Source organism: Haemorhous mexicanus, chromosome 3 (assembly GCF_027477595.1).
Source record: "Haemorhous mexicanus isolate bHaeMex1 chromosome 3, bHaeMex1.pri, whole genome shotgun sequence".
NCBI classification, from domain to species: Eukaryota; Metazoa; Chordata; class Aves; order Passeriformes; family Fringillidae; genus Haemorhous; species Haemorhous mexicanus.
The window spans coordinates 44,963,126-45,251,483 of NC_082343.1; the positions used below are offsets into that span (position 1 = coordinate 44,963,126).

At 41.0% G+C, this 288,358-nt stretch overlaps 2 protein-coding genes and 2 long non-coding RNA genes across 5 annotated transcripts; 2 read left to right on the forward strand and 2 right to left on the reverse strand.

The window, feature by feature from the left end:
* Positions 1–47,960: 47,960 nt before the first annotated feature.
* On the reverse strand, positions 47,961–60,974 carry LOC132324943 (uncharacterized). The gene is made up of 3 exons (XR_009485788.1): positions 51,872–60,974; positions 51,729–51,779; positions 47,961–49,382 (listed from the first exon to the last, which is right to left on the reverse strand). It is a non-coding gene; the product is annotated as an uncharacterized LOC132324943 (long non-coding RNA).
* A 5,195-nt stretch (positions 60,975–66,169) lies between these two features.
* On the reverse strand, positions 66,170–192,046 carry SIPA1L2 (signal induced proliferation associated 1 like 2). Of its 2 annotated transcripts, XM_059841604.1 has the most exons (22): positions 191,910–192,046; positions 165,861–165,933; positions 137,548–139,254; positions 131,281–131,414; positions 129,715–129,903; positions 124,739–124,913; positions 120,909–121,012; positions 114,519–114,676; positions 112,401–112,977; positions 107,600–107,874; positions 96,471–96,728; positions 92,821–92,904; positions 91,232–91,335; positions 90,910–91,013; positions 89,100–89,488; positions 87,449–87,673; positions 85,372–85,525; positions 83,195–83,414; positions 76,466–76,597; positions 69,966–70,089; positions 68,240–68,321; positions 66,170–67,409 (listed from the first exon to the last, which is right to left on the reverse strand). In XM_059841604.1, the coding sequence occupies exons 3-22, from the start codon at positions 139,010–139,012 to the stop codon at positions 67,263–67,265; spliced, it is 5,100 nt and encodes a 1,699-aa protein (XP_059697587.1). In that variant the 5' UTR covers positions 139,013–139,254; positions 165,861–165,933; positions 191,910–192,046; the 3' UTR covers positions 66,170–67,262. The 2 variants fall into 2 exon arrangements, with proteins under 2 accessions (XP_059697587.1, XP_059697588.1); XM_059841605.1 differs by lacking the exon at positions 76,466–76,597.
* Positions 192,047–195,386: 3,340 nt separating this feature from the next.
* On the forward strand, positions 195,387–205,650 carry LOC132324946 (uncharacterized). The gene is made up of 4 exons (XR_009485789.1): positions 195,387–202,133; positions 202,811–202,892; positions 203,316–203,351; positions 203,550–205,650. It is a non-coding gene; the product is annotated as an uncharacterized LOC132324946 (long non-coding RNA).
* A 57,423-nt stretch (positions 205,651–263,073) lies between these two features.
* MAP10 (microtubule associated protein 10) lies at positions 263,074–266,401 on the forward strand. Its single transcript, XM_059841606.1, has one exon. The coding sequence runs from the start codon at positions 263,095–263,097 to the stop codon at positions 265,513–265,515; it is 2,421 nt and encodes an 806-aa protein (XP_059697589.1). The 5' UTR covers positions 263,074–263,094; the 3' UTR covers positions 265,516–266,401.
* The last annotated feature ends 21,957 nt before the right edge of the window (positions 266,402–288,358 follow it).

Genomic DNA, 288,358 nt, shown 5'->3' on the forward strand with positions numbered 1-288,358 from the left:
AGGGCTGTCTCCAAAGAAAACGCCCTGCGGGCAGGAATCTCTCGGCGATTTTGTGCTCCCCTTGGGATGCCTTTGGAGGCTGCAGTGTGCCTGGAGCTCTGGGCTTTCTGCTTTCTGAGACGCTAACCCTAGGCGTAACCTTAACACTAGCCCTAGGCAGGAAAAGAAGCCCTGGCCTAGGGACTCCGTCCGTGGAAAAATCGGTGCAGGCAGGCATCTTGGTGCAGTTTTGCGCTCCCCTTGGGATGCCTTTGGCGGCTGCAGTGTGCCTGGAGCTCTGGGCATTGTGCTTTCCGAGATGCTAACCCTAGGCGTAACCCTAACCCTAGCCCTAGGCAGGAAACGCAGCCCTGACCTAGGGCTGCATCTCAAGAAAAACTAGAGGAAGCAGGCATCACTGAGATGATTTGCGCTCGCCTTGGGATGCCTTTGTCGGCTGCAGTGTGCCTGGAGCTCTGGGCTTTGTGCTTTCCGAGACGCTAACCCTAGGCGTAACCCTAACCCTAGCTCTAGGAAACAAAAGCAGCCCTGGCCTAGGGCTGCCTCTGAGGAAAAAGCCGTGCAGGCAGGAATCTCGTGGCAGTTTTGCGCTCCCCTTGGGATGCCTTTGGCGGCTGCAGTGTGCCTGGAGCTCTGGGCTTTGTGCTTTCAGAGACGCTAACCCTAGGCGTAACCCTAACCCTAGCCCTAGGCAGGAAAAGCAGTCCTGGCCTAGGGCTGCCTCTGAGGAAAAAAGCTGTGGAAGCTGGCATCTTAGGGCTGTTTTGCGCTGCCCTTGGGATGTCTTTGTCGGCTGCAGTGTGCCTGGAGCTCTGGGCTTTGTGCTTTCCGAGACGCTAACCCTAGGCTTAACCCTAACCCTAGCCCTAGGCAGGAAAAGCAGCCCTCCCCTAGGGCTGCCTCCGTGGAAAAAGCCGTGCAGGCAGGCATCTCTCGGCAGTTTTGCGCTCCCCTTGGGATGCCTCTGGCGGCTGCAGTGTGCCTGGAGCTCTGGGCTTTGTGCTTTCCGAGACGCTAACCCTAGGCGTAACCCTAACCCTAGCCCTAGGCAGGAAAAGCAGCCGCGGCCTAGGGATACATCCGAGGAAAAACCCGTGGACGCAGGCATCTTAGGGCAATTTTGCGCTCCCCTTGGGATGCCTTTGTCGGCTGCAGTGTGCCTGGAGCTCTGTGCTTTGTGCTTTCCGAGACTCTAACCCTAGGCCTAACCCTAACCCTAGCCCTAGGCAGCAAAAGCAGTCCTGGCCTAGGGCTGCCTCCCAGGAAAAAGCTGCGGAAGCAGGCATCTTGGTGCAGTTTTGCGCTCCCCTTGGGATGCCTTTGACGGCTGCAGTGTGCCTGGAGCTCTGGGCTTTGTGCTTTCCAAGTCGCTAACCCTAGGCGTAACCCTAACCCTAGCCCTAGGCAGGGAAAGCAGCCCTGTCATAGGGCTCTCTCCGAGGAAAAAGCCGTGCAGGCAGGAATCTCTTGGCAGTTTTGTGCTCCCCTTGGGATGCCTTTGGCGGCTGCAGTGTGCCTGGAGCTCTGGGCTTTGTGCTTTCCAAGACGCTAACCCTAGGCTTAACCCTAACCCTAGCCCTAGGCAGGAAAAGCAGTCCTGGCCTAGGGCTGCCTCTGAGGAAAAAAGCTGTGGAAGCTGGCATCTTAGGGCTGTTTTGCGCTGCCCTTGGGATGTCTTTGTCGGCTGCAGTGTGCCTGGAGCTCTGGGCTTTGTGCTTTCCTAGACGCTAACCCTAGGCTTAACCCTAACCCTAGCCCTAGGCAGGAAAAGCAGCCCTCCCCTAGGGCTGCCTCCGTGGAAAAAGCCGTGCAGGCAGGCATCTCTCGGCAGTTTTGCGCTCCCCTTGGGATGCCTCTGGCGGCTGCAGTGTGCCTGGAGCTCTGGGCTTTGTGCTTTCCGAGACGCTAACCCTAGGCGTAACCCTAGCCCTAGCCCTAGGCAGGAAAAGCATCCGCGGCCTAGGGATACATCCGAGGAAAAACCCGTGGACGCAGGCATCTTAGGGCAATTTTGCGCTCATCTTGGGATGCCTTTGTCGGCTGCAGTGTGCCTGGAGCTCTGTGCTTTGTGCTTTCCGAGACTCTAACCCTAGGCCTAACCCTAACCCTAGCCCTAGGCAGCAAAAGCAGTCCTGGCCTAGGGCTGCCTCCCAGGAAAAAGCTGCGGAAGCTGGCATCTTGGTGCAGTTTTGCGCTCATCTTGGGATGCCTTTGGCAGCTGCAGTGTGCCTGGAGCTCTGGGCTTTGTGCTTTCCAAGTCGCTAACCCTAGGCGTAACCCTAACCCTAGCCCTAGGCAGGGAAAGCAGCCCTGTCATAGGGCTCTCTCCGAGGAAAAAGCCGTGCAGGCAGGAATCTCTTGGCAGTTTTGTGCTCCCCTTGGGATGCCTTTGGCGGCTGCAGTGTGCCTGGAGCTCTGGGCTTTGTGCTTTCCGAGACGCTAACCCTAGGCGTAACCCTAACCCTAGCCCTAGGCAGGAAAAGCAGTCCTGGCCTAGGGCTGCCTCTGAGGAAAAAAGCTGTGGAAGCTGGCATCTTAGGGCTGTTTTGCGCTCCCCTTGGGATGTCTTTGTCGGCTGCAGTGTGCCTGGAGCTCTGGGCTTTGTGCTTTCCGAGACGCTAACCCTAGGCTTAACCCTAACCCTAGCCCTAGGCAGGAAAAGCAGCCCTCCCCTAGGGCTGCCTCCGTGGAAAAAGCCGTGCAGGCAGGCATCTCTCGGCAGTTTTGCGCTCCCCTTGGGATGCCTCTGGCGGCTGCAGTGTGCCTGGAGCTCTGGGCTTTGTGCTTTCCGAGACGCTAACCCTAGGCGTAACCCTAACCCTAGCCCTAGGCAGGAAAAGCAGCCGCGGCCTAGGGATACATCCGAGGAAAAACCCGTGGACGCAGGCATCTTAGGGCAATTTTGCGCTCATCTTGGGATGCCTTTGTCGGCTGCAGTGTGCCTGGAGCTCTGTGCTTTGTGCTTTCCGAGACGCTAACCCTAGGCGTAACCCTAACCCTAGCATTAGGCAGCAAAAGCAGCCCTCCCCTAGGGCTGCCTCCGTGGAAAAAGCCGTGCAGGCAGGCATCTCTCGGCAGTTTTGCGCTCCCCTTGGGATGCCTCTGGCGGCTGCAGCGTGCATGGAGCTCTGGGCTTTGTGTTTTCAGAGACGCTAACCCTAGGCCTAACACTAACCCTAGGCTTAGGAAGACAAGCAGCCCTGGCCTTGGGCTGCCGCCTAGAAAAAAACCGTGCAGGCAGGCATCTTGGTGCAGTTTTGCGCTCCCCTTGGGATGCCTTTGTTGGCTGCAGTGTGCATGTAGCTCTGGGCTTTATGGTTTCTGAGACGCTTACCCTAGGCGTAACCCTAACCCTAGCCCTAGGCATAAAAAGCAGCCCTGGCCTAAGGCTGCCTCCGTGGAAAAAGCCGTGCAGGCAGGCATCTCTCGGCTGTTTTGCGCTCCCCTTGGGATTCCTTTGTCGGCTGCAGTGTGCCTGGAGCTCTGGGCTTTGTGCTTTCCGAGACGCTAAGCCTAGGCTTAACCCTCACCCTAGCCCTAGGCAGGGAAAGCAGCCCTGGCCTTGGGCTGCCTCAGAGGAAAAAGCCGTGCAGGCAGGAATCTCTTGGCAGTTTTGCGCTCCCCTTGGGATGCCTCTGGCGGCTGCAGTGTGCCTGGAGCTCTGGGCTTTTTGCTTTCCGAGACGCTAACCCTAGGCTTAACCCTAACCCTAGCCCAAGGCAGGAAAAGCAGCCGCGGCCTAGGGATACATCTGAGGAAAAACCTGTGGACGCAGGCATCTTAGGGCAGTTTTGCGCTCATCTTGGGATGCCTTTGTCGGCTGCAGTGTGCCTGGAGCTCTGTGCTCTGTGCTTTCCGAGACGCTAACCCTAGGCCTAACCCTAACCCTAGCCCGAGGCAGCAAAAGCAGTCCTGGCCTAGGGCTGCCTCCCAGGAAAAAGCTGTGGAAGCAGGCATCTTGGTGCAGTTTTGCGCTCATCTTGGGATGCCTCTGGCGGCTGCAGCGTGCAGGGAGCTCTAGGCTTTGTGTTTTCAGAGACGCTAACCCTAGGCCTAACACTAACCCTAGGCCTAGGAAGACAAGCAGCCCTGGCCTTGGGCTGCCTCCTAGAAAAAAGCTGTGCAGGCAGGCATCTTGGTGCAGTTTTGCGCTCCCCTTGGGATGCCTTTGTCGGCTGCAGTGTGCATGTAGCTCTGGGCTTTATGGTTTCTGAGACGCTAACCCTAGGCGTAACCCTAACCCTAGCCCTAGGCAGGAAAAGCAGCCCTGGCCTAGGGCTGCCTCCCAGAAAAAAGCTGTGGAAGCAGACATCTTAGGGCTGTTTTGCGCTTCCCTTGGGATGCCTTTGGCGGCTGCAGTGTGCCTGGAGCTCTGGTCTTTGTGCTTTCCGAGACGCTAACCCTAGGCGTAACCTTAACCCTAGCCCTAGGCATGAAAAGCAGCCCTGGCCTAGGGCTGCTTCCCAAGAACATGTCGTGGAAGCAGGCATGTCTCAGATGTTTTGCGCTCCCCTTGGGATTCCTTTGTCGGCTGCAGTGTGCCTGGAGCTCTGGGCTTTGTGCTTTCCGAGACGCTAACCCTAGGCGTAACCCTTACCCTAGCTCTAGGAAACAAAAGAAGCCCTGGCCTAGGGCTGCCTCCGAGGAAAAACCCGTGCAGGCAGGAATCTCGTGGCAGTTTTGCGCTCCACTTGGGATGCCTTTGTCGGCTGCAGTGTGCCTGGAGCTCTGGGCTTTGTGCTTTCAGAGACGCTAACCCTAGGCGTAACCCTAACCCTAGCCCTAGGCAGGAAAAGCAGCCCTCCCCTAGGGCTGCCTCTGAGGAAAAAAGCTGTGGAAGCTGGCATCTTAGGGCTGTTTTGCGCTCCCCTTGGGATGTCTTTGTCGGCTGCAGTGTGCCTGGAGCTCTGGGCTTTGTGCTTTCCGAGACGCTAACCCTAGGCTTAACCCTAACCCTAGCCCTAGGCAGCAAAAGCAGCCCTCCCCTAGGGCTGCCTCGGTGGAAAAAGCCGTGCAGGCAGGCATCTCTCGGCAGTTTTGCGCTCCCCTTGGGATGCCTCTGGCGGCTGCAGTGTGCCTGGAGCACTGGGCTTTGTGCTTTCCGAGACTCTAACCCTAGGCCTAACCCTAACCCTAGCCCTAGGCAGCAAAAGCAGTCCTGGCCTAGGGCTGCCTCCCAGGAAAAAGCTGCGGAAGCAGGCATCTTGGTGCAGTTTTGCGCTCCCCTTGGGATGCCTTTGGCAGCTGCAGTGTGCCTGGAGCTCTGGGCTTTGTGCTTTCCAAGTCGCTAACCCTAGGCGTAACCCTAACCCTAGCCCTAGGCAGGGAAAGCAGCCCTGTCATAGGGCTCTCTCCGAGGAAAAAGCCGTGCACGCAGGAATCTCTTGGCAGTTTTGTGCTCCCCTTGGGATGCCTTTGGCGGCTGCAGTGTGCCTGGAGCTCTGGGCTTTGTGCTTTCCGAGACGCTAACCCTAGGCGTAACCCTAACCCTAGCCCTAGGCAGGAAAAGCAGTCCTGGCCTAGGGCTGCCTCTGAGGAAAAAAGCTGTGGAAGCTGGCATCTTAGGGCTGTTTTGCGCTGCCCTTGGGATGTCTTTGTCGGCTGCAGTGTGCCTGGAGCTCTGGGCTTTGTGCTTTCCGAGACGCTAACCCTAGGCTTAACCCTAACCCTAGCCCTAGGCAGGAAAAGCAGCCCTCCCCTAGGGCTGCCTCTGTGGAAAAAGCCGTGCAGGCAGGCATCTCTCGGCAGTTTTGCGCTCCCCTTGGGATGCCTCTGGCGGCTGCAGTGTGCCTGGAGCTCTGGGCTTTGTGCTTTCCGAGACGCTAACCCTAGGCGTAACCCTAACCCTAGCCCTAGGCAGGAAAAGCAGCCGCGGCCTAGGGATACATCCGAGGAAAAGCCCGTGGACGCAGGCATCTTAGGGCAATTTTGCGCTCATCTTGGGATGCCTTTGTCGGCTGCAGTGTGCCTGGAGCTCTGTGCTTTGTGCTTTCCGAGACTCTAACCCTAGGCCTAACCCTAACCCTAGCCCTAGGCAGCAAAAGCAGTCCTGGCCTAGGGCTGCCTCCCAGGAAAAAGCTGTGGAAGCAGGCATCTTGGTGCAGTTTTGCGCTCCCCTTGGGATGCCTTTGACGGCTGCAGTGTGCCTGGAGCTCTGGGCTTTGTGCTTTCCAAGTCGCTAACCCTAGGCGTAACCCTAACCCTAGCCCTAGGCAGGGAAAGCAGCCCTGTCATAGGGCTCTCTCCGAGGAAAAAGCCGTGCAGGCAGGAATCTCTTGGCAGTTTTGTGCTCCCCTTGGGATGCCTTTGGCGGCTGCAGTGTGCCTGGAGCTCTGGGCTTTGTGCTTTCAGAGACGCTAACCCTAGGCGTAACCCTAACCCTAGCCCTAGGCAGGAAAAGCAGTCCTGGCCTAGGGCTGCCTCTGAGGAAAAAAGCTGTGGAAGCTGGCATCTTAGGGCTGTTTTGCGCTGCCCTTGGGATGTCTTTGTCGGCTGCAGTGTGCCTGGAGCTCTGGGCTTTGTGCTTTCCGAGACGCTAACCCTAGGCTTAACCCTAACCCTAGCCCTAGGCAGCAAAAGCAGCCCTCCCCTAGGGCTGCCTCCGTGGAAAAAGCCGTGCAGGCAGGCATCTCTCGGCAGTTTTGCGCTCCCCTTGGGATGCCTCTGGCGGCTGCAGTGTGCCTGGAGCACTGGGCTTTGTGCTTTCCGAGACTCTAACCCTAGGCCTAACCCTAACCCTAGCCCTAGGCAGCAAAAGCAGTCCTGGCCTAGGGCTGCCTCCCAGGAAAAAGCTGCGGAAGCAGGCATCTTGGTGCAGTTTTGCGCTCATCTTGGGATGCCTTTGGCAGCTGCAGTGTGCCTGGAGCTCTGGGCTTTGTGCTTTCCGAGACGCTAACCCTAGGCGTAACCTTAACCCTAGCCCTAGGCAGGGAAAGCAGCCCTGTCATAGGGCTCTCTCCGAGGAAAAAGCCGTGCACGCAGGAATCTCTTGGCAGTTTTGTGCTCCCCTTGGGATGCCTTTGGCGGCTGCAGTGTGCCTGGAGCTCTGGGCTTTGTGCTTTCCGAGACGCTAACCCTAGGCTTAACCCTAACCCTAGCCCTAGGCAGGAAAAGCAGTCCTGGCCTAGGGCTGCCTCTGAGGAAAAAAGCTGTGGAAGCTGGCATCTTAGGGCTGTTTTGCGCTGCCCTTGGGATGTCTTTGTCGGCTGCAGTGTGCCTGGAGCTCTGGGCTTTGTGCTTTCCGAGACGCTAACCCTAGGCTTAACCCTAACCCTAGCCCTAGGCAGGGAAAGCAGCCCTGTCATAGGGCTCTCTCCGAGGAAAAAGCCGTGCAGGCAGGAATCTCTTGGCAGTTTTGTGCTCCCCTTGGGATGCCTTTGTCGGCTGCAGTGTGCATGTAGCTCTGGGCTTTATGGTTTCTGAGACGCTAACCCTAGGCGTAACCCTAACCCTAGCCCTAGGCAGGAAAAGCAGCCCTGGCCTAGGGCTGCCTCCCAGAAAAAAGCTGTGGAAGCAGACATCTTAGGGCTGTTTTGCGCTTCCCTTGGGATGCCTTTGGCGGCTGCAGTGTGCCTGGAGCTCTGGTCTTTGTGCTTTCCGAGACGCTAACCCTAGGCGTAACCTTAACCCTAGCCCTAGGCATGAAAAGCAGCCCTGGCCTAGGGCTGCTTCCCAAGAACATGTCGTGGAAGCAGGCATGTCTCAGATGTTTTGCGCTCCCCTTGGGATTCCTTTGTCGGCTGCAGTGTGCCTGGAGCTCTGGGCTTTGTGCTTTCCGAGACGCTAACCCTAGGCGTAACCCTTACCCTAGCTCTAGGAAACAAAAGAAGCCCTGGCCTAGGGCTGCCTCCGAGGAAAAACCCGTGCAGGCAGGAATCTCGTGGCAGTTTTGCGCTCCACTTGGGATGCCTTTGTCGGCTGCAGTGTGCCTGGAGCTCTGGGCTTTGTGCTTTCAGAGACGCTAACCCTAGGCGTAACCCTAACCCTAGCCCTAGGCAGGAAAAGCAGCCCTCCCCTAGGGCTGCCTCTGAGGAAAAAAGCTGTGGAAGCTGGCATCTTAGGGCTGTTTTGCGCTCCCCTTGGGATGTCTTTGTCGGCTGCAGTGTGCCTGGAGCTCTGGGCTTTGTGCTTTCCGAGACGCTAACCCTAGGCTTAACCCTAACCCTAGCCCTAGGCAGCAAAAGCAGCCCTCCCCTAGGGCTGCCTCGGTGGAAAAAGCCGTGCAGGCAGGCATCTCTCGGCAGTTTTGCGCTCCCCTTGGGATGCCTCTGGCGGCTGCAGTGTGCCTGGAGCACTGGGCTTTGTGCTTTCCGAGACTCTAACCCTAGGCCTAACCCTAACCCTAGCCCTAGGCAGCAAAAGCAGTCCTGGCCTAGGGCTGCCTCCCAGGAAAAAGCTGCGGAAGCAGGCATCTTGGTGCAGTTTTGCGCTCCCCTTGGGATGCCTTTGGCAGCTGCAGTGTGCCTGGAGCTCTGGGCTTTGTGCTTTCCAAGTCGCTAACCCTAGGCGTAACCCTAACCCTAGCCCTAGGCAGGGAAAGCAGCCCTGTCATAGGGCTCTCTCCGAGGAAAAAGCCGTGCACGCAGGAATCTCTTGGCAGTTTTGTGCTCCCCTTGGGATGCCTTTGGCGGCTGCAGTGTGCCTGGAGCTCTGGGCTTTGTGCTTTCCGAGACGCTAACCCTAGGCGTAACCCTAACCCTAGCCCTAGGCAGGAAAAGCAGTCCTGGCCTAGGGCTGCCTCTGAGGAAAAAAGCTGTGGAAGCTGGCATCTTAGGGCTGTTTTGCGCTGCCCTTGGGATGTCTTTGTCGGCTGCAGTGTGCCTGGAGCTCTGGGCTTTGTGCTTTCCGAGACGCTAACCCTAGGCTTAACCCTAACCCTAGCCCTAGGCAGGAAAAGCAGCCCTCCCCTAGGGCTGCCTCTGTGGAAAAAGCCGTGCAGGCAGGCATCTCTCGGCAGTTTTGCGCTCCCCTTGGGATGCCTCTGGCGGCTGCAGTGTGCCTGGAGCTCTGGGCTTTGTGCTTTCCGAGACGCTAACCCTAGGCGTAACCCTAACCCTAGCCCTAGGCAGGAAAAGCAGCCGCGGCCTAGGGATACATCCGAGGAAAAGCCCGTGGACGCAGGCATCTTAGGGCAATTTTGCGCTCATCTTGGGATGCCTTTGTCGGCTGCAGTGTGCCTGGAGCTCTGTGCTTTGTGCTTTCCGAGACTCTAACCCTAGGCCTAACCCTAACCCTAGCCCTAGGCAGCAAAAGCAGTCCTGGCCTAGGGCTGCCTCCCAGGAAAAAGCTGTGGAAGCAGGCATCTTGGTGCAGTTTTGCGCTCCCCTTGGGATGCCTTTGACGGCTGCAGTGTGCCTGGAGCTCTGGGCTTTGTGCTTTCCAAGTCGCTAACCCTAGGCGTAACCCTAACCCTAGCCCTAGGCAGGGAAAGCAGCCCTGTCATAGGGCTCTCTCCGAGGAAAAAGCCGTGCAGGCAGGAATCTCTTGGCAGTTTTGTGCTCCCCTTGGGATGCCTTTGGCGGCTGCAGTGTGCCTGGAGCTCTGGGCTTTGTGCTTTCAGAGACGCTAACCCTAGGCGTAACCCTAACCCTAGCCCTAGGCAGGAAAAGCAGTCCTGGCCTAGGGCTGCCTCTGAGGAAAAAAGCTGTGGAAGCTGGCATCTTAGGGCTGTTTTGCGCTGCCCTTGGGATGTCTTTGTCGGCTGCAGTGTGCCTGGAGCTCTGGGCTTTGTGCTTTCCGAGACGCTAACCCTAGGCTTAACCCTAACCCTAGCCCTAGGCAGCAAAAGCAGCCCTCCCCTAGGGCTGCCTCCGTGGAAAAAGCCGTGCAGGCAGGCATCTCTCGGCAGTTTTGCGCTCCCCTTGGGATGCCTCTGGCGGCTGCAGTGTGCCTGGAGCACTGGGCTTTGTGCTTTCCGAGACTCTAACCCTAGGCCTAACCCTAACCCTAGCCCTAGGCAGCAAAAGCAGTCCTGGCCTAGGGCTGCCTCCCAGGAAAAAGCTGCGGAAGCAGGCATCTTGGTGCAGTTTTGCGCTCATCTTGGGATGCCTTTGGCAGCTGCAGTGTGCCTGGAGCTCTGGGCTTTGTGCTTTCCGAGACGCTAACCCTAGGCGTAACCTTAACCCTAGCCCTAGGCAGGGAAAGCAGCCCTGTCATAGGGCTCTCTCCGAGGAAAAAGCCGTGCACGCAGGAATCTCTTGGCAGTTTTGTGCTCCCCTTGGGATGCCTTTGGCGGCTGCAGTGTGCCTGGAGCTCTGGGCTTTGTGCTTTCCGAGACGCTAACCCTAGGCTTAACCCTAACCCTAGCCCTAGGCAGGAAAAGCAGTCCTGGCCTAGGGCTGCCTCTGAGGAAAAAAGCTGTGGAAGCTGGCATCTTAGGGCTGTTTTGCGCTGCCCTTGGGATGTCTTTGTCGGCTGCAGTGTGCCTGGAGCTCTGGGCTTTGTGCTTTCCGAGACGCTAACCCTAGGCTTAACCCTAACCCTAGCCCTAGGCAGGGAAAGCAGCCCTGTCATAGGGCTCTCTCCGAGGAAAAAGCCGTGCAGGCAGGAATCTCTTGGCAGTTTTGTGCTCCCCTTGGGATGCCTTTGTCGGCTGCAGTGTGCCTGGAGCTCTGGGCTTTGTGCTTTCAGAGACGCTAACCCTAGGCGTAACCCTAACCCTAGCCCTAGGCAGGAAAAGCAGTCCTGGCCTAGGGCTGCCTCTGAGGAAAAAAGCTGTGGAAGCTGGCATCTTAGGGCTGTTTTGCGCTCCCCTTGGGATGTCTTTGTCGGCTGCAGTGTGCCTGGAGCTCTGGGCTTTGTGCTTTCCGAGACGCTAACCCTAGGCTTAACCCTAACCCTAGCCCTAGGCAGCAAAAGCAGCCCTCCCCTAGGGCTGCCTCGGTGGAAAAAGCCGTGCAGGCAGGCATCTCTCGGCAGTTTTGCGCTCCCCTTGGGATGCCTCTGGCGGCTGCAGTGTGCCTGGAGCACTGGGCTTTGTGCTTTCCGAGACTCTAACCCTAGGCCTAACCCTAACCCTAGCCCTAGGCAGCAAAAGCAGTCCTGGCCTAGGGCTGCCTCCCAGGAAAAAGCTGCGGAAGCAGGCATCTTGGTGCAGTTTTGCGCTCATCTTGGGATGCCTTTGGCAGCTGCAGTGTGCCTGGAGCTCTGGGCTTTGTGCTTTCCAAGTCGCTAACCCTAGGCGTAACCTTAACCCTAGCCCTAGGCAGGGAAAGCAGCCCTGTCATAGGGCTCTCTCCGAGGAAAAAGCCGTGCACGCAGGAATCTCTTGGCAGTTTTGTGCTCCCCTTGGGATGCCTTTGGCGGCTGCAGTGTGCCTGGAGCTCTGGGCTTTGTGCTTTCCGAGACGCTAACCCTAGGCGTAACCCTAACCCTAGCCCTAGGCAGGAAAAGCAGTCCTGGCCTAGGGCTGCCTCTGAGGAAAAAAGCTGTGGAAGCTGGCATCTTAGGGCTGTTTTGCGCTGCCCTTGGGATGTCTTTGTCGGCTGCAGTGTGCCTGGAGCTCTGGGCTTTGTGCTTTCCGAGACGCTAAGCCTAGGCTTAACCCTAACCCTAGCCCTAGGCATGAAAAGCAGCCCTCCCCTAGGGCTGCCTCTGTGGAAAAAGCCGTGCAGGCAGGCATCTCTCGGCAGTTTTGCGCTCCCCTTGGGATGCCTCTGGCGGCTGCAGTGTGCCTGGAGCTCTGTGCTTTGTGCTTTCCGAGACGCTAACCCTAGGCGTAACCCTAACCCTAGCCCTAGGCAGGAAAAGCAGCCGCGGCCTAGGGATACATCCGAGGAAAAACCCGTGGACGCAGGCATCTTAGGGCAATTTTGCGCTCCCCTTGGGATGCCTCTGGCGGCTGCAGTGTGCCTGGAGCTCTGTGCTTTGTGCTTTCCGAGACTCTAACCCTAGGCCTAACCCTAACCCTAGCCCTAGGCAGCAAAAGCAGTCCTGGCCTAGGGCTGCCTCCCAGGAAAAAGCTGTGGAAGCAGGCATCTTGGTGCAGTTTTGCGCTCATCTTGGGATGCCTCTGGCGGCTGCAGTGTGCCTGGAGCTCTGGGCTTTGTGCTTTCAGAGACGCTAACCCTAGGCGTAACCCTAACCCTAGCCCTAGGCAGGAAAAGCAGCCCTCCCCTAGGGCTGCCTCTGAGGAAAAAAGCTGTGGAAGCTGGCATCTTAGGGCTGTTTTGCGCTGCCCTTGGGATGTCTTTGTCGGCTGCAGTGTGCCTGGAGCTCTGGGCTTTGTGCTTTCCGAGACGCTAACCCTAGGCTTAACCCTAACCCTAGCCCTAGGCAGGAAAAGCAGTCCTGGCCTAGGGCTGCCTCTGAGGAAAAAAGCTGTGGAAGCTGGCATCTTAGGGCTGTTTTGCGCTGCCCTTGGGATGTCTTTGTCGGCTGCAGTGTGCCTGGAGCTCTGGGCTTTGTGCTTTCCGAGACGCTAACCCTAGGCTTAACCCTAACCCTAGCCCTAGGCAGGAAAAACAGCCCTCCCCTAGGGCTGCCTCCGTGGAAAAAGCCGTGCAGGCAGGCATCTCTCGGCAGTTTTGCGCTCCCCTTGGGATGCCTCTGGCGGCTGCAGTGTGCCTGGAGCTCTGGGCTTTGTGCTTTCCGAGACGCTAACCCTAGGCGTAACCCTAACCCTAGCCCTAGGCAGGAAAAGCAGCCGCGGCCTAGGGATACATCCGAGGAAAAACCCGTGGACGCAGGCATCTTAGGGCAATTTTGCGCTCATCTTGGGATGCCTTTGTCGGCTGCAGTGTGCCTGGAGCTCTGTGCTTTGTGCTTTCCGAGACTCTAACCCTAGGCCTAACCCTAACCCTAGCCCTAGGCAGCAAAAGCAGTCCTGGCCTAGGGCTGCCTCCCAGGAAAAAGCTGTGGAAGCAGGCATCTTGGTGCAGTTTTGCGCTCCCCTTGGGATGCCTTTGACGGCTGCAGTGTGCCTGGAGCTCTGGGCTTTGTGCTTTCCAAGTCGCTAACCCTAGGCGTAACCCTAACCCTAGCCCTAGGCAGGGAAAGCAGCCCTGTCATAGGGCTCTCTCCGAGGAAAAAGCCGTGCAGGCAGGAATCTCTTGGCAGTTTTGTGCTCCCCTTGGGATGCCTTTGGCGGCTGCAGTGTGCCTGGAGCTCTGGGCTTTGTGCTTTCAGAGACGCTAACCCTAGGCGTAACCCTAACCCTAGCCCTAGGCAGGAAAAGCAGTCCTGGCCTAGGGCTGCCTCTGAGGAAAAAAGCTGTGGAAGCAGGCATCTTAGGGCTGTTTTGCGCTGCCCTTGGGATGTCTTTGTCGGCTGCAGTGTGCCTGGAGCTCTGGGCTTTGTGCTTTCCGAGACGCTAACCCTAGGCTTAACCCTAACCCTAGCCCTAGGCAGGAAAAGCAGCCCTCCCCTAGGGCTGCCTCCGTGGATAAAGCCGTGCAGGCAGGCATCTCTCGGCAGTTTTGCGCTCCCCTTGGGATGCCTCTGGCGGCTGCAGTGTGCCTGGAGCTCTGGGCTTTGTGCTTTCCGAGACGCTAACCCTAGGCGTAACCCTAACCCTAGCCCTAGGCAGGAAAAGCAGCCGCGGCCTAGGGATACATCCGAGGAAAAACCCGTGGACGCAGGCATCTTAGGGCAATTTTGCGCTCCCCTTGGGATTCCTTTGTCGGCTGCAGTGTGCCTGGAGCTCTGGGCTTTGTGCTTTCCGAGACGCTAACCCTAGGCCTAACCCTAACCCTAGCCCTAGGCAGCAAAAGCAGTCCTGGCCTAGGGCTGCCTCCCAGGAAAAAGCTGCGGAAGCAGGCATCTTGGTGCAGTTTTGCGCTCATCTTGGGATGCCTTTGGCGGCTGCAGTGTGCCTGGAGCTCTGGGCTTTGTGCTTTCCAAGTCGCTAACCCTAGGCGTAACCCTAACCCTAGCCCTAGGCAGGGAAAGCAGCCCTGTCATAGGGCTCTCTCCGAGGAAAAAGCCGTGCAGGCAGGAATCTCTTGGCAGTTTTGTGCTCCCCTTGGGATGCCTTTGGCGGCTGCAGTGTGCCTGGAGCTCTGGGCTTTGTGCTTTCCGAGACGCTAACCCTAGGCGTAACCCTAACCCTAGCATTAGGCAGCAAAAGCAGCCCTCCCCTAGGGCTGCCTCCGTGGAAAAAGCCGTGCATGCAGGCATCTCTCGGCAGTTTTGCGCTCCCCTTGGGATGCCTCTGGCGGCTGCAGCGTGCATGGAGCTCTGGGCTTTGTGTTTTCAGAGACGCTAACCCTAGGCCTAACACTAACCCTAGGCTTAGGAAGACAAGCAGCCCTGGCCTTGGGCTGCCGCCTAGAAAAAAACCGTGCAGGCAGGCATCTTGGTGCAGTTTTGCGCTCCCCTTGGGATGCCTTTGTTGGCTGCAGTGTGCATGTAGCTCTGGGCTTTATGGTTTCTGAGACGCTTACCCTAGGCGTAACCCTAACCCTAGCCCTAGGCATAAAAAGCAGCCCTGGCCTAAGGCTGCCTCCGTGGAAAAAGCCGTGCAGGCAGGCATCTCTCGGCTGTTTTGCGCTCCCCTTGGGATTCCTTTGTCGGCTGCAGTGTGCCTGGAGCTCTGGGCTTTGTGCTTTCCGAGACGCTAAGCCTAGGCTTAACCCTCACCCTAGCCCTAGGCAGGGAAAGCAGCCCTGGCCTTGGGCTGCCTCAGAGGAAAAAGCCGTGCAGGCAGGAATCTCTTGGCAGTTTTGCGCTCCCCTTGGGATGCCTCTGGCGGCTGCAGTGTGCCTGGAGCTCTGGGCTTTGTGCTTTCCGAGACGCTAACCCTAGGCGTAACCCTAACCCTAGCCCTAGGCAGGAAAAGCAGCCGCGGCCTAGGGATACATCTGAGGAAAAACCTGTGGACGCAGGCATCTTAGGGCAGTTTTGCGCTCATCTTGGGATGCCTTTGTCGGCTGCAGTGTGCCTGGAGCTCTGTGCTCTGTGCTTTCCGAGACGCTAACCCTAGGCCTAACCCTAACCCTAGCCCGAGGCAGCAAAAGCAGCCCTGGCCTAGGGCTGCCTCCCAGGAAAAAGCTGTGGAAGCAGGCATCTCTCGGCAGTTTTGCGCTCATCTTGGGATGCCTCTGGCGGCTGCAGTGTGCCTGGAGCTCTGGGCTCTGTGCTTTCAGAGACGCTAACCCTAGGCGTAACCCTAACCCTAGCCCTAGGCAGGAAAAGCAGCCCTGGCCCAGGCCTGCCTCCGTGGAAGAACCCACGGAGGCAGGAATCTCTCGGCAGTTTTGCGCTCATCTTGGGATGAATTTGGGGGCAGCAGTGTGCCCGGAGCTCTGGGCTTTGTGCTTTCCGAGACGCTAACCCTAGGCGTAACCCTAACCATAGCCCTAGGCAGGAAAAGCAGTCTTGGCCTAGGGCTGCCTCCCAGAAAAAAACTGTGGAAGCAGGCATCTTGGTGCAGTTTTGCTCTCCCCTTGGGATGTCTTTGTCGGCTGCAGGTGTGCCTGGAGCTCTGGGCTTTGTGCTTTCCGAGACGCTAACCCTAGGCGTAACCCTAACCCTAGCCCTAGGCATGAAAAGCAGCCCTGACCTAGATACTCCCTCTGTGGATATATCGGTGGAGGCAGGCATCTTGGTGCAGTTTTGCGCTCCCCTTGGGATGCCTCTGGCGGCTGCAGCGTGCAGGGAGCTCTGGGCTTTGTGTTTTCAGAGACGCTAACCCTAGGCCTAACACTAACCCTAGGCCTAGGAAGACAAGCAGCCCTGGCCTTGGGCTGCCTCCTAGAAAAAATCGGTGGAGGCAGGCATCTTGGTGCAGTTTTGCGCTCCCCTTGGGATGCCTTTCTCGGCTGCAGTGTGCATGTAGCTCTGGGCTTTATGGTTTCTGAGACGTAACCCTAGGCGTAACCCTAACCCTATCCCTAGGCAGGAAAAGCAGCCCTGGCCTAGGGCTGCCTCCCAGAAAAAAGCTGTGGAAGCAGACATCTTAGGGCTGTTTTGCGCTTCCCTTGGGATGCCTTTGTCGGCTGCAGTGTGCCTGGAGCTCTGGTCTTTGTGCTTTCCGAGACGCTAACCCTAGGCGTAACCTTAACCCTAGCCCTAGGCATGAAAAGCAGCCCTGGCCTAGGGCTGCTTCCCAAGAACATGTCGTGGAAGCAGGCATGTCTCAGATGTTTTGCGCTCCCCTTGGGATTCCTTTGTCGGCTGCAGTGTGCCTGGAGCTCTGGGCTTTGTGCTTTCCGAGACGCTAACCCTAGGCGTAACCCTTACCCTAGCTCTAGGAAACAAAAGCAGCCCTGGCCTAGGGCTGCCTCCGAGGAAAAACCCGTGCAGGCAGGAATCTCGTGGCAGTTTTGCGCTCCCCTTGGGATGCCTTTGTCGGCTGCAGTGTGCCTGGAGCTCTGGGCTTTGTGCTTTCAGAGACGCTAACCCTAGGCGTAACCCTAACCCTAGCCCTAGGCAGGAAAAGCAGCCGCGGCCTAGGGATACATCCGAGGAAAAACCCGTGGACGCAGGCATCTTAGGGCAGTTTTGCGCTCATCTTGGGATGCCTTTGTCGGCTGCAGTGTGCCTGGAGCTCTGGGCTTTGTGCTTTCCGAGACTCTAACCCTAGGCCTAACCCTAACCCTAGCCCTAGGCAGGAAAAGCAGCCCTGGCCTAGGGCTGCCTCCCAGGAAAAAGCTGTGGAAGCAGGCATCTTGGTGCAGTTTTGCGCTCATCTTGGGATGCCTCTGGCAGCTGCAGTGTGCCTGGAGCTCTGGGCTTTGTGCTTTCCGAGACGCTAACCCTAGGCGTAACCCTAAAACTAGACCTAGGCAGGAAACGCAGCCCTGGCCTAGGGACTCCGTCCGTGGAAAAATCGGTGTAGGCATGCATCTTGGTGCAGTTTTGCGCTCATCTTTGGATGCCTTTGTCGGCTGCAGTGTGCCTGGAGCTCTGGGCATTGTGCTTTCCGAGACGCTAACCCTAGGCGTAACCCTAACCCTAGCCCTAGGGAGCAAAAGCAGCCCTGGACCAGGCTTGCCTCCGTGGAAGAACCCACGGAGGCAGGAATCTCTCGGCAGTTTTGCGCACATCTTGGGATGAATTTGGGGGCAGCAGTGTGCCTGGAGCTCTGGGCTTTGTGCTTTCCGAGACGCTAACCCTAGGCGTAACCCTAACCATAGCCCTAGGCAGGAAAAGCAGTCTTGGCCTAGGGCTGCCTCCCAGAAAAAAACTGTGGAAGCAGGCATCTTGGTGCAGTTTTGCTCTCCCCTTGGGATGTCTTTGTCGGCTGCAGGTGTGCCTGGAGCTCTGGGCTTTGTGCTTTCCGAGACGCTAACCCTAGGCGTAACCCTAACCCTAGCCCTAGGCATGAAAAGCAGCCCTGACCTAGATACTCCCTCCGTGGATATATCGGTGGAGGCAGGCATCTTGGTGCAGTTTTGCGCTCCCCTTGGGATGCCTCTGGCGGCTGCAGTGTGCATGTAGCTCTGGGCTTTGTGTTTTCAGAGACGCTAACCCTAGGCCTAACACTAACCCTAGGCTTAGGAAGACAAGCAGCCCTGGCCTTGGGCTGCCGCCTAGAAAAAAGCTGTGCAGGCAGGCATCTTGGTGCAGTTTTGCGCTCCCCTTGGGATGCCTTTGGCGGCTGCAGTGTGCCTGGAGCTCTGGGCTTTGTGCTTTCAGAGACGCTAACCCTAGGCTTAACCCTAACCCTAGCCCTAGGCAGGGAAAGCAGCCCTGGCCTTGGGCTGCCTCCGAGGAAAAAGCCGTGCAGGCAGGAATCTCTTGGCAGTTTTGCGCTCATCTTGGGATGAATTTGGCGGCTGCAGTGTGCCTGGAGCTCTGGGCTTTGTGCTTTCCGAGACGCTAACCCTAGGCGTAACCCTAACCCTAGCCCTAGGCAGGAAAAGCAGCCGCGGCCTAGGGATACATCCGAGGAAAAACCCGTGGACGCAGGCATCTTAGGGCAATTTTGCGCTCATCTTGGGATTCCTTTGTCGGCTGCAGTGTGCCTGGAGCTCTGGGCTTTGTGCTTTCCGAGACGCTAACCCTAGGCCTAACCCTAACCCTAGCCCTAGGCAGCAAAAGCAGTCCTGGCCTAGGGCTGCCTCCCAGGAAAAAGCTGCGGAAGCAGGCATCTTGGTGCAGTTTTGCGCTCATCTTGGGATGCCTTTGGCGGCTGCAGTGTGCCTGGAGCTCTGGGCTTTGTGCTTTCCAAGTCGCTAACCCTAGGCGTAACCCTAACCCTAGCCCTAGGCAGGGAAAGCAGCCCTGTCATAGGGCTCTCTCCGAGGAAAAAGCCGTGCAGGCAGGAATCTCTTGGCAGTTTTGTGCTCCCCTTGGGATGCCTTTGGCGGCTGCAGTGTGCCTGGAGCTCTGGGCTTTGTGCTTTCCGAGACGCTAACCCTAGGCGTAACCCTAACCCTAGCATTAGGCAGCAAAAGCAGCCCTCCCCTAGGGCTGCCTCCGTGGAAAAAGCCGTGCATGCAGGCATCTCTCGGCAGTTTTGCGCTCCCCTTGGGATGCCTCTGGCGGCTGCAGCGTGCATGGAGCTCTGGGCTTTGTGTTTTCAGAGACGCTAACCCTAGGCCTAACACTAACCCTAGGCTTAGGAAGACAAGCAGCCCTGGCCTTGGGCTGCCGCCTAGAAAAAAACCGTGCAGGCAGGCATCTTGGTGCAGTTTTGCGCTCCCCTTGGGATGCCTTTGTTGGCTGCAGTGTGCATGTAGCTCTGGGCTTTATGGTTTCTGAGACGCTTACCCTAGGCGTAACCCTAACCCTAGCCCTAGGCATAAAAAGCAGCCCTGGCCTAAGGCTGCCTCCGTGGAAAAAGCCGTGCAGGCAGGCATCTCTCGGCTGTTTTGCGCTCCCCTTGGGATTCCTTTGTCGGCTGCAGTGTGCCTGGAGCTCTGGGCTTTGTGCTTTCCGAGACGCTAAGCCTAGGCTTAACCCTCACCCTAGCCCTAGGCAGGGAAAGCAGCCCTGGCCTTGGGCTGCCTCAGAGGAAAAAGCCGTGCAGGCAGGAATCTCTTGGCAGTTTTGCGCTCCCCTTGGGATGCCTTTGTCGGCTGCAGTGTGCCTGGAGCTCTGGGCTTTGTGCTTTCAGAGACGCTAACCCTAGGCGTAACCCTAACCCTAGCCCTAGGCAGGAAAAGCAGCCGCGGCCTAGGGATACATCCGAGGAAAAACCCGTGGACGCAGGCATCTTAGGGCAGTTTTGCGCTCATCTTGGGATGCCTTTGTCGGCTGCAGTGTGCCTGGAGCTCTGGGCTTTGTGCTTTCCGAGACTCTAACCCTAGGCCTAACCCTAACCCTAGCCCTAGGCAGGAAAAGCAGCCCTGGCCTAGGGCTGCCTCCCAGGAAAAAGCTGTGGAAGCAGGCATCTTGGTGCAGTTTTGCGCTCATCTTGGGATGCCTCTGGCAGCTGCAGTGTGCCTGGAGCTCTGGGCTTTGTGCTTTCCGAGACGCTAACCCTAGGCGTAACCCTAAAACTAGACCTAGGCAGGAAACGCAGCCCTGGCCTAGGGACTCCGTCCGTGGAAAAATCGGTGTAGGCATGCATCTTGGTGCAGTTTTGCGCTCATCTTTGGATGCCTTTGTCGGCTGCAGTGTGCCTGGAGCTCTGGGCATTGTGCTTTCCGAGACGCTAACCCTAGGCGTAACCCTAACCCTAGCCCTAGGGAGCAAAAGCAGCCCTGGACCAGGCTTGCCTCCGTGGAAGAACCCACGGAGGCAGGAATCTCTCGGCAGTTTTGCGCACATCTTGGGATGAATTTGGGGGCAGCAGTGTGCCTGGAGCTCTGGGCTTTGTGCTTTCCGAGACGCTAACCCTAGGCGTAACCCTAACCATAGCCCTAGGCAGGAAAAGCAGTCTTGGCCTAGGGCTGCCTCCCAGAAAAAAACTGTGGAAGCAGGCATCTTGGTGCAGTTTTGCTCTCCCCTTGGGATGTCTTTGTCGGCTGCAGGTGTGCCTGGAGCTCTGGGCTTTGTGCTTTCCGAGACGCTAACCCTAGGCGTAACCCTAACCCTAGCCCTAGGCATGAAAAGCAGCCCTGACCTAGATACTCCCTCCGTGGATATATCGGTGGAGGCAGGCATCTTGGTGCAGTTTTGCGCTCCCCTTGGGATGCCTCTGGCGGCTGCAGTGTGCATGTAGCTCTGGGCTTTGTGTTTTCAGAGACGCTAACCCTAGGCCTAACACTAACCCTAGGCTTAGGAAGACAAGCAGCCCTGGCCTTGGGCTGCCGCCTAGAAAAAAGCTGTGCAGGCAGGCATCTTGGTGCAGTTTTGCGCTCCCCTTGGGATGCCTTTGGCGGCTGCAGTGTGCCTGGAGCTCTGGGCTTTGTGCTTTCAGAGACGCTAACCCTAGGCTTAACCCTAACCCTAGCCCTAGGCAGGGAAAGCAGCCCTGGCCTTGGGCTGCCTCCGAGGAAAAAGCCGTGCAGGCAGGAATCTCTTGGCAGTTTTGCGCTCATCTTGGGATGAATTTGGCGGCTGCAGTGTGCCTGGAGCTCTGGGCTTTGTGCTTTCCGAGACGCTAACCCTAGGCGTAACCCTAACCCTAGCCCTAGGCAGGAAAAGCAGCCGCGGCCTAGGGATACATCCGAGGAAAAACCCGTGGACGCAGGCATCTTAGGGCAATTTTGCGCTCATCTTGGGATTCCTTTGTCGGCTGCAGTGTGCCTGGAGCTCTGGGCTTTGTGCTTTCCGAGACGCTAACCCTAGGCCTAACCCTAACCCTAGCCCTAGGCAGCAAAAGCAGTCCTGGCCTAGGGCTGCCTCCCAGGAAAAAGCTGCGGAAGCAGGCATCTTGGTGCAGTTTTGCGCTCATCTTGGGATGCCTTTGGCGGCTGCAGTGTGCCTGGAGCTCTGGGCTTTGTGCTTTCCAAGTCGCTAACCCTAGGCGTAACCCTAACCCTAGCCCTAGGCAGGGAAAGCAGCCCTGTCATAGGGCTCTCTCCGAGGAAAAAGCCGTGCAGGCAGGAATCTCTTGGCAGTTTTGTGCTCCCCTTGGGATGCCTTTGGCGGCTGCAGTGTGCCTGGAGCTCTGGGCTTTGTGCTTTCCGAGACGCTAACCCTAGGCGTAACCCTAACCCTAGCATTAGGCAGCAAAAGCAGCCCTCCCCTAGGGCTGCCTCCGTGGAAAAAGCCGTGCATGCAGGCATCTCTCGGCAGTTTTGCGCTCCCCTTGGGATGCCTCTGGCGGCTGCAGCGTGCATGGAGCTCTGGGCTTTGTGTTTTCAGAGACGCTAACCCTAGGCCTAACACTAACCCTAGGCTTAGGAAGACAAGCAGCCCTGGCCTTGGGCTGCCGCCTAGAAAAAAACCGTGCAGGCAGGCATCTTGGTGCAGTTTTGCGCTCCCCTTGGGATGCCTTTGTTGGCTGCAGTGTGCATGTAGCTCTGGGCTTTATGGTTTCTGAGACGCTTACCCTAGGCGTAACCCTAACCCTAGCCCTAGGCATAAAAAGCAGCCCTGGCCTAAGGCTGCCTCCGTGGAAAAAGCCGTGCAGGCAGGCATCTCTCGGCTGTTTTGCGCTCCCCTTGGGATTCCTTTGTCGGCTGCAGTGTGCCTGGAGCTCTGGGCTTTGTGCTTTCCGAGACGCTAAGCCTAGGCTTAACCCTCACCCTAGCCCTAGGCAGGGAAAGCAGCCCTGGCCTTGGGCTGCCTCAGAGGAAAAAGCCGTGCAGGCAGGAATCTCTTGGCAGTTTTGCGCTCCCCTTGGGATGCCTCTGGCGGCTGCAGTGTGCCTGGAGCTCTGGGCTTTGTGCTTTCCGAGACGCTAACCCTAGGCGTAACCCTAACCCTAGCCCAAGGCAGGAAAAGCAGCCGCGGCCTAGGGATACATCTGAGGAAAAACCTGTGGACGCAGGCATCTTAGGGCAGTTTTGCGCTCATCTTGGGATGCCTTTGTCGGCTGCAGTGTGCCTGGAGCTCTGTGCTCTGTGCTTTCCGAGACGCTAACCCTAGGCCTAACCCTAACCCTAGCCCGAGGCAGCAAAAGCAGCCCTGGCCTAGGGCTGCCTCCCAGGAAAAAGCTGTGGAAGCAGGCATCTCTCGGCAGTTTTGCGCTCATCTTGGGATGCCTCTGGCGGCTGCAGTGTGCCTGGAGCTCTGGGCTCTGTGCTTTCAGAGACGCTAACCCTAGGCGTAACCCTAACCCTAGCCCTAGGCATGAAAAGCAGCCCTGACCTAGATACTCCCTCTGTGGATATATCGGTGGAGGCAGGCATCTTGGTGCAGTTTTGCGCTCCCCTTGGGATGCCTCTGGCGGCTGCAGCGTGCAGGGAGCTCTGGGCTTTGTGTTTTCAGAGACGCTAACCCTAGGCCTAACACTAACCCTAGGCCTAGGAAGACAAGCAGCCCTGGCCTTGGGCTGCCTCCTAGAAAAAATCGGTGGAGGCAGGCATCTTGGTGCAGTTTTGCGCTCCCCTTGGGATGCCTTTGTCGGCTGCAGTGTGCATGTAGCTCTGGGCTTTATGGTTTCTGAGACGCTAACCCTAGGCGTAACCCTAACCCTATCCCTAGGCAGGAAAAGCAGCCCTGGCCTAGGGCTGCCTCCCAGAAAAAAGCTGTGGAAGCAGACATCTTAGGGCTGTTTTGCGCTTCCCTTGGGATGCCTTTGTCGGCTGCAGTGTGCCTGGAGCTCTGGTCTTTGTGCTTTCCGAGACGCTAACCCTAGGCGTAACCTTAACCCTAGCCCTAGGCATGAAAAGCAGCCCTGGCCTAGGGCTGCTTCCCAAGAACATGTCGTGGAAGCAGGCATGTCTCAGATGTTTTGCGCTCCCCTTGGGATTCCTTTGTCGGCTGCAGTGTGCCTGGAGCTCTGGGCTTTGTGCTTTCCGAGACGCTAACCCTAGGCGTAACCCTTACCCTAGCTCTAGGAAACAAAAGCAGCCCTGGCCTAGGGCTGCCTCCGAGGAAAAACCCGTGCAGGCAGGAATCTCGTGGCAGTTTTGCGCTCCCCTTGGGATGCCTTTGTCGGCTGCAGTGTGCCTGGAGCTCTGGGCTTTGTGCTTTCAGAGACGCTAACCCTAGGCGTAACCCTAACCCTAGCCCTAGGCAGGAAAAGCAGCCGCGGCCTAGGGATACATCCGAGGAAAAACCCGTGGACGCAGGCATCTTAGGGCAGTTTTGCGCTCATCTTGGGATGCCTTTGTCGGCTGCAGTGTGCCTGGAGCTCTGGGCTTTGTGCTTTCCGAGACTCTAACCCTAGGCCTAACCCTAACCCTAGCCCTAGGCAGGAAAAGCAGCCCTGGCCTAGGGCTGCCTCCCAGGAAAAAGCTGTGGAAGCAGGCATCTTGGTGCAGTTTTGCGCTCATCTTGGGATGCCTCTGGCAGCTGCAGTGTGCCTGGAGCTCTGGGCTTTGTGCTTTCCGAGACGCTAACCCTAGGCGTAACCCTAAAACTAGACCTAGGCAGGAAACGCAGCCCTGGCCTAGGGACTCCGTCCGTGGAAAAATCGGTGTAGGCATGCATCTTGGTGCAGTTTTGCGCTCATCTTTGGATGCCTTTGTCGGCTGCAGTGTGCCTGGAGCTCTGGGCATTGTGCTTTCCGAGACGCTAACCCTAGGCGTAACCCTAACCCTAGCCCTAGGGAGCAAAAGCAGCCCTGGACCAGGCTTGCCTCCGTGGAAGAACCCACGGAGGCAGGAATCTCTCGGCAGTTTTGCGCACATCTTGGGATGAATTTGGGGGCAGCAGTGTGCCTGGAGCTCTGGGCTTTGTGCTTTCCGAGACGCTAACCCTAGGCGTAACCCTAACCATAGCCCTAGGCAGGAAAAGCAGTCTTGGCCTAGGGCTGCCTCCCAGAAAAAAACTGTGGAAGCAGGCATCTTGGTGCAGTTTTGCTCTCCCCTTGGGATGTCTTTGTCGGCTGCAGGTGTGCCTGGAGCTCTGGGCTTTGTGCTTTCCGAGACGCTAACCCTAGGCGTAACCCTAACCCTAGCCCTAGGCATGAAAAGCAGCCCTGACCTAGATACTCCCTCCGTGGATATATCGGTGGAGGCAGGCATCTTGGTGCAGTTTTGCGCTCCCCTTGGGATGCCTCTGGCGGCTGCAGTGTGCATGTAGCTCTGGGCTTTGTGTTTTCAGAGACGCTAACCCTAGGCCTAACACTAACCCTAGGCTTAGGAAGACAAGCAGCCCTGGCCTTGGGCTGCCGCCTAGAAAAAAGCTGTGCAGGCAGGCATCTTGGTGCAGTTTTGCGCTCCCCTTGGGATGCCTTTGGCGGCTGCAGTGTGCCTGGAGCTCTGGGCTTTGTGCTTTCAGAGACGCTAACCCTAGGCTTAACCCTAACCCTAGCCCTAGGCAGGGAAAGCAGCCCTGTCATAGGGCTCTCTCCGAGGAAAAAGCCGTGCACGCAGGAATCTCTTGGCAGTTTTGGGCTCTCCTTGGGATGCCTTTGGCGGCTGCAGTGTGCCTGGAGCTCTGGGCTTTGTGCTTTCCGAGACGCTAACCCTAGGCGTAACCCTAACCCTAGCCCTAGGCAGGAAAAGCAGCCGCGCCCTAGGGATACATCCAAGGAAAATCCCGTGGACGCAGGCATCTTGGTGCAGTTTTGCGCTCATCTTGGGATGCTTTTGGCGGCTGCAGTGTGCCTGGAGCTCTGGGCATTGTGCTTTCCGAGACGCTAACCCTAGGCGTAACCCTAACCCTAGCCCTACGCAGCAAAAGCAGCCCTGGACCAGGCCTGCCTCCGTGGAAGAACCCATGGAGGCAGGAATCTCTCGGCAGTTTTGCGCTCATCTTGGGATGAATTTGGGGGCAGCAGTGTGCCCGGAGCTCTGGGCTTTGTGCTTTCCGAGACGCTAACCCTAGGCGTAACCCTAACCCTAGCCCTAGGCAGGAAAAGCAGTCTTGGCCTAGGGCTGCCTCCCAGAAAAAAGCTGTGGAAGAGTGCATTTTGGTGCAGTTTTGCGCTCCCCTTGGTATTCATTTGTCGGCTGCAGTGTGCCTGGAGCTCTGGCCTTTGTGCTTTCAGAGATGCTAACCCTAGGTGTAACCCTAACCCGAGCCCTAGGCAGGAAAAGCAACCGCGGCCTAGGGCTGACTCCCAGGAAAACCCCCTGGAAGCAGGCATCTCTCGGCAGTTTTGCGCTCCCCTTGGGATGCCTTTGGCGGCTGCAGTGTGCCTGGAGCTCTGGGCTTTGTGCTTTCAGAGACACTAACCCTAGGCTTAACCCTAACCCTAGCCCTAGGCATGAAAAGCAGGCCCGGCCTCGGGCTGCTTCCCAAGAACATGTCATGGAAGCAGGCATCTCTCAGATGTTTTGCGCTCCCCTTGGGATGCCTTTGTCAGCTGCAGTGTGCCTGGAGCTCTGGGCTTTGTGCTTTCCGAGATGCTAACCCTAGGCGTAACCCTAACCCTAGCCCTAGGCAGCAAAAGAATCCCTGGCCTCGGGCTGCCTCTGAGGAAAAAGCTGTGCAGGCAGGAATCTCGTGGCAGTTTTGCGCTCCCCTTGGGATGCCTTTGGCGGCTGCAGTGTGCATGTAGCTCTCGGCTTTCTGGTTTCCGAAACGCGAACCCTAGGCTTAACCCTATCCCTAGCATTAGGCAGCAAAAGCAGCCCTCCCCTAGGGCTGCTTCCCAAGAAAAAGTCATAGAAGCAGGCATCACTCAGATGTTTTGCGCTCCCCTTGGGATGCCTCTGGCGGCTGCAGCGTGCATGGAGCTCTGGGCTTTGTGTTTTCAGAGACGCTAACCCTAGGCCTAACCCTAACCCTAGGCCTAGGAAGACAAGCAGCCCTGGCCTTGGGCTGCCTCCTAGAAAAAAGCCGTGCAGGCAGGCATCTCTCGGCAGTTTTGCTCTCCCCTTGGGATGCCTTTGGCGGCTGCAGTGTGCCTGGAGCTCTGGGCTTTATGCTTTCCGAGACGCTAACCCTAGGCGTAACCCTAACCCTAGCCCTAGGCCGGAAAAGCAGTCCAGGCCTAGGGCTGCCTCCCAGAAAAAAAGCTGTGGAAGCAGGCATCTTGGAGCAGTTTTGCGCTCCCCTTGGGATGCCTCTGGCGGCTGCAGTGTGCCTGGAGCTCTGGGCTTTATGCTTTCCGAGACGCTAACTCTAGGCTTAACCCTAACCCTAGCCCTAGGCAGGAAAAGCAGTCCTGGCCTAGGGCTGCCTCTGAGGAAAAAAGCTGTGGAAGCTGGCATCTTAGGGCTGTTTTGCGCTGCCCTTGGGATGTCTTTGTCGGCTGCAGTGTGCCTGGAGCTCTGGGCTTTGTGCTTTCCGAGACGCTAACCCTAGGCTTAACCCTAACCCTAGCCCTAGGCAGGAAAAGCAGCCCTCCCCTAGGGCTGCCTCTGAGGAAAAAAGCTGTGGAAGCTGGCATCTTAGGGCTGTTTTGCGCTGCCCTTGGGATGTCTTTGTCGGCTGCAGTGTGCCTGGAGCTCTGGGCTTTGTGCTTTCCGAGACGCTAACCCTAGGCGTAACCCTAACCCTAGCCCTAGGCAGGAAAAGCAGCCCTCCCCTAGGGCTGCCTCCGTGGAAAAAGCCGTGCAGGCAGGCATCTCTCGGCAGTTTTGCGCTCCCCTTGGGATGCCTCTGGCGGCTGCAGTGTGCCTGGAGCTCTGGGCTTTGTGCTTTCCGAGACGCTAACCCTAGGCGTAACCCTAACCCTAGCCCTAGGCAGGAAAAGCAGCCGCGGCCTAGGGATACATCCGAGGAAAAACCCGTGGACGCAGGCATCTTAGGGCAATTTTGCGCTCATCTTGGGATGCCTTTGTCGGCTGCAGTGTGCCTGGAGCTCTGTGCTTTGTGCTTTCCGAGACTCTAACCCTAGGCCTAACCCTAACCCTAGCCCTAGGCAGCAAAAGCAGTCCTGGCCTAGGGCTGCCTCCCAGGAAAAAGCTGTGGAAGCAGGCATCTTGGTGCAGTTTTGCGCTCCCCTTGGGATGCCTTTGACGGCTGCAGTGTGCCTGGAGCACTGGGCTTTGTGCTTTCCAAGTCGCTAACCCTAGGCGTAACCCTAACCCTAGCCCTAGGCAGGGAAAGCAGCCCTGTCATAGGGCTCTCTCCGAGGAAAAATCCGTGCGGGCAGGAATCTCTTGGCAGTTTTGTGCTCCCCTTGGGATGCCTTTGGCGGCTGCAGTGTGCCTGGAGCTCTGGGCTTTGTGCTTTCAGAGACGCTAACCCTAGGCGTAACCCTAACCCTAGCCCTAGGCAGGAAAAGCAGTCCTGGCCTAGGGCTGCCTCTGAGGAAAAAAGCTGTGGAAGCTGGCATCTTAGGGCTGTTTTGCGCTGCCCTTGGGATGTCTTTGTCGGCTGCAGTGTGCCTGGAGCTCTGGGCTTTGTGCTTTCCGAGACGCTAACCCTAGGCTTAACCCTAACCCTAGCCCTAGGCAGGAAAAGCAGCCCTCCCCTAGGGCTGCCTCTGAGGAAAAAAGCTGTGGAAGCTGGCATCTTAGGGCTGTTTTGCGCTGCCCTTGGGATGTCTTTGTCGGCTGCAGTGTGCCTGGAGCTCTGGGCTTTGTGCTTTCCGAGACGCTAACCCTAGGCTTAACCCTAACCCTAGCCCTAGGCAGGAAAAGCAGCCCTCCCCTAGGGCTGCCTCCGTGGAAAAAGCCGTGCAGGCAGGCATCTCTCGGCAGTTTTGCGCTCCCCTTGGGATGCCTCTGGCGGCTGCAGTGTGCCTGGAGCTCTGGGCTTTGTGCTTTCCGAGACGCTAACCCTAGGCGTAACCCTAACCCTAGCCCTAGGCAGGAAAAGCAGCCGCGGCCTAGGGATACATCCGAGGAAAAACCCGTGGACGCAGGCATCTTAGGGCAATTTTGCGCTCATCTTGGGATGCCTTTGTCGGCTGCAGTGTGCCTGGAGCTCTGTGCTTTGTGCTTTCCGAGACTCTAACCCTAGGCGTAACCCTAACCCTAGCCCTAGGCAGCAAAAGCAGTCCTGGCCTAGGGCTGCCTCCCAGGAAAAAGCTGTGGAAGCAGGCATCTTGGTGCAGTTTTGCGCTCCCCTTGGGATGCCTTTGACGGCTGCAGTGTGCCTGGAGCACTGGGCTTTGTGCTTTCCAAGTCGCTAACCCTAGGCGTAACCCTAACCCTAGCCCTAGGCAGGGAAAGCAGCCCTGTCATAGGGCTCTCTCCGAGGAAAAAGCCGTGCAGGCAGGAATCTCTTGGCAGTTTTGTGCTCCCCTTGGGATGCCTTTGGTGGCTGCAGTGTGCCTGGAGCTCTGGGCTTTGTGCTTTCAGAGACGCTAACCCTAGGCGTAACCCTAACCCTAGCCCTAGGCAGGAAAAGCAGTCCTGGCCTAGGGCTGCCTCTGAGGAAAAAAGCTGTGGAAGCTGGCATCTTAGGGCTGTTTTGCGCTGCCCTTGGGATGTCTTTGTCGGCTGCAGTGTGCCTGGAGCTCTGGGCTTTGTGCTTTCCGAGACGCTAACCCTAGGCTTAACCCTAACCCTAGCCCTAGGCAGGAAAAGCAGCCCTCCCCTAGGGCTGCCTCCGTGGATAAAGCCGTGCAGGCAGGCATCTCTCGGCAGTTTTGCGCTCCCCTTGGGATGCCTCTGGCGGCTGCAGCGTGCATGGAGCTCTGGGCTTTGTGTTTTCAGAGACGCTAACCCTAGGCCTAACACTAACCCTAGGCTTAGGAAGACAAGCAGCCCTGGCCTTGGGCTGCCGCCTAGAAAAAAACCGTGCAGGCAGGCATCTTGGTGCAGTTTTGCGCTCCCCTTGGGATGCCTTTGTTGGCTGCAGTGTGCATGTAGCTCTGGGCTTTATGGTTTCTGAGACGCTTACCCTAGGCGTAACCCTAACCCTAGCCCTAGGCATAAAAAGCAGCCCTGGCCTAAGGCTGCCTCCGTGGAAAAAGCCGTGCAGGCAGGCATCTCTCGGCTGTTTTGCGCTCCCCTTGGGATTCCTTTGTCGGCTGCAGTGTGCCTGGAGCTCTGGGCTTTGTGCTTTCCGAGACGCTAAGCCTAGGCTTAACCCTCACCCTAGCCCTAGGCAGGGAAAGCAGCCCTGGCCTTGGGCTGCCTCAGAGGAAAAAGCCGTGCAGGCAGGAATCTCTTGGCAGTTTTGCGCTCCCCTTGGGATGCCTCTGGCGGCTGCAGTGTGCCTGGAGCTCTGGGCTTTGTGCTTTCCGAGACGCTAACCCTAGGCGTAACCCTAACCCTAGCCCAAGGCAGGAAAAGCAGCCGCGGCCTAGGGATACATCTGAGGAAAAACCCGTGGACGCAGGCATCTTAGGGCAGTTTTGCGCTCATCTTGGGATGCCTTTGTCGGCTGCAGTGTGCCTGGAGCTCTGTGCTCTGTGCTTTCCGAGACGCTAACCCTAGGCCTAACCCTAACCCTAGCCCGAGGCAGCAAAAGCAGCCCTGGCCTAGGGCTGCCTCCCAGGAAAAAGCTGTGGAAGCAGGCATCTCTCGGCAGTTTTGCGCTCATCTTGGGATGCCTCTGGCGGCTGCAGTGTGCCTGGAGCTCTGGGCTTTGTGCTTTCAGAGACGCTAACCCTAGGCGTAACCCTAACCCTAGCCCTAGGCAGGAAAAGCAGCCCTGGCCCAGGCCTGCCTCCGTGGAAGAACCCACGGAGGCAGGAATCTCTCGGCAGTTTTGCGCTCATCTTGGGATGAATTTGGGGGCAGCAGTGTGCCCGGAGCTCTGGGCTTTGTGCTTTCCGAGACGCTAACCCTAGGCGTAACCCTAACCATAGCCCTAGGCAGGAAAAGCAGTCTTGGCCTAGGGCTGCCTCCCAGAAAAAAACTGTGGAAGCAGGCATCTTGGTGCAGTTTTGCTCTCCCCTTGGGATGTCTTTGTCGGCTGCAGGTGTGCCTGGAGCTCTGGGCTTTGTGCTTTCCGAGACGCTAACCCTAGGCGTAACCCTAACCCTAGCCCTAGGCATGAAAAGCAGCCCTGACCTAGATACTCCCTCTGTGGATATATCGGTGGAGGCAGGCATCTTGGTGCAGTTTTGCGCTCCCCTTGGGATGCCTTTGTCGGCTGCAGTGTGCATGTAGCTCTGGGCTTTATGGTTTCTGAGACGCTAACCCTAGGCGTAACCCTAACCCTATCCCTAGGCAGGAAAAGCAGCCCTGGCCTAGGGCTGCCTCCCAGAAAAAAGCTGTGGAAGCAGACATCTTAGGGCTGTTTTGCGCTTCCCTTGGGATGCCTTTGTCGGCTGCAGTGTGCCTGGAGCTCTGGTCTTTGTGCTTTCCGAGACGCTAACCCTAGGCGTAACCTTAACCCTAGCCCTAGGCATGAAAAGCAGCCCTGGCCTAGGGCTGCTTCCCAAGAACATGTCGTGGAAGCAGGCATGTCTCAGATGTTTTGCGCTCCCCTTGGGATGCCTCTGGCGGCTGCAGTGTGCCTGGAGCTCTGGGCTTTGTGCTTTCCGAGACGCTAACCCTAGGCTTAACCCTAACCCTAGCCCTAGGCAGGAAAAGCAGCCGCGGCCTAGGGATACATCCGAGGAAAAACCCGTGGACGCAGGCATCTTAGGGCAGTTTTGCGCTCATCTTTGGATGCCTTTGTCGGCTGCAGTGTGCCTGGAGCTCTGGGCATTGTGTTTTCAGAGACGCTAACCCTAGGCCTAACACTAACCCTAGGCTTAGGAAGACAAGCAGCCCTGGCCTTGGGCTGCCGCCTAGAAAAAAGCTGTGCAGGCAGGCATCTTGGTGCAGTTTTGCGCTCCCCTTGGGATGCCTTTGGCGGCTGCAGTGTGCCTGGAGCTCTGGGCTTTGTGCTTTCAGAGACGCTAACCCTAGGCTTAACCCTAACCCTAGCCCTAGGCAGGGAAAGCAGCCCTGTCATAGGGCTCTCTCCGAGGAAAAAGCCGTGCACGCAGGAATCTCTTGGCAGTTTTGGGCTCTCCTTGGGATGCCTTTGGCGGCTGCAGTGTGCCTGGAGCTCTGGGCTTTGTGCTTTCCGAGACGCTAACCCTAGGCATAACCCTAACCCTAGCCCTAGGCAGGAAAAGCAGCCGCGGCCTAGGGATACATCCAAGGAAAATCCCGTGGACGCAGGCATCTTGGTGCAGTTTTGCGCTCATCTTGGGATGCTTTTGGCGGCTGCAGTGTGCCTGGAGCTCTGGGCATTGTGCTTTCCGAGACGCTAACCCTAGGCGTAACCCTAACCCTAGCCCTAGGCAGCAAAAGCAGCCCTGGACCAGGCCTGCCTCCGTGGAAGAACCCATGGAGGCAGGAATCTCTCGGCAGTTTTGCGCTCATCTTGGGATGAATTTGGGGGCAGCAGTGTGCCCGGAGCTCTGGGCTTTGTGCTTTCCGAGACGCTAACCCTAGGCGTAACCCTAACCCTAGCCCTAGGCAGGAAAAGCAGTCTTGGCCTAGGGCTGCCTCCCAGAAAAAAGCTGTGGAAGAGTGCATTTTGGTGCAGTTTTGCGCTCCCCTTGGTATTCATTTGTCGGCTGCAGTGTGCCTGGAGCTCTGGCCTTTGTGCTTTCAGAGATGCTAACCCTAGGTGTAACCCTAACCCGAGCCCTAGGCAGGAAAAGCAACCGCGGCCTAGGGCTGACTCCCAGGAAAACCCCCTGGAAGCAGGCATCTCTCGGCAGTTTTGCGCTCCCCTTGGGATGCCTTTGGCGGCTGCAGTGTGCCTGGAGCTCTGGGCTTTGTGCTTTCAGAGACACTAACCCTAGGCTTAACCCTAACCCTAGCCCTAGGCATGAAAAGCAGGCCCGGCCTCGGGCTGCTTCCCAAGAACATGTCATGGAAGCAGGCATCTCTCAGATGTTTTGCGCTCCCCTTGGGATGCCTTTGTCAGCTGCAGTGTGCCTGGAGCTCTGGGCTTTGTGCTTTCCGAGATGCTAACCCTAGGCGTAACCCTAACCCTAGCCCTAGGCAGCAAAAGAATCCCTGGCCTCGGGCTGCCTCTGAGGAAAAAGCTGTGCAGGCAGGAATCTCGTGGCAGTTTTGCGCTCCCCTTGGGATGCCTTTGGCGGCTGCAGTGTGCCTGGAGCTCTCGGCTTTCTGGTTTCCGAAACGCGAACCCTAGGCTTAACACTATCCCTAGCCCTAGGCAACAAAAGCAGTCCTGGCCTAGGGCTGCCTCCCAGAAAAAAGCTGTGGAAGCAGGCATCTTAGGGCTGTTTTGCGCTCCCCTTGGGATTCCTTTGGCGGCTGCAGTGTGCCTGGAGCTCTGGGCTTTGTGCTTTCCGAGACGCTAACCCTAGGCGTAACCCTTACCCTAGCTCTAGGAAACAAAAGCAGCCCTGGCCTAGGGCTGCCTCCGAGGAAAAACCCGTGCAGGCAGGAATCTCGTGGCAGTTTTGCGCTCATCTTGGGATGCCTTTGTCGGCTGCAGTGTGCCTGGAGCTCTGGGCTTTGTGCTTTCCGAGACGCTAACCCTAGGCGTAACCCTAACCCTAGCATTAGGCAGCAAAAGCAGCCCTCCCCTAGGGCTGCTTCCCAAGAAAAAGTCATAGAAGCAGGCATCACTCAGATGTTTTGCGCTCCCCTTGGGATGCCTCTGGCGGCTGCAGCGTGCATGGAGCTCTGGGCTTTGTGTTTTCAGAGACGCTAACCCTAGGCCTAACCCTAACCCTAGGCCTAGGAAGACAAGCAGCCCTGGCCTTGGGCTGCCTCCTAGAAAAAAGCCGTGCAGGCAGGCATCTCTCGGCAGTTTTGCGCTCCCCTTGGGATGCCTTTGGCGGCTGCAGTGTGCCTGGAGCTCTGGGCTTTATGCTTTCCGAGACGCTAACCCTAGGCGTAACCCTAACCCTAGCCCTAGGCCGGAAAAGCAGTCCTGGCCTAGGGCTGCCTCCCAGAAAAAAAGCTGTGGAAGCAGGCATCTTGGAGCAGTTTTGCGCTCCCCTTGGGATGCCTCTGGCGGCTGCAGTGTGCCTGGAGCTCTGGGCTTTATGCTTTCCGAGACGCTAACTCTAGGCGTAACCCTAACCCTAGCCCTAGGCAGGAAAAGCAGTCCTGGCCTAGGGCTGCCTCCCAGAAAAAAAGCTGTGGAAGCAGGCATCTTGGAGCAGTTTTGCGCTCCCCTTGGGATGAATTTGGCGGCTGCAGTGTGCCTGGAGCTCTGGGCTTTGTGCTTTCAGAGAATGTAACTGTAGGCGTAACCCTAACCCTAGCCCTAGGCAGGAAAAGAAGCCCTGGCCTAGGGCTGCCTCCCAGAAAAAAGCCGTGTAGGCAGGCATCTTGGGGCAGTTTTGCGCTCATCTTGGGATGAATTTGTCGGCTGCAGTGTGCCTGGAGCTCTGGGCTTTGTGCTTTCCAAGACGCTAACCCTAGGCCTAACCCTAACCCTAGCCCTAGGCAGGAAAAGCAGTCCTGGCCTAGGGACTCCCTCCGTGGAAAAATCGGTGCAGGCAGGCATCTTGGTGCAGTTTTGCTCTCATCTTGGAATGAATTTGTCGGCTGCAGTGTGCCTGGAGCTCTGGGCTTTGTGCTTTCCGAGACGCTAACCCTAGGCCTAACCCTAACCCTAGCCCTAGGCAGCAAAAGCAGCCCTGGCTAGGGGCTGCCTCCGTGGATAAAGCTGTGGAGGCAGGCATCTCTCGGCAGTTTTGCGCTCCCCTTGGGATGCCTCTGGCGGCTGCAGTGTGCCTGGAGCTCTGCGCTTTGTGCTTTCAGATATGCTAACCCTAGGCGTAACCCTAACCCTAGCCCTAGGCAGGAAACGCAGCCCTGGCCTAGGGCTGCTTCCCAAGAAAAAGTCGTGGAAGCAGGCATCACTCAGATGTTTTGCGCTCCCCTTGGGATTCCTTTGGCGGCTGCAGTGTGCCTGGAGCTCTGGGCTTTGTGCTTTCCGAGACGCTAACCCTAGGCGTAACCCTTACCCTAGCTCTAGGAAACAAAAGCAGCCCTGGCCTAGGGCTGCCTCCGAGGAAAAACCCGTGCAGGCAGGAATCTCGTGGCAGTTTTGCGCTCATCTTGGGATGCCTTTGTCGGCTGCAGTGTGCCTGGAGCTCTGGGCTTTGTGCTTTACGTGTCACCAGCACTGTATTATGTCTACATATACCCAGATTTTCGGCTGTGTTTGCTCATTGATAGCATACCATCTTTACCGCCGGTGATTCGGCCCCAGTAGCACACATTTTGTGGACATCTTGGGGATTCCTCTAGGCCAGATAGAGTGGGTGTCTCTTTTTTAGAAATTCTGCAGTGGATGAGTGAGTGAAGTCCCTGCAAGAAGAGAAAGAGCAATTTGATGGTGGTTAACTGCTCTGAATGTTGCTTAGGTGCACCAGATGTCAGCAGTGCCTTTGCCACAAAGTTCCCATACTTAGCAAAGTCCATGGTACTTCTTTGTTTTCCATGTGCCTGGCTTGAAATTTGGGCCTGGTTTGCAGCAGAGATGAGCCTTCAGAGACACAGAGATCTCCTTTTATTTTCTGTTCCTCAGTCTCACAGAGCTGTTTAGGAAAGAATTTAATTGATGTCTGAAGTTCTCCCATGTCATACTGATGAGTCCCATAGAAAAGCCTGGAGGAAGCAAATAGCTCCCACTTGACAACAGTGCTTACACAGCAAACTGCAAATAAGGCACTGGGCCATGCACTGCACAAAATAGCAGTCTTCCTTCTGAGACCACTCCTATCTTTTCTGAGCACTCAAGCAGGCAGGGGTGTGTAAAAGCAATTTAAAACTTCTCTTCCTTGCAATGCCTGCAGGAAATTTGACAACAATAAGGAGACTGGTTCTCTAGCTTGCTTGCCAAGCTTTCCTCTTCTTCCCCTCTCTCTCATATTCAGATCCATCATTTGCCTTGTTACCACTTCGGGGCAGGGATGGGGCAGGGGATATCTCTGAGCCCAATGGGGGCCCCAGATAAAAACAAGTTTCAAACACTACTTTTGGTGTGATTCACAGGTTTGTTCTGTGTAGGGCCAGAAATTAGACTTTGGTGATCCTTGTGGGCTCCTTCCAACTCAGAACAGTCCATGATTCTGCACATATCTCAAATGACTGGGATAATACAAGCATGTACACAAACCTCATGCCAATCTTCTCTCTCATGTGTAGTTTCCTCTTTGTCTCCTGTTTTCTCCCTTTGTTTCAGTGAACCTGCAATGTTAAACTTGGATCATCTTAGCACTCTGTCTTACAGCCAGACAGGGAACGAGTTGTGATGGGAGAGATGGCTGCAGCAGGGCAGGGTGGGCATGGGAGCAGGGGCAGGTCCATGTGCTGCTTACAAGCAGCATGCAGGAAACCCCTGAAGTGAGATTTGAGTCTGATATCTTGAGAAAGATTAAATGAGAGCCTCAGATCTTGGCCTAGCAAAACTTAACATCACTTTTTATCTTCAAAACACTCCATAAACATCAACAATTACACCATCATAGCAGTACCCTGAGCAGGGTGAGGAAGTCAAAGGCTCAGTAAGGACACGGATGAAGGAGCTGGGTGTTTGTATTGATTTCTAGAGTTTCTAAATAATTTAGTTCCTCTGAAGTGCTTCACCAAGAGTCAGATTTTGAGACGGGCACTGAATGCAGCTGCAGACCTGCAGCAGGGCTTCAGCAGTGCCTCCTTCCCTCTGCTGGAAGATACTTCTGGGACTATTTGTCTCCAGATCAGATTTGCACACAGAGGCAGCACTGCTGCCTTTCACAGAGACAGCTTGTCCCTTCTCAGGGACAGCTCCTAAGGCTTTTTTTTTCCTTCAGTACCCCCCAGGTCTCAACCTGAGAGCCCTCCTGGTTCCCTCCACACTGAGGGGCACTGACCCCCCTATCAAGCACTGCCCTGTGCTGAGCTTTATTATGCAGGAGCAGTGCTGACACCAAAAAGGCCTCACAGCATGAAGGATGTGCCCCCTGGCCTCTGGCTCACCCTGCCCTTGTCATGGAAGCATTTCCTCTCCACCACTCTGGAGCTGTTGTCCCAGCAGAGCAGAACCTCATTGTTCCCTCCAGCTCCCTGCAGCCTGCCTGCCCTCTGGCAGAACTCGGGCTCTGAAGGGCAGCTCCCTCCCCTTGCTCAGCCCACAGAACACAGGAGTGTGCTCATGCCAGAAAGATCCAGGGCAACAAGTGCTTTGCAACCCCTCTCCAGATTGTGGAGAAGTGAGGAGAGGGTGAGTCCAGGATTTTGGCATTGGCAAGAATAGTAATACCTAAATAATTTTCTGTTTTGTGGAGTACATCCTGAGTGTACAGCCCAGCTCAGGGCTGCTCCTCATGTAGCATCTGAGGCCATTATTTTCTCCCATTCTCATCCCAAGAGCCTCTCCAAAGTCCCAGAGAAACAGCCAGGGAGGCTTTTCATGAGACTGAGCATGCTTTTAAGTGGAAGCTACATTTTGTCTGCAGTTCCCAGAGGTTCAGTGTTTGAGAGCTATTGCACTGAAGAGGAGAGTAAGCTGGGACACACAAAGAGCTGCTGGCCCTTCCTACAGAACACAGAAAGGAAAGACACCACCAGGAGCTACACCTCAGTGGGACACAGCAGGTGGGATGGGGATTTTGGGAATATTGCAACATGGGCAGGGGTACTAAGCAGAAGGGGAGAGAGCTTGCCAAGCCTCACACATCCAGCAGCCATGCATGGATCCAATGAGAGAGGCTCCCATATTTTTTTGGTTGCATACAGTGACCTATTGCAAATTTGAAAGGAATGAGACTGTCAGGCAGAGAGACCTGCCTTCCCTCCACAGAGAGACCAGGAAAACAGCAGTGGGAGGCATGGTTCTCCCTCCCCTTGCAGGGATCTCAATGCTCTCAAGCAGCCACCTACAGACAGCTGTGCTCGCTCTGCTAAGGCACCAGCTTAATTGGTGACACGGCTGTTTATCTTTAAAAATACACACTTGCCCTTCCCGTGCAGCCTGATGTCAAGGAACACAACAGCTCTGACCTGACCCAGAGATTATCAACAAAAAGCCCTTCCCTTGCAGTTCCTCACTCTCTGCCTGCCTTGGTGTGGTGTTCTGTCCTGGCAAGCCAAAGCACACTCAGCTGTGCCACTCCACAGGGAAACAATTTGGCTGGCATTCATCCCAGTGCTACACCCAGGCATCACCAAGAACTCTGACATGCCTTACAAAAATGGTGCTGCTTTCACCCAGCTCATGACTTAAGGATGGGTTTTTAGAAATACAGAAATATATAAATATTGCAATTTGCAGATAAGCAGCACAGGTTTTCTTAAAAATCCACTGGGCACCTACACGCTCTAAATGCTTAGGTTTCTAAATACTTTTGGAAATACTGGCCCAGAGATGTTTAAGCAACATGCTCAATAGCCCTCCCTCCCCCTGCTACCCCAACTTGCTTCCACACATTTCTCAAACTGACCCTTGGCAGCTCCCAAATGGTCTGAAATGCTTTGCCCGGACTGAGATTTTTAAGGAAACATAACAGCAGCTGAGAACATCAGTCACAACAAAGCCTGTTTTGGCAACATAGAGAAACTCTGGGTTAGGTCATGTGCAAATGCCACATGTGATTGCTCTTTTAGTCATAAACTGAAATTTATGTGTCTCATACAAAAACAACATCACTTTCCCCCTTTGCCCAACTCAGCATTATAGGAGTTTTTAAGTTAAAACAGCAGAAGAGGAGCTGATGTGAAGGGAGTTTTCAACATGTAATTAAGTTGTGGTCCTCTCATGTGTCACATATCTCATGTGAGAGGTAGTGAGAAGGATTACATGGCAAAAAAACTCTCAAGAGGAGACCACATCCCCAAACATACCCAGGCAAATGCGTGTGTGCATGTGTGTATTTGCCTGTGCAAAAGCACTGGCAGGATCCAGCTGTGCCTGCTGATCCTCCAAGAGGTACTAGAGCAAGGTTTTTAACCAGGAAAACTACATGTCTTTAAGCCGAGAGAGACAGGCAGGCATGGAAGTTAAGCAGGGCAAGAGAGATCCTTTAACAGCAGAGTGAAGGGAGAAAAAAGTGTTTTGCTTTCATGTCTTTGCAGGAAGGTTGGCCTTGCACAGTGCAATGTAACGAGATTCTGCACCTCTTTTCCTTTTCAGCTTTGCTAGTTTTGCCAGTTTTTACTAGGGAAGTGGCAGGGCCCAGACAGCACTATGCTCACAGCACAGTCTGTAATGCAGCCATTGCAGAGACCCTCAAGGAACCAGGGTGTGCAGTGATATCTATTAAACCATTGTAGCAAATATGAACCAAATACACACCAGAAATCTGTGTCACAAGGCTATTCCTAGCAAGTGCTGCTTCTGTCTCATTAAAGGCACACATCAGTGTTCCTGTTTTGCTGCTACTCAGGAAGGGACCTTGTCTTTCATCCCAGATGCACAGTATGGTACAGGATCATGGGAAGGGTTGAGGGGCAGGGTGGAGCAGAGAAACAGGGTATGTCTCCAGTCCCCACAGGAGTCACTGCATGGAAAGTGCATCTCTTCCAGTCCTGGCATGTAAAGGAAAAAGGAACTGAACCATTACCTAGAAAAGTGTAAGAGAAAAAATTACAAGTAAAATCACTACTGTTAGGACACCTCCTCAGGAAAAGATCTCTGATTCATTTTCCTTATCTATTTTTCACTATCCAGGTTTTGTTTTCATTTTACACCTACTGTGTGGCTCCAGCAGTGCCTTCCTGCTGCAGGGATCAGACTTCCAGCCTCCATGGCCCCACACTTGCACAGAGCTCCTGGGACACACAGCTGGCCACCAAGCGTCCCAGAGGACCACCAAGTTTCCTGCTGGGGGTGTGGGAACTCAGTCAAGTTGTGGCCCAGGACAAGCCCAAGGCCAAGTGCTTAATAAGCAAAATAGAGGCTCAGCAAGTATCTGATGTGCATAATTCAATACCCAGGCTGTAAACCTGCTGTTTGGATAATGATGCTCTTCCTTGTGTCTCTGACAAAACACCACTGAAGTCTCACAGAATCAAATTATTGTCTAGTTCTTCCAGTGCCCAGCTACAAAAAGATCCAAGATTGCTGGAAGTCTGGAAGGAAACAGAACTGCAGCCTATAGCTCCTTTAATTGGGAGTTATTTAGGATTTCTGCCATGTGACTCCTGACAGGAAAGCAGACCACTTGGCCTGAAAGGTTTCCAAGCATCCAGCTTTTAAGCTAAGTTCCCCTGAGGTTACATATTCAGTAGTACAGCAAAGGAAGGAGTGGTAGGGTCACCAAATGGGGAAAAAAGGGTTGGGGGTGGAGGGGAGCTAAACATCAGAACCCCACCAGAACCTCTGCCTGGTTCTGTATTTCCCCCAGTGCCTTGGTGGTAACAAAGCCACCTCTTGGGCCAGGAGTAACATTCAGGTTTCAGCACTATAGATTGTAATTAACCTCTGTCCTTTCAGGGATTTAAGGTTCAGTCTGCATGAGCGCCCTTAAAAGTTGTGGGAGAACAACAGACAATGACTTGTAAAAGTCAATATATGTCATCTATTTAGACAACCTATTTTATGAAGAGAACCCTGGGTGGGGTGGTGAGAGGATAAGCTTCAGAAAATAGATCCAAGAAACTAAAGGACCTCTGTAGATAAAAGATCAAACATGAGCTACACCTTTCAGACCTTCAGTTTGTCATTGGCCACCAGCAGTATCATGGGAATGTGAGTCTACAGTAACAAAATGAGCTCTCTATATTGGACTGCCTTCCTCACCTCCTCTAAATTAAGGAGGAGCAATTAAATGACTGAAAAAAAATCAATAAATATCAAGGAAAAGAAAAGAGGTTTCCATTTGTTCTGTTCACTAAAAACCTCAGGGATACTTGTGGCATTAGTGATGGACCAAAATGTTCTCTACTTGCCTTGGGAAAATGGCATCACACAGCAGAAAAACTTATAAGAGCAACATGTGGGAGCTTAGCATTGCCACTGCAGTGACACTGGCATGCACAGGAGAAGAAATCATCAGTAATTCTGCTTTAGGGAAGAAGGGCAAAATCCAGGCCAATTAGCTTCTGAGGTAGCTCAGAAAACCTGGCAGCTGCACAAGGAAAGCAAAGAAAACAAGAGAAACACCAGGCTGTGAGGGATCAGCCATGAGAAACACAAGCCAGGTTCTCAGTCCCTCTCTAAATAATAATTTTGGAACACAGTTGCTCTCTGTGATACTGATCTAATGTAATACTATTGCTGCTCCTGAGCCCACAGCCAGAGATGGCTCTGCATGGGACTGGAAATAGCTGATGTGAGCCTGGATTGTAACAAGGCAGAGCATGGACCAGCTCCTGGTCTGCACAGCACCAAGGTGCTCCTGGGAAGAGCTGGCTCCAGAATCAGAGATGAGAAAGTCAAGGCTTTGAGTTCACAGATGAAGAAAATTCTTGTCACCTGGAAGGTGGCAAGGCAGAAAAAGATTCTCCTTAACATTCCCTCCTGGCTTTGAACTCCTAATATTCTTTTTATAGCACAGTTCAGTTATACCAAGTTTTTCTCTCACTGGACCATCACGGAGTGCAGACACCTACGCAGAAAAGGCCGCCTGCTTTTCCTGGTTGGGACACAGCCTTCCCTCCCCTCTGCTTTGCTCTCACTGGGAGTTTCCATAAAGCAGCTACAGCAGATATTACTGCAAAAAAAGGGAAACCCAGTGAGTGATGCCCTCACTGTCAGGCAGAAAGAGCGGGGAGAGACCTATCCTTGCTCTGTGGCATTGTGGGAGCCACTGTGACACTTCTCCATCACTGCAATGCTAACCATAGAAGAGTTTGGTTTGAAAGGGATGTTTAGAGGTCATCTAGTCCAACCCCACTGCAATGAGAAGGGTCATCTTCAACTAGATTATATTTCTTAGAGCCTCATCCTTGAATGTTTCCAGGGTTGGGACATCCACAACTTCTCTGAGCAATCTGTTCCGGTATTTTACCACCCTCATTGTAAAACCTTCCTCTTTATATCAAATATCAATCAACCTTCCTTCAGTTTAAACCATTACACCTTTCCTATCACAACAGGCCCTGCCAAAAAGTTTGTCTCCATCTTTCTCTGTGAAAGGCTGCAGTAAGTTCTCCGCAGAGCCTTTTCTTCTCTAATGATGAGCTGCTGTCTGTATCTCAGTCTTAAAAATACTGGATATCTTCAGCTCCTGAGCTGTTATATCACTTTTATGGTCTCACACTTGTGGGATGCTGGGCTGCAGCATCCAGCCAGAGACAGGTTCTACACACCACTTACCACCACATGTCAGAACAGGTGGTGCAAGGAGATATGACTCAGATTGAAATTGAGGTGTTTACCTTAGGGGAAACTGCAAGGGAAAAAAAACGCACCCAGATTTAGAAAGTTTTAACACCATAAATTGAAGGTGAGCTCACCACAACAGAGCTTGGGGTAAGTGCTGGCTGTGGGAATGTCCCTGGAGGGGGGATGGCAGGCAGGGGCAGCATTCCAGAGGACAGGTGCAGTGTTTCCCCACTCACCCCATGCAGGAAGGTGCAGGCAGGCTGCAGCTGTGAGCAGCTTCTGACTCTCAGCAGGACTTCCTTGTCCCTGGAATAAGTAGGAAAACTGAGTAAACAGCTTCTTGGGTGGAGCAGTCTGTTAAAGATTATTTCAAATGAAGTAACTGGGGAAAGCTTGACCCTGTTTTTGCTGCTTCCAGGACATCCACAATCACAGAGCCAGAGCCTGACTTGCCGTGGTGGTGTTGGCTCTGCCCAGGGACTGTTAACTCTGCCTCTACCTCCAGCTCTGGATGGTGGCAGCTCCCTCAAATGTTTCAAGGATCCCCTGAGGAGCCCCAGTCCTGCTCACCCACTCCTTCACCCTGGTGCAGGGGTTGAAGCAGACTACTGAATTAGCACTCTGCCTCATCCCTGTCCCAAGGACAATCTTTGCTGCATTTAGAAGTGCTGTTTCCTTATGAGCACAAACAGCTGCTGGGCTTTCCAGGGGAAAGCAACAAGCTGTGCCTGAAAGCTCTCAGGGGACGAGAGTCTTGTTTCACAGAGTAGAGGCAGACAAGAAAGCAAAGCTGTGAGTGACAGCCCAGCCATCAGGCCTGAGGAGGGAGGTCCCTCTGGGTCTCGTTTCAAAGAAATAGCTGAGAAAAGGCCAAGTGGAGAGCAGAAGCACTGACCCAGAAGGTGCCTGGCACCTCTGCAGGGGCTGGATTTGTGGGAAGGAGAGAAGAGAACAGCCTAAGAAGAGCTTGGTGAAAGCAGACATTTTCTCACACTGTGTTTAAATGGTGTTTGGTGCCTCTGTAGCACTGCATTTAAAATATTCACAACTCCACTAATGTTAATATCTTTGCCCTCTGTTAATGAGCTTCATGCTCCTGGTGATTGCAGCCTTCTCCTACAGCTGAACAAGCACCTTTAGGAGTGGGCTGTGTGCACTCCTGGTGCGTGAAGCTCTGTTGGCTTCTTGGGGTGGGTTGGGCTGGAGGAGATGGCAGCACCTGTGTGGTGTCACCATGACAGAACAGAGGGGCAAATTTCAGGTTTGCCATCCCTGTCCCTCCAACACTGACACCTCTCCTTCCCTTAGGAGAGACTCAAAGCTTGTTCAGAGGAGGCCTGGGACAAACTAAATGCTGCTGTGTCACTGCTTTCTTCTCCTAGAACCCAGCAGTTTTGTGGCTCAGTTGAGGGTCAAGGCTTGCCAGCAGCTGGAGTAGCCAGGGGATAATATTCCCCTCTTTGTCCATGCTTTTATATGTATATTTATGTGTATCTTCATCCCAGAGTGGATATCATTGAGATGCATTTGGCAACCAGGAGAGGGTGAGGGTTTATGCAGATGCTGAGAGAGAAGAAAGCTCTGTCAGACTGAAGAAGTATAGGCAATAGTAATTTTGAAGAAAAACAATAACAATTTGAACAGTAGCTGACATTCTGTTTGAAAAGACGGCAGGAATATTTGTTATCTTTTCTGCCAGAGTGCCCAAGTCCTGATTTATTGATATTATCTTGAAGATAACAGACAACCATATTAATCTACTTGAAATAAAAACCTGGGCTTTGAGAACAGCCATAGACACTTTCTGAGGGGTGAAGTGATTGAAATCAATCATATTTTATGACTCACAGCAGTTTCTGTAAGCAACTTGAAGACCCAGCTACCCTGCTAGAACCAGGGTTCCATGAATGGCTGCAATCCAGCTGTCAGAGACAGCTTCTCAATTCAAGTTACCCTGCAGTAATAGAGGCAAATGGACAGAACCCTGTGAGCTCTCTACACAAATGTCTGGCCAGGTGTTCAGTATTGTGACAATGCAGATCTGACTGAAGACTAAACAGAATTTTTCATCCCAAGGCCAAGGCATACAAGAAGGTACTCCTGGCACATGAAGGGTGGGCTAGAGGAAGGAGAAAAGGCTGCAAGTGAAATGGGAAGTGATAGTCCAAAAACATAGCCATGGAGTAATTTTTTGTGGAAGGAGCCTCTGGGAGCTCACCCACCTCTCAAAGAGGCCCAACTTCAGAGTAAGAGCAGGGTGCTTAGAGCCTTGACAAGCTGACCTCTGAAGAGATCAGTGGCAGCTGGCACAACAGAAGGATAGAATGCCAACCAGGGAGACCTGGACAAGCTTGAGAAGTGGGTCCACATGAACCTAATTAGGCTCCACCAGTCCAAGTGCAAGGCACCGTACTTGGGTAGACACAGCCCCAGACGCAAGTACAGAGGAGGAGAAGAGCACATTGGGAGCAGCCCTGTGGAGAAGGACTTGAGGGCTTTCATGGATGGAAAGCTGAATATGAGCCAAGAGTGTGCACTCACAGTCCATCCTGGACTGAAACAAAAGCAGCATGGACATCAGGTTGAGGCAGGGAATTCTGGTCCACTTCTCTGCTCTGGTGAGACCCCACCTGAAATGCTGCATCCAGCTTTGGGGTCTACAGCACAAAAAAGAGCATGGACCTGTTGGAGGGGGTTCAGAGGACGGCTGTAAGGATGATAACAAAGGTCTCTTCCAACCCAAGCCATTTTATGAATTCCACCAAAGAAGGAGGTCCAGCCTCCTGAAGGGGCAACATGTTGCAGTGACAAAATACTGTCACGGCAATTTTTTTCCATGACACTTAACCCAAATGTCCTTTGTTGCATCTTGTGATGGTTGCATCCTGTCCTTTCTGTACCTTGTAGAAGAGTCTGGCTCTTCTCTCTCTATAATTCCCCATCAGCGCATGGGATCCTGTGGTTATTTCTCCATCTTAACTGCTCTTATCCAGGCTGCACAAGCCTCATCTCTTTTAGCCTCTCCTCATTTGTTATGTTCTCCAGCCCCTTAACTGTCTTCATAGACATCTTCTGGCCTTGTCCCACTCTGTCCAAAACTGGACACTGCTTCTCATGTGCCCTCAAAGTGCCAAACAGAAAGGCATAATGTTCTCCTGAGCTGCTGCAATGCTCTTCTCCAGAGCGTGGTTGCCCTCCATCCCTGCTGGGACGTCCTGCTGGCTGCTGCAGCCTGTGCTCACAGGGTCCCCAGTCCTCTTCCACAGGGAGGCTCGTGAGGCAGTGGGTTTCCAGCCTGTTGTATGAGCTGGTTCTGTTCCACTTGCATTTCTGTGTTGGTCTTCATAAGGCTTTTATCATCCCATTTTCTTTGATAGTTGAAGTCCCTCTGAATGACAGTCCTAAAGTCCAAGCAGGCGGTCTCTCCCCACCAACAAAATTTGCTGTCATTGACATATCTTCCAATTTCTATTTTCCTCAACGTGTAGTCTTTTACTTGGTTAGTATTGCATGTGAAGCTGGACAAAATGACTGACAGAATGTGCAAATGTATCCCAGCATCACACATTTTTCCTGCAAAGTAGCATCTCCATTTGTATGTCTGGCAGCACTCCCTGTGCAATTCCCTTCTGATTTATTAACACTATCAGCAGGAGACATCAACAATTCCAAAGAAATACAAAAACCAAGACAGTTGTCTCAGCAGGTACCAACCTCACATGCAATGCACACACTCTCCTCTAATGCTAAAGCCAAAATGTGGCTGATTATTAGTTCTTATCAACTTATTTGCATATAGATGCACAGAAGTTCCACTCAAGAGACACAAAGAACAACAATTTTGTTTTTCATGGGTCCAAGGGCAGCAGTAAACCACCTTCAGCCTTGCCTCAGCTCTGAAACCCAGGGGCTCTCTAAAGCATTCAGCTCCACATGGCATGGGGTCCCACATTTCCACAGTCATTAATCAGTGCTTCACTATCATGGTGATGCAGGGCAGATTGAGGAGAGAGAGTGGAAGATGAAAAGTGCCAGTTAGTGCTAGGTGAGGTACAAGCTCCTGCCCACCACTACAGGGACTGAGACTCCATTCCTGCTTGCCTGTTTAAAAATTTGACTCGTTTTACCCGTTTGCACAACACGTGTCTCGCCGGGTGCACTGATGGGGCTGACGGCAATCTGAGCTGTCTGCTGTCACATGTACAGCCACAGCCTGAGCTGATGGATCTGATACTATACCTCTGACCCTCTCTGTCAGCAAAAAGTGACAAGGACAGCATCATGGTAAATCCAGAAGGTTAACAGAGAGATAAAACACCGTTTGTGTATGTCAGCTCTTTACCGTATACACTTACCACGTCTTTGCTTATGAAGTGCAAAGCACACAGGTACCAAGCTCAAACATTTTGTTATTTCCATAACCTTCTTCTTATAAAAAGTACACCTGATTTATATTGGGCTGAAATCAGAGACTTCAAGGAATTAATTTTAAGTCCACACTGTGCTCTGAATCAGTTATGATTGAGCAAAGGCTATTATGCCAGGCCCTCACCCTGGGTGTGCAAGGACGAATGCAGGAGTCTGGGAATGAAAGCCTCCCCCTGCCTGGGGTGGTGCAAATTCTGCATCCAGGGGGGTCGAACACAACCATCACATCAATGGTGTCTGCTTGGTTGGCTTTGAGGCAGCACACTGGAATATCAAAGTACTTGGATCAGGAGAAGGTATGTGCAGGGAGGTGAGGAAAGTAACAAAAGCGTCAGCATGATGCTGCAGCTGCCACAGTGCAAACCTCAGCCAGCTCAAATGCACATGCCAGCCTGCTCTCATACTCAGCCTGAGAGCTCCTCTGAGTGAGAGCCACTTAATTAATTAATTAGTCAAAAAATATGCACTTAGTTATTGTCTTTTGGTCACCAGTCATCATGTGGAGATATATTTACCCCATCCCACTAGAAAGATACCACCAGAAAGCCTTGACCCCACCTTATAGGGGTGACCTCAGAAGAGATCAGGTTTAGGCTGACCTCAGCAGAGATCAGGTTTAGGGACTGCTGCATACCTGTGTGACCAGCTGTTCCACCTTTTTGGAATGGCTGAACCACTCCAAACCTTTGCTTTGAGGAGATACTTGGGTGAGACATAGGTCTGTTTTTCTTACACAAACTGGATACCATTTTCCTTCTGGAAAAGTTGGACCCATCCCTTTATTTCTCATGATGTTGGCAGAGGGATGCCAGAACTTCTTCATTTTCCATCAGCAGGAGTTTGGCCAAGTGGAGTTGATCACCCACTTGCCAAATGTTCCCTTTCCCACCTGCATAGGAGTGTCAGCTCCATAGCTGATGACCCTAGGAACTTCCTAGAGGACAGAAAACACTGATTACTTTTGTGTCCTGGTGCCTCACAACTGAGGCTTCAGTAAATAAACATTTTAATACTTCCCATTATCTTTGCCTTAAAGAATCTTGTAATATTCCATAATCCATTTTAATTTGCATAGGAACAACATGGTCCTGGAATGCAATGCTTCTCATGCTCTAATGAGCTCACTCAACTGCAATATTCAGAGAACTGAGAAATAGCAGCAATGTATAACCCTAATATAAACTATGTAGCAGAAGGGTAATCTAAAATTGTGTTTCTCAACAGGTTCTTCATTAAATTCAGGTAGGACCAAAAAGAAATTCTTGGTTCCTGCACAATAGCCAGCCAAGAACAAGGCCTTATGAGTTTTGAGTTCCTTTTATCAATACCCTGAGTGAACAGGAATTTGTTGGTCTTTCCAGAGCAGCAATGGTTATCATCTGCATTCTGTTTTCTGATTAATTTATTGCATCCAAGGTAGCATTTTTAATATATGACTGAATTTTTTTTCCATTACTTTGCTTCTGTCTCATCAAATGGACTTGAGCATATTATTTATGGCTCAAATCCAGACAATTTTCAGTGTGTATTACACAGACTTGGTACACATGTACCTCATAATTAAGTAATTGCTGTGGATGGAGCATGCCTTCAAGCATCGTGCTTGGGGCACTTCTACCCACTTTGCAAGCCTCATCATACATCAACATGCTTTGTCATACCACATTCAGAAAGTGAAGATGCCTTTACAAATTTGGAAAAGACATGGCTGTATCATCTGTGCCTGTAAGCACAGCAGAGGCTTAGAATGACCACAACTCACTGGACCCAAGGCAGAAGAAAATCTTTAGCCCTATTTGACAGCAGAGGTCAAATGTGGCAGCTGCTGGACTCCATTTGAGTCTGACCATCTATGAATCAGCTCTGTCTCCCTACGGAGAGCCAGGCCTGGTCAGCTTGAAAAGGAAGAGCAACACAAGTGACTCACAAGAGATTATTCACTCCTGCTGAGAATACAGATGTCCTCATGGAGATGCTGCAAGTGCTGTACTGTGGAAAGCCCTTAGTTCACCAGAGGTTGTTGTCTGGATGCTCCAAAAGAGAAATGCCTGACCTTACAGTGCATATTTATCTCCAGTGTTTTCTGCCTCTGTAATCCAGGGTAGGATTGAGTCAGAGCCAAAGCACAGCTGATCTTGTACCTGTTTAGTTTGTGTTCGCCACTTCCCTCCTGAAAATAAAGGAAGGATCCCTTACCCAGGCACACTTTTTCTCACATGCCCAATTTTGTGTGTCCATTACACCAGGTGCAAAGGAGCATGGCCACCAGTGCACTGAAAACAGTCTCTTCCTTTTTATTTTGGGGTGTTTCGGGTTCTAAGGTGGTGCTTTTAAATTAGTCTGAATCTTAATACCTTATACCCCCTTCTTGGACCTCTGTTTCAAACACCACTGCAAATCCTACACTCTGCCCTTCATTCTTTTACAAAGGGACAATTGAGAAGATCCTGTACAAGCTAAAACTTACTGACTTTCCTGGTGAGGCATTTCTGCTACAGCAAAAGACCTAGTTCTTGGGTCCTGGCCAATCTGAGAAGAAGCACAGGGTGAGAAGGTGAATAACTCCCCACAGATAAAGAAAATAATGTTCTGAATCAGTGAAAAAACAAAAATAGGGCTTTGGAATTTATTAAGGTACATGATAAATTCTACCTGTAAGGTACTCACATTGATTATTGCTATTATCCCACTGCTATCCCTTCAGGTATTGCATAGGAAATTACTTGAGAGATGATTATCTCTGAAGTTATCCTGCTAGTTTCATCCACTTTACCATACTGCCTGCTGTCTAGTCATCTTGAAGACAACTGTTTGTGTTGTACCACAAAGTCATTAAAAATCAAACAAAAATACAGAGTCTTAGCTGCAGAATTTCTGCCCTTTTATCTGGCCAGCCTCTACTGCAGGAGGCAAAGGTCCTGGGACAAATCATGTGTGATCAGACTGCAATGGACCCCCATCTTCAACAGGGCAGAACCAACATTTTCAAGCAGAAGTGTGTTTAAACAATTTTTTCCACTAGACAGCGGTGAGCCTTCCCTCCCACAGCCCCATGTGCTCTGTGGGGCTGGGCTCCTGTGGTCAGAGGCAGAGTGGTGCTCTCCAGACCAGCCCACAGCCAGCAGTGCCCCTCTGCAGCAATGGCTGATGGCAGCCTCTGGAAGCCAGCCCAGATGCCTAAATCCAGCCCAGCTGCCTGGAAAGTTTGAGAGGTGTGGGCAGGGTTTAGCTCTCTCTCCATCCTTCACCACCTCTAGCACCTGCAGGTGCTGAAACCTGCACCTAGCAATGGCCATGTTCCCTTATTTTTTGTGTTGCTGCCAACTTTGGAGAAGGTTAATGAAGGGAAATAACATCTGTAGCAGTTATAAGTGACCTAATTCTAGAACAGACTCTTGTGGGTGAAGACAAGGTATATCTGTAGATCAGCATCTCTCCAGATGCCAAATTCTAACCATCTGCTATGGGCAATTACAGAAAAAGAAATGCTTAAAAAAAATATAATCTCTTGTATAGGGGAACTGCAGCAGCCCAACTATATAGTTAGGTATCAGCAATCCCCAAGCTGTACTATTTATAGAAAACTTAGGAAAATGAAGAGGAAAGCACCACACAGAACTCTTGCTTTATTTGAGTTCCTGATTTTCCAGTACTAGAAGAGGAATGATATAAAAACCTGTCAATAAAAAGCTACTTGGATATTTCTTTTTGAAGAAATTCAAGTCAAGCTAGTGAAGTTGTTGTATTTGCTGGCATGCAAACATTATTCCAAGGCATTGCCATGTAGATTTGGATATTTCTTACTGCACTGGCTTTTCTCAATAGCCTTTTTTTGAGTTATCTGCATGCCTGTGCATTAGCTGCTGGGCAACAATCCACACAAACCCTATACAGGCAGCACTCCTATGCAGGTGCTGGCGAAATTTTCAAGTGTTCTACAAGGCTTTCACTGTTGCAGAGACGTCTGAGGCCAGAGACCACAATGCTGAATTAGAAAACTAGAGAGGAGCTCTTCAGTCTGGAAGTGAGGAAGGCTAAAAAAAAAGAAAAGAGAAGAGAAACAAAAGGGAAAAAAAAAGGAAAATATCATTGTGAACCCTACATCACTGAGCACTCAACAGTGTTTTTAATAAGGGCTCCTATGACATTTGGGACAGATAGATCTTTCTTTATACCCTCCCCAACACATGCAAACACCCACTTTAGGACACTGGGCAGTGTTTTTCTGTTGTCAGATCGCACTGAAGATTAAAACAAGCATCTTTACTAATATATTATTACTGCCATTATTCAAGCAATTGCCTCTTTAGAAGTTATGAAATATGGCTAATAAATAGAATCTGAATAAGCACATATTTTCTTTGTTATGTTAATGGCCTGGCTGAAGTCCACCAGAACAGTCATATGTGTGTGACTGATTGCTTTGTTTCAGACCTCTGGATACTTTATACAAATGGGCTCCAAAAAGGGCACTTTGCACAGACTTGCTCATTGGTGCTACCTTAGCCAGAGAGCCTAGTCTAAAAACTGTTTTTTTAACCAAGACATTCTTACACTAATGAAAATAAATTCATAATTGGCACTTGGAAAAGAAATAAATTTCTAGCAGTAGGCAACAGGAGAATTGTCTTTGGGCTTCTCCTATAAAACAGTGTCTTTCTTATGTTTATCAAAGCCCAATCCATGGACAAGAGATGATTCACATGGATGAGCCAGTTACCCAAATAAATCCTAGTTTCTGGGATATGAAAACTTGACCTAACAATCAAAGCACAGTTAAAGCACAAGCTAAAGCAATGGGTGCAATTCCTAGAGGAGACTAGGAATTTGGTCACGAAATTCTTTCAAGCTATGCCACCACCTTGGTTTAGAAAAAGTGCTGTAAATAAAGTTTCCTCCAAGATTCACAGCATTTTTTGCCTGATTTGAATAACACAACAGTAAGAATATTCTCAGTTTCTCTGGCTCCCATTTTTTTGTGCGTCCATTTCAGCCTCTTCCCAATTAGCATCCAGATCTATACCCATGTTTGCTCAGACCTCAAGTTTTTAAGAACCTGGCAAAAGACCATCATGAACAATTTTTTCCCAAGGAGCTGAACAGGCCATGCAGCTGAGTCCTGTGTGACACTCAAACACCTGGAAATGGAGGAGATGTATGTGGCCAAAAAAATATAATTGCTCTTCAGTCTTTGAAAATTTCAAGGAGGAAGTGAGATCATTTCCTGAAGTGTTTAAATGGCAAGCTCTATTCATCCACAAAGTAATCCTGTGAGCCCTGGCAATTTGCTTTGGAATTTGCTTTGCTTTAATGAGCTGATTGCATCCAGCAGGATTACTAAGAGAAGCTACCCCAGATAATCTCTCCGGCCACATGTGATGTTCACCTCCCTACATGCACTTAAAATGAACTACTATAAACATCTTACCAGAGCCTCCAGTTCCCACTGCTATGTGATCTCAGGCTGGTAAACTCTCCAGCAACTTTCACTTTTGTTTTGTTTCACTGACATGGACCCAGAGTGTGTGAGAGCCTCCCCAGTGCCAGCCCTGACACAGCACACTGCACACGGTCACACAGGGCATGTGGAGCCTGAGCAGAGAGAGCAGCATTCTCTCACTCTGTGCAATGGTCACATCTCGTGTGTGAACTGGATGAGAACATTTGGGTTGTGTCCAAGCACATTTGGGTTGTGTCCTGTTTGTGAGTCAGCTTTTAGCTTCTCTTTCAAGACTGACAACAGAAGTGCCCACTAGCATGAGTTGTGATATTGGTACCTGGTAGAGGCATTTCTAGCACCTAGTTGGAGCATGAAAACATATTGCCTCACCATATCTAGGCTACCAAAACCCCGGCTGCTTTCTTTGCTCCCTGCAACTCAGGGAGGAGCACTGGAGGGGGGCAGGGAGGAGGAGGCAGGGCTGTTGCTCTTAGAATGTAAGGTACAACCAAACTCCTTGAAATCCTCCTCCTTCCCTGTCCTTTGCTTTATTCTCAAGCCAGGAGTAGTTACTGTCTTTCTGAGCACAATATTAAGTCATCAAAGGTGCTGTGCCTGCCAAATTGTTCACTGAAGAGGGAGTTCCTTTGGGTGATGCTCCTCTGAAGCTATTGTCTCCTCAAAGCACAGTGCTGACACCACACCAAGTAACCAAATAAGAGAACCAGTTCCCAAGGATTTGCAGGTTGTGAAATCTGACTGCTTTTGCATCCCTGTGTAAATCAACAATAATGCCTGCGTGACCTTAGATTCCAGCTCCCAAGTGGAGACATTCCACCTCAGCTCCTAAGAAGAGCAGGCACAAACCCTTGAGCTATAAAAGTGCAAGCCATTTGATGAACTTTCCCATACAAAAGTTTCAGAAGACATAAAGACAGACCTGTAGTTTCCCTTTGGGGCTGGACAGATCCCATGTGTCCAAGGGAGGCACCTGGAAGGAACAAGAGAGAAGGGTGAGCCCGTGTTAGACTTTTCACCCAAAGCAAATGCTGTCTGTGGTGCCAAAATTGCTGTTTCACCTACCACATCTTGCCTGCCCTTTTCTTGTTTCAAGATCCCATGCTGGAGCTGGCAGAGACAAGTGAAACTCTCTGTCTGAGCCATCCTGTGGGTGAGAAGCTTTCTTCAAGGAAGTTATTCTACTCAGGGAATCTGGCAGTCCATAAATCACAAGACTAATGCTCATTGTAAATTAATGCAGGATCAGCCAGACAGAAAACTCCAGTGGCTACAACATTTCACATTATATAAATAGGAGTAGTTGCTTTGTACAACATGAAATAACCAAGAAACAATAGGACATCTGTTATTGTGGCTGCAAAGGTTCCTTCCATGCACCTGAAGAAAGTAATAGCATCATTTATTTAATGATCAATGTTTAGGCTTCAAAGGCAAAAATCAGCTTCTTCTTCTTGGCTGATCTCAGATGAAATTCAGTTTGTTGTTCAGCTCCTGCACTAGAGAGAAAACAAAGCTTTATGCATTGTTCATCTTTCATCATCATGAGAAAAAAAGAAACAACAGATTTCCATATAACTTTTCCCTGACTCCAATTCATATCAAAGTGCATTGAAGCTGTTAACAGGTAGAGGTTCAATTACAGATCAATGGAACCATCCAAATCTGGCCCAGGGCTTCTCCAGGGTCAAGAGGGAGCCCTAAAGCTCAGGCTTGGAGCAGGTTGTCAACAGGATATATGATGGGGAAGGCAGTGGCTCTGGCCTGCAGAATGGTCTCTCCACCTCCTGCTCAGTTTAATCCAATTTCCCCTCCCAGGTCTGGCTGTCCAGAGCTCTGGCACAGGAAGAGAAAACACTGAGACAACACTCATTTAAAGTCCATCACTACCTCAGCTGTCTGCAGCTTCAAGCAGCAGAAATCAGGTGTTCAGGGAAGAGGAATAGCTTGGGGAACAAGCTGGATGTCTGGTATTAATGAGTTGTGTCACTGCTTTTTCATTCTTAAAACAAATTTGGTATGCCTTTATGCACAGTAGTGGTGCTTGTGTCAAGCCTGGCTAAGGCAATCTGCATTTTGGGTGCTCCTGGGAGGAACCACAGCCTGCTCCACCTGGGATGGGAAGCCACATGGGACCCCCATGGGAGGCTGTTGTGTAAAAACACATCAGGCCAGAGCTCCAGGAGGAAGAACTGAGCAGACCCTGTCACTCCCATGCTCTCCATTGCCTCCCTGTTGTGTAGCTGAACTTGCATTCCCCTAGCCTTCACCTTCTATTTAAAAAAAAATCCTAGACGTTCACAGTCAACTCACTTTGAATCTCCCCCGAGATGTGTGCACAACTCTTGCTCGTGCCTTAAACAATGAAGCCAACATCAGCTCAGTAACAGCCCAGATGAACACCCTACAAACAGGCAAAGTGGAGGCAGAGTGTTTGCACTGCAGGACATCCAGAGAACAGGTGAGAGTGACTCTGTGCTGAGGAATCTGCTTTCATTGCCCAGCCCTATGGGCTTTACATCAGCTGCCAGCTTGACCCCCTATCTAAAGAACTGATGTTATTTATGAAGGACCTCAAAGGCACAGCAAACAGGGAAGCAGCCAGCTCCACTACAGTCAGTGGGGGTTAGATAAGGAGGAACAGAGAGTTCAAATGCTCTTGCTGTATCAGGTGCAATGAGGCTTCAGGATCATCACAGGGCTCTCAGATCTGTTAGCTGACAGCTGTGAAGGAGTTACTTGTCTGGGACCACTTGGACTGTGCAGCTGCAAATGCAGCATGGGGACTGCATAGGACCCTGCACCCTCCCACAAGATAGTAACTGGAGAGGTGGAGACGGCACCTCAGTAAATCTGATAGTTTACAGATTCACAAAGTAGAGTTGGGTTTTTTTGTCCCTTACTTGCACTCTCCTTTATCTTTGAGTGTCGTATTTCCCTCAGCAGTGGTGCAGTTTACTCCCAGACTGTCAATGAGCTCTTCATGAGGCCTCAGGAGATGAAGTCACTCTGTGAAATCTACACTCTCTAAATCCAAAAGGACATTTGATAAACTGCTAGGGATTATTATAAAATATAAAAGTCTGGTCCCAAATCTAGCCTTGGAAAACTCTTGTATTCCTTCTCTAAAAGATTGGAACTTGATTTAGACTAGAAGTCAGGTACAGTGTGGCTCCCAATTCCAAAACAGGTTTCTACCAGGAGGCTTGCAGTGTGAATTTGTACTTAATAACAGAATGGCTGGGGGAGAACGGCGCAGGTTTCTGCACTAGGATTGCATTCAGGCTTCAGCTGGTTTGGTTTTCTCCTGCAGCAGTGCCTGAAACAGGTTTATGAAAATGGGAAATAGACGTTTTCTCAGTCATAATCAAAGAAACTCATGATTTCCCAGAGACACTGTGACTGTGACTGTCGTCTGTGTGCAATGAGGCAAGAGAAACACCACGTCTTTTTGCTACTTATGCTTTCAGTGTGTCAACACATTCTCCCATCTGTACCTTACATCACCCTGTGTATATTGGCTCCAACACAATTATTTAGAAAATCTGTGGAAAAATTGTGTGACGGAAAAGCTGCAATGTGGTATAATCCTAATAACTCTTCGGTAACAGCACAGAGCTCTTATCACAATCTCTTCACGCATTTGATTTTGCCACTAAATCCCTCATGCTCTCTCAGGCTAGTTATCCTTACAGGCTGGAGGTCAGGTTGCATCCAGAATGGAAGATTCTTCTCTGATAGCATGTCCAATATGAGGGAGATTCCCTGCCTTCAGCAAGTCTTTTAAATGAGATTATTGATTTCATTTTGCAAGCGAATCAAAGTAGATCACCTGACTAAGAGTGCTGGGATTTCATTAGAGGGGTAAGGACAAAAGGTGAAAGTTTTTCCATCAAGTGGTGAACAGAAAGAGCAGAGAAAGACTCCTCCAGTTTTGAAACTCTCAACTCTGCTCTGGACATTTTTGGAGAAAACCAAGAGTAACAGAACCCCTGGTTCTTTTTGCAGCTCATTGAGTTGCAGTTGCTTAAAATGATGTAAGTTTTCCCTTAAAACATTCACCTAATACTTGGTTACCTACCTTACACTGGTTAATCAGATCTAGGCACTGAGAAGTGTATGTTCAAAAGAGCCTTCATCTCTGAAATGGTGGAGAACACGAGAAGAAGGTGAAATCAAATGAAATACAGGGAAGTGCCAATAGGAGAGTCTCCTGAGAGGTTTGACAGATAAATTGATGCATCCCCTCATAAACACGTCTCTGCTACTGGAGAAATACTCATAAATGAAGAAATATTTTATAGGCTAAAATTAGCCTTGCAAAAAGAAACTCATTTCGGAGAAACAAATATGGTGTCTTCACAGGGGATTTCATGCACATTGTTTCCATAATCACTGTTGGATTATGGATCATTTGTGCCTGGCACCAGTACACTCACCTGTGGGGTAATGGGCTCTATCAGCAAAACCAAAGATGCTCTGCCCTCTGTCTTCTGGAGGGAGTGAGAGAACTCAGGTTCCACAGAGCTGGGCAAGTTTTCCTGCCCCAGCACCAGTTTACATCAAAGGCACGATGGTGTTTCCTGCCAGATTGAGGGCAGTGCTTTTTGATGCCTGTTTCTATTTAGGGAGTGCGTGCAGTTCTCTCCAGGCTCTGATGAAAGGAGAATAAACTGCAGCAGCCTGGCCTGCCCCAAGCACAGCCCCAGTTTAGTAAGTCAAAATAACTACACTCCCAGCCAAAATCTTCCATAGGTATAAATGGGAGGGAGGGTGAGCCTTAGCCTCTCGACATGTTGGTGGGTGAGTCACTCCAGCCTGCTGGGATTCCAATCCCTGGCACGTATCCCAGGCTGCAGCAAGGAAGCCCAGGGCATGAAGAGGGGGAGGCAGGCAGACCTGTTGCTCTTTCAGCTACTCTGGCTCTTGTGATCCTGGCTCTGTTCCCCACCATAATTTCCATTACCTTGAAGAATGATCCAAACAACTTCAGTAACATGATCAACTGAGTATGAAAAAGATGCAGAGGTGATTCAGAATGTTGGTGCTATGGAGGCACAAATGTAATGGTGTATCCCAGTAGCTCCCCTTCTCTCCAGTTCCTGCACAGCCAGAGGGACTCTGAGCACCAGCCGGCCCTGCAGTAACAAGGACAGCACCACTACCCTGTGTTTGGCTGCAGTATTTGGCTGCTGATGGCTCCTTTGGAGAGGGAAAACCCAGAAATGCTCCATTGTTTCACATTATTGTGCATTAGAAATAACCAGAAGATTTAATTTCAACTCAACACAGAGTCGTTGAGTTTTGTATATTTCTCCTCTTTGGAAAGTTTTACCTGTGGAGTGTAAAACAAAGGCATAGGTAAAAAATCCCTAGTATTGCCTATTTTTTTATTTGGTGGTGCTTTCTCCTTTGCATTTTGCTTTTGCACTGTCATTTACAAGCTGGTCACAACAATGAATTAATTTACTTGAATCATGTGGCATATTGAGTTTCATTACAAGTATCCAGAAAACACTTTCCCTCAGATAATCCTTTATGGCCTTAATGTTTGAGGATCAATTTGTCTCACAAGATGAAACAGAGGTCAGAAATGCACTGCAGTGTGACAACACTCTGTTATTCCACTTATTATTATGGCAACATCCTCTGGTATAACAAGTGTTAAGACTTGCATAAAAATTCCAATTTGAAATCTTATTGTGAGAGATCTGCAGCTCAGTCATAGAGATTTGCTGTAGGCAGAACTTGTCATACAAATATTCAGCCTAGAACTAATTTTCTTTAACATGTTTTAACATCTTCCAAAACAAACAAAGACTCAGCACTTTTAAAAATACAGTTGTCTGTATCTTGATCAAAACACAGGACTTGATTCAACAATGAATAGCTGTAGTTTGAAGCTAATATAAAGCATAGTAAGGTTAAGTGAAGTGAATTACTCCAGAAGCAAACTAGAATAACACACTAGTAGATGAGGCTCAAAGTTACTTTGTTTATTAGATACTCTGTTAGAGCCTCCACTAGATTTTACTTTAAAATCATCAGGTTAATCCAGCTGAACTCTGCTCCTCAGAACTGTGTGTCCAAAAAGGATAGAAAACCTGTTTTGCAGAAGCCTGTTTCCAGATGATTGTATATCATTTACTGAGGCATCCAACAATGCTTCAAATTTGTTTCAGCTAAGATAAACTGGGTGAGTGCATCTCACATCTCCTGTTTTCATTGACTCAAAGTGGAAAATCACCTTCAAGGATAACACCTTGTGTCAAACACAAAACAGACTGACTTCAAATAATCCAAACACTGATCTAGCTTGTAGCTAAAGCAGGTCAGGGTGTTTTGCATTTTGTTCAAGATCTTCATACCATTCATTTAAACATCAAAGGCAACAAAAGCAATGAAAAATTAAGAACTCCAGAAAGCATACTGTAGTGTTGAACTACACACCTGTGCTCCTTTTCTGGTGCTCCTCTTGTGTTGAAAGGAGAGAGAAAGGAACTGTCAGTGGGTGACTCTCTTCAGAGGAGCTCTGGGATATCATTCAGCTGAACCACCTTCTGCAAACCCTTGTTTTCCTTCTCCAGCTATTAAGAAAATGTACATGGTGAGTTCAGATATAGGAGGCTTCATCCAGACAGATCTTTGAGAATCTGTAGCAGAAACACAAGTGAGAGGATTGCTACCAAGCACTCTTCTTGGATTTGCAACCAATAGCAACAGCATGTTTGGAAACAACCTTGAATTAAAGAAGTTTATTTTTCTTTCAGTAACCACACTCCTCTGGGGAGTTTCAGTGAATGTCCATCTCACAGAAAGTGTACATGTGTGTTTTTCTAGTTCAGCTTCTGCCCAACACCAACATTTTTGACTGTGTCTATCAAGAGTATGTGTGCCTCTGCAGAGGTGACTTTGTGGCCACCTCCACAGATTACATCAATAGCAAAGCATCAAAGCATCTGCTTCCCCCAAGCCATAGCCAGGCAAACTCTCAGCAGTAACAAAAGGAAAAAAAATAAAAAAGCTGCATGTCCAGAGAGCATTGAGGTTGGTGGGAAAGAGAAGGAACAGGGTAGAAACTACAGGTATGCTGCATGTCCCTGGAAAATTGGGTTAAATAACTGTCTGGTAAAGCTTCAACTGGAATATTGTGCTCTTTTTTGGTCTCCCAGTATGAGACGGATGATAAAAAACTGGAGAGAGAGCAGCAGAGAACTGCTAAAATGGTCAGGAGCCAGCCTTAAGGAAAAAGCGGCAGTTGAGAGAATTGAATTGTTTAATCTTGTTTAATCTGATAAAGAGACTAAGGGATGATTTAATAATAATCTACAACTATTTTTGCAGTATTTACACAAATGAAAGGAGCCAAAATTCTGGTATTGCTAGCAAGGGGGAACATCCACAGATTGTGGCTGGGATGGACATTAGAAAAAAACTTCCAGCTTTAGTGGGGGATAACACAGGGTACTCAGGGAGGTTGTGGAACATCTGTCCTTGGAGGAAGCCTTAGGTTTGTAAGACTTAGCTAGACAAAGCCATACCTAACATGATAAAATGGCAGTGCTGCTTCAGGAGGTTGGGCCTGATGACCTCCACATTTTCCTTCCAGCTAAAATTTCTGTCACAAATTTTAAGTCCTGTTAATTGGCAGTAAGTGCAACAGATTCAAAAGGAAATGTGGTTCCTCACAGGGGAGGAAAAAATATCTCTGCCTGTATGAAAAAACGGACTTTCAACCTTCTGAATCCATACAGACCAAATGATGTAAATGCACTTAGAGATGAAAGAGAGCATTTACTTTTCTGGAAATGTTGTCTTAGCAAGTTTAAGGTCATCAGATTATTTTAAGAGAACAAAAAGTAGCCTCATTAAAAACCAGAATTCTCCATACTTCCTGCTCAGAGTTGGAACATGAAGCCCCAGTTATAAAAGGTTCATAGAGAAGGGCATTTTTAGACAGTAGAATACTTAATACATATTGGGAGTTAAATATACTTTCAAAGGGATAGCTATTCAGCTGTACAGGCCACTGCTTTGGACATTAGAAAAGATACTTCATGCACTTTAAATATAGATATATCTCCCATGGTTACCTCCAAAATAACCTGGGAACCCTGAATTTATTTGTCTGCCACCAGAAAAAGTTCTACAAAAGAGTTTGAATCATCTCATGCCTTCTGCAAAAGTTTAAAACTAAAACCATATATTTAAAAAAAAGGGAACAGAAAAAGTCATATTTAGTCAGTGAAGATCATGTGGCCAAGAAATAAGCCTTTCCTCAAAGTATGTGAAGTTTCTTGTGCCACTTTTCCCTTCAGATGACTTTAATGAGACAAAGCTGTTTACATTTTTTCAAACCCACTTGATTTCCTGCATTTCCAGCTGTGATCCACAGTTTGTGCTCAGTACTGGTAACACCAGATTGCCCAGAGTTACCATCAAATGACCACAAGCAAACGTTTCAGAAACACTTAGGTAAGGCAGAAGGACATAATCTCTTGTATTTCACAGAATCCAGGTGGGAAGTGACCTCAAGGATCATTTGGTCCAACCTTTCTTTGGCAAAAGCGTGGTCTGGATGTGGCACCCAGTGTAAAGAGTGGACAGTTTGAAAGGAGAACAGCACAGGGGCTTCCTGATTTACTCCAGCATGCAAGTGAGCAGCTGCAGCACGTGGGCCAGATGAAGCCAGTGCAGGAAGGGGAGCAAAAGAGAGCAGGGAGCCTGCAAGCCAGCTGGGTACTCATTACAGGAATGGGAGACTTGTCTGTAACAAAAGGACTCATAAAATAATCTGCAAGATGCTAGGGAAAATGGCACTTTCCTCAGGTGCCAGATGGGACCATGCAATTTAGGAAGCTGCTCAAAGCTCCACAACAGGAGCAGGAGGAAAAAAACAGCCCTCATGAGTGGGGAAGAAAGATTTGATTGTGAACATTGGGTAAAAACAACCTGTCTCCATCAGAAGCCCAGAGTATCTCTGCCAGCAATTACCTTGCTCTCATCTGTATTCCCATCAAATCAAGTATTAGACACTAGACAGCCTTTTGATATTTCTGGCATACTCCCTTCAAGGAGAAGGTGCAGGTGTATCTGCAACTCTGATGCCTCTGAGCATCTGCATTTAGTGTCAGCACAGCTTAGAATGAGCTTAGAATGCTCACTGTCATTCACAACAACAGCAACTAATGGATTCATGCCATCAACAGTAACTGAGTATTTCCACATCACTCTAGGAAGTGCAGCTTGGGTATTTCTGAGAACTTTCCTAGAGACGAAAAATAGTGATTTTTATGGAAGGAGTTTGTAGTGTTTCTTGTAAAATGTGGACAAATCATTATTATGATATTGTACCCATTCATTGCAATGGGGTTTGCTGTACACGTGGTGTGACAGAGAAACTGTGGTGCGTTCAGGAGTGATAGACTGGCCTGTTACATATGCAAGCCTAGTCTTTTTTCTCTTTTTCACTCTAAGAGGATTATGAAAGCATATCTGTGACATTATAAAAACATTTTAAAAGGATGCTCCTCTGTGTTAGTCTGCAGATTGATTTCACTCTCTTTCCTTAGGTTTCTTTCAGAGTGTCTTCTAGTTCATGTTTGATTTATTTAAAAAAAACCAAAAACAAACTAAACCAACTAAAAAATAATCAGCAGTTGAGCAACACTAGGATGTTCTGCAATAACAAACTAGGACAGACTGGAAAATAAGGTACTGACACACAGTCATAGCAAGAATTCACACTTAAAAAACCCAAGGGGATTTTTTGCCTGAGCCTTAATAAGGCTATTTACAGATGATGAAACTCTCCTGTCAGCATCCCTTTAAAGTTTCTCTGTATACATCAACAATCCTGCCGGACAATTGGCGAGACGTTAGGAGGCTTATGGCATGCTGTGCTGTAAAGCTATCTAGTTTTAAAGAGCAAATGACTCATTTAATAGATATGGTTCTGTTGAAAGAACATTCTTCAGAGCTTAGTAAGAAGTTCAAACCACATTAACATTAGAAATCAATAAGCCAAACCACTGTGGACTACTGAGGTCACGGTTAATAAAGAACAACTTCAATTTTATTTTCATATCCTGTTTTTGGTCTAATCACTTGACCTCATTTTAAAATATGGTCTGGATGTAATTCACCATTCCACACAAAGAGACTGATTCTTTTCCCAATTTACTCTCTTCAGTATTTTCTATTATATTAAGTCTGATTTACATCAGAGGACCTGAATACATTTTCTGATATTTTTAAAGGAAATCAGCCTCCCAGTTTAAAAAGCACAGCTTGATTTAATGGTGCCATTTGAACCTTTTCTGGCTACATGATATACAGCTTCTGTTTGCTATGTGACATAAAAATATGTAGGAATGAGCCCATTGTTTGCTTTCTCCTTTGAGTGGCAGGTAACTAAATTGTCCAATTCCTCATTGTCCAAGCTGTGGAGACTGCAACTGCTGGAATAGCATTTCCCCCACTGGAAGCAAAGTTGCCTCCAGTCTGCATACAACCTGAAAGCACGCTGAACATATTTGTATATTAATTAGAGCTTGTGTGGAAGATCCCCTACCCATACACAAGTATTTCAGTATTTCAAACAGGCTTTGAATTGTTCAAGTATTGAGCCACCCTGAAGTTCCTTGCTAAGCTTTCTGACAGGAAAAGACACAGAAAGGAACATCAAAGGATGTTTGTACCTTTACAAAACCCCACGTATTTCCTAAAAAATAAAGACATTGCCATTCTGAAGGAGCTTTTTGTTTTTGTGCTTATTTTTACTGAACCCCCCACTGAGAAACTCAATTTTTAGCAAACAAAAGGAAGACTAAGAATCCAGAAGCTGTGAGGCAGAAGACAGTCAGCCTTCAGCACAAACAGCTAAAAGTTGCCCTACTGCTAGAATATTCTTCCTGGAGCTCTGGTCTTACACACAGGAGAAACATTGCTCTTTGGATAGAAACACTGTGTCTTGGATTTGAGCAAGGAATAGTCATCATCTTGAAAAGAATGTCTATGCAGAGGCAGAAACACAGCACTGACAAGAATGCAGATACCTCAGGTTTCCATAAAAAAAAAAATCCTTCAGAAAATGTTATCTATCAAAGTTATGCCTGAGCTGAAAGCAAGAATATAATTTAGTGGTAACAGGAATCTCAGATAACCAGACTTCTATTTGCTACTGGAAAGCCCAGGGGTCATTTATTTATTATTACTAACAGCTCTTGTTACTCAAATAATCATGCATTTTCATCTGTTTCAAAATAGGAATCAAAGTAAAAAAGGAATGAGTTTTTAACACTTTAAATTTGTGTTCAGTATAACCAAGCCCCACAGCTTAAATTCAGTCATAACCATCCGAGTTTTGCAGACATTTTCCCAGGTTTCTGGTCAGGGCTAATACATGGGTTTTCTCAAAGTAAGCTCACAATTGTTTTCTGGGTTCCAAACAGTGGATTTAGAAAACATAAAACAGGTTGTGAAAATTTCCTCTTCTTTTAAGGTTCTAGTCTTTGGACATAGAGTCATCAGTCAATATATTGCCCATGATTACTACTGCTGCACTTAAGATATCCCACTTTTTGACATGGCATGGTTTTGTCTCCTTACTTTCCCATAATCACTCCTCAGAATTATTTTAAACACCTCCAGCTGATGTCTAGACACATGGGCACCTGACTTGGTATCAACAGCATATTCAGTAACTTTTGATTTTTTAAAGTTTTTAATGACTTTGTTCAGAAAATGCTCGTCTGCTGTTTTTTGGCAGCAGCTCAAGCTGTGTCTGTGATAGTGCACTGTGAATAAATGGCTTCATGGAACAAGACATCTGGGATTCTGCCTTGGGAAAGCTGGGGTCAAACTAGTAAGGAAATCTGGTCTGACTGCATGAGGGGGATGTGTGGGAGCCAAGCAGGGCACCTGTCAGCTTCCTGGAGCCACCCTTTGGAAGGGGCTTTGGTGCCAGCAGTGAAAGTCTCTTGGGAGTGACTGCCAGGGAATCTCATGAATGGGTAGACTGAGATGTTCCCTAACAATGACCTCTACTAGAGTAATTCTGCAATGCTGTATAGAAAGAAGCCTTTAAATAGCCGTGGTAAGAGGAGGACAAAAAAATATGAAACAAAGCACATAATACTATTTCCCTTGAGAAGTCAATAAAATAAATGGGATTCCAACACTAATAGATTTGAAGCCTTCCTGAGATTTCTGAACTAGAAGGCTATCAGCAATTTGGTCTCTTCATTCCATTCCCTGGTCCTGCTACAACCTTTTAAGACAGTGCAACAGCCAGAGATGTTGGTTGTCTGTCTGAAAGGAGAATCAAAATAAAACTTAAAAAAAAATCTTCTCTATTCCCCCCCCCCCCCCCCCCATATTTTTAATTGCTTCCCTGGTGAAGGTTTTGGAAATCTGCTAGATACAGCTATTATGGAAATACATGGATTGGTTGTTTTACCCATGAGTCAAAAATGTCTCCAGAAAGCTACCACTGTGTAAGACAGCAATTGACTTCAGAGTCTGCAAAACAGCAAAGATCTACCTTGGCAAGATTGGATTAAATTGTACCAGCCTTGCTTTCTGTCCTGTGGCCACTGTGCAGCTAACCCAGCAAAATGCTCTGGCCCTGCCACTCTATGGCTGGCCAGACCAGACACCTAATACAGAATTTTTCCTTCTGCCATTGGACTCTCCATGAGAGAGAATAAAGGCAACATGGTGAAAGACAGAAATAAAGGAAGTGCAAGTAATCAAAGGAAAGATAGCGGTGTACATGGAGAAAAGAGCTGAGATCAAGTTTTGTATTTGCTTTTGAGTTGAAAGACATTATAATCTTTGCTGTAGAAGAAGGAAGATGGGATGAAAAATAACTTGTTTTGGCAATAATTAATGGCTCTGATGGCTTCAAATTGGACAACACAAATTCCTGACTTTCACTAACTTAATATTAGAACCACTCAGCACAGAGCTCAAGAAGTGCTGCAACAACATAATGCACATAGCAATTATCTTTTTTTCCATACAGAAAAAAAATTTCCATACAGAAAAACATCTGTTCTACAATTAGCTAGTTTGCATTACAAATATTCTAAACATTGTCCCTGGATTTTAGGCACAAAAAAAAAGATGAACTATTTTGAGAATTTACATCAACTAACACACAGAGGACTTAAATAGCTTCTGTATAAAGCTATTTCACATGCCTAAACCAAATACACTACCCTCTCAGGAACAACAAAAAAAAAACCCACTTTAAATTATCCCTTATGTTTGTAATAGTGGGCTCAGAAAAAAACTGTACATAATAAAATACAGTCCACATTGTGATAAATGTCTCAAGAAGGATCCCGTCAATAAAGATATGCATATAAATCTCTATATGTCACTTCTAGGGCAGAAACAGAACATTTTGTAATTTTGCCATGATTTTTCCCTCTTACAGAAGTAAACATATGCATCAACTTGTATTTGATTTTGGCACCTCAGTACTGCATAGCATGGCTTGCTGTGCTGGGAGGGCTTTGTTGATGTTTTAAATATTTCCATATTACTGTTTTAATTCAGATCACAAACACATCTTTGAAGTCAATTTCCCAATCACCTCCACTTACTTGGCTTCAGATCATACAGAATGGTCTTAAGAGCACAGAACCTTCAGACAGAGCCAACCCAACATGATTTCAGCCACTAAAAGGCATCCAGACATGGAAATGGACAAGGAAGAGAAAGAAAGATCTCCAAAATCTGGGTTAGCAACACCCTGAATTTTCCTAGTGCTCCACACTTGTTGCTCATGTAAACGTAGTCTTTGCCTTCATGTGTCTAAACCAAGCTTTTTTTGTGAGTACAATGCTTCCAAGAGGATTATTCTTAAAAACCCCAGTTAATTAAAATGTCCAATTAAACGTCCTTTACCTGTGCCAAAACCATATTATGGTCTCTGATAAATATTGTATTCCCATGTTATCAAAACACTAACAGCCAGACTAAAAACTTTTCCCCATGGTGAAGGTTAATTAAAGAAGAACCATGTGCCCTCAACACAACTGCTTTTGTCAGCAAAAGAACTAGGAGCTCTGTAGACAAAGCCTTCTGTCACTTTTGGAAAGAAACGTTTTCAGTTGGATGGGAAAAATGGAAAAAATAACTATTTAAAGTCCTTTTTGTGTATGTAGTTATACCTGCTGGTTTTCAATAACTGAGATAAAGAGCTCAAATGAATATTGGACTATAAACTCTTATCCAAACCTATGTTCCTTCAGAGCCAGCTTACCCTCAAGTTCATTTCTGTTAGCACAGCTTTACGAAGGGAACAGACCAGGACTCACAGAACCGTGTTCACAGACAAATTGCCCACGTTGTTCAGCACTGGTATTTGGCAAGGCCTCCAGCCAGATGGGTTTGCTAATGACTTCTGCAAGGTGCTTGAATCAGAAGCTACTGTAAAACATGACTGCCATGTTTAATTACCCTGCTAATACAGCTTAGTGTATTGTAAGTTATATTGTTTGGTACGTAAAAGTCAGAGTTTTTAATGAAAAATACAATACAAAATGGTCTCTTAAATTTCAATGTAAGGATACCAAAGGCTTGATTATTTGCCCATATACAACCTTTCCTAAGAAGAGTCTCTCAGAACAATTGTTACAGCAGTGACAGACATTTGTTCAGTTTATAAACATTTCTCAGCCAATGTGCACTAACAATAGACACAGAATTTTAGTTGCATGAGCTGAATATATTTTTTAATTATTCAGTAATTTTCCATAGGTTTGCCTGAATGCATTCAGCAGCCAAGAGGAAACTGGGATAAAACTATGGTCTTGGACTTTTTTTCCTCAGGGTAACTCAAATGTGTTCATTAGCTTCATTTCATTTTGCAAAGGTGTCCTTTTCTTGGTGTAGACTTTAAGCTCAGTACTGTATACAAAGCATCTCACATATGCTAAGACTGCAATCAAATCCTCAGTTGCTGGCACAAGAAGATGGCAAGTTATTTCCTGCTACAACTGACATATAAGGAAATATGAAGAAACTAAACCTGTTTTGAACATTTTCTCCAGGATGAGTTTGTCAGCAATGCAGGATTCTTTTTCTCCTAGGCCACTTAATCAATGCCTATGACCAGCCCAAACAGCTTTTGTTCAGACTGGGGAAGCCAACTCCTGGGTTCCAGGACAGGATGCACCAAAGAAATTAACTGATAATGGTGATAATGGTGGCAACCCCTCCTCAATAACAAGGGATCCTGACAGCTCTGAAGGGCTGAACTGCCTCTGGATGGAGAGTCCAGGGTCCGAGCCGAACAGAAACCTGAGTTATTGCTGGTAACAATGACTTCAGATAATACAAGATGAAATATTTCAGGTTTAGATTTTTAACATTTATTAAAAAAGCAGGATGTATGTTCATTTCAAATTAAACAGTTAAAAATGTTAAAGCATACAAACAAATCAATTGTGTACTAGCAGCATCCAATTGTTAGAATTTTCTAGAACTCCTCCGTACAGTCTTGGCAAGCTCAAAATATTACAACTTGCAACCAACTGACCTCACCATAGTGCAGATAAAACAAACTTTATAAAAACAACAATTTAAGGTTAAATAAGCTTAAATAAAGGTGTTAAATACAAGACACTTGATCAAAGCTTCTGTACAAAGATAAACAAATTTGGCATTGTACAACTGATTGGCTGGCTCACAGCATACATGATTTCAATCATTAAGCAGTGTAGCTGTTTAGCTGAACATCAACTATACAAAAGTAACTGAAGTTGGGAGTGGGCTAACCCCAGTGAGCCATTTACAAGGCATGTGTATCTTTAGAAAATCAGAACACTGTTTATATTCAGGCACCATTTGTTCCTGCAAATAAATAATCTCTAATGTATCTGCATCCAAACTAGTGTTAAACACGTCAGTGCTAACATTTTATAAACACAGCTCTGTGACTATTCACTATACCTCCATTCTTATTGCTATGACAATGTGGACTGTGGAAATAAAACTACTGTACATACAAAAAAATAGAGCACCTTTTAAACATTAAAGTATATGTCTGGTTATTCTTTTTATCTTACAATACTGAAGCCCAAGCTAATTTAAATTGCTTTAACATCTTCACCAGCACACCTGAAATGCAGGAACTAAAACCCCAAATATTCCTCTTCAGGCAAGCCCCAGCCAGAGCAACTTCTAAAAATGTCTAAAATGACACTAAGGATTTTTTACATTCATCTGCACACAAACAAGTATCTGCTATTCTCTGCTTTCTTCATATGAATTTAAAGACGGGTTGCCACAGCTCTCTCTCCTTTTCAGATGAATAAAGCTGGACAGAAAATGTAGCAGAAACACCTAAAATGGATTGTGAACACAGTGAAATTATTACCCCGCTAATTCAAAGATACAGCTGTTACGTTGTTCAAACAAGTATTTTGCAGGGCCCCAGCCATTAGGATTTTTTGTCTATCGTATTAAAAAACCATTCTGTAAATTTCCTCAGTTGAGCAGCTGCTGTTTGAGACTCTTCCTGAAGTCTCATGTTATCTTGTCTCAGGTGCTGCACCTCTGCTTGGAGAACTGCCTTGTCCTGTTTTTCCTGGTTAACAAAGATATAAGTTGAGAAAAGTGAGTAGCTGTGATGACAACATTTATTTTTATGGGTAATACTTCTATGCAAGTCATAACAGCTATATTTTGTTGAGCTCCCTAATTCATTCTGAGGACTGTTAACTGTAATTCCCCTAATGCTCCAACTACCTCATTCATTCCAAGAAAATACTGCAAGCCAAAAAGAAAACTAGATGTTACTTTAATAGAAAAATTAAAGGCGTTTACACCATTTAACAAAAAAAAAAAAATTAAGCATTAGAAGCTTTTAGCTATAATAAATCATATGTGAGAGCCCAAGTTGTAAGTAATTGATTTCAAACAAGGAAGAACAATATCTAATTTCAAAATTTTTCCTTACATGATTATTTTCCTACCAAGAGCAGCCTCATCCTGGCAAAATCTCCAGCTCCAAATTTTGACAGCATGTGAGGCACAATTCAAGTCGTTGCTACAAGAGCAAGGTAGTACAAGGCAACAAGGATGACAAAACTGAGGTGCTATGTACTTAGCATTGGTGCCCTGTCCATATCCCTAACCCTTTAGGTTAAACCCAAAGTATCATAAATAAAGATGAAGTGTTTCATTTTTTCTGCGGTATGACTATTTGTAGGACTGTTGTTCTGGAGTAAAGACCCATAAACTACTTTGCCTTGGGCCAGTTTCCCCACAGGACCTTCTGCACCTCAGTGCTCTGAGCAACCACTGAGTCCTCCTGTCTAGTTTAACTGAGGTACTTTTTTCAAGCCCTCGATGATCTCTGTGTAAAAATAAAACGACTAAAACTGGGGAACAGTTATGGTGCTAGATGTCTCTTACCTTTCTCAGGTCAGTTTGTAGCTGCCGGAGGATGACTTCCAGCTGGTTTACTTTTCCAGTCAGAGTACTTGGAGCATGTTCCCTGTAAAGTAAACCACTACCTTCACTCTCAGTTAGTGAAAAATATCTTCTTCCCAGCTTTAGAAGAGTTACACTTTTAGTAATAGCAAAGGAAACCAATCATAGTTAGGAAAATAGAGACAAAACCAGCATCAGTAAAAAACTATTACTAGAACATAAATCCAGTCCTGCAATACCTGAAATACAACACTGCTTCTCATGCAAATCAGGCAGAAGTCACAATGATTTTAAGAAGCAATGTTTTAGGAATGACTTGCACATATCCTGACAGTCCAAGTCACACTCACTGCTCCATGGCGTGCAGGCACATTGGTTAACAAGCTGCTTTCTGATAAGCACTAATCTCAAGCAAGATGCAGCAGCAATTACTGCAAACCAAAAGAGCTGTAAAAAGTTCTTTTGTCTGCTGTGCAGTAGTGTCATTTTCAGTAAAGGATAAACCTATGGCTTAATGGAGACAAATATTTTGTTTAAAGGTCAAAACACATAAAATATTGCCACAGGTTAATCAAATGCATGACTGAGGGAAAATACTGAGATAGCTTCTGTTTTCTGAATTACAATGAGCACTGTGGGAGACAGTTCCATATACATTATAGATGCAATTAGCCATCATGTGAATAATTGCATCTAAAAGAGAGCAGGTGAAGAAAGAGGCTTTACATTCAAAGCTGAATTGGCTGCTTCATGCAATTGCACAAATCTGACAGGTTTGCCATGGCTAAAAGGGAAACATCTTTAACAGTCTTTTGCAATCCTTACTGATCATTAGCCTTGGGAAAGATATGGACTTAAAAGTCATTACAATAAATGTGCTTTACCATGTAAGCAAGCTAATTTGTGTAAAATTGGTTCAAATTAAAATGTGATAGTCTAACAAGCAAGAAGACTTTTCCCTCTATTTCCCGTTCTTCCATTCCTACAATTGAAGAGCAAAACTAATTAAAGAAGTGTTTTTCTTTTAAAGTGTAGTGGTGGACAGATTATACTGCTGAATCTTTAAAAAGAATGATCTTTAAATTAACAAGTATACTCCTTAGAGCAGGATAGGTGGACAGTCAGGGGAAAAAAAAGGAAGCATTTCTCTCACAGCACTGGGAAGAATTTGAAGAATTGGGTAGTTTGGCATAAAATCTGCAATTCTCTGTTACAGATTCTCTCGATTAATTTACCTCCATATAAAAGAAAAATTACAGGTTTGCAAATAGCAAATAGTTGCAAAGATAGGATAGACCCTGTTCCAAGGTTTGAGACATTGGCTCAATGGAATGCCAATCAGGTTATTGCATCCTACAGAGTTGAGCTCCTGTTACTAATTCTATGAAAATGAAAACCGAAATAAATGTAACAAAAATTATTATTGTAAAGGAGGAATACAGTAAGAAATTTGATTTTCTGAAACTCAGCATCTAACCTTGATCTGCATTACAGACCTATTGCAGTGAGACAGAAGTTGACTTGGAGAGACAAAATTTTTCAAAATTAAAGAAATTATAAGTCAAAGCAACAAGTCTGCCATCAAACAGCCATGAAACATGCATTCAGGCAATTTGACATGCAACATTAGGAGAAAATCTTTCCTTAAAATAAGAAAAATGAAATAAATAATGCACTTTGAAAGAAATATGCTTCAATTCTGACATACCCCGCATCCTCAAGAAAATCTTTTCCATCTGGGGGACTCTCATCCAAAGGTAACTCCTGCGCTCCTTCCAAGCCCTGAGCTTGCTGCATATCATTCAAGGTGCAAAAAGATGCTACTCTCTGGTCTGCAAAAAAGTAACATAAGGATACCTCTAAAACTGGACAAAATAAAAGGCTGTATTACAGTCATTATCCTGGTTCAGTTAGCGAAAATGGATGTAGGCTTCTACATCTCAGCTTTGAAGATAATCAGCAGATGTATGCACCAACTAGTTGGCTTCCCCACACCTGCATCCAAAGGCAACCCCAAAGCAATTTTTTTATGTCTATCAGCAGTATGACAGTTTTGTACAGACCACTTAATGCTGATATGAACAGTAAATTGGTCTTGATGAAATATGCAGAAAACCATTACAGAATTCAGGTCCACAACCAACAACAGTAATAGTTCAGCAAAAAGGTTTGCATTTTTTCCATGGACTTAAAGCCCTCAGATTCCTCAGGAATCTTCACTGTTCATTTCGTACTGCTTTACCGTCTCAAGCCTTTGCAGAAGCTGATGGTAATCTGCATACTTGAAAACCAATAAATTCACACTATTTTTATCAATTGAGTTTTTATTATAGTTATTACTAAAGCACTCTACTATCTGCACTGAATTTCACCAGAACATAATCTAACAAACACAGATGCAATTACCTATGGATATACAGTGTGGTTGCCAAAATACATCAGTCACCACATAATAGAAGTATGCCATGCAGATCATCATTGCACAGAACAGGAGTAAATGATGCATTCATTAAGATTTGTCTTCTTAAAAAAAAAAACAAACCAAAACAACCAAAATCCATATTCTGTGGAGATTGATTTAGCTTATTTCTGCCAAACAAAATCCATGTCTGTAGGCTTGTATGAATTCTGGCGACAACATGCCTGCCTTGCCCTTTCTCCCCTTGCTCTACCACCCCACCAGGCCCAAAGCTTGCATTATCATGCAAACGTGCAAACATAGGAAGTATTAAAAAAAGTTTACAAAAGGCAAAAGTCATCAATCCCAGACCATCACCTAGAAACGGCGTCTGATGACAGAACGGCCCAAATTCTTCATCTGAGTCAAAACCTGGAATAAGATTTAGAATGTTCCTATAAACAAGACAGTCCATCTCCACTGGAGCAGCTGTGGCCCTTGCAGCAGTGGGATGTTCCCCATGCAGTTCCTGCTGGTGCTCACTCCCAGCCTTGCCAGGCCATTTCTACACAGCACCAACATTACAGTAAGCATGAGGTGCCACGCCCCACATCTCTAATAGCAACACCCAGTGTTGTGACACAGCCCGGCAACTTGGCAGGCTACAAAAGAGGACAATCCTTCAAACTCTTAAGGACACAAACAGTGAATACAGGCCAGATCTTTTCAAACAGGAAGGACAAGTTCTACCAAACAAAAATAGGAAATCTCTAAAATGCTCTTTGTTGGTTTAAAAATACCCTTCAGCATAGCATAGATCACCAATTCATTCTATAATACAATGAACAAAAGTTGCATGTCTCATTTTGTCCAATTTCAAAGAGTGCAACACATTTCCCCTGCTTTTAGCCTTATTTCTGACTACTGATGGATCTCAGCAAACGAACATGACTATTCCATATGTGCTGACAATAAGGTAAGGATATAATTTTAAACGTATAATCAATGACATCATTTGCAGATTTGAAACCTACTAAGATAAGTAGATTTATTTTGTACGGATAAATAAAACTTAGTTTCCTAGATCAAACACAGTATGTAGCCCAGAAACAAGACAGTGTAAACAAGTAGTCTGAAGTACACAGATAATTATTGATCTCACCTTCATACTTTAAACATTTTCATTACAACAACTAGTTTGTATAAAGAAAAATTAAGTGTATGTCTGGGTATGATGCTGTAGACCTAGATTCTGCTTCCTCCGAATTACAGGGATCCTTCCTATTCAATTGAATCAAAAGTACATACTAAACAGAAGAAAATACATGTAAATCTCAGAGCTCTTATTTTTAAATGAGATGTCCCTTGCCAAACTCCAAAGAGAGTCCAGGCACAGAAAACTATTTGCAAATAATATATTGGTCTTTATATCAAAAGTTTAAACAACTGCCTTAGCAAGACAAAAGATGAGGCAAAAATTCATGTTTAAATTTACAGTAAAAGAGTCATATAGCTGTATGACTTTAACCACTAAGAGTTTGAATCTGTATTTTCACTGTTCCAGGCCACTAACAGAGACCAGAAAAAACTCCAGGCAATTTTGATGTACTGGAAGCAGAAAAGGCTAAAATGAGTATAGTGCATGAAGCCACTCTCACATTTTTAAGGTAAAGTCTTCCCAGAAACATATACTGACATATGCATTGAAGCAAAAAGAGTCACACGTGCAAGCCCTAGAAATTATCAAATGTTAACTAAATATTGTCATTTTTTTTCTTTTTCTGGCAGTTTAACACACTACTTTGGTTAAAATAATTATCTGTCATGCTAAATGATCCACTTCTTTCTCATTATATTATGTGTAGCATTACATTTAGCTATGAAGAATTGAAATCAAAGTATTAAAATAATATTAATTATAATAGTGCAGATGTTTCTGCAAAGATAAATTTGCATTAAGAAACACTGCATTTTGATTGGCACCAGTATACATTCATAAAAATCACCTGGAAAAAAATCAGGAGTTGAAACCACCAATTTTAATGAACAGGAACGTCAGAAGGACTATCTTAGGCTTTTAATGCTCACAATATGACTTATCAAACACTAAACAGCTTTTTTAAAGCATAATAAAAGCAGTTTGAAATAGAACAAATAGTACAAAGTTCTACTAATAACAATATTCAATATTTGTATTTGTGTCAGTTGTCTTTTATAATTGCAGTAGCAGGTATGGACATCCAAAAATGCTTCTCTTTTTTGTCCCCAAAACATGGAAAAGATCTAAAAAGTCATCAACACATGTTGAAAGCCAGTCCTTCTTCCCTAACTTGAAGACTTATTGGAAGGATAATGCAAAAAGAGAATTAAAAAATTAAATTTCTAATTTTCCCTTAGTTTTTTCTGGGATTTCTCCTTTTTCAAATTTGGCTTTCCAATTTATTCTAGAAACCCCCATATCTTTATCTTTACTCAGTTGAGCATGCTTTCTTTCTTTTTGGTTCTTTAACTTCTTTTTCACCCCAACTAGCCTCCCTCTTTTGCTGTACAGTCACATAGAGTCTTATCTATTTTTTATTCTTTGCTTCAGGGATGGATACAGGAACATTACAGCAGAGTATTTCCATCATGTGAACTGCTCCCTGGTTATGTCTCTCTGCATTTCCCAAAGAAATCAGAGACAGGAACTGGAAGTAGCCTATCCATGTATGACAGAAATGGGAGGATTCCCCTTGCTACTGACTGGACTGATGTTAGCATGCATGCAAAATATAATCTCAGGAGAAATATCAGAATCAAAACCAAGTCTTGCAAAGGAAGGAGTGGAGAGTGTTAAAATAATGCTACACTGTGCTCCAGCTTAGGGGCGCAGGCACTCCACAGAGGCCCCTCAAGCAAAAACCCTTCCCCTGCAGCTTCTGGGGCTCGTGGATTTAATGCATGCACAGCTCTCCATTACACTGTGAAGATCTGTCTTAGGAATAACAGAAGATTTTCAGAAAAAGTTCAAAGTAAATACTCAGCTTTGCACAAAGGTTTTTCTCAAGCAAATGCAGTGAAAATTAAATCCTGACAAAGAGAAAAGCATTATCACCATACATTCAATTAAAAACAAAACAAAACAAAACAAAAGTAGTAGCTTCTTCCACCCTCACAGTTTAAAACCTGCTGTTCTACACAGAATCAAGGCTTCAGCTGAATAAAAGCTAATACTAATAAACAGCCTTGCCCACTTTTCATCTGAGGAGAGGAAGAAAGTGAAAAATGAGACTACTGCTCTCGTTACATCCCCAAGTAAGCTCTGGGTACGGATGATGGTAGCAAAAATCTTCCTACTAATTTAGTTCTTAATCCAACTGATGGCAACAATATAAGCACCCAAAAAGTCTACATCTAACATTAATCAAGATAGAATTGCTTCTTAAGACAGAGATGAAAGATCATAAGGCCCACATTAGGGATGTTGAACTGATCAAATCATATAAATTGTCAACACAATCTGGAGAGATAATAAGAGAAAAACTCTGACCTTGGAATCAGATTGGTAATCCTGATAAACTGATAGTAAGAAAAGACATTGTACAAAGAAAATATCAAAATTAAGACCAGTATCTATGTTCTAGAAGAGAACACAATTTCAAAATATCAGGCTGGCAAAGCCAAACTAGAGAAAAACTCTAATTTCACAGATTCAGTATTAAAAAATTCTTATCATTTTAGAGATCCTTTGAAAGTGGGGAGGCAGATGTTTGTTTACTTATTTGGGTTTTTAAATATGGTCCTGAAATGTGATCCCATTTTCACCCAGTTTAAAAAAAAAAAGACCAAAGCAGTTTTATATTCAGAAGTGGACAAACTTTAGAATCACCCACTCTCTTTTTCACATTGATGGAATGCAGAACAGTAGTTCCAAGCTATTTTTAAATAGAAAGTTGAAGCAGCTTCTAAGTAAACAACATTAAAATACACATGGAAACTACTCTGTTAATTCATATGCAACACATTCCTTTCCAGTGATCTTTTATGACATGCCTATCAGTTATTCTTTTTTAGATGACTTTCAAATTACAAGACATAGGATGAAGTTGAATAAGGGTTTAAAAATTCCATTCCTTGCAAAAGTTTCTAGTTTCAGCACTATGAATTTAGTCAAAACACTGTATGAATCATCTAACATATACACAGATGTCTCTACTGTATAGTCCTAAACAGAAAAGAATTTCATTCCTTCAAACAAAAATAGATTATTATTTACTACTCAAAATCTTACAATAAATCTAAAAGCATCTAATAAATAGCTTCTATCTTACAACTCAGACCATCAGTTCTTCAGCACAATCTACAGATGTAGCTAAGGTATTTGCAATTAAAATCCAACAAATTAATACCCTTCCTCCCTAGGATACATCACTGTGTGTTAGCTGTGTTGTTCAACCTCTCATTCTCAAATTCAAATGTAATTACACTTACATAACACTTACCAAAGCGAAATTATTTTAATCATGATACTAGGTAGTAAAAAGAATGAAAATCTATTCGTTTTCAAAGAAAGCTAAAAATAGAGGAGCACAGCTGGTACAGAATGATCTTTCACTCAGCTGAACTCAACACTTTTATTAGCATTTAAAAATGTTCTTCAAGTACAAAGTTACAGAGCTAGTCATTTACTGATGCAAACCTTTTTTCAGTAGTTGAAGATGTCAGTAGCAAATAGCAGGGTGTTCCCTGAGCAATCGAACATAGGAATGCATGGGAAGAGCTGTCAAGATTCTCAGTGTCACAGCACTTCCTGCCAGCTACCACAGCCATCTTTGAGTAGTATTGAATAGTAATGACTGCACACCAGGTCAAGAAATAGTACAGTTGTTCAAATTCCTAATCCTTGCTGTTGCTTTGGGTTTTTACAATGCCGTTTAAATTAGTGCAACAAGCAGTTCTGAAGAGCTTCTGGTCAAAGTGAACTCTAATCACTTCATACTTTGGGAAGGAATCAGAAAACAGAAAACTGATTTCCATGGTTTAAAAAAGTTAAAAAAGATCCAAATTACTAACTTCACAGACAGTTTTCACAAAGTTAAGACCTGTATCTTGTACAACGATGACTGTGGTAACATCATCCTTATTCAGAGATTACATTCAGTTACGTAAGCAACACCAGTTAAGGAGGACAGCACAAAAAAACACCTCTCAAACAACAAAACACAAACACTCAAATGTGTATACTCATATAAACACTCAAACCAACATCTGTTTTCTCGGTTTAGACATTAAGTGTAGGTTTAGCTCCCAGAGGCAGATGAGGTTTTTTTTCTTGGTTAATAAAGCAAACCTTGTCTATATCCTGTACCCCAAATCCTGCTACTGGAAAATCCACTGTACATTGCTCCTGGTCTTCAAGGGCTTATGAAAACTGAGAGGGACCGCAACATAATTTAGACTACACATGCCAGTTTATAAACACAACACAACAAACTCCTTGTTACTCCCAGTTTCATTTTAAACATCTAACTTAAATGTTTTGAATCTCTCCTTCAAAGATCTGACCTTGCAATTGATTACAGAAGAAACTCAGGCACTTAAGTAGAGGAATTGCATCTAAAATGGATATAGAGAGTATCATAAAGACCCCAAATTTTTAGTGACAATCTTCCACAATGAGAATTGATACTGCCAAAAGAACTAAAGGGCTACAGAGGCAAACACTGGATTTTTGTAATTCAAAATGTGGCTAAACAATATATATATATATATATATATAAAAAAAAAGTTTGTGTACTGAACATTGATCTTTATTCAAATTTTCCTGTTACCTTCAAACGCTCGTGCAGCATCTACCAGGTGAGACCAGTCTAGCCCTGTGGCAGTGTCTGGCAGGGGCATCAGGCCAGGATCATTGAATTTGGCTTTATCAGATAAGGACCCATCTGAGAACCAGAATTCATCTAAACAATAAACACAATAATTAGTCTTCCTATAACAATTATGTACAATTAATTTTGAAGCTACTATAATGATCTGTAAAAAATGTATAAGCAAAAAGTGCTTATCTTCATTTCCCTTGTGTTTGTCTTTTCCTGTTCAATACTCAGTAGGAGTGGAAAAATCTCTAAATGTTGGCAAAGTAAGATGGCAAGGTTTTAAAGGGTATTTTTTGGTGCCACTGCACATGGCGTACATCTCACATTTTCATACGAGCACTGTGAGTAGGCAACATCCGTTCTAAAGCATAGCATATTAAACCTCAGCACTGAGCAGAAAAGTTGCTAGATACACCAAGCTGTAATTGTGAAGCAACATGAAAGATATTTACATGCAGAGTTTTACTCTGAAACTGAAAATATTCCTGTTCCAGAAGCAATTAAAAAAACCACCTGCTTTTCTTTTAATGCATTTGTAAATTCTAGCCTATATCCAAATCTCCCTTTCACATTGAAAATATTACCCTATTAGTTTAACATCTGTAGATGTATCTCTGAGGATGTAAGACTTGGGTGAGATTTCAGAGTAAACCGTAACACAGTGTAAAAGGTACACAGATCATATATTAAAAGAAATGTGTACACTACTGTTCAAACAAACCTTTCAGTTATGCACATTCTAGAATGTACTACAAATATACATTTTAGTATAGGAGATGCTAATTTTCATAATTTTCTTGAATATCTTTACGTTTCTAATTTGTCCACCTCACTCTGATCAATGTGAATATGTTAAAAAAATACTGAACAGACATACAGTTTCTTAAAACTGATCATAAACCAAAACTATTATTTGGAATTACATTTCCTTTTAACCGTAAAGCCAGCAATGGAATATAATAATTTCATCACATAGTATAGTCAGGCAAAGAGAATTTTTGTTTTAAACATATCCACTCCAATGAAACAAAAAGGTCAAAGTAGTAATTTTTCATCAAATATTTCAGGAGGAAATTTCCATCTGGTCATTGCAGTGATTTAAACTATAATACTGAAGATGAGTATTTTTTCCCAGGAAAAGACCAAACACAAAAAACAATGAAGAAAGAAATGCATTCACACAAGTGGAAGCGTTTAAGGAAATGGCATGCTGTCATTGTCCTGATATTAATGTCCATTTGACTTAACAATTCTGACCTAAAAATCCAAAGAGAGTAGGCTGTTACAAACCATTCCACTGCACAGAGCAATGATTGAAACATATGCTCCATTCTTTGCAGAAACCTTGCTTAAAAAGAATACAAAATATGAGAGAAAAGAAAGTGAAGTAGGCTTACAGTCCTCTGTCAATTAGGAATCCCTGCAGAAGAGGTTGAAATTCTCTTTACTGTGGAATTTATCTTGTTCTATACTTTTATGAAAGATGCAGTATTGCTACATTACATTTGGAAGTGGCTTGACAAAACTCTCTAGAATGTCCTTCTCAATACCTACTCTTGGTATGTAAAAGTGGATGTTACATGAAATGGAAAATATAAAATAGACATATATTCTACTCACATATCTGTACTAAGATTTTATTTTCAGCTCTGTATAAACATACATAAAGCATTACCTAAGACAACCTTTGTGCAAATACATTGAAAGCTGAAAGTCAGAGCAGTCTCTGAGATTCTGTATATGACTTGGGAATGGTAAGAACCTTATTTGTGCAAGTACAAATGTTTCATACATCCCTGTTGTGGAAAACAGACAGAATACTTTATTTGAAAGACTGGCAAGCCAGCTTTTGGTTCTAGACCAGCAGGCAGGCCCTAAGGGACAGCCCTTGCTTTTGTGTGATCAGCCTGAGAGGCTGATTGTGAAACCTGTCAGGAAGAAGCCTGCTCCCAGCGCGATGCTGCCAGCTCTCCAAATTAAAGTGTAGGAGTGATATATTCACCAGTAGTCATCCTTCATTATGCATTGTCTCTGTGAGAACCTCAGTTCACCTTAGGGTGGATCCTATTCAGTCCTGCATAAGCCCTGACAGAGCCACTCAACTGCAGAAAGCCTGCCAGAGCAGAGATTTGAATATTGATAGCTCTGAAAATGCAAGTGCTCATGCTGATGGCTGAAATTCTAAGTGGAATAACTGAACAGGCATAAGTATACCACCACAGAATAATGCATTGTCAAGACATAAATTGTGTTCTTCTGCAATAGGGGAGCAAAAAGAGGAGGAAGAAGAAAAAGAAGAAAAATACCAAACATGAGCTCCAATGACATAGGCCTCGGTGCCTTTGAATATCAGAGAATGTTGTTCGCATTCCAGGAATGCTCTGGGTGAGATAAATTATTTGTAGCCTCCCGTATTTGCATTTCTTCCCTGCTCCTCTTTACCTTGCTGTTGGCTTACTCTGTCTGTGTAGGACTGCCATGGCAGCAGCTGTTGCCTCTTTTCCTTTTCAATTTGTGCAAAGATGGCAAGTGATGCTTAAGCATTCCCACCTCTGCTTGTCAAGAAGGACATGCCTAATCTAGTAGGCCACTACTTTACTGTGCACAAGATTGACTTTTGAAGCAACACAAATTTTTTTGAAGAAACATTTTCAGTGTTATCTTCAGTTTTAAAGATTATTTTATTTGCTGTACTCCTTTTGGCAAAAAATTATTGATGTTTTAGTTTCCATTCTTTTCAGTTGGGTCACTTCCTTCACTTAGGAATTTTATTGATTTTTATTACTGATGCATAAAAGTATAAAGCACTATCAAGAGTCCCTGTTTTTGAAATTATGTGGTCAGTTCAGTTTCCAACACAGCTCCTGAAACTGGTGGTTATTGGTCCCACATACATCCATATTCAAAAAGTAACTAGTTATGCAGAAAGAAGGATTCACCTGACTTAACCTATATTACTTCCAAGACAATTATCTTGCTTCAGTTGGAGCTGCTACTTTTATGCAGAGACTGTAGATTATGAAAAAATTATCTGCCAAGTACTCCTTGCTTCAAACTAGATATGTCGTTTAACAAGTAAATTCTCTCCAAAGCAGCTGCAGGTGAAGAAATATATCAAATCTCACACAAATGTAAATCCCACACTCTGTGGGATGTCTGTTTTTCTTTCCTGCAATCAGTATTAATATCTCTATAGTCCTCTTAAGCAACAACTTCTGCCTGCTGAGCCCTTCTCTTCTTTAGTATTGCCCAGGGCTGCCCTGCTTCAAGGATGCCAGCAGCCTGCTCATAGGCTCTCATGCTCATGTGGTCCTGAGAACCACTTTTTCCTTCCCTCCTCTTACAGAAGAGAGCCTCATGTTGTAATAAGGTGGACCATTCACTGTGTGAGAACAGGTAACACCAAACATGTTCTCCTTCGGTTTTGTGAAGTAATCAACAGCCTTGATCTGCTTGCTGACAAAATGATTTCCAAATTCCCACCACTGCACATCACCAATATACAGTGATGCTCTTTCATTTTAATACTTCTTCTTATCAACAAGTTTAGTTTTGGATTGAAGCTAACATGGGCAGTAAGGCAGTTTGAAGATAAGACTTCCATCAATGAACACAGTTGCAAAGACAGTTCCTGCACTTTGGCAGCCTTTTCTCCCTCCCTATGCCATGTAAAATCTGAGAACTTTCAGAATTTGTCAGTATATCACTGTAAAATATTCCCTTCCTTACGACCCTCTTCACTGCAACTATTCTGCACCTTGCTCCTTTCCTCACAGCACAGGAACATCCTGCCAGTTTATCACCTAGGGCATTTTCTTTCCCCTTTCTTTTTGTGCTTCATGATATAGTGGACCACGGTGCCTGATATGTAAATCGAATTATCTCCATGTGTCTCCCTGGGTTCCCCACTTAAGTTATTACACTAGTTCAGTATCAGTGGTTCTCATTGTTTTAATTCTTTCCCTGCTCATTCACCTGCCATGAACCTGCAAGAAGGGCATAGATTTGTACCTACAACTGCATGTTAGAATCACTCAGTAGGAACAGCACTGTCTCAGTCAGGGAATCCTTAACATCCCCAAAGTAAAATTACAGAGTTCTTACCTACACAAATTCTCCTTTCTGATTTAAGTTAAAAATAAGATAAAATACGGTGAATATTTCTACATTTGTGTACTGTTTGCAATCAACAGCATTGGACCGTCAGACCTTGCAATTCAAGCTTTACTGAAAGCAACTCTCTTTTTCATGTCGCTTCCTTACTTATAAAACAATAATCACTTTATGTCACCTATAAAAAAATAATTAAAAAGTCCTATAGCTTGACTTTTCCCATCATCTTCTTACAGTTGACATCACACACAGACGAAGTTTATTTGTGTGGTCACTGTCTCATAATTCTGATTTCCCAGTAATCAGAAAGCCTTCAGGGTCACCTATTACTATTTGGTTTTGGTGCTGCTTGCTTACCTATTAATCACACTCTTTGCCTTGCTAGAGGGGTCTCATGAGATTTGTTGCTGCCACAGGGTTTCATGCTGGATAATGTGCAAGAATATACTGAAACTACAACCTTATGTTAAAATTATAAATGAAAAAGAAAGTTCTCACATCACTGCTGTAGAATGTAAATACCTACTAGGCACTGACTAGATAAAAAGAGCCAAAGTTAGTTTCTCATATGAGATACTGACTAACCTTATTTTTAAAACATAGGTGGGCAAGCCATGATGTGGTTTTTTTCCAGAGTATTTAGACATAACCAATTAAATCATCCTTGAAACAAAACACCACATAAGATTCTATATAGCTGGCATTGTTAAGTACTTTTAAAACACAGAACCAGAAGCAGAAAATAGAGGTTGCATATGAAAACCAGCATGAATTGCCTTGGATCAGTTTTTGACTGACAGGATACTGATTTCCTGGGGTTTTTTTCCAGTTATATATAGGTGTATATATAACTTTCTGTATCTAAGAAGCAGCAAGAATGAAATATTAGGTGTCTAAGACAGAACTAATACAAAACCCACTAAAATATCACTGCTGGAGGAACAGCATAAAGCTTGGATGTACACAGATAATTGCCTAATGCCAATCTCCTGAAGTAAAGGAAGCCGAAGGTTTGATCTCATTGCATGTTTACACACACAAGAAATGGCTCTAAAAAACAAGGCCTAACATAGAGGAAAATGAAAAAAGAAAATACAGTCAGGATGCCTAAATGTGTACTATACAGCTCCTTCACAGACGACAAAAATCCACTGAATGAATCTCCTGTGAAACAAAACGGATCTCCATTTGCTACTAGTGAAGGAATAGGATCTCCTCAGGTTAAATTTATAGTAAAGAGTTTCACTCTGATAGAAGAATATTTTTAGAATGGCAAAAGGTACACTAAGCATGCATTCCCACCTGAAGCAAGATTTTAGCACTTCTCTGAGATACCAGCTTGAAATTAACCAGTGGTTAGTGACCAAAACTTGGTCTCATGGCTGAGGCCACTCTAACTAGAAAAGTGTTTTGTATATAAAGCTTATTTCTCAAAGTTAGGAGATGACTGCTCATTCCTGAAGGACAAGATGAATGACAGAGCCCTTTTTATTGCTACTTCTTTTAAATCATCTGGCTGCATTCTCCCTGGACATGGGCCTAAATTGTCCTTAATGCTTTCAAGAAATTCACCCACAGCTTCTTAACTACGGACTTCAGAGTCCATTTTTTAAATTGCAGTCAGCTGTGATGCAAAATTAGAGTAGCTAAAGAAAAGAGGGTTTTTTAACCAGATTGCATGTCAACTCCAGGTGTCCGCTATACGCCAGCCTAAACTAACTGAAAAGCATATATATTCAGCATTTTTGAAAAAACAATTCACTATTATTAAGTAAACAAACATAGATATTTAACAAATATGTATATATGTCTGTGTTGATTTGGGCTTTTCATTTGATTTTTTTTTAAATTACTACAAACTTCATAGCTCATCCTGGAATTATTGCAAGCCAAGCAAATAATAAAGGTGTCACATACAAAAACTTCACAAGTAAAAAAGCACATTTATAAAATAGTTTTAACTTAGCATCTCTGACTACTCTTCTTCTGCCATTAAAAATGAAATGTCATTTGTAAAGCTTTTACTAGTATGTTAAAAAAGGTACCAGCAAATTCAATTTGGAAATAGAAGTCAAAGTCAACATTTATTGCACATTTCCTTCTAAGATGTTACTAAAAGGAACATCTAAACAAAAGTGTTCCATTTAGCTATTATTACAAATATATTTGTGAATATTTCAATAATTCAAATTGCACGTAAAATAAAAAAAAAACAAAAAAACCAAAACAACAAAAACCAGGCCAGCTTGACTTAATTAGGTCACCTCTGGAAAATAAAATGATAACTAGAAATATCTTCAGATTAAGTTTTTTGCCTATCAGTGATCTCATGAAAATTCTTTGGGAAGTAAAGTGAATATTGTCTCCAAACATGATAAACATGAATTGAAATAATGGCAAGCATGACCACGTACTGCTGACCAAATATTTTTTTACTAGGATAACTAGAGCAGTGAAATGACCTTTCTTAACTTCACCTTAAAAGTAAAATCTCACTTAATACCTGATGATTCGTTTGAGCGTACTACAAATACTCCAAACTCGGCAATGACAGCGCCAAGGACTTACTTCTCAGATTTCCCATTCCAGGAGTCAGGCTCATTCTGGGAGGCAATGTGCTGTGGTATGGTGGAGTAGTGCTGAACAAGATGTCATTTGGCAAGGCCTGCTCTATCATTGAGCTTCGAGAGCTGGCATAGGAAGATCCCCTTCGATTGCTACATATGCTTTCATCAGAGAGGGTGCGGTAAAGCGTCCTCCGTGGGGAAAGGTTTCCATAACATGAAAACTAAAGATAAAAATAAGAACACGTATTGCTGGTTGAAGTGATTCATACAATCATATTCCCATCACCAGCTCTTGGGAGTGTTTTTCTGAACAGGCACTCTAGAATTCTTGAACTACTAGAGAAGATCAGAGATTTCTTCTGCAATATCAGATCTACTGGGGCCTCAAAAGAGTTACTGAATTGGATATTCAGACTTCCTCTCAATATTTTGGAATATATCACCATGAATTCTTCAGATACTGTGCTGTTTTAGTAATCACAAAATGTTAAATGAAATTTTCATAGCCTTATGACAGCAATGTTTTACAGAAATGTATATAAGGTTACCAACTCTGGCAACATATATGCAAGACTATACACAGAACTGTTTGATTTTAATTTGAAATGACCATGCTTTACTGTTAAGCATTCTGCACTGATATATGCTGCCACATAATTCACAGGATGATAAAAATGACTTGAAACAGTGCATCTCTCTGGATATCACATAACAGGCTTAGAAAAAAAGGGTAACAGGGTTCAGTGAAAACTGTTTATGCATTTCAAAAAGTTACTCAGACCACAACCCAAATATCTGCAGTAAAACAAGATGCTACGTATTGTAAAGCTGGATCATTCTACTTGGTACACTTTGTAAGTCATTTCTCAGCACTGCAAACACAGTTTTCTTTACATCTACAAAGCATAGTTAATGCTGTAATTATTCTACTGGTTTGTCCTGCATACAATTACATGTTTCCTTTGTGATTAATTGTGTGTTCCATATCTCCTATGCAGAACAAATGCTTAAGAGGAACAGCTTTTGCAAACACTGAATGTAGAGTAGACTCTCACATATTCATTTCTGACTTCACTGTCAAAGGTAACTGGCTCACCCATATCAAGGCTACTACCCTCTATGCAGGCATAGCCACAGACTGTACACTGCCAGCTCCTGTGGCTGGGGCTCCTTGGGAGTCAGGGGCCATGGTCTCACTTACTTAACTTTTGTTTAGGTGCCTTGGAGAGGAAGGGATAGCAGTCATTTATCTCAGCCACACCTCCTCTCTCTTTGTTCAGGCAGCCAGAAACACTGGCAATTCTTGGAATCTTCACAAACCCCCCCAATTACTGTATCAATCATAAATCATAAAAACCTCTAGGACATGACCCACAAAAGCATATATAATGCACATCTAACATACCTCATATTATAAAATATATATTATCTGAATTTCAAATTCAACTCTGCACTTAGAAGATTCCTATATGTTACTTTTGTTCAGACATGATGATTATGCTATTTAGCATATTGTATAAACACAGTGGATTAAGAGAGCGTTGACTTAATATGGAAGTGTGACAATTATCTCAAATAATTTAATTGCTTTGTTCTTTATTCCACATTAAGCACAGCATTCAGAACCATTTACTTGGGGAAGCAGAAAATTTTAAGGCCAATATCCACTTATTGTGACCTATTAAGCATTACCAACTGTCTTCATACTGTAAATATTAGATCCAGGCTCTCCAATAGCACTGACAATTATGCCTTCTGAGCAGCTGCCACTGATCCTACATGAAACTGATTTGGATTTCTAGCAAATTGTTGGTACTATTACAGGGCAGAGGAAAGTGGACTACTTTTATTCATGTGTTTTAATATCACACAAGATGTACAAATTTAGGCCTTCTTTCTTGGAGTGAAAATGTCACTATTACCCTTTCAAATTGTAATGAAGTTGCTCAACCTACATTGGTCAAGCTAAGAAAAGACATAAACAAATACTGGATTTTACAAATAATCATCAGACAAACATTTCCCATCCTCATGAGATAAGGGATGTGATATTTTGGGACCTATGGTCATCCCCATAGAATAAACTTAGCATTCTGTAAGGCCATTTTGGGCATGCCAGACACCTATTTCTAAGGTACTGAAAGACTGAAGCACATAGAGCCAAAGGAAGTAGCCAACCTTTCTTCTCCCCTCCTCCACAGAGAGGCTGTCTGGCAGCATCAACTTCAGAAAATCTTCTTTGGACAAGACTTGCTGGCTTTCAACTATAGCATTTCGGACAGAAGTTTGGAGTGGACTCGATGCAGACACAGCATCAATATCATCATACACTCTGTTGAGAAAATGGGTGGTTTTAGCAAGAAATTGGATTTGAAAGACTGCAATCGTTTTCTGTCAAAGTCAAAATTGTTAGAATATCTCCTGACACAGCACACTGTTTAGAACATTTTTTTGATCACTTAACCTTTATGAAACTGTTTGTGGGTACAAAATGAAATTCTTAAACCACTGAGGAACAGAGTTCAGGAATTCTAAAGAACAATTTCAAAAAGCATAATCCTTGTTTCTCCTAGCTTGCCTCTCTTTTTTACACACCACACTTCTCTATCAATACAAAACGTATATTTTTTTCAACATTTCCAAAGGTTCATCAGAAAATACTTTAACTTTTACTTCCATAGCAAGTAAAAAAAATCGATATTTCGCCAGCTTCACAATCTGGCAAAATTACTATGGTCATCATAGCAATGTTTGAAATGTATCAGCAATCAATTGCCCAGTGTAAGTATATTTTATTACCAGCAATTTCATAAAGCTATTTAGATAAATTAAACAGGTGTCTAACTATAAGCACATAAAAATCTAGTTACAGTCAACAAGACTGTCAAACTGAATTATTAACCTTCAGCTCCTTCCAGTGAGAAAGGAGAGACAGGACTTTACAGGTTGAATGTAATGGAAAGATCTGGAGATTGCAACTCACAGAGAACACACACTGGAAGCCATTGCTCTTTGCCAAGTGCAGCCTCATCAGTGACTGTCTTCAGCAGAGTGAAAATAAGATTTGCTATGGTAAGGTGTAATTCTCACTGAATTATAACCTACAGTGGCACAACATTCAGCAATTGACCTGATATTCATCATCACTGCTAATTAGAGATGCTATTTTATTTCAACATAATTATCCTCAGAGAGATATTTCCTCTCTGTGATATAGAGAGCTTTCCTAGAAAGAAAGAGGTGAGGCAATTCTGTATGCCATGGAAAAATCAGAAAATATTTTTTGATATAGGAGGTTTTGTCATATTCAATTAATAGTTCTTGAACAGAACTATCTCCTGAAGATAATTTTTCAATTTTTAGTCTAAATACCCCAATTCATTATGCAATTTTATTTTAAGGCTGCCATTCAAAATAAGGAGACATTGTTTCAGTAGTTCTTTGATTTCAAAATCAAAAAAATTTGTGGGAAACCCTGAAGTTAGCCCACTACAATTGAAATGCTTCTATGACCAAACAATTTATGTAATTAAAAAATTGTGGGAGAGAAACAAAATCACATCTCTGTTAACACAAAGGAATACATATAACCAGGAGGGTAGTAACGTCTTCTCCTTTAAAAATTATGAATATAAGAGCTTAACTTCAGATTCATATTTCATAGCATATATATTCTAGCATATATTTTTAAATATATGCTAGAATATATGCACACATATGCAAAATTAGGTATTAGATAAAAATAACCCATTCCCATTAAACAAAGAATAATCCCAATTAAACAGTTGAACATGCTACATTACATCAATTACAAATGTTACATACATTACTGCATGTCATCTTGTCTATTTATTGAGATAGACAGTGACTGGCTATGGTTTATGGAGAAACAGCACCGAAAAAGAAAGCAAGGACATTATCCTCGAAGATGATTTTGAAGCCAGCAGGAATTTCAAGGTTAGCTTTAAACAGCAGATCCAAACATTATTTATTACGGATGGACCATTGTGAAAGTATTATCTCTACATTTGAGGTACTGCGTGTTTTCCTTTGAGTTCAAGCCTTTTTCTTCCACCTAAGAATAACACATTACTCATGGACTATTCCAGTGTTAAGCTTCATTAGATACACAAAGGTACAGGAAAAAGAACCTGAACATTTAAAGGCAAAACAGAATTTGTAATTTTTTCCATCCTATTTTAAAATTGATTTTCACTACCCTTCTTCCCCCAATGAAGTAAAACAGAGTGCTTACTCATGACATTCTGAAACTTCAGATTCTTCAGGTGTAGGACTTCCTTCCGATTTTTTCCATCCTATGACATATTTACTCACTGCTCCTTGTCTGTGGTAGGGTTTTGAAATCGACCCAGACATCTGTTGACTACTATTCTGCGACACTATATAAACTTTGGAGGTATCTAGGGAGCCGCTCTTTTTAGAGCAGTGTGTTGATGGGCTTCCTGAATGATGTGACCCACTGGAAAAGTGAACGAAACACACAAAAGGAAAAATTAAATATGCTCTGCAACAACAAATCAGAAACGCTTTGCCTGGTATGCGGCAATAATTCCCACAGTTGAGTTTTTCTGAAGGTTAAAATCAATGAAGCAAAATGGGCACAGTAATTTTCTACACACCAACTGTGTACACATTAAAGCTCTTTGAGAACAGAATTGTGATGAGTCTCTAGAACAAACAATGCATGGAATTCAGCCTGCTGAAATGCCAATGCAAACTGATGTGAACCAAAACTAAAAGCCTTAATTTTTTTTTTATATATATTCAATTTGTGATTGCAATTTTAAGTAAATATGTACACACACATTTACATAAAGAACTACATAGGGAATTACTGAAACATCTCCCCAATCATAAAACCTACGTGCTTTTCCATTTCACAATAATTTTGCAGTTGATGCAAGATTAGGCTGTGCCTTTCAATCAGACACACTAATATTAAATTACTAGCAAATTTAACCAGTAAATTTCAGTTCAACAAGACAATCCTCTGGATAATTTTAACAGCCCTTTTATTATGAATAATAGCACCAGTAGGCACTAAGACATACTTTTAGTGAACACTCTAAAATCTATTTCAAATAAACTAAAGCAAACACTTGAAGAATAAATTTCTTCAGAATAACCATACAAGACAAATTCACTTGTGGCAAGCATATAAGAAAATCAGTATACAAGGTATTATTTGTTTATTTTCCCGTACTGATTGACACTGAAAACAGGATAATCAGAGAGAAAGAAGAGCAAACAATTTCCTTCTATCGTTTACAGAGTAAAAACCTTAACACATAGACCAAAGCTTCAATTTCAAAGTTACCATAAAACAGGAACTGGAAGATAAAGGCAACCAGCTATAAAAGTGTACTTTCAACAAGCTTTACAACAGATGTACCATGCACACGTTTCATCGGTAACAAAAAGAAAAGCTGAAAATCAATCATAAATGCCGTTCAACAAGCAAAACTGCAAAGCGTACATCAGAAAAATGTAAATTAGGGGGGATGGCACGCAATGCAGCTTCTTTGTATGTAAAAATTGTCCAAATTTTTCTGATTTCACTCAGCAAAGCAAAAGTATGTGAAATAAGTTCTAGGTGCAAATGTCTGTTTTACTCAAGGATGTTTCCCAATTTTGAAAAACCTAAGAAATTTGCAAGGGTCACGTGTAAGGCCTCCATCAGACCTGGGAGGTCTGGCTATGCTGTCCAGACAGACTAATCAAAAATTACTTGAAAACTGCTCATACAGGCATTTGAATACAAGAAAAAAGATCAACATCTTTTAAGTTCAGTTTCAAAGAAGGGTAAACAGAACCAAAAAAACACAGAAGCATTACATGTATGTTAACCCATAACCCACAAGCCCTGCTTTGTAAGAAAGGCTTACCTGGAATGAGAGGAGATTTCACTCAGGTCTCCCATGCTGCCCTCAGCCGTGTGACTGGCAGAGATAGCAGAGGCATAGCTATGGACAGCATAGATCTTAGCTGGATCCTCGTCGGGCCCGGGAGGCTCCGAAGGCTCCGGCCACTGCTCCGTGTGGCAGTGCATTGCAGACCTGCTGCCGGCCAGGTGCAGCGGGGCCAGCAAGGGAGCCGGCATGCAGGGCGCCGTATCGATCCCGCTGTCCGTGGAAGCCCCCTTTATGTACGTTAATCCAAGCAGCTCGGGATCCATCAGGTCTCCAGAACCAAAGTGCTTCTCATCACTGTTGCTGGATGTATTGCTGGATAAGGTGTTGCTGCTGGAGTGGCTGGAACAGCTTTTGTCCCCAATCTTAACAACAAGAAAACAAACCAGAAGACATCCCCCTCAAATTAAATAGTAAGAGATCTATTTTCATATAAATGACTGCATTTGTGCCATTCAAAGACCATTTTATTATTTTTTTTTACAGTATGCTATCATATAACTGCAAAGTATGAAAAGAGCCAATTATACCACCAGTTTCTGTGAAATGAATTGCACAGCTGGCTAGACACATTAAAGGTTGATGTCACTGCAAATAAAAAGGCTCTAGTTCCATCTTCTATCACAAATCTTAAAATCAGAATTGCATTTTCTGATTATAGGACCTTCTTAACATCCATAAAATTGCATTTCTGAACAGTTAAAATAAGCATTTGTAAAGCTAGAAGCCTTGGTAATTATTTGTTTAAACAAGCTCTACTGCAAATCTGAAAATCACCAAAGACTGAATTATTGTTGGCTTTTTCTCAGTGTGGCTGAAATGTGCAGCTCATTGGATCCAATCCAATTGGATGTGTGGCTGGTTAAACTGAAGCCAATTGTGATGTATGTGTACCAGATGAAAGTAACTCAAGTCATAAGGCCCTAAACTAAGCATGGCCATTGAAGTGGAATAATTACGTCAGACTTTTGAGCCAATAAAATCCAGGGGTTTTGTTATTTACCTTTTAAAATAAATTTTACAGAGAGTTGGATTAATTTATGTCTGTGACAGTAGCCAGAATAAAGGCAGATGGACTTCTACTAGGGCAAATGGACTTTTAACTAGGATTTAAATGAGAAAGGTGACAAACTTTTTCATGAGATCCCTCCCCTAGCAGATGCTAGGACATGCTGTTGCTCACACATAAAATATAAGTTTACAGTGTACAGACTTCTACTATATACAGCAGATTTTCCAGGTAGCAAACATTATGTACTTTCCATCACTAGGCTGTCGAGGATTTTGTCATTACTGAAGACAAGCTACTAAACAAGGTAGACTAGAAAATCTGTTCACCCTTCCCAGCACACAAGTTACATTTTTATAGTGCTTATTGATAATTACACTCCATGGGTATTTCACATAAGATGAAAAGCGATATGGTAAATATAATTTTATTTTCTTTTAAAGGGCAATTAAATACTCCACATATTAAACAAGACAGTATAAATGAAGCTATAAATTCACAGTTGAGTGGAGACTATACTAGTTTTATCTCCTCAATGCCTCAGACCCAAGTTCTCTCGGAATTCTGAGTTTGTAAACAAAGATTAAACATATTTGATCCAACCCACATCTGGGTGAGCATCGTGTTTGCCTCCCAAAACACACAGTGGTCTTTATAAATTACTAAAATATATTTTTAAGATTTATTTCTGTAAGTCCAGAGTAGTTTTTTGTTGTTGCTATTTTGGGATTTGTTTTTTTTTTCGAGTTCTGAATGACATCCAAGGAAAAGACTTACATGTGAGAGCTTGTTTGGTGATTCCTTGCCACTGCCTTCTTTCTGTAAAGCTCGCTCTTTGTAGGAGCTCAGGACTTTGGTTGATGGTGCATGCCACTTGGCTTCTGCCAAAAATAATAGAGAAAGGCACACCACTCAGCATCAGGTTTCAAACCTGCTCCTTCTGCAATCAGACACAGGTATCTTTGCAGAATGTCATAACTTTCACTGCCACATCACACGCTCTCTGTGAGTCAAACCTCCACACGGGGAGGTGGCTGCATTTCAACAGGCACTGCATTGCAAAGAACATGTACTTGAAAGATACAGTGGGTTTTATTACCAGAATGTCTACTTCCTTCCAAAGTTTCCTCTCGTTCTCTCCCTCCTTCACACTCCAGTGAGACTGAACCTTGGTGATGTTCATGGAGTAAAGGGGACTGGCATCTTTTAATGTAAGCAGAAAATTAAGTTGTTAAGGTTTTTATTCTGCAAGATTAGCTACATAATGAACTGCACACCTTTTTACTCTTAAAAGCAAGTATTTTGTGACTTTTAAATATAATCATAATTCCCAAACATTTCCAAACACTGCATAGAAATATTTATACGCCCCTTTTTAAAAGTACACTGCTGTATCTGAAGTGTGAACATGCCAAGAAGACACTGAACTTTAAGAAGAAATGCATTCTTGGGGCTATAAACCCAAAGGCTTTTGCAGCGAAGAACCATGATAATATATGCTTAACCTCTTTGTGATCTAAGCCCCCCAGAAAGTAATTGTAGTTTTGCAGGGTTGCACACTGAGAATATGTAAGTTAGTACCAGATCCACTGCTTTGTACTGCACTGCAAAAGTTTAAACATTTCAGAAAGCAACAAACTAAAACCTAGATTGATATTAGAAATAACTGTGCTGGAAAAAAAAATGACACAAGATGCATTTTGATGAGTTGACTGTCAAAAAAAAAAAAAAAAAAGAAAGAGCTACAGTTTTATTTGAATTATTACTATCTATTTAGCTGCCAGAGATTTCACTGAGTTATGTGAAATTCCCTGAAGAGTCTACAAGATACTGCATATATATCTGCTACATGGAATATCTTATCCACAATCAATCATGCCAAAGCATTAATAAGCTTCAAGGAGTCAAGCTGATGCTTTCAATATTCCCTTTTTTTTCCTCTGAAAAGTAGCTTCTGAAAGCCACTTGGCAAGTATGGAATGCTTTTAAATTACTCTATTGTAGATACTGTCGTAGCTCAGTAACAGGAGTGTTTTCAGTAGCTGTATATATAAAACAAAGTCATAAATTTAAAGTAGTTTAGAACAGATGTCACACATAATATTCTTATAAGATGAGTTATATTGGTAGTTAGCTATATACAGATAGCAAACTTCTGAGATTTCAGTACCAAGGGATTAACAGGGATGCAAAAAGACCATCTATGCACAGCCTTTTAGAAAAGAAGAAACCTCTGAAATTCTTACTTTTTTAAGGATATATGCTAGGGAATGGGTGTCACCAAAACAAACATAGCAGTAAACAAAGCCTTTGAAGACCATAAAGATTTTTTTTTTTTTAGTCAAAAAACATCTTGCTCCTGAAGAAGGAGGAGGAAGTATTATTATTTTATTCTAGTTCTGAGTTACTAGGTGATTTCTGGCCTTTTACAGGGAAAATACATCTAAGAACCATTTCTCATGTACCTGAATTTAAAAATATGATCCTAAAAAGTTAAATTAGGATGGCTTTAAAAGTGCAGTTGCATGCATGTTACATCAAAGATCAGTAAACCAGTACATCTTAAAAGATACTAACAGTGTTTGAAAAAAAATAAATCTAGAAGACCCATACAATTTTTGCTTAAGAAAGAAGATGCATGGGAGCTCTTGCAAGATTTAAATAAAAGCTTTTAAAAATCACCAATACCCGTCATATCCCACTTGCTGTCTCCAGTGGCTGCTCCCGCTGGGTCCTGGGTCACTGGATGAGGACTGGTTGCTTGGAGAACTTCTGTAATGTTCATTTTAGAGTCATTAACAGTGCACTGAGGTATTTTCGGTGTTTCAGATTTGAACTGGGCTTTGCTTTTTTTATCAAATATATTCATTTTCATAAATAATACAGATGCAGTATGAACAATCAGTTACATCCATTTGGGGAATTTAAAAGGCTTATCTCAGTTTCATAAAACTTTAACAAGAATTTTTAAAGTACAGTATTTATTCAAAAATAAAATATTTTAAACTGAATATATTAAAAGGCACAAAAAGAGAAAGACTAAGTGCCAAATCCTATTTTCCCTAGATCTGGCTTTAGTTCTGAATAAGTGGGATTACTCAGGAGACAGAACAGCTGGATTAGGTCTCTAAATTCATGTGTGGGAAGCTCTCATAGTGGATCAGAAATGATTGTTAGCTCCTTGGCACTTATTCCAATTTTAAAGCTAGTAAAATTGGAAGAGGCAATTCTAATACTTTTAAAAGTTTTATTTTATTAATCCTTTGACATAGAAAAGCAACAAAAAAATTTTCATAAGGGTATTATTTTGTACTTAATTACTTAAACTTTTAAGCCTCATGCCTTAACAATGTCTCTAAGTAGTTTTGTTAGATTTCCAGACAGTTGAAATACAATGCTTAAATTTGGATTTGATCACATCCTTTCCTTCACTTCTGTGCACATCATTCCATAACTACAACATAATTTCCTTCAATTATCTTGACATTATCTTGAATTCAATTCCCTGTGTTTATCTTTTTTTCTTTTCTCTCCCCTCTTTTCTTTTTCATGTAGAAACGAATGTATGTACACAGGGAAGAAACGAAGAGGTGTTTTTTTCTTCATGCAAAATACTTTCCCAAGAACATGACCTTTCAATAAGCAACATTACCATACAGCTTGAAATTTTTAAAGACAGTAGCCATTATATTTTGTTTTTTAAAGACATTAGGTATTACATTTTGTCTAATAGCCAATGTACAATAAATAGTGTAGTACCTTATTTTTCAGTATGTCTTTCTCTGAGAAGTATTGACAGGACTGAACCTCTCTCAATTAAGTGAAGTCAGTCAATAGGCTCCAGCTTAATTCAGTTCCATGAACTTGTAATTACCGCCAAGAATGATGCATTTCGTGCACAGATTAAGTGACCCAGCATTAAGGAATGGAAAAATTATGATCCCATGTATTTCCACCCTCCAGACTGATGTTTAGGACATTATCCTCAAAGTCAGGTTATTACTTTGTGCTGTTCCAAGGCTGAATGAAACATGTTTACCTCCCATTTGCTGGACAAGTGTGAAGTCCATAGCCTAGTATACAATGAGCAGCCACAAAAGGTGAACCACAGAAATCCCATCAATGACTGCCTCACACAGTTCCTTCACACAAAAATTCCAACCATCTGCTTTAAGGAATGGATTCCAGGCAACAAGTGTGTCTCAGGGACTAAAGCACACAGAGGCTTTTTGGTGCAAAAACCAGAAATGTGAGTTCACCTAAAGCTTCACTTAGGCACATGCTATGAGTAGCTGTCACAGAATCAGCCACTTTGTGTAGAGCTTAAGGATAACCTTGTAGTTCTAAGTGACTAAGTAGAGGAAACTCCTTGAACAACACCAAAATACTTGGACTGCCTTCTCAAAGAACTGCATTCTCAGGAACTTTATTAGGAGCATAAGCGTTCAGCTCTCAGTCTCTAATTTCCCTCCAGGGACTGGGCACCTAAGTATTATATGTCACAGTAGTTGAATTTTTGCTGCTTAAGTCTCTTACTACATCTAGTCCATATTTTTTTTTGCTTCTTCCTCTTTTTATTTCTAAACGTAACAGTTTTATGGCTGACTTCACCCTTAGCTCGTTTTCAGATCAGCTGTTAAATCTTCCCTGTTTTATCAACCTGCTTCTCCCTGCTTGCACTCTTAAAATAATACTGGGTCTTTGACCCTCTAAAATCTCTTCATCATTTTCCTAGCCTGAGTATACACTTTTGCCCTTGCAGGGCTACTTATAAGTACTAATGCACCTTACTTCAAACTCTTCTGTTTTAAGATCATCTCTCTGCCAAATCATCAACTATGCCTCTTCCCATTGGAAAGACCTTGCCAAATAGGTACCTTTCTTTACATGTTTCAAGACCTACAGACCAGAATCCGTAATTTTCCTCTCTTTTCATTATTTATACTCTGTATCATGTCTTCCCCAGAACAGCACTTCTGCTATTGTTTTGCTTAAATGATACAGAAATTTCTTCATGATAAGAATAGACGTAGTCTAAGCATTTTTTCACATGCTTTACTGAGTGTTATGAGAAGTGCAGCTTATGTTTTGTGAAGTCTTTTTGGAACTGAGTAGCATGTCAGAAAGCTTTCATTTCTTTTCTATATCAATATACAGTATGCTTAATAAAGTTTCATAAATGATGAAGTATTTCTAGACCTTTGATACACTGTCTCCTTATGTTAGATGTTATCAAGAATTTAATTAACAAGATATTAGGTGAAGGTTAAGTTCTATAATGGTATTTAAATGCTTACAAAAATGCACCTCTCTATTTTTTAGGGGATAGACATGGGGGTAGGGGAGAAGAGCAAATGATCAAATAGTCATAACTGGGAGTCTTCCTTCCCCAGGGAATGAATGAGACTTATTTTCAAATACATACTACTATTACCTGTGTACATTTCAATGTAAAAAGTCATTAATTCTTTTCTACTAAATAAGGTAGTCAATGTAGCAATTGTGGCATTTAACAATTTCATCTAGAATTGTTTTAAACCCATTTAAGACCAGTATTTCAGATTTTTTTATCACTCAGACATTTTCAACATGCAATAGTTATTTCCTTGGAGATTAGAACTACATCACCCCATAAAGGCATAAGCTGAAATAATTATAAACAATAAAGGACACAGTTCTGCTCAAGACATATGGTTTTCCTAAATAATTCAAAGGTCAAATGTATTTGCAAATTTTTATCTTTAAAAACGAAGTTTCATCTTATGAAGAATTATGATTAAATTAGAACAGAGCTAACATTTAAGAACACCATCCCATCATCTATGAGGTGTTACATATTCAAATCGCAAGCTCTGCTTTGTTTAATTAAAAGCAAAGCAAAGCATAAGGGCTGGTAATGAGTTACAGAACCCTTTGAAACTATGCCAATACCTTGGTAATGAGATTAAATAATTAATTTTTAAAGGAATGAGTTCATTTTATTTACACTCATTATTTGTTTTAAAAGTCTTCCAAAAGGTGGGGAACAGAACATTATTAAGATCCAAAAGTTATAAGGCAGTTTCCCACTTCACTGATTTGGGACTAAAGGGAAAGGTCAGCTGTCCTCAGCAGTAGAATCCTCAGCACAGCCCACTAGCACCACAAACACCAAAAGTCACTTGTTTCAAGCAGACTGGTCCAGTGAATGCTACATAATACAACCTCAGCATTAAAAATACTGCCAAAACTCAATAAAATAAGGCTTAAAAAAGAAGACATCAAAGTTCTAGAAAGTAGAGATTTCAAAAGTAACAGACATTAGGAAGGTGACAGGCATTAACCAGAGAGAGCATTACCTTGCACCATCTGGCAGTTTTCTATCAAAGGAAGTGCTACGAGGAATGGCTGTCTGAGCCTGCTGGAGAAGCTGCTGGCACTGCAGTCTGTCAGATGTTCCTAGGATTGGAGAGGCACGAGAGAGAGGCTGCCCAGCGGGAGTCGGCACCCGATGCCAAGTGGTATTCCTTCTGAAAGGGGTTTTATACTCACATGGGGTGCCTTCACTGTCAAGTTTGTATTCCACCATGGGTATACGACAAAGTTCTGAACAACCCCTGCGGGACAAATGAAAACGCTCATCAGTCTCACAGGAGGGAATAGAGAGAGGAGTCTTGCATTCCTGGTCAGAAGTATATTACATATTTTGATTTCAGGTGCCCGAAGGTGTTCGTGCAGCATTGTACTTTGAATGCTTCAAAACTGTCACGCCAAGCAGGTAGAAAACATTTCAAAATAAAATATTTGCTGTCATGTGCTCAAAGATCTTTGAACTGTCTCTTAACCCTCCAAAACAGGGAACATATGAAACTTTTATAAATTAATCTGCAACTGGAATTTTACATTAAAAAAACTTTTAGAGACAAGGCATTTAGAAGTCATAAAGCATCAAGTTTTTCTAAAAGAGCATTGATTTGTTTAAATTTCAGAAATAGTTGCTTTGCAGCAAACTGAACATTTCTTGGTGGGGTTGCAATCTCTCCTTTAGAGTCCCACCTTGACCCCACCAAATGACAGAGTGCATAGACCACAATGCAAATGATTAATCGGCACCTAAATATTTTTCCTTGTGCTCTCAAAGTGTACTTTCTAATGTTTCTTTTCCCAGGGATTTGTAAGCCTGGATGATAAATGGGGAAGTGGAAGGAAGAGACAGATCAGAAACAATCTGCCTTACCACCTCTGCCTGAAGTTTGCAGTGTGGTTAAATACTAACAGCATTCACAGACAGTGTAAACCCAGGTAAAAGTACTGGTAGTGTTCCACATAAGATCAGTGTGCCTTTGGCATATTTGCTGTAGACTCAGACTGCACTCAATAGTTAAGTGTTACTGTTTCAGAAATCGGTTAATAGAAGCTTCACATACCCTTTAAGTCAACATTGATTACCATTGGAGATTTTTTATAATCTCAACATTCCATCTCCATTATTTTTCTGATAGGCAGTGTGTACTAAATCAATATCTATGAAGAGAACACCCTAAACACTTCCAAAGCAATACATTAAGTTTAAGTAAGAAACAGTGAAAATTTACTCCTCTGTCTCAACTACAATTCTGCTCTATTCCTTAGCTGAGTCTTGATCAAGCTTTGCTTTTGTTAAAAACCCACATTTACCATTTGCAACTAAATTAAAGTTACCTAGAGAAATTACAGTCTTAATCCTGAAAATATCTTGGCATAAATGACTTAACAGAAATACACAGTGCAAGTAAATTGTATAAATTCTCACACATTAAATCACTGTGCACTAAAGCTTCTGAATCAACCCTCCCAAAGAATATTTTTGTTATCTGTGTTCTGGTAAACAGATTAGAAGAAAAAATATTAGACAAAAGGCAAACTGCCTTATTTAAGGTTGTTGAAGGGATGACCCATGAGCAACAGTAGAAATTCTATTCTACATACTCCATATATGCATAGTCTGATCCAGCCAAATGTTTCACTCTGCTGAATTTTTTAGTAGCAAATATGCAAGTTTATCCTGTAGCACTAAATCTCTGTCCCTGGTGTCACTCAAACACTTGAAAAAGTTAAAGAAGCTAAAAAAAAAGATGATGAAAGTATTGTGAATGGAGATCAATAGCCAATATAGGGTGGAAGACACCTTGATGAAGATGAGCTGAAGAGCTAGAATGTTCCAAAGCAGAATTCAGAATTCCTGTTTTTTCAGGGTTACTCTTTTATCAGAAATACCATTGTAAGATGCACAAATAAAATCTGACATGTCCAACCTCTGCTGACAAATCATAGTTGAACACACTGGAGGCATCACAAAATTTTGCAATCATGATTTTCTGGTTTGAGCTTCCCTAAGGAGGTAAAACCACCTTAATAATCTCTTCTCACATACATGGAATGGTGCTCCAGAGAAATAGCTGTTATAAAACATCATTTCAGAGGGTCAAATTGGAACCTCACCAGCATTCCCCCCCACCATGAAATGCCATAGTTATTCAGAACACCATTTCAAACCGCCTCAGTCCGTTCATAAATTTTTAAAACTTTTTTCACATTTCTGAGAATCATATGTTGGGCTCTTAGAATGAGGAACACCATGAAAAAAGGTCAAATTAAGCTAATTGCACAGAATTGTGCAAACTCTTCTATTGCTGAAGCATATAAAGAATATATTTCTCCAATTTTCAACTGTTTATGTTCCAAGATCGTGCTTCCCTTCATCCTCATTCACTGCCTGCAACACAGAAGGTGTAGGAGACAACAGCCTTCAGCAATGCAACCATGATCCTTTTTTTTTCTTTTTTTTTGTGTTGTTTTTTTGTTTTGTTTTTAACTGAGAAGTTTTACATACAAAACAAACAGATCAAAGAACACAGAAATGACACAGCAAGGTTAATATTAGTTTGGTGCACTGCACAACTTTTCATGTGACCAAATAGACACAGTTTTCCATTATTTGATGAAGAAGTTGAACAACTATGTAGGTTTCAATTTCAATATTCCTTCTGCTAATTTCTTAGTATTGTTTCACTCCTTTCTTCATTCCTATAGACTTCAGGCATTAGAAACAAACCACCCCCTCCCCAACTTTTGTTAATAAGATATCAATTTTACAGTTCATCTTGGTAATTGAGGAAGTTATAACATGCAATTGTGATTGTATCCTTCATTAGATACTCCCCATAAAGTAATCTAAATGCTGTAAAAATAGCCATGGGTTTTAAAAGCAAAAGGGACTGTTACTACTGTATAGTTTGACTTAGCTTGCTGACTAATTAACAAAAGCATGTTATAATAATAGTAAACAATAAGATTTCCCACAATGACTAAGAACTGAAAATTTCTTATAATTTTCTGTTTGTTTGCATCAGGAAAACATATTCTTCCTACAAATTTAAAAAAAAAATATAGAGGACACAGTTCCTGCAGAAAAAGGCTTATAAAACAACCTTGCTTGAAATCAGAATAAAAATTCAACAGTGTTGCTTATGAATTCAAAACAGAGCCCTAGAATGCTTGTTTTAACTGGTTCAAAAAGAAATTTCCATGGTTTCAGACAGCTTCTTTTGTCACATAAGGCTTTCAAACCTTAATTTAAAAGTATCAAACCAATCACTCCAACATTTATATGAAAAAATATGCTTCACTGCTTCACAAGCACTGCCTAAAGAACAGATACTGCAGTGTACTGAGATAGGTAAAATTGTAATTGTAGCTGCCTCCTCTATCAGGAAGACAGAGAAGGAATTACTTCATGCCTGCAATCCCCACCTCCACTCCCCACTATGGATCAAACTGTAAGTTTTCTTGCATGAAAGAAAACCCACAAAAAAGAAATGCAATTCCCTCTTAAATATGTAATTTGACCTTTATCTAACTTTTACTTATGATTTTGTTACTTATTCCACCAGTGCAAGAATATACATTGGCACTGGTATTGAACGATATCTTTTCAATTTAAATTTCATATATTTCTTTTAAATTCATTTTAAAGGATACATAAAGACATATCTCTATTTTATGGTTTTAAAAAGATGCTTAAATTTATGTTAAAGAAGTATAGGATATCAAATGTCTTTCATAATTATATCCAATATAACATTTGAAAACCAGACCCACGACATTTAACAAGCAAATGTGACCATATCGTAACCACACATCAGAAATTAGAGCACTTCCTGCCCTGCACCATAGCTTGGTATTAATTAAATCAATGCGTCAACATAAGGCACAGAGTCCTACTAATACCTTTGGTTCAAGAGCCATATTATCCTATTAAAAATCTGGTTAATAAAACCTACTCTGCAATTAAGGAGAGCATGGCTCTATGATACAGCTAGCAGGTCACGACAACATAATAAAATTTAAGAGTCCACTATAAAATCTGCAATATTCAAATGTTCCTGCAAGGAGCATTATGTTCTAAAAGAAATATCAAGCAGTCCATTAAATTTTTAAAACTACATTAGCCAAACCTTTCAATATGAGTTTCAGATTCCATATCAAGGTTCTGTAATAGTCTCTGTGAAGGGCCTACATTAGGCAGGGAGTCTAGTTAAGTAATAAAATATCCATCTCCACGGAAAAGATAGAAGCTTCCACGCACTATGATCAGCACCCTCTCACCTTGATAGCTATCTACACAAAAGCCTTATTTTCTGCAAAATCCTAGAACTATCACCTACTGGGTACAACTTCAGTATTTGGACCCCAGGTATCTGCAGATTTCAAGCATGAAGAATTTACTAGGGTATCAACATCTCCAGAATACCTGGTTACAATTTAACTTCCAGTTCAGTGTATTGCAAGGAGATGTAGGGATAGAGAAGGAATTACTGGTGTGCATCAGTTTATTACACTAATGAGTTATCCCTTTCTATCACCATTTCAATAACAAACATCTAACCCTGCTCTAGAAAGAGCCTTCATCCAGCAGTACAATAACTGCAGTCTGCTAAATCAAACTTTGTTTTTGAAAACAACCACTTCTGTCAGAGTGCATGTTTGTTCTCACACTACGTTAGTGCCCAAAGCGACACAACAAGCCTGAGGACTCATTGGGCAATCTATTAAATCCACATAATAAAACACAGATTCATTTCGTATTATAGAGATTTAACTGAAAAGTAGAATTTAGTAGCTTAGTTTTGCTGAGACTTAGAATGTAGTTAGTTAAGACATACATAGATTTTCCCTTCCCTGACACTGTGGAGTTCCTCCTGGAGGTAATATTTCAACTCCACTGATCCCCTGTATCAGTCACAGCACAAGTCCAATTCACTGCATAATACTGAAATGGTCTAAGAGAATTTTGGTCAAAAAGTCAAGACAAAAAATTCCAAGTTCTGACATCTCAGAAACCTATTAACAGTAGTCATACATAATTCAAAAACTTGTTAAAAAGTAAATACATTTTATATTTAAATAATTTCATACCACAATAGATGCATGAGATTGCTTACAACAACCTCAGGCAGGGCTGCTGCCCAACCTATCACTTTGGTTTAAGGGAAGTGATGACTCTGACAGTCCCTCCATGGAGCTAAAGAGTTGAAGCTGCCAGTCCCTCCTTCCTGAAGATAAACTCATTGTCCTTCTGATCTTTATTACTATTCAGTTTTAAAAAGAACCTTTGTGTTGGTGAGCTGACAAGCAATTCAGAGGCCTCCTAAAGAGCCTCTACATCTGTACTGTTACATGAAAAAGAGAAATACAGACAGAAACTAATGATCTTTAAGGTCCTTTCCAACCCACAACATTCTGTGATTCTAATATGACCCCATGAGTAGAGAGAAGAAAGAAGAAAAGAAAAAAGGGAAAAAGAGAGTCTGGAACTCTTCTTTGCATCTCTCCACAGAGACAAACAGTGCCTTGCCAGGCATTTAGGGATTATTTTTCTGCTTGACTGTAACAACTGTACACATAATTAACTTCAGCAATTATAATTAATCCCTACTATAAGTTCATTCATAACTCAGAAAAAAATCAAAGACTTTATTTGTATGAGAAACACAGTTAAGCATTTTCTACCTTTTTTTTTTTTTTTTTTGGTTGGGTAGAGAGGATTAAATTTTGTAAGTAGTACAGCTTCCAATTAGTATAATTACATTTTCTTAGTGATAGTTCTTTCAGTTACTTCTATAGAACATCAGAATCTAGACATTTCAGATATTTGCATTATTCTTAGATTAGTAGCAGAGGTGGTAATTAAAAGGTTTGGTATATCCAAATTCTACTTTCATAGCCAAACATTTAGTTTCAGGTTTTGCTGCTTAAGTCTGCCTCAGATGATGTTAGACTTGGCTTCTTTCGAGCTCAGGTGGCTTAATTTATTAAAAAAGTAAAAAAAAAATCAAGAATCTGAAGGCCCTATGAACTATCCCACCAGCTTATGGCAAACATCCCTGTGACAATAACTGAATTTCACCACACAGTAGCCTCTACCCATTCCTAAAAGCACTTTCCAAACATTCTATAGTCTGTTAGTTATCTGTGACTTTTAAAAAGCCCCAGAAAGATGATTCTTTTAAAGAAATCATAATCATTTAAGGGGAACAAGCATCAGGACTGGAAAATAAGTCATTACTTCTATTTCATTTGTAAGAAGGAGTTTGCAAGGTTCAAAAGAATAAAATAACCTCAGAAGAATTGCAGTAGTACTTAAAAATGGCCCACAGGCAGTTTCAGTCATAGCTACTAAAGTATTTCCATTTTCAGAACTACCTACAACAGCAGAAAAAGAGTCTCTCACTTGTTCAGACCAACAGGGGAAACTACTGCTCCTACAGCTCTCCAGCTTCTGTTTATAGCCAGCCCTGAAAATTTTGCTTAAAGTTTTTTTTTGCTTTCTAAATTTCCTAGAAATTGTTTCTTAATTGGCTCTCAAGCATTTCCTTTTTTACATAAAATGGTAGTTGAACTAAGACAAACACATAGGTAAAATGTAGTAGAAAAGAATCTAGCAAAATCTACAGTTTAAAATAGATTTACAAGTGCTTGAATTCCTTGATTGGACTTGGCTGATTAAGGATATACTGTCCTTGAACACTACCATAACACCACCAGCAAAAGCAAATCAGAATGAACGTCATTATTTTCCTGTTCAAATGCACACAATCCCAAATCAACAATTCTGAAGGGACAGGCCTAGCAGAGAAACAAATATGACACAAGAATACTTACTCAGATCTGAAAACAATGACCAACATATTTGTTCTAATACCACTTTGTCATTTAAAGAATTTAAGTTTTAAATAGCAATTTCTTCTTTCCATCGAAATATCAGCCGGATGCCACACAAATAATTTTGATTTCTGCATTAATCTGTGCATGATTATTTAATTGCCGGAGCAAACTGAAAACAGCAGGTGCTTTGTCTCAAGTTCATTAATTTTACAGGATAGTAAATGAAAGGCCTTATTCCATGATTGCTTTTGCATACACTACTGTCAAGACTTCAGTAGAAGGATCTGCATTAAGTAATGGAAGACATTTATCGAGCAGAATTTTCCTCTGTAATTTCCTAATCACTCTGTAACATTCCTTTGTAAGCACCTTCAACATTCAAATAGTTTATTTTCATGCTGAAATAAATGAATACGAGACAGTTTGCAAAAAAAAACCACCTTGTTAATAGTTCATTGCTAATAGTTTCTTCTCAGTGGGTGCACAATTACATCTTGTTGGTTTTCTTTTAAAATGATGGATTGAAGATTATTTGTGGGTAAGCTAACAGACAAAAAAAAACAAGTCAAGAACTTGATTAAAGATCTCCACTTTGGCTGATGTTTTTTTCAAGGGGCTGCTTTGGAAACACCCCTGCACACTTGAAACTCATTTTCGTTTGAATGATACAATTCCCAAGAGACTCCATGGCACTCATGTCCAATCTGTGTAAACTCCCTTCAGAATTTGATCCCAGCAAGGAAAGAGTACTAGTAAGCAACCCAAAGAAAAATTCCTCATTGCTTTGTATTCATAAAACCCAGCAGACAGAGCTAAGTAGAAACTAGTCTTTCAAAAGTGGAAATCGGCTAATTAGCTCAGAAAATGAAACACAGGCATCAATACAATGATACATTTGGATTTTTTCAAGAAACTCAGGAATTTTTTTTGCTTAAATTTATTTAACTTTGCTTAAATTATATTTATATTCTTGCAAATGTATATAAATTTTTAATGCAACTTATCCTTTTAGAAACAAAGATGTATTTTTATATCTATGCACTGTGGGCAAAATCTTAGTGGCTGAACTTGAAACCCTAGATTATGGCATTTAAATTTAAAAAAAACAAAACACCCACCCCAAAAAACAAAAGAACACACCACCAGTATGTACTCTGAGAAAGCAAGTTGAAACACAGAGAAGAAAAGCCTACCCAAATGCCAGAAGAACATATACTTTGTAGAATAAGTCAAACCTTCAAGGCACTTACTTCAGACTCCAGATGTACTTTCCTACATATGTCAAATAATCTGATGCATCATTTCCTAACAGAAAACCTCTAAAACCAGCTGTGAGCAAATGCAGTAAGTACTGGAATATGGATGTAAAGCCTGCTCCTGCTTTTTAACCGTTGTTCTCCTAGACACTTGTAATGTGTGGGTCAAGGATGGATGGACCCCCAAATATGACAAAAATATCTGTATGTCTGCTTTGAGTGTTATTTGATAATTATTACAGCTACTTGATACAAAAAAGCTCCCTCCTGACAAGCTGTCACAGCTGCCTTAAATGTTTACCATAGGTATGTGTTTGCAATCCCTCACAGAGTCTTGATCCTGCTTAGCCATGCATGGACTCTCCAAGGACAGGGACATTTCTTATCAAGTAAAGGTGAAATGGATTTTAGTTCTCCAGATACTCCTGCTTTACATTCAAAACTCCTAAATTTCTAAGTAAACCTGATACCAGAGTACAAGAGAGACTTGAATACATGGAGCAGGTCCAACAAAGGATCAAAGACGATTAAGGGATAAGAGCATCTGAAACACAAGGAGACACTGAGAGTGCTGGTATCATTCAGCCAGGGAAAGAGAAGGCTGAGGAGGGATTTTATCAATGTGTACAAAATACCTAATGGGGTGATTAGGGAAAAAAGATGACAAACTCAGAATTGTATCCAGTGAAAACACAAGAGGCAGGGTGCAAAACTGAAGTGCAGGAAATTCCGTTAAAGGACACAGAAAAACTTTCTTACTGAAAGGACGGCCGCATACTGCAATTGAAATACTGAGTCTTTGAATCTCCTTCCTTGGAGGTATCCAAAACCCAGTGAACCTGTCCATGATCAATCTGCTCTGGCTGACCTTGCTTCAAGCAATGGGGTTGCACTCAACAACTTGCAGAGGTCCTTTCCAACCTCAGCTATTCTCTATTTCTGTGACAAGAACCTGCAGATGGCTAAGAGAAGCAACTGAGCAGTAGACAGGGAGATGGATTTGCACAAGTTTTAACTAGTAAGAAGCGGTAATAGGCTATCTTTTTTCCACAAAATTCTGATAATTTATCCCTTTCTGCCCTCTCCTCCTTTCCCTCATTTATTAATATATATTTTACAAACAAAGTCAAAGATCATATTTGTCAATTGAAATTCTCAGACCTGTCATCCAATATCTATGCAATATCTGTAACTGCCTTCTGTCTGCTCTGTTTAGATTATAAACATTGCAAAAAGGCAAGCTCAAAACCCTCCAGAGACTGGACAGTCAAAATCACTAATCATATTTTTGGGGATATACAAGTGAAAATTAAGAGTTTTCTGTGGGAAATTGATATTTGAGAGAAAGAGATTTCTTTTATATATGTGTGTGTTTGTGTGTGTGTGTATATATATATATATATAGAGAGTAGAAAGGTGAAGCTAAAAAAGAACTTAAACATGTTTTTAAAAAAAATTTAGACACATAGTGTCAAAAATTCATTTTTCTTAGTGATTCATCACAATTTTAAAGATGCAAAAAATTATAAAGAGGAGCAGCTTTTGCAGATTTTTCTCAGTGTGGTAACACTCAGTTCAAACTCCTCCTACACATACACTTGGGTGCTATGTACCACATTGATCTGGGATTTAAACATTTTATCTCTAGAAGGAGAATTATATCAAAGACAATATAAACAGTTCATACAGCATGTATTTTTCTATCAGGGCCTATAAAATACACGTTTTTACCTTCAATAGAAAAGGATCAGCTCATTAGGCTCATATTCTGTAAACAGCTTGGAAATGTATACCAAACAAGTCAGTGAAAATTCATACCCAGAAGCAGATGGTGAGAACAGCAAAGCTAAGCAAAGAGAGGCTTAATTGCAAATTTCTACCCAACTAAGCAAAACGGTGGTATTCTACATTCACAGGCATTTTGTTCAGAAAGGGAGGCATCACCATGCAGGTTGAGGCAGGGGACAGCCCTTGTGTGTCATACATCAGGCCAATGACTACTTGGAGAATTGCCACCAATTAAGCAGCATTCGTATACAGCTGGCATCGCCTTCACAGCGCTGCACGCTACGTAAAATTTTATTGCTTGCTCTCTTGCCAAAAGCAACACATCTAATGTTTTTTTCTGTTGAATTAAAAATCAACAAGAGATTTAAAGTTGGCCTGCTAAAAGAAGACAAGTAATTAAATTTACCCTGGTACAGTTCTCATTTAGAATGAGCCAAATTAACACTGACTAGACAAGGTGTGTGAGAAATAAAGTCACACTGTTACAAAGTTTCAATATATTCCTCCTTCTCTGCCTCTCGATATTAAAAAACAGAGAAACGTGCCTTTTGTCACCAAAAAGGAATACTGATCACAGAAAAATGCATTTAATCCCCAAAAACACTGGTACAGTGACTGTAATGATTGTTATTACAGACTTTCCCTGGGCATGAGCATGTATTTTATGTTGCAATAAGATTTCTTTGTGTTAAATGACAAACTCATTGATGTAATTCACCATTTAATATGAATAAATTAGATATCTGTAGAAAGTGAGTAGAACTCTAAGACTTGGTATCATGTACATCCAGAACCCAGTAATTCACTATTTTAAAAAAGAAATTTCAAAGAGTCAGGAGTTGGAAAAATCTGAGAGATGGACAAGGTGCAGTTTCATGAAGAAAAGGATTCCAAATTTTTAAATTCAGCATTAAAACATAAAACTCTCCTGTGGAAGGAAAGCAGTAACATCAGCTTCTAGGACAGCTCAGTCAGGATACTCTAAAATTTACTTCCTACCCTTTTAAAGTCATATAAAGTAAATTTATTGTAGGATCTGATTTTATCTTCTATAACAAGTCAATATAGGTTTTGGGGAAAAGATTGCTTTAAGTGCCTCAACCATATTATCACACAACATGATGGACAATACCCATTTACTGAAAGCCTTCAATAGAAATGTCATCATTTGAGCAGGAGCAGAGGAAAAATAAAAACCCAGAGAAATACAAATATTACTGAGAACCGCTGCTCCTTACCTTCTGGGCGCTCCATCCTCGTGTGGTTGAATAATGACCACTTTTACTGTCACCGATGTGCGCAAGAGGTCGATCATTTGTTCGTGGGTCAGAGTTGCCACAGCCACTTTACAGATCTCGACCAGGCGGCTCCCCTGCCGTAGGCCTGCTTTCCATGCAAATCCAAAGGGCTCCACGTCTGCCACTATCCCTTCAAAGTTCACGTGGAATCCCAGCTGGCCCAGCCCATTTCTCCGCAGGGTCATTTCCGTGGTTTCGCATCCTCTGGTCACTATCTGAGGAAGCACCGGAGCCATTGTCAGGGCACACAAACATTACAAAGTCGTGTATGGCTTGATATTGCCTATCTTTAATATACTAACATTAAATTATCTTAACATTATATTTGAATGAAGGTTTCTGCATAAAACAAAATGAATGACGCATTTCACGATGCTAAAAATCTTCCATCTCTGGGGCAGGCAGCCTGACCCATGTCAAGTTCTTGCCCCCCTCCCAATGTTAACACAATGCCATTTATATCCTACTGAAAACTTTACTGCTGGTTTAGTTTCAAAACACAAAGAAAGAAAAATGCTGCCCAGTCAATTACTTCATTCTTTTTTGGCTGACTGCAGGTGTGCAGGCGTTTTTTATTCAGCATTAAACAGTATTAAACCCAAGATATAACATGAGCCAAATTGAGTGAAGTGCCTCAGTTCTAGCAGCTTGTTTTCCTTGAGAAAATAGCAATGAAGAAAATATTAATTTATTTTGCTTCATAGGCAGATTCCTAACTACCACCATCTTCAAATGAGGATATCACTAAAATGGGATTAGAATTTCCATGCCACTGGGGAACTCAGAAATAAAAAAATTACTTTCCTCATATTCAGTGAAAAGTAACTATCATTATACAGAGCAGCCAAAATCCTTCAAATTCAGATTTTGCTCAGCAGTCTCATTTCTATATGCCGTGAAACAAGTTCCCAACAGTTTTGCCATGTAAATCATAATCATACAACAGCCTCTAAGCTGGGATACTGCATCACACTCAGAACACAAAATTCTAGCCTGCATTACAAGGAAGTTTGAGAGTTACCCCAGCCTTGCCTTTTGTCAGTGTTACAAAACCAGTATGTTTTTAGCTTCACTAGCTCAATTAGAACAAAAACTTTACTGCTATGAAACATTATCAAAGATCTCCCATAAACATTCCACCAAGGCAAATACCTGCCTTTTACAGATGCATATGTTACAATACAGATCAAGGCTACATTATGAGCAGTTCCACAAACGTGTTCTTGCTGTTTATGGCTGGGTTTAGTGTGCATCACTAAAATAGACAGGAGGTTAGTGTTTACTATCAGCTGCCCAGGATAGATCTCTGCAAAGGTTATTTTATGGCCTGAGTTTAATTCAGGAGGCTATTTTAGAAAAGTCACTCTTGCTCTCCATTACCTGCTTGAGCTAGAATCCAAGCAGGCTAGCTCACTAGTTTGTTGTGTGTTTGCCACAGGAGAATGGCCCAACCTGAATCAGTGTGCATGAGAAGGGGGTGGGACTGTACAGTTCATGAGATTTGGTACCTTAGTAAGTTTCAAAGCACTATTTTCTTTATGGAATATTTCGACATGGATATCTGTCACTCAGCAGAAAAAATTAGAACTTACACACATGAGAACAAAGTGCCACAAACCCATGAGTTATTTTAACTTTGCTTATGTGGTGTATGTTCATGCTTTTAACCTGTGAGGTAAATAAATACAATCAGCCCTCATTCATTAAGGGATAATCTTCTGGGAACTGTGAAATATTGGAGATACCGCCAAGGATCAGATATTCTGAGAATTATTTCTTGGAAATTTTGATTCCTAATCTTTTGAGTCACTTCTGAAGATGTAGGTTTCAAAGTTAAAATGTGAAAGTCATTATTGAGATGTTGAAAATGCACACAGGAGTCTTTGTTTACAAAGTCAGGTTCTGAGTTTTCATAAAAAAAACAAAACAGCTATTTCCTTTGTCATTTTTCAACTCTGAGGTTTCCGTGTAGTTTAGAAATTTTCCTTTTAAAACAGAACTTTCTATTGTGCTTAAAACTCTGCATATAGTATTAGAACTACATAGCATACTGGAAACTTTAACATACTGTTAACCTAGCTCTCTTACAACTACATTTCAGTAAGAAAGAAAGCTTCCATAATTTGTGAACTAGATAAGTGAAAATGAATTTTTCAGCTCTTCGTCAGCTACACTTCCATCACAAGTTTTGAAAATATACATTTAGTCATGCACTGAAAAAAAGAACATGCTATTACAGTCAGGAGCCCAGCTGAGGGATGGAATTTTATCCTTATTAAGCTACATAATATTCTTTTTTGGGGGTTGACACCTCTTTTTCATTATGCCACAATTATAGACTACTGCAAAATGAATGCACCAGCCAAAGTATATGGATTTCTCCAACTCAGAGCACTCAAAATCTCTTCTTCAAATTAGTTAAATATTCAAAAGTTAAAAGGTAAGAAAGCTAAAGGTTCCTGCCAAAGATTCATCTATTCCCAATGGGAAGTATTCCAGGAGATCTAGTCCTCCCCAAGTGTATATTCCCTAAAAGGTAACACTGCATATTACATAGAAATGTCACATTAAACACAGTGCTGCTCCACTTCAAAGCACAGCATTCTGCTGACTTGGTTGCAGCTTCACTATCTTGTGGCCACAAATGAAATAAGAGCTGGCTTCTCTGAAAGCCTTTAAAACAGATAAAGTTAAAAGACAGAGATCCTGTAAGTGCCATGAAAAAGATGAAAAGGGTTTTCTTTAATATACAGGATGCTAAGGAAATTTGTTCAACTCAGATTCTAATCTAAAAATTCATTCAGTGTTTCCATTTAATCTTTTATCACCCTGCCATTCTCTGTTACCCTCAAATCCACTGCTTTTCCTGCCTCCCAACACAACCCTCCAAGTCAATCTATAGCTTGCTGCTCTTTCTACTCTAACTAGATACTCTCCCCCACAAATACAAATTTGTCTAGACTGACAAGTCACAGCTCTTTTTTCAGTCCTAGACTGATTGTTTTAGTTCAAACTAAAATCATGATCTCAGCTAGCTTTTTACACCTTTTCTTAATCTGGGTATTCAGATAGGTGTCCTTTTTACCTGCATGATTTAAGTCCAGGCAATAAAGTCTAGTTATTTTTTTGGCAATCTCATTTAGCAATTGCAATGTTCTAGTCACTAATTCTAAGAAATGCTTTAACTCATGACTGAAAAGGGTTAACCATCTGGTCATTGAAGATTGATATTACATCACAATTTGAGCTTTCATGTTTAGCATCTGCTGGCACATATGGCTGTTAACCTCAGCTGTATTCTGAGTCATTTGAAACGTTTTTAAAGTTTGCATATGAAGTGTGGCATCAGAGTTTTAAATACTTTTTAGTGATTCTAATGGTTCTACACCAAACGTATTTAAGGACTGCAGAAAGCATTCAAAGTGATAAAACAACCAGGAAATAACATCAGTAGGCAGCTTTCAAAAGAGAGGAAGATGCAGGGGAAAATGACAAAAAGATGAGGCAAGAAACACAGACAAAAAATGTTTTAAAACAAGTAATGACAGTTACCTATTTTAATTATGAAAGTTGGATAGGTAGTGGGGAAAGAAAAGGCAGGCAGAGTTCATGGGAACAGATACTTGAAGTTAATATTCAGGTAAACTTACTAATAGCTGATGCTAAATTTGAGGCTTAAAACCAATTTGTCATTATTTAACCCCGTATCTGGCCATAACAAAGAGGAAGTAGTAAAGTAAACATAGACAAACATTTCATTTTGTGATTTTAATTACCAAATCTTAAAGATATGTCTTCAGGAACATGGGTAATTTCCAGGTTTTGCAAAACCCAGTAAGTGAAAAATAGCAAAAAAATATTTGTCACTCATGACAGCAGAGGTTTTCACTAGAACTTTAAATCTTGTTTTTCATTTGTGTTAAGAAACTTGTATTGCTCAGTTAACAAGACCTAATGGGAGCACTATTTTCTAGAAGGGAAATACCTGTCTCAGGAAAGTGAAACTGAAGACCTCAATTGAAGAGGATAAAATAATAGTGGCAAGAAGAGTTTAAAGACTCTTGAAACAGTAATTGCACGTTGGAAGAAAGTTATTATTTAGAGCATGATATTAAGCAGTGCTAAATGAGACTGCAGTACTAGAGAGGCCCTAAATCCGACTATTCCAGTGTGAAAACTGTAAGCAGACTGAAGTCTTTTCAGTGCTGAGTCTTCAGTGTCTGAAAAACTTTATCTCCAGTCAGCTGTTAAAAGTGGCATTAATTGGTGTAGTTTTCTTTACTTCCTGCCCTTTCTCAGCACAGAGGAACAAATCAGCAGAACCAGTTACATAAAATTTTATGATAATATTCTCATGGGTTATTACAAAAAGTATATTTTCCATACTAAGATTTTACATATTTTTTTAATTAATCATACTTCTACCTACAAGGGAATGATTTGAGAACAGGCTATGGTAAGAGGTGACAAAAGCTTTTCAGTCCTGATTTCAACACTGGAACCATCCATGGCCTTGGGAAAGTCATCAGATTAATGGTATTTGAAACCTTACCCCTGAAAAACAGGTTGATAACATTTATCTCACATGCTGTTGTGAAGATTACTATTTGTAATGCTCTCTGAAGACCAAAATCACTCCTGAACTATAAACACGGAACATTTTTAATTATATCTCAGAGGAGATGTGGACAAATAACTGTTCATTAAAAAAGTGGAATTCCAGTTTAGAAACTGTACTTACTTCAAGTCTTTGAACAATTTCTCTGATGTCTTCAGTACAATTATCTGCTGCAGACAGAAGAATACATTCTCCTCTTTCATAAAATATTTTGATGCTCATTAATCCAGATGTCCATCCAATAACATCTCTACAGGAGCAGTTAAACACAACATTTTTTGATTCCTTTTCAATCAACATGATAAACTCATTGGAGATTCCGAGGAGACATTCAATGTCAGCAGACTGGCCAAAATCTCGGGCAATCACATTCCACATAATCGCTCCAACGCTGAATAGATGTGCATCTTTCCTTGGTTTCACTTTTTCCTTCTTTTTTGCCCCTAAAGTAATAAAGCTGAACTTGGCTGAAGTATCCACTGTAGCTGTGGTAACAAAGTTTTCTGCCAGATCTTTCAAGTATTCTTGACGTGTCCTTGTGGCCATGGCTCGAAATTTTTCCGATTTATGTGCTGCATTTTCAGCATTAATAACTTTGGCTAAAAGGAAGTCCCTAAAGACTGCAGACTTGGGGAAAGTTACTCCTTTGGGAATGGGTGGACCAAATGAGGGAACATCTTTTGATCGTGAAACACCAACACTGGAAATAGAAAAAAAAAAAAAAAAAAGCAACCAACAAAATGATTAATTCCCTAAAAAAAAAAAATCAGATGATAAGCAGAACTGTGATCTCTGCAATCCATTTACACAATTAAGTACAGCTTTGACATGCCAATTTGCAGACATTTCAGTCACATCAAAGAAAACTGATTGTCTGTTTTAGAATGGCTTTCTTCTTTTAAATATATAAAGGACATTACGGAGGTACCTTGCTAAACCAAAAAATATCAAAGATAACTTATTAGGGTGTCAATGTCTCCTTTCCTGAATGTAATAAATATTAAAATGAATTGCCAGAAATAAATGAGAGAAGTATTTTTTAAAATTATTTTCATGTAAATCTATCATTTCAGCTGTCACTCAGTTGCATCATCTTAAAGCTAAGCAATTTAAAAATAGAAACAGAAAATAATTTTTATCCTCAGATCATCTCCTACAATGAAGTGTGAATTCAATGAAAAAATATTGGTGTCAAATGTGACTATAATGGAGACTCTCCACCTGTTTAAGATGCCTACTCTATGCTCATAAAATTGGAAAACACAATTCTTGATCTAGACAGTTCACATCCAAATGTAAGAAAACCAGGAATATTTCCTAATTGATACAATTAAACCTCTAATTGATTGACACAAACATAATAGACTTCCACTGAAAAATAATTTCAAAATACTGCACATAGTAGGTACAACTGCTATTTGCTTGACTGAAATTTGGGAAGACAGACAGAGTATAATAGTAAGGAAAATATAACTTAGGAAATGTCATGTATTAATCAACACAAAATAGTTACTGAAATGAAATCAAGTCCTAAAAGATAGTTTAAGTTCTAGTAGACTGCTAAAAGACAGTAATATGACCCACCCTCATGATGTATTTTAATTTTAAAACAAAATGAATAAATAACATCTATAAATATACCTCTGTAATTATACTTCATGTCTTTATCACTACTTGCACAATTACCAATCAATTCACAAATGTGAACTGGTTGCCTTGCTAAAATTGCTTACCTTGCTAAAATTCATGATGCAGTGACTTAAATGTGAGAGTTAAAATCATCTGAAATTTATGATTTTTTTCCATTCTCCAAAAGTCTTTGTTTATGTGCTTAAAGGTTATGACTCATCATACTGTCATACTCAGGGATTCATACAGGTTAAAATACCTTCTGAAATACTTTAAAACACTTTCTTTAAAAAAGGAAACATGCAATACTAATTCTATATTAATTTCTATTGGTGTGTCTGCAAATCTTATTTTCACTAACTTGTTATATCCCCACTCTGTGGCCATAAATCAGCAACATGGAGTTCTGCACATACCCCTCTGAGTCTACAAACTGTGCTCCATAACTCTAGATGTGTGCAAGGGAGACACTGGGGTTTCAAATTCACAGGAGGTGCAGCAGAAATGTTAAAATTGAGCACATAATATCTATAAGAAATACAAAACATCTAGAAAACACAGTTGCATTGCAGTCTTAGTTACAGACTTATATAGTTATAAGGCTCTACTCACCTGTAACACACATTTTCAGTGCATGGATTATGCACTTTGACAATGACAAATACATGTTGAAAGTGGGAACGAATATTTTTTGGAGTAAAAGGAAGTGCTCCTGGCTCTTGGAAGACAATGGTAACTATGTCATTTCCTATATGCCTTTTCCTTAGCAGCTAGACAAGAAACATGCATTGGAAAATTAGTTATTAAAAAATAAATAAGTAAAATCATAAATTCATCGTCTTCAGAAAAAAAAACTGAACAAGCCAAACCAATACAAATAAAGCATAATTTTTCAGAAATAACTTTTACTGCATCATGGAGAACAACCTGTAAAGGATCTCAGAACTGCAAAAATATAGGGAAAGGAAATTAGGCTAAGTTCACAAAAATACTAGTGAATTTTCTCACATCCCCACACTAGTTCTCCATAGTTTCTGCTAATTTATATTTTATTCTATGAGAAAAAATGTGTTTCTCTTATTCTTACTAATGCATCACTTCAGTAATAAAAAAGTGTTGCATCACTTGACATTTCTCACTCTCCAGAAGACTGTGCATCCATTCCTTCTTTACAGTTTAATATTTGTCTCTACATTAAAAATACAATATTGCATCTATGTCTCAATAAAACTTTCTTTTCCATGTCACAATACCATTAAATATTGTCCTTAATATTATGATCTTAATTAAAAAAAAAAAAAAAATCATGAACTTCCACCACAAATGCTAACAACTGCATACTTGAGGAGCCAAGACTCACGGAGAAACAATAGCTATTAGGAACTCTTTAATTATTTTTTTTTTCTTGTAATCGGTATTTTGTATCATCAAAATATATTTAAGGACTAATTTAAAGTTCTAAATCATTGTTAGGCTAAAATTTAGTAAAAATTACAAAACGTATCCAGCAATAAGGGACTACTACTCTTTCTCCCCAAAAAAACCCAACAAAATGACACAGTAAAATGATGCGCACTTTCTTCATGGAAGAATATTCTAACTTTCAAATTTTGGATATTAACAAACAAAAAAAGCAGTCTACTAGGTGCTACATTTAAAATATTTATCCAAAGTCTGCCAAGGTCTTGCATTGTCAACTAATAGCATAAAGACACTTACAGCTGTACCTTAGCTCATGTGTGACCAAAAAAGATTTAAGAATAAATTTACTTGGAAACTTAATGACAGAGCAAGTAAAAATTTCTCTATGAAGGTGATTTCATGGGAAAGAATCTTTCTAATAAGAGTATTTTGTTGCATTTTTCCAGTTCCACTAAAAGTTAGTATTTCAGCTACCAACAACAAAAAGCAAAGTTGCACATGCTAAAGCCTAGAATCCGTAAGTGTGTTTCATTATAACCCTTAAAATAACCTAAAGGATGATATTCTGAAGGTGGTCAGAAGGGCCAAAGTCACAATTTTAAAGCACTAAGTACATCTATATTATTTTAAACATAATCAAAATCCCAACTACAGATAAAGAAATAATTTCACTTCTTATGAAATTTGAAAACAGACATAGGAACAGAAAACCGTATTTGGTAAGTAGTGTGGCTCAGTCAAGTTCTTAGGTTTTTTAAGACTAAAATGGTAGTAACTGCTTATTTGAGCCATTTAAGATGCACAGACTGTTGCATACAGAAGTACACTTGAAGGAACTGATCATAGAACTAAGTGTGTCAGATATACTTTAATTTGCTCATCTAGTGGGCCACACAATTAGATCATAGTAGGGCAGCACAAGTTAATGTTTAGAAGCTATTACTATCACACAGGTTAGAATTTACAACTCAGTTAAATTTGTAAGCAACCTTCCAATTATGAGGTACAAGGTGATTCATTTCTGCCCTTGTTGTACCACTAAGTACCCAATTACTTGTTCTTGCTACAGTGGTTCATGCCTATACATTTCCATTGAGTAATTACAAAAATGAAAATGCAATCCTCTTTAAAGGTATATTTATTTTTCTAGATAATCAGTGCTTTCAAGAATATTTTCTGCTTTTGTTGACCCCTTTAGGAGGTTCTGCTTGCCATCATACATAGCATAAGCAAGAAGAGCATTCACTTAATTGAAGGTAAGTTTTAGAAACATTTGAAATTTTACTAGCTAAGACTTTTTAAAAGTATGACAGTTCCCATATCCCACCACTAGGATATTTTTCAAGAGTGGAAACTTCTACAAGACACTTAGAAAAAAGAAATAGGAAGACAGGTCATTATTTTTAAGAACCTTACCAAGACTGTAGAGATCTTAGTGACTTCTTCAGTTTAAAATAAAACCAGTGTAACACTTATAAATAGTTGTCATGCATAAGTGGTCAGTCAACTTCAGCACAATGCAAAAGGCAAAGCACAGTTGTGGCTATGCACAGAGGATCATAATGCAAAGAACTTCTAAAGTGAGGAGAATTAAACTGGGGTGATCTGGAACATGGAAAGAAGTGCTCTGGATAGGATAAAGGAACAGGAAAAGAATAAAGTATTGAATGGAGAAGAAGGAGGGAACACATACCTCTCTGGGAAATGGGAGATAAGGACAGCATACTGAAAATGAAAAAGGAATTGAAGGAAACCAGAACTCAGCAAAATTATCTATAAAAACCCCTTTTCTAGTTTCCATTCTATAGCCTAGATTTTTCCCCCAACTTTTGCTTCCTAGGTTGTTTGGGTGGTCTTTTCAGGTTCTCAGTTTCCCCTTCCTCTCCCATTTTGAGGTCTGCTCAGGTTTGGGGGTTTTTGGATGCGGAAAAACTATTTTTTTTTTTTTTATCTGCCTTTCTAACATACTCTAAAGAATCTCATGCCAGTGTTGAGCATTGATCTTGACAGGAACTCTCAACTGGGTGCAGAGATTACAGAGAATTATTCGCAGAAAGGAGGCGTCATTGTCATGTTAGAATTTGAAAGTAAACCCAATCAAGTATGATAGGCAGCCAAAAGGAAACCAGTGAAGCGTTATGTAAGAATACAAGACACACAAAGGGGACTCCAGTCAGGAAAATATGTTAGAAAAGCAGAATCCATTAGATTAAAATTATTTGCCCTAAATGATAGTTATTACAACTATTTTCAGATTTAAGTGACTCAATTCTTTTATTTCAGATATGCATCTCTGAAGGAAAAATCTGTCTTAAAACTTAGCATATTAACAGCTTGTGCTCAGCCTTAAAAATCTACCTGCTTCAGTAGGATTAATTGCTTTGTCAAACCACAAAACAACAAGGAATTCTTGTTGAAATAGCAGTGAAATGTGCTCTTCATTCAATTAAATTATGAAGTGTTAAGAGTCAAGTAAGAAAATCTCCAAACTTATTTTAGTACATTTCTAAAATAAGTGGTTTCAAAAGTTTTATTTTCAATTTGGTTTCTTAGCCAGTACCAAACCCAGAAATGAATGGTAAAAGCTGTTTCAACAGCTCTGATCAACTGAGTTTGGCAAAACCACAGGTCTTGTTAACCAAATTTAACAGTAGTTAAATGCAACAAGCTTATTTCATTATTGCATATCTGTTTCAATGTCAAGTTTTCATAAAATCAGGTGAAAACTCACTATTTGAACAGATTTGGATTAATCAGGTCTGACCACGTGAACACAAGCAGATTGCAAATGTGCAAGTGGGAAACTTGCAAGGGAATGATTTGGAAAGGGACAATGCAAAGGTAAAGTTTAAAGGGGAAAGCCTTGAACTGCTTAGGAGAAAAGGCCAGTAAAGGAAAAGGAACTGGCCATACCAGGGCTGGTTGTCTTCTCCATCCTAGGGAAGGAGCAGCTGACTATGTTGCAGCCAAAATAAAAATTACCTTGCTCTTTGGATCTCCTGCTGGTTCTAAAACTAGAGGGATGTCCTGATCAGGGACCAAGCAGGGCGTAGTTATATCCTGGAAGAAGCAACAAACAGTTCTGGTGCAGCCTAGTTTGGGCTCACAGGTATTTGGAGCACAAGCAATGCTCAGTGCTTGCTCACTGAAGGTCACCGTCGTGGATTAGGAGTGACTGAACACCTTGCCCAGTCATTACCAAACAAAGGACATGGGAAAAGGATGCAGCAACCTCAGCCAGTACATTCAGAATATTCCAGCAGAAAATAACTATTGAATGGGGGGCTTCGTTCCTAACATAACCTAACAGGAAATTTACTGTGGTCTCTAACCTCCCCTTACTTGGGTATGCAGTGAGGAAACCCTGAAGAGACTTCATTATGTATTTTAGAACTAAACAGTAGGAGAAAAAAAATAAACAGTTATTATAAATCTGTTTTGCACATTAAGGCTGGCTAAATTCTAGTAATTTGGGTGCACTTGTCACATTTCATTAAGACAGTGTACATGCTGTGCAAACACTGATAGATCTCATCACCTGAAAAATAATGTGGTGGGTCTTCAGATAGGCATACTGCTTGAACTTGGAAAACTGCCACATTATTTTGATCCCAAGAAAACCATGAATAACAATACAGTGCTTCTGCTAAATATCGAACCTTTTAAAGGGACAATGATGAGAGCTTACTAAAACACTGTGGAAAGGAGAGCTTGTTGCTAGGGAAAACCATGGAGTTAAAATTGAAAGATTTTTCTGTACACAAGAATCAGCACCTGACAATAAAGAAAGACACATAAGGAAATCATAAGAATGAAAGGAAGGCACAGGAAGAAGTGAAAGGACAGTAACAGGGGGTGGCTGAGCAACACAGCAGTGAAGCCGACAGACAAACAGCAAAAAACTATGAAAATAAGTGGATCATGGCAAGAGGATTATCCTGTTCTCACAAACAAGGAAAATTCACGAAAGACAACAAAAGTACTAAACTCCAAGTAAGGCCATATTTACTGTCAGTGCCTGTATTTGCTATGAAAATATAAATTTTATTCTTTTAAGGCAAGCTCATTCAGTGTACTATATCATCTTAGTAGGGTACAGTTTTTCCTATTTACATGCATTGCCAAAGATCGTTAGACTGATTACAGAGAGAACAACTCCTAGTGCATTTACTAGATTAATCCTGTTTTGTAATAAGATGCAACTGAAAGTTTAGAGAAGCAGAACAATCTGAAATCAGTGATGAAGATCCAATCCCTTGATTACTAGCTATGTCACAGGTGAGTGTCTGAAGAACATTCTGTCTCCTGAATGCCACACATTTTAGGAAGTGAGTCATCTAAACTTTGTGCTATTCATGTGGTGAAAAGTTTGTCTTTTGATTCCTAATTTAGTTTCTTTAAACCACATCTAAATACTAAATGTAACGCCTTAACTGTTCACTTGAAACAGCTTTTCAAACCGTTCAGAGCTTTTTGCACTGATTATTTAAAACACATGACATGATTTACTTTCTTCCATTGTTATTTTTATTTATCTCTTCTGAAGAATTTCAGTACTTTTTTTTTTTTTTTGCTACCTTGACACATCTCTTTATGCTCACACAAGACCTGTTAATAGGATAGACATGAAAGACACAACTCCCATATGGTTCAACAATCAATCAGTAAGCATCTTTTGTGAGCTGTTCAAAACCAAAGTGAGATAGCATTCTTATTTCATGACAACCTTCCACAATGGCTGGGATGACTGTAACTTGCATGGCAAGGCGAGAATATTCCAAAACTAACTACATAAATCAACACTTACTTCTGCATACCTGGAAGAACACAGAGTAGTAGCACAGAAAGTTACAAACTACCATCAGCCTGATCTATGAGCAATTCTAGTGCTTTTCTTTTAGGCATTAATACTGATATATTATACCAAATGTGCTTGTACATTTTAATTAAGTCACAAGAAATATCTTAGACAGGCAAGACAGAGTAACCTTACTGGTGCACCGCACACCTTGGATGCTGTGCTGGTTTTTAGCCATCCTTAATGCTTTGAAGGCATTCTGAATTATTATATAAGCAAAGGGAATTCTCTAGGAATGAGACAAATACACTGCAATTTTCTGTTTTCACAGACACTTTGAAGGATACAATTTAAAACTATTACTACGCTCACACATTAATAAACATTTCAAGATCTGTAATACAAGGATTAAGTGGAATAGTTTTAAAAGTCTTATTACATGCATATTTTAACCATAAGACTATTTTCAAGATTCATTCCATTCAATGTTTAAAACATAGATAAGATGTGAATGCAGTCCAAACTGAAAATAACATATTCACCAGAGGCAATATTGCCTTTTAGTAATATAATGAAATAAGGTACATGGGCTAAGTTTCTGAATTATACAGAATAAAAATCTTACAAGATTTCTAGCATCTTACAGTATTTCAAAAAAATAAATAATTGAGTCATACTTCTTTTAAAACAATTCTGTTTTCAACCAATACTATTAAAAAATCCCAACACTCAATGTCAAACATTTATAATGTAAAATACAATAAAAAGCTAAAGAGACATACCTGTTGCCTGTTACTGGGCATGTACGGAAGCATTGTTGATACATGAAACATTAATTCATAATCTTTATAGGTAGTATAGAGAGAATGAGTTCCTGTTGAATCAGCTGAAAATTAATTTAATCACAAGAAGGTCAGTAAATTAGAACATTCATACACCTTTTTAGGACAGCACTCTGCATGCTGTGATTTAAATCTATTTAAACAACTTCTATATTTTTTACAATTGAACAAAACCAGTTTCCATCAGCTAAAAATCTAGTCTTTATTTCTGTATTATGACATAGAGGGGTCCTGCAGAAAAAAACACAAAGAGTTTGCTTTCTCTGAGATCTGAATAAACTAATTTTAAATATAGTGGCATATCACGATAAAAACAAAACACTACACTACTTCAGTGTGTTTTCTGTAACAGGTATTTTCGTTATTTAAACAATAATAAAGACAATTGACTAAACCCATACTTTACCAAAAGTGAACTGGCTATTTCAAACCTAACATTAAGACACATGTTGCAGATCAGGCATTTTTAAAACATAAAACATGTGCGTAATACACATATTTGAAAATTATTTGAATAAGTTTAACATATTATTTGACTTAACACTTTCTTTTATTTAGAAAGTTTATTAATAGTTAGCATTTTGTGATGTTTACAGTAAATGAGTTTTATACTGCAGTCAAAAGTTAATCCTTTTTATTCTTATTCTTCAATTTGTACAGACTATTTAGGTAAGTACAATGAACTTTAAAAAAGTTTAAGGTTTAACTCTGTTGAACACAACTGAAGACAACTGCCAATTTTTCTTGTCTTTTTCCATGTTCACTTTTTTTTTAACATAAATTTATGTTATCTATAGCAATAAATATTCTCCAGTACATTCTATAACACGCTGTTTAAGGTTTTGGAGTTGTGATTGGTTTTGAAGAGTAGAACTATATTCCAAAAATAAATCAATTAGCCATGTTAGTTCTCCAGTTAAAAGTATATAAAAGTATATAAACATACACATCTTTATCTGCAGCCCTAATCTAAATATATTTGTGTGTATACAATTAGGAGTGCATTCATATGTGAATGTGCTGGGTGTATCAGTCATGTCTATATGATAATTACATTAACTTCATTTATTAAACACAGATTACAGTTGCATAAGAAATAAAAAGCATAATTTCAACTGAAGTTTGTTACTTAAATGTTGCTAAAAGAAGAAAACCTTATTGCACCCTTCTATTTCAAAAACTTAGCTGAAAATCTAATTCCATTATAACCTTTCAGTGGCATTTTAGAGAGACAGTTTTGAAGAGATAGAAAGAGAAAATATGTTCCAACAATAAAACATTTTATCTCCTTTCCAGTAGACTGATTTGCTTTAAAACATATACTAAACAACTTATATAGTATTGAACTGGTAAAGTTTCATTTAATTTTCTTATTTCTTTATCTTGGGGTTTGGAACTGCATGCCACTAAAACTGCACTAAAGAAGGGCAGAAGAGAATTTATAGTTAATACATTCCATATGTTCTGAACATTTGCACTGGGTCTGGCTAGGATGCAGCTATAATTCTTGGTGGCAGCCCACATGGTTTGAGCTGTGTGCTGTCTGTGTGATCAAGGCAGTGCTGGTAACACACCAATGATTCAGCTGTGCCTCACAGTGCCCGCACAGCACCAGCGCCGCTCTGCCCCCACACTGTCCCCTGTCCTCGGAATTGTGCTGGGCTGGCCAAGGGCTTGGGAGAAGACAGTCAATCAAATGTTCCAAAAACATATCCCATGCCCCATGAAGTTATGTTCTGCAGGAAAACTGGAGCAGGATGTTTTTTTCATGGTAGCTGATGCTCAGAGAATGCTTAGGTATCAGTCAGCTAATAGCAGGTGGTGATTGATTGCCTTTGCATCAGTTGTATTGTTGCCCATTGATGCAGTGGGGGCTTGTGCTTTCATTGTTGATTGGGTTTTTTTGTTGTTGTTGTTTGTTTTGGAGTTTTTGTTTGTTTGGGAGGTTTTTTTTGAGGGTGTTTTTTTTTCCTTTCTTCCCTTCACTCATTGAACTCTCTTAATCTCGACTCAAACTGGAGGGTGGGTGAGCACACAAGAGGTGAGGGCTTATTTGCCAGACAGGACAACCCATCACAACATTCTGCTTTCTCTGTTACGTAAGAAATGGGGCAATCACTTATCCAAATATTAAATAAACACTTTTTAAAAATAAATAAATTCTAAAAAGAGAACATTTTAGAGAAAAACCTGACAGCTAGTCAAGCATTTGAGAATATAAAAACTTAATAAATTTCACTCCTCCAAGAACTAAGCAAGACTTCTTACTGAAACACTGTATCTACCAGAAATATAGCTCCCAGAAACTACTTTATTATACTCCTCTGAACTTGCAGGCAGTCATATAAGTCTAAATATGATACACAGTAATACTTATTGCATTGTTAAGTATAACAAAAATGTGATACTTAAATGTGATACTAATGTGATACATTAAGCGATACTTAATGTACTTTACATTTACTATAATACTAAAGACTGTAACTCTTTGAATTCTTAATTCCATTTTGTCTGTTGCAAAGTATGAGACACACTATGACAGGACAATATAGTTAATGGCACACAGACTTTGTAAAACATTAAAGTCACATTACTGACTGATACGTACACAATGCTGATCAGCAATGTAAGTTCATACTGAAGCACAGCAAATACAGAAACTGAATTTGCTGACAGACCAGCACTTGTTTTCATATGTACAACTTACTAGATGACATTCAGTCACATTCTGATTGGGGAAAAAAAAAGAAAACCCAAACATCCCTTACTCCTTTCCATTTTTCATCCCTGTTTATCACTTTATTCCAGAAGTCTGACATCCACAGCATGTTAATACATATTTCTATAAATTAATTTGAAAAATGATTTTTTATTATTCTGTACTGATGTAGGATTCAATACTCTCTAAAAAGCTCAAACTATTAAAGGGAAACAAGCATGGATTTCAGCAAAAAGGCAATAACATTATTGGAAATAAATGTGGCGCTTACCCTAGATTGACACTATGTTAAAATGAAGTAGATGAGTAACTAGATATCCTTAGATCACAGCTCATATGATCACCTGTCAAAATCCTGCTAAAACATTATTAAACTAAGAATGAATTTAAGTTAAATTTAAGGGCAGTGAAAACAGTGCTGATAAAGAAGTGTCTTAACATATCATTGACTTCTTTATTAACAGCAATACTTCAGTTCCTATTTTGCTACAAATTCCAAACAATTTGTACAATTACATTTTTATACTACTGCACTTAGGGAACTGGAAAGACCTGGGGAAATGGCAGGACTAACAGAGTACTGAGGTAGATTGAAAATTATCAGCTGACAAATGAGGACATACTTACTGTGCATGCGTGAGAAACCAGGAAACTTGACTGCTTGTGTGTGTTGGGTAAAAGTAAGCATGTATGTTTTGCTGAAATAAGGGCAACTACTCCATATTTTGAAATATGTATATTTTATTGCCTTTGAAAGAATAGGATGCTAAAGTGTACCTGGGGAAATATTACTCACGTAGTATGATTTTAACTAAATGAAAACAAATGAAAAAAACTGCTTTCATTTTCAGTTCTACTACTGCCACAGAAAAAGTAAAATGACCGTTCAGAAAAGGTTTGATACATATTCTTACCATATGCTTCATCTTCCTCATTTACCATATAATCCTACTTTTCAAAACCCAAAGTCAAGAGCAGGAAAAGATAACATAACTTACAGAAGATCAACTGGATTTTTACCCTTTGTCCCATAGCTTGAAACATAACTTACTTTTATTATCTAGCTGAGCCCTGTATTTACTGAATCCTTTTAGCCGTACTCTCTGGCCCAGTAGATCAAGGAACTCTTCAAAAGCTGGTCCTGCCATCTCATTGTTATACATTTCTTCTTCTGTGCTTTGGCCTGCTTTGCAGTAAAGGATACCAATCTTATGTTGAAAACTCAGCTGAAATTAAAAATTAAATAAAAAAAGAAAAGGAAAATTTACAGAAGCAAAGGAAAGTCAATACTAGAATAAATATTAACAATTAAAATATTACACTGTTATTAGCCCTGACAGAAGGCATCTGAAAATGAAAAAAATAAGTGTTCTGATTTGGGAAATTAAACCACCACAGGACAAAAACAAAAAAGGAAAAAATCCACAAAAAACACCATCCAACTCATGAAAGATAACTGGATTGGCACTATTCAAACACAGATAAAAGCAGTACAAAGACTTTTTACTTTGTTATCTATAAAAGCACACTCTACTTCATGCTACGGTATGAAAAATTTAATTGGCAATATTTGTGTATTGGTCTTTTTTCTCAGCTTAAAAAGAAGGTGAGTTTATCGTCCCTCATTTTTACCCTTTAAAGTTCACTGCACTTCAGTTAAAACAGGCCCTCAGAACAGTCATTTCTATTATATGTCATCTTTTGCCTTCCTCCTAAAATCACACTGTTAAAAACTATTTGCCATTTTTAAAAGTATACTTATAACAAGAAATCAGATTGCAGTCAAATAGTTTTGCTAAAGAGATTCTCGGTTATGGAACATTACACAAATAAATCACATCTATTAAAAAAAAAAGTACAAAAACTATAAAACATCAGGCATAAAGATAGATCATTACTTCTTGAGCAGACTGTTTTCCTCTCAGCTTTTATGCACACTTAAGCTGACAAAGATGAAACTCCACATGGATGGATTAGTCCTATTATTCTCAACCAACACCTTCCAGAGCTTCACAAACTGACAGAGACCATCAGTCACACCCAATTCCCTTCAGGCTCTTATCTATATTCATGACTCAAATCAACTCTCCAGCTGTAGACCTCTCTTAATCAAACTTCAGGATTACTGTCCAAAATGCCTGTTATGCAAAGGCTGGATGTGTTTCTGTTAGAGCAAAGGTGACAACAACAGCCTGCTTCCCCTTAGTCCTAAGGGGATAAAGGCTTTGTGTAGGGGTGAGCCCTTGGGGAACCTGCTCTGGCAGAATGTCCTTGACCAGAGAGCAGCTAGGAGCAAAGGACAAGAATAAGGAATAAGGTTTCACCTGACAGGAGAGTCAGAAGCCATAAGTTTGATGTGGCATGGGATGGATGACCATCTGAGATAAAAGGATATTCTGGGTTATGGATATACTCTAGGAGCTGCCTGAGTCAGACCCATGAAACCTGGAGCTACTGGTTCACTCCTGTCATTTCCTTTTGACTGGCATTAGGTGCTATCCCTATCCAAAGTGCTTCCTTGATTCCCATTTTAAAGAGAGTTAGGTAATTAACAAAAGGTTCCAGATTGCACAGGTGACTATTTTATTCAGCAGAAAGTTAGCATGAACAATTCATGAAGGAAACTGCAAAATAACTGGTCAAACAAACATTAGATATCAAGAAGCAGAGCTCTTACTTCACACATCCCAGAAGACTTTAAATGATGGTGACCACACTGTCACCTCTATACCAGCCCTGTGTCCAATAGTTTAACTTAAACCACAGGGGATTTAAGTTGATTTCCTTGACTTCACACTAGAATTGACAAGTAAAGTTAAATGCAAAATTGAGCCACCAAAAACAGATACAAGAACTAAGAGTAAAAAGGCACCTGGGCAAAATATTTGGTCTAGTCACACTTTTCCATTCTGCGGATGCCAGTCATTTCTGCATTTGTTCATGAATATCAATAATATTCCAAACAGGAGTGAAGTATATGCCTATCTTAAAGAACAATCCAATATCTCACAGTTTAAACATTGAGCCAAGAGACAGAGAAAATGAGGATCTGAGACTCACCAGCTCAAGATATGAACTAATCCTGGGATTTGACTTTGTGGACAGACAAGCACTGTGAACACTATACAATTCTGAACAAAGCCAATACTATAAAAAAACACTATAGCTAAACAAGCTGCAAGCTCATCTGCAGTAATCTGCACCTCCTGCCCCTGTGCTAGTGCCCTTCACAACTATGAAATTAGAAAACCTGAGTAAAAGAATTCTCAGCCAAGATCATGGTGGCTGTGCAGAAGCAGAGATCAAGGTACATTTAGAATGTCAGTGCCTAAAAGGGGAATAACTCAACGAGCTTTGGCAGGATCTTCTTATGTCATACATTTAACTGACATGAAGAACTATCAGAATATCTAAAACTGATAAGATTGCCAGTTTTGAAACAGTACCACATGCTTATTCAAGTTTTTTAAAGTAAATAATTGCAGATGTGGTTCTGATTTCATTATTTCCAATTCACAAATTTTACATTTAGTTATATTTTACACTGAGACAATTTAATAACATGAAACCACAAAAAAACCTGCTAAACCCATTTAGCTACTTGGGTATGTGTCATGTATTGAAGGTGCAGAGCAGTCCTTTGGGACTCAAAATGATTGTGTTCCTGTCAGGATCACTCACTACTGAATCTTGGCATCCTGTCAATCTTTTGCACAGATTATTTAGCAGGTAACAACAACTTGTTGACTTCCATCATGTGAAGATTTTAGATTCTTTTCTATCAAGGAACATCAAGAGATTAGACACACAATTGCCACTAAATGTCACTGCAACCAATCTTAATTTCTTTGGTCTTTTTTAAACTTCATCCTATAGCTTAGCAAGAAGTGAACATCCCTAGAGCGAAGTTAGGGGAACCAAAAAGCACATACAATAAACAACCATTAGCAGAAATTTGAAAGGGAAACTAGGGGGAAGTTGGAGAAAGCTTAAAAAAACAACAGTAGCAGATAAAATGTTGACTTTTCTTGCAAATATACAGCTGAATTTAATCATGAGCATCATATGGCAGAACAAATAGGGAAAAGGCAATTTCTTAAAGTATTCAAATTAGGTCAACCATCCAATTTACAACTGGTTTCTACTGCCATTTTCAGAGACAAAATTTAGCCACATGTTTCCTTCATAATCCATATTAAATTTTACAGAAAAATTATCAAACAGGTAGAGAATGAAATCAAAGCACCAAGGTAGTCTTCAGTTGGCTATGGAAATATGCAAACATTTAATACTCCATTAAACAAAATTCATATCACTCTGGTGACAGTACAAATCTTCCAGATCATAATTCATCTTTTTAAATTCATGATATTTCCACCAGTCATCACCTTCACTTGCCAAGCATAACTCTTTTTGTATTTACTTGATTAATAAACTGAATGCATTAAGTACCTAAGAGGATTAAAACCAAAAATGGATCTCATGTCTCATGCCAGTTCTTTGCACAGCTCTCTGTCTATGTTCAAGTAATTACCTTGTAGTAAGTGGTACATAAGATATATTAATATTACATTTTGTCAGCTGACAGCCCATTTAATAATAGGACTGAATTTTAGAACTGATCACACAAAATAAAAGGAAGTGCTATATACTGCTGTTTCTCCAAATGAGGAGATGATTATTAAAGAATCACTTTGGTCCGTTCAATGGACAATCTCCATTTCCAGTTTTTGGGAAATAGTGAGTTTGACGAATATTCAGATCAGATCAAACACAGTCATACTCTATACTGCCTTGAACATACTGCCCCTCTGAAGTGAATTTTATTTACTAGACTAACCTAAACTCACTCTGAAGCTCAAACAGCAGAGAGCAAGAACACATCAGGAACTCTTGGATTCAGAATTCAGTGCCTCTGATTTCCCTGTGTTGCTTTACCAGAAAAACTGACAAACGCAGAAGAAAAGAACAACATTCAGCAAAATCAGCACCATCCTCAGACAAAAATGTGAACAAAAGCACTAAAATTAGCTTAAGTAAAAAGTACTAAAGATAGCTTCCATCCAAAAAAAGCCAATTCTGTTCCTCTGACTACACATGCTTTGTTCTGAGCAATTGTTACAGGCACATGGAATTCTGGTAGACACCATTAGTGATTAGATACAATCACTACATTCAAAACTGAGTCAGCAACAAAAATTAACTACAGCACCATCATAGTCAACTGATTCAATCATCGGATTGGACTTCAACCGATAGATACTTTCACCTAGAAAGCAAAATCTCCAATTTAAATGAACATTTTTTAAAAACCATCACAAGCCTGTCCTTTACAAAATATTGAGAAACCATACATTTCACTACTAGCTTTGAACGAAGCAGATTCACTTTTATTGAACCTAATAGCCCTCACCATTTTCTCTCAAAATTTAAGCCAGTCAAATATTTTATTGTCATGCATTTAATTCAGTAGTCTGAACCACAATTTCAGTTCTATAAATACAGAAGTATTCTATCCTAGTAAGAATACAGCAAATTCAGAAAATAAAAATACATATCATAAAATGGTAAAAACTAAAATGGTAAAAAATTGTAAAAAATAATCATAAATTTTAGATGCAGAGACTTAAGACACAACATGCTTTGCCTCCTTACCCACACACAATACTAATAGTGTTAGATGTATTTTCATGTGCGTTCAACATTTGTACATATTCAAGTGCAAATACAGATTGTGAAAATCTCTTCTTACTGACGTAAAACTTAATAATCTTTCACTCAGCCATTGAAAGACAATCTCCATAGACCAATATTTATTTCCTTCAGCTGAAATGTATTTTAAGAAGTATTTGCTTAGAAAAACAAACATCATTTTGTCAGTGAAAAATAGGTAAGTTTCTCTAAAACCAAGAAACAGAAAGGTTTGCATTATGGATCCATGTTAATTAGCACTGTCTGCAAAACATTTTTTTTTTTGTTTATTTATCAAAGGAATAGTCTTTAAAAAGAAGTCCATGTGCTACATACCCCTTGTTCATCCAGTTTAAGCAGCTGCTCAGGTACTTTGGGTGAGCTGGAAGCCTGTCTAAGGCACTGTATGCCCAGCTCTGGTATTACATACTCCAGCACCTCTTTGAGAGGCAGACCTCTTGCTGTGCCATGACGAGCAGTGGATGGTATAGCATCTTCTAAAATTGCTCCTCTAAGTGTAGTAAGCTGCAGTAAAGATACAACACACAAAACATTTTTAGCTCTAATACTCTAAACCCTAGAGATAAAAAGTTCAGGGTTTAGGAAAAGCATGGAAAAAAAAGAAATGGAAAGAAAAACATCCTCATTTTATTTTTTGTATCTAGTAAAAAAATTATTAAATAACTTTATAAGAGCAGATAAGCTTTCAATTTCTAAGTGACATATACATTTTTTGCTTAAAGAAATTAATGAAGCATGTTAACAATTTATTACAATTGCTAAGAATATTCCTTTTCTCAGGGAGGGGAAAGTACTAAAGACACCAGTAAACTAAAACCAGTTTATTCTGCCATACTACCCAAGCAAACACAGTAGTCAAGTGTGAGGCTGGACACATGAGCTAAGCTACAGCCAATCACAACTTTACTTAAGCCATTCACCTTATTTTATCCATGCTGTTCTATCTTCATTGGATTTTACAAAAAGAGAGTAATTTCCTAGAACTGGGTCACCTGGATCACCTTTCTACACATAGATACATACATGGACACTCCATTTTTGGCTATAAAAAAACTAATCTGAAAACAAAAATTATATCTACATCTATATCTGTTTTTGCACCTGTTTGCAAAAGCACAAGAGCCCAGTGATATCAGGACATCTAGCTAGCACTTCTCTATATCCTAGGCAAAATAAAAATCAATAGTCCTAAGGATTCCAAAAATTTACAGTAGTTTGCTGCAATAATAACATTGTGTGTTTTTATACAAATCTAACGTAGTTGCTGTGATAAAGAAATCATTTAGCAAAAGATATTAAATTGCTTGAAAAAGGAGTTATGAGACTTCACACACAACAACCACAAGCAAATTCTTCTTTCAAATAAGACCATTGTTTTATAAATATAGTAATCCTCTTTCTGCAAATCATCCATATAGAAGTACATAGAAACATGTCACAAAAAAGCTTCTAAGAAAGTATTTTGAAACAAAATGAAAAAATACAAATAAGTTATTATACTAGTTTTCCTATTTTACAGCTCCCTTTATCCCTACCTTTCTTAATCTTTGATTTCTGTCATTAGAAACATAACATCAAGCAGCCTGATCCACACTTATCTTTAGCTGTGTTAACATCTGTTCCCTTGCTTGCACCTTGCAGTTCTCTTCAGCCAACTTACCTCCTTTTGGGTGCTCAGCCAAAAAGACAAAAAGTTTATGCGGTACAGAAAAGGAAACCTTGGTTCAGGAGCCACTACATTTACTACTGGTACAGGAAACATCCTTTCCCATTAAAATATTTACTTTCAAAGTTAGTAATGTACCCCCAGACAAAAAACTAGTATCCTAAGCTCTAAGTCAACTTTTCCATTACTTTGCAGAATTATGGAATGAACATTACCTCACTTGTCCTGAAAACTATACGATAGTTGAACTGAGATCCTTCTTTCTCCTTAGCATCTTCAACCTTTTCCCTCCGGATGCTGACTGCTACAGGTCCAAGATTTTCATCTATTCCAAAGTAGTTCTGATGCTCTTTTACACAGGAATGAATGAAGAGATAAGAGTAAAGTATGAATCCCTTAGTTAATTTTCATAAAATCTCAAAAAAAATTTCTGCAGCAAGAAAAAGAGATTATTTTTAATTGAACTATGAGGTCTGTGAATACACTCCTGGTGATCTTCTGAATTGTACAATAAGAACATAAATCACAAATGCTACTTTTGATGAGCAAAATGGTCACTCATATCACATAAATTACTGCAACTGCTGCTGCTATGAAATATTTTCCCCCTTTTTTACTACCAAATTAATCTTTTTGTTTCATGCTGTAGGAAACTAGTTTGGAGAAACTGTATCTACATATAATCTTGAATAAAAACTAGGAGTCTTCAAACAAGTAAGGTTTATTCTTATTCTTATTTACAACTTTACATTCTAAGTAGCAACTCAGTCTCCACAAGGGAGAACTGAGTCTAGTAACCCTTCAGTGTTTGATGAATAGTTAAATGCATCCTTGAGGCAACTGGTCCAGTCTGGGAGAGTAAAGCACTATGAGCTGAAGAGAAAGATCACATCAGAGACCATTTAAGGAGACCAGAAACACTCAAATCCATGTAACCAATCAGGATCTATGCTGAGGCTCCTTCTTACCACCTTTGAAAGGTCATAGTGAGTAGTTACAGTCACCTTTAAAAAAGAGCAAGAGGGTCTGGGAAGACATAGAACAGCCACAATAAATTTAGTTCCCAGGGAGATTAAGGAACAAATTCTCACGGAAGACATTTCCAGGCACATGAAGGACAAAAAGATACTTGGAAACAGCCTGCAGAGATTTAAAAAATGCAAATCATGCATGACCAATCCAGTTGTTTTCTGCAGTGATGTGACTGGCTTTATGGATGAGGAAGGAGCAATGAATGTCACCCACTTGTGCTTTAGCAATGCTTTTCACACAGTCTCCCATAGTATATCTGTGTAGCTGAAATGAAAAGACATGCTCTGGACATGCAATTTATAAGGGGGGCAGAAACCAGCTGGACAGTTGACCTTAAAGGACTGTGGTCAGCAATACAAATTGCAATTAGTGGCCAGTTATTAAAATGTTTATCAGAATTTGATGGTGGAGGTGTTATTGTTTAATAGAGTTTTACATTATCTATATGATGGAATGGAGTTCATCCTCAGCAAGCTGCTGTCCCTGACCAAACTCTAAAAGAAGAGTTCATGTATTGGAGGTTAGGACTGCAGATGGGTGCAACAGATGAAGGGGAATAACCAGCAGGCTTTTAACAAATCAGCAATATGTGCACAGGTCAGACATGGAAATGCATAATCCTTGGAGCTCTAACAAAAGTAGGCAAGGGCAAAGCCACACAAGTAGAGTCCTACAGCTGTAGGGTGTCTGTGCTTCACTTCCCACTCTCCTCTTCCCCTGGAGGCAGCTACTGCTGAGCTGTGACAGCTGAGCTGCATGTGAGGCAACTCTTAAACCACTTGAAGTTTTCAACCTGACATTTTAAAACAAACTCTCATTTTGACAATCCAAGAAAATGGATTGATAAAGCCTTATGAAGACCAACACACAAATGCATGTGGAACAGAACAAGCTCATACAACAGGCTGGAAACCCACTGCCTCACGAGCCTCCCTGTGGAAGAGGACTGGGGACCCTGTGAGCACAGGCTGCAGCAGCCAGCAGGACGTCCCAGCAGGGATGGAAGGCAACCACGCTCTGGACAAGACCATTGCAGCAGCTCAGGAGAACATTATGCCTTTCTGTTTGGCACTTTGGAGGGCACATGAGAAGCAGTGTCCAGTTTTGGACAGAGTGGGACAAGGCCAACAGACAACTATAAAGACAATCAGAGGGCTGGAGAATATAACAGATGAGGAAAGGCTAAAAGAAATGGGCTCGTGCAGCTGAAGAAGAACATATTAATATGAGAAATAACTGCTTGATCCCACAGTTGGGAATTTGTAGAGAAAACAGAAACAGACTCTTCTAGAAGGTACAAAGTGAAAGAATAAGATGCAACCATCACAACATGCAGCCTCTGAGGGGGGGAGAATCCAACACAAACAGGTCTCCAAGACAGATTGTGAAATCTCCATCCTTAGATACTGTAAAAAACCTAAAGCCACAGATAAAGGGAAATAGGTTTTGAGCAACCTATTCAGAACCTACATTTAAAGGGAACTTTAAAGAGGGAATTAGACTGGATGGCCTGCAGAAATGTCTTCCAATCCAATTTATGCTATAATCCCATATTTTAAATAACAATTAATTGACTAATTTCTCCTTAAAGATTGTCTGGATTAAAAAAAATTTTGCTAGCATTTTTGAGCTAGTTTGGTACTTTTTTTAAAGTAATGTATTTATAGAAATGTGTAAAGAAGTTTTTTCCAAAATGTCTTTCACTAAGAAGTTATCCATACTCTCAGAATTAATGCAAAAGAATTAAATAATCTCTACATAAAGGACAGTCTTATTTCTCAAATCAAGTTTAAATTAGGTTTCCAGTAGTCTTTCAAAAATCTATCTATGAAGTATGTAGGTGGTTCCAATCCATCTCCTAGTGGAAGGAAAATGAGCATCAGCACATTGCAACTTTTTTTGGAAGGAACATCTGGAATCAAAGAGGTGCAGGCATTAAATTATCTGCTTACACTCTCCAACTACATTTCTTTCCCAGTCTGAGAATTCTACCTGCATGGATAAATAATGTACCTTACGGACTTCCCAGTGCTAAATTAAAACTTTGAGTCTAAATGGGCAATTTTATTAAATGGAACAGGACTTTACAGAGAACACAGAGAGAGGGAGGGAGAGAGAGAGAGAAGTTCAGACATCAAATACTTCCAATAACATAAAAGCTCCCCACAGCTGCATAATTCAGGCTTTGACATAAGGTAAACTCCTCAGTTAGAAGTCTAGAGTTTTCCATTTTGATGTAAATCCAGAAAATGGTATTACACAGTTGCTAGATTTCTTGGCTGCAGTATTACTGACCAGAAAAATACAAGTGTGTGCAGATACCTATGAATTTCTTGTACAACATGAAAGACACAAACCCAAACACTATTTATATGCACTAAAATATATATATATATATAAACCAGAAAAGAAAAGTAAGGAAGCTGAAGTAAATTGAGTAGCACAGCTACAGATATTCTGGGATTTGGGGAAATTATTTTTAATTCAAGGCATCTTCTTTTTTTTTTATTTCAAAAAGTACAAACACATTAAACTCATTTAAATGTGCTTATGTTAGTTTAAAAGAATCAGCTGGGGAGAAAAGAAGAAAATAAGTGTTAATTTCTAGCTGAGATCTAGAAAGATGCTAAAATATTTGTCATTTTTTACTTTTTAACTTTGAGGAATAGTTGTCAATTTTTTCTCCTAACACAAAAGTCTTAATTGCACAAAACTGAGTTAACACAAATACCTTACTAAGCCTGTACATTTCTTTTAGGACATTTGTTCAATCCCATATCAACAGATAGTGTCAGTAACATTAAATGGCTGCAAGCGTCCCCCAAATAAAAAGAATAGTAATAATAAACAAGTCTCAAGGAATTATGAGGATAATTGCACAAGGGGAAATTGACAAATCAATGATAATCAAAACAATGAGATAAAATAATATATTCTAGCTCTTGCAATTCTCAACTGAAAACTGAGAAAATATATTCAATAAATATAACATATTTTATATCAGTTGCAATGAATTTAACAATAGTTACAAAGCTTATAAATATGCAGTATAAAACTACAACTCATTTCAGAAAACACTGAATCCCAAATCTCACATTCTTGAAAGGGAATGGAATAATTAGTGCTACACATGCCAGGGTGTTTCTTCCATGCATCTTAAAACAGAAATAAAACTGGTATGCTGACAAGTGCCAATTATAAAACTGTGAACAAAATGAAATTTCAGAAAGCTATTTCTTTTTCATATATATTTTCCTCAAGGCAACAGAAATCAGTGACACTATGTAAAATTAACTATTTGCTCAATTGTTGTTTCATCCTATCACAATGATTTTCATAAAATTTACTGCACAACTAAATCTAAAAATCAGCTAGGAGAGCTCACTGTCATGGAAAAGCATCACATAGACCCACTATGAACATAAATGTCAATTTTTCTTTTCAATACAGAAGTTCAGGCCAGCAGCAGGACAACTTGGTGCCCAATGCAAAATGTTTGGATTGCTTCCTCTGTCCACAGTAAGTTTGAAGTTAGAACTGTATTCAGTTAGAATTAATATGATGATTCCCTACATGCTTGATCCCTTAAGATAGCAGATATTAAAAACTGAGATTTTAGTTTCAACAGCTTGTTCACCCTGACTTGTTACACCGTAAAAGCCATTCAATACAGATTTCTCTCTGTTACAGCTCTATAAAAAGATAATGCACAACAGGCCATGGCTGTCATATCATTTTAAAGGTGAGAGGGTAACAATTCGTTACTGGATATTAAATGAATCATACCATATTTACTTTTGAAGAACTCTGCCTAGGAACAATTCAAGTTTCCATGTGTTACGCTATGTGGGACAAAACTCTGAGAAACTCTGATACTATTTCAGAACAGAAGTTAATAAAAACTAATTACATGCACATCAATTTTCCAGAAAGGTCATTAGGTTTGTTCATAATACAATATTTAAAGTGGCTTTGAGTATGCATCTGCATTTTCTTTTTATAATTTCTCTGACAAGATTTTTCTTCACAGAAGTGTTCCACACTTCAGCACTTGTAACTCATCCAAGATAAAAGCACTTCACAAACAAGTCCTCTTTCATCTGGCTTAATTCTTGTCTCCCCCTTCCCCCTGCCCATCTTGCCACCACCTATGTCTACTGACAGTCTTCCTTTTATTTTTGTGAATGCCAATCTTTTCTTCTCTCTGCCCCTCAAAAAATGAGCTACCCTTTTGTCAAAAGTTTCACTTCATTGTCTTGCACTATGACTCCCTCAACACTTTTTATATCGTTACAACCTGTCTAGCTTGGAATCCGTTTTGAACCTGTGAATTTACTGCCATTCCTTGCTTAGCTGTGGGTCTTTTTTTCCCTCTTCCATCACAGATCCTGGTTCACAGATCCAGTTTCTTCTCTTCCTTGTCTTTTAAGCAGTTTTTTTACAGCTAATATGTTCTCAGTTTCTATTGTATTGTGACCAGCACTGTACTGGATCCTCTTTTGAGTCCCTTTTAAAGGGTTACAGGAGGAAGGAGTAACAGCACCGTGCTTATTTCCTGATGTTCAAATACAGTTAGAAAGCAGAGGAAGTACGATTTCAAGAACAAGAATTAGGCTGCAACAGTTTTTTAAAAACAGAAGCAGACTTTTCTTTTATTAAAAGCACAAGAAGATTTAGCTCATAATACAGAAAGGACAGAGATGGGTATTTTGGAGTTCTCCCACAAAACCAGGGATTTCATCCACATTGCACAAACAAGTACTAAATGCAGACTATCAAAGTTGATCACTAAGTGGAAATAGTTTATCTGAATAATGGTTAAAGCCAAGATAATTACTATGCTGACAAAAGTATCCTGGCAGTTTTCAGACTGAACACATCCTAAAAGAAGGGGTATAAGGCTAGGAGAAAGGCATAAGACATCCTTCTTCAAGCTGAAAAACTAAATAAAATCAGAAGCTCTCTATTTAAGAAGTACGTACATGTGCATACAATATTAAAGGCCTCAGGATACACTTGAAGACGGTTGAATCTAGAAGAGAGTCAGAAGCCTCAATAATAAAACTTTCTCTTTTGGAGTCACCATTTTAGGAAATAATTATTCCCACTCTAAGTATCAGTATTTTCAGTGCATCTACTGGATATAAATGGCATCTTTTCCTCCTGCTTATCAAGAAAGTTTAGGTTGGAGAAATTAACTTACATGCTATTTTATATGACCATTCATTAAATCCCTTAATGAACTCACACAGTTATTGCATAACCACACATAACCCACAGCTTTGCCCTGAGAGAGCAAAAATTACAGGCTTAATTTCAATAAAGTTTCAGGATTCTCTGGAATACCTAGGTCTCTCTACAAAGAAGAAGGAAAACAAGTTACAATCTTTACTAAATGATTTAAATCTGATGCACGGATACGTCAGTACATTTGCATTAGAAAAATTTACCTTTTCCATAGAAGAACTTGCGGTAATAATATGCTCCAAGATCAATGTGTTCTATGATGTAACGCTTCACTTTCTCTCTGTGAATGGACTGGTTTTCCCTTGGTACTTCCAGAACTGAAACACCAGCATTTGTGCAATGGGAACTCAGAGAGGACTCAAAAGAACAACTTTCACCTGAAGAAAAAGATGCTGAATTTGCCCTAGAAAGTGCAATCCGTCTATCTCCTTCCCCACCAGTTTCATTCCTGAAGTAAGGGCAACTCAATACTAAATCATTGCTTTTCCCATCGCCCTCATCAGCATCTAAATTCTCTTTTGAGTTGAGGTCCTCTTTGCTTCCCAAAGGAGATTCACAGTTTCCAGTCTGGCCCGCTGGCATCTGAGTTTGTGATGCAGCTGAGGCCCCAGTGGTGATATTTTTTCTTTTTCCTACATTTACTCTGGTAGCCATTGCTTCATTTATGTTAAACAAAACGCTCTGAACATCATAATGTGCAAAACATTTCTGGCAGTTCCAAGAACGAACATTTCTGTCAAGTCTATCATCCAGGTCCGATGAAAACTTAAACGTTTCGTGCTCACTTTTAACTGTTCGCAATTTTCTAAACAAAGATGTTTCAACTGCTTCTGATTTAAGTCTCCTCTTGAAAGATTTCTCCCTGTCTCGACCAATAAGTAGGGCACTATCCATATAATCCAACCCAGAAATCCTGACAAATTCTCCCCTGGAAATCTGTGCAGCAGCATGTAGACTCGGAGAAACCGTAGGATCACAGTGGAAAAACTCAGAAAATCCAAAAGGAGCAAGGGTTTTATGTTCAAAATTTTCCACTCTGTATCCTCTCAGCATTGCAAAAAAATTTTCTCCAGACAAGCCTTGTCTATCAATTGAAGAAGTACTGCCATATTCTCTGTGAAGAGCTGCTCCAGTATTTGGGTTAACAGCATTTTGGTCTAACACATCTTCAGCATCAATATCACTTATTGTCACATCACTGTTGCTTCTTTGCCTTATGGGATGAAGACCCCTTTGAGGTGAATGAACAAAAAGATCTCCAATTGAATATTTTCCCTCTGTAAATTCCAGTTCTAGCTCTTCTTGCTGTTCATCACTTTGGTCGTTTTGTCCATTTGGAAGTACTGAGCCAACACCTTCATAACTGGCTGGAGGTCTGTTTTCCCAAGCAGCTTTACTCAGCTCCTTAGAGCAATCCTTTTTGGGAGGCCATTCAGATACCCTTGCTCGAACACCCATTTTAGGCACGGCTGGTGTACCATTTGTTTGATTATTTTCAGCTTTGCTAGAGGCATTTGAAGAAACAGGAGGACCCATGCTACTGTTCAAGGCTTTAAGTTTTCTAGCGAAATAATCGTCAGATTGCATGCTTCTTGAAGACTCCCTAAACTTGGAGGAAGTTCTGCTAACCTTGTGCTTATCTTCTTGCAAAGACCTTTGATCACTCATGTCCAGTCAGTGGGAGGGGAACCACTACTATTGCATAAATTTACTGTTACATTTGTTATTACATTGTCTTTTATGGGCCAATAAACTGTGATATAAAAATACTGTTACAGTCTTCCCACAGGTGCAGGCAGGGACCTCAGTGTACCATTTTTGTACAATTTCAATCAGGAGAGCAATCTCAAAACATTTCCTTCAGTTCAGAAGCATTCAGTTCAGTATTAATCCAGACAAATTTCTTAAATCTGTTCATAAAAAAAAGAATAAAAAGAAAAAAAAAGAGCGTTAAAATGTTTATACTCAATAACCATAAGTTTTCACTGTTGCTTGTAAATGCATAATGCCCCATGAAACTGGATGGACCTAAAGTGACTTGCCTTGTATCATTTTCTATCCTTGGACTTCTTAAAATCTGGCAAATGTAATAATTCCAGTTTTTCACATGATTCCACAGAATGTGAGCAGCTTGAACCTGCATCTCTCATGGGCTCCCCAGTGCATGCACAAGCAGAATAGCCACAGACAATTCTCTCTGCATTCTCTGCAATGCTGACAGCAACTCAGATGCCTACTCTCCATCTGATCACTGGGGTTTGTTTACATAACATCTAAGACACTCTTTTCCAAACCTTCCTGAAAATGGTTAATGCACACAGGAGTGTTGGGGCAAGACTGGTGGAAAATGTAAGTAAGTAAAATTCATGGAGCAGATAGGGCCTTATAAAGAGAGATTTGTTTTGCCCCATTTAAAAGAACATTTAAAGATAAGTAATTGTTCCACTATGATTAATTCAGTGAATTAATGCATTTCATTTCCTTCCCCTTCTCTCTTCCCAAAGGAAGGTTTACTTACATTCCTTTCTTTGGAGTGCAAACCATTATTTAGCTGTGTAAAACAGGTACAGTAGTTTCTGTTATATTCCTCTGGTTGGAAACCCAAACTGTTAACCCCATTATTGTGATAAAGAACATGTCTCTTTTCTTCCGTAAATAAGAAAAGATAGTAGCTCTATAGATAAACCTCAATTTGATTACAAAATTGGAACTGTTAGGATATAAAAATACTCTTCAATAGTCACAAGAGTGACCATGACTCATGCTGTGAAGATTTATATGCAGGCACAGTCCATCCATTAATCCATTGCATAAAAGCAGAATAAAGCAAGAGACAAGACAGAATACTGTGTACTTCTTCAGATTTTATTCCTTGATCAAAAATGCCAATATAACAATCTTTTAAGATGCTGAAAATAAGGACAATATGCATTTACCAGAGACTAAAAAGAAGTCAGGTTAAATTAGCTTGGAATATTAATTCTCTCTTGAATTCAATTACGAGATGAGGTAGTAAGAGAAGTTCAGAAGATGAGTGGTTTTTCTCCTATATTTAACATTATAAAAATTCCTTGGAGGATGGGGAGGAAGGATGAGATGAGGGACAAGGGAATAATATAAACTAAAATATAAACTAAAATGTTAAACCTTGTTTTTTTTCTGCTTGTCAGAAATCAACTGAAATTGTGTTTGATATAGCAAACTTTAGAAGAGTTCTGCAGTAATGAGGTAACAAATACAAGTTAGACTTCAGCATTCTCAAAATGACTATGGTTTCTATGTGACCAGTAGTAGAAATTGCTGACAATTTCAATAACAATGTATCTCTGCAGCCTACTTTCACTCCATAGAAATTCCTTGCTGGCCAATGAAGACAATTAAATGGGTTCCTTACAGAACAAAATATTATTTAAACAACTGATGTATTCAGAGAAATAGCGCTTAAAAAGTGGCAAGTAGGATTTTTAAACACTGACTTATGAAAATACTATACAAAAAGAAAAATATTGTTCAAAGAATTATAGAATGGTTTGGGTTGCAAGGGAACTTAAAGATCATCTAGTTCCAACTCCCCTGGCATGCACAGGGACACCTTCCACTAGACCAGATTGCTCAGAGCCACATCCAATCTGGCTTTGAACACTTCCAGGGATGGGGGATCCACAGCTTCTCTGGACAATCTGTTGCAGCACCTCACCACCCTCATAATGAAGAATTTCTTCCTAATATCTGATTTCTTTCAGTTTAAAACAGTTAATCCTCATCCAGCCACTACATGCCCTGTAGAAGTCCCTTTCCAGCTCTCTTGTAGGCCCTTTTTAGGTACTGGAAGGCCAGAATTAGGCTTCCTTGGAGCCATCTCTTCTCCAGGCTGAAGAACCCTAACTCCCTCACAGTCTTTCCTCACAAGAGATGTTCTTCTCCCCTGATCATCTTCATGGCCTCCTCTGGACTCACTCCAACAGGTCGATGTCCTTCCTGTGCCAGGTACCCCAGAGCCAGATGCAGGGTTCCAGGTGGGGTCTCACTAGAGCAGAGCAGAGGGGCAGAATCCCCTCCCCCACCTGCGGCCCACGCTGCTGTGGATGTTGCCCAGGATGTGTTTGGCTTTCTGAGCTGCAAGCACACATTTCTGGGTCATGTCCAGCTTTTCCTTCATCAATAACCCAAAGAGTTCTTTGCAGGAGTATTCTCAGATATGTCAACACACTCAACATTTTTGGAGTACAAGTAATACTGCAAAGTTAAAATAGAAGAAAGTTCCTTGCAAATTAACATGAACATCTGACAGCTTTTTAATCATTTCTTCTTATACCATCAGAAATGGAAGAAACCTTTGCTAAATAAAAACTCTGAAGGAAAACTAAACTATTCCAGAATCATCTTTTCTGTTTCTCCCAGAATAAAGAAGAGTGAAAACACACAGTAAGTTTAATTTCACATACTGGGAAAGATATTTAACTTCTTATTAAAGGTTAATACAATTTTCTTTGAAATGATGGTGAATTATATCTTGTAGCCTCCTTGTCCTTTTCCACATAAAAACCAATCACAGAAGTCACTAGTTTATGCATTTTAAAATTAAAATAAAATCTCTGAAAAAAATGAAAAAATATATATAAGGTAAGAAAAGGCTATATTGCAAAAATTCTGTTCGTATCTTCTCTGGTGTTAGCCTTTTTCCTATCGTAAGCATTTGCAGTGTAGCATTTTTCTATCATAAGCATTTGTAGCATTTTCTATCATAAGCATTTGCAAAAGTAGTGAATTGGACCAGGAGCATAATGAAGGTTGAATTGAAACTGGAGATGAGGTGGTGGGAGGCAGAAGGAAAGAGCAATAGATGGACACTACCAGCCCACTTGCTTTCAATCCAAATCCGCAATGTGATTTACTGTTTGGCCTCACAAACATCTGCATTTGTGAAAGGCAGCAGAGAGCCTGAAGGCCACAGGAAAGCAAGACTTTTTTGTTTTTCCTCTGGTGGTGGTGGTGGTAGCTTAAATACTTGACAAAGTATGGTCTGAGTATTTTAACAGAGGTACATTGCAAAAGACAGTACTTTAGTAGAGAATTCATTTTCTTTACAGTGCAAAGCTGGTGTGACAGAAGACTAAAGAAATGCCTGTTTGGAAATGCAGATTGATATTTTATTGAAAATAGTAATGTTTGAAGAAGTAATGCAATATATTTAAGACATATTGTTATTTTTTTTTCCTTAATCTGAAATTGGCCTAATTGAAAAAAAAGTCTGCCTGTTTTTTAACATGACTGACCCTTTCCATAAACTTCTATAACTCAGTACAGCAGCATGTTCTGGCTTACAGCTGACTTATGCTGATGGATGGCTCTATAGTCTCATGTTACCTGTTGTTAAGGATTTTCTCTCTCCACAGTAAAGGATTTTCTCTCTCCACAGTAAGATTTTATCAACTCACAAATATTGCACTGATGTTGATACTTTTTATTGTAAACCTATTTTATTGTTGTTGCTGAATTTAGTAAACTATTACTTGCACAAAGAATGATGTTAATGTGATCATGAGTACTCTTCTCTTCAGACCTGTACAGCTCTTTTGGTCAAGTTCTTCATTTCCCTCTCTTTTCAGCTCACCCTAGCATTGAAGAATGGAATCAGTGACAGATAAGGTCAAAAAAGAAAAGCTGGATGCCTACCCTTCTGTTGTGCTCCTGCCAACCCTTCCTACTAAGACTGCTGGATGTTATGCAAATAACTTAAGTTCCTTCCACACAGCTACAAAGACTTCCTTCTGAGCTCAATACAGCAGCTGGTTTGTTAGCTACAGTTACAGTTCTTTAACATGGAATGATTCCAAGTTTCCTGGGGACCTGGATACGTGCCCACAAATGTTCCTGTGCCAGTAGCGGAGCAATGAATGAGAACTGTGCTATTGGACTACCCTGTCAAAAGGAGGTTGTTTGGTAACGCTGCCTCGTGTCAGCCTTGATAGATGGAAATGAATTATTTAAGAAGTCTTTCTGTGATCATTTTGTTGATCAAGACTTTGGAAATCTGCCCCTATTATTATGTAATGCTATCATCCTAAAAAAGAATGCATAATTTGGATGAAAGCATTAATCTCTACTATTTATCAGGATGACAATTCTATACACCATGACTCTCAAGCTCTACTAATCTTAAAAAAATGGGAAGTGCAATTTGATAAAACTGGAGTACAGGCAGTAATAATATGCCAAAAGCTGAAGACCCGACATTTAATTTGCATTCAATTTGTTCTACACAACATTTTATGCGTCTCCCTCCAGTTAGTTTCCAGTCTTCAAAGAAACACAGATTGGTGCAGGAGTGTTATGTATTTGGCCAGTACAGCAGAGCAGCAGCTACACAATTACAACTTCATGGGAATCTGAAGTCTGCAAGAAAATTCCCCACATCCTCTCAAGTGCAATGAAAAGGAAGAGTGCAAGGGACAAACGAATATGGTTTCTAAGCTGCCTGTATTTTCAAAGGTGCAAGAAGACATAACTCACTGAACAAATTTGTCACAAGATCTGTCACAAAACTAAGATCATCACTGAGAAAAAAAAAAAGTAATTTTTGAAAAACTACAAAATAGTAGAAGAAAGTTTTTTAATTCAAGTTCAAATTTGCTTTTTAAAAAAACAGACTATGTTAGCAAGTGTTCCTAAATTTACATATTTTAATATATCTGTTAACAGCATCTATTTCTTAATTATTTCCTTAATATTCTTAATAGTTCCTAAAAGAACTATCCAATTTTCAGAAGCAAAGCAACAGCTATGTCTGGTTTTCAAGCAATGTTATTTGTGTGTTCAATACAGAGAATTCTGATCACACTAAACTGTGATATCATATCACGTGACAGTTGATTATGATGTCACACAGGAGACTTATTAGTGCAGATAGTAGTACGAAAAATTAGTTCTTCATGGTTTTGCCTTTTTTTTTCATGCAAATGTCTTTAGAAAAAGATGATATTTAAGCATAATTGTCTTTAAATAGAATATTTCTTTCAAAGTTTTCCATAGGGCTCAGTGAATATTAAAGAATAATGCTAAACTATAATTGAGCCACTTATTCAGATTGCAGCTGTGGAAAATGGATTGGAAATAATACAATGATCAAATCATGAGCAGAGCTCATGAAAAAAAAAATGGTTCAAATTATTGTACATCAAATTTACAACTAAAGCTATAACTACTACAGTAAAAATGGTTACTTCAGCTATGCATATTTCAGATACTTGATTAATATGCAGACATGGAAAAGAGGCAGAAGAACGATGGGAACACCCTCCTTTGGCAAATGGAAATACCAATGAGCTGCTCTGTAGTGAATATTTGTTGCACACTTCCTTAGCATTGCTGTATTACTTTACATTTATAGTCAATGTGAGTGAAATTTTAAAGCAGAAAACTGAAAAAAGCCATTGTTGAAATAACATAGTTACAAAAATAAATCCACAAACAATCACGGGGAGTGGGAGGGAGGGAAGGAGCTATAGCTAAGAGTGACAACAGCCTACATGATTTTCAGTGCTGGTGTAAGACCCTCACTTTTCTTAGCCAAACAGTGGAATTGCACTAATTTTGGACTGGTACAAGATTTTGGGTAAAAAAGAAATAAAAATAAAAAACCATACTCAGTTCTTCAAACATAGTTCCCTTCTCCAACAAAGAAAATGGCAGATGAACATAAATACTGAGAAAGAGATGCAACAGAACTTTGAATTCCACATCTGTTTGGTGCTGTTCAATGAAAGGTATTTTACTTTTAAGGGAGAGACCTCTTCAGCCATAACTGTTCTCCTTCACCAACAGGCTGATATAAATCTGATGACCATCTATAGAAGTACTTGTGTAAGATGTAATAGCAAATAGACCCTTTAAAATGCTAGACTTGTTCATCCTATGGTCAGATCCCCCAGACGTCATCTTGGCATTTCCAGAGAAAATATTTTAATAAATTTCACCTTCCAACTGCTAAATACAAAACTCAATACTGTGCATCAGTTTGGTTATTTTAAATATACTGTATCCATTCAGTGAAAAAAGGCCATTACAAAAGATGCACTTTCTTCGGTGTAACTCATTATACCAAAGAATATCAATCAAAAAGTTCCAGCAGCTTCCCTTTAGCTTATCTTCTATTACTTTTCCTGAATATGTGGTCCTACATATTTTATGTCAATTCATGCTTTGTTTAGTTAAAAAACGCTGCTTAAGTTTTCATCCAGCAACCTAGGTTATCTTTCAGTGAACACCAGTGTTTTATACAGAGCTGTTACTGACCATAGCCTTACTGTAATTTATTTTAAACCTTGTTAGAAATCACCTCCTGTTCCTGAAAACTGTATTTAGATAAATTGGTGACTGTTTCAGCACTGCATTTTCTTAGACTATTAATACCAATATTCTGTTGTTCCATTAATGCAAGATTTGAGAGAGATGCATTAAGGCTAATTTGATTTCCAGAACAAACTGGATAACCTCCTATTCTTACTGCTCTTATGCAGAGCTCAACGACAAAACTGGAACTGAAGCTGTACCTTATTCAGGTTGGACCATGTAAAGTTGCAGGGTTTAAACAATCGCAAAACTGCCACTGAAAAACACACTGAGAATATTTCATTTGCGTTCTTCCAATTCAGTTCAGTTATTTTTAACTGAAATTATGAAACTTAAAATACAGTAATGCCTACAACATAAAATAATTAATGAAGTAGGAAGGAAACTTTTTAACAGGAAGTCTTAGACCAAAGAATTATTCCAGGAAAGGGTTGAAAATATATGCATAAATCTTATATATATATGTCATGGACCATCTATTATTCCAGGGGGAGGGGATATTCACAAAACTCCTCATAGATTATTATTGTTAACTGATACTGTTTTTTGACAGTCTTTAATAACTGCAAATAGAAGTTATTTGACCTATCAGTCAAATTCTGGTATCGGTGAAATTTTTTTAAAAATCTCACATATTCTAAACTCTTTGTCTCCTTTCATTCTTTCCATTCAAGAACCCAGATGTCAAAGAGCAGAAATAGCAAAAAAGTGCCCAACTTATTGTGTATTAAATAATCTGGTTTCTATAGAGAAACTAAAAAGACATCCAGAATTTAATTTACATTGAATCATCCAGTCTGACACACTAAGACACTGCCCTACTTTAAAGAATTTAGAGATACTTATGCCTGTTTCTCCAACATTTCACAATAATTGCCATTTCCTCATAAATAGATTCATCCTTAAAATACTAGTTAAGCAGAATTTTAATTCTAGTTTCATCTTTGAAAATGAAGAGTCTTCAACACATAATGATACAGATGTGCCACAAACAAGATTCACACAAAAAAAAAACAGTCAGCAGACAAATACAAATAAATTTTGCATAATACTTCATACGTTCAGTGCAGTTCAAGATTTTAGAAAGAAGGAAACAAAAATCTGTTTGCATTACATGTTCTTTTCCTCAGCCATAGATCCAATTCAGTAAGGGAGTTCACATTAGACAAAGCATGAATTATTCTAAAAGGGTAAGGATGACTCATTTTCAGTCATAATACAGAAACACTGCACTGAAGCAAGTTTCACTCAAAAAGCCACCGAAAAAAAGTGATCTTCTCAAACAAGCTGGACAACATCTGAAACTTCAGTGGAAAGAGAATTGTCTACAGGCTCTGAAATTGTTAAAAGTCAAACTGTCAGAAGATTGTTGAATTGGCCTTTCCTGCATGAATGTATGCATTCTCATTTAAATTGCATAATTCACAAGGCAGGGACCATTCCTTTGTCCACTGTATGGGATGCCAAACACCATGATAAGCCACGGGGCAAACAACAACTGGACCAAGTCACTGTCAGAGGCAAAGCTTAGAAAGATAAAGACAGGAGTCGTGCAGCTTGTTGGCATTATTCAAAGACAAAGAAAAGGACAAGCAATTGTATGAGCTCCTGGATAACAACACCAAAAGAGAAATACAGCACCTGTAAGTCGCCTAGAAGAAGAGTATACAGAAGAGGAGCATATTCATATTGTATGTTGAGAAAGAAACATACATGTGCTCCATTTCAAAACAAACTTTTTACCTTCAAATTGTTAAGAAACATTTGCAAGTACTACTAATGTTGTCTTTTATGCAGTTCTTATAGAATACTGGCAGAAACAAAAAACAACTCAGCAATTTAGAAGAGTATTGCATTATTTTAAAACAAAGAAAAGAACATATTCTACCTTTTCCAATAATTAGTCACATCAGAAATTATTTCTTCTAATTCTAGATCAGTCCACAGAGTTGAAATTCCAATTGAAAAGCACTCTGCCTACAAGCAGGCATAGAGAAAACTAGATGAAAAAACCCACAAGAAGCAACCCATTTAATATTAAGAAATGTCCGTTTCATAAAAAAAGTCACAATGTAAGAATTTTTAACAAATTGCTACAGATGGAATGATGGGATTGAAAAAGTAGAAGTAGTTGCATAACATGATTATCTGAGTTATCAATCTTCAAAATGTAAGGCTTCATGAATGGAGACAGATTTCTAACTGAAAAATATGCTCAAATAAATTTCTGACAATGCACTAGCACTGCATTTTCTACAGTTTTTTCTACAGCTTTTGGGATATGTATGTCAGGCTGTTCCCACATAGTGCATACAATTGCTTTTGATTGTTTTGAAAAAAATAGGAATTCTGGAGTTGGCACCTCTTTAGCTATCCGAAGAAATGGGTTTTAATTAGAAGTTGATAGGAAAGTAGAGATGTGCTAACATTTTGACTGTTGTTTCACATTCTGAGGTAAAAATTTGGAAGCCGGTTCAGAAGCTGCACTGAAGTTGAACAAGGAGTCTAGTACTGCAAAAGGAGATATTGTTCAGAAAGAGAGAACAAGATTGCAAGCTTTGGCTTTTCAGAGTCAGTATGTCACAAAAATTTGTGAGGCAATCCCACTTTTCATAAGTCTAGTACAGTGAGGCCCAAAATAAAGCTTTTTCATCCACTCAGTGGAAAGATAAAACAATGCATCTATTAAACAGCTGAGGCTGCCTATTCCACAAAAGAGGTTTCAGATGCTGACACTACTCAAGAAAGCTTTTGAAATGTACAAAGCCATTTTTAGCCAGAACAAGGAAGTTCTTTTACATATTTCCATAACTGCGCTTCACAGTAAAAATGCTGTTCAGGCAGGAGCACTGATCAAGCCTGATCAAGCTCACATCAGTGATGTCAGACCTAAGCACTCACTTGGATTCCACAGTTATGACCTTACAAAACCAAACACTGGACTTAGCACCACAGATCACCAAACCCCTCCAAACAGCAAACCACTTACAACATTAATGCTATTTCTACCAGAAATACTCGCTCCAACGGGTACAGCTTTTAAAGGAATCTAATTTTTTGAAACAGAAAGGAAGAGCCTCCTAAAGCAAAGACACATCGGTCTTTGAATGAGACAATCAAAGACGGTGCATGGATTTTAGTCATGGCTACACAACAGCTTGAAAACTCACTATTTCATTCCCAAAATCTTCTGCTTTGACATACACCATCAGTAAGACTTCATTAACCCAATGGGAGCCCGAATTCCAAACGGGTTTTAGAAGTATAAAATGAAAGGACTAAATGATAAGTGATAAAAGGTCAAACTGTCATTCTCCTCACGTTCATGAGGAATATGTATGTCGTCCAGCAGGTTTCCATATACTTACTCACAGCAGACCTTGCTGGCTCAAAATAACCAGATTTTTGCACTTAAACCATATGTAAAAAACATATATATTACAGATAAACTTTCAAACATCCATCAATGTATAAAACTTTTGGTACCAAGGAATATATGGATCTGATATTTATACTCAGTGCCTAGAAAATTATAAAATCTTGCTACTTATACTATTTTATCCAATTTCCTGTTGTAAATAGAAATTTGAGTGAAGACTGCAGTGATTAAAATAAGATTTGAGAAACTTTGCTAAACACACATTTTGGTTATATATGTCCTCATATTTCACTCCCAATATTAAAGATATGTCCATGTTTTCTTGAGTTTTCTGGCAGTAACACTTTGATACCTAAATTTGTCTATCAAAGGACTTCAATTTCTATTGGAGTCTTTCTATTAGAAAGGATCACACCAAGCTAACACCGGTCTTTCTAACACATTGCAACATCTCAGCTACGAGGAAATCAGGAAGTGGATAAATACAGTTTTAGAAGTTCAAGTTAGTTCATTTCTGGAGGAAAAAAGTGTTTGAGTCCACTTCACTTCTAAAGTAAAGGGGAATTTTGAATAACCTCTCCCATTGCAAAAGTTCACAGCAATGAAAAACACCCAAAGCCACTGTCTATGACAGCAGAGAAACACTGCCTGTGACAACTCAAAACATTCTAATGTTCCAGCTAAGAGGTCTTAACTGTTCACTAAGAAGTAGAGAAGAACATTCTAAGGAAAAAAGAGAAAGAAATAAAGCTAAGATTTCTTTTTCTTATGTTTTCAAGGAAGTAAAACAGGAAGCAGGTTTTCTGTCATGTCATTTGGCAGTAGAGTGGCTCTGATACCACAGTTCTGAATTATTTTTAGTATTAATGAAGGAAGTGGTTGATTAAAATAAGTTTTAAAAAAAAGGAAATGTGAGCATGAGACATTATTGTATTTTATGGAAACCAGTTTAGTTTGACCCTGACTCTTTATCAACTGGCAGGAAATGTGAGGTAGTACAAACTGATAATATTACTGGCCAGTTTTTGGAACCTAGCTTCAAGCTGAGTGAGGGTCTACAGTTTCAAATGTCAGCAAGTAATTTCTCTGGAACTTCTGCATCACTGTAGAGCTCTAAACTGTCCCTTCACATCACTGTGCATCAAGTTTGTTTTTTAAAACTTATATTTTGAGAATAGATGTTTCACTTTTTTCTATCCTTCCTCTCAGAAACAAAAGAGCAGGAGTTCCATATAGAAAGAAAATATGCTGAAATCTATGGTGGCCATAATGCACTTGATTCATACAGTCTTACTACATATAAACAATTTTGTTCTTAATTTTACACTGCAGATTTGGAAAGCAGACTTAATAATATTGACAATATACATTAAATATTTTGGCAGTTACCAAATAACTTGGTAACTTGTGTCCACACGACATTTCCAAGCACATGCAATTGGACCTGGATCAATTCACCTGGCACTGAACAATTCAGCTTGGGCAAACAAGTGCCTCTCTGAGACAGCCACCCTCCAGGTTGGTTGGTTCCACCTTTGTACAGCTTTGTACAGTAACAGCTCTTTTTCCAATGAATAGAATCTTTTTACATAATTCCAGATATAAACAGAAGAGCAGTAGCTGGAGTGAGGAGGTTGTTAGCAGAATATTGTTCTTCATTTTTCATCAGTCCACTCAAATTTGGCACAAGTTGATAGCAATAAAATGTCACTGCCATCTGTTTAGTGATCATTTGATATCTATCTAGAAACAAATTGCTATTAAGCTAAAAAATTGTTCTCAATGAGACTAAAGAGGGCTGTAATTGAAAATAATTTTGTTAAAGCTTTATATCAACTTTATGGAACATCTCCTTCTGCTTCCCCCTCAAATTAAAAAAAAAAAAACAAAAATCAACAAACAAAATACAAAAATAACCAAACCCACCCCAAACAATAAGATTGCATTATCATTGCTCTACAGATTTGCTTCAGTTTACTAAGTTAAAGCACAAGTCTGAGAACTTTCTGGAGTCGTCCTGCTGAGAAAATATGCTATATATTTTCATTTTAAACAGGAAAAAAAAAACCTGTCTTCATAAATACAGTGTGGAAACACATCTTTCAAATATTCTGAGTCAGAGAGGTAAGATCTCTTTTTTTTCTAGACTGGAAAGAAGACACCTTGTTCTATATATGTATTTTCCAGACAAAGCCATCATCCTGACTGGGGTCTAGGAATGCAGATTCAGAGTTGCATCCCTTTATGTTAGAGATACATTAGAGAAAATGTCTATAAGCCTTTCTTGATTCTGCAAGCTACCATAGCCATGCTGACATCTTCCTAATTTTACTGCTTTATGATAAAGAACTAAAAGGCAAAAATGTTTGAAAATGAAGTCTTGCTTTAAGGTGACTTACTGACATGTTCAATAATCAGAAATTTATCTTTAAACAGAGCACACTAAGAAATAGCACTATCTGGAACCATGAAAAACATAACTGTGATCCACTTTTGGGAAGCAAGGGGAATGTTAGTTTTAAATTCATATTCATCTGGAATGGTTTGCTTTTCTAGGGCCAATTTTGTTTTAACTTTTGCTTTTAAAATTCTGGTTACATAACACCCCATCCAATAAATCAGACACTGAATTTTATATTTGATTTATCAAGTTCTGCTCCTTATGTAAATGAAAACGTTCAAATAGGAGGGTATAATTAACTGATCCAAAGTGTTCACACACAGGCATAGTAATGCAGTGTAGGCATTGTAAAAAATCTGCCTCTGAATTTCATTATTGGCTTTGATTTAGCACAAAGTTTCGGGTCAGCCAACAAACTGTATATCATTTATACAGACCACACATTTCTGGAACTGTGTTTTTACTTGCTGTCAGTGCCTATCTCCCTCATTTTGAAGCATATTTGCATTATAGAAACTACAGATCTATTTCAAAATCCAAATTTAGAAAGGAACAATCACATTTGCCATGTTTCTGGCTGTTAGAAAGCTCATATTAGATTACAAAAGAAACTACACATTTGACATATAAACTACCTGAAAGGCATTCTCTCTCCTTCCCCATACACACTCAACTACTTACTAGTAAAATCCACAGGTTACTCTTCCCCAAAATACAGATCATTATCAAATAAATATTATTTTCTTTATAATCTAAATAACCTTTATAACTGACTGAATATTTGTCAACAAATTATGAATTGCTTACAAAGGCTCTCAGCTATTCATGTCAACATTATGTATGATCCTTTAAGAAAAATATCCTTACCTAGGGCAATTTATAACATGACTGATTTTAAATATTATTTCAGAATCTGCCAAGCTAGTTTTTCTAAACTCAATAAATGTACATGAAGATAAAAAAAAAAGCCAAGTCTTGAGCAAAAAACCCCAATGCTAACAACTCATGAATGGCTATTTCAGCACATAGCACTATTACCAGGGGCTGTCCCTTTTTCACTGGGAAGGCTTTTTTAATGCATATTTATATTTCAAAAACAAATATCATGGGTATAGCTTTCTTTCCATTCAAGGATAGTGTACATCTGCATGCCAAGTTTGGTGCATAACACCAGGAATTCTTTGCCTCTCATGATGTGGTTCCCGTCCATATTTATTCCAGTGTGCTTCTTCACTTCCTCTTTTCTCTATTTCCATGTAATTGGTACCATGTATTCACCAAATCACACCCAATTCATGCATTTTCCATCTCAATCCATATGTCAAACACCCTCCATTCAAGGAGCACAAACCAGATAAGTGAATATAGGTTAGGCTCATATACACCCTTTGGTCTGGAACGGGAGTGCTCACAGATAACCCTTACTCAGGCACAGCTAGGCAGAATGAAAACAGGCCAATAAGGTAAATTATGATGCTAGGCAAAGTTAGGATATTAATGGTTGTCATCAATTTAATTTGTAGGCACTTAGAAGCCAGCAGCTTTGCTGATCACCAGTCAAGAGGTCCCAAACCATCTTCTTTCTGTTTTCCATCCAAAACAAATGGTTTCTACTCACTGACTGCTAAAACCATCCCAAATCCAAACCCTTGTTCAAAATAGTCTCTTATCAAGGAGTGATCTGCTTGGCCCTGGCAAGTTCAGACTCCTAAACGATCATGAAAGTAAAAGAAATATCCTATATCATTGTCTTAATCCAAGCCCATTTCATCCTCTTTTATAAATATCCTTTTCCTTGTCCTTTCCATGGTTTACAAGTCTGACAAAAGTCCAGCTTTCCAACACAGCATTTAAGTTCACCTGAATCTAAAAGCATGTCTTTGCTGTAGCCTTATCCAGAAATACTCACTTTGGGCTCTATTTAATTCTGCCATTTTACTATTCATTCCCTCTCTCAATGTTTTGTCCTCCTTGATATGACTACTACTCCTCTACTGTCACTTCCTTTATTTCAATATTTTTTCTTCTCCTTAGGTCTTTTTAAAGTTTCTTAAAACCTTTCTTTTCTCCCAGGACACATCTTTTTGGTATCCACGTCAGTCAGTTGAGACACTGTACAACAGTACTCGTATCAGTTACCTCAGTTTCCTTTATCCTTCCCAGGAGACTAGGAAAGCTATGGGATTTCTTTTTAAATGTTCACTATGCTGTATGACTATTTAAATGCTTCTTTGAATAAGAAGGGTCTGTACCTACACTCAACATTAATACCATGTGTTACTCTTGGGTGATAATCCATTCCTCCACCTCCTGTCAAAACCAAGGCAAAACAAATATGCACTTCAATATGTTCTTAAAGTCAGCAAATTATCTAGTTCAAACAATAGTCTAGAAAAGATTCCAATGAACAAAACCTTTCAGAGAATACTCTGTCATCAACACTGTCAATTACAAAAATAAGTCAACAAATAAGATCCTAAAGATCAAAAATTATGTATTTTTAGTATAGATAAACTAAGACAAAACCATAAAAAGGAAAACAGAATATATAGTAGCCTTTCTGGTCCCATATGATACTTTTTAAAGCTAAAAATGTTTTTTTATAATATTTTTCATTTTTCAGCTATTACTTTTAGAGGAAATATAACAGAAATATATAGCCTTTGCTTTAAAAAACCTGATTATTAAATGCCCTCACAAACTCCTTAAAGCTGCTTGAAAGTGTTAAATTAATATTTGAGTTTAAACACAGGTTGCTACTTAAAAACTTCAAAGACATATATCAAAGCCATCAAATAACTCAAACAAAGGGAACATGTATGAGGGAAAAAACCCAAAACCACTTGTATCCAGGATAACAAATACCTGTTCTTCAAAGTATTGAATGAATGCCAGAACACACCTTGAAGCTAAAATGAAAATGCCAGACTATTTTTGCCACATCTTTCTACAAAACTTATTTTCCCTTGGATTACTGGTGCTTCATTTTGTTCCCCATTTATGTCTTCAAGATTCACCCTGTTCTTCAGGGCACCCAAAGAAAAACTGGTCTTGCTATCAAAGACTGAGGCAAAGAAGGCATTGAGTACCTCAGCTTTTTCCTCATCCTTTGTCACTGTTTTCCCCTACTTGCAACAAAGGCTGGAGGAAGAACCTCAGTGCAAGAGTTCTTTTCACATTTGGTTCTCAAACAAGTTGTAAGTCTAAGGAGTATTTGCCAAACCTCTTAATTTTAAATAAATTTTAACAAACCTAGTTTTTCAAGCAGGGATCAGCAACATTTGTAACTGAGTTAGAAAAAAGCACATTATTAAACAAACACATGAAAATTGAATTCAATTTGCTGATATACAATTAATTGTTCCTACACACACAATGACTCTACTTTTGAATGAGACAGGATTCAATGCATGATGCAAACTGCTTTGCACATAAAAAAAAGTTGGGTGAAACTACTATAGTAGCATATTGTGCTTAAGCTAAACAAAGCAAGCATTATTTCCATTGAACTCTACAGAACCCCAGTGACAGTGTGAAGTAACTGGGGAAAAAGTACACATTAACATAAAAATTCGGAGTCCACTGGAGAAAAGCAGCTTTGTGGAAACTGTAGAACCAAACTACAAATATAGAAATAATTATCTAATAGTGCTATACAGTATAACACAGCAAACATCTTCCAACCCTGAAATACTCAGAGAAAGATATAAATTTGAGTTTTATATATTTTGCTACTGTTAGGGTTGGGGTTTGTGTTGGGTCTTTTTGTTTGTGGGTTGGTTGGTTTGCTTTTTTGGGGGGAGGGCTGTTTGATTTTTGTTTTTAGAAAAAAAGGTTATTTTTTTAATTAGAAAAGGTACAGTCTATTCAATATACAGCTTGCCTTCCAAGCAGTATCTTAAGCTATGCATTCCTGTTTTGTTGCAATATCATTTAGATTCCAGTAAGAAATAAGCTCTCACATCTCTATGTAATACCAGAAAGGAAATTGAATCATAGTGGATTTACAAAATGGAACCTCAGCAATCAATGTGCAAGAGAAATACTGAAACTACCAAGCAACTGGCTACTATGAAGTGGGAAGGCATCTAGAGGAAAGTTTGCCTTCTTCACCCTCACCAAATACAGAAACACTTAGAAACTAAATTGTTCACATAACAGGAAAACCAAAATCTTCACAGTTGCAGCCATAATCAACATCTAAAAACTATAGACAAGACAACAGAAGCAGATCCTGAGTCTGGGCAATGGACATGTAGGAGGCAGTTTACTGGAAATGTTTGCTTGCAGAGAAGGAATGAACACTACTTGACAGACCACATATGTGGTCAACCAAAAGGTTTTTTTAAATATGAATCAGTATCAAAACCAGATGTCTTCTGATTCAATTAATAAGCAAATTTCATAAGAATTGAATAAAGAAAGCACCATGTTACAGAATAAAGCAAGTATGAATGATATACTACAAAGACTCATCCACAGAAGACATGCAGACTCTTCTGTCCTGCTTTAGTAGACATTTTTTATAAGGTGACACAAACTAAAAGTGATCTAAAAATCCAACAACTCCCCCCCAATACTGACAGCCTTCAAAGAGGGTACGGAATACCACTAAAGCCTTTTTTCCAGAGCCTCTGTCTTTCCAGTGCTATGAAACAGGGTAATTTGACAATATTCAGCAATTTAAACATAGAGAAACATCTGTTTACAATGGGCTTAGCTCTGCTTCTGCTATCTAGAGAAGATGAGTAAAAAAAGATTTTAGTAAAATCTTCACAGATTGAGCAGTATACCCAACATAGCTGGGCAGTTTATGGGCTGAACACTTCGAGGAAATACACCATGTCAAAAGGACAAGGTAGTAACAACTGAATCTAAGAAATGGGGGTTGCTGTCTGCATGCAAATCAGCATGCTTATCAAGGGTTGAAAAGAGACAGGAAGTATATTCTAGTCCAAGCTGATGCTTAGAAGTCAATAAGAGTAATTTAAAAAACTAAATCTGTTAGTTAGAAAACCTAATCTGTATGTTAACATTTAAGGCACAGAGCTGGAAGAAGGTGGGGAAAACCTTTTGTCCCCTTCATAAACCATCCATTGATCTTATGGCCAGCACTGAGGGCTTAGCATGAGAAACTGTTTTTTCTTGCAAAAGAAAGCTAAACAAATAAATAAATAAATAACCCAACTGAGTTTAGTTAAGATTTTTCCACTCAGCACTACTGTGGAAAATGATGCAAAAGAAAAAATCCCAAAATAATTTCAAATCAAGCAGAGGAGTAAAGCATTAATACTACGTTATCCACTTCACCTTGATATTCACAAAGAAAAGAGATGAGAGAGCAGGAAACCCAAAGCTTCCAACAATGAAATAATTGCTTCAGTACAGAGTTCCAGAAGCTATGCACATAACCTCACAGTACACACACACACCTAAAACAATGGAGAACTCTATTTTAGTTTCCTGTGTGAACTTAATAACAAAAAACCACAAGGGCAGCAGAAATACAAACATGGAGGTTCAAGGCAAAAGCGATCCTAATTAAATACACTTGTCAACTACAACATAATTTCAGTAAGCAGTTTGTCAATTTTTATATTTTCACAATTACTTCTTTAAAGAGACACTCTGCTAACATACAAAAAAAAAAAAAACAAAAAAACACTTAAAAATCCCTTCATTTTAACTCTCTTGCTATGCAAAATGTCAATCCCAACAACTCCTTCTAGTGGTAATAGTCCTATGATAGAGCAAATTCCCTTCCTCCTTCATCCAGTAATACCATATTATATCAACTTGAAATCTATCATGGTTACAAACACTAACCCATTTGAGAAAAACAAAGTATTTCAATTGATTATTTCTAGTTTAGGAACAGTGTTTCTAAGTCAAACTATATGGAATGCAAAGTAGGAGAGAATCTAAGTTTACCTTACTAAGTCTAAAAGTACTGTAAATTCTGGCTGCCCTGGAGACAAAGTTAGGTGAAACAAATTCAGCTGCCATATAATTCACACTCTTCCTCCTGCTCAGACAAAGCTACCAACTGCCAAATATTATCTAATAATTATGTAAAGCAAAAGGGCTGGACTATGCCCTCAGTTTATCTGTCCATAGAAAATAGTTTTGAATTAAACCTGCAGCCCACTCCAACCTTCAAAGTTCTAAAAAGGCTTGCCAAAGAGAACAACACAGGCAAAAAAAAACCCCAAAGAAATCTATTTACAGGTGTATTCTAAATTCCAAAAATGTGCAGGAAGAAATTTCTAAACATTCTCCTCTTAAAAAAAAAAAAAATTAAAAATCCTACTTTAAGGAAAGATGAAAATAGAGCCAAAAATCAAAGTCACATTCTTTGTATCTGGTTTCTAAATGTAATACAGCAATAACATCAATCCCTGAGTAAAAGATGTTAATATCTGTGAATGGTGAGTTGGAGCCAACTGAAAAAAAAAAAAAGAAAGGCAAAGTAGAAACAGCCTATCTAATCTGTCATTCACCCAAACATAATTAACTGTTATCATCATTAACAATAACAAAGATCACTTTTCTATAATCTCCAAGAGACAAATGACAAAAGGAAGTATGTCACATACAGAAATGTCTCAACTTCTCTTTTCTTCTAAGCTGTTAGCATATATGCTTAACAAACAGTACATGAAATGGAAATATGTGTTCCCATCCCCCTTAGAAATAACCTCTTCAAAAAATGTTTACAAATTCAGTTTCTATTTCTGAGAAAGTTTTGCTGCAGTGGACTTGGATCTTCAGCATTTGATGACATGTAACCCTGCCCTTCCTGAAGCTGTCCAAAGCAGTTAATGTCACTAGTCTTAAGTATGACCAAAAAACCTTAAGAAATTTAAGGAATAATGTTTTTCTTTTTAATTTATTTTTAAAGTATTATTTCTTTTCATCCATTTCACTTTGTTCTATTTGCAGTAAGATAAAACAGAGAAACTGTATAAAAGCAGACACTAGATGAAGTGGAGGACCTGGGAAAAGTTTGTATTCTTCCTTCCCTCTCCTCACAGGCTGCCATGCAAGACAAAGTACACACTCCATTCACAGGGAAGAATTTGACAAGGCAGCAAATCAGGTTACTAGGCTAAATGGCTGAAATGAGACAGCAAAACAAAAGAAAAAAATTGCAAAAAGAAAAAAAGCCTAACAGCTAAGAACTATGAAGTATTTGAATGATATTCACAGCAAATGAACAGCTTTTTAGAGGACCATAAAAGATAATTAAGAGTACTTGTGGGGTTTCTATTTTTGAAACTAGATGCTTCCTCGCCTCTTGTGCCCTCCTCCCCCCTCAACTCTGCAAACAGACAGGGCTCAGAGTGTGCTGGTTAATAACCAGACCAGGTCAGCCTGCAAGAGAGTATTTTAAGCTGTCTGCATTTTTTTAGATAGGAGTGGATGTGACAGGCTACCCAAGAGAAGATCAAATATAACAAGAGGTCATCTGTATCATATTATCAATATTTTAAGACTAAAATTTGCTCAAAACAAAAGCTTGCATAGACAGGGTAAAAAATATTACAGCATAGCCAGTTTCACAAAATTCAAAGCTCTCATAGATTTCTTAGCCAATCAATTTTGACCCTGAATAATGCTTCTAAAACCTCATTAAATCTTCTCCCCTCTTAATTAACTGAGTCTGAAAAATATTCTGACGTCTATTGCCCTGCTACCTAAGCTCACTAACCAAGGAATGAATGACCTGAGCATTTTCCCTACAACTTGATTAAGAAAAAGCTGCAGCTGACCTTGACTTCATCTTTTAATTAATGGAATTTATCAATGCATGCTAGCATTTTTTCTGCTCGCAAAATATACATCAGCTTCTTCCCTTCGCCCATGTTCCCAGAATCTCAGAGTCTTTGAGGTAGGAAGGGACCACTGGAGATTTTCTACCCCAACCCCCTGCTCAAACTGGGTCAGATAGATTAGCTGCTCATGGCCATGTCCAGCCAGGTTTTAAGTATCTTCAAGGATGGAGACACAACGTCTCCTGTAAAACAGTTCCAGAGCCCAACCACCCTCATAGTAGAAGCCTTTTCTTATGTTCAGATGGAATTTCATGTATTCCAAATTATACTAATGGCCTCTTATCCTGTCACTGGGCACCACTGAAAAGAGCCTGGCTCCATCCTCTTCTCACTCTCCTCTAAGAATTTATACACTGATGAGATACCCCTGAGCCTTCTCTAGGCCAAACAATTCCAGCTCACTCAGCATCCCACTGTATGAAAAATGCTCCAGTCCCTTAACCTTCTCTGTGGCCTGCACTGGATGCTCTCCAACATGTCCTTATCTCTCCAGGAAACCCAGAACTGCACACAGTATTCCTCCCCAGTGCTGCCACAAGGACACTTTGCTGGCTCGTGTCCTGCTCGCTGTCCTCCCAGATCTCCAGGTCCTTTTCTGCAGTGCTGTTTGCAGGTGGCTGACCTCCAGCACATGCTGGCTCTTGGGGTCATTTCTCCCCAGCTGCAGGAATTGGCATTGTCCTTTTTTGAATTAGAGTGGGCCTTCTCTGCCCACTCTTCATCTTGTTGAGGTCCCTCTGGATGGCAGCCCAGCAACCTGGGATATCAAACACTCCTCCTGGTTTTGTATCATCAGGAAACTTGCTGAGGGTGTGCTCAGTCCCAGCAGCAGGGTCACTGAACAAAGACATTACAAAGTGAAATATCTCTAGGGTACACCACTGGCCTCCCACTGGAGCTAGTGCTGCTGATCACAACCCTCTAAATCTGGCAGTTCAGCCAGCTTTCAGTCTATTTCACTGCCAATCTATCAAGGCCATCTACACCAAGCCAGTCATTTCATCATAGAAGGGTATTAGGTGGGTCAAGTAGGATTTTCCATGCTTCAATTCATGCTCACTACTCCCAGCCATTCGTACATCTGCAAATACCTTCCAGGATCACTTGCTCTATCACCTTCACAGGGACAAGCAAGGCTTATTCATCTGTACTTCCCCAGACTCTCCACAGACTTTTCTCCAGTCCTCAGTAACCTCTCCAAATTGCATGACCTTTTGAAGAAATCAAGAGTGTGGGCGACGACAATCCTACACAAGAGTGCTCTCACACTGACATCAGTCAGCTCCATAGGTGCATTATACCAAGTCCCATGGACTTCTTTGTGCTCAGTTTGTTTAAATATCCCTTAATTAATCACCCACCACTGAGAGTAAATCCTCCTTGCTCCACACTGTCTGGGATTTTGGAAGGCCGGTCTTACCAGGGAAGACTGAAGTGGAAACAGTGTTGAACACTTCAGTCTTTTCTATGTCTGTTGTAGATACCCTACAACACTGTCAGTGGGCTCACATCTTCCCTAGCATCCTTCCACTCCTTATGTACTTGCAACAGGTTTTTCATTGCCCTTCACATCCTTCACCAACTTTAATTCCAGAATGGTTTTGGCCCATTCCGAACTGTTTTCAAATTCTTGAATTTTTTTATTTCTCATTTTCCCATGTTGTTCCATGTTCTATTTCCCCAATTTTCACTGAGAATTCTCTCCTTCACATACGCATAACTCTTTTTTCCAACTTAATCACTTATCCTGCACAGTTCTAATAGTAATGAAAAACAAGCTAATAGGATATGTTTTTGACCCATTCTGCAGATTATCTTCAAAAGTATTTGCAATAATTCCTAATTATTTCAAATATTTTATTAGAAGTCTTATTCTGCATGAGCCAGAAACAAAGGATTTCAATTAAGATAATTTACTGTTAAGTTTTCACTTTGTATAAAACAAGACCAAAGCATTTTACTGAAAAAAATAGATTATATTACTTATGGAATCAGAATGGTTGGCATCCTTTCCTCCTTCCCTCCCCACAACTCCCTTTCAATTCTTTTTATTTGCTTATTAAGGCTTTTTTTTTTTGTTTTTTTACATGTGTTTAGTTAGCACTAGTGGCACATCAACCTCTTCCTCAAATTAAAAAATAAATACTACTTTTGCTGAGGGCTAGGGGAAGAAAGTTTAACACTAGCTTCTCCCATTTTTTTTTAAATTAGCCATCTCTTTCCCTTCTAAGACTCATCACTCTTCAGTCAGTTCTTGATGCTAACTATCCTAATCAGCGTGCCAATAGTCCCTCTTTTTTCCCCCATTCCCTCTCTGAAACAGCTAACCCAAAATGCACATTAGTAAGCTCTTCCATTTTATTAACATGCATGTTACTTTACCTTGACTTCTATTTTGGAGGACCTCACTAATGCTTTTTCTTACTGTTATCTCTTTATTATTTAGAGTGATATACCATTTGAAGAGGTGAGAGAGTCCTACTTCTTTCCAAGCTCCAGTAAGCTAAATGGAAAGATCCAAACAAACTAATAAATCTTCCCAGAGCCACAAACTTTGTGTAGCACAGGGCAGAGAGACATAACATAGCATAGCTATTTTTCTGGCTCACTGCCTTTAGAAACTAAAACAGCCCTCTCCCTGAACTGATCAATTCTGCCAGATTTGTGGCAGTCAGAAGGGAACCAGAAGACCAACTCTGAAGATTGGTATTATTTTACAAACACAAACAAACAACCCACAGAATTACTAGTATTTTGTAGTATGTGATCCAATAACTTTTAAGCAAAATATTGGTTCACTTACCCTACAACTTTTCCACTCAGGTGGCAGAACTATTAAGATTATGAGCCATTCTAAAACTGAAGCACATATACCTTGTAAAATAAAGCAACTTGATATTTTATTTATACCTTAATATATTTTAATTCTTCTTACTGAGGAAATAAAGGATAAAAATTTTGAGATTGAAAAGGAGACATCAAACACCATACAGAATTACTGAATATATTACATTGCTATTGACAAAAATGGTACCTGCCTATCAGCATTCCTAGCTAGTTATTTTTCACTTACTGATTAGAGCTAAAATTGCATCATCAGTCCCTCATCACACCTGGAGTATTGTGTTCTGTATTCCCCCAGTACAAGAATGACACAGAAGTATAGGGACAAATCCAGAGAAGTGCCACTAAAATGACTGAGGGATTGAAGAATCCTTCATGTGAGGAATGGATGAGGGGGCTGGGGCTGCTTATCCTGAAGAAGAGAAAGCTCAGAGAGGATCGCCCCAATGCCTAACTGGGGACATGAAAGGCAGCCAGACTCTCCTCATGAGTGTTCAATGCCAGGATAAAGGGAAATAAGACAGGAAACACATGAAACTCCACCTAAACATAAGAAAATGCCCTTTGACTGAGAAAGTCAGACAACAGAACAGGTTGCCCAGACAGGTTGTGGAGTTTCCACACTAGAAGATATTTAAAATCCAGCTGGCCTTGATCTGTACGCAGGGATAGTTGACTACATGATCTCAAGAGGTGCCTCTACATTTCAGCAATTCTCTGATTTTTCTAATATAGTTTAGCTTCTGAAAACAATTTTCTCTGCACCAAATGCACACCATATTTTCTGTGAAAAAGTTATATCATGCCATACATATATTATCAGGTCAAATTTACTGCTACACATTTTTTGTTTGCATTAGTTTCTGAATATATGGTATGTTTATTCCCAAACTACATTGTTCTATCTATGCCCATACACAACTACACAACATACACAAACTGTCAATACATGATGTTTTCATTAACTCACATACATACATAACCTTTAGATGCCAGTTCATTCCCAGATCACAAAAATACTTCCAAAATACCAAACTATAGGATTGGATTGGTTGCCTCCTGTACACATGTCCCTGTGAAATAACTATTAAAATTATTACAGAAATAGGGCCTCAGTAGCTAGCAGAATTCAGTCTATCAGTAACTGGAGGCAAAGAGGAATGGGTTGAGTTTTAAATTTATTTATTATTATGAAAAGGAAAAATGATACTGGATGGAAAACTAAGCCTAAATGCTGCATTTAGGTTTACTGATTCTATATCTATGTCATATATTTGGACACATCCTCCAATGAAAACATCACCCACAAAGCTGATGATGACTTAGGCAAACGTGATAAGTTTATCACTTGAATCTGACGTGTATATTCTACATGGATGTACACCCTTCAATTTTATTATCTGTTCCTCTGCCTTAAAAGTACATCTACAGTGTAAAGTAGGAAGCTGTGCAGTTGCAACAGATGAACAATCTCATGTAAGTAATTCAGATGCCTTTTAAAATAATTGAAATTGTAAACACTTTTCAAACATTTAGTTTTGTGTAACCAATTTTAGAATGCCTCTTAAAGAGCAACTTCAAACATGTTTTACTTTTTAGAGTTTCCATTCTTTAATAAATGGTTAACTATTTAACTTGGGAAATAAAACCACTATCAGTTTTGTACAACTAAAATAATTTCCCATTTATCTTCTTATGCCTGTATTTTTCATAAGAAAGAGTGAATAAATTTTTATGGTCTACAAAATTACATATTTCAAAGTCCGGATTATCAAACCTGCTAATCAGTACCACTGCTACCACAATTGCAAACTACATCAAAAGAATTTTTTTGGCATAAAGGTTTTGTCAGGATTACATGAAACAAAACCCAAAAAAAAAAAAAAAAAAAAAAAAAAAAAATTGATGTTTATTTATTTCAGGGGTGAGCAAACCACAAGCTTCTTCTCCTAGCTTAAACAGCAATATTCCTTGTTTTAAATACTTTTCAAATTATGAAAGAAAAGCAATGTACCTTATTAGACATCATTCTTTTTGCAGCATTATTATATTATACTTACTACTACTCTAAACCACAAACAGAGGGAAAAACATACAGATTATATTTTTCAGCTTCTTCCAGATTTCTTTAAACATCTACTATGCATTGGTCAACCTTACTGCCAAAAGATAAAGCAAATGTAAAACTAGAAGTGGTTAGCACACAATTCTAGACTAGAAATACTAGTGTTAAGTTCTCTTTTACTACATTAGCATTATTCAAATGAAGATATTATTGACAACACATGATGCAAAATATGCAACAATATTGTCCTCTAAGTCTGACTATTTCCAAAGCCAAACACATTGTCTATATGAAAAGTAGTAGGTAAGATTTTCAGAGATATGTTCTACTCTGGCATTAATCAAGCAGAGCTTCATCAGGCTCAGTAACACAGGAGTCTTGTGATATTAGTGTGCATTACGGAACTGATCATTTATTGAAAAAATGGAGTCTCAGATGAGAAGAGGGAAAAAAAACTATTAACCTGATGTGAGCAAAGGAAGCCACTTAAAGTCTGATAAACAACAACACAGACATTGAGCATCCACCTAGTTTAACTGCTGCAGCACACGGAGGGCTGAGGGGCTCAGGTGGCTGAACACGAAGTTCAATCTTTTCTCCTGCATCAAAGCATGTGGCAAACATGGCAAGGAAGATCAATTATTCAGACTCTCCTAAATCTATGATTCTTTGAATAGGTTGACAAAAAGCAATTATCTTACTTCATACAAATCTCTGAATGCATAATGAATTTAAAATAAAACTTTTTTAAATTCTTGTTTCATAATTTTTTTCCTCCTTGAAATAATATGTAGTTGGAAATGAAAATTAAAAGTTTTACTGGTGTCAGAAATATGATAGAAACAGAAAACTACTACATTGAATGTCTTCAGATGATAGATTGTGTTCAGCCAACATGAAGTATTTCTAAGCCTGAGCCCTATCCTAGAACTAAAACCAATCCAGTTGTGAGCTAGATCAAAGAGTTTGTAGAGATAGGAATTTGGCTTCTCTGATGCATTACAGGACACAATAATCCTTCTGTATGGTAAGAGCTGTAGAGTATTGATTGTACCCTACACTTCAATATTAATGAGAGGCAATCTGCCAAGTTACCAATTTAAAAAAAAAAGCTGAACTTTCTCTAGAGACAGGCTTTGTTCAGCCTGAAGACAGAGGACACCTTACAGCAGCCTTCCAGTAGGCAAAGGGGGTTACAAGAGTGCCAGAGAGGGACTTTATACAAGGGCATGCAGTGATAGGACAAGGGGGAATGGCTTCAAACTGAAAAAGGGTGGGTTTAGATTGGATATTAGAAGAAATCCTTTACCGTGAGGGTGGTGAAACACTGGAACAGGTCATCCTGAGAAGCTGTGAAAGACCAGGTTGAATGGAGCTAGTGGAAAGTGTCCTGCCTAAGACAGGGAGGTTGGAATGAGATGATCTTAAAGGTCCCTTCCAATCCAAAGCATTCTTTATTCACTTGTACACCCAGCCACATAAATTATTATCTTAGTGTTTTTTAGGGTGCTTTAGGTATCCCAAGGAAATACCATCTGTGAGATGTCAAACATCAAGAAAGCAGCACAGCTGCCTTTTTATTTAAAAGTACTACAAACATAGTAAAAACATATTTGCCATCAGCTAGAAATTTGGCTTACCTTTGGCTAGAAGGGTTCACAAAGTATGCCAACTTCAGTCACTCTTTTTCTAATATCAACAAAATGGAGGTACCTGCAAGTCAAATGAGAAAGATTTATTGGTTTTGGTTTTGGGTGAACATGTCCCCTTATGATATTAAGGGATAAGTTAAAAAAAACCCTTAAATAAACCCTAGTGTAAAATTAAAATCTGCTAATTTCTACATGCAAATAAAATATAAAGAGCAACTCACTGGCTTTAAGTTTCATATTTATATGTTGCAACAAAGAATTTAAAGGTGTTATCTGTGCAAGTTCCTGGCAATAACTGGAAAAAAACCGTTGCTAGGGCAAAGGGTCATAAGCCAGTAGGTGCTGAACCAACAGACTGTTTCATTACAGCTCTGCTTCAAATGTTATGATAAAGGGTCCACAGCTGTTCCTAGAACTGTATTGTGAAAAGCAAGTAGTCTAATAATATTTTCAATTACAAGCATGAGGAAAAGTCATGAAGTTCCATAAAATGTTTTGAGAGAAAAGAGTAGTGAGTTGATCCAGAAGGTTTAGAAACATGCTCTGAGATTCTGTGGGACAACTTACAGCCAAGAAATTATCTAACACTGCAAAATTTACATTTGACAATTTTATATTTGCTTCTGAACACAGGTAAATAAAAGCATATGTAAAATAAAAATATTTTAGTTAGGTCTGTCTGATTGATGTTAGAGAAAGAAATCACAAAACTATCAGCAAGGAGATGTGGCTATTTTATATCAGAGCTAACAAAGTTTCAAAAGGAGTTAGTTTTACCATGATCTCAGACAGTAAATTCTGGCTTGAAAATACACAATGTTATATTCATACTGAAAGAAAGGAAAAAGAACACACACACAGCAGGAACAGATGTTATTTCCTGTACTAAATCACCACCATAGGGACAAAAATCATTCTAATAGGTGTTTTACAGAATACTGCATACAATGGAAGAGAACACAAAGCCTCAAAATCCTACATCAGCTGCATATCTAGGTATTATAGACACCAGTGACATATACAAACAAAAGGCCTATACACAGATGAAATGCAGGACAGTTTACTGTTATCCTCAGTCTAGGTCGAGTCAAAATGAGGCAACCACTTAAGTCTACTTTCACCAGTATGCTCACACTAGCAGAAAAAAACCCCAACTCCTGGTGTAGTTACAACCTAAAACTTGAGCAAACACCTTGGCCAGTGCAGTTCTCATAGGAAAGCCAAAACAAGCCCTAAACTCTATGAGTAGTAGTGTTGACCAGCATCATCAGGTGTAACTAATTTGTTTGCCAACAGAGGACACAATTAAAAACCCCCAAGATATTAAACAGAAATTTCTCATTCCTAACCTAAAAATTACATCTGATGAAGACAAATATCTCAGATAAACCTCAGTCCAGTAAAAGCTGAAACTAAAGCCATAGTAAATACTGAAAGTCGAAAGTAAAGCATGAGAAGAAAGCAACTGCAAAAATGAAAAACAATTATTTCTTTTTAGAATGGCTATGGAATCTGGTCCATTTTCCAACAGAAACTGCTTCCAGTTTTCTTTAAATAAGGTTATGAGAATATTATAATTATTAGCATTGTCTTTCTCACTAAAAAAATGTAATCATACATTCAAATCACTAGAAAAGCAAGCTTCAAAACATCTGTCTCAAAGACAATTTTTAAATTGTCTGTTTATGGAAGGAGAAAGCGGAATCAATTGATCCTCAATTGGGAGTAAAGTAGGATTTAGAGGATTATGTTGCTCTTTTGAGAGGCAGCCAAATGGGAAAACACTAGGCCTTGCCCACATATCAATTTTTTTCTTTAATCCAAAGTTCTTATACAGAACACTGAATCATGAAAAGAATTTTAGTATTGAGAAGAAAAATGTTATATATTCCAAAAAATAACTTATTATTTCACCAGTATTCAAAGTTTTCTTTATAACATCTTGCCCCCACATTCATAAAGGTCTACAAATGGAGAAAACCTCAAAATTTCAAGTAATGTAGGTTCCTTTAAACTCACATAAAGTAACAAATTACAGATCAGAAATAATGATGCCTATTTTCTTTCATGTACTTCAAAACTTATTTGTAGTATTGGACATCATAAAGCTGCTGTGCAGTAGGGGATTGTCACAGATCTGTTTGTCCTGGACATCTCATCTTTTATTGCTCGTGGAGTTGCTTTATTCTCCAGGATGCAATAATGGATTTAATTTGTTGGTTTCTTAATCTTTATCTGAATATCCACTGGAATTGAAAACCAGTACCTTGTTTCTACAGGAATTGTCACCAAGGAAGTCAAGTTGGCCAAAGATAAGGCAAAGAAGAGTTCACATTGAAAGATATCAAAAATGCAGACAGAAATAATTCCTGCATAGGAAAGTCAATCCTTGTTAGTAGCCCTGTTTGGCAAAAAGTCAGACATTCATAACTGTGGCCTGCCATATACTGCATCTAATTTTCAGCTACAAAAAATATATTTCTCTGCATGAATATGTAGTATTATTTATGTTTCAGTCTTCTAATATTTTCTATTCCTATTTTGTTGTTGTTGTAGAAAAAGCAGAAAGACAGAATAATATCAGTACAAGCTCTCTCATTTTCCCTGGGCAAGTTTTCTATCTCTACCCAAAAGGTTTTGTCTATTTAGAAGAAATTGGTTCCAGAAATAATGGGCAAAGAGGCAGGATCCTCATCAAGAAAGCCTAGTTCCAAGCAGCTTCTTAGTGCTCCCAAACACTGTACAGATGGTCACTGCAGAGATAAGCTCCTCAGAATGTTCAGTATGTCCAGAATATCAACCTGACACGGTCAATCTACCCAGCAAGTCCAATGTACCCGGGACACACTCAATTTACATTGGAGGAGCTGCATTTTTGGTGGGCTATCCAAGGGAAAAATAAAAATAAATTCCATGAAGGACCACAAAGGCTAGCTAACATCTTGTCAAGTCACTTGTTCTCAACTGTGGGATATATCGACATTGGTGTCTTCAGCACTCCAAACTTTCAAGAAGAAACTTTTCACTTTCCTTTACACCTAGACCAAATCTCATACATGACTGCAGTAGCCCTTTTGGTAATAAGAGGCTTTGTTTGTTTAAGCCCCTGCCTTGAACAAAGAATTAGAAAACTACAGAGAGAAAGCAAATAAGCAGACTGACAATTCTGGCCCAGAAGAACAGAAATCCAAACACAGGCAGCAAAGGATTCTTTTTCTTCTGCTGGGACAAAGACAGGGCACATTCTCCTTTCACCAAGACATGCCAGAAGATACACCACTCTCAGCTGCCTTTTACAAACACAAATGCACATACTGCAGCCTAATTTGCCAACCTAGGCTGAAATACCCAGAAGTCAGGATTTCTGTGTGAGGAACTGGACCCATCACACAAGAAAAAAAAAACATCATTTCTTTAACAGTTAATACTGCTATTAAAGCTTTTTGTATTTAACTATCCCTTTTGAAAAAACGGAGTTCAGTATCTATTAAGCAAAGAAGATTTTTTACTTTCTTCTTTCCCATACTTATAACTGCCTTTTCATGATATTCAAGTACTAAGAATCTTGAACTTAATATATGGAGCAAAAGAAATGACAAAAACTGCTACAATAAATTTCCATTTTCAAGTATGACTTAAGTACAAGAACTGCAGATAATAGTGATACAATCAATGACAAGATTTTTCTCTACCTGCTCAATTTTATTGGCAAAGCTATTTTAAGTCCTATCATCTTATACACCCAAGGTTTCAAGAAAGCTATATTATTCTATAATACTTAGGCAGAGTTTAGAGTTAAATACCTCATCCAAAATTCTTACTGGTGATAAAGACTCTTGCTGGTGCTACAGAGGGTAAATGAAAATCAAATAGCTATTCACAGAAATTAATTTTAACACAGGCCAGGCAATCTTTTATAAGATTTACAGGTTCACACCATAATTTAGTGAATATATTTCATATGTGAAGCAGAACTTTGAAAATATATACACTCTAGAAGTACACTGGAAACCATAACTTCCATTAAAAATCCAATTGTGACACTTCTCCAGCAAAGACAATTGTATTTCAAAGAGACAGACAAAAAACAGATGTGCAAAAGTAACTTGAACATCTGTCTAAAAGTACAAGTATCAAAACTGTTTGTTTATAAATAAAAGTCATGCTACATAAGCTCTGAGTGTAGTCTCTCTCTGATCTAGTTCTTACAATGATCACAGGTTACACAAAGGATTTGGGATCAAACCACTCCATGTCCTACCTCTTGCTTTGACTTTGGCAACTAATGGGGGCATCTAGACTTTAAAGGGGCAAGACTGAAGTGACTGCATTTATTTTGCTATGTATTTCCTCTCCAAGTACTAAACTCAATTTAACTATATATAAATTTCCATATTCCAAACACAATAGACTGATCTCTGTAAAGGCCTTTTCCTTCCTTTCATACAGAAAATATCCTGTAAAAAGCTTATTTCCCACTCTCTAAGTGACTCCTGTTGTTTACAGGAAGGAAAGGGAACAGAAATCTTGCCATAAAACAGTGAGAGCTAAAAAGTTCTGTTTCACTTCCTACTGTGCAGGTGTTTCATATATTTTAATTCTTCATTTCAGGGAGAAAACATGCTGCTTCTTTTTGAAATACAGACTGAGAAACAGAAAACAATAAGGTTAAGGAAGTAGCAGCATGCTTTACTGTGAAACAAAGCAAAGACATACAATAACCATTGCCATAAAACTTGTGAAATCCCTGGCTTTGGACACAGCAATTATTTTACACATTGACTTGTAAACTGGGTTTTCCTTCTAAATCCATAAGTTCTTCCTTAATTTTTTGCTGTCCAGATAAATGTGTAGAGATCAATGTTCCAGATACCTTTGATCAAAAAAAAAAAAAAAAAACCCAAACTCCAAAATAACACAAAAAACAACAATACCAAACTCCTCCCTTATCTGACAAGGTAGATGTTAATACCAAAGCTGCCCACAATGCCACAATGTCCATTTAACACCCAGAATGGAAATCCCTGGTAACAGATGCTTCTTGAACTCTATTCTATATTCTCTACTCTATATTCTAAACTAAAGGGACAAGGACAATGAAAAATAACTTGGGTTCGTTCAAGATGCATGGCATCTCTGTTTGTACACTTGTTTTGCAGTTTAAGAAATACAACATCCACCATGGTAAGAACTACATTCATCTAAGAGCTGCAATACTCTATTGCCCACCGGTGTGTGGAAAACTCAGATTCTAAAAGAAGTCAAGCATGTGAAGGCACTAATCATCTTACAGGCCACACATATCACCCAGTTCAAAAGGAAATTGAGAACTTTATTACATAATATCACAGCACACCTATCACAGATTCTGTCACAATACAAAATTATATAAAATATAAAAATACTATCACAAGGTTATATTTGCCTCTCTGAGGAAGGGATACCTTATTTGATCCAGGCCGGCTGAACCTCACCTGCTATAGGTCAGATTACAGATATTTCCCTATCACAGTAAATGCCGCTCCTATTTCTACACACCAGTCCCTGTACAGCAGCAAAGGAGGGATGCCTTCCCAGTGGATGGACTTCCAAACTGTTCTAGCTGAGCTGCACAGAGAATAACATTAATTTATCAGGGAGCACACTGCCCAAACACCCATTTCCTATCTTAAAGCAACAGTAAACCAGCTGGAAGGATTGGAGGGCCCAAGACAGTCTGAGGGTCATCAGATAAATCACCACTGTTTCAATCAAAGCACTTATAGAGAAACGTGCAATTACTTGGAGTTTGTTAAAAGCAGCTTTCCATACTTTGTGATCAGTTACCTGGGAAAACAAATTACATCACCGCACTGTGTATACTTAAAGAAAGATTTGCTAATTAAGCACAATTAATTACACAGCAGCACTAATTTGAAAAGCAGTCTCCATTCATCTTTTGTCTGCTTAAGTCTCAGACTGACTGCTGAGAATAATTATTTATAGAACCTGCAATTTTGGATGATCCTTTCTTTGAGAAAGATAACAAAGAGCACTGGCTAAGAAACACGTAATGTGAACAGCAAATGTCACAACTGACACACTCTCTAATATAAGTAGCAGCATAAATAGATCTATCCTCAGGCCATTGGAATTTTCTTATATACACTCAAATGCAACTATAGCTTCATCCTGAATATGACAAAAAATCAACTAACCCTGCTCTGACCTGAAAGAGCTCTAACACATTTAGAATATAACCCCAGGTAAAGAACACTCCTTATTATGAAAACAGAAAAGGTAATCTTGAGATAGGTTTACCTTCTGAACTGCCTTTTTAACTGGGAAAGCATCTGTGCATTACATCAAAGTTATTTTGTCAGAAATGAACAGAACACACCACAATGCCCATCATTTCCACAGATCTCTTTTTACTTGCAATAAATTCGCAATTAATACAGAATGCAAGTATCTTTAATAAAAGGTGACAAACATAGAGCTTGATCTTTATAATTTGTATTTTCAGCATGACACTACACACACTGCTATCCACATACATAATGTGAACATCATTCCCACCTTTATTTTTCTCCTATGAAACAATGTTCAGCTCCAGGCATCCTTTTCTCCCTTTGCAATACCTCATTTTGACAGCACAGGAAAAGCATGTAATAAGCAAGATCACAAAGAGAGCATGAAACAATATCCATTCTGGCACTACCAAATATCAGGTTTGGACCACTAATTATAAAAAATAGAGATTAAATAGTATAGCTATTTTCAGGAATAGCTCAACATCTAGCCCTAATAGTCTTTTGTTCCTTGTTTGGTTGGGGTTTTTTTAGGTTTTTTGTTTTGTTTTAGGTTTTTTTTGTTTGATTTGTTTTATTTTGAACTTTGTATTATGCCAAACTTAATCACAGAAGAGATAAAGGGAGTAGTCTGGTTGGTATAACCACAGCAAAGCTGAGTACCACATCTCACAATGAAAGAGACAGGGGCTCTTAACTTTCCCTGCAATTTCAGAGTAAAGCAGTAAGACACGTGCAGTGCTTTTGATACCTCCAGAACACAAAAAAAAAAAACAAATATCAGGAACATAAGTATGCTGAAAATATTAACAATAAAGAAGAATTATCAGCCTGGAACTTAAATTACTAAACAAGGCAGAAATTATTGACTTCATCCACAGAAAAGCAGATTAAAAAAAATAAATCAGCTGTATGATGAGGTAGCACCTGACTATTTCAATTAAAGATACATGGAACATGACAACTAACTTACAGCAACAGCTTAAAAGCAAGAAAGATACAAAAATTACTCACAAGTCATAAAATGGGTGTGAAAAACCCCATAACTATATCACAGTGTTGTGAATGCTATTCATGGAAATAGCATGAATACCTTTCCACATTGCTTCCATAGGTCTGCTTAATACTTTATTTATCATTAACATTTGTCTGAGGTGGAAAAAATACTTTTTTGTCATTTTTGAGTAAAAAGCAAGATATTAAGTACTATGCAAAAAACAAAAACATTTTTTTATCAGCTCCATTTTCATCAAGCATGAAAAGCAAGAGGATTTTCAAATATAATCAGCAGAGAGGAATTTTCTTATTATTTCTTTCTCTCAAAAACAAGAGTGGAGTTTTGTGTATGTCATTTGTAAATGTCTTAATGCTTGTAGGATATGCTTTTTGACAGTGTCACTTGCTTTTTCAAACACACACATGAGCCACAGTCATTTTGGAATGAGGTAATAAAAGGGCTAAAGGATGAACAAAAACCTAATCATCTTAAGTTTTGGAGTGACTGAGAGGCACTTCTGGAAGTCATGCACTCCAATCTTCTGCTCAGAGCAGGACTCTCATCAGCACTGGAAATGGTGAGGCCTGGCTAGGTCTTGCTGAGTCTTCAAGATCTCCAGGGATGGAAAATCCAGCCACATTCCTAGGCAGTCTGTTTTGGGCCTGTATTGGCCTCCTGGCAGCATTCTTCCTCACGTCTGACCCGAACACACCATACCTGAGTTTGGGGCCAATCTGGTGACAGAGGAAAAAATCCACCTCTATCCTTTTGTGGAACTACTCTCAAGCAGCTAGGGGATACCCTTAGGTCACTCAGTAGCTGCTGCTTTGTCAGAGTGGGCCAGCCTAGCTCTGCCAGCTTCTGCTGCCATCTCGTCTGCTCCAAGCAAGGGCCTGCTACCCTTCTTGGTGCTCTCCAAGTTTCTCAACATCCCTCGTGAAATGCAGGGACCAAAATTAGATATTTAGCATAAATCAAGATTTTTAACATTTCATCCAGCTCTCCTACTGAAATATCCAGTAATGTAAACAAAGTAGTTTGCTGAATTTGGAAATTAATTCTTCATTCAATTATAACCTCATAGTGTATTCCTTACACACTGAACTCACGCATTTGATTGAAAATCCTATTCAAAATTCTGGAGTCCTCTTCCAACCTTAACTCTGAAACAGCACTGAAAAGATTGACAATGCCCAGAACTGCATTTGAATGTCTCCTATTTCCCTCAGAATATCAGAGGCAAAAATAGCATAATTGGTCATCAAATTCATTCCAAGAATATGAGTCTTACAGTTTACTACCATTGCTTTTTATAGTCAACACTCATTACATGGTGTTTATGGCCAGATTAAACACAAACAACACAAAATGAAGAGGAATATACAAGGCAAATACATGGCAAAAGAGAAAGAATTAACAGAGATCCTTTCAAGCTGTACCAAGACCTGAGCTGGTATGTACACTATAACAGGCTGTAATAAGAACATTACCCCTCTTAGGTTAAGAGGGGCTAATTTGGAACCAGCCCAAAACTTTCAGCATCCCAAATAACTTTCATCTATATCCATAGATGAGCAGAATTCGGTGACAGAACAGAATTTGGTGACAGATTTTTGGATACATGTTTATTCTAATTCCTCAGAAGTCAAAGAAAGTTTGCCATAGACTAAAATAATTTCACCCATTAAGTGAACTGGAAAGCACACCTTTTTTAAGGTTGGAACACCAGATATTTCAGGATATGGTAGCTGCCTCACATTAAAAAATTTGAAGCTCTTTAAAGTGTGAATTTTATGTAACAACTTTGATTTGAATAAACATTTTTGGGAAGTTGGAATGGGACCACAGATCTTTACATGCTCAAAAAAATTAAAAATTAATTCTTCTTTGATTACTTTTGACTAAGGAAACATTTTCACTACATTTTGGATTCCCATTGCAACTAGAGCCCAATATACTTGCACTACAGCCCAGGTAGGGTATACTCAGTTCACATGACCAAAAAAAGAAAAAAAAATTTGTTCACCACCCTTTCACTCAAAGTTCCTGAACTATTACTAAATAAATAATTGATATAACCTGTTGAGGGACAGGGGAAGCTGTTGGTTTTGGTTGGGGTTTTTTGTTTTGTTGTGTTTCTTTTCCTCTCCATCCCCATCTCCCAGACATTGGTGCAGAGAAGTCTCCTTGAAAAAGCATTTCAAATGTGGGCAATTGCAATTACCACCTCTGCTGCTGTTTCCCAGAACTTTTTTCTTTACTGAGTGGTAAAATCAAAGCTAAGTTAAAACTTTAGCTTAGTCTCTGGTCAAGATTACCTCATTTTGATTCCTTTTCCATTTATGTTTGACAGATACTTTTTTCTTCTACTACAAAAAAAAAAAAAAAAAACACCAGAGAATTTTGATTGTACAAATTTTCCAGTTTAAATTTGTAAGGTCATTGTTCTTGCAGATGAGACTTCAGTAACTTATTTCAAATATGGCACAGTTTGTACAGTTCTGAACAAAAAACACAGTTTGTATTTCAGACATGCCTAAATATGCCAGCCTGCCAATCAAACCAGAAGCCTCCCAAAGGCATTATTGCACAAGAAGAGAGATGAGGAGAGGCACGAATAATAGCATGCCTCCTGTAAAAAAACTGCTAAGAACCAGGTTTGTTTGCTGTACCAGAAATATGTGAAAGCAGTGTTTTTCAGGTTTTTTTTTAGATTTTACTGCCTGGGGAAAAAAAAAACCCCACAACATATCTAAATTATTGAATAATTAGCAGGGATAACATTTTCACTTCTCCATGTGCTATGTACAGTAGTTTTTTCTCCTTCAGTAGGATAGACCCTGGGTTTGTGTACTTAAAATGGCCATCTGCTTCTGAACTTAGACAAATGCACTTAACTGTGGAGTAGTTACAGATACTCAGTATTTGAGAAACAGGAATAATAGCCACCTATGACAGCAGTGAACAAAAAAAAGAGTTGGCCAGAAGACAACTCCCCTCCCCATATTTCTACACACAATTACATGGTTTAGATACCAGTACACATCAAAAACAGTGTTAAAAAAGGCATTTACACTCTTAAACTTAAAATCCACCCGTTAAAATTCAACAGATTTCAGCACAATTCACATACAAACTAATCTATGTCTAAATAAACTAACAGTAAGCAGATTTTGGGCACATTTATTTAAGAAAATCAAAATAAAATATAAAACTAGGAGCCTGATTCAGATAATATCAATATGTTGAAATATTTTTTCTGTAAAAGAAAATTAATTACCACATTTATAGAAAGAGAACAACACATTCTCTCAACATGTGTTTTTTAAGCCACAAATTTTAATTTTTTTCTCCCAAACATTACTTACAGGAATTTTGCCACCTGGTAAAGGTTGAGCAGAGCTTTGGCACCAGGCCATGCCACATCTGCCTGAAAACCAAGTCTCCCTCATTCACCCAGCACATTGGTCTGCCATGCTGTTGTGGGCACAGGGGCTTTTGGTCCTGTTAGAAAGTTCAGTAAATCAGAGGAATTTAACCTAACTTGAAACAAACTTTCAAGGCTGTTGAAGTTCTAGAAACATGTCCTTTATCTCAGCCATTGAATCAAAACTAAACAAAGACAAAGCTTTTTATTATGAAGTTTCAATTGCTCCTAGGAAGAAGACTGAAGTAAAATATTGATTTACAAATATTTCAAAACTGTGTTTGCCACCACACAGTTTTATCTCAATACAAATTATATATTTCTATAAAAAATTATACCCATTAAGGTTGTATGATTTATTTCGTGCTGAAAACGGCAATAAAATGAAAGAGTAATAAAAATCTGCAGCCAAACAGTGTAACATTTCTACCAGGAATAGGCATTTTGCAATAAAAAAAAAAATATACAGTAATTTCTAAATCATAAACATCACAGACCAAGGATCAACTGTCTCCTTCTGCTGACTTATAAACCCAAGATCAACAACGAAAGTCTCACTGGTGCCATGTTTCAGACCTGAGAGCTTTGCTTCTTTTGCCCACTTGGAACAGACAATGAAAGAGCCACTCACAGTTATGCCTTATTTCTCTTTCTACATTTCAGATGTGTGCACAGGCACCCAAACATACACACCCAAGCCACTCACCCCTCTCCCATGCGGCAACAATTTCCCTACCCCCAGCCTAAGATCATTACTGTTGTTTTATTTCTTTCCATGCTCAAGACAACTGTTCAATTGCTGTATACACACTTTGCCTCTATCACAAATATCCTAAATATCAGCCAGCATGTCTTCCCCCTTCCCACTCAGGGATAGTATGTCTTGTTTCAATCATGATTATCACCTGTAAGATTTTTAAGCAGCTCACGCTTCTGAGAAAAATCAGGTACACAACTGCTTTCTGCAGAAAACCAAAGTCTTTTCAAGTTAACCTACATTTAAGAAGTATAGGCAAAAAGAAACAAAGAAACAAAAGGAGCATAAAATACCATCTAATATACTTTGGATATGAAGAGAGCAGAATAATTTTGCTTGACAATTTTTTTATCCCCTGCCACATGAGAAAAATAGTATCTAGAGTTAATGATTGAAACAAACATACTTTGAAAACTGATGATGAACTTAGAAAACACAGAAAGGTCAGAATTCTAGACCTTGGCACTCTGATGGGACAAATGGTCAATAATCTTGCAGGCCTCAGACTCTGCTTTAGATAAAAATCAGACTAAGACAGTGAGAGTAAGTCCAGGCACAGGCTTTGTCCCCTTTGTACTGAAAGTGACAGCTGAAAAGAATCTGTATCAGCCAAGCAGGGCAGTGACAGTTCTGTACAAAGAGAGACTCACTTTGCAAGTTTTTCATTTTTTTCTCGTATATCCCTCTATCACAAAAGACAGTGTTAAGTTTCAGACACATTTTTTTTGTTCTGTGAAGGCTGTAAGGTTCAGCCATTCAGAGTAGTTACTCACTTGTGGATTACAAGACAAACATACCATCACTGTGTTACAAACTGCTCACAATATAATAATGGAAAATTATTCTTGGAAAAAATATAGGGAAATGAGATACAAAGCAAGCTTGTGGTGTGCTTAGTATAAATCCCAATTTCTCAAATATTCTACTCAAAATATCAATGATCATAAACAGAGCTGCAGTCAGATCTGTAATTATCACAGAGGAGTCAGGAAAGAACTAAATGGCATTCTTTTTATACAAGGAAAAAAAACCCCAAACCCACCACCTAAATTCATCTAATCTAGTGCTTAATGTAAAACAATGAAGCTTGAAGTAATTTATTTTCTTTCAGATAAACAATTATTTTAATCTAAAAAAAATTGAGAGCATTTTGTATAAATTATTACTAACATTTTCATATTTCCCATATGTTTTCATTCACTTGGTCTTCTCACCCTCCCTCAAGAGCACCTTGAAAGCAAAAATATCCACTCATTCTGCAGCCCATCAGTTTGTGGAAAGAAACTATTGCTAATATATTAACTTCCCAGAAAACATTGCCATACACCTTATTGCCTCAAACATTAATGTTATCAACTCTTCTAATAAGATAATGGCATCTTTATTAACTTAGTTTCTCTATGTACTTGTAGAGTGGAAGTTCTACAAATCGTTCATCTTTGATATGACAAAGATAATATTAAAACATACCAGTGGCCATGGTGGTCACATAAAAGAGAAGAAAAAAGAAAAGTGAAGCTATTTCTGCCAAGGATATCAGAGTTATCATTAAATTTATGAACAACTTCCAGAGTATATATACTAACTGTGTGTTTCAGACAAGATGTTAAAATAAGAAAAAAACCCTGATTCTACATGAGAAAAAAATCTTTCTGTCAAAGTATTCAAAATGTTGATGACAGAAGCTCAAGAGGCTTTCATTGCCACCATACCCAAACATCACATAGTTGATTCATTTTATTACTTCATCTGTTTGATAAAAGGTGCTAGTCCTATAGGTACTAAAGAAGGGGAAAAAATAAAAGGACAAGATTTGTATCCTGAAAAGCATTTAGGCATTTGAAGTCCATTAAACAAACAACCCCTCTCCAGCCCCCTCCACCACCAGCACCTTTGTGAACCATATATAGACTGTGTAGTCCTCGGAACCTCCTGCAGAGTTTTTATTTCCTCTAACTGCTGAGGTAGAAAATTGTTTAAAGTCCAAGTTGTTTGAAAGGACAGAGCACTCCTATGTCTAAAAAACACTCTCCATCTACTCCTCTATGCCAAGCTTCATTATTTTAAAATGCACAGCTGGAAAGGGAATTTCACCAATTTGCCAGTGGTCAAGGAGCAACCTGTGGTGTTGGACTACTCAGGGGCTGAGAGCACATCCTCTTGGCAGCAATAAATGGGAAACCTTATGGGCAGGATGTAAATCTGAGCACACACTTCCCAGCCAGAAGGTGCCCAGGAGCTGACAGCCAGCTGTCTTTCACCAGGAGGGGTGCTCTGCTTCCAGCCTCCAAAGAGATAAAGCACACATTGGGCCCCTTTGGGCACAGTACACCACCCAGGGTTTCAGTGAGATGTGCAGCTGTACCACAGGCCTACGCTTTCTAAGCAAAGAAAAGTCATTTTTTGTTCCACAAGTGGGTAATGGCAAGTCAGTAGAGGGGTGTGGGAGACAGAATAGGGCACAAGTGAAGGGCATGAAAACTTTTACTGCAGAATGAAAGACTCCATGTGGAAGGAGAAAAGTATTAGAGTAGAAATTATGTCATTACAGCTTAAGGAAAAAAATGCATTCTAAACAGATTTCTTGGTTTTTAATTTATTGCCAAAAAGGTTGAAGGCCATAAACATTTTATTAGAAGCTCAGATTTTAGGTTTCAAAATATCTCATAACTGCAAGGTTTTATTGTGGTCAGCTCGACTATGAGAATTTTTATGTTGTTGCTATAAATCAGCCGGGCTACTGGCAATTAGTTGCAATTTTGTTGAAAGCTACTTTAAATGAACAAAAAAAAAGCCAGTACAGAAACAGAAAAAGACAAAGCAAATATAGCAAGCTGTGTTTTTATTTTGGTGCAAGTAACCAAAACACTGGTATGTGACCAAATCTGTGAGTCAAACTACTATAGCAAGCAAAAGCCATAAAAATTAAACATTGAAAAAGTCACCATTACAAGATAGTGCTCTGTGATCATTCCATTAAGAATTTATGTAACAGCCATACCTCCTTCATGAGGAGAAAAGGGAGGTCAGCCCAAGGAATATGCACTTTTTCCACCTCAAGCTGAATGTGAAAAAAGCCTGAAAAGTACCTAAAGAGCAAAGTAAGTGCAGCTAATGTAATGCTTTTAAACCTGCAGATCAACAGTTCTCAATCACTTTCCTTAATAGTGTGGGGGGGTTGGTGGGTTCTGTTTATTTAGTTTAAGTAGCCTTCCCATTGAGTAACCATGTCTCAGATTACTCAACTCCATTTGAGTGAGCTTGACAAAATGAAGACACAATATTTTTATAATTCTGTCCAAGTCATAATAAGTTAGAGAAAATATTTACTTCCTGAATACTGCAAAATACGTGTTTACTCCAAAAACTTTGTTTCATCTTGCTATTTGCTTTCTTCTCAAATATTCACCTTAAATTTTTGTAAAGCACATCAGCTTCAGCAGTGTTCTTTTCAGCTTCCTTTTCTCAATTACCCTGTCACACTGTATAGCATTCAGAACTAGAAACACAGTTTATGTTAAGGTCAAAATTTTATTTGAGTTAGTTTCATGACAAATATATTTTAAATTCTCTAAAATTTCTCCATCATGCAAACAAAATATTGTTAAGTGGAAAGATCAGGAGATTGATCTGAAGTCCTGTTCTGAAAATAAAATGCCACTGAACAGACTTTTTAAACTCACTAATTAGTTATTTAGTTCTGAAGCTTTTAGTTTCTGAAGACACAGATCTGCACCTATCATCAGTCTTAATGCAACAATTTTGGAGATTGACAAGTTTAATAGAATTAATGTTTTAATTCTTTTTTTTTTTTTCTGAAAGTATGGTTTAAAAAGGACATCTGACTGAGCTTTTCCATGTTCTTCCATTTTCAGCAAAATAAAATCTTCAGAAGGCAAGTCCCAACTTTCCTTGCCAATTGACAAGCACTATCTATCATGGTTATTTCAACTTACAGGAATTTTACCCTAAAGGAAATTCTTTCCATTCCCTTTCCTGTTTGTTTTGATTATCTCAGCACGTATTTGCAACCTCTTTCATACTGAAGCTGAATGTTATACAAACACCTAAAATTTTAAACACTTAATAAAATGGATTCTAAAAACCAAAACAGGGATCTGAAGGTCTGGCTCATACTTCAGTAAACACAGAAATACTTAAAAGTGTAACCACTATGAAGCTGGATGAGAAAGAGCAGGAATCATCTCAAGCTTCTGGGGTTCTGCTGGCTCTTGCTTATAGCTAATGAAACTAAGAGGTTAAGGCTGAACATTAAAAGTGCAAACAGAAGATGTTTTTAGAACTGAACCATTTTAATTTGTATTTTAAAATAATCAAACAAATCACAGATTTTTTTTTTTTCCCCAGCCACATGGGTACCTTTAGCATGAGTTATTGCAAGTTTCGCCATACCAAAATTAGCAGCCAAAGCAAAAGAACCAAATACAAATCTAAGTTTGACTTGCTGAGAGCCAATTTTAAATTCAAGTCCTGCTCCTTAACATTAAAGCAATCTTTTGGAAGGGATCCAATGGAATTGCTCAATAGAAATTCACACATTCAAATTCTAGTATTGCTAAACATGTTTTAATCAGTGACAAAGTCAGCAAAGTGTATCTGAAGCCAAACCTGAGAGGACATGCTATTGTCTTCAAGCATTTATTTTATTGCTAAGTTCTATAGTTGTACAATATTTAACTGCCAATAATTTATTTGGGAATTCTTGCCTACTGGTTCAAACAAAGAATATACAATATGAGCCTATAATGCAAGACCATAAGGAGTCTTGTAAAAAGATCTTCACAATATTGTAATAGAGAAATATTCTGTACAAATTCTGAAATACGATAAAGTAGAATCACAGTATGCTGGAATAGTACTAAAATTCTCAATTAGCAGAGCAACTGATAACCATAAAAAATGTTGTGATATTTCATAGATTAACTCATACTGGAAGCCACAACAGCACTGTATTCATACTGACTTGCTTACGGCTTTGCCCAGTTTAGTCTTTAAAAAAAATATAGAAGGGATGTAGATTTGGCAACCTCTGCTACCTATTCCAGCTCCTCAGCATCCTTAGGTTGAATTTTATTTGCAGGAGCCAAATCAGAACCTCACCTGTTTTAGGCTGTGACCACTGTCTCTGTTCCTCCTACCACGTACTCCTGTAAAGGGCCTGGGCACATGTTCTTGATAACCTCTCAGGTATCACCTTGTGAGGTAAGCATCCCCTGGGCTTTCTGATGTCCAGGCTGTGCAAAGCCATTTCTCTCAGCCTCGCCTTACGTGCTCTAAGCCCCTCATTTTTCTGGCTTTACACCAAATTAGATTCAATTTACTCAATGTATTTGGGGAACCAAAACTGGGTGGATCTATCCAAAGTGGAGGCCTAAAGAATACTGAGTATTGGCAACCCCCTGGCTCTGCTTCTGCTTCTCCAGCCTGGCATGCTGCTGGCATTTGTCACTGGCAGTGAAGCCTGACGTGCTGGCTCATGTGTCACAATGTGCATGCAGGTCCCTTCCAGCAGAGCTGTCTCCCAGGAAGTCACTCCCCATCCCATCCTGTGGCAAGGGGTAGGAAGATGCATTTATCCTTGTGGAATATCATGGGGTCCATTCCACCAGCCTCTCTCAGCTGCAGAGCACTGTCCTCAAATGTGTCAACTACTCCCACAATGTGATGTCACATGAAAATTCGATAAGAATACACTTCATCTCCTCCTCCAGATCAAGATACTAAACAAAATAGGTCCCAGTACAGTACTCCTCTTGTAACTTGTCTCCAGATGGAATACAAACCATTAAGTGCTATGTTTTGAGCCTGACAATCATGCTTAAAGCCCGGATAAACTGAAGATAAATGATGGTCCAATGATGGCCATATGCAATATTGAATCTGATCTGATGGCATTTACAGTTTCAGTAGTACACAGAAAGGTCCCACGACTACAAATAAGTAAATAAAAGATGCTCAGAAACTTCACACAACGCTATTTTAATTACTACTTAAGGAAAAAAAAACAAAACTGAACACCAAACAAAAACAACTCCAGTATATTCCTTCCTAATAAGGAAGAAAACATAGGACTAAAGAAAAACACGCTTATGTATGAAACATACATAATGAAAGGGTTTAAGTTTCAGAATATGTAAATACAGTCCATGAAAAAAAAAAAAATTAATCTCATCACCCAACCAAGGAAACCTAAAGTCATTATCCACCTTATACATGAGTCATGAAATAGGAAAGACTTCACACTTAACAAACAAAGCAATACAAATAATTTCTTAAAATGAAGTTTAAAGTTATTTATCAATGTAATGGATTCATATTATACCTACAGCTGCCACAGATACACTGACCCCTGTTTAGGGGATTTCTAGTTGAATAAATGTCCACTCACAGATAGCAACACTTGCTGAGAATGGTTTATATTGTGGAGTTATTTTTTTCATTCTTATAACTGGTTGTTAAGTCACAGAGACAAATACCTAACAGATTTTAGATATTTCTTACTATTACTTTTCCCTGCAGTGATTACTGTAGCTGCCATAAAGAATACATACAACTGCACTGAGAGATGCAATTGAGACAGCTGACGTAGAAAAAAAGAAAATCTCTAGCTTGCAACTTTAAACACCTCTGACCTACAGGCATACTGAACACTGGAAAATGAGTGGGTAGGAATATTGATACTGTTGGGCACAGCCTATATAAGAAAGAGGAAATCATTACTGTTAAGCATCTATTTTCCTCAGGAGAAAGAATTATTTATATATATATATATGTAAATATTCTATTTTAACACTCAGCCCCACAAAGCAAGAGTAGATACTCAATTAGCAATTTTTGCATACAAAGACACAGTTTGTACACCCATTACCAGGCAGAGGTACACTCTGTACATTGATAGTTATAATGTGATCCTATATATGTCACAATACTTTTAAAAACAGAGCAATAAAATACAAAGTAAAACCAAAACACTTTTCAAATGTAGTATCTATTTGCTGCAGATCAGTATAACAGAAAGAATGGCCACCAATTTTTATCTCCTAAGGAAACAAGGCTTACGCAGTCATACAGTGCAACACCTCCCTCCACCTGAAGATTTTTTGAGCCTGTTTGACTCAGCAGAATCTGATAGATAAAGTTTCAAGGGTAGTTATGCTCCTAGAAACTTCATTTCAAAGATCAAACAATGACAGAGAAAAAGCACAAAGCATTCCAAGTGTGATAGAAGCAGACATTAGCAAAATTACCAAATCTGACAAGTGCACAGACTAATAGTGCTTGCCCTTCACTCAGAAATCTCCACCGGAGGCAATGATCTCCAGGGGTCCAGGTTAAGCAGCCTGGCTCCGAATGTCAGTAAAACCCTCTGCTCTATCAGTAGAAACTTCATCCCCTATAGAAAATACTGGAGCTCCATTTATATTTGAGGTTTTTCAGTGTAGCACTCTGAGCAACCACCTGTACGGTTCTTGACCAGTTTAGATAATCTCATCTATTCTGATCGCTTCTTGTAACAAACTGCTCATATTCTACATTTAAAGAAGTGGAAATGAGCAAACCTGTTCACACACTGTTATGGATTACACCAATCACTGTATTTACTCTACCTCATCTCAACAACTCTAAAAATAATCTTTTGAACTGGTTTCCTATGCAAACAGATTGTGTGATTCTAAGACATGTACAAAGATACTAAGAAAATTTTGGGGTGAGGGGATGGAAACAGAAGAGGACCTGAGAGGAGGAAGAAACCCACCTCTGGAATACCTGTTCTCAAAAAAATGGTAGCCAGACAAGGGAGAAAACGTTTTGAACACTGACAGGTTTATCCCAATAGTTTCTAATTCTGCCGGGCAGCTTCCAGGACTGAATGCAGGGGCCTGTGTATCTCTGCCAAATTATTCTGTGAATGGACTGTTATTTCAGCTGTCTGAAAAGGGAACTTGAAATAAAAGGCTACAGTTTTGATAAAAGGATTTTAAGTACCTGGACATCACTTAATTACTACTACACTTCAATCAAGATCAAAGAACTTGGATCAAGCTAAAAAATCCCTCTATAATAATAATATAAAGGAGGCTATGGAAATGCTAAAATAGGTCTCATGTTTTAGCATATTTTAGAAATAAAAATTTTAAAATCCTCAGCTATTTAAAAGCTTTCTTCATGTGATCTTCCCTGCTGAACATCCCAAGAATCTAAAAGTTATTGCAGTTGAAAATATTTGCACCTCTTACATAAAATTACCATACTCAGAGAATGACTTTGTAGTTATTTAGCTTACTGTATTTAACAGCACACATTCTTTTTCTAATTTACCATGTAACAAGAACAGAACAGTAGCTCTTCAAAATGCCAACACCTCAACAGTTACTGTGTGGCTTATCACTGAACACCAACTTATCTCATGTTTTTGTCAAAAACATCACAAACTCAACCTAACAGAAACCCCAGCTGATTTCACTTGTTACCTCCAGTGTCAGACTGTAGCACACTGACATAACATAGCTTTAAACTAATTCCTACCTTGTCTCAACTCTTATCACAAGTTCCATACTGTCAAATTTCAAACATTTTTCTCTGAGCCTCAGAGGGAAGAGAACAGAAGATTAATGGCAATACTGTGGAGAAAATAGGACATGGGTTTGTAAATACAATGGGTTGTTTTACATTAGTCCAATGAAGAAAAATTATTCTCACACTGGGTTTACATTCCTCATCAATTAGAATTTTTACACAAGAAACGAAGAGCATCCTGCTGAACCCAAATCACAGCTGGCAATCCTGCTGCCCAGTGAGGCAAGGCAGCCACTGCCTTTGAAAAAGCTCCTTCCATTGCTTTAGGGAAACACCAAGAGGAGCAAGAATAATAAGCTGTTGTCCTGACAACCTTACAAAATAAAACCAAGGCTTACTTTACTACAGCAGAACACTACAGGCAACCCGATCACTGTAAACTGCTCCAAATTCTTCAAGAGCAGCTGGCAGTGCAATAAGCAAGACCAGCACAGCAAAATACATATGCTTACTTACACACTGTTGATGATATGCACGTGAAGCATGAGAATGCATGAACAGACGCAGCCACACTCTTCTGGTCTTTTTTTCCCCCCACACTTATTTTTCCACTTTGTGTCACACTAGTATTACAATGGGGTTTTGAGCTAAAATATATCAGGCATTCATTTTCAGTGCTGAGAAGCCAGAAAAACACTAGAAGGAGAGGAGTGCTCTTTTTCGTGAATGTACTTTAGGTATCTAAAAGTAGGAAGCAATTAGTTTTGAACAGAAAGCCACAAATAAGAACAACCAGAGAAGAAGAACAATTAAATAACTCGCAACTCTCAGGTGGAAAAAAAAATATCAAAACAACAAACCTGGAAAAAATCTAACTGACTGAAATGTCCTATTTTTCACAAACGTCTTCTTCACAAAATATAGGAAATAGAGCTGGCTTTTGCAATGACTATTTTGGTAACTATGCATTAATTTCAGTACTTCTTTTTACTCCCCCAAATGAAAGGGAAAAAACTAGCAAAAAATATTTTAACACTATGTGCACTTATAACACATACTTTAGAATGTTTCACTCTGCCCTTATCCACCTTAATTGCCATTTCATTGTCACATCCCTTCACAATTTATCAGGTTTGACTGAAGTGACTGTAAAAATCCAAAATATAGAGTGGCCCAGAAACTCCTTTCTATCTCATATATATGGAACAAACAAGTGTAAAAAAGAAAAGGCAACTCAAAACAAAACACCGAAAAAAATTCCAAATCACTAGAAAAATTTTATTGAGGTATTGAAACATATTTTATTGCATTTAAATTAACCTGCCACAGAATGTCTGATGTTCTCAGAGTACCTTTCCTAATAAAAACATTTTAAGTATGGTAATCTGTTGCTCCTGTAATTTGTAACATGGTTCCATCATTTCATCACAGTTTGTATCAGGTTTAAAAAAAAGTTGGTGAGCCTAAAGGGAAATGGAAGGGCAAATTGATGAGTTTTATGAGAGCTTTGTATCTTTAGTCTTTTAGGTAGTCTTTGAAGCATAGGTATTGCACAATACGACTTTTCAGGTGTAAGTTATATGGAAATAATTTGATGGGATTTATGTTAGAGGACACATGATACACATAAATGCAGGCAGGCATTATCACAATCCACAGCCACTATGCCAGTGAGAATACAGGCAGCCAAGGGAGAGGGGGAGGAAAGAAGAAACAGCAAACAATACAGGAGCATTGCACAAATATCTGCAGAGCTGGGTATGCGGCTTTGCAGGATCCAGAACAAAAAATGAAGACATTATATAAGAAAAGACTCAAAGTCAATGGCAAAACTCCAAGTCCTGTGCTCAGAATTTTATTTAAGCTGCTGAGGGGGAGGGGCAGCCAGACAGCTTCAGCTACTGCCACCTCCCAGCCTCCCAGCTACAAGAAGCCAATTTACTACTGCTCCTCTAGCCTCCTTCTAGATTCCCTCACTTTCAAAAAATAGCTATGGTATCGTTCTACATTACATGTCACAGCTTAAATAAATTTTAAAAAAAGTAGCTACAGGTCTTTTTCCAAAGTAACACAGAACCCCCAGTTAACAGCACTAAAATAAATGCCTACTTCATTTCAAACATCTACTATTCTTAAAATGTCTTACAAGCATCGAATGCAATGAAGCTGTTTGCCTGCATGTCCAAAAAGATGGGACAGCAGCTGCTGAGATTTATTACATGTTCAGAACACTACCTCCATAAGGATTCAAGACATTTTTTAAACAAAACCTTTAATTATGTATGCACTGCTCATTATTTAAGAAATTCCAGAAAACCAGAAGAATCCACATCTAAATCCTGAGTAGCTAACTGCAGATGTAATTACAGTTTCATGATCCAAACAAGAGTCTACATATCTTCTAGTAAGAACCATGGTGCAAACTAATCACAATGACATTTTTGCCTACTGCTGTCCTGCCTAACTAAAAACTAGAAGAGTATCACCAATTATTATAATCCTTTTCAATCTTCTGCTCATTCAATTATGCCTCAAAGTGGCTTCAAATCTGGGGTCAGTGCTTTACTACAAAGGAAGGCAGGTTCTCTCTCATTTACTTCTGTCAGGATAAATCAGATGTTTAACATTAAGTTTGCTCTTTCACAACAAACTAAAAAAAAAAAAAGCTATTCATGTGAAATCCTGCCAATTCTTAAAAATCTAACCAGTCATATGACATCATCACTGAATGTCATCAGGAATTAATGTTATTCTTAATGAAAATTATGTAAACAACTAGTGTTTAACAAACAAACAACTGGGAAACATACTTTTCAATCTACTAAATACAAATTCCTTTATAAATTCTTATTATTGGATTATGTGATTTGGTAGACAGTCCTCACACTCTTCTCTCAAAATTCAGGTAGAAAAATTCAGGTAGAGCTGAAAAGACTATGAGGGGCACCCCTACCTTAAATGTCATGAACTGTCCAGATTCATAAAAGGATGAAAATTGTGCTGAAAATAAAGAGATAAACTGAAGCTGATCTTAACTTTGCAGGAGGCAACATTTTTAAGAATCAGATACAAATTATGTTACCTAATACAAAAAAAAAAATTCTACTCTGAGGACAATATTGCAACATACAGAAAATAAACAGCCACCTCCACTTTACTGATCCATAACTCAACTTACCCAGACATTTTAAAATTGCAAAGCATTTTAAATTGCAAAGCAAAATTTTCATGGAAAAAGAGCATTTGTCAAACCCTGATTTCATTTCAAACTGTAAAAACAGCTACTGTTGGTAATCCTGGATGACTAACGTGAGAAACTAGATAACCCAGTGCCCCACCCTTTTTCCACAATCTGTAACTTGTATTATCATAACAGCATAGCTTTTCTTCCTCTATATTACCAAACTAGATCTCTCAGCAGTAAAAGGCAGGAACCTACTGAAAATATTTTAACATCCAACCATCTAAATATAATCCTAACTCCAGCCAAGGCAAGGAGAAAATACTTCCTTTCTCCTGCAGTTTGAACAGGAGATCTGCAGATAAATGGCTTAGGTGCAATGCCTATGTCCAGCACAAATCTGGAAGTGAAAAACCAAACTACCTCAGTTCACTCACAAAAGTCAAAAGCAGGAAAAAAAAAGGGATGATTTTGCCATCTGTTTGACCACTGCTTTGCTTAGTTCCTCATTTGACTCTCTTCATTTGCAAGAGTATTTCACAATTCACTTGAGTAATGGCATGTCAGAAATGCCTACAAAAAGAAGACCATATTATCCTTCTTTCAGGAAAATGAAATATAAACCTTTAAAAATACTCTGATATGTACAGTAATACCAGCTACAAAGAATTTAGGTTTGTTTAGTTCTAAGCTTCACAATATATTCTTGGCATATATGAATGAAATGATCTTTAATTGATCCAACAGGATTGGTGAAACAGTCTGGCATCCATACAAGCATTCCTTCTGGTTCCATCAAAGTGCTGCATGACCTGCTAAGGTAACCCACTGGGCATGCAAAACCAAGACAATACATTCAGAGACCTCTCTAAATCTAGCTTTATATGAATGCTACATAAATTATAAATCAACTGTTGTGGACCCTAAGTGATGCCTAAATATCTATAATGCATTAGAGCTCTTGATGATTTAAACATGTTTGCATTAATAATACAAGATATTTCAAAGATCAAATTTGAAGATTTAAGTATTTCAGAGCCACCACTGAAGAAGTGAATGGAGGGCAAATAATGCATTCCCACTGACAGAAAGCACAGTACTGTAAACACACAAGAAATACAGTAATAAGGCATCAAGCCTGGGCATTTCTATATCCAGCAGGCTGTGAAGCAGTATCTCTCTGAATCCAACTCCAAAATGTTTCAGTCTAAGGTAGCTAGGAATAGAATCTGGGGGAAAATAGCTGAACAGACAATATTAATGCACTACGGTCCCTTTTAAAACAAATCCATCAAACTAAGTAACAACTGAGATTGAATTATTTGTTTTTCCTCATTTTCAAACATCCTGTGTTATCCAGCTGCCTTCCTTTATAGCAATGTAAATATTATGCAGAGTTACCTTCCAACTAAACAAACTTTCTTTAGATATTAGTAACACACATGTAAAATAAAGTCTAAAGCAGCAACATGAGCTAATCAAAACAACTTATTCTGTCAGCTAGTAGGCAAGCTTCAGATCTGCCCATGTCTCATCGGTGCAGAACTGACCAGAAGATAGTTTACTATTCACGTGAAGAAAAAAAAAAAAATAGACAAACACAGAAATAGCAGGCTGCAGAGACAGATTACATGCTTTCCTTCCCTGTAGGATAGCTGATCTAAGAAAGCCATCTAGTGTTAACTTTCAGAAGTGAAAACTGCGCACAAAAGAGCTCGGGAAAATTTACATGTGCAATTCTCTTTAACTTTGCATGTCTTTTGCATCATAAAAAAAAAAATAAAACTCGTTCCCTCTAGAAAAGCCAGGCTGAAAGCAAGTATTCAAACTACCGATGTATTAAAATAATGCAGCACCAAGTACTAAGGTAGTTTACTGACCTACTTCGTGAACCTTAACAGCCATATCTGAGATTTGTCAGCTTCGGAGTTGCCTTTGTCAAGCCTATGCAACGCTACTTCCCCATTCGCAGGGGCTCGCACAGCGCAGGCGAGCGCTGCCGCCCAGCACAGAAGGGCTGCGAAGCCACCAGCGTAAAATCGCAGGCAAAGTTGAGGCGAGCTGACTGCTATTTAACGAACCGAACGACAACTTTGGAGAACGGACCCCTGAACAGCTATGGGAGTATTACAAGATAACAAAGAGTGCAAAAGGATGCAGCCTGCGCCTTGTATCCTGCAACCAAAAAAAAGGGTGGATTTAAATCATTTAAGGAAACTACACGGGCTGAAGAGGCTTTTCCTCTGCTACCCCAAGCGCTTGGCGGTCCCCGCTGCACCGTACCCGCTCTGAGCAGCAGCTCTCCCCAGAGATGTCCGATCCGGGCAAACTTACTCCGTAATTGCCATTATTCGTGGAGTGAGACTCGGAGAGGGAAGCGGGGGGGCTCGGGCTGCCGCAACCGGCGGCAGAAGCACCTCGCAGGTGACTGGCGACCCGGCGGACGCCCCCGCCGCCCTCGCGGCCATTCTCTACGGGGCGGATCGCATCGCTATTTATAAAGGCGACGTGCGGGAGCGAGTCTCCCCGGCCGCCACACGGTGCTCGCCGCGCCGGGGCGGGGTGGCTGCCGCCGGAGCGAGGACGGGGTGGCTGCCGCCGGAGCGAGGACGGGGTGCCGCTGGGGACGGGGGTGCCCTCCCCGCTGCCTTCCCACTCGCCTCAGCCTTCCGTCCTGCCGCGGAGCCCGGAGAAGCCGAGCCTCCCTCCCAAAGGCACCTGAGGGAAGAAGAGATGGGTCTGCCCTCACAGCACCCCCTTCCCTTAAGTGCTCCCGAGCCCTTCCCGGGAGAGAAGGCACTCGCACGCCAGCGGGGCACGGACGCGGTGGCGGGCGCCGCTCCTTACCTGGTGCTGCCGCGGCCGCCGCTGTTGCCCGCGCTCCGGCTGCTCCGGCCGCGGGACCCCCATGCCCCCCGCGCACACGGGCTCCGCTGCGCTCCGCTCCCCTCCCGCGGGACCCGCCACCCGCGGCGACCCGGAGCCCTGCACAGAACCGGGGGCCGTCCGCTGGGGTGCTGCGGGGTACTGCGGGCTGGCGTGAGCGCTGCTGCTCCTCCTCTCGTTCCCCCGCCACCCCTTCCTGGCGCTCCCCCGCGCTCCTCCCGGCGCTGGGTCTGGAGTGCGGCTCCGCCGCCGGACGGGAGGGCGGAGCGGCGGCGGGAGGGCGGGGGCAGCAGCGACACTCACACCCGCGCTGCCGGCCCCGCACGCCCGCAGCCCCGCCCAGCCCGCCCGCCCCGCCTCCAGCGGCTCCGCCGGCGCGACCCCGGGGGACCGCCACCTCCGCATTGGGCACTCGCGCTGTCGCGCATCCCAAACCCTGCGTCCGGCCTCACACCTCCTCCCCCGCCGCCTCTTGCCCGCCGCGGCTGGGCGCGGAAGGGGATCCCAGGGGCTCCCCGGGGACAGGCAGCCAGCTCGGGATCGGAGGCGAGTAACAGGTGGGGTGCGGGACGCAGCGAGGCAGAGCACGGGAGGACCCGGGAAGGGCTTTCCTCGCCAGCGAGCCGGTGAGCGCTCGGTCGTGCAGCCGGCCCGGGCCCCTCTGCTGCTGCCATGCCCAACCCAGCGCGGCGGAGCAGCGCCGAGGCAGGGCGACCCTGGACAACGCCGCCCCGGCCGCTCTCAGCCGTCGCCATTGCCCCTCTGCCGCCCTCGGGCCCCTGAGACGCCCGCTCCTTCCCGCGGGAGGTCTCGGAGTGGCGAGCAGCGGCGTGACTGGGACTGTGTGTCATCCTACGGGCTCTGCATTGTCTCAGCGAAAGTCGGTCTGAGAGTCTCTGGGCTTGCGGCGGGGCTGCTGTGTCCGCACCCCTTCAGTGTGTGCTCTTATCCACATCTTGAAACCGGGGATACCTATAGAGCAGAAACACATGGCAGTGGAGTTCTCGGAATTGCCCTGTGCGCTCTTAAGTCTCCTGTGTACACCCAAGTTTCATGTGGGTCGGGAGTATGGAGCTTTCCCTCTTGTCTTGTGCAGCCCTGAACAGGTTAGTTTGCCTGCCAAATAAGCCATGACAAGATATCCACATTTCCTAAACCTCCCCCACATGTTCTGGTAAGCAAACCAAAGGCTGTTTTCAGAATTTGAATTTCCCTATTTCTGCTCTGCGGGCTAGTTCTGCAAAGAACCATATCTGTAATCATAGGACCCACTTCTACATAGAGGTTGCAAAATAGAAGATGTTATCAGGACTGATGCAGCTGCTCCCATCTGCTACCCTAAATGACAAAGCCTGCAATACTATTGGAATAAAGTCTACTCCTACAGAACCCTACAGAAACAATCCAGGATTCTTTTATCTTTTTCCAGTCCTCTCTTGCTTTCTTTCCCCTCCGCCCATACCCACATTTCATTGGTAAGTAACTTTCTGGTTGTACCAGTTCACTCAGCTCTGGCAAGCAAGCTGAATGTTGACATTTACAAGTATTCCACTGCCTAGTAAACTTCTCCTCATTGCCTACCTTTTGCTGGAAGCAGAGCAGAAGACTATAGTGGAGAGGAACTGCCACGTGTATGCTAAAGATCCAAAGGCCAAGTTTTGGGTTATTGTGCATAACAGCTTCGTTAATGCACATTTTACATCAAGAAATATAGTCCACAATCATAAATGCAAGCATAGGTTCATGCAGGCTTATTGAACAAACTTTGAGGTGTCAAGATTAAAAGCAGTGGCAAGCATTATATTCGTCAGCTAGGGTTTGGATGCCTGCTTGAGTGTTATTGTTTTGGTTAAAAGGTTATTTTAGAATGTTATCATTTCTACCCAAAATCACTAGTCCAGTTAGGCAGCAGACTGTCTCTGTACTGACAGGACCACAGAAATAATATTATTATTGTGCTAACAAAAAGCCTCAGAAAAATGCACCACAAGTGAAAGGAACAGTGTATTTTTCACTTTGACCTGTTATAGGCAGTGTCTTTCCTGGAGGTTCATTCCTTTAAAACGAAATGAAATAACAAAATGACAGAAAATATAAGTGGAAACAGAGGGAGTCGTGAGAGGTGTGAGTGTGCACAGAGTATGGCAGGCAGTGCTTGTCTCTGATTTCCGTGCTGACCAAGTCCTCAGTGCTAGAGGGCTGTGGCTGCTTGTTCCGATGAGTCCCTCTCACTCCTTGTCGTCATTCCTCTCGCACGCCGCATCTCTTGCGCCGAAGGGAAGCTGGGTGAGCGGAGCACGAAGGGAAGCTGGGGGAGCAGTGCCGTCGCTCCCCATCCCCCGTGAGGCCGGCGCTTGGCTCCGGGAGCGCCGCCCGGCGAGAGCCGCCCTCCGCCGCCAGGTGTCCTCTGGCAGCCGCGCGGGGGCCGCCCCGGGCTGCGCTCTTGCTCCGCTTTGCTGAACTCGCCCGTGTAGTGCCTGACCCACCTCGGCTATGGCTGATTTTCTCCCGCCTGCACCCTCAGTGCAGCTAAATGGTTCTTTCATAAGCTTGGCTACATTTCACGTGCAAACTTAGGAAGGCGGTAGCGCACTGTACGAACAGCGGCAATATTTTGTATGCTAAGTACAATATTTGCATATACCTACTCTGTTTTCTTTTAAAGGCTCGTTTTATAAAGCACTTTGGATGCAAACCAGCTTCCTCCAAGAATATTTCGGTGTTTCACCTACTATCCTAAAGAACACAATGTTTAAAAAAACCTGACATCTTATCTGTAAGTCATGGCATTTCCTTATCCTCTGAAAAAATGCTACTCAGTCCTTACCGACTGCAGTGGAGAGATTAACTCCTTCCTGCACATAGGGTGCATTCACCCCTCTGCATACTGTCCTGTCTAAAGGGGCTTCATCTGGATGTGAGAAATGCTTAGGCGTTCTGCTGTGTGGTGTCTCCGAGGCTGACATCCACCATTAAAGAACAGACAAACTGTGGTAATGCCTGTGAATTTAAAAAAAAAAAAAAAAAAGGATTTCTCAGCTAACAGAATGTACTTCATGATGGAACTGTGATAACTGACTTACTTAACAGGTCTAACATTTACAGCCAACACACTAAATGGTGTTTAGGTTGCATTCCCAAAAATAATCATTACCTGTGTCTTGACAAGATCCAGCACACTGATACGTATTAGGGTTTTGCTGTTAGGACAGTCTGGAATCTTGCTGTGATCACTGCTTTGCTATTTTTTTTTCCCCCTTAATTTATTTTTTTACTTATTTTTCCCCTCTCTGACTCCTTTTCCTTCTCTCTCACTCTTCTCTCACTCCTCCAGTATCATTCCTTTTGGCTTCCAGGCTGCCATCTGTGTACCCTCAGGGAGTCAACAAGAGAAGAACAAGAGCCAGAAACCAGAACACAGGTGAAAAGAGGTAAACAGAAGCTTCTTGCTTGCTAAAGGAATGCTCAAGCCTCAAAAGCACAAGAGCAAATGGGGCAAGAGGAATCTCTTGCCCAAACTAAAAAACTGATAAACCTACAATTGAAATGGGTGGGGAAAAAAAAGAGGACTCTGACTTTCCATTCAGGTTGTAATTCTTGCTGGATGCATGTATTTATTTGAATTACCTAGTGAAGGACACTTACTTGCTGCAGATTTGGGATAAATCACAGCAGGACAGTTCAGCCTTTGACAAAATGGATCCAGAAGGTATTATAACAGCTCAGCTACACAAATAACATGCAAGCAGAAATCAGACAGAAGATATCCCACAGGCTACGGGTTGGGCAGCTCCGATTAAGACAGGTGCCATCTTTTTCCTGCAGTACATTTTCTTCACTTCTCCTGTTCATATTTAACTTCAAAGTGCCCGGCTCAGCCGCATGTGAAGCTAGTCTTCAGGCACTGTTAATACACACGGAATTGTTCCAACATCGCCTACTAAGTGTTTGTTTCCAGTGACATAAAGACAACTCTAACAACAAAAGTGGACTTTTTAGTTCATTCTTAGGGAAGTAGGTCCAACTGGGATCCTTGGAAGTGGTATGGGAGGTGGAAAAGACATCCGGTAGCCACATGACGAGGCTTGTTTTGCTGACAGAAGGCAAACAGAAATAGGCAAGCTGAAGAAAGTTTAGGTTTGTTTCCTCAGCCTTGGGCATAAGCCTAGAATCCAGATGAAGTAAGCGTGTGCTGAGCACAAGATTTCACTGATGCATAAAGATGTCATCTCACTCACAAATCTTTTTGCTGAGGTTGCTCAGTATTTCCTGATGCAGTTAACGAGGTGAGGTGCTCTGTTTGGGAATTCTGGCTAGGTCTTTGGAGCAACTTCAACTCCCTCTGGTAAACCAGAGGAAAGCTGTGAGCAGTAGCAGCAAGGCAGCTCTGGCTTCACAGGCTCCCAGTGAATCACCATGCCATCTGCAGGCAAATCCCTAGACTCCATGTTTCCATAGATCCAGCAGCCCTGGAGCCACACTTGTATAGCCTGGTGAACACAAGAGCTCCTATTCCAGTAACCACTATGACTTGGCAGTTTCTTGTACCTCAGAGCAGGCTGAGTGGATTTTGTTCTTCTAACCCCAAGCTGCCCTTTCATTTGGACATTATATGGGTGAAACCATGTACTCACACTCTGTAAAGTGCTTATTTTACATGTTGCTGTCAAAGTGCAAGCAGAGTTTACCACAATACTAATATTTCATCCCAGTGGCTTCCCTAAGATACGAGCAATTCAGTGAAACAAAACATTCTCTGTATCCTCTGAAACTAGTTTTGAAAGCCCAGATGGCAGAAAATACCATTGGTTTTAATTAGCAATATCCTTCACATGAATCCCTTATTAACCAAAAGAGCATACTATATTTCATCTCACTTCCTCTAGTTTACTTACTACTGCCTCTCTTCTCTGTGGTTTACCAGCAGGAAACCACTGGAGGGGACATATCCAGATAAGATTAAACAACATAATATTATCCTCTTTACTATAACCAGGCTGACAGGTTTTTTTGCTAGATGCTGAAATGAGATTCACAGCCATTTTGGCTTCCATTCACAAAGGAAAGAAACCATTCTTATAAGTCCACAATACTTCACTAATTCCTGAACTATTTCACTTGTGCCAAGACATTTTATTTTATTTCATTTTTTTTTCACTGAAATGCACTTTGGGCAGTAATCCAGGTTTACCCTAGTTGAATGTAATAGGAAGAAGAAGCAGGGTGTCCTGGAAGTGGATATATCTCCAAGGGTAAGACTGTTACAGAGCAAGGTTGCTGTGGGTACTGCTCTGCTGAGTGGAAAGTCACCAAGTGGCTTCTTTCTAGTGGCAGTGGGACAAAAGTGTGCCTGGCTCCATACATTTCTAGCTCAGCTTTCTCCTGACGGTCTTTTAATGGATACAAAACTTCAAGAGTACATATGAGAAAAAAGAGGCAGACAGGAGAGGAAACAAAGATGTTTTTTTCTTGCACCATGCTAATCTCATTCTGCCTTGGATATTCCCAGTCCAAATTTTTTATGCCTTGTCATGCTGGGTAACGTATAAACTCCCTGCAGGAGCGTGAGTAGAGCTGCATAAAGCCTGGGACATTTGCAGCCATTGTATACATCACTTTTCACTGAGACTGGAGCAATATTAACCAATAGCTAACATGGATGGTCACTTTCTACTTGCAAAATCTCCCACAGTTTTTTATGGGATCAGTACTGTTCTGCAGTTCTGGCAGAATGCTGCTGTGGTCTTTATCAGAAACCTTCAGTGTCTTGAAAAGACATCTCTAATCCCTTAGCTGTTTCACAGATACTGAGACCACATTAATTCCTAAAGAATTTCTCCTGCCAGGTAACAGAAAGTTCACCCAGTAAGGGAATCTCCTCACTGTAAATAGGTTGCAACATCCAACTGCTGAGGAGGGAGGGGAAAAAACTGGAGTAAATTGGCATGACGAGGCGTGTGAATGCAGTCAGCCAGGGAGAAAAGACAGTCTAGGCATCAAAAGGCAGGCTGCTTCAGCACATCTCCAGGGCAACTTCTGCTGGCAGCTCTCTTAATGTCTGCATCTTAGGTCAGGCAAACTGATAATATGCACTAAAATTCCATATAATTATCACAGAGTTCAGTTCTTAACATGACCACTCCTCTTCTTTTTTTGGTGTTTTTTTTTTTTTTTTTCTTGGTTGCTATTAATTTGACAAGCATGGCTACTGGGACTGACATTTTCCAGACTTCGTATTAGCACATGACAAGTTTTGAAAGATGAAAGAAAATCAGCAGAGCAATTAAAGCATGTAAAGATTATTTTTCACATGGCCTAGGCAAAACCTTTGCACTTGATGTAGCTCCAAAAAATCTGAAGTTAGAAACTAAACAAAATTATTTTTAAAAAATACTTAGCTCTTAATAGAAAAATGTTCAGAGCTAATTTTTAAGACATTTGAAGGTTTTGGCATTTCTTAGTTGGCATTTTTACTATGTTTTTTAAATTTTTGTTTTAAGATGCTGTAATGAGATATAACTGGGTGGGTTGTTTCTCAAATAGAATAAAAGATTATACATATTTAGACTAGACTAGATTATATATATTTAGACTAGTTCTTTCAATAACTGAGGCAGGGTGAAGAAGAGAAGGCACTGTGAAATCACTATTGATCTCACCGCACTGAACTAATTTATTTGGGAAAGACTTAGGACAGTGCTGAGAAGTATGGAAAATCCATTGATAGATAGAGAAATTGATCTTTGTTAAGGACATTCTACAGGAAGAAAATTAGTTAATATTTTTTCAATGTTCCATAAAGTCCAAGACTTCAAAGCTCCAAAGGCCCATTTTTGATAATCTACTCTGACCTCCTGTATATGACATGTCATTGAACTTCTACGAATTAATTTTTGTTTCAATTATGTGTCTCCTAAAAAAAATTCCAGTCATTATGTACATATTCGCACAAAAGGAAAATTTACTGGAGTCCCTGGTACATTGTTTTAATTACTTTCAGTCTTAAAAATGTGTGCCTTAGTCCTAGTTTGAACTGTCTACTTTTCAGTTACTGTATCTTGTTATACTTTTGTCCACTATACTGAAAAGTTCATTCACGCTGAGTACTCAATGCTGGTACTTACTGACACTGTGTTACTCCTCAGTCACTTCTTTTATAAAGGAAATAGATACAGCAATAAGAGTTTTCTGCTATGATCTGTTTCTCATTTCCCATAATAAGTTTCGTGGTTTTTCTCTGAATTGTTTTCCCTCTGAGCTCGTTCTAAATTCCTGAAATGTAGGAGAATGTAGATGCCATACTGTCAAGAACCCCAGGGAGATGCCTTCTGCAAGCAAAGATCTTTGTTACATTGCTATTGAAGCATTTCTGTTACTTTCAAATTGTGCCATTAGAATCTAAGCTCCTATTCCATCTCACATCTCTCAATTTTCATTTTAAAGTATTCCATTTGAAATAGCAGAAAGACAGGAAACAATCATGGCTTATTTTGTGGGCCTATTATATAGCATTGTTCTGCTGACCACCATTTGGAGTGGAAATACAGAATATTTTAATTCACAGGAGGAATCACAAATCTCAGAGAAGTCATTTGTTTTAGCTCACCAAACTATTTCTAGTGTAATCAAAATGCAAATTCACTTAGTTTTGATGGTTCTCACATGGCCCAAAGCTGTATTTAACTCTTTATCTTTGGTCTTATGTAGGTAGGTGATGAAGCTTTTCTTGGATCACGTACACATGAAACACATTTCACCCCTTAATCTGGCCGACATGAGAGAAGGAAAGGTGAATATTCTTGAACCTGGGCCTCCTAATAACCTCAGAACTTTTAGTTTTGTTCAGCACTACGACATCCACTGATAGCACTATTTGCTACAGTTTTCTAGCTAACACTTTCTAGAAAGTGTTTTCTAGAAAACACTTTCTGCCCCTAAAATTCACAAAAGATGCAAACTGAGGATCACTAGATAATCCATGTTTGCTTTTAATTTGGTGCCAGACACTGCTAGTATCTAATGTACCTACTGGTGGTCTTTGGAGAAGGCACCTGCTTCTGCTCACAGCAGAAAACAGCTGGAAAGAATGATAACTTGGATTTAATTGCTCAAATGCTTAAAGAACTGGGACACACCCTGTACCCACATAGTGTGTCTCCTGGTATTTTTTAATTGATCTATCTTGTCTTTCATCTACCCCACAAGCTGTGGGCATTTTTCACAAATTATCTCCTCTTTGTCATCCACAGCTCCATTTTCTGGTTTTGCAGCCTGCTAAATTGGTAACAGTGTAGCAGGAAAGAAAGAGTTTCTGACTCATCTGTCATGAGTCATCTAACAGTTTGGTGAGGTTTTGTTTTTCTGCTATGACTCTGCACCTGGCACTTGGAGTAGTACAACATTACCTTTATGTTTCTTCTGACACTGCATTAAAACTTGTGAATTCATTGAGCACCCTGCTCAGAAATGAACAGGCCACAGAAGAAACCTTGCTAATACCCTCCAGCTTCTTTGCGTTTAAGTTGTGATTCAGACCTGATTTTCTTCTGCACCAATGAGCTATTTGCACTACTCTGGCAGCAAGGCTTGGCACCCCAGGAGAGCCAGGGCATTGTGAGCTTTGCTCAGATGTGTGTCTGTTCTGCCCTCTTTGCAGGGGCAACAACAAGCTTGAGAAGTAAGTCTGGGGTAGCCAGCCCAAGAGGGAACATTACAGCAGATGCTTTATTGCTCAGTTTGCTGTCTCACCTTGAGCAGCTCTGCTACCCACAGCTACTCAGGTGGCCACAGTGTGCAAAATGATCCAGCCGCTAGGAGACACACACCCTCTGTCAGGCCTGGAAAAGAGGTTTTCTGGGCTGTTTGATCCCACTAGTGGGGCACCACAGGGAAATTATGACAGACACACAAGGCCTTAACTGAGTCTTGATATTGTCAGTTGTAGCCTCTTGATCATTAACTACTTGGATAATTGAGAAACTTAAGAAAAAATCAATTGGTTTGGGTTTTTTTTTTCTTTTTCCCCTCAGTTCTATCATTTGTTGCCTTTACTTTTTCCATGTTTTGCTAGAAGCTTATTTAATGTGGATTACTGGACTTGAGAGCCTGCCACTGTGGACATTGGTTAACTGGAACAGACAGACAACCACATAACCTTGCTCTTTTGGTGTGATTGAAAGCTCATTGATGTTGTAGAAATCTTTTCGTTTTCCTCAGTACGTTTTCTACTGAAGTCTTACAGCAAAAGTCTGATAGAAAAGGAAAGAGAGGAAAGGTACACGGCTTTCGCAGCTTTTCCTCTTTGCATGAAAAATGTCACACTGGTTCAGAGCTTGGGTACATTTACAAATCACCATGGATTTGATGTAAACCTGGGGAGGCTGCCTGAGGAGCTGTGCCAGCCAGGCAGTGCAGGACAGTACCTACCCGAGGGGTAGGTCTATGCAGTCTGGTAGAGCAACAACCACAGGGCTGTGGTGCTTTCAGGGCACAAAGATCCATGCAGGGCTGTATTTAGTCAAATACATTTCTCAGTGCAAACTTGGTCAAAAGCGTGTCTTTGCATGATGCCTCAGGACAAAGCAAACATCTCCATCCGCCTTTCTTTCATGGTTTTCCTGCTTTTACTTCATTTTACAAGTCCAATGCTGATGAAATGAAAAGGTCCTTCATCCATTAAATAGATCCGTGAAATGGTAGCATTCACTATGGGTTTTTGCCTGTTTGACTGGTCGCTTGATAATGTAATTACTTTCAGCATAATAGCCAAAAATGAGCAGGCATGTGGATTGAGTTTCCAGTTTTTCACATACTTGGTAAATGAAGTAGTGATACTCAGGTAATCTCCTAATTGTTGTTGTTTTGAAAGGTTGGTATTTTGATAGATGCTATCTTCTAAACTTTGTTGAGCAAGAGTGACTGTATTAGGAGACTTCCTCTGGCCTACTTTCCTTTTAACACACACATTACAAAGGGATATTCTGGCTACTCAGAATATCTCCCTCAGTACAGTGAGCTGTACTGCCTCCCACCTGTCAAAACAATGTCACTCCATACTGACTTACAGAAAAACTGTAAATTGGCTTTTGTTTTTGCACTGTGCTTTTCACTTTTCCCCAAACAGGAACTCCCACCTCATTTTGCATCTGCTCTTACTGTGGATGGAACCAAGCCCAGATACTGCAGGTGATCACCCACTCTCTGCTTCAGATTACTCTAACTTGAGAAGGGTTGGGAAAACACTTCTGAAGGACCACTGCACCACTAAGTAAAGGAACAAAGACAACTCAAAAAAGGAAAATGCATTTTAGTCTGGTTATTTATTTTGGCAGCCAAAAGCTAATTTTAATTATGCCTAATGCCTCATGAAGTGCTGTCTTACAGCCAGTTGAAACAGGCCACTGTTGAAATAATGGAGACGTAGTAACATGAGATAATGCTTCTGTGCATACTCCTAAATCTGTCCTGAGCAGATCCATCTTTTCTCATGCAAACTGAGGGTCACTCTAGTTAAGTGCTAAATATGGCAAACCAGGTTTAGCCCTGCCGTCTCTGGCTACCTCCATGAGCACGGTTCCTTTCACTGGATGCAATGTGGCAGCTCAGGTGCCAATCTGCCTTGCACTGACGAAGGAAAGACAGGAATGTAGAGAAAGAAAAAAATACCTTTAGGGGAATGAACCCTTCTTGCAGAAGGGCTTAGCAAACCCCAGCATAGGAGATGTTAATTCTGCAATCTGCCCCTGGCTGTGTGGACTAGTCAGAGTCTTGTGTTTTCAGACAGAAACACAAAACATGCTTGCCTTCCCCAGTGCTCTGGAAGTCATTACTTAGAGGGAAATGTTTCTCTTTAAATATTACAGCTAGTCCAGACCCATTCCCTGTGAAACTATCAGCAAAGCCCCTATCACCTCTGATGGGAACAGGATCAAGCACAAGACAGAGGTAATATTTTGAATCTTCAATGACCCCAAAATGCAACATTTTATTTACATATTATGGTCTTCTTTTAAACGGCTACACACATATCTTGCCTGAAGTTGAAGCATAAGATATTCATGACCAATAGATGATACCCAGGAGCCTCACATGTGTTGAGAGTGCTCTACTGTTCGGTTACAATGCACCAGCAAAGGAGAAGAGTTCTCTTTGTGAAACTATTTAATTGGGAAACCAGAAACACTTCTAGAAAAGTAAAGAGTACTATAAAAGGAAATTGGAATAAATTTTGTCCTGTATAAAAATAGCAACTTCAGTTCCTGCTCATTCATAAATAGTATTACCAGCATTATTATTGTAATAGTATTTGAATGTTTTCTTGGATTTACTTTCACAATTATTCTGGAACAGGTTCTCCCTATTTTACAGATGGAGATAGTAACAGAAGATAAGGACATATTCAAGGTGACACAGCTGAGAACTGAACACTGGTCTCCACTGCCTCACCCTGCTTCCTCCCTCTCTAAGGCTGCAGTGCTGGGACTCTAGGCAACAGACCAGCTCTGTCTGGCTGCTTGCCTTTTTTTTTTTTTTTTTTTTTTTTAAGTTATGTTGTTTTCAGTACCTAAAATAGTTTCTTGGCAATTTCTATTTCTATCATAGTGCATTTGTATGAGCAATCTCCCACAACTCTCTGCCAGCCTCACATCTGTAGGCTCTGGACACTGGAAGATCAGCCAGCACTGAGAAACCTCAAGGTGATGTAAAACCAACATGTTTTGCTTCTCGAATAGTACCTAAGTTTTACATCTGACAACAGGTTTCATTTCTTACTCACTATGTTATATCCCATACAGAAAGATTTGGAAAGGCAAGGAGCAGTGACAGAGTTGTTCCACTCAGGACAGAATGTGCTGTTGAAACAGCAGACAAGACTATCAGAAAATCAAAGGGGAATAGAGAAATGAGCATGGGGAGTGAACAGAATTAAGTGTATTGAGTGAGCCTGAAAAGAAGTTTACGTAAGGCTTGACAGTGACACACTTCTTCATACTTAATGTTATGTTAGTATATGTAGGGTAAATTATTACTGACTTGGGGGCATCAAAATCACACCCATCAGGCTCTAGAAGTAAGAAAGCTACTGTCTGGAAACATCACCTAAAATTAACAAGTCAGTGAAACTGCTTTAGCATAGGCAAACAGGTCAATCTGCTTTGAATTTGTTAAGCAGCAATGCTTTGAAATGGCTGTGGTTGATGCTTTTAAGAGTGATTCCCAGATATGCTTTAGGAGCTATGCTTGAATTGAGAAAGCATATTAAATGTATTTCAAAAGAGAGAGCATACCCAAATTTAGCTTCAAGTTTTCTTTTTCAGTCATCTGGCAGCAATGGGAAGCCACGGTGGGCACAATCATCTCATGTAGCTTAAGCTGCCCAAAAAAGGACAAGAAAAGTTAAGAAAAAGCTATGCACTGTATTTTGTCTCTAAAATATTTATAGTCAAAGCACTAATATCTAGCCATCTGCTATGTTGTATCTGATGGTTCCTCCAGGTAAATAAAATATTTGTTCAATGAACTCAAAAAAGTTGACTCAAACCCTTTAGCAACTCTGATTATTCACCTCTGAATTTCCTGAGATGAACACTGTCTCTTTTGCCAGGAGGCTGCAAGTAGTGCAGAATAATGTGTACATGCTACATTTTGTTAAATAAGCCTCACAACCAGCATTGTGGAAAGAGGAAGATGTATAAAAAAAAATTTGTGGATGCAAACTTATCAAAACTTGTTATTTCAACAGCTCTCAGCATGAAGAAATGTACTTTACTGCAAAAGAGATTTATACTAGGACTATTAATTTATCCTCTTTTTATGGTACCTTTATGCAGGTTCATAAACTGAAGTTTACCCAGAATATATTTTTTAAATACTAATAGCAATGAATAAGCATAGATGTATTTGTGTCTGTGTGTGTGTGTTGTCAACTGTTTGATTTGAAAATTTCAAGAGCTGAGACCTACTAATTAATGCAGAAACCATTTCCAAACTAGTGAAATTGGAGTTCAAAAAGACAATTCAGATGAGAGAACATTAAAAGACTTTCGTTGGAGTGCCTGTCAGAGCAGCGGAGTGTGCACCAGGATTCCTCATCTGCATCATGGTTAAGGCATCCACTCTCCCAGACTGCACAAGGGGGGAGGATGCCAACCCACCTCGCAGCACTGGCAGCCCTCTGCTCCTCAAACAATGCCACAAAAAACATGTTGAAGCCAATGGTGGGCATCAGGGGAAAATCAAGAAACTCCCGTCTTCCAGACAAGATAACAACACAAGGGGAAGATGTGGAAAGCATTGCTAAAATGCTTGGGAATGCTCAAAGTGAAGAAATTGGGTAATTATTGACATAAGGCTTAATCGTCCTGTCATGCCGGTATTATGACAGCATAATTCTGCTGACTATGAAAGAGTTGCTTCTGATTCAGACTGAACTAAGCTGAGTGGGAATCATGATGAGAACCATGAGAAAGTCTGAGCTTGATGCTGAGCTTGGTACATCTCTGTGTATCTGAGTCATGAACTGGCATGAGAATTTGGACTTGAGGATTTTTGACTCTTCCTCACTCACTCTTCTGACTAGACAAACCAAGCCAGTACTCAAACTGCTCTCTGCAGCAGGACCAGCTGCACCGTTTCTGAGAATATTTGTGGTAGAAGTCACAAATTTTCTTTTTTATTTAAATCTGCCAATTTTCTTTATTTTCTGTAGTGCAGAACCAAGGCCAAGGCCAGTCAGTTTCCTCATCTGTCTCCTTGCTCTCGGTGCCTCCCTTGTACCAACACCAGTGTTGGGCAAGCACGTGCAAGTGACCCAGCAGATAGTATTTTCAGGTGAGGCACTTTTCAGTTCCATCTGTTCTCCCATCTGACTCATCATAAATCATATCAATGTTCATGTCACCACAAAAGAGGCAGCAGCAGGCACAGGTGGTTAGTGAGGGTTACGAGATGGAACATGACCCCATGGCAGCATAAATGGCAGCACAAATGGCAGCACAGTTTATTTTGGTTTAAAGCAACCATTTAAAGCAACATGATAAGTGAAATGCAAACTTTTTGTGTGTTTGGTTTTTTCTTAATTAGCTCTTAAGAGAATGTTTGTGGCTATAGTTTTACTAGTGTCCTCGAGACACGGAGAAATTCTGGCTTTTGGAAGTTCCATGGCAAGGGCGTTTCTTCCTCGCCCCTCCAAAACAGTTGCTTGTATTGAGCAGCAATAATACATACAAATTCATAGAGTTAGTCAGCCAGAAAGTGCCAAATTCTATACCTACTGCAAAAATCTGAACTAATTCCTGTATTTTATAAAGGAGTTTTCTGCAGGAATTTAATATCAACTATTCTAGTTCTCTGTGTCTCTCAATCAACACCACACATTAAATAACACCTATAACAAATGCAGTTTCAACTGAAAATTAGCGTGCACCGAATGTGTCACATATAAAAACAACTAAGATTTTAATTTTGGCTTTAAAAAGGCAGAAATCCTATGGTTTGTTTATCTTGGCATTGCAGGCACATCCTAAGGCAAATAACTCAACCCAAGGATTTCCAAGAGCCAGCTCTTATCTAGACGACATGAAATGGAAGTGTTAATAGCACCAACGTGCAGGTGTCAGTGCCACTGCAATAATTGCACTACAAGTCAGAGACTGACACTTTCATAAAAGATAATGTCAAAACAGTAGAAATCGGGGCTGTGAAATTTTCTTCACTCATGAGAAAGGTCCAGAACAGGTATTCAAATGTTCAACTGGAATTTGCAACTACATTTAAGATGACAATTAAAACTGACCTCTTTGCCCTGAAAGAAAAAAAAAAAGCATGGAATTGTCATGTCATCATCAACATGACAGAAATAAAGGAAGTAAGTGCAGTAGGCTTATCCAGGTGAGAGGTGCTCATGGGCTCTGAGACACCAGTTCCAACAGAGGTTACACTCTTTCTCACTATGGGACAAAGATATTTCCAGTGTTTCAGGTGGAGTTACTTGAAGACCAACATTTTTATACTAAAAAAAGAAAAATGTATCAGTGGTTGCAAAAGAGAAACATTCACATATCTATGTAAAATGCAATCTTATCAAAATGGTGTCTGTACCTATAAGGAGGAGCTCTTTGATGGTTTCCTTTTTTCTTTGTTTGTTTGTTTTCCTTTCTTAACCTTTATTGCTCTTATTTCCTCTGATCAGAATTGACCAGAACACTTAGGACTTATGTCTGCCATCACTAGGTCTTTCATAAAGAACTTTTAGTTTATTTTGTGTGACAGCAAAGAAATTGATTACTCTCTACCTAAAATAAGTAGGTAGAAATTAGGATCTTAGCCCAATTTGAAGTCAAAAGCAAATGTGTAAAAAATTTTGACCTTCTCAAGGCAAAATGCACATGATGGACTAAGACAGATGATTTGTCTGATCATTTTCCTTGACCTTTAATGCAAATGTTGATTTCTTTATGAGAGTCTTTTGGATTCAACTCTTTTGTCTCTGCAAATTGGAATTCATACACAATGAATTTTCTTCAATATAGATAAATAAATCGTGGGGCAGATGGGATTATCATACATGAGCAAGAGATAAAAATGTGACATGTTCTAACTCTGCAAGAACAGCTGCTGAGAGCAGAGAGATTAACTTTACATTGCTACTTAATTCTGCTCTCTGGGGTGGCAAGCTGTGATGGCATTACAAGAGATCGTGGGCATGGAGTACAAGCCCAGGGAGCACTTTGTAAGGCCAAATTTTGTGTCTGTGCTCTGGTAACTGTGCTGTTCACACAGAGTTGCCAAGAGATGTCATGATGAGGTAAGCAGATTTTGAGCAGATGAGGAAGCAACTTGTGAGAATAAGGAGAAAGAAGGTAGGAAAAAGACGGAAATAAAGGGGGATGGTGGGAGAGGAAGGTTGAACAGAGGCCCATTTGGGTCTCAGCACAGTAGAGCATGATGAAATCAGGGAGTCCCTGGCATCAGTTCAACATTCACATGGTCATGGCCCACGCCTGCCTTTGCTTCCCCCCTGCAGCTGCTGGGTGACTAAGGGCCTCTTACTTAATGGCCTTTTATTCCACCCTTGGTTCCTTGAGTTATGAAGGCTGAAGACATATAGCAGTTACAGACCCAAGTCCTTACTTAGTGTAAAAGCACTGACTTGTGGTATGCCAGCATGAAGAAATTCTTCAGAGCACTTTCGAAAAGTTCTTTGCAGCCAGGCATCTACCTACAAAGTCTGTTTATGCTACAAAAACTTCAGCACATTTGCAAAACCTCTAAGTCACTGATGCAAGCCATTAGTGTGCCACTCAATGTACATCACCTCCCAGAAATACTATCAAAAGTATAAACTAAATATCTGAGGAGGGTTGCTTTCCTCATTAGTCAGGCAGATTACTTTTTTCATATATGTCTCTGGCTGGATGTTCAGAAAAATGCAGACCACCCTCACCCCATCACTGTTCTTTCTAGCTGAAGACTGCCAGTGGAAAAATATCTCTCTCATTTAAGAGTCTAAAAGACTTTAGGCAGTTTCAAAAATTGAGGAAATCCTGTTGTAGGCTAATTCAGTGGGACTGGAACTAATGAGACATCCATTTGAATTCAAATTTCACCTGTGCAATTAACAGAATCAGTGCACAGAACTTTGATTAGTGCAGAAATGGGGGATCAGCAGCAGTGTGTTTTGCAGGTAGCAAAGACCATTCTGGCCTCTGCAGTGGGGAACAGATTGATGCTTTGTGTGAAGGTGACACCTTCAAAAGCAGCAAGTGGAGAACTGCAAGTGTAACTCCTCATTCCCCTGACCTGGCTCTGTTACTGTACTGATGAAATAGGATTTATTTCTGGATGTATTTCTAAAATAAGAAGTTGCTCTTATATTTGAATATATATTAGAAAAGAAAGTTGTGAATGGAAAAACCTCCCTAATGTGCCCCCACACTGCAAATGGCCACTAGATTAGCTTCCAAGGATGCAATTAAATTTCAGCTCAATCTTTCTTACAGCCAAATTCAGTCCTGAGGTTTATTTGAATTTAACATTTTTTCCCACCTCTGAATATTGCACTACATAATTCTGCAGATTAAAAAAAAAACTGCTGCAAATACTAAGTTCAGTTCCAAAAAATGAAAAACAGAAACCCACAACTGGTAGGGATTTTCACAGGAGTGCAAGCAGATATTCTGTTATTCAGTATATTTATATTTGGGATTGTCTATGGATTTTACATATCTCAGCACTTCGTAGGGATTAATCAATTTTTTCTTTACTAAACCAAGCGATGGGGCTGTATGTTCTGATTATCCCTTACAGCAGTTTCTGCCTTCCTTCTCATTTGTTGTTTTGGGGTGCAGGTGCAATTGGCTGCACCTCAGCCAATGCACAATTTCAGCAGGTTCTATTTGCTACGAACAAGTTAACCCTCTGTCAACACTCCTATGAGACAGGGCAGAGTTCTTATAAACAGTCACAAGACATTGACAACTTCAACATCTGAGGGACCATCTGAGGCCAAGGCAAAAGTTACTTTGCCACTCTTGGATCTTGGTCCAGTGTTTTATCCACAGAACTTTGCTACCCCAGTAAATGATCAGCACAGCAGCAAAGTGTGGAGAGAGAACAGTGTAAGTCAGCCTCCCTGTGCTGACTGTACCAGTGCCTCTCAGTCAAAGGAGATTGGTATGGATGACCACATGGGCTTACAGATTGTTTTACACAGTGTCACAGCCCCAAAGCAATGAAACTCAAGTGTATTTTTACTGCTGCATGCCAACGTGAAGCTCTGCTCTAAATAAACTGGTAGTGTCAATCCAATAAAACTAGAGAAGTGGTCAAGATGCAGAAACTGCTGTCACAACTGGTGCTCCCTGTCAAAGGATCACTTAAGAAGACAGGAGTACATAGATTTTTGGAAAGTGGAGACCAAAACAAAAGTGCCAGGATGGAGCATAGAAGCCTGCATCTATGTGGCTGTGTCACAGCTTGCTGTGCATAAATAAAAGATCACTATCCTAGACTAGGAAGTTAAAGTATGAAGTTCACCCCAGCAGAAGGAAAACTGAAGAATTAAAACAAACCAAAGAAAACAAGTCAAAGCCAGTGAGTGACAAAGCTGAGTGAGGTTCCCAAGAGAACTGCACGCAACGATAGTTAGACACTAACAATGTAAAAAAACATTCATTTCTTAAAAATCATTAGTAAAAAAATATTCTTTGACTCATAGAGTGCTGCTGTCAAGACCTCTGTATAGAAAATACCCTACTGATTTGCACACAGCTGAACAGTCTTTTGTCTTTCTCCAGGCAGACTATCCCAAACCTGGCCATAAATCTGCCTTTCCTTCCTTCTAAGCTTTGGCTTTTTTCAAGTAATGTAAAAGAGGTATCATCTACAGCAGAAAAATCTTAAGCTGTCTCATTCATTCCAAACCATTCCAAATGGTTAGTAATAGTTAAATCAGGATAAGACTCACTGACCTCAAAAAAGTTATGACTTATACCAGTTAAAATGCAGTCCTGTTTCGAGACTATCAAATAGTTTCCAAATCAATGTGTCATTGAACATTTCTTACCTCAGTTCAAATATTTGATCTACTCTGTCGTGGCCTGAAGGATTGCAGCAGTTGAATATTTATTGTGATTTTCATAGAGCAATGCCCCAGGGCCTCTAGCAGAATAAGAATACTACTTTTTTTAGTGTTTTTAAATGTACAAGAAAAGGAAATGGGTCAGGAAAAGCTTACAATAAAATGAGTAGGCAATACCATTGGGCTTGTTCAAACAAGGGAACTGGGAAGCTTACCAACAGTTCATGCTAAGTTGGAAACACCATTCCAGTTGATAAAATGAAGTAGAGTATGAAAACCTGCCAGCTCTTTTAAGGAATCATATGCACTTACCCAAAAAGCATAACTTTACATTCCAGCTCAACTTATTGAGTGGAAAACTCATGTGTGAAAAAAAAAAAAAATTGGGATTTTTGTTTTCCCTAGAATTGTCCATTAAGTTTCTTCTGAAAAATACTATAGCAAAATCATTTTAGCTCCAGATAGGAAGTCTTATTGATATGAAACATGAGAAACCTTTAAAAGGCAAGTATTTGGATGAGAGACACACAGGTTAAGGAATTTGGCCTATTGTCTGTCAGCTTCCCCTGGCATGGTCAAAGTACTCACTGATATACAGGCCAGTATATCACACATTGACCCTCTTTTTAAAGGTGTAAGTTAGAAGGTGCCTACAGTATCAAGAAAATCTTGCACAAAATGGTAATTCTTTTTCAGGTACTTTTCCCTGGATTCCAGGATCACCAGATACCTCTGTAGTGTATCCTCATGACACAATAAAGCAAGCGGCTTATTTTCCTATACTTGATTTTGCACATATATATAGCTTGATTTAGGTACAGGGAAAGCAAGACCATTAAGAATAAAAATAATTGAGCACAAGGGCAGCAAGGAGGAATGACATAAACTTACCTGATAGAGTGATTTTCCTCTCCTTACAATCACTTGCATGAGATTTATGAACTTGAGGATAAAATAAAACTAAGGGTGCAAAGAGACAGGTTACTGAAAAGAAGAGGAATAAGACTTAGATCTTTATCTTGGCCTTTGCAACCAAAGGGCATAGAATCAATTATCTTATTTCTTATTTTAAATTTTCAAATGGATTTGTATTTTTGCATCCTCATTATCACCTTCAGGGAAAACAATAATGCAGTGTGGTTACAACAAAGGCTTTGAACAATTTGTTTCAACAGTTTCTTCATAACAGTAGATAAAACTACCTTCTACTTACTGCTTGTAACAATCTGAAATGACTACCTATGATGCAGTATTTTATACATATGAGTGTTTGATAGGCTTGAGGTCAGACTGCTTTGTTCCACAGTCTGCTTAAAGGTAAGTCATGTCTAAATCATTGAGACATAGGTTCATCAGGTAATTTCAATATATGCCTATATAAGTTATGTACCTGGTTTAAACTACAGTCTCTTGAAAGAATTTTTCCTGTCACCTGCTGGCTAGAGAAGATTCAGAAGAAGAACTGGGAAAATTGTAGGGAATTTTCTGTTCAGAGCAGATGAACATTGCTACCTTACTCAGTTGCAGGGATAGAGAAGGGTCTTGGGACAAGAGGTGCAGGGGTAACATTCATCTCCTTTAACTGTAGAGGACTGCAGTGTAGACAGGTACACCTCAACTATCCTCCAACATCTCTCTCATTTAATGGACAAACAGGCTTTTGTAAGTGCAGCTCTGAAGAGTCTCATCCTAAGACAGATGGCTGGACAGAGAAGATCAGTTATGACCCTTAGGCACCTCTTTCACTCCACTTATGAAGTAGGTTATCCCAAAGGCAGCCACCTACACTGCAGCTGTCTAACATTACGTGAGATTCGATCCTCTCTTTCTCCCAGGAGGAAACTCTTAGACAAAGGTCTGGAATCATATTTGTATTTTCTTTGAAATAGTTTCAGATCCTACTTTTGCCCCTATTTATCCATCCGACTTAGGGTCCTCCTTCCTGATCCTCTGCCATTGAAGATCCCCAAATGTGAGCATGACACTGGCAACATGTACTTGCCCATGCTTTCTTTATGACAGTGACACTACAAACCGCAGCAGCTGAGACCAGATGTGTCCTCAGGGTTCTGTAAGAAATTCTGCAGCTGCAAGAAAACTTGGTAAAACATTTAGAAACAAAATTTCTGTAAAATCCAGAGAATTGCAGCATCACTTGTCTGGATCTATATTCTTCAGTACCAAAAATACAACCCTGTCAATAAGTAAATAAACAAATAAAAGGCCAATGGATTCCTATGTGTGACTTCTTCCTACTTAAATTCCTACTTAAATTCAAAGCATCCATAGAAGTGTCTATTATATTTTGAGTACATTGTATCCTGGATATTCAATTTGCTCAATTTGGTCAAACAGCACACTTTCCTTCTGAGATATGAGTCACATCCCAGGAGAAGTAACACTTAATCTAGCACTGAAAGGAAACTAAAACCCAGCCTTTGTGGGGTTCAGTGCTGCTTCTAAAATACACAGTTATCAACCTGGAAGCTAAAACTCTAGCTGGCCAAAGACTTCTTAACTGTAAGCTGGCCATCTGTGTCCAGAGATGTCAATAGGATTGCGCACAATGCCTGATGCTAACTGGCGTATGAATCTTGTCTGATTGGTTCTTAGATACTCAACCCCACAAGGTTCTAGGCATTCTGGTCCTAGTCTAAAATCAAGAGAGCTATTCATGTCATCTACTCTTTTCACTTAAAGAACCACTACATAAAAAATCTGTTATTTAAGGTATAGAATGATATGCTGTGTAGTCAAAGAATAGCTTAGAGCCCATCCTTTAAGAGGTAAATTTTCTTCCCACAGAATTAAAACTGAACAGTATGAAACTCAGGTGAATAAATGAGATGAGTTGCTTGCAAAATGAACCATGTTCAACAATGAGTTTTTTTTCCCAGAAGAAAGATATTAAGCAAGGGAATTGCACCAAGAATGCATAATTCAAAAAACACACTCCAGTATTTTTTCTGTATTGACTGAAATTACCATTCTATTCAGCACTCTGATGAGTTTTTTATGCTATAGCTGAACCAACTTTGTTAAAGTAAAGGCTTTTTTACAGACAACTTATTTTTCTCCTGCCTTGGTGGGAATATTAACTTGCATCCTGCCAATTTTAACATAACTCAGCAGCTTCATCATGTGCAAAATACATGATAATACACAGGTGCACAACTCTAAGGATGGTAGCTGTTTTTAAAAAAAGAGGTCAAATGCGGTCATGGGAATTTCCTTTAAAACTATATAAGGCATCAGCCATATGCAGTCTTTTGTGACAATTTTACGCTCTATCAGAATTTTTCCCATGTCTAAAAAAGCCTACAGAGAGCAGGAAACATCATGTTCTTTTAGTGCTGAGTGTGATGTTACTAGCAATTTGGTGAATTAAGGCTGATTTGTCAGTTGTATCTAATTTCAACAGCTATTCCCTCGTTCTAAATCTGGAGCTGGCACTTCCTACAAACTGCAAGTATCCTCAGCTCCCCTTTGCATTCTTAGAGCTATCAAGAGTGGAATTCACCAGACCTTAAGGCATCTGTCAACATACATTTACAACCGAGCTAAGCTAAGCTAGGATCTCTTCATAAGCTTTGGAGAGAAATGGATAGTTTTAGGGAATGAGTCATCCAAGCAGTTTTGGATCCATGAAAGGAAAACGCTTCTTTGACTTTAAAGAGAAGTTAAGGTTACTAACTCAGAGATGCCTACTCAAAGAAGCTCCTTCCTAGCATAATTTATGAACTCCATCTATTAATTTCTCATAGCCCAGCAGAAGCTGAGATTGATTCCCCAGAAGATGGAATTTACTTTCCTACAGACACATGTAAAGTGACGTAGATTTAAAGATGACAAGCATCCAATATATTTGACCAGTGGCAAACTAGATGAATCCCTGGCAAATCCAGGGGAAGTACTGGCAAATCTTGTCAAAATAACAAAAAAAAACCCGAAAACTATAAAAGAAGGTCAGAAAAGGCTTTCATTTTACTGCCTACTATTTCTTCCTCTCCTACTTTCAAGATCCCCCAACAAGACTTTCAGGGCCTGCTTCTTCACCTTCTGATAAAGCTGAAATTTCCATAAGGTTCAAATGTGTTTTTGCCAAATGCCCTCAGCCTCAGCAAGAAATGGCCGTCAGAAAATGGCAGCACTTGCAGAAATTAGAAATGTTCAGGTGACACCAGAAATCAAAAGGAGCACAGGAAAGGGTTTCTGCCTCCACTGCTCCCTCTGTGCATAGCTAATCTTCACTGAACAACTGTGTTCCTAAAGAAAAGTGAGATTTCAAACTGAATGTTCTTCTGGGCTTTTGTCAGTAGCTATTTCACTTTTTCATTTCTCATTTTTCACAGGGAGAATGTCAGAAATTGAATGCATAGAAAGATTCTGGAAGAAATACCCAAAGGTTTACTCCAGGATCCCAGCATTGGTTGTGGAACTAATGAAAAAATATAAATTCTTTATGTAAGTGCCCAATGATGCAACCATCCTGCTGGATCATGTACCATTCAGAATCACTGGCAAAGGCAATCAGGCCAAATACACTGTAAATGTATTTCACAGAAAGAAAAATAAGATGTAAGTCTTGAAAATAGTTTATAAAACAAACAACCCAATTGCTGTGTGATGGAGACTGACATCAGAAGACACTTGCTCTGATGTCAAGGGGAGACCTGACAGCTAATAAGAAATAATCAATAACTAGGCAATAAAATAGTTTCTGCACATTTCAGTGGAGGACACATCCAGAAGACTGGCCCCAAACAACCAGCTGCTGCGCAAAAAATACTAAATTTCTTCTACAGAAAGATATGGATGCATTTCAATTTTTTGCATTTCAATTAATTCCCCTGGGTGTTCACATATGAAACACATGGCACAGCAACTATTTTCGCAGATTTTTTTTTCCTAAGGTCATTCTCTAAAAGCCATCTTTCTTTTCCTCCACATTTATCATCATTTGCCTGCAGGGAATCCAAGACCAAGGCAAGTACATCTCTATGTACTCTAAGTGTGGCTGGCCTTTTTGCTCTAGTGAGTGAGCAATAAGAAAAATAAAAGAAAAATAAAAATAACCTGAAAAGCATCCAAACTATCAAGCCAGCAAGGACTTTCAGACTGGGACAAACATACTTCTTGTTTGCACAAAGGCGTACACAAAGGAGTGCTGCCAGTCCTTTGTGGCTTTATTCCAAATTTACATCACCGTAAAATGAGAGTGAATTCTGGTGCCCAAAAAAAAGTTGAACAAAGGTGAAGCAAGCCTGAGGCTCATGTAATGTGCTGGATTGATAGAGTACTGCACTTCAGAGGCAATGTACCAAAGTGTACCAATAATAATCAACCATCAGCAGGAAATATCCATCAACTTCAAGCTTTTAAGGCCTTGAACTGTATGACTCAGTGACGCACCGCAGCTCCATTTAGTTCAGTGAAATTGCACTGACTTGTGCCATCTTGCAGGTCTGGCCTTTTCTCTTTTATTGCTGATTCTTAAATCAAGGTAATGAAATCACCCAAATTCCTAAGGGCAAGCAAGCTTCATATTTATCGCTGGTTTCTGAATATGGTTTTAACTGGTTTTTAAAACCTTCTTGCAGTTTGGTTGGCAAGAATCAGTGTGCCTTACTCCTCAGAACAGGCTTGCTCTATACATTGTGGCAATTTCCATTACACACTTGTACAAGGCTTGGGATGTTGACATATGCTCCTTTATCACACCCCAGAAGAGGCAAACGTGCAGGTAGCAACACCCAGTCCTCAAACCATGGTCTGCCAAGGCCTTTGGGCACAGATCAATGACTGCCACCCACAGCTCAGGCACCACACCACACTGAACTGCACTGACTTCTGCCACTAAAGGACAAAGTGAGCTGTCCCATACACCACAGTGACTAGAGATAGTTCAAAGAAAAAGGCAGGCATCCTTCAGACAAGCATCTTTGCTCTCCCAGTTTAGCTCAACACACAGTCTTCCCAAGTACAAAAAGTACCTGAAAATGACCAACAGCTATTGAAAGTCAGGAGGAAGTGAAGATCTAAAATATTCCTTCACTATACATTAAAGTACACATTACTGCTACCGGATTGTTTAAGGAACAAATCACCAAACCATCCTGAATTCTTTAGTGAAGCTTTTGAATGAGGCACAGAAGTAGTTTTGAGTTGTGCCTATCCTTGAGAGAATGGGATAACAGATGATGAGTCTGCAGGTAACTCCTTAGGGGGATATCTGGGGATGAGAACACCAAGCTGCTGTCAGGGCATCCCATTACTGGGACTGGCAGCTTCAGGACAAACACTTGTTTATACAACCAGGCGTAAAAGTATGACTGTCAAGATTAATTTTCTTAGCATGACTCTCAGCTTGCCATCTCACCCATGGGGCAGCTCTGTATGAACCCAGCTTTGGAAGCACCTACCCTGGAATTATTTTCACTAGGATAATGGGTTAGAGTAGTCATTCAGAGGCCACTGGAGACACACAGGTGCTGCTTTGACACCCTGATAAGTGAAAATCTCAGGCAAGCTAAGGCAGGGTAGTGAGAATCCTACCAATGTGGATTCAAAAGCAGCCTTGGGTTTCCAGTTTCAGAGTCGGGTGTGACTGGAGGCATTGCACTGGTAATGAGTTTCTTATCTGAGGATGAGCTGCAGTCCAGTGACTCATACTGAGAGTGTCTGCACTACTATTTGTCTAGCAGGGAATGCTGATAGTTAGTTTGTGGGGGAAAAATGGCCTTATTGCAAAGGAGTAAAGTAATGGTACAACAGTAATAATAACTTACTTCTGCAAAGTGCCTCTTATTGTAAAGAATCACTCAACCAATTATATACGTGTATATGTGGGGATCAATCAGTCTCCTCTGCAGGGGACTTGGCAACCATTCTGCACCAGCAATGCTGCACAGAAGCATTTTAGAGGAGAAGTGAAGAACAGCTTCTCCAAATATAGAAAGAGGATGTTGTGCAGAAAAAAACACCAAGACACATTTATCAATATCTGTATCTTCAAACAGGAAGCTCTCTTATCTTCTTTCCTAATTCCAGGGCAATACCAGAACAAGACTTTGCGTCAGCTTTAAAAAACACACAGGACATGAGAAAAAACCTGAGGCACAAAGGAAAATAATAAATACATGCCCGTTAGAGAGATGAGAATCCAGCAGCCTACCCACATTGTTACATTCAGTCTAATCCCCATGGAACTGCAACCCACAAAGCCAACCAAAAAGCCTTGCCTTGACAAAACGTGAAGGCATGGCAGTTTACCCCCTGCTTAGAGGATCCCTCTTTGTTTAGATCAAACCACTAAACAAAGAGGGAACCCCATGTGTGAAAATGTGCCTTCCACCTATGCTAGAGCAGACACCACCCCTCCCTCTCACACTTCCCCCTGTGCCCAGCAGTGCTGGGTCTCACACAGCCATCAAGGGGCATAGCTTCAGCTCCTTCAGCAGGAGATAGGGCATCTCCTCTGGACTCAGTGATTTTGTCCCAAGCTAGGCCAGCTGAGAATATCATGTCTCAGCTGTCACGCACCACCAAGGCAGGAGCCCAAGCAGGCAAGGGTCTCCTCACCCCAAGCAGCCATGGTGCAGCCTCTGGCCTGCCCAGCAATGCTCTCTCTTCAGCCAGAGCCACTCCACTGGGGACCAGGGTCCTCCTGCACCTTCTCATGAGGTGCCCAGGCTCCTACATCCCTGAAAAAAACTTACTTGAGCTTTAGGACTGCTAAGTGAAAGGGGGTGAGCCCACCTTCCTTCCCACCTTGACAAACACCCCACTCCCTCTTCCTCTATGCCGTTAGTGATCATCTGGCTGCAGAGCAACCAAGGAAACAGACAGATTAAAATAAAATAAAATAATAAAAAAATAAAATAAAATAAAATAAAATAAAATAAAATAAAATAAAATAAAATAAAATAAAATAAAATAATAAAATTTGTCAGCTCTTTTGGTTCCCTAACCCAATTCACAGTGCAAGGGTACTTATGCTAACACAGCACAGCCTTGCTCACCACACCCTCTGCTTTGCAGCAGATGAGCAAATCCACCAACTCTTGGTTCAATTCTTAGTCACACCTGAGGAACCTGTGAGAATATCATAAGTGGGTGCAAGTCACCACTGGATAGTGGTAAGAGTGCCTCAAGGGAGGGTCATATTTTCTAGGCAAACTGCTTTCTTCTTTTCACAATAATAACTGTGCTTATTAACTCTGTGTAAGGTGTTACATGAGCACTTTGCTGTGCTGGCTGCCTTTCAAACACCAAAAGGGCCAGGAAAAAAGTCCCATACGATTTAGAAGTTATTCCATTCCTGACCATTACATGTAAGCTTTAATATAAGAATTACTGCAGTTAATGTATACAAGCAACCTAAACCATAGGAAAAAAAGCCAGTTGGTCTTTGAAGACAATGCCAGCCAAGCAAACAATAGATAGCCAGTGTGGGAATTCAAAGACAACCAAGAGTGACCTAATTGTTCTCCTATCAAAGTCTATGGGGGTTTTGCTATTGATTTCCAATATAGCTACCGTTTGCATAAGCTGGAATTTAACAATGGGGAAAAGACCTTTCCTTCACCTTCAGTTTTACAGATTGCCTCTTCCTGTTCATAACTATGGAGTGCTTTTTTTCATGTCAGCTCAAGAACTTTTTAATAGAGAAAAGTCATAAATATTCAAAATATAAATTTGATATCCACATCAAATTTTCTTTTGGTTCAGTTTGGAAGCTGGAAGCAAGGCAGAAAAACCAGTATCATAGACTCAGAAAAAAAATCGGCAAACTTTGCAAAGTCCCTGTGCAGAAAACCACATGTACTGTCTTATATGTATTCTTTACAAAGTGCTACAAGAAATTTTAATCTGGGAAGATATGAGATGGATTCATGAAATGTTTGACTTTTGGGGCAGAAAAAATTGGTAGGAGCCTAGACTGTGGATGCTATAGCAGTCCAGGAACCACTGAGATCCAAATCCCATCAGATTACCAGCATAGTTTTATGTCCAACACACTCACACTTATGTATACGGGACATCACACTCCAAAACCTCCCAGGAAAGCACATTATATGTTTGTACAGCAGTAATGGCTCAAAACTGTTGGCCGTGGTGGGATTTTTAATTTGTTCCCTGCTGATAGGAATGCCACGCTGGATGGCACATGAAAGAATTCCCCCACAGCAAATAAGGGCAAAGCCAACAACCTCAGAAGGACAAGGTGAACAAATGAACAACATGTGGCTATGGTATTTTGCTACCCCTCTGTACAGTACAGCTACCCACCTACCCAGAAGATATTTCTCAGATGCTATTTAGAATATGACAACGAATGCATGTTTATGTAAAAATGTTAATTGTGACCATGTAAAGGAAATCAAGATGATATTAATGATCCCCTCTTCTCTTGCTTTGACTTTGTTTTCATTTGTTTCATTGAGTTGCCTCACTGTGAGTTCCAGGGTGGCTGAGGCTGAAAAGCAAACATGATGGATCTCTCAAACTGGAGTACCCAGCAGCCTTTGTAGCGAAGGTCATGTCTTAAACCATTCCCTTGCTCATAATCATGTCAGAGTCAATAAACGTTCATATCTGAATACCAAATGTAGCAGCGCTGGTGGTTTAGATTAAGGAGGGAGGAACACAGGTCAGGCAAAGAGACCGATCTATTGGTTTTCTCTGTCACAGGATCTTTGATCGATACAGCTAGCATCTCTCATCACCTGTCCCACCATGTGAGAATGTCCTACCTATCTCAGCAGAATAGCTTGCCTAAAGTCTTTTATAAAAAGAAATAAATACGATTACTCCCTTGGTATTTTTACAGAACCTTGAAATGGGATATGTTCAGGTCTTTCTTCAAGGTGAGACCTGATCTTTTTAGCCATGAATTTGCAAAGCTAACAAAACAACTCAGACATGTTCATGAGGCTGTTTCCAATGTCACTAGGACAGATCATAAATTTCATTGCTTCTGAGAAAACCAAGAGATAAGCTCTAGGCTAAATTGCAAAGTCAGCGTAGACAGCTCAAGGCTGAGCCCGAATGCTTCTGACACTCCTGCACATATGTTGAAGTACACGTAGTTCGCCTCTGGCTTTCAAAATTGGCATTTAAGTAGCTAAAATCTGTGCTCCTCTGGGTCTCAAATAAATTTTACTGAGTGGAAAATAGAGTATGTAAATTATTAGTCCCAAGATTTGGGTAATTAGAGGTTTAGCCAATTTATATCAGCAATTGCAACAACAAACAGAATGCTTCAGTATGCCTTCTGCATATTTCTGAACCAATTGGTACTTAACAACAGTAAAATTCAAGGTTCACTGCTGACAAGCCAGTCCTCCCAACTGACAGTCAGAGCTTGTGAACTGCCTTCTGTGATTTTTCTGCCAATACTGTGCACAGGTTGCTTGAAATCTCACCTTTGCGGGAAATTGGGGAAAATTAGGAACTCATAACTTACTGAGTATTCTCAGACTAATTTTTTTCTGAAGCAACATCTGCTTTTAAGTGGTTCCCATCACCCATTCAGTGAACCACCAGATGTATGTGTTCACTGTGGCAAAACAATAACAATTTTGGAAACATTTTCAATACACTTCAGTAAATTTGGAGTACTCTTCTGTGTATTTTTCCTTAGCTCAGTTTGTTAAAGCTTGGTTATAATAATAACAAGGTTGTGAATTCAATCCCTGTATAGGCCATTTACTTAAGTGTTGGACTCAATGATCCTTGTGGGTCCCTTGCAACTCAGAAATTCTGCGATTCTGATTCTCGGAGAAAAAGAGTAAGCTGAGTCTAAAATTCCAGCACAGTGCAGTCAGTGTCTGTGTGAAAGCTGGGATTACCAGACCTAAAGCAAATGTTGTGGCGAAGCTGAACTCTTCAGTGCCAAAGGCCTTACAGAGATAGTCCAACCAAGGAAAACTTGTAAAAAATATTCTCCTACTTCATAACATCATACAGGATCCCTTCTGTGCTGGTAGAAATATCAACATACAGAGCAGTAGCAATCCAGATGAGTTGCTGCGATGGCCATTCACCCAAGCATAGCTCACCTTGACCACACACATCTCTGCTATTAATTGCTATTTGCTCACAAGAGAGTCCATTCACCTCCAAGCTTGGGAAGCCCTGGCAACATGGACCAGAGCTCACTCTTCCATGCTAGCAAAGACACCAATGACATCTGAAGTTATGTCTTCAGCTACCTTCAAAAATCACACCTCATCAGGATTTGCATCCGTCCCCTCCCACTTCTGGTATTTTTTGATTTGTTATGCTCTAACATAACAAAGAAAGTTCTACCCACCAGCACCATGAAGTTTGGTTAAGAAATTCTACCCCATGAAATAGACAATTTGAACACCATGGAAATTTGGTATTTTCTGCCATGTTTGTAAGAGCTGCAATTAGGGGGCAGAAGAAAGGGAAAGAGGAGAAAAGAGAGAAATTAGAACTCCCTAATTGATTCACAAACCAAAAGGATCAAGAATGCTTTGGATTATTTATTCATAGTTAACGATTTATCCAGCCCTAATTACAGCTGCTAGAACATTTTCCTTGCTGCAATATTAATTATATTTCTTTCATGGCTGCTATTTATATAAGCAAAAGATGAAATATGCAATTAGGTGATCAGATGCTGCAGCAGTGTCACTGATAATTTTTTTTCACAATAGTTATTATCCTCTTAAAATGATGGTAAAGGTTGGGTGTAATTGCTGCCCGTCGTTTACCACAGAGTTCAGAGAGTTCCAGAACAGCTCTAATGGAGCTGGTGAATGGGTCCAAGGCATCCCCTGTCCCAAGAGCAAGCCCAGGTCTCCCAAAACAAAGACACCTGTGCAGAATGCTTCCTTCAATTGCAAAGGCTTGAGTCTCTATTACAAACATGAAAAGAAATAGAGAAGCTGAGGGACAAGGCTGCCAATGAACACCAGATCAGAGTCAGGACAACACAAGGTGCACAGTCTTAAAGAAAACTAAAACAAAGAAGGTTCTGCACCTACATGCTGAGTGGAAAGGGGCTCAACACCAGAGGCAAGGGTGCCAACCAGCTGGAATCCCTCTGCCATCAGAAAACCAAGACTCTGGCTTGACAGAGAAGAAGAAATTAAAAGAAACCCTTGAATCCATCACCATTTTCTCTGGCTATAGGAGCAATCTGTCATGACACTTTTATATTTAGCTGAATGCTTACGTCAGAAAGGACAAAAACAGGAAGAGCACTAATATCTTGATCTTTTATACTGCTCTATGTATACTGGCTTTCATAGGAGGTAACTTGCTATTTTAATTTTGTAGGCAGTAAAGCTGAAGTGCAAAAGAAAATAAAAATATGCTAAAGCATCACTGCATGATGTAATAGAAGAAATAATATTTTTATTATAGAAGCTACTATAAAATCTATTAAAGCAATAAGTTCTTAAAATTACTTTTTATGGCATGCTAAAGAAAGAAAAAAAAAAGGACAAAGAGACAGCATATTCCATAAAATCTTGGAGTAAATTATCCATCTGAAAAGATACGTATTAATATTCAACAGAATATGTAGTGGCATTATATCTGCTTATTTTACATCTCATATGATTTCTTCCTGTAAAGAAAAGAACAGAGGAGATACGTCCCAGGGCTTCAGTTCTCTTACTTGCAAGTGTGAGAAGGAGGGGGTTGCAGACTGGTTTTTACCCCATTCTTTCCTAAAGTCTATTTTGGTCATTTCTGTGAACCTGGCTTCTAAGGTTAGTTGACTGCACTTTCTGTGTGGAAAATGAGAATAGTACCATAGGTTCAAGGATTTCCTTTTAGAAAGAGAAGTATAAATATAAGAGGATTATCACATTTACTATTTAAAGACCCAGTAACCTGCAGGATTTTTTTCTATGAGTGCTGTTAATTGTCACACTTCTAGGAAACAGTAAAATTTAACTAACAGAAAGGAAGCTGGTTTGCTTGTGTTTTGCTCTAACACAGAGAATCAAGCCAAGCCAGACATCTACTTATTGCAAGCATGCACATTTTTGAAGGCCTGAAAAGACTGCAGAAAGTAGAAAGATTTTGGTCAGAGATTTATTGCTCTGGAGGGGCAGCTGTCGAGCTGAATCTCAAACTGGTGAGAGGGTGCCTTAACACTTGTCCTTTTGTAAGAAACACCATTTCACAGAGTAATCGTGACCAGCCAGATAGCTGGTAAGAACATGCCACTGGTGGGACACACTTATTACACTAGTGTTGGTCAAAAAATATTTGGTGGCCAAATGTTCCTTTAGAGCTTCTCCAAAAGTGAAACTCTGAAAGGGAATCCAGTGATTTGGAACAAGTTTAATATAAGTGAAAGCTTAAATAAATTTCCACAGCATTTACATTGGCTATTCCATCCAATTAAGGTTAAACTTTTCTTGTGATGCTAAAGTTTACATTTACCTGGTGATTTTGGCTATTTAAAATAACAAAGTACTACATTTAAAAATTGACATTAAACTATTGCAATATAACAAGAATGAGATGATTAAATATTTTTAAAGCAGGGATTTTCTTTTAAATATTTCTAAAACTTTGGTTCCTATTTAGAGTGTAAATTTTCAAATGCCTGAATTTCTATTTTCTAACCAATTTTTGCCAAAGTGCCTTATGGAACTACCTAATTTTCACTGGTTTTTTTGTCCATATAATAAATAATTCCTACTGCTCACTAGGAGTTCATTGCTGGAAGTGTATTTCTGTAGGGAGTTCTTTTTTATGGCCATGACACTCTTCCTTCCAAAATTTCACTTATTGAATTCCTTTTGTTTTCTTAGCTGACTTGAGCTTGCCAAGGAGAAATATGTAGCTTAATATATTTGAGGCAATAAGAGCCCTCATGTAGCTGATGAAGCAGCAGCAGTGGCTAAGGTTGATGGGGAGCAACAATCCCCTTAGAACATGCTCAGTGTGGTACCATGGAAATCAGAACGATTTCGCTGAGCAAAGAAGACATTTTTCTTTGAACATTGCCTCCTTCAAACAAACTAAACTCTAGTCCCTCTCCTCAGAACCATGCACTGCTTTCTGAGGCTGAAACACATGATGGATGGCCCACATTGTTTGAAGACAAAGCTGTTTATAAATATCTCAGCTTCTGACAAAGGGCCTGATCTCACTTATAACAATTTTAGCCCAGCTTTACATTAACTTATGTGAAAGAAGATCTGTAACATATAAACTCTGGAGAGTAAAGCTTCTTCCAGAAACGTGATCTGCTTCCTGTATTTAGAAGGTATTTATGCTCCCTCTGTAGCAGGCTGGAGTCTGCAGGGATTTTTTTTCCTGAGGAAAGATTGATTTATGAAGCTCTGTTCATGTTGCTATGCAGTCAGTTCTCTCTGCATTTAGGTCTTTACATTTTTACCCTCACGAGCAGGACTTATCAGCAAATGCATACAGGAAAAGGGGATCACCAGGATGTGGCTGTCACCTGATGATCTAAGGGCAGACATTTGTCATGCAAATTTCTGTATCTCATAACACAGACTCTGAACAATACTAGGTATATTGATACAGTACAACTTGTCCTCATTTTAATCAACATAAATAATTAATCTATCTTCTCAATTCCTGCTTCTATACCCTTGCAGTTCATTGCCTCCTTGCCCTCCTTTCCAGGCTTGATGAGAAATATCCACAGTTTCTCAAACATGTAACAGTCAAACTGGACTCATATGTCTGAAAACCAGTGATGAAAACGAGCTGGAAGATTAGAGAAATGCTTCAGTAGGTCATCCAGAAGAATTGGCTCTGGAGGGGAAAGCAGAGTCCATTAGTAACAGAATTGTTTCTTTCCACTTCAGAGCTCTCAAGGTGCAAAGCTTCAGATGTGCAAGACTTGACAGGCCTGCGGCACTTACAATTAAAGTGTGCAGACTGGGGCATTTGGCACCAATGAAATGGTTTGTGGAGAAAATGTGCCATTTCAGTAATCTGAAAAAGAGAGCTTTAGACAGTTGTCATAGGCAGAAATTGGAGGGAGATGGCAGCTGAACAAGGGCCAGGACACTTGTAGCCAGGTCACTGAGAAGGCTAGAGTTTAGGCAGTGGGAGAGGAGTGTCTTGGTGATAAGATACCCTGAGAAGTAATGCATCTGTGGGGAATGTCCCAAGGGAGCAGCAGTGCAGTAGGAAGAGGGGTCAGTATGGCTGAGCCAAAATACAGGGCTACTGAAGAGCCAGAAAAAAAGACAGTGAAGCCAAAGTTGAAACGCAGCAAGCTCCGCCAAGGCTAGATTTACAGAAGTAGGGAAATCTCATGAATTTCAAGCCAAAGTCAGGGCTCAGGTCTTCCATGAGGGAGTCTCTGAGAAGCTGCCTACAGAATGTGAAGAGCCCATGCAAAGCTTGGCTTCCATGCCCACTCCTAGGGAAGCAGCACTGGAGTTCTGTGAGAACCAAAGGCACAGGGACAATGACTGATTAGTATGGGATTGATGGGTCTGGTTTATCCAGTCTGAAACTCATTTACATTAAGCTCGTGTTTATCATTTGACAATTAAAAAAAAAAAAAACAAAACCAACAATAAGTGCAGAAAAGTCACACCTCAGACACAAACAACACAAACTCAGCTTCCCATCTGAAATACATTGTAGGACTCAAAATACTAGGTAAAACTCACCAAATACAATCCCCATAACTAAACAGAAATGAGAACACTCATTCAAAACAAACACTTTGAAAGGGAAATTGCTTTGTTATCGCAAATTATTTTCCCTTTCAGCTCATGGAGGATTTTTTATTCCTTATTTCAGTGTGATAACTTGAATTTTGGTTGTGTTATTTTGTTTGTTTTGGGTTGTTTTATCATTATAGTCTCTGCAGGGCCAGATTATGGTAACACCATCCACACTAAAGTTCTGTTGGCTTTGTTGGTCTACAAGAAGTAGAGTTTACTTTACAAGGGAAATCTAGCTTGATCATGTTATTTCAGAAATATTAACAAAAAATTACTTTATCTAAGTCAGCTGTCTAGTGAAATAGAGCAAAGGAAAATAAAACATCTGTATTTCTACCATTGTTTCTCCAAACCCTGGAGACACTGAATAGTTATTTTTTCTATTATTTCTTACTTTAAGAAAAGCTATCCTTGTAAAACCCACCTCTATGTCTGCTTTTAAATAAACTACACCATGTCAAGGATTAAAAGTCCATCTATTGAATTGTTTTGAAGTACAGACTTGACTTATATCTACTGAACAATGCTTACTTTAACACATCTTGAAAGTACTTGTAAAAATATATCCTCGGTCAGGGAAAACAAACTGCAAAAGACTAGATCTTGGTTTTATCCATGGTATACGTGAATATAATATGCATAACTGTATATACAAAAGGATTTCCTGCAGAAATGTGGACTTATTTTTACTACAAGAGGAAAATAAGTAAGCCTTATTAGATCAGTCAATGTGAGAAACATAGACTAACAATGTGCTTGGCACTGAAAACACACTGGTGTAGAGCTGATTCATTTCTGATTTACATTAGTGAAAATTCAAACTGGTTGTGACTTTCTGGTTAATGTGATGGTAAAACTCTCTCTCTAGTCACTGATTCAAAGTGTTTCCCTCAAGGCAACTGTGACAGAGTGATGATTTCAAGAAGGCTGTTACCATTATGGCTCTGTCACTGTCCATAGAACAAAATGAACCTCAGAAACCTGAACAATTCTTTAAACTAGTGCTATGTAGAACTGGAGGAAAACACTGTATGAAGAAAAGAAAACAGGATAGAAGTCCTTGCCTCTTTATACAACTGTTTTCTGAAAATAATAGAGAATAAAATATAGGGCAGTATAAAATTGGACCTCTCCATTGGTCTATGTAATTTAGACAGTTTTCTTAACTGTCTTTCTATCTCTTCTATTGCACACTGGTGAATCACTTCCTGCACTCTTGCTACACACTCTTTAGTAATGGTGACGTAAACTACTACTGTAAATGACAGCAAAAAAAAAAAAAATTTTTCCTTTCCTTTGACAAAGAAATTGAAGTCTTCATGGAAAATGAAAAACTCTGATTATGTGGCACCTGCAGCTATGGCAACCTTCCAGAATGATTATCTAATAAAGTACAGAACAGTGGTAAACCTCTATTGCAGCCTGCCCAAATCAAATAGATTTTCAGCATAGAACAACATGTACCTAAAACTCTGCAAAGTGATGTGAGACTGCAGAGGTGAGCAAAATCAGAGCAATGTGTCACAAGCAATCACACATTCTGGCCAGTCTCCCAGAAGAAAAGCAGACATTTTATCTCTCAAGAGGGCAAAAGTAATGAAAGGGCTTAATCTATTCCTTCTGTTCTCAACAACAGAGCCCAATTCTAGCATAATATCACAAACAGAATCTATTTCATGTTGGCAATCAGTCATTCATCAGCATTTAAGCCACAATAAATTCATCAACCTGCAACACACCTGAGGGAAAACCCAAGACTGGAAAAGCAGGAATGTTGGTGAACCAGATAAAGATGCAATGACAGCTCAAGTCAGGAAAAGTCCTGGGCCCCAGTTACAGGACCCCTCCTTTTAAACTTGTGCTACCAGAACTCATCCAAACCACACAGGCACACATATGTAAACCATGTAAAATCTTAGACCCTTTCCAAGACCCCTTTCCAATACTAAGAACCCTATATCCAAGCAAAATATGACCTCTTCAGGCCTTGTCCAGCCTAATGACTCTATGACTTCACTTCCTTTGCTTTCTATTGCACCAGGATAAGCAAACCTGGGAACAAGCCATAGTCTACAGTCTGTAGGCAGCACATGGCACCTCTGGCAGGGCAAGCATCCACTGCTGCCTGCCAGATTCCCTGGAGATCTTTAACCAGAGCAGCAGGCACTGCTCTTGGTGCCAGGGTGCCATAGGTTGGCATAACTTGAGCCTTTACTTCTGTTGATATGAGGAAGCTGTCCAAATCCTGGAGATGAAAGGCAACACAGACACTGGCATTGTAGCAGTTTCTGTCCTTAATAAGCACTTATGAATTCAGGGTGGCTGCACCATGGCTGCCTTTGGAGACAACCAGGTTTAGTGTCAGATATATAAAGCAACCTAAATATTACTTTACTGGGGCTAATATCAGGTACTTCCATATGAGACTGCAGGTCTTAACTCACAGCAGTCAGACTGATCACTTAAATTCCCGGAATGTACCACAACTCCTGCTCCAATATATGCCCTACAATTCCTCCTTTTACAGTGACAGTTCCCAGGAATGCTTTGCTAAAATTAAGCTGTATGTGCTCAAGGAAGCAATGGTTTAAATTCATTAAAAACATTTCAATTAGCCAAATTTCTGATTTCTTTCAAATGTCTGCTATGTAGCTGACTCTAAGTGCACTATGGCTGACTCCAATCACAAACCCAGCTGTGAGGCAGTTAGGACTGACCTCCACCTTCCTCTGCTTCACCCTCCCCACCCAGCAAGCAGCAGGCAACCTAGCCAGCAAACACCACCAAAGTGCACTGCATGGTGCAGCACAGTGCTGAATTGCAACTCTATCCCAGAAATTTAGACCTCAATACATCAGCAGATGCTTTTAGAAACATCCTACTTATCATCTGCACTCCTCACAGCTGAATTTTATAGGAAGCCAAACATGGTGCTACTGAATGAAAGTCTTTAAAGGTTTGTTTTACTTCAAAGATTTGTCTGCCCTCTTCCTCTGCCACAGAAAACCTAACATTTCACCATATATTTGTCATTCTAAAGCAAAAATGCACATTTGGTGCACTCAGAATATTTGATTAAGAATTCATATGTATAAAAATTAACTGAAACACCATTTGCTTTATAGCTATTTTTAGTACAAGGAAAAAATACTTCTATTAGGTGGGATGGAAAATGGTTAAAAAGAGCATTCCACAGGTGCTACAATGCTATTTCTTTGGCTCAAACAGCGAGCTTTGGCTTTTTTTTGTTGAGGTGAGATATAAAGGATTGGATATATCTAGCACCATTTCAGACCTCCTAGGACATCTAAGCCACATCTGATGCAGGGCTTCTAAGAGACCATTACTCAGTGGAGAAGGAGGTAGGAAGCAGGATACTGTTAGAACATCTCAAAGATGGCAAATTGTTGAATTGTTTCACATATCTTGTTTCTTCCATTGAAGAAAAGTAGGCAGTCTTCTAGCTGTCAAAATCTCTGCTAACTATTCCAGGTGACTCCATATCCAACCCCTCTCCCTCAGCTTCATTTTAAAGCAAATTTTACAGTAGGGACAGAAGAACATTTCCGTGGTTGCTAAGTTCATTTGTGTGTTCAATAACCTGGAAACGCCTCAGTTCATATGATTTAGCTCTGAGCTGCCACTGAGTTCTTCACCTTCAGAAGAAAATTAAAAATCTTAGCAACCTCAAATAGATAATTGATTATAAATGTACCTTCTCAGATTTATGTATGCATGTGAAAGAGCTCTGACAAATTTTGGATACCTCAATGTAAAACAGGCCAGGCCACTTAGAAATTAGACATTTGCCAAAAACATTTAAGGGTGTTCCAGTATATTTAGCAGTAGCCTCATATATCCAGCTATTTTTACTAATAAAAAAGCTCTGTTGAAGTTGAGGGCAAATGTTTAATTTTCATAAACTGACGGCTCCTGGATCTGAAACTCACTTATTCACAGTAATTACCGTTTTTCAGACTAAGAGTACATTACTAAGAGTACAACAGTGTCAATGTAACAATGTGTAACAACTCACAAACCAATTTCAGTGAAGCATTATAATGATGGATTGTTACCAGTTTTAAAATACTTGTCACACTTCTTTATGTCTGGAGTTAGGAGGTATCATCTCAGGCTCCTTGACTAATTTAACAAAACACAGACCTTTCTAGAGCTGCCCTGAGTCTCTGCACAGCCAGCAGAGCAAAGGACCACTTGAAGGGCATGATGTTCCTGTCCTGAAATGGGTGCCAGGACAGGGCAAAAAACCTGGTAAAGAGCCATAAAAGTGACTGTTTCTTCCCTCAGCAATAACAGGTGGGCAGGCTGATGGGCCTAGCTCACAGAGACTGTAGACTTTCACATGCAGCAAGAACTCCTCTGGGAGTGCCTGTGCCTTCATTTTGGTAACAGCCCCAGGTGCTATGACAGATTGAAAGGGAAGACACTCAAGCAAAAGGCCAAGGGCTCAGCCTAGATTATCTTAGACATGTTAAAGAACCACCTCTCTTCACATACATTTTCTTCTTTTTGAAAAGGAGGAAGTGTGTATCATTACTTTTTTGAATGTAGGTCCTTTACCACCGCTGACGAGGACAGCTGTAGGTGAGCAGTTACACTGAAATACAGGCAGACATCCTGTAGGCAAGGCTGGGATGTTTGTAAACAGGAGAACAACTTTGATTTATGCTGTTCAGGAGAAATGCCTTTGTCTTTATTACTGGAAATACAGCTCTTCGTAAAGTCAGAATTTCTGTGGGTACCAGTAATTTTTCACTTTTTCATTAGACACAGAACTGAAATGCCTTTGAATCATGTCAGTCTTGACAGAAACGTCTCAGATGAATTTGTGGAGTGTCAGCTCAACACTAAGCTGCGTCCACTTGAATTGCTGCAGTGCTGCACACAAGGCTGCAGCACAACATAAGCATTCTCTTGGGGGAACTCTCTCATGCTGCCCCTTTGGCTGAAACATTACACACAGATGGGCAGTGCATGGCTGTGCTGTGGTCAAGTAGGTTCAATTCAATCAAAACACTCAGACTGGGGAGAAATGTTGAAAGCAGAGGAGCTGGAAAGAAGAGTCCCACAAGACTCATATTCTCAGTCTCCTGGACACATTGAAGCTAAAAAAATCAACCAAACAAAAGACTAAAAGAAGCATTTTATTTCAGTTAAACAAGGGATACAACTAAATGTCAGACTGGAAAGTTTGGGACTTCCCTAAACCGTTTCAACTTTTCATTTCAAGTCATGGAGAAGAAAAATTAGAAGTATCAGAGTTTTTCACAGGATGAGAACACTGGTCTTATGCCCACCCACAAGAATGACTTCAGCTTTTCTGCATTTAAGATGGATATGGATAAGAAGTGAAAAAGGGAGCTTTTTCTTTCTCAGTACTAGTATTTCAATTTGTCAATGGTTTGGGAAGAACAGAGTTAACTGACAGACATTCAGAGGCAGCTTTTTCAAAATAAAAATAGCCAACATTTTTTTTTAATTAAAAATTATATTTAGCAGAAAATAAAAGAGATATCCTGCAGCACATATTTCTAGGAGCTATTATTATAGTTCATCTCTTTCCAAAATAAATTCAATCCATGACTAACAATGCTTTTGATAAGAACCAAAATGGTATTTAGACCATCCTATGCCACAAACCCCTTTCTTATCTTGTGAACATTTCTAAAGATGAGACTCTTTCACATATGAAAGATTCCTTGGAGGTGTTTATAATTGAAGTGACAATGAGAAGTTGATTATATTCATGTTAATTTAACAAATAATGTAAAATCCTTTAACAGCAATTCTCTTTAATTATAAAATAAGAATATATTTTTTCTTTGATTTTGAAACAGCCCAAATAGAGCTGTTGCTTTAAATTGATGCTTCAGGCAGTCTCATACAATCCCTGATCACCTTAATATTTTATATACAGGTACCATGCACATTTACTTGCACTACATGCCCAAGGGTGAAAGTATGGTGCAGGCTGCCCAATTAGAGTTATCAAATATTCATGCAGATTTATAACTCTGCTGGATATGCTTTCAGTGCTCCAATGCAAGAAACAAAAGGCGTGTGGAGGAAAACAATCTGTACAAAGACAATCCATATGAAACAGTTGCTGGGAACTTTGTTCAAATAATACTACCCACCTTCTGCTTTTTTTAACCCAGGCTGTCAAAGAAATGGTGTAACTGAAAAAAAAAATGAAAGTAGCAGATCCTGGATTTCTGCCTCAATTCAGTCCTTTCTAAACATCTATATTCTTAAGTGGCAATACTTTTCTTCTAATTCCTACTGTTGCAACTTGATAAAGTGATTGTACAGACAGAAACAAGGTATTTAAAAATGTACTGCCTTGATCATAGGTAACCTCATATGTCTTTCCAAAGGGCAATAGGTGACCCCCTCTGGGATCGAAAGTCAGACATAGTTATTTCCAGATAATTTACGAAACTATTTTATAGTCTCAGATTCCCAAATTAAAGTGTAATGAGGTGGAGGAGATCTATGTGCTATCATAGCTTTTTGTGGTAACTAGCCTTCAAAGGAGTGTTAGATAAAATGGTCAGATGTGTACTTTACCTGCATTGGTCTCTGGGATCTATCCCCAACTCCGCATGTCTGGAAGAAAGCAATGGGCAATTTACTTGTAAAACTTATTCAATGGAAGAAATGAATGTCTGGCTAAGGGGCTTCCAAGGGGTACCTCATCATGCGCCCCTTGGAAGCCCCTTAGCCAGACATGGTCACCTTAGGAAGATACTTAGCATACCCCATGTCTGCAGATCCCAGGCTGGCAGCCTGGGATCTGCAGACATGGGTCATGTAAAGTATCTTCCTAAGGTGACCATGAGAAAAGGTTAAGGAAAACAAGGCTATTAATGAAAGAGTACATCTACTGGAGGATGTGTCTGGGCCATTAAATGAAAGTTAAGAGCCCTCAGCCTCCTCTAAGTCAGTGTGTAGAACAGTTCCATCTTATACAGTAAAGTAGAAGGATTGCCTCCAGAAGAATTAGAAAAAAAAGACATTTAATTACAGTTGTTTCTAACACATTCTCTGGAATAACATCGATCTCATCTTTCAGATTGCATACCATTCATTGTACTATCATCCTGTTTCTGTTTTCATTCCAGAATTAACTGTGCAAATTTACTCTGTCATGAGAAGTGATGGATGTTTAATTTTGGTGTATGGCTGTGAAGGTCAAGATTTTCACATAAGTGAGAGCCACAGATCCTTCTGACCTTGCACAGCTGAGTTTGTAATCAGTACCTAGAGTTCTTTACAACTACTTTGTCTGCCATAATCTTCAATATTATGACACCCACTTTATTTTGTAAAGGGCACAGTGACTGATCACTGGCTATATTTTAAAACCTCCCAGAGCCTCATCAACTGAATACATTTTCTGGGCTCTCTGCATACATGATTGAACTCTGCATCCCACCCATACCTCCCTTGCATTTTTGCTTACTTGTATTCACGGTCATTGCCCACCTGGCTGTCTGCAAGCAAATGCAAAAGCCTAAGGACATAGTGGCTCTGGGAATTACCCCTCCTGAGGAGTTGTGTTTGAGCAGTGTCTTTGCATAAGAGCAAGCTACTTGGTGTGATCAGGTCAGAGGGGCAAAGCTCTGCTTGGGACTTCCCACAGCCACAGCTGGATGGAGCAGAGGACTGGTATGGGACAGAAACCTTCTTCCACATCACCTCTATTTCCCTTCTCTCTCATGGGGAGCAGAATAGGAAATGTTGTCTCTATTGACAAGGAACAAGCCCAAGGTATCACTGAAAAAGTATCACACCCAGCTCTGGTGTAACCCACTTGTAACTGCTTCAGCTTGGGCTTGCACCAAAACTGGCTCTCACGTATGGTCATAGGACTTGTGCCTGAGAACCAGAAAAAAAGTACTGCACGTATCTTTTGGAAGAATCAGCACTTGCCAGAGTATCCAGAAATGTGTTTCTCTGTCAGAAGTTATACAGCACCAGCTTGAACCAAAAATTCCTTGTTGCTATGGTTGCCACTTGTTCTAAATCTTTTTACTGCTCCTTGTTGAAAAGGAGCAAAAGAGAATCAAAACATACACAACAATTGTAATTGCCTGGTGTGTATTGTAACATTTCTCTTAGGTGGCTGTTTTAAATTATGCAGTAATATTGCTGGCATGTTTCTCCACTCCCTCTTCCCTAAGAGGATACATTTAACAGTGGTGAAATTGGACACTGGGTGCAAGAATCACACATTTGAATAATTTTTTCAGGAGTAGACATGTCACACGCAATGTATTAAAACTCAGGCTATAAAAATTAAGTGGCATTTGCATTCATTAAGCATACATGAAATTTAATTCCATTAGGTCCAGCAGCATTAAAGTCTGTCTGTTGCTGCTGATGTTACAGCTTAAGGACATTATGTCTTCTGGCTAGATTCTATTTCATAACCTAATAAAGCCAGGAATTACATCCTGGCTTGATGCCTTTGTAAATCCAGCTCAGTGAACATACAACATGAAAGCTGTCGATGTAAATTATTTATATTCATCATTTTCCAAAATATTAATTTATAAAAAAGGTTTAGCAGATTAAGAAGACTACAGGCACTGTGCCCACAGCAGAACTAATTTAAAAGACAACAGTATGATTTCCTCAAAACAAACCTCACATCTAATCATCCCACTTTTTTACAGATACAATACAGAAGAACTATGAACATTTCAATGAGGCCATTTAAGGAATCAAAAGCTTACAATACATTTCAGTCTACTTCCCAGAAATTTTGAACAGCACAATCTCCCAGGAAAATCAGGGATACTTTACCTTTTAGATTTTGACATTCTTAGCTGATATAAAAATCAGGTAAACAGAGGCAAAATATGAAAATAATTGAATTGCAGCTCTTTTAATCTGTTCTGCTGAAAGAATATTTTTGATTCAGTACAAGCCCAAACACAGCAAATAAACTTATGAGGACAAATTGTTTTGTCTGCATGAAGTTTCATAGAAGACATTATGACTGGGAACATAAGATTACCCTCCTAACTACTCCCAGATAAAATCTATCATTAAAAAGGATGAACGGAATTTTTATTGGCAATTTATGTGAGATGAATACAGTTGCCAGTGTAAGTTTTCATTAACAGTCCTTAAGTCCCAACTATCAAATTAACAAGGGTTCCTGAAGTAAAAGTTCCTACCTTACTATCTTTGATTTCTTCATCAGGCTAGTCCGCCTGGTCGAAGTACGAGCAAAATGTTTATTTCTAATGATCTGAACAACAAGCCTATTTCCATGGAGATGTGAGAAACAGGAAGTGTTTACTTAATTATGCCTTATTTTCCTGTAAGTAACTTTCCAGTGGTCTAAGATGTTAATTTTTTCAGAAATCAAAGAGTTCAACTGTATCTACAACGTCATTTCAACGGCATAGATGTTTACCACAGGCATGAGATGATTTTTTTTTTCCTTTTCAAGGACATTTTGTGGGGAAAAAAAAATTTAAAGCATGCTAAGTGTATAAATTGTATTTGCATATTGTTTATTTATATATATATCAAAATTAAAATATAAAATTATATTTTATACTTATACTTTTATACTTTATACAGCTATACTTCCATTTCAAAACTATTCTCTCATCTCTTAAAAAAACATGTCTCACAAAATAGTCTTTGAAATTCTTCAGATCTAAGTCACCAAGCTTTCTCCATAGTCAATGGAGAGAGATAAGAACCCTCAGAAAACAAATTTTATCTTAAAATAGGTGTCTTAGATAAAGGACCTAAGCCATTTTGCCCTCTAGGCAAGTATGCACTGCACAACTTAGATGAGTAACTCTTAGAAAGCTCAGTTTAACTGAGATGTCACTTGTTATCTGCTTTAACTGGAATCCACTTCCAGACCACAGTCTCAGCAATATGTTTTCTATTATTTTACTGCAATTTTAGGGGAAGAAGCTAAGAAGCTATATATCTCTATTTATGAGTCAACATAAACTATTTCATCCACAAGAAAAAAAACACACGGGGGATGACTTAGCAACAAATGGTCCAGACAGTATTGTATCCAACTCCAGGAAAAAGCCATAATGTAAAGTCTCAGGCCTACTAAGGAAGAAACTAAATAAATAAATTTTTATGAAGTTCAAAAAAAAAAATCTTTATTTCATTTTCTGTTTTCTATTTGTCACGTTTTCATATTGGTGTCTGTCTGGAACTTGACAGACCACAAAATATGGATCTATTTCTCTGACACTGAAATCTGGAGAAATGCAAAAGGCTGTGATCAGAGGCTTTGCACAGAAGTGATACAAAATGTGCAGATAAAGCCCTTTAGGGAAAGCTCCTGTCTACAGCTCCTCTTCACGGTTAATCTGCAGCAGCTCATCCTGACCTTTTCTCCACAGCAGTTTGTGTCACACCTGCGTAAAAACATTCACCTCGGTGCGGTGACTCAGCTGGGAGACATTTCAGGCCAGGGTGTAGTGGAGAGGAGGGTGATTTTTCCTGGGTACTCACAATTGAACTTATAAAAACTTATAAAACTGCCCTTCATTTACAGAGTGCACTTAACCTTTCTTCTCCTTCCCTCTCTAGCCCAGCACAGAGCTCCTATCTGTAACAAGAGAAGCATGTTTTATGTAAATCACTTCCCAGTGGAGTCACTCATTATTACTGTAGACAGTTCTAAAGAGAGAAACCCATGGCATTTTGCAGCAAAAACTGTTAATGAAAATGTCATTAAATAAGTCAATCTGCAAGTCACAAAATGGCTTACTTACCTTTTCTCTTTTCCTGTCCTCCACACTTCTGCATCTCTGGGTACATTTCACTCAAGTCAATCTTTTTTAGCCCCACATTACAGCTTTCCCTGGAGAGAAGGACCCCTTTCTGGCAAGCTAGTCACATTTGAGAGGAGGTGCTACTTAAACATTGTGGAAATGTGTCAGAAACACACTGGGTAGGTATGGGGCTAAACAGCAAGGCCAAGAAAGAAGAGACTACAATCACTGGCTGGCTGTAGTGAGGCAATTCCCAGCAACACTGATCTGGAAAGTACAATGTAGGCCCTGCTTTGCTATGCATTTTGTAGAGTTCATGACTGAGCCTCTCACTTAGAACTTGCAAGGTCCTCAAGTTTGTAATTCATGTTGTTCACTGGAGTATCTTTCTGGTCACATGTACGTCCTTGGGATCTACTTTGCTTTTTAGAAGAATTGTTGGATTAGGCTTTTTGAAAGCTAAAAATTTTCTGCTAAAAATTTCCCTACTCCTTCAGACCATTTATATCTCATCATAATGGACTATATTAACCCAAAGTAACTGTCTGATAAACTGACTAGGATTTGCAATAGTGTCCCTTTTTCATTTATTTCCTGAGGTCTTTCCATTTCCACATCTGAACATTGAGAGTTTTCCTTGGAAAAAGGAGCTATTGGTTTCAGGGAGAGGTCACTCTTGACTGGGTGCACATGGCTCACATTCCTAATAAAGGAATACACATTTCTCCTTAATTCTGAGAGCTATCAGGATCTACATTGTACATATGTGTCTATATTAAGCCCAAAAATTGTGTGGATAAAGTCAGTATCTTTTATTAAAACATCTATCATATTTATAAAAATACCTAAGATTTTAGGTGCGCAGAATGTGATGAAAGCATCTGTTCAAAGCTCTGGCCATTTTTTTTTTTCTAACATAATTGGTCCAATAAAAAATAAAACTCCTCTACTCACAAACCTTTTCTCCCTTCTGACCTGAAAGAGTTATGGCTATAACAACCTGAAGTCCATAAGCACAGGATCATAGAAGGATTGAGGTTGGAAGGGACCTCTAGAGGTCACCTAGTTCAAACCCCCTGCTCAGGCAGGACCAGCTAGAACTGATTGCCCAGGACCATGTCCAGATGGCTTTCAAATATCTTCAAGCATGGAGACTCCACTGCCTCCCTGGGCAACCTGTGCCAGTGCTTAGTCATTCTCACATTAAGAAGTCTTTCCTGATGTTCAGACAGAAACTCATGTTTAAATATACTGTTTAAAGGGTACATTGACCTTTATTTGTGCTCAGTATACACCATCCTAGTTGGACAGTACATTCCTTTTCACATCAACATGGAAACAGATTCAGACTTCTACACTTTTGTATTACAGCCCAGCCATAGCCAAAGGGAAAATTATTAATCCGTTTTTTCTCAGCATAGAGCAGCAAAAAGAAAAAAGCATAATTTCCCTATTTTGAAAAGAAGTGGAGGCACAGAGAGATTGCTACCAGCCCAAGCTTGTTCCTCCTTCTCTGTTACTTGGCAAGAAGAAGGAAAGAGTACTGAAAATATTCACACCAGGCAATAATAGACAGCCAGCAATGGGCAGGGAAGAGCAAAGCAAAGCTGTTTCTTACTGAAGTGTTAAAAAATAAATGAAAGTCCATCAAACAGAAAAAATGTAACTATCATTTCAGGACACTGCTCCTTTTGCCTTTGAAACTTGCACCCATTTTGGCAGCTGGCACAGGGGAAGGCCACAAGCACATCCTGACTGCTGTGGGATTCCCAGGGGACAGAGAGAAGTGCTGTGTGATAGCCACAGTGATTTGCAATGGACTGTCCCTGTATCCAGCTGCTATTTATTGTGCAGGACACATCTAACATTTTGTCTTGGTGAATGTATTTCACTGTCATGCCTAATCAAAAATGTTGCCTTGGAGCAATCTTAGCTTGAGAGAACCCCAAGCAGTTTTAAAAGCAAGAAGTCATCCCAAGGTGACACTTGAGAGGAACAGCATTAAAGTGTACTCATCTCTCTTGTGTCCCTGGCTACTTCAGAAGCTCACAAACAAAGCCTAGCTCTGCTAGCTAGTACTCAGAAGGGGAAAGAACCCTTATGCCCTTGTTCATGATGTATCAGCACTTCCTAAGTAGAAAACTAACTAAAAATGCTGACTCAGGTGACCACTAGAGTTTTGAGTAAAGACAGCTAAGTGAAAGATTTATTTTAAGGATATTTAAGTAAAGACAAAAACATGTAAACTAGCTTACACGAGCTCACTCTTTCTCAAACCCAAGAAGAAACCAACAGCACAGAAATGACACTTCATGTATGATCTTAAGGCACAAAATAGTTTAGTTACACACAGAACAGTCATATACCCATACACACATGCAGGCAATTCCCCTAAGCAACGCAAGCTGCAGCTCCCAGAGGATTTTCTTTCAACCCCAAGGAAATGCCAAGGTATGGAGCAGAGATGCCTGAGCTACCTTCAGAGCCAGCAAAAGCACAGGGAGCACAGCATCTGCTAAAACACCCGGCTGACACAAGCCAAGTGCACATGTCCCAGATGCAGGATTGAGGCACCATGCCATCTCTGCACCACCTTGCCCAGAGACAGCCTTAGAGTGGGGAGAAGGAAATGCTCTCCCCTTGAATCTGCTGCATGAAGGCAGTCCTGAAATATTCTGGTCAGCACTGCTGAGACCACACTTTCGTGCTCCTTGATTCAGCCTGCCTGCATCCTCACTGTTCCACTTAAACTGATTTCCCCCCCATTGGTACAGTATCCACAAGCACACAGGCAGATTAAATTATCTTTAAGCTTTCTCTTGCCAGGCTTATTCATAAAAGTAAGACTCAAGCAGCATCTTATAGCCCTCAGTCAGCTCTGCATCGAAATCAGGAACACAAATCCCAATAATGGGCTGCAGCCAGCAGCCAAAAATGGGTTAAGTGAGTCTCTTGGGCAAAATGAAAAATGCCACTTCTCAGTAACTGAGATAGGATTTGTCTTGAGCAAAAACACATGGGATGGGGCTGCTAGTGTTATTTATGTCCTCAGTATGATAAAGAGTTGAAGGGAAGGATTTGTTAAAGATTCATCAACCTTTCTCATTTGTTTAAGAGCTGGGAAATCCCAGAAAGGAGTCCTCTAAGCAGACCTCTTCTGAAAGCAGAGGAGAACTTTTGGGGGAGAAAACAAGTGAGGCAGTTTGCTTAGGAGCAAAAAGAGCTCCATTTTTTTTCTGATGGTATCAATTTCCTCCTTTCCCAACCAGGTCAGCTGAAGAATTCCTAGTCTGTGCTGTGCCAGAGGTCATCACAGACACTAGAACAGCCTCTCTGCTTTTACAGTTGATGAAATTTTTATATCTGCCCACATGAATCCCAGTAAAGACAACAAAATTACCCTTTGTAATCAGCCAGCCAAAATGCTTCTATGGCATCAAATACTCTATTAGATTTCTCTTAATTAGCTCTATTAAAAAGAGGAGAAAATACCTACTTCTTCTCATTTTTCATCCACACAGAAGTGTAAATCTCTCATAGAGAAATTTAAAAATTTCATTTATTTTTACTACACAGTGCACCAGGGTTTTAGTGCACAGTGCACCAGGGATGTTCCCAAGTCCTCTGAAAAGTTACCATATCAAAAATGCATATCAAATACTAGTAAGCCATTTTTTCCACCCTGGAAAAAAAATGGTATTTGGAAATCTAACAAAAGACTTCAGTCTAAAATACAGTAAAATTAACTTCATTTTTTCTAAAAACTTTGAAAGCCCAATGTTGTTAAACACCTAGAGATAGTTCATAAAGTTTTTCAATAAAATGTTTTCTCATCAGAAAAAGTGGCAAGTGACTGAAACAAGTGTGCATTCTGCAGGCAAACACAGCAGCATTGCCAAAACTTTTGTCAGAAAAGATTTTTCATCTCTAGGGTGTGATTTATGATCAAAACCCAAGAGAGGCTTAGAATCAACAATAGCCTAAAGTCCTGGGCTCTCACAGACCTGAGCTTAGGACCCCAGTGTACTAGGCAGGCACTATAAATTACCAAGCTATCAACTACCTACGAAAGCCAGCCTCTTACTTTCACAGGTTGGCACCATTCCATTTAGCATTAAAAAGAAAAACAAAAAGAAAAAAAATATTGTGAAGGATATCCTTAATATTTCTGTGGTCAGAGAATGTTTCTGGAATGTGGGAGGCTGGCAATGTTGAATCTTTTTCACCTGATGTGAGCTGATTAACGAACTGTTGGCTGTGTTAACTGAGGATCTTTCTTTCTTCATTTTATTTTCCATACAGAAGAAACATGGTTTCAGCCCCATGTGGAACAAAAAAGGGCTTGGGGATTTTTTAAACCTCAAAGTTGTGTACAACTAGAAAATCCTCTCTCATCCAGCTGTCAGAGATGACTCATCCCTGTGAGATGGCCGTAATTTTCTTTTGGGAACACCGATAACTTCCAAGTGAGCAGTAGCACAGCACATAATGGACATGACCTGAACTGTAGGGGCTTCTAAATCAAGCCCAGACTAAATGAAGGTCCTTGGAGTTTGGGAAGAGAGATACACTTTTAACACGGACATAGAGGGAGAGAGCTATATGAGCTGAGAATTTGCAGGGTTTTTGCTTAGTCTTTTTACCAGCGCTCTTCTGCTTCATGTACAACCAGGATCTGGATTCAGGAACAAGGTAGGTTTTTAAGGCAGCCTACTTTGGATCTTTGGATATGAGCAATGAAATGAAACATTTGTTGTAGAGCAAGCACACAGTTTTGCAGTTGGGGTGAATCTAGGTTCCATTTTAGCTTTAAATCAACCTTGGGATATAACAGTTCATTCTAGTCCAGTGCCCCTGCTTTCACCTTACCACAGGTTAACTGGGGTCCATCACACAACCAGTTATTGTTTCATGTAACCTGCAGTAAAACTACCTGTCTGGATCACTGCACACTTATAGATCAATAATAGGACATGATTTAGGAGTCCTTGGTCCTGCTGTTTCAGACATGAAACTGCAATGAAGCATACCCACCATGTCAAAAGCTGCTCTTAGGTCCAGGATTTGGGCAAAGTGGTGTTTACCCAGAAGGCTGAAGCTTCACGTATCCAAACCAGCTGTTTCAGCGTTGTGGCATTGCAAATACAGTCTGCATACATACATACATAAATTTGTGTACATCCAGCTAAGTGATGTGGTAACAACTGCCTGCTGCCTGGAATTTTTACCTGTGAGCCACCCAGGACGGCTCAAGAGATGAGCAAAAGAAGCAGGCTACCTTCCACAGGGAATCAAGGTATATGTGCAGCCCAATTTGCTGTGGTTTCCCTCCAGAGCACAGCTGGAGGACTGTGCAGCATTAAACTTCTCATATCTCTTCCCAGATTATCTGAAATCTCCTCCTTCTCCTTAAGCCCAGGCAAACCTTTCCCCCCACAGGCCCTGAGCAAAATGCCTATGGTCAAGTCTCAGGTCCCAACATCTCCATGAGGCAAATGTCACTTCTTTTGCAACCACTCAGCAGGCATAAGGGCATTTCATGCCCGGATGTATACTGTTACTCCTCTCCCTTCACTCTTTTACACCTTTTACATCTTTTCTCAAGCAGTCCAAGACAGAAAAAAAAAAAAAAAAAAAGAAACCAGCAACTTTATTAAGGCTATATTAAAACTATCTGCTTCACCTGTAGCAAGAGCATATTCTACTGAGGATGTTATTCCCTTTGCAGCTGCACAATTCTATAGTATAGAATAAGACCAAGTCCCCTTCAAGCAAAAATGTACCTAGGTGTCTAGGGATCTCCTGGAAATCTCCAACTTATCACAGCACTGAAACAGGTGGAGAGCTGAGAGAAAACAAAATGAAAGTAGATGCTAATCTACCTTTCCCAGTCAGTGCCCACCTACCTCAGCCCCACAGAAGAGCATGCAGCTGCTTTAGCATTCCTCCAGCAATTACTTATCCTTTTCTTGAAGACTTCAAATGGCTGAAGACACACATCATCCCTTTGAAAAGCTAGTGATAGCAGTCCTTCCCCTTTTATTCTTCCAAAATAACAGTTTTAGACTGCCTTCCAAAACCACAAAATGCCATTTTTCTTCTGAAAACTTCTAAATAACTCCTAAGACCTGGAAGTTGGGCAGAAATTCTCTGGGATGTAAATGGTGCTACCTTTATTTCAGGTGTGCTGGCTGACAGCTGATACATACAGACAGCAAACATGAAATAATACAACTATGATTACCTGCACACAGTATTTAGCTTGTGGCCATCATCACAGTAGATAAAGCTCTCATGTCCTATTTGGAGAGACAGGTAAATAGATTTACCTTAAAATATGAATACCAAGCATCTATAATATTTCCTGTGTGACAGATTGTATGTGGTTGTGCATATGTGTATGACAGACAGTGCTGGAATCTTTTAAACACTGAATTGCTGCATACGGTGATTGGTAAATTAAATAGTCATTCATTAGTTACCATAGTGATGCAGGTGCAAAGAAGGAATGGGGTGGGACAGACGCAGACACACACAGAACAACTGCTGACAGAAGCACAATCCTGCACTGATTTTTGTAAATATACATTTATCTATTAAATTCCCCTACGTGCAAGATCTTTTTCTATATTCATTGCTGTTTCACCTGCCTGCAAAGGGAAGTGACACATGCTCTGATACCACCTCATAGAGTCAAATCCTGAGCTGCAGCAAATTGATGTAGCTCTATTGACTTTGGCAGAGAGCAGCCAGTTTACAACAGCTGGGGAATCTGGCAAAAAAAAAGCACCCAATTCTCTTTAGCTTCTACAGCAGCTAAATACTACTGCATCCTCTTCTACTTTATAACTTCTTGCAGCAGGGCTCTCCAGTAAACAGACAGAGGGAGGCTGGCATTCCCAAAGCCAGCTGGCAGGTTTAGGCATGCAACTGTCACTGATTTCAGCGCTACAGCTCAGTCTTGAGAATCTCATCAATAATCCCTTTGCTGCTGATAAGAGGCACAGCATGGGGTTAAGAATATCACAGAATCATAGAATTCTATGGCTTGGATATGACCCTAAAGATAATTTAGCTCCAACACTCCTGCATGGGCTTGGATGCCTTTCCACTAGACCAGGTTGCTCAGAGCTCCATCCATCCTGTCCTTAAACACTTCCTAGGAGGGGATATCCATAGCTTCTCTGTTCCAGTGCCTGCTCAGGTCAGGTTTAAGCAGATGTGCCACCTTGCCCAGGCCCTGAGTTCTCCTGCTCCCAGGTAGCACTGTGCTCACATGTGTTTCCTGCAGCAGCCATGCAGGAAAGCTGAACTGTCTATATTTGTAGGAGGCTAAATGAGAGAGAAAGATGACTCTGCCTTCCTTTGAGTCACTGGAAAACATGTCCATGGTCACCTGCCTGATGACACTGCTAAGTGGCCAGCCTTCTGAAAGGCCCATTAAAACTTCCCAATTTATTTTTGCACGTGTATTTGGGTAGAAGAGAGTGAACCAGTAGAGTGAAACTATGCTGAGGCTAATGTCAACACCTGGGCTAGAGATCTTCCCCAAAGCAGGACAAACTGCTCCAGCCCTGCCCTTTGCCATAAATCCCTTTGCCCCAGCCAGTGGCCGGAGTAGATGAGCACCTGGCCTGCTACCCTGCGCAGGAAAGCAGCAGTGAATGGCAGTTCACACTGAAACACCAACACTAGCACCTGATGGGGCTTCAGATCTTTTGGTCTTCTCCACCACCACTTACTTGTTGGTGATGTCCTATGACAGAGGAATGGGGCTGATGACTGGGACAGTAACAGCTCAGACGAAGCAAACACAAGGACACTAGAGCACGTGTCAGAAATTGAGTGGCCTTAGAACAAATTTCCACCACATCTTGAGTTTGTTGCTTTTTTTTTGAAACGGATTGCCCCTGGTCTGGACTGAAAGAAAAAAAACGGGACCTAAAGAAAAAAAAGGGAGCTCACACCTGTGGCCCACTGGGTCCCGGGACATGGCATTTTCCAGCGCAGGAGGGACTGATAAGAGACTGAGTGAGCTGAGTTACACCCATGACAAGGACTTTCTGAATTTGACATCTCTAAAACAGTGAGAAGTTTTATTGTTTAATAATATTAGTCAATTTTTATGCTTGTGAATACTTTGCTTGTTAGATAAACAGGTTTTTCCCACTTTTCTCCAAGGAAATATTTTACTGAACCAGCAGGGGGAGGGGCAGCTTGAATCTGCTTTCTGGAGGGACCCTTTTGGAAGTTTCCTCCCAAATTTGCCCTAAACCAGGAGACACACAATACCTCAATATTTCTATCCTAAATGATCATCAGTGACTCCTACACCAGATACCTCTAACCAAAGGGCCAAATAAGCACACTGTGAGAAAGAAGCTGGGCATCTTCCTCTGAGCTGCATTGTCCAGATCCCCACAGTGAGATCAGGCATTTTCCAAAATGTAGGAAGGAAGGAAGACAGGTTGAGATCCATTCTCCTAGGTCTACTTCAGTGCTGTATGGAAGGAAAGGACCACAGAAGAATAAAGGAAGCCCCAAAATATCCAGTGGCTATCCCTACTACTAATGGTATATAAAGCAAGTACTCTCATGTTCCCCCAGCAGGCACTTGCAGACAAGCTGCAAGCCAGAGGTGTGAGATTCTGCACAGTTCAACAAAGCCTGTTAGAGTACAGCTGAGGAAAGAATACTATTTTCTAGCAGCATGAGCTAGACACTGAGAGCAAAGCAGTCTTGCTGCACTTTGGATATCAATTCAATCCCTGTTCTTACTCTATTAGCCTAAGACATTTGCTCAGTAATGTCTTAAATCCCTTAGCATCTCACAGATTTCATTTAAAGACCCAGCGTTCTCCAGCCCCTTAGGTAAAATATTAAATCTGCTTAGACATCTTCAATACAGTAAATAGTCACCATCTTTATACAGAAACTGCTTTGATTGGGTCTTATCTGGAGGTAAAATAATCAGTATTAAGCTTTTTCCTAATTTAGTGAAAAAAATAACCATTGCAACATCGTGAGCTGCAAGAAGTGAAAAGATTATTACAAATCATATTTTTGTTACATTTTAAATGATTATAAAGACTCTATATATAGTCAGACTCTATATACAGGCAGACCTTTTGTAGCCCAGTCTAAACACTGCATTTTTTAATTTCTGCTATATGTGCAGGTGGCTAACAGCCTCAAAACTACCTCTTTGCATTCACAGCACTCAGAAAAGCACAAACCCTGAAAACATGGTTTCTCCTCTCTCACTTCCACAGGTACTAACTGGCAATAGCACTGCTGAATACAAGAGGAAAGAAGTATCTCCCACGTACAGCTGCAGCTGCTCTGCCCACGCTCTGCCCTTTGGACACCATTGCTCCCTGGGGATATGGGACCTTATAGGCCTTTTACTAGGACTCACACCTCTGGCAGAAAATCCTCCTCCCCCCACAACAATTGAGCAGCAGCAGATTAAGTGGCTTCCCATTTCCCTTTGTAGCAAAGCAAGTACCTCTCCACAGCCAGGCTCCATCCATAGGACTTGCTGTTCTCCTCAGGCACCAGCAAAGCTGGTGCTGTGAACATTCCTCCCCCTCTGCAATGTGTCCTGTGCTCTAACCCTGCCAAGCTGGATAATGGAAGCACATCTGGGGAGCACACTGACCTTGCTACGGTTAATGACACAACCACAGAAGGCACGTTGTACACACACATGGGTTATAATAATTGCTCGAGAGAACAACACGAGCAACGTATTACAAATTGGCCTTCTGTGTGCTTCAGCAAGGTATTGTCAGCATCCTGTCCAGGTAGCACATGATCCTGAGGGATGCAAAGCTTTCCACAGAGACTCTCTGTAGATAATGTTGATCACACTTAAGACCAACACGCTCTACGGCTAACTGCAAACCCTAGGGCACTGCTAGGTGCCCCCCCTGCAGCTTTGCAGCATTCAGGGAAGGGAGTGATGTGGTTTCAGCACGGCATGTGTCTTGCCTTTGACTTCCCAGCCAAATGGTGAGCTACTGATTGCAGGTGCTTGGCAGCAAGAGGCCTTCATGTGAACCAAGTGAGGCATTAACTGTTGAGGAGGCACAAAAAATAAGAAGTGACTAAAACAAGAAATTTCTCTTCCCATTCAAAACCCAAGGAAGGAGGGGGTAGGGCACTTCCTGACATCTTTACTTGTTAGTCCTGTTTCTGGATCTTTTCAGTAGCGGTCATGACTTTTTAATGTTTTTTTGTGATGAAAGCCTTTGACAAGAGCATGTGTCACAGAAAGAGCAGTGGTGAGCCATGGCTTTCATATATATGTTAACCAGCCTTTATAGCATCACAGAGCCTGGGTGACAGAAGAGTAATTCAGTTAAGCTGCAGCAAAGTACATGAGTTCTGTACTGTACATCAGAGAGCGGAGGAGCATGGATCCGAAAGGTGAACAGCCATGGAACAGCCAGCTCCAGGGTGTCCCACAGCACCCGGTTAATATGGAAATGCCTCTGTTGGAAACACATGGGACACACACTGCTGGGGATGGTGCTGCTGGGATGGCTGTGTTGGGAAAGCATGCTGTGAAGAAAAGCCTTTCCAGCCAGACAAGTGTTTATGTACAACTTAATGTTGAAATGAGAATTTGGAACAGCTTGGGGCACTGAAGAATATCAAGTTTCAGATAGCCAGATTTGCCCACAAGCAAAATTCACTCAGAGACATATACAAAGGGAATTTGCCTATCCTTCTGATAACGTCCTTCCCACTGCCTCCTCCCCCACCATGTAAGAGGAATCTCTGACTGGTGTAAATCTGCCTTTGAGTGAAAGTCATGCCTCTAAACTCCTCAAGAGCTGTTTAGAAAATCTTTCTTTAAAAGTCCTGGATTTCACCAAGATAACAACTGTCTTATTTGAAAATGCCAATAGACTCAGTATCTGTTCACATTTGCAGTCTCTAAGAAGAGCTACTGAATAAATGCAAGTATTTTCTTTTAGTTTTTTTAGTTTAGTGCTTTCTACAGTGGCTTAAAAATAATGATCTGCTCTAACATGGAATTTTGAGATCAACAGAATAGAATAGTATAAAATCAAACATTTCTGAATAGAGCCATTTATTGGACTTCTATTTCTAGGCCTCAATTAAGGTAACATAACTTGTAAAATCGTGAACAGGTAATCAAATTGCAATCAACAAATCTTCTTTAAAAAAAAAGGAGACTGAGAGAAAAGATTTAAACAACAAGCATTACAGACAGGAGAAGAAAAGAAATTCACATCTACAGCCCCATGGGAAAATGCAGATGTAATCAATTCAGGGGAAAATTTAATTAAAACACTGAGCAATGGGATGGAGGACAAAATACAGGTATATAGGAAATCTTTGAGAAATACTTCAGCAAGAACACAGTAAGGTTATTATTATTCTGCTCATACAGCTCTAAGTAATCTGTATACATGCATCATGCCACTGATGGGGAGAAAAAAAATTTTGTCCTGCTACCCAAGCTACTCCCAGCTTAGAGGTGTTAAAAGAGCATAACAACTTCTTGATAACATTCTAAATATTTCTGTGCCTGTACCCAAAATAGTAGCTGGTTTATCAGTTCTGCATTATTTAAATCTTAACTCCTCACTGTCCTGTCACATAATTTTGTTTGAAAACAACCTAGAAATTATAATGATAATTACAAAAGAGGGGGAGAAAGACAATGGACATTCAAAGTTTTCTTTAATTAAATCTTGCTATTGAGTTCCATGGAAAGAAAACCAATTAAGTAAGGCACATAATTCATTATTAAAGACAATCTTGTAACTCATAAGGAACATTAAGTTAATGTACAGTACAAATAGCAAGGTATGTAAAACTGCATCAACTCTTACATATCTATTATAATCCTAAGATTTTACAGCTCTCATAGAAAACACTTGGGAAATGCCAGCCACTGAAACATAGTGTGAGGAAAAGACATGAAACACAACAAAAATGGAAAAGAGTCTGATGTCATCCAGAAACTGTTATATTTGATTCGAAAAGCATGCAAAAATCAAGCATAAAATGACAAGTAATAAATTACTTAAACCCTTCATTGTGAAGCACAGATTATATACTGCAATTGATTATTGGATTCTTTCTGCCAGGACACTGCAGCACATGATGGTCCAGATCCTCAGCCAGTCAGAGTTGTTACAAACCTGTGGCTCAGCTCAAATACTGGCACTGCACACAGGAATGCCGAGAGTGGACCAAGCAATACATGAACAATCCTACACCAAGAGCATGTGGAGCAGGTAGAAAACGAACCTGCCAGATGGGACAGACATCTCTGGATATCTGAAGAGAGCACACATCACCTTTGAGGCAATGCTCCAAGTTCATAGGATGGCCATGCAAAAAAATTCAGTGTTTCAAATTTTCACCAGAGCAGAGAACATTTTGTCAGGAGACTAAATGTACATTTTGTCACTTGTAGTAGGGAGAGTGAGAATATGCAGGAAGATTTTCACAAGGCTGGTTGGTTCAGCCAACTGTGTGAGGTCACTCACAGCATGCTACTCCCTGGGGACTCTTCCAGCGCAGAAACAAGTACAGCCAGTGGTCTCAGGCCTCTACACAGTGGACTTCTGTGGTCACTGCCCAAAATATAAATAGCTCCTATCCATCACTACCACTCCTGCAGATCACTAGCTCCTCAGCATATGACTTCCCTATCCTTGCCTGGTATGTCTGTGCCTTTACAGAGGCCTCCAAATCACACTGTAGTGTGCAGTTGCAGGAGGAGGGAATTTATGGACTAAATTCACACCCCTGCCCACATCAAACCCATTTTCCAGATAAATAAAGAGCTGTCTAAAGAGTAGCCACCAAGATTTTCAGACAAACTAGAAAATAAAAAAATCCCAGCCCTAATTTCAAAACAGCTTTGGTGGTGTACATATCTAATTCCTGCACACGTACTGGAGTTTTGCACCTCTGTGATTAAAACTGGCCTGTGCCCTTATTGTACAAGGACAGGGAGCTTGGTGATGGGCTGGGGGCAAACCTTGAGGCTAGGCAGTGAGAAAGCTGTCAGAATGAGGAAGTAAAAGTGGAAAACAAAGAGAAATCTATCTCCCTAAACTCTCAGTGAGTTCCATGCTGTCCTTGTAACACTCGGAGGAAAAACATTTCAGGCAGAAGTGTAGATTTTTAACTTGAGAGCATTCCTTCAAAACTCTGTGTTATGATGATAATGAAGTGTCTCCTGTTTGTGCTTTCTTGGCAAAGGCTTCCAACATTCAGAAGGGAAATGAGAGATTTTTTAGAAGACAGACGAAAATGTCTCTCATTGATAGATGCAAGGAAGGCATTGTTCTGTTTTGTTAAAATGGCCTCTATAAGACATTCATTGCCCATCAAATGATGTATTAATTATTGATAGGGGAAAACCAGCAGGCAGCACTGCACTCAGTTTGACTGGGGGGGCAAACATCCTGGCTGGTAACACCAAATGCAGAAAGTGCCTGATTCACAGGAAGCTGTTCCAAAGGCAAAATCATTTTTAAGGAGAAATTTCTACATGAAAGGATTACACTTGTAAGTATAAATCCTGCTGCTCTCTCACTCCCACTTTCTCTGAGTAAATGTGTATGCTAAAGGGCTTTTACTTCAGCTGAAATGGTGTATCACATTAGCATAGTTTTAAAGCTTGTATTCTAATTGCTAGGAAAACACAAGTAAAAAGTTAAAAACAATAAAAAAAAAGAACAGCAAGAACTCCAACAGTTCACAAGAGATATGTTATAAAGCAGAAGAAATACATATAAAATGTAAATATATCAAATATTTGCTGGAAGCTAGCTGGAATTATGGATGTAGTGGAAAACCCACTGTCAGATTTTGCTTAAAATCAGATTACAGTTCAGTGTGTTATGGGTTGTGTGTTACAGAAACGTCCTAAGAATTTGGACCTAAATATAAAAAACTCATTACACCAGATATATATTGGAAATTTCACCAGTGTGGCAAGAAGTTCAGCTGAATAAAAAGGTTATGCTACATGTGGTGGATAACCAGTGCACATTGCCCAAACTGAGATGTGTTTGAAGCTCACTCCCAAGACAACACTGGGGACGGTAGTTTTTTCCAACCTAGAAACTCCTTCTAGTTTCGATTTTCTTCTTCTATTTAAAGAAACCACTTACCTACCACATTTCAAAGGAAAGGGTCCATCCTGCAAAAACCCTTGTTTTTCTGCTGTTGCTTTCCCTGGGTCTCAGTAGGGGTGCAGCTACACACTTGAATGTGTATACAGCAGGCCAGCACATTGCTCATCCACCGTAGAGACAAAATCCCCTCAGGCAGGCAGGCTGGTCTTACTGCTAACAGCCACTGCAGAACAAAAGATTCCAAAGTGCTAATGAAAGCCCCACTGAAGAAACCAAAGAACTTTTCAGACCCTGTAAGAAAGTAATCTGTAATCTGATGTATAATTACACATCAGGGTTCACTTAAGAAGTCCTACCAACCTCTGGCCTGCCTGTCCTTCTCTTCACCCTAAAATCTTTCTTTTTTTTCCTTTCTCTTTTCTTCTTTTCCTACACAAACTGTGCTCTTGGCCCTTTGAGTAGATTTACAAGATCTACTCCTGACCTACTTTTCCATTGTTAGTCCTGCAGCTCTTGTCAAGAAACTTGGCAGAACCAAAAGGTTTAGTAGCAAAGCAGCGAAGTCCCCTAATGAGCTACACCAGTGAGCAAACCTTCCCTAGCCTCACCCTGCCCTTGTTTCAGTTCCTTTGTTATTCAGGTCAGGAGCAAACTCTCAAAGAAGAAGCCTGATCTCCCTCATGGAGTAAAGACTCTGGAACTAAGCTCTTGAATTTAACCAGAACAGCAGTCCAAAGAGGACCCTAGGAGCAAGCAAGGGCATTTTTAACTTTTAGGGAAGAAACCAAACTAATTTGGTTATGGAAACTTACTCATTTGAAGACTTACTGCTGGAGACTTACTGCTTTGAGCAGAAATGTCTGATTTTGGGTACCACTCTTAGAAGCTGATAACATGACAAAACCTAACAATAAATACAAAGATAAAAATATAATCAAGGACAAGAAAAAAAAAAAATACCAAAATGTGGCTAAATTGGAAAGAGGTAACAAGGAAAGTGACAAAGAAAATGTGCAGTTTTGGATTTTCTTCTACTCATTTACTTTTTGCATCTGGCAGAACTTCATTGCTTTTTACTCTTTCAACTCTCAGCTGTTCTCCATCCTTTCAAGACAACCCATACATCAGGTGCACACATGTGCATACAGCTCTCCTGGGGCTCTGACCAGCCTGTACACCAGCACAAAGAAGCACCCCATCAGCCAGCAGGCAGGATTTGCAGCATGATTAATATGTTTCACCCTTGATGAAAAGGTCCTTTACAAAGCTCCACTGACCTCTACCATTCCTAACTAATAAAGAGAGGAAAAAGAACTAAGAAAATGAAAGGAATTTTAACAAGAGAAGCCAGTGCATGCTCTTGTTTTACAGGGTGTTATACTAGACATGGAAATCTTTTTGCAACTTAAAAAACAGCTAGACAGGAAGCATAACCAACACCAATACTTCTCACACTGGGGAAGCTTCAGCTCCAGATCTGGAGGTTTACTCTGTCTCTAGCCTTTACACATCCCATTACAGCATTGGGGCTCTAGAAGGTGTAACCACCAGCACAATAAAAATAAAAGTATTGGTTGACTGGGCAAAGTTGACATTTCCAGCCTCCCTAGTATTCTTGCTAGGTTACAATTTTAGGTACTGTTCAGGAAAGAGAAGCCTTTTATTATTAACTGTAGAGCACAGCTTATTTTCTTCAAGAAAACACAGAGTATGTGTAAGTGGCTGAAATTATTGCCGTAAAAGCTTGAGTATATTTTCATCCACAGTATAAGTAGAGCCACTGACACCATAACCAGCTCTTGGTACCGAAATTATACTATTAGGTATCTTGATCCTCGACACAAAAGGAGAACCTGTCAGAGACGCACAAAATTTCTGGCCAGAAGAGTCTATTATGATGATTTAGCTTGGTCTCCTGAACAGTGCTGGCAATGTCCATTCATCCTTTCAAGAGTACCAGCAGAGGAACCAATTAATTTTGTTTGTGGTAGAAGTAACTGTTTGCAGAATGGCACCTCTCAACTATTAAGGACTACAGCAGCCCTTCTTCTCTGGGGCCAAGCCCTTCAAGCCCTTCTTTCTCTGGTACCAAAAAAAGACTTTGGATACAAGTGATGGAACTACAGAGCCACACACAAACCTGTGAACAACAGCTGAAAATCTCTGTAGCTAATTATCGGTTTCCTGTGTGATCCAACATGTTAGTGACAGAAAATCATAGCCAACATGTTTTCTCTTAGGTGGCTCTAAGTACCTGCAAATTTTGATTTCCTGTTCTAGTAATAACACATATTCATGGAGCTGTTAAGCTGATAGCATCTTTTATTCAAGACAATATTGTCTCCTTTTTGCCTGTGTGATTTCAGAGGAGTTTCCAACACACCTCATCACATCTATACAAAGATCCTGCTACAAATTATATTGACGACATATTATCCAGCTTGCAGATCAGATAAAATCACAGCACATTGTTTACAGATCTGCCTTTGTGTGTTATACAGTGACTGTGCCAATCAGCAGTACATTGCAAAGCAAAGCCTTTGTTTATGAAAGAAAAAATAACCTCCTACTGAAGATCTTTTGTACACAGTAAAATTAGAGCAATACAGTTTAATAATTAAGGCTGGAATTTTTCTCAAACAATATACTTTTTCCTGATTCCCTTTATCTTTTTTCATAGAAATTTAAGACAAAAGATTTTACTCCATGTTGGGTCAGTTAAGGATGTAAACATGGTCACTGAGAGATGCAAGGTTCATCAGTGTGCCTCGAGGTATCAGCATCCATCAGCTGTCTGTGCTTGTTTGCATGCACAGGGCTGAGCTAATCACCAGATTTGGAGCTGGGAAGAAAACCCCTTTCAGATTAGCTCAACAGGGACTGCTGGGTTTTGTTTATCTTTCTCTGCAGCACAGTGCAGGGTCCAGAAGCATCTGCAAATGTCACCCAGCAAATCTCCTGCTAGTCAGGAGGACTTAGAAGTGCCCTTGATCTCTCCTGTTCTCCTCCTGTGACACAATTATTGTGGCATTTTGTCTTCTAGCACAGACTTGGAGTCTGTTGTGAGAAGCCTGGAAATGTACAGCATCCTGGGGTGGTATGAGCTAGAGCACATGACTGCGCATCTGCAGCGTGCCTTTCTGCATTTGGAGAGGCACGGACTGGACAACTTGGGTGGTGCTATTCAGTCCTCTGTCTTCAGTTTAGCTCTGTGGCTGATCCCTTGCTCTGGAAAGACTGCCATGGAGAGACCTCTGCAGGGAATTGTGGATGCAATCCTAGATGCACATAACTACCCCAAGCTATTAGCTATGGGTTCATTTACAGTAAATAGTAACAAGTCAAACAGAATTTTTCGGGGTTCATCTCTATTCATCTCTATGTTCAGCCTGCATTTGGCCAGGCAAGCTCCACCTGCAATAACAGTACCATTTTAGGCTCCACCTCTAACTCTTAGCATCAATGTATTTGGTTTTGCTTTACACTCTGGTTGCCTCTCTCTGGCTGAAAAATACTCTTAAAATTTAGTGCAAGAAAAATAGAGCATCTAACTGCTCTGTTTGTCTGCCAACCTCACCAAAGATCAAAGTGTAAAGCTCAAAATCACCCCACTCAATTGCAGATATTTAACTAAGGCAGCTAAACATATCTTGGTTTCTGTACAACCAACACACAGCAGGAGACTACACAGAGAGGCAGTCTGCTAATCTGAAGACCTGACACTTCTGGAAGATCCTCTCATCCCTTTCAGCAGAGGGCCAATGTGGCCAGGTTGCCTCTACTAAGCATGACAAGGATGAATGCAGGCCTTAGAGCAGAGATGAACAAATGGGGTAGACATGCAAATGAGAGGAGCAGAGAGTGAAATGAAAGCTACTGCAAAGTTGACATCTGTTTTGTGCAGTATTTTCCACACACAGATTAGAGGTGCAGGGGTTTCGGTCTGCTCACCTCTTGCAAAGAATTACACACAGCCATCCCTTCTCTTGTTGCCTCACCCCAGCCAGGCACTCCCATGCCATTACAGGTCATGGCATCACCTGCCCAGTGCACTCAGCAGAATGAGCCTTTTTCCTGTTTAAGATCAGCCTACAGAAGCCCTGCTGAGTTTTCAAAAAGTGTTTTATTCACTGCCTGCTTGCAATGATATAGACAGCTTTCAACAGAAGTGAGAAGGTATTAAGGGGAAGGAATCTTCCTCTGAGAATTTACAGTGTTAAGGCCTTCATGAAAGATGTCATTATAAGGAAATGAATGAATGCATTTGTCACCCTCTGGGAGGTCTCAGAATGGCTTCTAATTTTATCTCTTCTTACCCCTCGAAGGAACTGAGAACTAATATTTGTGATTCCTGACTGAGGATATTAATGTTTTAAAAAGCTGCTATTCCTTCCAGGGCAGTAAAGTGAATAACCTTTTCAGGTTTTTCACTAATTTGCCTCTTGAAATGAAATTTTGGTGACTGTGTTTCTAGTAAGATGTGTCTGCACAACCATCCAAACCTATTCCTGTCTATTTATCTGGTATTGAATCTTAACAAATCTGAAAGATGTATGATCAGCCAATACATGTGCAAAATACGCTTGTTTTTCCTTTCTTGAAGTATTTTTGCTATGCTATGCACTGTTAGTCTGAACTTATAGAGCCCAGAGAATACAGGTTCATGTAAAATCATATTCACGGGTAACTGTGGGTAACTGTTACATTGATACTAAACCCTCTGAGTGTAATGATCTGCCTGCCTGGAGCAGAAATGTTTTTATTTATAGTCAGCACAGTGAGAAATCCTTAGTCCAGTTACCAGTACATTCATGCCTTGAACAAGTGTCCACAAATATAAGAAGGCTTTTTGAAAAACCTCCACCCACTACTACAAGACTGGATGAGACTTATCTAAAAGACTGTTGATGTTGCATTTGACGAGGCAGATGGGTCACTGCTGAGCACAAACTATTACCTTGCCAGCACCTGGGTTTATTGTCAGAGCAACACTTTTTGGCCTCTGCTGGCCCAAACAGCCAATGATCACTGCAGAAATCAAGACTGGAGATTCCACCAAAAGGAGATGGCAAGGACCTTGCTTCATAAGGTTATATTCTATGGAGCAACGATTTCACATATATTTTCATTCACTGCATTTCAAATTTCACTCTTTACATGAAGCCATTACCAGCCTAGTCACATGTTCACTGTCTCAGGTCTTAGCATGGAGAAGAGGACAGGTTACTTCACCCCTGAGTGACCTAGTACGGAAACACAGCAGGACTGCATTTTTCAGAACTTTTTCTTCTTGATTATTTCCCCTGCAAAATTAAAATAAGTAATTTAAAAGCAAATTTAAATTAGCATATTGAGGACAGTTTATTATTTATGAGATGGAAATCACGATCTTGGATGACTGAACTCATTAAAGACACTTTGGAACAGTTCCCATGTATTTCTTCTACGGTACCCACACAACAAATAATTCACACAGTAATTAATGCCACGTCTTCCCAAACAATACATGCTTCCGACAGGAACTGTTCAAAAAGGAAATGCAAGAAACTGCACCAAAATAGCAAGAAGCTTAAAATACATACCAGCAAAACCAGGAAGTTTTGTGTTAGAGCAATACAGATGCTTTAGCTGAACTTACTGGGCCAAAGACATCCCTGAATAAGCTCACAAAAGGTCAGTGGAGCTAGCAAGGAGGGAGTTTGGCCAGCCAGACCTCTGCACTGGCACAGCTTTTGTCTGACGTTGTGTCAGAGGCTTACAACAGACAGCACTCTGTCATCCTGCCACACAGACTACACAGCGTAGAGCAAGAGAAAGAAGTCTATTTTCTTTCCTTGCTGTGGCCCACCGGGCTATTTGCATTTCAGTGAATTAAATACTTTTCCAGCATTGTGACATCCTGTAAGAAGTCCCTACAGGCACAGTTACACTCTGCACCGGAGCGCAGCACTGGGATCCCCAGCCGGGGCCAGCGGAGGAAGCGGCAGCGGTGCAGCTGTGTCAGCACAGCGCCGTGCCCGGACCAGCCCTCTCAGGAGCTGGGGAAATAATTAGCTCAGGCAGGCTGCCACATTTTCAGTGCCTAAGAGCCCTGCATGGCAACAAGGGGAACCTCGCCGATGCACCGGCCTCTCAGTGGCTGCAGTGCCACTTCTGAAACGCGGGACAGAGTTGGGCGGGTCTTGCAATAAGGAATTGCTCGCTTCCATCTGCTCTTCGCTGCTGGTGAAGGGCTCGTGGCCTCACCACTGTGCTGTGCTACTGCATTTCAGGGGCAAGTGAAACAATCCAGATTATAGCCACTCGCCATCACTGGCCAGGGAAAGGGGTCTGCAGGGTGGCCAGGGATGCTGTGCTCTCAGCAAATCAGATAATTATTCCCTTCCAGGGGATACTTATTCGTTCAGCACCTCTGTAAAACACTGGTTACGTTTTCTAAGAGGAATTCAAGCACAGAGAAATGAAATCTTCCCAAGGAGATCTATGTCAGAAGAGAAAATTGCAGCTAGATCTATCCCCTTCCCACAAGGCACAGGCAACTGGATATAACTCAGCCTCATGCACATCCAGTGAGGAGGATCTGGTCCAGCTCTGCACAGCAACATGCCTGTCTCTTTTTATTTTTGTCTCTCTAAAGGACCTCTCAAAACAGTCCAATTGGCTTTAAGTTGTTTTTAAAGGGACAAAGGGAAACATCAGAGGTTGAAAATGAGGAGCAAATGAAACAGCTGTATATAAAAAAAACTCTGAAAAAACATACTTTACAATGGTAATTATGACAGATTAAACAATGAGTGTCATCAGTGTGATGGTACAAAGCACACAATACTGTTTCCTATTCAAATATTTGCAGACATTTCTGATTTTTTCATTTTAATGAAATCTCATCTAAGTATTGAATTGATTTTAAGAACCATCCTGAGGTTCACAAGAGCTTTCACTGCCAGAAGCCCTGTCAGATATTTGAACTGCAATTTGTCTCCAATGGTTCCCAGTTTGAGCTAGAGAAATGCTGTAAACATATCTTTTTAAGAGGTGACAAGTCTGAAAAATCACTGCCTGCAAAGACAACATCTCTGAGAGGAGCTGATGACCTCAGTGGCCATACAGTTACAACTTAAGGATCCCCACACATTGACAAAAACCTTTGCTGCAGATTTTCTGTGCTTCTCAAACATATCCAGGAACTGCTCTGTTGTGTGATTAAGCTGTCCTCTTCGGATGGCTAAGCACCTGGAATCCACTTCTCATTAACTACATATGTGCATGACAAGTATGGGCTGCAACCATGAAGCCAAAGGAAATAAATCAAATCCTTCTGAGGACTTTTGAGACCTCCACAGCTACTGGATGGGAAGTAATACAATTTAAACAATGATACATTAATTAATTATAAATGACAGCATGTGAACCCCTGGAATTTCTGTTAATACCAAATGAGTTTGTGATGGTTTATATACAATAAGAAACTGATAGAAAAGTCTCCATGTGCTAATAACACCCAGATATTTAAGGAAATTGGCTTTGAAGGTTGCTGGGCATAATACAAAGAATACTCAATGAGCTGAATCTGGACGCTGACCCTTCACTATTATTTTGTTTTAAGCAAAAATGTCTATTTGCTTTAATAAGAACTCTTTTCAAATAAGGGAAATCACCTCAGATGCGACCCTTGTGGATATGTCTCACTGTCATGTTCAATATAGCTGTCTGAACTCCTGTATTTGTGACAACCTGCTTTCTGTTGGCTCTCACAGTACTTGCCAGATTTTTCCTTGTTTCCTTTAAGTGTCTACTTGGACTGAGTTTTGATGCATCTAAGAAAGAAGATGATTACTGCTCAGTACAGAAGGAGAAGCTGTGCTTTGCCGCAGTCCCATTAATCCCTGAAGAAATTTGGAATCAGAAGCCAACCTGGCATGGCTTGTATTTCTAAGCTGGCTGTGAAAACCACACACACTTCAAAGGCCAACCATTTCCCCCACCAATGCTGTGTGCCACCCCTGCTGACTTGGAAGAAGTAGATCTGCCATAAGCCCCAACTCTCACCACTCTGAAAAAGTAAAATACTAAGGAAAGCGATGAAATCATTAACAAGAGAGGAAACAGACGGGTGTTTGCCAAATGGAGAAGGGCCACATGACTAGGCAAAGAATGTTTATTTTAGCACTCCCAAAGTCTGCTAAAGATAGTAGAGAGAGAAAATAAACGTGAGAGCTATCACACTGAAGTAAGAGGAGTTCACAAGCATCTTTAGGGTAGCAACACAAGGGAGGAATTTTGGAGCTGTATGTCTGAGTAGGTTCTGTACCAGCTGCTCTGACCACCCAAACAATGGGGCACTTTGTGGACAGGTGGATACATACTGAGAAGTGGGGCAAAACCACAGTATCCTTCATTTTGATGGATAACAAAATGCCTATGCCAGTAATACCATTGCAACTGTTCCTAGACTGCCCCATACATCACTAGATCTGGGTCAGCACAAAATTAAGGATCACGAAGTAAAATATAGACACAAAAAAGTTCCCTGCAAGACTCTGCACAATATACCAAAACATATGCAAACAGCAGTTTCTGAATAGATTCAGCTTTCTTATTTGACCTTATTTCTTTTCAAAACTTCTTCTAGATTCTTCAAGAGAGAAACCTAAATAAATTGCAAAAACCTCAAATGCTTTGCTCATGTATTTTATAAATTTTTGTATTTTTTCTGAACTGATGAAGACAGTTATCGAAGACTGCCATACTAATTCCTGAATTTCTTCCTGTTTATTGCCCTTTCACAAGTGGCTGACTCAACAGACAACTGAGAAAAGACTAAATAAGTTTTCTCTGGGTGGCATTTTAAGCTGAAATATTTTAAGAACTGCTATTATGTTGCAGCTGAATATTCCAGCAGACTGTCTGACTCCTTTTTGAATCAGAGTGCCACCAGGCCAAATATTTGCACAAATTCCATGCATTGCCCTGTACATTCTGCACAGAGAAGAGCAATTTTATATGCAGATAAACAGTGGCTCTTTATGCCAGTATTTGAGCTCCAAAAAAATGCAATCTTTAGAACAACACTAGAATAGGCAGATTCAATTGGGAATCTAGCAAAATCCATGCTTTCTCAAGAACTTTTTAAAATGTCATATGTCTCAATCCATAAGCAGACACATAATTGTATAGACAGATCTCTTTGTGAAGAGAGATCAATAAATCTGAAATTGTACAGGAATTAAGACCCCTCAAAAAAAGACCCCTCAAAGCCTTCAAAAGATAGATTTGAACCAAAGTTGCTGACTTGCTGTTAATGATACCAATTGTCTGGGTTGGAATTTTTTGAGACAGAAAGTTGGTACTTCAAACATACAAACAAGGTCAGTGAAAGATTTCACTGAATAAGCAAAATTCCTCAATCTTCCAGTCTTTTAGAAAAAAGTCAGAAAATTTGAAGTCTATTTATAAGAAAGGAGAACTGAGAAGCAGCAGAGCTATTTTAAAAAGATTACTAAATGTAACTAATGTAGATTCAAATATGTACCTTGGAGTGGTAGAGGTAATGAAACTTGGCTCCATAACCCTACTTCTGCAGCATGACTGCTTTCTAAATCACTCTTCAGTGATATGCAATCTAAAGAAGTCGTATCACAAGTCTCCTTTAAATGGCAGTTAGTAGAAACTAAGACTATTAAGAAGAATACTTTTTTTCCTCCTAACTTGCAATTCAAAACCACAATGTTGTTTTCGGTTTATTTGGAATAAAAATATGCTCTCATGACCAGTGGATTGACTTAATAAAACACACCAACTGCAAAAAACTTAAAATTCCTTACTCCTTTCTATTTAAATAATTGTTTTGTCAATTTTTGCTGGCTGACTGATCTTACACAGCTTATTAACACCTATAGTTTTCACAAGTATTCTGCACTTTTTATTTATATTGTCTGTGCAGAACAAAATACAGGAATTGTCTGATTTTCAGGGCCATGAAACTGAAAACTTCAACATGCAGAGGTTCAGCATCTTAAAAAAAGAATATGGTTCCTCCATAATTCACCCCCAAACTCCAGTTGCAGTTACCACACAAAAAGATGCATCCTCCTCTACAAAGATGGCAAGTTTCAAATATAAGAGAACAGAAATCATAGACTAAACCTCATAGTCAAAGTAACATCCATTTATAAAATGGGAAAAATGCTGATCCATTGTCTCTGTGGGCAACCTCAAGAGTGACCATTTGATCACTGTGAAATCTCTGTCAATTTCAGTGTAACCGGAAGTCTTCTGCCATTTCTCCTTTATGGAGAACATCTACTAAACTATCAGGCCCTCCTGGCTGGAGGAGAAGGAAACACAAAAATCAGATGACAGATGGCAGGACATGAATACAGTAGTGAAACAGACTGGCCATTTGTCTTTGCCACAATGTGAGTAGTGCCACACGTGAATGCTGGCAGCCTTGATGGCAGAAGATGTGTAGCTCTTTGACTCACGTGCTTAGAACAGTGGCAGTGGAGGAATTGAGAACTCAATTATGTAATTCTTGAGTCCTGATCACAACCCAGCAGTCAAACTCCTTAACTCTCTTCTCAGTTCTCAGACATAACAGCTAATGAAAGGTGTCCTTTAAATAATAACCAAGGGATCTGACCAACAGTGAAGAGTTGGATTTTTTGACCACTTCCTGTTTGTTTCTACTTTTCTAAAAAATTTTGAATTGACACCTGAATGAAAGTGGAAAAAAAAGGAGGAAATAACCAGAAAGAGAGAGGGGATTGTTTTTTCTTTCAGTTACTTTGCTGCTGGTAAATGGTGAGGGTATACTGTAATTTTAATCCAATAGCCTCAGTTAAGGAGACATTGTTTTAAAGTCAATTTACTAATTGAAGAAAACAACACAATTTTCTATCTCAGCAAGTATTCATTGTGCCTGTGGCAAGGAGACTGTGGTGTAAGGAAAGGATGGCCAGAGAGGGAAGGGTACTCTCTTTGCCAGGAAGCAGGCTAAGGAATAAAATTCTTCACATGTGTGTTCACTCCAACTCCCACTTTACATGAAGACAGGAGAGAAAGTATGAGATTATCAATGCATATCCAAGATACTGTGGAAAGACTCTTCAGTATATAGCCCTTGACACAGACCCCCGTGATTCTCTTGGAGCGGGAAAAGGCTGCAACTATGGATTGGACAAGAGGACATAATCTTAAGCTTGTGCCAAGAGAGGTTTAGATGGAAATTAAAAAGAATTCCTTAACAGAAAGTGTGATTAGATATTGGGATGGGCTGCCCAGTCACCATCCCTGGAAGTGTTTAAGGCATGACTGGACATGGCACTGAGTGCCACGGTCTGGTTGATTTGGTGGTGGTGTTCGGTCAAAGACTGGACTTAATGATCTCAGAGGTCTCTTCCAACCCAATCGATTCAGTGAGTCTGTGAATGTGAAAACAGTTTAAGGTCCCTCCATGCCTCCAGAAACACCACTCCTGCTGCCTGATGGAGCACAGGGCCCATCCCGCTCCTGTCTCTTGAGAACCACAGTGGGGAACACAAGATCAGGGTGTTCAGAGCCGAGGGCAGGAGCACGACGGCTGCTGCCACGCCACACCAGGCGCTTGTGCTCAGACATCAGGGACCTCCCGTTTCCGCGGGCTGCGACCGCTGCCTCCCACCCAGCCAGCAGGGCAGGCGGCCAACATGGTTACTAGAGGCACACTGGAGCCGCTACAAGCTCACCCCGGCCGGTGGGACGCGGGACCGAGCAGCCTTGGGCGCCCCCGGGCCCGAGTTCCCGGCGCTCCGGGTTGAGAGCCGCGGCCTCCGGATACGTGCCGCGCAGGGAGCGGTGCGGAGACGCGACTCTCGCGAGAGAGCGGCCGGCCTCGCCGGCACCCCGCACACACACGGGACTCTCGCGAGAGCGGGGCCCGCGGGCGGCATGGAGCGGCTATTCGCGCTGGAGCTGCTGGTGGAGGTGCTGCGGGTGGCGGAGCCGGGGCCCGCGGAGCTCCCGGGGCCCGCGGAACACCCGGCCGTGGCTCTGCGCCTCTTGGACTTCCCCACCCTCGTGCTGCGCCCCGCCGCCGCCGCGCCGCCTCTGCGGCCGGGACAGCCTTTCCCTTTCGGCCGCGGCAAGCGCTGCCTGTTCCGCTGGCGCCCGGACTCTCTTTTTGCCGCGCTCTGCCGCCGCCCGCTCCGCGCCCTTCTCCTGGCGCTGCCCGCCGGGCTCGCCCCGGGACCGCCCCGCCTCCTCGGCAGCTGCGCCGTGTCCTTGGCCCCCGCCGCCGAGGTTCTGCAGCGGCCCGGGGCGCCCTCCTCCTGCGGCAGCCGCGGCCGCTTCGCGCTGCGAGACACCGCGGGCCGCCCCGTCGGGGAGCTGGTCCTGCGCTACCGGCTCAGCTGCCTGGAGGCCGGTGAGGCGCGTCCCGCCAGCCCCCGTGCTGCCACACCGCCTGCCACCACCCCGGAACCGCAAGACGAGGAGGAGGAGAGGGAGGAGGAGAAGGAAGAGGAGGAGGGTGAGCAGCTGGAAGGCAACGTCTTTTGCCCTCCACTGCTGTATTACAGCCGTGAGCCGGCTGAGCCTCAGCGGCCGCCAGCAACAATAGGGCAGTGGGAGCATGTGGAGCCCCAGAGACCGCAGAAGGACAAGGGCCACAGCCCACCGCGTCCCAGTGCTGGGCCCTCTCTGCTGCACCCCACCAGCCCTCGAGAGCCCCAGAACGCCCCGGTGCAGCTGCCACTGCTCAGTGCCTTGCTGGCAGAACTGTCAGTGCTCACCCGCAGCGCTGTGCCTGCTGCTGCTGTGCACCCTCACCTTGCCTGGCTCTACCAGGCCCCAGGGAGTTGGGACACGGCCTCACAGCCTCCGAGTCACTCTGCTGCCCTGAGGCCTGCAGAGACACCTGTGGAGCCTGCCAGGAGCAGTGAAGTCCCAAGCCCTCCGTTCAAACAAGGCTGTCAAAAGGCCACCTCCCCAGAGTCTTCTGCAGTTGGGAGAAGACCCAAGAAAGCTGTGCCTGAGGGACAGCCAGCCTGTGAGAGGAGCTGCAAAGCTAAGGAGAACAGACCTCCCAGAAAGAAGTTGTTGTATGGGCTGACAAATACACTGAGGCTACGGCTGCAGCAGACCAACCCGGATAAGCTGATAATTCATGAAAGGAGGGAGCAGTACAGGAAAAAGCAAATGGAGATGCTAAAAGGGAGAAGCCCCTTACCCAAGAGAAAACTGGTCAGAAACCCTGAAGAACAGCATGTGGTGTCTTGCAGGCATTGTAGCACAGGGCGAAGTTCAAAGCGGAATAATCAGTTGGATAAAATTGTTCAGACTTCATTAGAAAACAGTGGTCTCTCAGAGTCAGTTTCTGTTACAGGAGATAAATCCCCTGGCCTGCAGAAACAGTCTATTGCAAGTCTATCCAGGAACGATTCAATAATTACAGCCCCCTTACCAGAGGAAACTCTGTTAAAATCCGCTCATGAGGAAAAGTATGCAGAAGCTCAACTCCCAGCAGCATTCCCATCAGATGCTTATGCAAAAGGAAGTTACAATGATGCAATAAACTTAATCCATCATAAAACCATGGAGCATGATGATATGTCTGTTGTAAGTGGTCATAAACTAAGCCCCAGCAGAAGTGTTGAAAACAATTCTGAATTCATATACTCTGATGACTTTGTTGCTAGTCCAGAGAACACAGTTTGTTCAGAAGATTTCACCAATGCTGAGAGTACAGGCAGAGACTCGAAAGTTTGTGACAGCAGTCCTGAACCTCAATGGCTTGAAAGACCAAAGCAAGATAGGTCAGATACAGAATCCAGCAGGTCCAGAATGTCAAAGACAAGTCAAAGAGCTCAAAGTACTTCAGATCTTGTGCCAGTTCCTTCAGCTTCATCTCCAGTCCAGTCTTTGAGGAGAAACTGTGACTTTAAAACCAGCATGGGAACTAGTGCTGAATCTGCTGATTCACTTGAACTTGCTGAGACGGAGGCATCATTATTAGAAGATGAAGAGCAGAAAGCCCAACAGATGAGTAAGGAAGAGAACAGGGAACAGATGATTAATGAAGAGAACAGGGGTGATCAATGTATTAAAGAAATATCTACACTGAGAAGCAAACAACTTAAATCTGACACTGATCTGAATACAGGAAAGGGGCAGACCTCTACAGGACAAAAGCAGTCAGTAACTCAAGTTAGCTCTTACTTGCCATCTAATATGTCTGATCTTGAACTTAGTGTTCTGGAAAACAGTAGGTCAGACAAAGAAGATGATTTTCTGGAAAAACTGCATGGCCCTAATCAGTACAAAGACATCAGTGAACTTGTAATAAACAAACTGCCAGGATACACAATGTAATTATAAGTTTTCACTGTCTGGATTAAGATACGATATTTGAACTTTGTAAATCCTGTTACATTTAGTTACACTAAATTTAAGATTTTATAATGCACATTTATTATATCAGTGAATTTAGTTACGAGATTTTTAAAATAAATTACTGTTTGAATCTCTTAACAAATGGTGTCTACAACCTGACTTCAGTGTCAGTATTTAACACAAAAGTAATCCAAAGAGCACATGAAACTGTGCTTATTTCAAAGCAGAAATGAAGACAGAAGCAGCAAAAGCAGCTAGTACCCACAAAAGTAGTCCAGGGTAGACATAATACCATGCTACCAGAACAGCCAAGTACAAAATTCATTTCTAACCAAACAGAAGGTTTTATTCCTCCTGAAAATTTCCAAGCTTCCTTTTCATTAGAAATAGTTACTTAGAACATATAGTCACAGCCAGTAGCATCACAGAATTTTATCAGCTAGTCAGTATAGTGATGTGTTTGTTTCCCTTTTCCATCTCTAAATACAGTGACCAGAACTGGATGAGCCCTTTCAGAGTTTGTTAGGTTGAAGTTTCATTTAAGCCAGATTTTCACAATTTATTATTGAATAGTGTAAGAATTACTGGTGATAGTAAATCTGTATAATCTGGGCAAGCTTTTGGAGGTGGATGGAAGTTACTTGACCTTGAAGATTTAAGGGTATGCAAGGAGTAGGGAAGAGCATAGTAAATCTTCAACGCTTCACAACTCCCTGATTGCATTCTCTGACTCTAGGGAAAGAGGTGGGGTCAGCACCCACAGTCCAGAAACTTGGAACAAATGAGCATATTATTTCATGATATAAAGATGTGAGGTAATGAGAAATTTGCCATATCTCCTTTGCCATTAAAATAGTTGAACTGATGTCTGCTTTTGATTTCAGGTTTGCTTTTTATGGCTTCCAGTTTGATCATTGAACTTAATGTCTTCTGTTTAACTACAGAGGTTTTTCTAGAGTCCGTGTACTCATCCTAAATTTTAGAGGTGTTTTTTGACTTGAATTCCTGCCTTAGTTTTTAGTCTCATGTACCCCCCTTTCCCCCCTCTTTGAGTAGTTCATCTCCTATGTCAGCCTTACAGTGCTAACTATCTCATCAATTAGGACAGTTATCCTCAGGGTTAAATACCAGATTTATCCACTCCCCTTTTCATTATAATTTACAATCTGACTTTTTTACACAACTTTTTCATTTCTCACTGTAATTTTCCATGTACTTTATTGCAAGAGCCTGTGTTTACACTTTAACATCTTGGAGGAGCTTTTTCCTTTCCCTTCTACTACGTGTTTATTTTGTAGGAATGACAGCACCTCTCCTATTTAAAGCATGAACATCTGTGAGGATTATTGGAGTATCTAGTGTTGACTCCCTAAAAACCACTAGTAATATTTTTCATCTAAAGGTAAGCAGCTGAAATTACCTATATACCAAAAGGAATCTCTGTCCAGAGCAATTCCTAAATCTTATTTAAGATGTCTCATCAGCTACAATTTTAGAACAATTTTTTTTCCCTTTTTCTTCCAATGCCATGGACTTCTTTGATATATATGGATTCTGACTGTCATTTATACTTGGCAGTTATTCTGATTTTATTGATGGAATAATGTCTTGCACTTCTCATAAGCAAAACTGTCATTAAAATACAATGCTGACCAACCAGTGTGGCTATTTAAATGAGTTGCTAATGCAACAAGTGCACAATTTGAAGAACATTATTTAAGAAAATTTTATTTCAAAAATAAAAGTTTGTTTTCAACTCCAAGCAGGTTGAAACTCAAGGGCAAATTTCCAGTCTTTTTTCTATCCCCTATTCCATCTTCACTTTTCAATTTCCAGAAGCAAATATGGTAGGACAATATTTCTTTTGTTTAAATGATGAAGCTAATCTCTTTTCAGCTAATTTTATTTTGAATAACATTTCTAATGTTTACTGTGTAATAGCATTTATAATTTTATCAGGAGAACAATGAAAATGACAAAAAATGCATACTAGGAAGACAATAGAAGACATTACACTAGAACAAAACTGCAGCATCATGCTTGTATGGCTTAGCTTGTTTTCTTCTTTTCAGATATATACTCCAGGTAATGATTATTGCATAGAGAGGTTAGCAGGTAGTTTCTGCCCCCAGGGATAATAGTCTTTTCAGATTTACTATCTTCTTGTGAGAGTAGATTCATTTTTTACTTAACATTCAAGCAGCAACTCTTAGTCAACAAAAATGGGAAAGAACTTCATTATTGAAAACTCATAAGCCATTATCTTAGCAAGAAATAGCTGCTAATGACAAGAGGATTTTATGTCAACACAACAGAACAAAACAGAGATATTAATTACCAATATAAAATATTTTTTAAATGGCTGCAGCAAACTTCCTTTTGTACAATTCCTGTAATAATCTACACCTACATTATACTAGCTAGCAAGTTTTGGTATTATAACTTGCAGCCTGTACCCCTGTTATCAAGTAGTTAGGATCAGAGGTTTAATAAGAGATGTTTCTAATGGAGGTATTACACCATTCTTTCATCATTTTTAAACTGTAAGGGCTGAATTGCATGGATGATGTTTTTGCAGGGTATGTGACAATATGCTGGGAGAAACAAATAATAGTAGCATATACACTGCAATTCTTGCACAGCTGTCCCAGAAGTAACATAAATACTTAAGGAAACATGGTCTCATTGACTCATTACATCTAAAAATTTCCTTGCTGCACACTTTTAAACAGGAAACTATAGTTACTTCAAGTTTTATGTTTTTGTAAACTTTAAACTTTACTACAGCAAAATAAAAGGTGAGAAGTAATTATCTAAACTTATAGATCCTCCCTAAACAAAGCCACCTAACTTCTTACTTTAGACTTGTTACTTTAACAAGATTGCTTTAAATCTGTATGATATTTTAGAAATAAGTTAGATGGGTGTTCAAAAACATAGTTTCATTGCTTAAGTTTAGGGTGGTTAAATCTGCCCAAATAAATTTGAATTTCATGTTTTACAACAAGACAAGAAATAAACACTTAGATCTACACATTAATTCAGATTTTATGACTGTTGCTGTAAGTGGTTTTTAAACAGTTATTTCAGCATACTATTTACTAAAGTAAATCTAGATAGCCACTACTATGTAACTGATAATGGGATGGGAAGAGCAGGAGACCAAATACTGATAGCTTCTGGCACTCTTCCCCTTCTATTGTAATATTTTCCTACTACAACTAGTACTTCTTACAAATCTTATTACTTGATGGCCAAGAACAGTGCTAAGAAATCCCAGCCAGGTAGGTTTCCTCCACTTCATTTTTTTTTATTCCTCAGCACTCTGTGATTAGATTACATGGTTTCTTCTCTGTGATTTCTCTGATGACACTACTTTACTACTTGTAACCCCTTCATCATTTTGGAAATCCTTTTCCTCAGTTCTCTGAAATTCCATCCAGCCTTGGTAACAGTGCAATTGAACTTTTGACTTGTTCTTACTACTTTCATTTTTCTAGGCCCCAGTATTTTGTGATGCCTGGTATTGTAATAATTTTCTTTCTCTTGGTCTAAGTGCTGTTCAGTCATTATTTAGATGTTAGTCATTATTTAGAAATCTTTATAACTTTGCTTTCCTTTTCTCAGCATTTGTCTTCAGCATTTACTACTTGCTTGTCTTTGATTGTCTAAAAAGAAGTCAAATAATTGAACCCTGTATTTAGACCTTTAAAAGGTTTCATTTAAAGACTTCTACATGCAGGATCTTCACCAGCAGCTGTGTAGCGCCACTCATTCAGAGCTGTAGAATGTCCATTTAGGACTGTGAACATTTGCCCATAGTTATCATTTGCCATGGCAGACATCAGGCTTCTCTACCCAAACCCTGCCTTTTAATCCTTTTCTAAAGTTTTGATTTCCAAATTAACTTTTCTTTTAAGATGACTGAGGCCATCAGTGTGAGAACAGATGTTGGCTTTAATTTAACATGCATTAAGAGCTAATGGCAATCACATCTGCTATAGCTAATGTTTGTTACCAGATAGCTGCTTGCATTTTCCATCCTCTCTTTCAGTCAGTATACTGCTGAATTTTAATTTCAGTTTTGTTCACACTGAGGTTTTTCCCTCATGTTTAATCCCTTGTAGGCATGCAGTCGTGTTGAAGTCACCCAGACAAGCTGCAACTTCACTGTCTTTTTCTTGTTTGGCATTGACATTCACCTGCATTAAACTGTTTTTGCTTTAGTTTGGCTTTTATGGTTTCACTTGTCTGAATTTTATATGGCAATCGTAATGTAAACCTCCCGTGACTTTCCAGAATTGCTTGCATATTCCCAGAAGTGTATTCTGTGTTCTCTATTGTTTTCTAGAGGATAAATTTGAGTGTCTCATGCTGGAGAAAACAGTATTAATCTTCAGTTCTGCAGAGACCTCTGCAAGTGATTCATTTACCAATTGTTTAAAATAACATGGCTTGGTAGAGGAAATGATTAAATAACATCTGAGATATATATTACTCCTAACTAAATGAATATTTAAAGATTGATTCAGGTACAGAGAATAAAAAAATCCAAAGCCAAAAAACCACACCTTTCCTCCTAAAACAACAAAAAACTCCTATAAAATTAAAATGTTAATTAAAACAATTTCAGATGTCTATTACATATTTTTATTCTAATTATAGACATTTTACAAACATTTTGGTTATTAGCCTGAAAATTTCATGCCTTCATGTTCTCTATGTATCTATTAGCAGAAGGTAGCAGGTTTTTAAAAGGAAGTAAAGGTATTTAAATTGTCAAATTCTCTGAAATTCTATGAGAATTAGTCACCTCAAAAATGGTTGTGGAATGGAAGAAACCCATGCAGAGGACTCTAACTGTATTATCACTTGGAATGCAAAAATGTTTTTGAAAGAAGGTAAGTCATGCTTCAACAAATATTTTCAGAGGCATGTGGAAAGTTTAGTGGTGTCATGATTGAAAGAAACTCCCTTCGTGTCAAAGATATTCCAGCCCTTTTTCTCTTGTCTTTAACTGTTGGCAGATTCAGTATTTTTCCAGTACCTTATGCTTATGTAGAGAGCTCTTAACCTTTGACTCCTCCCTAAATTTCCATGCCAACATGATATCCAGAACCTTATTTCAGAGACATCTTTTCCTACTCTCCCATTGTGCCTTTCACATATTTCATGCCATCTTTAGAATTCATCTTGCCCTATTTATCATTAAGAAAAACTCCTAAGACTTCTCACTTTCACTGATTTGTTCTTGTCTTTGATGTCAAACTAAAGTTCTGACCATTGTCTGCTGGACTCTGCATGGTTTATCTCCTTCCTGCCTCTATGAACCTGTTTCCTTCTCCATACCCATTTCTATGTAACTCTACCTTCATTCATTTAAAAAAATAAAATATGGAAATTGCTGTACATCTGTGTTTCTTTTCTTCCTTCTCATCACCCCTGATAATCCTCTCTGTGGGTACCTGTATTGCCTAGAGTTCTTGTCCACAGGAACATGCCAGACATAAAAGTTCAGATAGAAACCATCAGATCATGTCTGATCTTCTCTACATTGCAGTCCTTAACATTTTGCTTGCTTACTCCTGACAGCTGGTGTCAGCACTAGGATAAGACTAAGGTAATGATCAAAATTTTGTGGCATATGTAGGGAAAGAAATTCTTCTGGATGTATTGTCAAACCTTGCTAACATCAAACACAGTATAAGGGAAGCTCTGATGTACCATGGCATACAGTTTTGATTTTCTTATCCATAACTTTAATAAGACTCAGCAATAGAATTACTGTATGTTGAAAATCTGTTTGTTAACAGCCTTTTGATTGTTGCAGGTCTCTCATCTCCTGCTGCCTCTGCAGTGTTACTCTACAGCCTTCCAAACATTGTGTGGCTTTATTTGTTAAGTGGAATACATGTATAGGGTTTCTTCAAAACAACCTTCAAAACAGCCTTCACAGGACTCAATGAAAAGACAAGAACACAAATTCAAGGTACTTCAGTATATTTCTTAAATACACTGAATAACATTTTTAATAACAAAATATTTTTAATAACAAAATATTGGAGCACATTCACCATTATCAAAACCTTTTATCAACGTTCATTTTCAATGAGAGCAGCAGATTTGCTAACCTGATGCTTCCCTGGTATTCATCACTGTTATAACACCAGTTTTTAATTGCATCCTTTTTTCAAATTTTTAGCTGTTGGTTAAATTCTGGTAAATTACACACATGCCAAGTGAATTTAGTATCGCTTGATACAGTCCAGGTCTGCATCAAGGAAAGCACTAATTGCAACAGAATCCTAACTGAAATTTGCCTTTTGTTTATCTGATACCTTATAGCAGCTCAGCAGTCAGCCAAAGAAGCATCCCTTGCCAGCTGCTGATCGCATTTACATGTCCACGATATATGTCCAGAACAGTGAGTCATGGCCAAACTTAGAGAAGTGTGTCAAGTTGGGGGGTAAGTTCCAGATGTTCCTCTGAATTTTTCTTTGCCTCTTTCGAAGTCTTAACATGGAACTGAAATTTTGTTTCCCCAGCCTCTATGGGATTTCTAACAAACAAAAGGGAAAACAAAACTATTTTTCTAGGAAGTGTCCCTATCTTCTTAAACACACATCATTCCTAGACACAGGAAAGTTATTCAAGGAATGTTTACAGAAACCATTCAAGAAATATTTCCAAGCACTTTCCCATTCCACTTAACATCCCAAATAGTTTGAGAACAGCATCCTTCACTGTACTTATTACTTCTACTTCTGATCTCAACAGGAAGAACTGTGAAGATACACATTTTGTTTTGGTTCGAGTTTAGCAATAGAGTAAATCCCAGCAGTCCTGCTTTTACTGGAGCCATTTCACACAGGCCTGCCAACAGTTCTGCAACAGGATGAAATACCAAAGTTATGGATCAGATGTACAGCAGAAAGCAGACTAAAGCTGTACTGATGCAATAGTAACAACAGTTTGATCCCTGCGCTCCAGGTCAAAGAAAGTATGTGTTTCTGGAACAGCTCCACAGGCCTTGCATTTTGACCCATGGGACATTAAAATGAAGACAGACAATAAAAGGAAGGAGGAGGCAAGTTTTATAGGGATGAGTGCCTCTTGGATGGAGCCATTTGCTTTTCCTTTGGCTATCTTAAGCATCTCAACTGGTGTCTCAATCAGCTTCCTGATTGTATAAGGAAGAACTTGTCATTTAAGACAATCTGAATAAAAATTGCTAATATATCAGAAATGCCATTTTGACTGTTCCTGCACAACACACCACAACTTGCTGATCTTTTTTTTTCTTTTCAGTCTGGAAGTTGTTCTGCATAACAACAAGCAGTACACACAGAAACACACATATCACCACATACCCTTTGATACCCTAATTTAAGACAACAGAGTTAAGCAAAAACAACCCAAGAAGCAAAAAAGGAAAGCCCTGCCACTCAAAGTTTATAAATTGCTAGAAAGTCACCAGTGGTGACAGGGATTCCTTGATCTTTCTTTTTTCATCATTTTCCTGACAGTATTGGGGAATATCAGCAAGAGTTTCAGGCACATTTAGAGGTTAAGTGCAAAAAATATCTCTTGAAGCAAATATATCAGCTAGGAAACCTCCTGTCCCCACTCAAGGAAGTGGTCAGGAAATCCATCAATCACCACATCATCTATTATTACACTCTATTTTTCAAAAGCTGTCTTTGTGCTTGTCCTCAGTTCATATGTCTAAGAGGGCAGCTGGTTCTGTCTTTCAGTATCATGCTTTTTGCTTGTGAAGAGACCAAAATAATTTTGTCCATTTCTGCATGACAGGTCCCTCTTGCCATTTACTCAGAGCAGCCCAGATGTCTGCTCTTACAAGAATCTTCTACAACCACTTTATCTTCTCCTCTTTCATTATTCCACATATGGTCACAGAACTAGCTACAAAAAAAAAAGGCCAACCTACCCCTTCATGCACACAATCAAAAGGGAAAAGAGCTCCAAGGACACAGGCAGGCAGGGAAGCAGGGTCCAATCCATGCCTGCAACTTTACCAGTGATCATCCTCCCTTTCTGCCAAGGATAGGCCTGGAGCTCATGACACACACTTCTAAGCCCAGCACAGTGAGTGTATTTCTGGGCCCAAAAGGTCCTAAGCAAGAGTTCTAGAAGTATGAAGTGTATTGATGCACATCCTCTCAATGTGTGTCCTTTCTTGCCTTTCATAAACCTGCTATACTCAGCAATTTCCTTCTTTTTTTTTTGTCCTGTTAACATCTACTCTAACTTCCCAGTTTGGGTATCCTATCCCATGTTGTGGAAAGCATTTGCTTCAGGGTAACTGTTAGTTATATTACACATACTGATATGACAAGACAGTGTGACGTGAATTACCACCCTGATTGGATTACAGTTTATACAATCTCTGAAATTCTGATTTTTAAATAAGTTTATTGAAGTTAAAAAGCTGTTTGGGTCTCGTGGAAATTTATTACTTTACATGGATTAATTCTGAAGTGGTTCTTTTTACATTATTTAAACACCAAGATATTCATATTAAACATTTGCAATGTACATATAGCAATTGTCCCAGTAACATTAGCACAAACATCATCTGCTGCAATCCAGCACAAAATATGTGGACATAACTATTAGGAACCATCTGGTGACCTGGCACATGCTGGTACAGGAATGAAATTTTAATTAAGTTTTATTATCAGAAAGTGTTAGTGACAGCTCCCACTTGAAACCTCAGAGCCAGTAAACCGTCCACATTAAGAGAAGGATGTCACCCAGTTAATGGGTTGGATCACACTGCTTGATTACATACTTTGTAAGTGATGTGCTCCTTCCCTATGTTCTTGGGCATAAATTGCTTGTGCAGTCAGAATTTTCAGAGGAACTGACCATATGGCAGGTAAATTGGGAATCACACTGCAATTTACTGAGAACAAGGCAATACAATAGATGAGTCACTCATTCCCCAGGTTTGGCATGCTAGGATTGCATCTTGTGCAAGATAAAAGCCCAAAGGAAAGACTGTATTGTAATAAGACTATTCCAGCTACCACTGCAGCTGCATTTGGGTTTACCTGGAGCTATGAAATAAAGCTCAGAAGTGTAAGAAAACTTCTCTCCTGCCCCAGCACTCACTATCAGACAGTGATTCATTTAAGTGCTGGTCTTCAGGGTCCCAAAATAGCAGCCCATCAGCACCAGATGAACAAGCCCTAAATTTCCTGTCTTCTCTCAGCCATTGGTAACTATAACTGCTATCTTTAACATTTAGTATATAACACTAAGGGTCTATAAAAAAAGGCACCTCATCCAAAAATGGTTCATCTTTTCTATATTACAGTTGAGTTATAATTCTAGTTCTACTAAAGGCATTGGCTCTGCAGGTACTGACCCATGAAAGTTATTAAAGATCTCAATTTTGCAGTCAATAAACCAATTTGTGATTCAATCACGAGCACCTGGAGAAGGTCTGTTCTGCTTCTACCATCTCCAGTTGTCTAAACCATAATCAGAATTTGCAAATAAGAAAATTAAATCCAGATTGTGACCCTTGGGCTAATCCAAGAAAATTCCAGAGATCCACACTGCTGAAGAGTTAAAGTTTCAATCTTTGGAGAATTTCTCCAGTGCACTTCCACAAATATGCAGATACACTTGACTTTGCAACATTAACCTTGAAGTGTCCAACAGCTCAAGAAGTAGAGGATTTCTCTACATTAATTTTTAAAGCTTCAGCAATTCTCTTTTAGCAAAAGTGACTGCACAGACAGAAATCACTGCCATCCTCTGCACAACCAATCACAGCCTTTAGATTAAGCTTCATTGCACAAATATTATGTTGGTAAGTGTTTATATTTATGCTTTTAGGGAATTTTATGTTAAATAATCTATTTTTCACTCATAAAATTATTTCTTTTAGGCCCTATGTTTAGTAAGGCAGCAAGCTTTGTACAAACAGAAACAACTGTCAATGTTGAAAAACCCTTACATAAATTGACTCTACTCCTAAATTCAAGCAAACATCAGTAGCATAATCCTTTTCTCAGAGTAAGCTCTGCTTGGAAACTAAATAGCCAAAGTGCTCCCAAGGGCAGCAATTAGTATTTTAGCCAGTGGATTCATTTGAGGAGACTTGTAAATTTAATGAATTCCCCAGTAGTCAATCCATCATAGTCACTAATATGCTGGCAATCTTGCTACTGATAATGTTGCCAATACATTATAAGCCCTCATTTATTGCCTTAAATTTTAATTCAATGAATTCTGCATGTGAACTCTTCTCAGACAGTGATACTTTGTGCTAATGCAATCATAGATGGGCCATTTGGGAGCATAACAACACTGAACTCAGTACACTTGGCAGGACATCACTGGAAAGGCAAGACATTTCTCACCCGAGATTCTTTATCTCTTACCTCCCCAATACTTGTGCCTCTAAACTAAAACATAATTAGATCTACCCCTTCTGGGCTTCATTTTATGGATTAGAGGAAAGCACAAGGGAGAGGTCTGGGTGAAAACTCAGGCTCCCTATATATTCAGCCAGCTTTCAGACATGAATATGGAAGTGCTGAATTCAGCAGTGACATAGAACTATAGGCAATAGTGCTTGAAGAAATCAAGAATTCATCTAACCCATCCCCTTGCCCTAAGGCAAAAATGAGCTTGTGACTATATCAGTCCTGACAGATTTTTGTCTAGCTCTTTTTTAGAAAAAAAAAAAAAAGAAAGAAAAATCAGTAAGAGAGATTATGCATCTTCCTCAGGCTGCATGTTCCAGTGCTTAATTATCTTGAATGTTAAAAGGTTTTCCCAGGATCAAACCTCAGTGTCCTCTGATACAATTTAAGTCCACACATAAAATTATTTTCTCTCTTACTGCCACAGATAAAGAAAGCAATTTTTCCCTTCCTCTTTAAGCGAGCTTTCTGCGTACTTAGGACTTGTCTCTCCTCTTGTTTTTTCTCTGGACCTAGCAATCACAGCTCCTTCAGCCTTCCCTCACAGGCCACTGGTCGTCCTTGTTGCTTTCCAATAAGCACCATACACACATTGCTTGGGATACAGTATCCTAAGCTATACACTGACACTCCAGTGGAAGTTTCTCTAGAACCTTGCACACCTTTCAGTCACCCTGTTTAGTACTACCTGCAGGTATAATACCCATGCTCCCTCTTCTATCAATTAATTTCTAATGAAAAGATCAAGTATGCCCAGAGTCATAGCAGACCCTTACAATGCCTCACTGCTGCTTACCACCATTTGATCAGTGACCCATGGAGAAGTATGCACTAAGAAAAACAAAAACAGCCACATGAGAAATTTCACATCCACAGCATGTTTCTCCAGTTTATCTGCAGGAATGTGAGAGCATTCTAATGTCAGGGCTTTTGACATCTATTGATTCTCCCCAACAAAACAGCCTGTCAATATGGTCATAGAAAAAAATAGATTAATCTGATATAATTTCTTCTTGACAAATCCATGCTGACTATTATTCCTTTCCTTGTCAACTTCCAAGCACTAATACAATGTTTATGTAATTATTTGTTATGGCATTTTCCCTTGCAGATTTTGAAAGGGAAACGGGCAACATGCAGGTAATTGGTAGTAAGGACATACTGTCCAGAAAAAGAAATGGTCAGTAAAGGAACAAAACATACCTCAGTGGCTTATGCCTACAAGCAACCAAAACTCTAACATAACTAAGTGCAGTTGAAGGGAAAAAAAACCCCAAAACCTTTAGGTGAGACTAAAGAAATCCTTTATGTTTCTTACTCATCTTTAGTCATTGTCAAAGTAGACTCACCAGAACACACAAAAACTTAATAATGATAACATTAAACCATAGCAGTATGATCAGACCCCTTCAAATCCCTGAACAACTTTGCCTTGACAGGATAACTTAACTGCTATCAAACTACACATTAACAAGACATGCAGTTCAAGAGGCTCTAAAGAGAAGTAAATAAAGTTGCATTTCCAGTAAATAGAAAATGCATTTCTGTGTAGGCTGGAAATGATTTACAGTACAGATTTCTTACCATCAGTGTTTAGGAAGAAATTTCCTTCCAGGTGTAATCAGGAAGAGCATCAAGCACCAGCTCTTGCTGGCAACAGGGGAACTCAAATCAGAAAGGAATTCAAATGCTTATGGTGACATAGTACCTGAGATATGTCAAAAATAAGAAACGAATCAGGCCCAGAGCATAGACCTGTGCAGCCATGCTGTTTAACAGCTTGCAGCTTACCATCTGGGCTTTATTTGCACTCAGTGGCTCTATGCCACATGTGCAGGCTTGGGCTGGGGGACAGCATGGGCTGGGGCCAGCTCCCAGGTAACAGACCACATAAGACTGTCCCTGTCCCTGTCTAGAAGAAAAAAGAATGTTGAAGATGTTAAAATGATTGCAACTCTTCCACTTGATGATGGGCTGGAAGGTAAACACAGCCTGCTGTATTTACTGTTAGATATGTAGCCTTGGAGACCAGACTGGAAACAGAAAAGGTTTCCCAAAGTGGTGTAAAGCACCCTACTGAGAATTTGGGACAAGCTCAGAGCATGCATCTACCCAGTCCCGCAGTGCCATCTCAATGCTGCATTTTTGGTTTAGGTTGGAAGTAGCTTGCTCTCTGCTCACCAACCAAAAGGCCAGGCTAGGCATCCAATGGTTCATATAGAAAAGGCAGGGAAAAAGACCCAAATCCCTACAGGCCTTGCCCACAGATCCAAGTGCATGCCTGTGTACCGCAGTACGCCTCCCTTTTTTTCCCATTCAAGAACTGTATTTTCCTGTTATGGCAGGTTCCAAGCCACAATCTAGGAGAGATAGGTATAAACTTGTTTTCCCTATGGAAGGGCATAGTCTCAAATTTACCTTTTCTCCCCAAAGGACAGGGCCCCTCCAAATCCCAGCTTTCATGATAGAGAGTCTTGAATGTAGCTGGAAGGGCAGACATTGCAGCTCTTCACATGAACTTCAAAAATAAAGCAGAAATTTTCATGCTTACAGATCCCACTATCTCCACTCTCTACCTCTTTTTTGATCTGAGACCTCCAGAATTCCTCTTCATTCAATCCAGTAGAACCAATTCACTTAATCATTGATTGAACCTCCCTCAACTATTTATTTTCACTTGTGTATTCCTTGATTACCTTTTGCCTTCTTACCAACATTTAAGCATTCTCTTTTCAAATCTGTACAATCTCTTTCACAGCTGGACTCAGATTATATTTTCTCCAAATAAAAAAGCTGCAACATCCTTCTTTAATTTTTAAAACTGTTTTGATTTAAGACACCACTGTGTCCCACATTTCCTGCAAAAGACAGATAGCTTTGCAGAACTTTTGAGTTTTCTATTAATTAATTTTGACCATTCAGTTGGCATTTTCATGCCTAGAAAATAATTCTTAAGGAGAACATTTTCAATTTATTGTTATCTGAAAAACAACTGCATATTAAGCACCAGTGTGAATAAAGCTGAATGACAGCTTGATCAAAGTCAAAAGTTAGGTTTTATGTCTCAGCAAACACTGGTGGAATCTATAAAACTAAAATAAGATTTTTTTTAGAGGGCAAGAAGAGAGTATTTCAAGATTTTTTTTTAAAAAATGAACATTTAAACAATAATATTGTTAAGAAAAGCATATGGCAAACAACAGATGGATTGACATTTGCATTTCAGTAAAGAGAGCTTTAAAAGTTAGGAACTTTAAAACCAGCAGCAGAATTTGCACAGCTAGAACAAAGCTACAGCATGGCTTCCTTCATTGCTTATGCATGACTCCAGCTTTAGTGGGCTTAATAAATTATTCTGAGCCTTGTATTCATAGTGAATTTTTAAAAATATCTGTCAAATAGATACTTAGCTTCTGTATTTAGAATTAATTTTGCTTTAAACATCCAAAATGTATTCTTTAAATACACACTTAAACATGTAATGATTGGAATAGGAACTGAAATTTTTAATATTAACTTTGCCCCACAACAATTTCTGCCCATTCCTGCTTCACAAGGGAAAAAGAGAGCACCACCTGTAAATGTATTTTGCATTTTGTGATTCAGTTAGAGTTCACTGTTCATGGATAATCCTTAGATGTGATACAAGAGCTTCTTATGTTTTTTCTTAATACTTTCCCTATAGAAAGCTATTCCATAGTGACTGGGTTAGCATAGAATACATTTGTGTGGTATGCTCTTTTTTTTATGGCACTTGATAAGAAATTAACGTTTGACTTTAAGCTTTGTTTCGGTTCTCAAAAGAATGCAGTACAATCAGCCAAATGTGAAGCAGATTTGCTCAGATGGTTTAGGATTTCAGTAAAAACTGCTTTAAGCATGGATATAGAGCTTATAATACAGTTCCTATTACATTATTCAGGCTTGAATCTACTATAGAAAAAATGAATTTTTAACTTGTAAACAAAAGTTAAAAAAATTCTTTACTAAGTCAGATTTCTCCAACTCTTGGACTGGAGGCTTATTGGCAACAATAAGAGCTTTGCCTTCTGTGTTACTCTCCCTTAGGCAAAAAGAGATTGGTTGCCTGCTTTTACAGAGTGGCGATACATTCATTTGATGTCAGCTCTTAGCTGGAACCTATCAGATTTAACAACAGAAGCAACTTGGAATTCCAGGAGCAAGAGCAAGCAAGGAGGTAAGGAGATGCAGATTGGCAACAATATGGAGAATCTGTCAACTCATGAATGCATTTAATAGGCATATTTTTTGAGTCAGCTACTCTTAGATTAATTTCCTTTGGGTGCACCACATTTAAAGGTGTTAGTCCTCAGAGCATGCAAATTCAAGAGTAAGAATCTGTAAATTATGGAACAGATTTCCCTTCAACAGAGGACAAACTGGAGAAATTATCACAGAGCCAGAGCTCAATTAAGCCTGTCTTTCAAAGATAAGCTGAAAAGACCTTTCCACTGGGAACTAACCACTTGGTTGAATAATGATAAGCCAAGTTTTAGAAGCTGTTTTAGCTAGGACTTTATAAAGTAGGCTGTACTGGGTATAACTAAAGGTCCAGTAAAAACTCTAAGAAAAAGTCACATGTCCAATAGCCCTTCCTCAGTGTACTTGCAGCCCTTGCTGGATGCATTGGCCCAGTGATGCGACCTTGACAACACGCTGATGATCCCTGCAGTGCTAAAGTAATCATTTCAGCCAGCTGCACCCCAGACACCCTTGCTCCATCCTTTTATCCTGTGGGAAAGCACTCATGGGATTCTCTCAGATCCTTCTGACTTTCTTTATTTTTGAAGGGCCTGTGGTGGAAACACAGCCCTTCTTGCAAGAGAGAAGGCAAAAGCAAAGGATAATTAACAGCACACACTTTAGTTTTACTTCTGGAAAAGAAATCACATCAAGCTAACTACATTTGAAGCACTGGAGATATTTTCAGGCTGACCTGATGGTTGAGATATCCCAGATAAACTAAGAAGGATTGTAAGTTTAAATTAGGTTCCTTTACATTATAGTCATTGTTCCCAGCAATTGACACAAACCGTTATTCAGTGTTTATTTCCAGCACTACTGTGGTGAACTTTGAGTCTTGAGATGAATGCTGGATTAACACAAAGATTGGTTGGGAGCCTGTGAGTAGCATCCTTTTCTGCTTTCTGGGCTGATCAAGAATGGCAATCTGTCCAACTCTTGGGTGCCAAAAGCTTTGGGCACTCAGTTAATATTATTCTTCTGAATGACTGATTCTTTTTCTAAGTTCCTACTCTGGCAATGACAATGATCTATAAGCCAAAGGAAAAGTTGCTTCTCCACAAGCTCTGTTGAAAATGCTCTCTTTAAAGCAAGAGGAGCTCATTTATATGGATGAGCCGAGCAAATGAAGAGATGGGGTTACTGAGTGCAGAGTGCTGGAAGAGCTCTGATTTTGGAATAGCTGCTGGCAACATGAAGGCTCAGTGAGCAGGCACCTCCATCCCTACCTTCCCACAATGCCCTAACCTACTATTTAAGTTGTGAAAGGCTATGAAACACTGCAAAACTACCTGAAAGGGAAAAGAGATCACTAGCCCTTTAAAATCTTCTGTAGTTTAGCACTGGTTCTACAAATAGGCAGAATATAGTTTCTGCCAATCTCTTTTAGTCCCCTGAGAGCCCCTTTCTATAAAAAGACATTTATTTTTCTCTTAGATATGTCTGAGTTCAGAAACAATACAAGTTATTCATCATTGTCAAGTTTTGAACTTCTTCCTCTTCACAATAGATTTTTGAATAATAAATATTCATTTATTGACCTAGAAAATCTGACTTTTGCAGGCTTTTTTACTCATGGCAACACAATCAAATACTGCATTTTCATCTGCATATTCTCCACCTTCAAATACCCTTCCTCCTCTGAAAATACTACAGGTAACAATAGTAATAACATAGAAGTAGTCTCAAAAATAATTCAAACCTTTGAGTAACCACAACAAATCAAGGCTGAAAGGTTATTGTGGGAAAGGCATTAGGCCATGAGGGACCAAAACCAGGGTGATAAGATAAATTTTCTGGTCAACCCACATGGTAACTGAGTCACAAGGGTTTAATTCGTAATTCTTAACTTATAGCTGAGGAAAAAAGTTTCCTAGAGAATTTAGTCTTCAGGTAAGCAGAGCAGCAGAAACCAGACACTAATAACTTTTTTCCAAACCCAAACCAGCCAAGTAGCTGTGAGAGATCAGCTCCAGTCTAATTCCCTTAATTCTCATCTAGTTGTCTCAGTAGGCAGAAATAAATAGCCTACAACGTACAGAAACATCCACTGAATCTCCACTCCATCATTCTACGTTCATTCAAAGCAGCGACCTCCCTGGACTCTGTCACCAAGGGACAAGCTAGGACATGGGCCTACCTCAACAGGGTCATGGAGACCAGCACTGCTGCAACATGACTAGAGCAGGGACTGACAACCCCAAGGATTGAAAGGGGGTTCTGGGTGGTCCCAGGTAAGACTTACCAGGGCCATTAAGACCTGTGGGTGCCTCCAGGGCTATGCCACTCTTCTTCCACATACCTTCATCCAGCAAAATTTAGACCTTCCCACTGAAGCAATAGCTGGTGTGAAATTCAGAGCCACACTTTGGTGTACATTTCCTACTGCCTTTCAAAATGAGATTGCTTATGAGTCTCAGGTGTTTAGCCCAATCCACACAACTCTTCCAGTAAGAGATGCCCTCAGTCATGGGATGGGAGCAGCTGTAGATACTTCTTCCCCATCCAAACCTACCTGTGACCTGCATTGACTCCTGGTCTTCCCTTGCCAGGACACAAATCCCCCTTAATTCCTCCCCATTGCCCAGGATAGAGGATGATGTGGCACATCAGCTACAGGCACTTGTAAATGTACAACAGGTCTGACCCTTGTAATAACCTCTCTGCAGATTAACACTCTGCTTCATCGCCACAGCATTTGGCATACTTTATCAAGCTCTTCTTTTTTTCCATAGCTTCTCACAAACCCAAGCAAGGAAACAGCAGTGACAGTAGCCATTTGCCATCTTATGGCACAGGGGGGTTTCCTGCAAATACAGTTTACCTAAATGCCATCTGCTCTCCCACACAGTCAGGAATGTTTTTCTTGGGTAAGGAGTTATCCTGGATCTAGTTTATGTAACCCTCTGAGGCATGTTAAGCCCAATGCCTAATTGTTTTCAAGATGAAGATATATTGTTTAGACAATCAGGGTCTAAAATGATGTGTCCTAAAGTCTAGTTGTAGTTAATTATAAAAAGGAGTAAGAAAACAAAAAAATCTCTTGTTTTCTTCTTTGCCTTCTGACTGAACTCCCCCAGTTTGTTTGTGCTAGCTGTCTTGTTTATAGCCAGCGTGAATCTCACACTGAGCTGTCCTGAGATGCATTAATGGTTTCAAAGCACTCCTCCTCTGTGCATTCCTCACCCATGCTACAAGAGTATTATTAATCACCTACAAGTCCCATATGTCCAAACTGAAGAGCCCATCAGTCCCTCCAGAAGCATCTTCCTAAAAGCCTCACGCATGAGCCTGCCCATCCTTACTGTGCCTTCCTCTGCTGACCCCTGAGCATGTACAAATTGTGCTGACTTTTCAAAAGAAATGACTGCAGGTGCCTCATTCTTTGTTTATTCTGGAAAGGCTGAAAATAGCAACTGCTAACAAATATTTTGCCCTTCACGAGGCTTCTCACAGAGATGCAGCTGTTATCTCATCTACTAAAAGTGCCAACCCTAAGGATAAAACAGGCACTTAATTAGGTTAGGATAAGCATCAAAAAGGTCACTATCTAAAATTATTACCCATAATGCTGTGTGGGCTCAAATTCTTACACCAAATTCTCACTTGTGTGGCAGGGAAAAATTATTTCAATAATTTTGTTTCCCATACTTGTGTGTCATGAATTTATGGTTCTGTTTAATCATCAAAAGCAGCAAGTAAGATGAAAAAGCATGGCTTTTTCCAGAAGTGGACAGACACCTGGGACATAATATAGACTATATCACCAAATATTTCTGAATTTAAAATTCTGCCTAGGCAAGATGCATTCATGAGGAGTCTACTGCAGATTTTACAGTGAGACCATTGTGTTATGCAGAGTTCTGGGATTTTTGTCTGCATCCTGTGAAAATCCACACAACAAATGGTGGAACCTGAGACACCTTTTCCCTAGTAAACTTAGCACCCTCACACAAGGAACTTCCTGTAATTAGGGACATAGTAGTTAGTGCCAAATTTACAAAGAACAACTTCAGCTAGGATTCAATTGTTAACATACATTTCAAAATATATTGGGCTCTTGACAAGTAGCCCCCAAAGTGAGAAAAGCAGCTTTATTTTCTGAGCCTCTACCATCCATACTAAAAGGAAAAGTTGCTCAAGCACATTGCCATTTTTATGAAATAATAATTAAAATAATACTAATACAGAACACAATTTGTTTTGGAAATTGAGTCATATATGAGAGCCTCGCCAAGGAACTTCTATCTCACAGTTCTTCTGAAACAGAGTCTACAGGAAAAGTTCCAAGAGAGACTAAGCAAAAGGTCAAATCAGAACGTTTACAATGGCTTAGTTTGAAGCATCACAAAGCTTTCGGTACAAACCTGAAATCCATTTTTGCAACATCCCATTGTCCTTTTTTAAATATATTTAAGAAGAGAGTCATGTGCCTTCTGACATCTTTTTTCCATTTTGCCTGCTCTGAAGGTTTGAAAGCTTGCCTCAAAAGTTTAGGAGGACAACCACGGCAGCATGTCAAGATTGTTTCCCTGCTCAGGTATATGAAACTATTTTTTAAATGATGGGCTACAATAGCCTGGTTAAGAGGCAAAAGGGATTAAGCCTGATTTAAAACACTTGAGGCTAAACATTGTTTAATATTTAAACAGAAATTGCCTTTTTAGGATTTCTTAAAGGCTATGTTAGTTACATCTGTAGTTTCATGTAAACACATTACATACACACACAATAACTTACTGCAATTAAAAATAAATACACTGAATCCTTGCATCAGTCCTTAGAAAAGCAGATGTAAAGAAGACTACAACCTGGATTTCTGAGTTGCTAAGATATTTTTTTAATGGCTTTGACTTTTATTGCGTAGATAGAGAGAAGATTAGAAAACCAAGCACTAATATCAAATAAGAAAAGGCGCCTCAATGTTCATCTCTGACTTTTGACTGTCATCCTGTTTTTCTTTAAGTTTGCAGACTTCTGTGCCCCACTGTTGCCCAGGAAAATGCTTATTGTAATAGGGATGGAAATATTCCCCTGCAACTGCCCCATGCAGTGTAAGGAAATAAAAGAAATAGCTTTCTTTTCTCTGGATAGATTCCATCCTCTGTACGTTTTTATAGTTAAAACAACAATAAATATTCAGGTCTCTCAATAAAATGTATCATTAAAATCCCTCAGTTTCTTCTCTCTCACCAGGGGAAGAAAATCAGTCTGAAAACAGGCATTGTTATGGAAGATTGCTGGGTAAGTATAGTAGCTTCTCACCCAGATCATTTTTTTTTTTTAATGGCCAGGGTCATGGCTCTGAATTTTCCACAAAAAGCATGCAGTAGAAAACATTTGGACACGCAGCCAGGATCTAGGGCCATGTATTACAGAGGAAAAATGTGCATCACAACTATCCTTTTTGTATCAGCCATCATCAAGGAGGGCTGGAAGAAGCTGTGGCTCAGAGTTCCCTCAGACCAAAAGCAACACCCATTGGTTGCTCTGGACTTAGCCTATACTGGATGATAGCTCATGGACAGGAGCTGTCTAACCCAGTTTCTACTGCTGTTAGAGATAGCAACCCACACATGTTTCAGTTGCTCCAGCTTACTTTGTTTCACAAATGTTTGTTTCACAAATCATGCTGTGATTCATGGCTGGATGGTATGTAGAGTTAGCACTTACAAGGGAGCCCAAAACAATGAGCAAGAGCTGCTTCAGGGGTTCCTGACTGAATTGGCTGGGCTCACTCAAACAGTTCTGTTTCAGAGCTCCAAGCAGATCTGTGAGCTGAGCACACAAGGAAAGATAATTCAATTGTTTCATGAACCCCCCACAGCTGCAAAGGCTTCTGCACCCCAGGACAGACAGGACCTGATCTTGTAACCCCTCAGAGAGCTAGGCATGACACATCTGTTTCACTTTTCAAGGACATACCCTGAAGAAATCACTGTGTCATAAAATTTGAGAATTTCAGTATCAAATAATAACTCAAACCCACTTATATTTACTTCTGTCAAAGTTTGGGGGCTAGAAATTAAGTAAAGAGAGCATTTAAACGTTATTCAATACAGTAATCACTGCTAAATCTTTTCTGTAAAATCTACATTGCCGAGGTCAACTGATAGCTTTAGTCACAAACCTTACTGAGTCTTTTTCCAAAATCACATCCAATTTCAGACTTCTCAGTGAGAACAACTGAATTTTGCCTGATACCTAGCTTTTGGCACATCTATTTAGAAGAGCTTTTTATTTAGATGCAAACAATCATTCTTTCAATACAAAAAGTATCAGGTATAATAATTTCTGTAGCTAAAGTACAGAAGGGGCTGGAATTACACTGGGGAGCAGTCTGACCCACCATCTTCCAGCTTTAAATTAATTACATGAGGAAATTTACCATTTTACTTTTACAGGTCATTAAAAACCAGTGTAATTGCTGCTCTGTTTCCTTTCTAGAACATGAATTCTAATTAATAGTATTGTATTAAGTTAATGTAATATGGTAATGACTTGAGAATAGCTTAACTGTTGTCATTATAGAGTACCTGCAGATGTTCAGCCAATTGGCTCATTCATTATCTGACCATTCTCATGCACCCATACATTGAGAAAACTTCACCTGCAGGAAGGGTAATGAAGTATTTCCAGCATTACTACTGGAAAAAGCTTGGATTTTTCTAAAGGTGGAATGTTTAAGGGGAAAGGAGGAGGTTGTGGCTACATAGTAGAATTTTATTTTTTTTTTACATCATTGACATTTTAGCCAGTTGAACTATGTTTCAATGTCTGTAACTAGAACATCCTGTCCTGTGGTACCTTTCACCTATGGCTATTATAATTGTTTAAATTCAGCCTCACATTGCAAATGCCCACAAGCTCTGTGTAAGTTAAGACTGGACCAGTTCTACATAATTTCAAGCAAATTCGCATGTGGACATGATTGAGAAAAAACAGATGCACTATTTTTGCTCAACTTAATGGCGCTTATCTAGATGTAAACAGAATTGTTTCTGGAGACTTAAAAGGGGAAAAACTGACAAATATATTTTAAAATTCCAATCCCTATCATCAAGAAACCTCTTTTTTTAAAGTTGTTACAGCAGTGGCAGGGTATTTGAACTACTAGTCTGCCATTTTTTTCAGTATTTGCCTTCCTAGAGACTGGCTGTTTTTCCTGGTTTGTATATCTTCAAGCATAGCCTAGAGCAAAAAAGTCAATAAAAATGAAAGACATAAGCTTCATGTAAGTAAAATACTATTTCAAATATGGAGGTAAGGAAGCAGAAGGAAACAGAGTGACGTGACTTTACACAGTCACTTCAGTTAGAAATAAGATAAGTAGCAACCTGGAATCAAAGAAAAGATTGACATGGAGCTTGTCTCATGCAGCATTCCCCTCCCTGCAGGGAGACCTTCAAAGGGATAGCATGTTGCTCAGATGCTTGTCCAGCCTAGCAAGGTTGACTGGTCTCCAAGGATGGAGACCCTTCACCTTCCCTGGACAATATGTCCCCATGCTGCATCCCCCCAGCTGTGATACTTTTGTCCCTGTAACAAGCCAGTGTTTCTCATTGGAGTGTGTGACTGATCCCACTGCAGGCCTGCCACTGTGCACCTCTGGGAAGAGCCTGGCTCTATCTCCTCACCCCTTCTAGCTGCAAGCAGATGTCCCTGAGTTTCCTCCAGGCTTAATGAAGTCCCTTTATCTCACCATGCACTGAAAATGTTTCCATTCAGAAGTGAGTGTGCTTTTATTCTTGGCTAGAGATTTACAGATTTGCCTGTCCTTGTTTCCACATCAGGGTTGGTAGCTTTTCAGGACTGGCAGGCAAGACTGTACTCTGCTTTCCTAAATTAGAGACTCTGCGTGCTGGTAGGAAGCCAGCAGGAGATGCTTCCTTTTTGGCGGGTGACAGTGCCAATCAACCTACAAGGAGTACCGGGCATCTGTGTGAATGTGTGGCTCCTGGCAAGCGTAGGTCCTGGGGCTCCTTCATTCCCAAATGCTGTCTTTCCCAAAATGCTGCAGGCCCCAACTCTTTTCTCTGCTTGGAAACCTGCCTGCAGTTAGTGCTGCCTGAGCTGCCTCGGTCACAAGGACTGAAATA

Bases quoted from the DNA above. Each gene is read 5' to 3' on its own strand.
- SIPA1L2 (XM_059841604.1), bottom strand. From the start codon at position 139,012: ATGAGTGATCAAAGGTCTTTGCAAGAAGATAAGCACAAGGTTAGCAGA. The intron at 129,904-131,280 runs GTAATGTTCATT...TCTTTACTGCAG, and splicing joins TAGTTTTCAGGACAAGTGAG to CTTACTACACTTAGAGGAGC. The intron at 121,013-124,738 runs GTAAGTTATGTT...ATTAATTTTCAG, and splicing joins GGCTCAGCTAGATAATAAAA to CTGATTCAACAGGAACTCAT.
- MAP10 (XM_059841606.1), top strand. From the start codon at position 263,095: ATGGAGCGGCTATTCGCGCTGGAGCTGCTGGTGGAGGTGCTGCGGGTG.